At 31.5% G+C, this 234,673-nt stretch overlaps 4 protein-coding genes across 6 annotated transcripts; 1 reads left to right on the top strand and 3 right to left on the bottom strand.

Annotated features, from left to right (window-relative positions):
* Positions 1 to 523: 523 nt before the first annotated feature.
* Positions 524 to 2,939, bottom strand: LOC143911820 (uncharacterized). The gene is made up of 2 exons (XM_077430875.1): positions 2,797 to 2,939; positions 524 to 2,723 (listed from the first exon to the last, which is right to left on the bottom strand). The coding sequence occupies exons 1-2, from the start codon at positions 2,902 to 2,904 to the stop codon at positions 939 to 941; spliced, it is 1,893 nt and encodes a 630-aa protein (XP_077287001.1). The 5' UTR covers positions 2,905 to 2,939; the 3' UTR covers positions 524 to 938.
* A 1,062-nt stretch (positions 2,940 to 4,001) lies between these two features.
* On the top strand, positions 4,002 to 6,354 carry LOC143912088 (putative peptidyl-tRNA hydrolase PTRHD1). 2 transcript variants are annotated; one of them, XM_077431264.1, is made up of 4 exons: positions 4,002 to 4,090; positions 4,196 to 4,330; positions 4,896 to 5,087; positions 5,162 to 6,354. In XM_077431264.1, the coding sequence occupies exons 2-4, from the start codon at positions 4,322 to 4,324 to the stop codon at positions 5,345 to 5,347; spliced, it is 387 nt and encodes a 128-aa protein (XP_077287390.1). In that variant the 5' UTR covers positions 4,002 to 4,090; positions 4,196 to 4,321; the 3' UTR covers positions 5,348 to 6,354. The 2 variants fall into 2 exon arrangements, with proteins under 2 accessions (XP_077287390.1, XP_077287389.1); XM_077431263.1 differs by having other exon boundaries at positions 4,196 to 4,436; positions 5,162 to 6,262.
* A 7,843-nt stretch (positions 6,355 to 14,197) lies between these two features.
* LOC143912323 (uncharacterized) lies at positions 14,198 to 27,031 on the bottom strand. Its single transcript, XM_077431607.1, has 15 exons — positions 26,942 to 27,031; positions 25,398 to 25,433; positions 22,122 to 22,157; positions 21,131 to 21,202; positions 20,857 to 20,925; positions 19,217 to 19,396; positions 18,632 to 18,737; positions 18,041 to 18,145; positions 16,680 to 16,768; positions 16,463 to 16,597; positions 16,297 to 16,323; positions 16,124 to 16,180; positions 14,902 to 15,006; positions 14,718 to 14,762; positions 14,198 to 14,296 (listed from the first exon to the last, which is right to left on the bottom strand). Exons 1-15 carry the CDS (start codon positions 27,029 to 27,031, stop codon positions 14,198 to 14,200), a joined length of 1,251 nt encoding a protein of 416 aa, XP_077287733.1.
* A 78,872-nt stretch (positions 27,032 to 105,903) lies between these two features.
* On the bottom strand, positions 105,904 to 233,806 carry LOC143912087 (uncharacterized). Of its 2 annotated transcripts, none has more exons than XM_077431262.1 (2): positions 233,137 to 233,806; positions 105,904 to 106,567 (listed from the first exon to the last, which is right to left on the bottom strand). In XM_077431262.1, the coding sequence occupies exons 1-2, from the start codon at positions 233,540 to 233,542 to the stop codon at positions 106,560 to 106,562; spliced, it is 414 nt and encodes a 137-aa protein (XP_077287388.1). In that variant the 5' UTR covers positions 233,543 to 233,806; the 3' UTR covers positions 105,904 to 106,559. The 2 variants fall into 2 exon arrangements, with proteins under 2 accessions (XP_077287388.1, XP_077287387.1); XM_077431261.1 differs by lacking the exon at positions 105,904 to 106,567 and adding an exon at positions 137,973 to 138,442.
* Positions 233,807 to 234,673: the final 867 nt, after the last annotated feature.

The raw sequence follows: 234,673 nt of genomic DNA, 5'->3' as shown, positions 1-234,673 counted from the left end.
CAGTGGCGACATACGAGTGGAACGCAAAATCAGTTTGGCGACTTAGTGGCGACATACGGGTGGAGAGGGTTAATTTCTCTATCGGTGTTTTATATTCTTTATGTGTAGGTAGGCAGTTTTTACCATTTTTTTTCATATTAAACAATATAAATATATTTAAAAGTTATTTGAAAAAAAATCGACCGTGTGGGGATCGAACACATAACCGAAGACACATTTCTTCTAATTTTTTTTTAATAACTTAATATACTAACACCCATACCAGGATATTTTATCAGGTACAACACTATTAATATATGTATATATATATATATATATTTGGCGAAATCCCAACTACATGATGTAATCGAAACTGAACCCATGTTTGTTTATTTTTGTAAATTTCAATTTCTTATATTCTATTTTATAACCTTTTTCCAATATTTACTATAGTTTAATTATGCAATGTGCTATTTTGTCATGTTATAGTTTTTATTCTTTTCTTTTATTTGTTTTTCTTATATTTATCTTTTTAATTTTTTTTAATTATCTTTGTAAAAATCTGTTATTGGACTCGGATGTTATATATATTATATATTTACTATTTGTTTTTTATACATGTCTACATCTTGTCTGTTGATTTTTCAATAAATAAAATAAAAAAAAAATACCTCTCAAATACATATTGTGGAATCAAAACCAAAACCTTTGCAACATCAGGAAATCCGGTATTTGACTTAAGTATTTACTTAAATAATTGTGATTTAAATTTTTATTACTAAGCTAAAATTATAAAAGATACATTGAATGTTATTGCATGGCTTTCATCATTTCTTCCATGGTATTTAGAAACAATGCGATTGTAACTATGTTCATCTCTCTGATCAACAATCGAAGAATACATCCTATAACTTACATATGTATAATAGATTAGCTCAGTGGAAAAGGCTATGTGCCACTTACGAAGGTTCTTGTTTGAATGATTTTGAACTGAAGTCATGTCTAGGTTGTCCTACATCTGTATGAGTATTCGTATGTTTCGTTAATTTGGACTTGCTTGGGAATGACTTTATGCAAAAGTTGCACTTGAATGGTTTTACCTCACTATGAATAACCACATGTCTGGCTAAGTAGCTGCTATTTGTGAATGTTTTTGAGCAAAAGTCACACTTGAACGGTTTTAACCCGGTGTGAATAAGTCGATGTGCTACTAGAGACGACTTTTGGGTAAACGATTTTAAGCACAGGTCACACTTGTGCGGTTTCAAGCCGGTGTGAATGGTCATGTGAGCCATTAATTGAGACTTTTGGATGAATGACTTGAAGCATATGTTACACATGTGCGGTTTTAAATCGGTATGAATGAGCATGTGTCTCGTCAGACGAGATTTTTTGATGAATGATTTGAAACAGATGTCACACTTGTTTGGTTTTATCCCAGTATGAACGTGCTGGTGTATTACTAAGGACGATTTGTATGTGAATGTTTTTAGACAAATGTCACATTTGAACGGTTTCAAACCAGTGTGACTGGACATGTGTGCCATCAATTCGGATTTTCGTTTGAATGATTTTTGGCAAATGTCACACGTGAATGGTTTTACCTCGGTGTGAGTCGTCGTGTGAGCTATTAATTCCGAGTTTCGTTTAAACGACTTTGGACAGGCGTCACACTTGAACGGTTTTAACCCAGTGTGAGTGTGTTGATGTATTACCAAAGACGATTTATGTTTGAACGTTTTCAGGCAGACATCGCATGTGAATACTTTTGAGAGCCCAATGTGAGCTTGTTGATGCGCTACTAAAGATGATTTATATTGAAATGCTTTAAAGCATATTTCGCAAATGAATGGTTTTAACTTGGTGTGAGAGCTCATATGGGCCACTACGTCGGATCGTCGTTTAAACGGTTTCAGGCAGATTTCACAATTGAATGGTTTTAGCCCAGTGTGGGTAGCCATATGGGGTATCAAGTCGGATTTTCGTTTGAACAACTTTGAACAGATATCACACTGGAATTGTCTAAACTGAATGTGAATGATCAAGTGGGCATTTAAATCAGTTTTTCGTTTGAATGTTTTTAAGCAGACATCGCACGTGAATGGTTTTAGCGCGATGTGAATAGGATGATGTTTTAATAAAGATGTTTTATGAGTGAACGATCGGAAACAAATGTCACACTTGAACGGTTTTAAGCCAGTGTGAACTAGCCGATGTGTTACTAAGGATGATTTATATGTAAACGATCTAGAGCAAACTTCGCATTGAAATGGTCTTACGCCAGTGTGAGAGGTCATATGGGCAATTAGTTCTGATTTTCGATTGAAACATTTTAAGCATATGTCGCATTTGAACGGTTTTAAACCAGTGTGTATATACTGGTGTGTTATTAAGGATGACTTTTGTGTGAAGGATTTTGTACATTCGCCACACTGATATGATTTTAATTTAGTGTGGACAAGCATATGTCTTGTCAGCTGGGATTTCTGAATAAATGGCTTAAAGCAAACATTACATTCAAATGGTTGTTTTTGAGCTCTTGAGGACGAATCGCTACGAGGCTCATTCTCCCAAACTAAATCGTCTAATATAACTTCTTCTGTTTTTAAATCTGTGCATTCGGTCAATTTCCGTCTTCGTATTTCATCACTGTGAGCGCATGTTCTTCTAAAGTTGCATAGTGATTTCAGGTTACATTCACACGACATACATATTGTATTTGGCAACAAATCATTCTTGTCCACCTGAAGAAAAAATGGGATATACTGTTACATCACTGAATAACAACTATCATAATAGGAAAATATATCAACGAACAAGTATATGACAGCAATTCCAGATTTGTTGCTCCAGAGGACGAGGATTGTCATAAATGGAGATGGAAGACTCTACTGGTGTAAAAGAGAGACAAAGTCGACACGCCATCCCGTCAACACTTTTGACATTTGACAGACTGACATCTCAATGTTTCTCCAACCTACAAATAATAAATCTGTCACTGATACCAACCATATGATGTTTTTGGTTAAAATAGATATTTAGCGTTATTTATTATTCTGTAGTCTTACTCAAACACAGACAGTCAATAGTTTGATTCTAGAAGAAATGGTAAACGAAGATAACTCTTTCATTATACTGATTATATACGAACTAAATTTCATGGGGTGACTTACATATACAAGGCTCCACCTTAGCCCGTCATATTAATTAAAGATATGACAATTAACTCTAAATTCATATGTCAGCATCAGTTAGTAGCATAGAAGTAGAATGCATAGAATCGCTCTCGGCCTCCAAAAATGTTGCTACAAAAACTCTGCGCGGCAGAGTTTGTTCATTGTTTGCTAAACTTCGTCTCTCTCTCTCTTGTCTCTCTTCTGACTTTCCGTCTTTCTCTTCGATGGCTCGCTTTTAGACGATACTTTTGTTAACAATGACCATTCTATGCATTCTACTTCTATGGTTAGTAGTGAACAGCACACGACTAATCATACACAGATATTCAATAGTTTGACGTATAAGTATACACATCTCTAAAAGGTAAAATTAATAAAAAAAACAATAATAAATAATGATTTTTTTTCGTAATTTTCATAAAAGTTTTTAAAAAATAATGTTATCAGAACAGAAATAATTTCGAAATTCAAATTCATGGATATACGATGTAAACAATTCACGGGAGGTGTGGTAGAAGTAAAACAACGTTGTTGTAGACGGTAAACGCACTATTTCGCACATTGCGGTCACACACACAAGAATCATTATCATGAAAATTATGAATATGGAATATATGGCACTTGAGTTCTCGTAAGTATGATAGTTGGCGTTCTTAAATCTCTCGATGGATGGAATTTTCAGGTACCATATGTTCCGTGATCGAGATTTTAATGACAGGTGCGAGATTGATTTGTGCGAAATAATCACTAAACCGTTGTGGAGACTGCTATTTAATTACCAGTACAGTTGGTCGCTTTGATAAATTAATTAATATAACGACATAAAGTATAGTCGTGAATATGAGCATTGAGGCCGTCTTATATGAAATGTCAGATGTGACAGTTCGTGTCTATCGAGTTAAATTGCGTTGAATTTTGAAATTGATGCTCATTGAGTTAAATCTATACTATTATTAATATATAATTGATATTTTGCACTGTAATATGTCAGAAAAACGTTTGATTACATATGTAAACAATATGATTGTACGGTATTTTAGGCTAGAGTTGGTGCCAGCGTATGACAATAGATGGCGTAACACGCGTTGTATCAGTGTTGAGTGTTGAGTTTTGCTTCGTATTGTGCGCTTGCGCTCTTTCGTCTTTCCGGGCTTACATCTGGTAAGATGCGTCCGGTAATGTCACACACCCACACCCACACCCACATTTTCAATTTTTAGTTACAATTAGGCCATTCTACGCATCCTAAATTCGATCCATACTTCCATAGTCATGTGTAAAGTGAGTAACATAACCTCAACGATTCACTCCCGCTGTAATTTCCTCTCTATCAAATCAAATTAATCTCTGCGTTTATGATTCGTCCTGTGTTGTTATTTAAAGTGCCATATTGTTCGACCTTCCGGCCATGTTTACTGTGCTTTTATCATTGATATGTGTATTTGAAGACGTGTACTCCAATCCTAAATCAGCTCTTGTGTGTATTTAAAGTATTGCATTTTGTACAGCATTTTTTTTATTTATAATTCATATTCAGATATTTTTACTAATGTGGTATGAATACAAATTTTTATCATGCATTATTCTTTGTTCACGTTTCACTTTGTTCATATTCTATCTAAGATTATTTTCCTTTAATCCATCTGCTGCAGACATATTAAATGGTTATTGTATCTTTAATCATCGTTCGTATTTTATTTTATTAGCAAAAAATCTATTTTGTATTTAAATTTGTTTCAGAAAAACATGACGGATATTGTTCAATACATATTGATTCGGCATGATATATTGAAAGACATGCAGTGGTCAATTGGTGCATTCGTGGCACAGGCTTGTCATGCAACTGTAGCCATTATTCACGAATGTGCGGATGATCCAATTACAAAAGAATATCTTTCCGATGTTAACAATATGCACAAAGTGGTGCTCGAGGTATAGAATGCTTTTTTTATTTATTAAAATATGTGCATGTTGCCACTTGTAATTAGTGTAATTAACATATTCAGCTTCCGGATGGAGTTGCGCTAAACAAAGTTGCAGAGACGCTAACAAACAATAAGATCATTCACAAGGTATGGATCGAAGAGCCCGAAAAATTAGCTACGTGTATAGCATTGAAACCATACAAAAAGGCAGACGTTAAAAAATATCTTTCCAATTATAAACTCTATAGGCACACTATAATTGACTAAACATTGCTTTTGGTTGCTAAAAGTTATTTGAAGAATGATCTTATAAATCGTTGTGATTACCTTATTATTTCCTTTAATTACATGGTATGTAATTACTGTTCATATGACATCATTAGTATAATATGATTACAGCTTTTTTGTATGATGTCTGCTTTTAGCCCTTTATACACATCTTTTTGATTTCTATCTACAAATATAGTAAATACTTGCGAATTTTTTTTAACTAAATTTGTAAGGACCTTCCAAATGAAAGGTTCATATAGTTTCTTTTTAATTTTTAAATTGAGACTGGTTATACTTTTATAAATTTCATTGGATTAATTATATTGGAATCGGCCTTAGGAGGTTATTTTTTACATTTGACTGATACTTTTTTACTGCCTAGAATCCAAATTAAATGAATTAGTCAAAAATATTCCTAATTTTGAAGTTTTACAGTAAATATAATATATGAATATTTTACTGTGAGAACTTTTATTTTTTTGTCATATTTTAGTCAATTTATTGATATTTAAGGAAATTATGCTATATTTTTTATCTATTGGGATGAAATTAAAATAAAATACCACTTTAATATTTAAAAGTATTTTTTATTATAAAATACTAACCGAAATTTCATTTAACACAATAATTTAATGGTTGTTCACATTAAAAATGTTAAATGAAAAATAAAAAAAGATTTATTTAAAATTAATAGACAGATCAGTGGGCATTGAACTTGGATATTTACCACTAGTCTTAGTTATATATGTCAAATTATTTGATATATTCTTATTTAGTATGCCTTTTACAAGTTTTTATTAGCTTATCATATAGGATTACATAGAAATATGTAAATAAAAAAATAGATGTATTGAAAAAAACACCAATGTTATATGTATTATATGGACTGCTTTTTAAATTATAAATAATGTGAAAATATTACTTGTTTTATTTGGTAGCATTGAAACAACGAAATTATTTTAAAAATATCGATATATATTGGAATAAAAATCTATTTCCAATTTAAGATGTCTGTAATTTCACTTATTTGTTATACCTCTCCGTTTTCTCACATTTTTATACAATATATTATTATACTATTCCACAAAGCGATAATTTTCGTTTCTACATACATCTTCTCCATTTTATATTTATATATGTATGTATGTACTAAGTTGAAAGATATAAAGTTGGATACTTTACGTTTTTAAAAAAATCTATTTCTACATAACATATAAATAGAAAGGTGAAATTTTCAATAACAAACTTAAATTTCAGAGGAAATAATTTTTAAAATGGCAACTTTTGAAGTTGTGGTAAGTAAGAACCCCACTGATCAATTTTGGACAACAAACCTAATTAGGTTTGGTCTTTGATGTTAGTCTGATATTATCGAAATACCATTCAGTTTACTAAATGGTTATCGACGTAACGAAATACAGCAGGAAAGATAAACTATGATACTACTAAAATTTATTTTAAATATTTAAACTTTAGATCAATGAATATATTCATGAATAATAGAATAGTTTGTACTATGTAAAAGAAAAACAATGTATATTGGTAAAATACACACCCACATTCGCATTCATGCATACAGTAAATCAATATCAATAGTTGAATATGCCAATATAAGAATAATTATGTTTCACACAGATAAATTGATTATACATATTTGTAAATTTACGAGTCGAATAGTTTCGATAGTTACGAGTATCTGATTAATATTTTTTCACGCTTCCATGTATACTGACAACGTTTATGATATTATGAGAATCTATAAGTACGATTTTGATAAAATAAAATCAATATGTGTTATCATAAATATTAAATTTTCCAACACATCCAAAGTCATCTAGGGTAACAGTACAAGTTGAACAATATGGAAGTTTCATTATTTGATCTCTAAAAAAATATCCTACTGACAATGGACGCAAAAATCAATGTAAAAACTAATTCTAGACCTTCAGGTTTATAAAAAACATGTTTAAATAATTTCTTCAATTGCATAGCGTATTCCGACACATTACATGTAAAAATATTTGAATTCAACCCGATTATTTTCTGTACAATTTTAAATTTACACAATTATATCCTAGTAAATATATCGTAATATAAAAAATAATAATGCATTATTTTTTATTTATTTACAAATTGGCATACAAAATAAATACACAATTGAATTATAAATCACAATTACCATTTGTCAACTATTCCGTATGTACCTAAACAGGTAAGTTAATCTAATTATGAATACCTTACAAATATTAATCACATTTTGATCTTGTTTGAACTATAAATAAATTACATATGTATGTATGTATACTGAATTATTGATATGCTCAAGAAATGTGAAAAGATTATTTTTGTATCAAGTATTAAATACATAAATGTTGTTCATTGGTTAAAAATAATAGAATAAATCCTTTGGTTATTAATAATTACTCTAATTAAACATAGTTTTCAATATGAAAAGAAATTCGTATACAACGTGTGATCAATGATATTGAACATAATTTTTTTCTTTATGAAATAACTAATAATTTATATATATGTACATATGTATGAGTTTAAAATTTTTGCATGGGAAAATACTGATTGATATTTTTATAAAGAACGATATCAGTTATTTATATGTGTATTTATTTATGCATCTTATATTGTTTTTTATTAAGTAATTCAATAGTTCAATTCCTAGATTTTTTGATCACATCTCATTTACAAATGTGTCAGATTCATAAATTGCACAACTGACATCTAGATTAACAAATATTACTTAAATTTATAATAATAATACATACGCGAGTTGTTAATATTTACATTCAGACTTCTTCCATTTGTTTTATCTATATATGTAATAATCAGTATTATCAAATATCATTATGTATGTACTTACTAATGAATACTATTTCCATTTCGTTGTACTTCAAGCCAATTTAGGTGTGTTTCCTGTAAATGGTATACACATGGAGTATTTAATGTCATTGTATTATAAATTAATGAAAGTAGTTTTCAAAACGCAATTGTATTTTCGGTATTTCGAAGCTTACCTTTTTGGCATGGTGCTGTAGAAATAAGTTCACTCATTAAATTATTATTTAACACATTACATTAACTGATAAATTCTACTATGTCCCTTATAATTAGTAAATTTGAATTGTTCTATCATTATAAGCGCATCTCATCCATATTAGTCACTATTAAACCGATTAGTATTATGGTTATAAATACTAATATGGTATTAGTCTTTTGTTTACATTTGACACTAGTGTTAGTAAAAGCTCTATGTTATTTGTCTGGATGGTGCACATTTGTTGCGCCATTGTCAGGATATTCGTATTCATCGTTTCCCTCTTGGTTGTCATCATATTCTTCCTCGGGGTCTTCTTTGTCGTCGGGTCCAGGATCGATACCCTCATGTGGCTGTGAAGGTGGCAAAATTTCCTGCGTAACGTAAATGCAGGCGACCATTGTTAGATGTTAGTAATTAAAAAAAAGCTATTGCAATAAAAAATGAACACCAACTACATATAATACTAAACAAATTTATGTTTAATTTAATGCAACTTACATTTGATAAGGTGTTATTATCCAAACTAGAATTATCATGCTGCTTTAAAATTAAATTAGTGATTAAACATCCGCGAAGATTTATTGTAATTTATTTATTCGCTATTTTATCGTACCTTTGGTGGTCTCCATCCACATCCAGGTAAAGGAAGTCCATCTGGACCTAAGGGACAGGGTGCATCTAGTCCGGGAACACCTTGATCGCCTTTATCTCCTTTGTCACCTTTTCTACCTCGTTTTCCAATCGGACCCTTAAGTTTGAAATTCATATTGGTATGATAATTAAAAAATGATAATTAAAACATACACAATCTCGAATATTAAATGAAATGTTTGAGAATGGAATGATTGAATGGAATGGATTCAGAAAGAAGGACTTTTCATATCTTTGCTGATCAAGCAAAGCAAGCATTTTTCAAGTCAACTTGCATGAGAGATTCACATGCATGGAAAATAAATTTATATACTGATACCGTGTTAGAGATTTATACGGATTTCTGATTAGATATTGGCGAATCGTTTTTAAAATTTGCAGAGAAATTGCTTAGCCTGTATTGACCGAAATAACGTCTCTGATAATTTTGATGTAAATTTTAATTGATATAACTTTTCTGATATTATTTAACAGTTGAAAAAAAGGATCATTATCGATGGTGAGTCATCTATCGGACTTTAGTAAGACCTTTAAAATTAACTTTAAGTAAAATAACTTTAGTCACCTTTAAAATTAAATATATATTTATATACATATATTACAAATACTTACAGGATCGCCTTTGTATCCTTTGTCACCTTTAGGACCCTAAAATTATTGAAATCACGTTTTATTTCGAATTTTCGAATTCCTTCTATCATAATTGATATAAAATCAAAAAATCAGCCTTACCTCCTGTCCGGGTATTCCATCTGTGCCCTGTAATTTTAGTATTTTAAATACATTATTCATATAAATTATTTACTAAACTAAAATTAATAGTGATACATACGGGAAGACCAGGATCTCCTCTATCTCCTTTAGTGCCCGGTTCGCCTTGTGCACCCTTTAATAATTTTGTCGTTATTTTATTTGTAACAATAAGATTCTGTTTTAATTATAATATATAATTTTATATTTACCTTCATACCGTCTAACCCAGGTGGGCCCTGTGGGAAAAAATAAAATGAAGATATAAACAATGTTTTACTAGCACTGACATTTTTTTTATATTATGTTTATTTTGAGCGATTAAAATGAAACAGTCGAGTTTTATTATGATCTATATCACTTTTTTAAATCATTCAATATGGGTCTCTTTTCTATATGACAGTTAACTTTGTGAGCATGCAAAGATAATATGTATAATAAAAATTTAGTAATAGATTTTTGTGTATAATATATATATATATATATATATATATTTTAGGCATGTCTAAGTATTGTAATATTTATTTGAAAAAATGTAGATATGATTGATAAAACCAAGAAGTAAAAAAAATGAATATAATCAAAATAAAACTTACGCGGTGTAACATTGATGAGTTTGATAATGTATGCTGGCATGTCAAAAACAAAAACAATCAGATATTTATGTATATATAAATATTGATGAACAAATCAACAGGTGGAACGATGCAAGAAATGCAAGCACAGAGGAAGAACAATGATGTGCAAAGTCTATATGAAGGATACTAACTCTAATTCCATAACAAACATTCAGGATTGCAAACTCTAAAAGCTTCATAGAAGCTCAGAAAGTGAAGCATAACAATAGGTTTGTAAATTCAAAAACAAAAAACACTGAATATTGAAAAGTACCTACAGGTAACATTACAAATATAATGATAATTTTCACACATGTATTTATTTAGATTTGTGTTTAAATGTAGATTTTGTTGTAATTCACATAATTAAGAATAGGGATGTATGTATATTCTAGGATGTTTATAGACAGAGGATCGGAAATTAAGAAGACGGCAAAACATTCAAGCAAAAATATATAATAATATACGGCCATTAGTTGTAGAGCACGTGCACTTGCACACATTTATTAAAAAAAAAATTATAAAGGACTTTTTGTAAGTATGTTGTATATATAATATATAAATATGTTTATATATATATATATAATATATGTATAATGTACATTGATTATAAGTTAAAATAAACTTTACTTTCTATTTTTTATAATAAAACTCATAAACCATTAAGTAATCGATGCAGTGTTGGTTTTTCCGTGTATATATTTTATAATTGCTAAGAAGTAAGTATATATATATATATATATATATATATATATATATATATATATATATATATATATATATATATATATATATTTATATATATTACAAAGAGATATTATATATTACTTCTTATTTATACTAAAAGGGCTATTTAATAAGAAGTAAACATATTAAAATGTTATAATTTAAAGTTATGGAATGTCAAATGATTTATTTACTTCCAGTACAAATTTTGAAGAATTTTTCAGTATCACTAATAATGCACGTTTAATAATGTTGAGGAATGATATTTTAAAAATAATAATTGTTATAAAAAGTGATAATTGGCGTGATTAGCCAATTGGGCAAACGACATGAAAGTAAAATTGAATTTTGATTAACTTTTATGTGGTAAAACTTTTGCCACATAAAAAATAGTAGTGATGATTTTACTTATGTATTTTTTTGTTTATTCATGTTTAAATTCATTAGCTTGAAGTCAAGTTTCAATTGATAAGGATTTGGCTTTAAAGAGTGCATTATTAGTACATATATGTATGTAGATACATTCATAATGGAAGACTGATGAAAAAGAGTGTAATGTATCTAGCAAATTGTTTGAATTAGCATTATAGTTGAAATAATTTTTGACTAGAGTAATATGTTGTGGACAATTTATTTACAATAAAGTTTTGATAAAAAAGACTATTACCTTGAATCAAAGTAATAGAAACATAAAAATTAGAGAAAAACAATCTAATTCATAGATTGTTTTACAAAACGATAGATTATTATACAGCGTATTGTGCAATTAATATGAGCTTAGCATAACTAGTATTTACATCAATTAAAATATTTATCATAATTTAAAAATACAAATGCTATCAATAAGTTGTCTGAAAAATGAAAAAGTACATCTAAAATGTTCATATTTCTTTTTCAGGTTTTTATAACAGTATAATCCTTTTTCGCTTAGGTACATTTTTACTAGCTTATTTACAATTTTAACCATTTAGGCAATGAGATTAATAAATATGTCGACACAATACAGACTAACTTCAAAATGTCAGTCATTTTTGAAATTTGTGTCTAGTTCAAAATGTGTCTTAAATGAGTTATTGGCAATATCGAGAGAATATTACAAAATATAAACATTTTTGAGGTAATTTTATTTATTGAGGATAAAATACATAATGTTTATTATGGTTTTATTGCAATCTAGCCCCATTATTATTGGTGTTACTGAGTATTCTATCAGGCGTCTTATCTTTATGTTTCTCTTCTTATTGTCTAACATGTATAAATAATTACTTACAATGGATGGACAGGATTCATGTATTTTAATAATAATTAACATGTAATTGGAATAAGATACTTATTGTACTCATTTTTAATACCATGCACACCTAATTCTCGAAATCGTCAAAACTGTTTAACAATTAAGTTGAGCTTAAAAGATTTAATCTATGACATAGAAAATATAGTCAACTTCGAGAATTGGCCATATAAATATACTGAAGTAAAAAATTAATGTTTTACAACATTTAGAATTTTATTGCTTAAATGGATATTGAAGAATAAATGATTTCAATCTATAGTGAATAATGAATCAAATATAAAATTTTGACTTCAGTGTTCAAAATTAGCATGTCAAAGAAAAGCGTTTGAGAATTTTTTTCGCTAGTAAAACATTTTTGTAGCTATAAGCTACAAAAGAAATGTGACAGGCAAGAGATATGTAATATATTAAAAAGAAAAAAATCCAAACAGACACGTTTTATCACAAGGGAACATGTCAAATTATGAAATAGATATTTTTTGTAAAAATATCCTTACCATCTTCATTATTTTAAATTGAATTAAATTGCTACTCAATATGTTGAATTGGCTGATCAATCTTTGTAAAATTTTAATATAAATATTAAAAATAGAATTTTTTGTGAGCTATCTTTTTCCTTTCAGATATTCATTTTGTTTTACTTGATTCAGTTTGATATAATTTAACTTCCATGAATTTTATTTACAAGGTGTCTGTTATTCGTGTGCTTGCTGATGGTTGTTAGAATTTCTGTCCATAGCGTGTTCTCCTTCCGCCTCCCTAAATTAAGGATTAGGCCGTTCAAACATTTAAAGGCACCTAAATTAGGTTTTATAGTATTCAATAGGTTTTTTCAGCAATAGAGATGCACAAAGTAATATTTTTTGCATATACATAGGTGATTTCATAATATTGTACAACATTATAAACAGTAAATGAAATATTTTGTAATGTTATTATCTTTAATAATTACCCTCTATTTCTATATGTATATATTTCAATAAAAGTCTGAATGCAAATGAAGTTTTATATTATTTTTTTTAAAATTGGTATGTTTTACATTCGAGTTTATTCAAGAAGAAATTATAAATCATAATGTAATTTTATTTTTAAGAAAAAAACAGTAGTGTGTATATGTTGTGCAACTTTGTGAAATCATCTTTAGAATTGTCTATGCAATCAAAACGAGAAGTATGTACGACGATACGACTTATATAAAGTCTATGCATTCTTTTTGAAATCATCATTTAGTAGTATTTGTGTATATTGGCATAGAGTATGACTACATGTGCATCTCTGAGGCATAAATTGCTGTAAACTGATTACATTATAATTATAAGTATCTACTGTGTAATTTTTTTTAAATGAGTGAAAAATTTGCAAAATAAATAATAAATAATATAAATTATAAATAAACAATGCTCATTCTTTTTATAAATGATGATATCGGCACCAAAAAAGCAAATCGTCATATAAAAATCTAGTGAATTGTACTAGTTTCTAATACATATATGTATTTAATGAGTGTATGTGGGTATAGTTGTAATTATTGGAGACACAAAAAACACAAAAAGTATCGGTCGGATAAAAATTTTCACACATGTAAAACACTTACAAAGATCATTTCAAAACAAATATATAAGTTAGCAGCATTCAACACAGATGAAAGATGTGATGATGAAATTTACAAATAAAGTCTGTCGAGGGTACAGTTAGAATATAAATAATAAACAAACAAATGGAACAAAATGTGAAGAAACACTGATTGAACAAAATCATTATTGGACGCGGTTGCTGGTGAGCGAATTGCTTACCATAGGTCCCTGCTTTCCATATTCTCCCATTCTTCCAAGTTCCCCCCTCAGTCCCATAGGACCCTGGAACATCATAATACACTGCATGAACTTTGACATCCATGCAATTCAGATTCTTCCTACTAATATGTATCTATAACTTACAAAAATTTACCTATGTGGAGTATACCATTAGTTTCACCCCGATATATGTACTTGTAAACTGATTTTCACTAAAATGTAGCTCGACATTTGAAAATAAACAAGTTTATACGATTAATTTGGTGTTTTTAAAAACGATTTTGGGATTAACTTGTATTTTGATGAATATAACATACGATAAGTATTTGTAGAGTTTAAATTTAGGAAGACTGTTTGGTGCATTTTATTGTATACTTATTATTATATTTTAAAAATTGAATCAAATAAAAGAAGCAACACATATAAAAAACGTTAAGTGAAGTAAAAATAAATAAAATTAAAGTTGGAGACAAATCATATTTACCGGTAATCCCATGGGACCTGGATCTCCCTTTGTTCCTTTATCTCCCTAAAAATAACAAATGTCAATAATTTAAAGCATAATATTAATAATACGTAGACATTATATTATGGCTAGTATCTAGAAATGAAAGTTTATAGCTAAGAATATGGATTTGGTAAAAATAAATAAATGGTGCAAATCTTACAGTATCACCCTTAGCACCGTTGTTACCACGTTCTCCTTTTATTCCAGGAGGACCTTGTAAACCAGGTAAACCAACTGGTCCTGGAGGGCCTGGAGGTCCCATTATCTGTGAATGTACAAACACATTTTAATTTGGCATTTTAATGTGTTCGCATTGTTAAATAAATTTTTTTATACATAAAAAAAATTGGTTAGTAAAGATCTGAAAAAAATCTTACCTCTTGAATTTTGTATCTGTTGATTACAAATAACTTAACAGAAGGTTTAATGTAATATTTAATTAATCTACTATAAAATAATACTGTGTCATTATATGTATAAAATTTAGATAATAATTTAGGTGTTTTATTATATATTTTAAAATAATTTGTTTTGGTGGTGTTGCTTGAACCAGTGCTTCCCAATTACTTTCATGTCACGACCCACTAAATCTGAAAGAATTAATTCCCGGCCCCTAAAAAAATATTTTTTTTGGTTGAAAGGTTTATTTGGCAGTAATTATTAGAATTATAATACACATATTTATATTTAGCACAAAATTATAGGAACTTGCTTAAAAAAATATTTTTTTAAATAAAAACTATACACACATGAAACAATTTAATGCGATAGATGAGGTCGCATGTTTTTACATAACAAATCGATATCGGGTTCAATGTCAGAAATGCTAACTCGCAAATCATCTTTCAAAGTCTCCGTGGAAAGACATGACCTTTGCTTATTTTTTAAAATAAGTAATGACGAAAATGCTGTTTCGCATAGGTACGTAGTCGCGAAAGGAATAAGAGTTACCAGGGCTTCTTTTCCAATAGCAGAATATTCTTGCTGTCACCTTAACCAAAATTCTGAAATACTTTTTTCATTAAATTCCACTTCAAGCAAATTATCTGATCTGATATCGATCAACTCTTCTCATATTTTAAGGACTTGGCAAATGGTGTTCTTATCCAATTGTTCCTTTCATCCTCATTCAAGTTTGGGAAATATTTCCTTAAATATATACATTCCCTAAATATGTAATGTAGAAAAATATTCATAAATGAATATTTGCACTTTCTATTGAACATTTTCGCGGTCCACGCGTGAAATACTAAGGCCCCCCAGGGGGTCGCGACCCCCAATTTGGGAAGCACTGGCTTAAACAATGTATTGAAACAAATTCTGAATTTTAATAAATCTATGTAATTTAATTTTAAATAAAAAACATATGTCAAAATACTTACAATATCTCCTCCCATGAATTCCATTCCTGTACCGTCTCCCTGTAAATTCAACAGTGGCTATAAGTTAACATGCTAAAATTTTAAAATTAGATCTAAACCTGCAAGTAACATCTTTTTCATTGTAAGTTTCTAAATATCTGATTAAAAAGTAGCATATTGAAATAAATATATACCTGTCTTCGTCTGAGTTTCTTGTATTTCTGTGGTGATTGAACAGAGCCGGGAGCAGCCGATAGGAGAGAAATCAAAAACGGTCATTATAAAATATCATTGACAAGTAAATAAATTGCAGAATTCTAATTATAATATTTTATTTTTTAAATTTATTGAATTATTTACCGATTCTCCTTTATCTCCCTTTTCTCCTCTAAGGCCTGGATATCCAGGAGGTCCTGGGAGACCTGGCGGACCCATCAATCCGGGTGGTCCAATATCTCCATATTCTCCCTTTTCACCTTTTGGACCTTCAGAGCCCTGTATAAAAGTTAGTCATGTATATAATAAGTCTTTACAAAGAAATTGGTATTGATATTAAATAAAAAAAAATCTGAATTACTGGAAGCCCTGGTGGTCCTTGCGGTCCAGGATCACCATTGTATCCGTTTTCGCCGGAAGTTCCCGACAAACCTTTTTCACCTTTATCACCTGAAAAATATATTTGAATCTGTTAATATCATAAAAATAACACTAACCCGTTTGCTTGATACCAAAAATTAAATATTTCAAATGATAATGGTTTGAACTTACCTTGCTAAGTTGGATTTATCTTGAATAAAAGGCATATATTTTTGTTAGACAGTGCTCGATGGCAATTGCAGTGTTTGTTATATTCTGGCAAATAAATTCTAAAGCGTTTTATATTTGTAAATGTGACGTGTGCTTAGAGTGTTAATTTGTTACAACTAAAAACAACAATACTTAAACAAAGCAATAATAAGCGGTTGTTAAATAATAATTCTATAACAACGAAACAAAAATATGAATCTAAATATAATACAAATACATATTTACAAATTCAATGCAATTGTCGAAATATTTATAATCACCAACCATACTTGTCAAAAACTTTACGGTAAACATGAAAATGAAATATTTAAATCTATACATGGTAAATTCATTAAAATGAAAGTTATTTTATTTATTTTTTAAATAATAGCATATAATCTACATATTTATTTTTATATATAGTATATATGCATGTATGTATGTTATATTATTCATTGATATGTTATTTATCGCCATTTATTAGATGAGGTTAGATCAGATTTGGGTTCAAATTTTAAGACAAGTAGAAATTTGATTAATCAGAGTAGACCCATATTACAAACAAATATTTGGTATTTCATGTGATATTGTTGTTTGGCTTTGAATTTATAAATATCATGATCAAAATTTAAATAAAAGTAATAAGATAAATAAAAAACACTTATATCTACATTGCATTAAATAAATACATCTATGTACATTGCATAAAATAAAAATTATACATTACACAAAATAACAATATAAATCGGTAGGTTTTCAACCAGTAAATAATATCAGTTATATTATACAATTGTTTTTCTAATACATCAATTTATAGCATAGTATTAATCATAAAATCACACACCTACTAAATTAACTATGTGATTAATGTAAATCTAAAAATGTGTACAAGCGTACGTGATATCATGCATTTAGGGTATATTTTCATGCATGTAAATATGTATAATATGCACATATATTGAAGAAATTCCTGATGATTGAATATATGCATAATAGTATGCTAAGAGATTTTATTTCCCATTGTGGAGTTTAATTCATTATGCAGCTCATACAGACAGATTCAAGAAGTAAGATACACATTTTCAACGAAATTTCAATGATAGTCGATCGAGAAATGGAATGTATTTGTAGCATTCATTTATTAGGGTGTACACATTACCCTTTTTCCACGTTTGCCTCTCGTTCCCTTTTCCCCAGATGATCCGGGAGGACCAGTTGGTCCCGAATCTCCTTTCTCACCGCGCAATCCGTCTGGCCCTGTTTTGATCATATTGATATCCATATTCATCACACTACCATATTTTAATGATAATATATGTATAATGTAATATTAAAATATACATACATTATATGAACTATTCAGTAGCCGGCATAAAATTGTGTTACCATAAATATAGGACTAAACATTTAATCAAATTCTAGAAATTTAAATTTATTTATGTATGATTAAAATATCAATTACGTTTATGGAGAAAGTGTAATGAAAATAGGCTAAGGATTATATTTTGATAATAAGCGTTGCGTTTTCTATAATGTGATACAAAATAATCATTTGTGCATAAAATACTATTTACTTTGAAAAACGTAAATAAATGTGTTTACTGGAAATTGCAATAAAAATGTTAATTGTTACTAAGCACATTTAAGCTATTCTATCGTCGATTGATTATGGTACACTAATTCAACTACCACATCCTCAGTGCAAAAAGACTATTTAAAAGTGTTTTGTAATGTGTTATATACCTGGTGGTCCTGGTGGACCTGGTGGACCTTCAATTATTCCGGTTGGGAATTGATCACCCTTCAATGTAGTTGTCAAGCCTCGTTCTCCTTTGTCTCCTTTGTCGCCCTGTAATTTATATACAGTAATATGAAATAACGAATAAGACTATATATGTAGTAATCTTTCAACCTAGAGTCCAACACCTTCAATAAAAAGCATTGTTATTATTATTATATACATAAATACATAAATTAAATATTACATGGACATACACCCAATTAAACCAAGTTGAATTATGTATAATATATAGTTCAATGTTAGCAGTATTGTAATTGTATTTTTAATAATGTTAGTTGTTAGTGGATTATTAAAAATTGAAATGGATAATTTTTGTTATTAAATTTTGTAAATGTTATTTTTGAAATAAAAATCCCAATTAAATCTGTCTTTAAAATCTTACAGGCAACCCCCTAAATCCCCGTAATCCAGGTAGACCCGGAGTACCCGGAAATCCTCGTAAACCGTATCTCGAATATTCCTGCAAATATATTATAATTGCAATATTTTTCAGTTTAAAATAAAATAAGTTTCATGTTGAATTTTACCTTTGGTCCTGGAACACCGGGTTGACCTGTGGGCCCGATGGGTCCAGCCGTTCCCGCAGGTCCGCGTTCACCTCTTGCACCTGGGTCACCAGGTGTTCCGGTCCGTCCTTCATGTCCAGGTAAACCTTCAGTACCTTGTTGACCTGGAGGTCCTGGAGGGCCAGGTTCACCAGGTTCTCCCTTCACAAATACATCAATTAAACTTTAAACTAAATTTAAAAATTTTCATGTCACATTTTATTTTTTCATACGTGATATGTAAGAATTTTATGTAATTTGAAAAGAGGATTTTCGTTATTGGAAAAAAATCATATTTTACGTATAAATAGGATTAGCTCTTATGGGTCTTCTAAGCTTTTGTGGAAACACAAAAATTGAATATGTAAAATCAAGGCAATACAAAAAAAATAAAATATCAAATGTACATATGTACATTTGATATTTTACACTTAATTAAATAAAAAAAATATTTTCTATAAAAATAATATACATATAACAAATATCAATTCACTTTACTGTAAAAAATAAACCGTTTGTTAAAGAAATCTATATACACGTGCACGTGTTTTTCGAATGCTTATATGTAGATTTGTTATCTTTTTAAACTATTTATTCCAAATCCACCATCGTGTAAAACATATAAAATCATAATTGAAAAAATTAGGTCCAAAAAGCTAAATAATAATGACAAAAGTGATATAAAAGTATGTAAAGGTCAATGAAACGGTTTTCATTTTTCTCTGAGTAAAATATGTAGTTTTGGATTTATGAAGCTAACAAGCTAGTGAAATGTAATCTATACACATTTGTAAGTAATACAATTGTTATTATTCAGAAATATTTGAGATTAAAATATGTAGTGAGTAAAATATAAATAGGATCAATGAAACAAAATTCACGTAGTAGTATGTTAAAGAAAATTTATTTTTTCTATTTAGCAATAAAATTAAAGAAGTTTATGTTCACAAAATCAAAAATTTGGAAATAATCGTTGTATATTTTATTGACCAATAAAATATTTAATTTCAATACCAATATAAAAATAAATAAATTTGAATTTAATTTTCCTTTCAATTCCTTATTATTATAGCTTTATTGTTGTTTTACGAGATAAAGGCATTCAAAAAACAAGTGCTGAACAAATATAGGTACATACGTACATATGTTGTTAAAATTTTATTTATTAAATGTTTACATACATTCATGATAATATATCAAGAAACTACTTCTCATAAAATAGCATGCAGAAGCATTGTGTTGTGCACTTACCTTCAAAGTGATTATAGTTTGTGCTGATATATTATGACCCGCTGCTTGTAGACCCTAAAAAGTAAATACTACGAATTTTTCATTTACCAAAAAAAGCATACAAAACAACACTAAATGCGTAAAAAGTAACCGATAAAACTACCCAAGTCTACATAAAGCATAACAATATAAACATAATAATAATAATTCCGCGAATGGAAATTGTATAGCTGTGCTTCATAAAATAGAGGTAAAAATAAATTCAAGCATAAGAAATTTATCTATTTTTGTAAAAATAAAAACGACTATAAAATAAAAAAATAAAAACAATATGTACAAAACAAACAAAGCTGATAATGTCGGTCTAACGACAACAGATATTTGTTTTGTACCTTGACTGCGACTATTTCAGCATAACCCAAAGTGCCACCACGTAATGTGGTCACTGATCTTTTCATCCCCTGAAAAATATTTAATCAATATTGAAATTACCATTATATGTACATATGTATATACGATGTACTCATTCTTTCTAAGTACCTACACAAGATTTATATACATATATTTAATAGGTAGGCATATTTATTTATTTTAACCGATTCAAACTAATGCTTCAAATATACGAGAAGAATAAATATATGAGTAGAAATATAAAATAAAAATTACTTTAACTGCTGAAAACACATCAAATCCTGGATTTCCTAGTTCACCTTTCTGCCCTTTGTCTCCAGGTCTTCCCTAAAATTTTAGAAATCTTAGTGAAATATCGTAATTTTTTTGTTATAATTAAGTATCTTAATAATAAAGTATCCACTTCATCGCCGCATTTTTCTATTGAAATTTTTTAATTGATATTAAAAAATGGCAAGCGCCATTGACAAGCCCAATTAACCCTTTGAGTGCTGACGTCTTTTCTGTTGAAAGCCCGCCATGCTGAAAATTTCGCCAACATTTTCAACTAGAATTATTACAAATCCAATAGAAAGCAGGTATAAAAATTGTAGCTAATCCAAACAAACCCTAGATAACTACCGTCGAGGATTTCGAGTTTTGTAAAGGTGTGTTTAGACTTTCTGTTATATCTTGCAACAATATAAAATAAGCAAAAGAAGTCTATTAATGAATGTATTTTTCCAAAACTAGTTCCATCTTCTTCATTGTTATTAAAATATAATGCGCACAATCTAAATGCCAAACCACAATCTAAAATACTCAACAGCTAGGGATTTCCATCGGAAACTTCTGCTACGGTTCAGAAACGTCTTTATAAACGTTGGCAAATGAATGAAACGGTTTACACGACCTATTTTCTATTTTTCAATGCTACCTGGAAATGCTTAGTGGGTAGCATTCTTGTTTACTTTGTACACGCTCAAAATACAACGCCTAACGGCGTTTTTCAGGCCTATTGACTTGTTGGCAATACGCCAATCGGCGTTGGTCAGCAATCAAAGGGTTAATGTGTAGCGACTAGATTTGTGCCCACGGGCGGGCGCGTGGCGATTTTGACCTTGCTCAAGCGCCCACCGGTAGTCGCACGGCGAAAAAGTGGCTATATAATAAAAAAAAAATTATATATAATAAAGCAAACAAGCAGTAAAAATTCTGTTAATTATGTATTTAATAACTTTGTTTGAGCAAATATTAAATTACTTACAGGATCTCCTTTGGGTCCATCAAGTCCAATGGGTCCCTGAAGATAGAAAAGAATAATAGGAAATATTTATAAAAATTAATAATCTCGTTAGTATCTACATATACTTAAATATATATAATATAATACTTAAGCTGGGCAAAAGCAGTTTTTATTAATATTACCAACAGATTTGTTAGTGTTAGTTATTTCCAACGGCTCAACATTACAGTTAATCGGTTATTTCAAACAATTGTATACGAGGGTGTTTGAAAATACAAGATCTATGTACATAGCGAAATAAAAATAAACAGCGAGTGAAATTCCCTAAAAAGAGTTTTACAACGACGACCTCTTCCACCTACAAACCCGGATATACAGATATAAATTGTGAAACAAACCGGAAATCCTGGAAAACCTCTCAATCCTCCGAGTCCCTGAAACACATTAATTTCCTACATTCAATTGTATCGTCATCATTTAGATTCGAAAACTTTGCCTATTAATTTTGTCAAATTAGCCGTCACCATTTGTATATGTATGTAATACTAAACTTTTTCATGCAATTTGGCTACTTTTAATACACAGCACAACAAAATCTTTGACGCAATGTTTGTTCAATGAAATTTATAAAAATAAATAGATTTATTTAAAATAAAAAAAGATATAAAATATTTGGGAACGAAAAATATGATAACAAGACAGAATCATACTTTAAAATATAAAGTGCAGAGGAACAACATGAAGTGAGTTTCGTTTTGTTTGAACCTTTCGAAGACTCCCCTAGCAATAAAAGTGGAAAGATTGGCGACACATTCAACCCTCGCAGTGCAATGCAAAGGATTTATGTTGGAACGCCTTCACACAGACACATCAGATAAAACCGATGAGCCATCGGTTTTATCCCATGTATACGCAACTTTGCGGCTCGTTGAGAATTCACCCCTCATACTTTCACCCGCAAAGGGTTACCGTTGATATAAAAATAAAATAAAATAAAAATGAAAAGCTACCCACACAATGTCGCCGAAACAAGGAAACGCGACGTGACGGAAGAACTAATAAGCTCCTGACGCAAAAACAACGAGAAACTCGTTAAATAACGTACATTTTGTCCACCAAGTCGTCTGATTAGAAATAAAAAAAACTACATTTGGTCAACAGCGGTTTTCAAACACACCAATTCGAATAGAAGAAAATTTGGAAAACAGTGGAAAATTTTACAATTTTCATGTGCTAATTTTGCTAAGTTACAATAGTTATGTATATTTGATCAAACAAATCTTCAAAAAAAACAACTAAGTACGAATATGATATAGAAATTTTTCTTTTATTAATAGTATTCGAGACACAATCTTCTTTCATTTTGTGCTATTTTTGGATTTTCTATTGTTATACAAACTCAAAATCAAAAATGATGGTGATATATATATATGCTTTTTTCCCATGTAACGCGGTGGAACGGCGTTGCGGTATATGTTTATAAAATAACTTATAGATGTATTTTTAATATGTGAATAATCTATCAGAACTATTAGAAAAATACCTATATGTTGGCTTCCACTTATCTCTGTTTTGCACAACTCTCATATACATATCTCACCCAACAAAATTTCCTAATTTCGTCTACCCATCTTCCTTTTACCTTTTTGCACTGTCTCGGTACCATTCTAGTACTTCTTTTGTCCACCTTTCGTCCATTCTTCTAGCCACGTGGCCCGTTTTTTGAGTGCATTCTACTTTGTCTAGCATCTTGGCGTTTAATGTCCAAATTTTACATCCATACGTCATCACTGGAAACACACATTGAATGAAGATCTTATTCTGCAGGCAAAGTGGTATTTTTGATTTAAAAACAACATTCATTCACTCAAATGCACTACATCTTACTTTTACAGGCCTCTTAATTTCTTCTATATATATGTACAAACGTAGCTAGAAGATAGACGAAAGAAGTGCTGGAATGGTACCCGAGAGAATGTAAAAGGTGCAAAAAAAGTCACAGGGGAAATGGCTGGATGAAATTAGAAAAATGTGTGGGATGAAATGTACGAGAGTTTCGCAAAACAGAGACGAATGGAAGCGTGTTGGAAAGACTTTCATTCAGTAGTGGATGGCGAATGGCTGTAAATAGTGATAATTATATTATATACATACATATAAAACAATGTATATATTTTACATTAGTAAAAAAAAGTATCTTTTAACTACGGTGTTAATATATAAACAATTACACTTCACTATCATATTTGTACGAAAGTTGTTGAATTTATCGTAGATAAATTATGGCTTATTTTTATTTATTTTATTTTTATTTTACATATATACCAGGAAGGCCTTACAGGAAAATCCCAATGCGCCTTCCTGGCCAATTACAAATACAAATGCAGCATTTTTTATTATAATTCGTTGAATTGCGAGACACTGAAAAAACTCGCAAATTAACGAGACATCTATGAATTGTACATAAATTCTTATTGTACATCCATCAAATTTCAAATAGTGGTGACATAGTAGGTAGGAAGGATTTTTAGCCAATTTTTTTTTCCGGGAACCGTTTCAACAATGAAATCAGAGAAAATTGGCAAACTCTGATAGGAAACGATCAACCTGGAGTCACAAATCCAGGTCTGACCAACAGCATACTCTGAAAAATTCATTTTCATTCAGGGATAGAACCCGGCACCTTCTTGACGGTAAGCAGAAGCTTAACGTCTGAGCTATGCTGCTGGCTATGTTTTATAAAGATAAATTTTATATATCAGTGTCAATTTATCGCCGTGAGCTTTGGACCATTTGATATTCGAATGTCTATTTATAAATAAATATAATATTGTTTCTTGAACATTGGAACATTGGTGGAAATATTTGAAAATCGCTGATGCGTATGCGGAAGCAGATTAACCATTTCCGGTGCTCAGTTAATTTGGTTAATTCAGCTTTTTTGTTACGTTTTCTGCTATGTTAGAGGATTCTAGTCAATACATTTATATTATTGTATTATATATAAGTAATAGGTATATATTTGATGTGAATGTTAGTTGAAGTGCACCATAAAAAAACCGGGCGACCCGAACAATTGTCTTACCATAAAACCTCGTTCGCCCTTTTCCCCCTTCGTACCCTGCAATATCGCAATAAAACACACTAGATGAAAATCTCATACATTAAAAAGAAAGAGAAATACTAGGTTTTTTTTTTAAATTAACTTCGATACTCTATAACATAATTTAATGAATATGTGTGATGAAAATAAAAATAATAAAAAATCATGCAAAAATATAAAAATAAAATAACTACCGGAAATCCATTCTTGCCGGGAGAGCCTGTGGATCCCTGCAAAAGAAGCAAAATTATTTGCAAAATATATTTGAAAGGCGCAAAACAATAATAATAACTAAAATAAATTTAAATATGTATATAAAATAAATATAATATATAATATAAAGTAGGATATATACAGAATTATGTTTTGATATCTTATTTATGTCATACAAAGCAAGAGAGCAAAAAAAACGTTGACAATAGTGAACCATTTTTTGTGGGTAAAAGCAACATAGCTGCCGATATCTGCTTGTAAGTATAGATACATAAATAAGAAAGTATAAGTATAAGTATAAGAAAGATTATATTGATAGTAGATTTAATATATTTTTTAAACATTATGTTTAATTTTGCGAGGAAACAATTCATATTTAAAATTGAGTTTTACATTTTGATTATGTTTTTTGCTGTGACTATTGTGATTATATTTATTATAAATGTATGTATAATACATATGTAAATATGCAGGTTGTTTATATTACATTATTCAAAATCAATAACTAATTGATTATGACGTAATATTAAATGTACAATAGGGTACATCGAACACAGCGAATTTTGGAATTTGGAAACACCTCTAGTTGGAAAACATGTTCTGTATCTTGGGGATTCCGTAAAAAATAATATCAAAATTATAAAAAAATATTTGCACTGCCACCAGCCCATTCAAGTTTGTGAAAATGGTAAATTTTACCGATTTTCGAAGGTTTTTTTTAATTTGAACTCGGTTTAAGTAGTTATTTTTTGTCAATTCACCTCTTAATATAAATGGAATAATTTTACATTAAGAAAACTTCACATGGGATGTTTCTTCACATTGCTAAGGTACGAAAAAAAGTCTGAAAATTTTTCGCGTGTACCTTAAACGCCAGTATGAGCGCATCTCCAGTCCGCTGTCGATGTTCCTTAATTTTTAAATTAATTTTAATCTTTCCTTTTCTTCTTAAAATTGAATTTTTTTTAAGACCATTCCATGGCATCGTTTCCATGGAATGGTCTTAAAAGTAAAAGAAACGTTCAGCTCGAATTTTGTTGACAAAAAGTCTAATGATTACGGTCGAAGAAAGTTAATATTTTTCTAGATATGTATGTATGTAGGTAATTTACACTGATGAGGTTTTACAATGCAAAATTACAAGAAATAATAAAAATAAAACGCGATCAGTGATCGATCAATCAGTCAAAATATCAAAGTTCGAATTTTGTATGATCACACTTCATCATTATTACTTCGAACATATACAAAGTAATAAACGTAAGGTTTATCTGTGCAGTAAAATTTGACGAATTGTCTGTATTATATAAACATTATGCGTATAATATGAATGAAAAGTTTCAACAGTAATAAAAGGATAATCGCATTAAAAACACGACGGAACAAAGTACGAATGACGTAAAAACGAGCATTCGATTCGCGAATATAAAAACGTAGTAATAAACAAAAATAAAAAAGAGGGGAAAAAGCTGAAAATAAATAAACGGTTTTATGATAATAAAAGAAAAAGTTTTTATATTCTTACAGCTGGACCAGGTTCTCCAGGGTCGCCCTTTTTGCCCTTCTTGCCGCGCTTGCCCGGCGGCCCGGGGGGACCTGAAACAACAATATTCATCTCAAACTCTCAATTTATATCACATTTTTTTCATAACAAAACATTAACAATTATCGCTGACACAAGTCTGCTTTATGACCGCGACACAAATCTGTGAAACTGATTACCGGACGAGATTTATAAGCAGATTACACACAACCGGTTCCGCTCTTCGCTCACGAAAAATCGATCCACAGACGAGAAATATCGTATACGATTTACAAAACGTATAAAAAACATAATAAAATTGTTGGAAAAAGTGTGGGAAATCCCCACGAATGCCATAAGGACAATCTTGTATGAAGTATTAGAAACTTTCGCACAATCGCTGAATACAAATTTTCCCCTTCTTTTCACAACTATTACGTAAACGAATCGTTACTCATACGTTTCAATAATATAAAATATATAACTATTCTTCATTATTTGATTTAAAATAATACATTTGATACATACGTTGATATAATAATAGGAAATATACGTACGTTTGTACATTGTTATAACATTCACAAGCTAATTATCATCGATATTTCAAACCAATGAATTGTACATAAGTGTATGTGAACTATAATATATAAATATAGTTTCCGGGTATTATTTTGAAATGTGTGAATGTGATAAAATCGAGATCGAATGTGGACCACGGAGCCTAGCGAGCTCATTACGAGCATTGTTTAAGGGGAGAGTGAGAACGAGTGAAACTTTCTGCTACTTTGTGGCGTTTGTCGGCGAAGTTGAGATATTTTAAGCCGAAAGAAGATAGGGGATTAATTATGACTCGGCTGGAATGTGAATTAAGACGAAGCTGAGCTCTACTACAATACAAGGCACACAATAAAACAAGGGATTTCCTCGGGCTTCCGGGGATTTGACGAGTTCGCAAGCCCAAATAATAAACACACAACAATGCCGACACATATCTAAATTTTATAGCACATTTCACTCAACCTATGTATGTATTGTACGGGCAATATAATTCAGATATGCATGTATCCGAATCGTGTGCCGTTCAGATAGTGTCAATCATTCGACGTGAACACGATGCAGTTCGCAGATAAATGCAAGTGCATCGCGATCGAGAATAGTAATGAAGATAACTGTCAGACTGCATTCGAGTTTGAGTGCACCCAATTGACACACGTTCGTCGATAAAATGGAACCGTATAAATCTATAGATGATCATGAAATGTGTTTGTATTTTTGTCATGGCTGAAATGATCGTTGCTACAGATCAATTTGTGTGGCGATTTTCGCATTACGGTCGGAAAAAATCTCGACATTTTCCGCTTTAGTTTTGTAGCAACGTACCGAGAATCGACGTTTATCAATTTGGATTTTCCTTCAATTGGCATCAAACAAACTTTAGCCCCTCTCAAACGAACGCCGAAAGAGAGGAAGAAATAGGAAGTTCATTATGTTACGAGTAAGACTTGGGTCACGAAGTCGTAGATAATTTCTTTTGATTTGCGACCGACAGAGTTTTCTCGTTCGCTCTTCGCAATAACATGCGAAAGTTTTTATATTAGTTAGAAAGGTTGAAAATCTCTGATTTCCCATCTGGACGTACAAATTGATTCAACGCAAGGTCTATAAAAACGCAGCACCGAGTCTTCACTTGAAATGATGATGATAAAACCAATAAAAGCAGTTTAACGACCACCATAAATCCCATAAATTTCAAGCTTAAAATCCGTTCACAAAATAAATTAAATAAAGATCGAAAATGAAGGCATTCGCCTGTATATACAAAAGATCTATTTTGGTTTGATGCATTTTTTTAAGCTGTTAAATCTTCACAGAGCCGAAGAATGCACTCGTAAGAGCTTACCTATCAATTAACCCTATAATTTACAGTATGTAATTAATCCAAAAGATATGTACGTTGTTTTATAACACAAATGAATTTTGTTCAAAGTTTACGAATTCACAACTCAACAGCTCGCCACATCACTGCATGTAAAAGACTACTTCTATTCATACTATACAGCACCACCCGTTTCCATTACCTTCATACTTGTTTTGAAAAAGTTAAAAGCAAAATCGGCTCGCATACATATCACAGAGCATGACGATACGGCCCAATATTTATTTTATTTTATTTTATTTTATTTTATTTTATTTCATACCAGGAAGGCATTACAGGTAAACCCCAATGCGCCTTCCTGGCCAAATTACAAACAATACAGCATTTTTTATTATATAAGTCGCTAAATTACGAGACACTGACTTAAACTCGACAATTAACGAGACATCTATGAATTGTACATACAATTTTATTGTAATATTTACATTAATCATACTCAAATAGTGGTGACATAATATTGCTTGCGTTGTATCAATGTTGTCACAATATAATATTCATATGCTCCTGGCAACACTTTCGTTAGTATGGGCGCACTCACCACTATGACGTCATTTTATACGTGTATATTTGCACGATGGTCTAAGAAAGCCGGTTATACTTGATACTATTGCGTAGGGGTGGGTTCAGGATCCAAATGAAAAGCCAAAGTCGCTTCACAGCATTTATTCAACGATCACAACCACTCACTCCAGAATAATCTGATCTACCGTGTGTACCTCCATATAAAAAACAAGTTGCCCAGCACAGCTTCCCCGATCCATTAATGTGCCTATTGTCTAGGCACTTAAAGGTCTACTCTGCTGAGTCTATTGTTTACACATACACTCGCCCAGGCCTGTGAGAACTCCAGCTTATCCTTTGTTCGGGTACTTACTGAGTCCCATTAGCCTAATCCGGGGTCTCTATTGTTCACCCACGAATGCACTTAGACAGTGGATACTCTGTGTCATGTTCCCACGTTACAATACGTTTCGGTGACATGCACTGCTCTATAATATGAATAGAACGTGTCGGTTGCTGCTGTTTCGGGTAAGTCAGTTATGTACATACATACATACACATTACGGCACATATGTATATTGAAATGTTATTGTTTTTTATGATAATGTATAAATGTATTTTTGTCTGTGTATATATGTATATACATATGTGTATATTTTTATATTTCTTTCTTTTTCTTTTTATTTTTCTTTTTATAAGACATTCCATTATTTGTTTTTTATAATTTGTTATTTTTATTATCCGCTATTACTTAAATGCTTTATTGTTTTTATGATTGTGTTAAATGTATTTTTGTTTGTGTACCTATAAATGATTTGTTTTTGTCATTTCTAATTTCTACAGTTATTATTTTGTTTCTTTTCTGTTATATTTTTGACCATTGTGGAGCATTAGGAATTCCTGTAATGCTACAATGGTCCAAACTTTAAATAAATAAATGAATATGTCCATATAGAATGTAGTCAAGAATATTTTTCGTACTGTTGTTTACCAGCTTGAGCTGCGCTGGTATATACGCACCTACATATAAACGAACCTTAATATGAGGAAAAATCTGTTAAAATTTGAAAAAAATGTCACGCGCAAAATTTTCTTTGCCACGGATATCGTGCTATGAAATTTATTCTGTTGCATACGTGATCACATTAAGGAAATGCATCCTGAGAAACAAAGTCCCGACTCGTTTATTTTTACTGCGAATTTTCTGCATTTGCAGCGAGTGCTAAAGTTTCGCCGATGCGCGCAAATGAACCTGAAACATTCCCAGAGGACCCAAGTCTCGTTCCCGGTTGGGCAGGATATCCGGGATCTTGCCAACATAACTGTAATGCATTTATTGTACGTGTTTTCAAATACAGAAGTTATCGACAAACCTAATTATGGGATTTATTTTTTAAATATAATATAAGCCTTAGAAAAGTATCAATAAGTAGAGACGAGCAAATCATAAGGTCGATATGAGGTACTACACATTTCTGTGATTAATTTCAGAATGATCAAACGCAAGCATAGCAGGAAAATGGTTGTCGACGTCTGGTATATATGGAGTTCGTTATCGGTTGATCAAATTCACGCGTGTTAGTGTGTTTGAACGTTTTTGCTGAAATAGAAGTTCTCTTTGTAAATAAAATACACTATTCTGAGAGGAAAAAGAGAAGGATTTTTTTTGCATGAAAATGTAGCTATCACGCTTAAATTTTATCAATAAATATTATATAAAAACCAGCGGCGTGGACTAGTGGTTAGCATATTATACTTTCGAGTAGAGTGTCACAGGTTCGATTCTCAGTCTCGCTGCTGACCAGACTGGAGTTCAATCGTTTCTTATCAGAGTTTGCCAATTTTTCTGATTGTCATTGAAACGGATCCTGTAATATTGGCATCGCCTTTCTTATCTCTCTTGCTAAACTCAAGTTCTTCAGCGTCTTGAGATTCGTCAATTTGATCATAAAATGCTGCAAAAATGTCTTCACAGATGTCACTGTGGATGTTTGTATGAATTCACATTGTATATAATGATTATATATATATATATATATATATATATATATATATATATATATATATATATATATATATATATATATATAAATATAGGATCCGGATGTGAAGAATTCCAAGTGAAACGCAGATTAAGTCAGAACTATGTATTTATTGTACATGCTTCGGGCTTGCTCTCCAACAAGTGACCATAACAACACGCATCCGGTCTCTCCCATGCATACCACACACACTCTATCTCGGCTCGTTTAAAAATCATCCCTACATTCGGTCATTCCTGACTGTCATTCGCCCTCGGATGACATTCTTCGTCTTTTATATTTTCACAGCATTTCATCTCACATTCTTTTACATTTCATCTTCCACTCTATACAATGTATCATCTTACATTCTTTTAAAACATTTCCTCTATCATCCTCAACAATGTTTAATCTTCCATTCCATAAAATCATCTTATATTCTTCTAAACATGCTTTCAATTGTCACAATTACAATTTACATCACAATTACAATCATCATCACAATTACAATCATCATCACAACTACATTTCAATACACTTATACGTCAATAATTTTACAATTTACATAACAATTACAATTATAACAAATTAATCGTTACACATTTCACTACAAATCAATTTTTACATTTCAACACAATTCAATCTTCAATAAAGTTACACATCACAATTACAATTTAAAATTATTTCAAGCAATACAAAACAGAAAGGTATCACAATTACAATTTAAAATTATTACAAGCAATACAAAACATTAAAATCAATACCTTTACAATGACAAGTTAAATCTTTACATCGGAAACAATCACATTTTAAAACATTACTATAATTAGCAATAAAACATTTAAATCAATACCTTTACATTGACAGAAGTTAAATCTTTACATCGGAAACAATCACATTTTAAAACATTACTAGAATTACATTTCAATACAGTAATCTTATATTCTTCTAAGCATGTAACCAAATTAAAACATGATTCAATATACAAAGCACTTCCCAAACAATACTAGAATAAGCAATAAAACATTACACTTTTCAATCATCAAATTACAAATAAGGCTTAACTAAAAACCCTCCAAGTATTTCACTTATTCTCTAATTCACAAACGCACACTTCACTTCCATCGGTACAACTTAAATACTATCCAATGCCCGTGGCGATTCTCCTTGACCGTCCGATGAACTTGCCGTCACCCCACAGATTTCCTGCTAGTAATTTACCATAAATGAAGTCAACACATATTGGTTCTGGCTCACTGATACATCCAATAAGTCTTTTCTCAATCCACGGTCCTATTTTCTTTTCCATTGAAGTAACATCAATCCGACTACGACCGAGCTTGAAAGTGAATATAGTGTCCTTCGGTGTTGAAATTTTGACTGGGTCCCTTAATCCTTCTTGTGATTTAGCCATATCTTTCTCTTTGTCTTTATGTTTCTCCTTTTCTTTATTCTCATCTTCAGAATTCTTCAAATGACTATAATCCTTAGATCCTTTTCCAAATTGATCATCGGGTGGTTCATCTGTATTTGAAAATGATATGTCTCCGTAATCCAAAAGTCTTTTTCTGTGCAAACCATCACTGTTCACACTTACATCAGCCATGTTCGCATCGTCCTCTTCATTATTGGAAACAATGAGTTCTCTTTGAGCAGACATCTCTCGTGAAGCCCGTTGCTGCAAAGGTCTTTTGTGACATTTAAATTGTCTTTTACATGCCTGCTGCCACACTTCCTTACGATCCCTCATCTCTTGCTCTTTTTTTCTCCTCGGCAGACTCCGTTCTAAGTTAACCTCCATCAAAACACACGGTTTATTAACACATTTCACTTTGTTGCCGTCAATGCACATAAGAACGGATTCTGTGATAGGGCTACCCAACAGGGCGGCACCCGGGATACTGACTTCTTTTCTTATTTCTTCTTGTATTGTCAAGACAGTCTTTGTTTTGGTGCTGTTACATTGAGCTGATATGTGCCCAAACTCGTTACAATTGAAACAACGAGTTCCTCTCGTCTTAAACCTACAGTCGGCTGCTAAATGACCCCGTCCACCACAATTGTAGCATCGTGAACTCAGTCTTTCTCGGTTTTCACGGTTTCTCACGGGCCCCGTCACCCTGGGTTCGTCGTCCTCTCTAATTTTCTCGCACTGCGTAACTCGCGTCTTCAGCTCCTTAATAGATCCAGCCCCGCTCAGAATCAATTTTTCGTACTTATCAAACCCAAGTCCACCAATTATGTACGCGATAATCGCCTCTTCCTCAATAAAACTACACTTGGCTGCAATCCCCTTCATCCTGTAAATATAGCTTAAACTGTCTTCCGATCTTCCCCTTTTCTCCGCACTATTCACCTGATGGCCAAACTCTCTGGTCAATCGTTCTTTTAGTATCGCCCACGTGATTATGCCCGTTTCCGAGTCTAAGAAATTTTTGGCAGTCCCCTCACACAGCATCCGCCCATACACCAACTGTTGTATCTCCGTCCAGCCGAGGATTTGCGCGTTTTCTTCGAGGCGCTCAATCCACACTGCAATAGGGCTATTTCTGCCGTTATATTTCGGCAGACCGAAACCAACCTCCAGATCTCGGAAATTGAACTGTAGTATCTCCCTCGTCGTCGTTGCCACTGGCGTCGTCTTTCTCGTCGTGGATATCATCATCGTAGCGTGGCGTGACGTCATCGGTTTCGTCTTTATGCTCGTACGCGTTCTCGCTGTCATTGCGCGTCCTAACCTCAACTGTCAAAACTCCGCGTCGTCGTCTGACCGCTCCTGGCTGTCACTCGAATGTCTTCGGGCATCCCGGACGAAGCCCCCAAATATAGGATCCGGATGTGAAGAATTCCAAGTGAAACGCAGATTAAGTCAGAACTATGTATTTATTGTACATGCTTCGGGCTTGCTCTCCAACAAGTGACCATAACAACACGCATCCGGTCTCTCCCATGCATACCACACACACTCTATCTTGGCTCGTTTAAAAATCATCCCTACATATATATATATATATATATATATATATATATATATATATATATATATATATATATATATATATATATATATATATATTGTATTGATTGATTGACTGTATTTATCTGTTTAAATTGCACTCATCGCTTTGGAGCGATCTGTAAATGTGAGTGTTCATGTTCTATGAAATAAAATATGTAAATATAGCTCAATTTCAAATTTGGTTTAAAATTGTCACTTTGACTTTGCCTTGGTTTCCAAGAGTCCTTCCATGAAAATATGTCCTTCATCACAGTATTAAGCAGTTTAACCATAGATCAATGGTTAGCTTGTAATGCTTTCAATTGTGTGGTCACTCTGGCTGTCCTGTTGGCTAGACCTTGGATATATGACTCCAAGACGATCGTTTCCTATCAAAGTTTGCCAATTTGTCAGCTTTCATTGAAACGGTTCCATCAAATTGGCAACACTGTCTTATTTCTCCCAAATTCAAGTTTATTCCATCTTGAATTTGTTGATATATAAAATGCTGCAAATTCGTCCATATACATACATATGTGTCTATGATGCTCTGTAAAAGTACTCTATAAATTGTTTATCGATTTTTGTAATTGGCCAGGAAGGCGCATTGGGGTTAACCTGTTAGGACTTGCTGGTATATACATACATACATATGTATGTTTGTATGTATGTAAAAAGATATTTTATTTAATACGGAAGGCCTAACAGGTAAACCCCAATGCGCCTTCCTGGCCATTTACAAACATTATAGCATTTTTATTACAAAAAAAGTTGAATTTCGAGAAATTAACTATTAATTAATTAATTAATCCATAAAGACATCTACAGATTTAGATTTGTACATAAACTTTATTGTACATAAATCAAATTCAGATAGTGGTGACATAGTGGGTAGGATGATTTTTGCCAATTTATGGAGTAACCATTTCAACAATGAAATCAGATAAATTGGCAAACTCTGATAGGAAACGATCGACTCCGAGTTACAAATATTCAAGTTTGACCAGCAGCATTAAATATTAGTATGGGATCGAACCCGGTAGCCTCTCGGCGATAAACATAAACGCAACCACCGAGCCATGCTGCTGGCTATATGTAAATTATGTAAAGTTAGCCTGAATTGAAAATGAATAAGAAATGTTGATAGTACAAAGAAAATATCAATATAAATATTATATATGTATGTATGTATGAAAATTTGATACTTCAAGTGAATTGATGTACCTACGTTTTAGAAATTCTTTTGTAATTCAAAGATAACTCCAGGAATTATTCAAATACTATGCAATACAAAAGATTATTCCAGAGGTCAGTGGGTCATCGATTATTTGGTATGCAGGTGTATATTTTGATAAATCAAACATAGCAATTGAAGTATTTTAGCCAAAATGTCTTGATCTGTAATATGCATGTTATATTTTTTGATCATTTTCGAAACAAAAAGCAGTTGTCGTGGATGTAGTCGGTGTTGTTTGATGTCAGTATGAAAGCTGACGCTGGTCGTGATGTTTGGGGTCGGGGTTAACGAATATGTAATAAAAGAAGCGAATTTTCCCCGGTGCGGTGTAGAGTGTGATGACCGTCATTAAACCACTATTAGGGCTCTTCGTCTTTAATAAAACCTCACCAAATTACGAGCTTTCGGCCCTTTTGTGAGCATCCCGATCTCGCTTTACGTCTCAATCTGAGTTTGACTAAAACGTGATCGACGTAATTTCACCGTGGAGATTGCAGTTGCAGCTGCACGCGCGACAAATTATAATATCTTCGAACAATGCAAGCTTTCTCACACTTTTCATTCGTATTTCTCCATTATTACGTATTGATTCAAAAACTTCAAGTGTTGGAGTTGAAAATCTAGCATGATCAAAATAGTACTTACATGCATATGAACTACATATGTATATGTATAGATCTCGATTCCTATAAGTCGATAATTCACGGTATTTATATTGGTAAGAATATCTTAAGCAACTGTTACTGAACGGTCACATCTGGAAGCATTTCTTTGACCAATGAGAAACTGGTGAAGCAAATCTTTATTATGAGTAGAGATATCGCAATCACAACTGGACAGTAGAGTTATTAAGTAGAACTAAAAATTAAGGTAGATAAGACTGAACTAATGTATAATAGATATTAAATGTCTGATAGCATTAAATCAGATGATAAAATAGTAGAAGAGTTAAGTAATTATTGGTATTTTTACGCATTCCGTGCCATTATAGCGTGCCTTGATCTAATTTTGAATAAACATAAGAATCATATATGGAAATAGCACAACAATAAAAATGAAAAAATTAAATAATTGCTCTAGGATCAGCAATGATGTCTTCAGATTTACTATATAAACCGTACCTGAATTACGATAGTCAGTCATAATATCCGATTCAACGAGTTGGAACATCATACCCAATCAAAATTCTTAAGAAACGGATCTACGCGTCTCCCAAGTTCATCGTTTTAATATTAGATCAGGTTCAAAAGAACTTTTCGAATATTCTAAAGTGATAACTAAAAAGTATGAAAAACAAAAGATTCCGTGTTAAAAGAATGTCTTTAATTATACCTTGTATCAGAAATATTGATTGGAATGTTGACTGAATCATCCCAATCAACTTTTTGAAAGACAAACAACCTTTGGAACGTGACAGTACATATTTAGGGCTAAGTATAAACATGATGGAGTGAATTTGGGCGAATACATGTCGTTTTTAAATAAAAAAGGAAACTTTGCTACAAGAAAAAGATCTTGGATCAATTTGCTATGCCAGTGGTGACGTATAGATGTAAAACTTGAATATTGAACGACAAACTGTTACACAAAGTCTAATGCACCCAAAGAAGTATGGAAATGTGAATGCTGGCCATAACTAGGAGAGGTATGAAACGGAATACGTGGGTTAAAAGTATGACAAAGATATATATGAGAGAGTGAAGATATTGATATGGTATTGAGTGGGTCTCATAGCTAGAAGTATGGACAAAAGTGGACAAAAGAAGTGTTGAAATGGTACCCGAGAGAATGTAAAAGAGTGAAAGGAAGGACGCAGGGAAGATGAGTGGATGAAATTTGTAGATTGTCATTGAAATTTGTAGATTGTCATGAAATTTGTAGATTGTCAATGATGAAGATAATGATACGTTTATTTTATATCGTAAATTTTCAGTCGTTTATTTTGGTCGAAATTTATTGTAAACACACTATATGTAAAATAAAATAAATAATGGAAAAAACCTCTCGGTACGGGAGGGGTATTAAGCGGTCGAGATAAACGAGCTTTGATTTTTTTGTGCGAGCTTTTTTCAGAGCGTGTAGATTTACGAATCATTAATTTTCGAAGTAGTGCTATCGAAGTTTCACACTCGACGTGGCATGGCGTCCTTGTTCGACCTTCTTTTTCAGGGGTTGAGTTGAAAATGTGGCACCCCTGAAAATCGCTCGACAAAAGATGCAAAGAGACGAACTTCCCCAAATCTATCCGATCGCATATTCACAGCGCCTAATGAGGCGTGGCTCGTTAAGCCAACATACACAATAGCTTTACACATGCTTTTTTATACCCAAACCTGAACATTGGGAATATGTTTCGCCTTAAGTGAAAGTTAAAACGGCTCAGTCGATCGGAGTTATGTTAATAAACAGCGAATAAAAACTTTGAAAACCTTTTTTCCGGATTACTAAGAGAAAGAAAGATGGGGAGCAAGGATCCACTGGATAGGGGATTGTTAGTGGGTGGAATGGGGAGGAGATGTATCGTCGAGTTACAGACCGCCAGCCACCCTTTGAAAACATCCAAAGTTTCCCCGGTACGCGTGTTCTCCCTAGATAGTATTGCAAGTTTCGTATGAAACTCTATCCGAACTCAGCTCACTTATCTGCAGACAGACACGCACCATCATATAAGCTCAAATTAGTGCTCAAATTGGCGCAAAAATTGTTCATTTTAACCCCTTGATAATTCTGAAGCAATTCCAAATACGTAAAGCCCCTTTTTATCATTTAACTCACTTTTATTTCAAAATAAACCGAGTGTAATCAGTAAAATACAGCACACATTGAAAGTATGGAAAAGAGTACGGTTGCTGAAACCGAGTAAAAGTAAAAAGCATATTTATTATACATACATATGTACATATATGACCTTTGTCAGATAAGATAAGTTGGATAAATGGATGAACGAGGGATATTCAAATGGTACCCAACAGAATGTAGATGAAAGCAAGGTAGGCCAAATATGATGGGTTGTCGAAGTGAGAACAAAATGTGTAGTTTAAGTTTAAGTAATGGATAGATTAATTCAACATCGGTATAATATCACAATGATGATAGATTAAATACTATATTTTTTATGCTTATGTATGTACAGTTGTGTATCGAATAAGTCTTTACTGCTCGTTTGATTCCCCAAAGGTGAGACTGGAAACTTTCTAGTTTGAATTCAATTAGCGAAAACATGTTCTGCTGAAGTAGAATTTCCACATTCATAGATACATGTACATATTGTATAATCCAACTACCCATGTGTATATGAGCTTATGTATATTTACATATTAATTAATCGTTACTACAGGAGGCTTTGACGAAAATAATTCCTCTCAAATGATTGCCTATTTCAATGTTTCGATTAGAGCTTTTGTAGCCCATATTTGAATTTATGATAGCAAATTTCAATAGAACCATTAATCTATTATTCAATTTGTATGTGTAAATATTTAAACACAAATTTAAAATTAATTTCCTGACACGAAATTGGGTAAACATGTTTATATTTTTGCTTCCTTCCTGTTCATAAATAAATTATTAATTAGATATTTTTTGAAAAAAATATATTTCTATTAGATTTTGACCACTTTTGAATTTTTTGCCAGAAATTATTTTCTTTTCCTATTATAATATTCCGGTCTCCGTGATTTGACAGAATGTTAAATTACAGAAAACGCAAATATCAGAATGCAAAGATCGAAAATCGAAAGATCTTAAGTCGAAAGATAAAAAAAAAATGGTGCATGGTAAACGTGCATACTCACTTAATTTGCGCGAGCAGGATACAACAGGAACAAGAGGAACATGCTTTTCCTCCCGTGTTAATGTGCGCGCGCAGAATACGGGAGGAAAAGCATGTTCCTCTTGTTCCTGTTGTATCCTGCTCGCGCAAATTAAGTGAGTATGTACCGTTTACCATGCACCATTTTTTTTTGATCTTTCGACTTAAGATCTTTCGATTTTTGATCTTTGCCTTCCGATATTTGCGTTTTCTGTAATTTAACATTCTGTCGTCACGTAGACCCATAATATTCATATTCAGCATTATTTCACCTATTATTTATTTATTTATTTTAAACAGACCATTGTGGCATAACAGGAATTCCTAAAGCGCCACAATGGTCAAAAAATATAACACAAAAAAGAAAAAAAACAAAATAACAATTAACATAAACATAAATACATCCATACATACATAAAAAATAGCATTTATAATAACAGATAAAGTAAAAATATCAAATAAAATATAGCATAAGGAATGCCTTGCACCTACAGCCAGTTTCAATAAATATGTAAGAAACAACTACAAATACAAAACATCCCTGTAAGGCCCAAATGGAAGAGAGTTAATCAAAATTTCACTCATAAATCACAATCAATCATGAAAACAATGATGAGCGCAGACTACCAGATAAATGGGTTAGAGTAATTTCCGACAATTTACGCTCACTAAGGTGGAAAATATCACATTCAGTCTCGGCAGCAACGATTTCATTAAGAAGTCGGATAGCTCTTGGAATAGGAGCCATTCGAAAAAGGACTGTGCGGGCAGGAGGTACAGCCAGCAAATGATGATGTCTACCACGCACATAGTGAATAGGGACATAAAGCCCCAACTGCTCCAGCAACAACGGGCATGACGTATTACCACGTAAGAGCAGGAGAACGAAACGAATTAATGAGAAGTTTCTCCGAAGTTCAAGGGAATTATACCCAAGCATGCCCAAAAGGAAAGGAGTGGGGTAGAGATATGGGTAATACCCATATTCTTTCCTATATAGGAAACGAAGAAATGCTTTTTGCACTTTCTCAATCATCAGAGAGTAATTTGCTTCATGCGGATTCCACACAATCGCATTATACTCTAGCTTACTTCTCACAAGCGAATTGAAAAGCAAGCGAGAAGACAAAGGATTGGAGAATAATCTTGCATATCTCAAAACAAATCCAAGTCGACGAAAGAAAACGTCAGCGACTTTTTTGATATGGTTGTGAAAGGTGAGCTGAGGATCAAAAGTGATACCCAAATCGACAATAGATTCCACACGCTTCAACAAGACGGATCTAATGGAATATCCGTGACAATAGAGTGAATGTGCACGTCCATAGCTCATAATTGCACATTTGTTTAAATTAAGTTCAAGGCCTAAACTAGAACTGAACTCCAAGACAGCGTTAATATCAGCTTGAAGGAGAGAGGCTTGCCTCTCATCCTTGACAGCAAAAAATAATTTAACGTCGTCAGCAAACAAGAGACATGATGCATTACATAAAACTCTAGGGAGGTTATTAATAAGAATTGTAAATAGTAATGGGCCGAAAGTGGACCCCTGAGTAACACCAGATCGAGTAAAAAATGAAGGAGATTCATAAAGACCATATCTAACAAATTGCTTCCTATCACTAAGATAAGAAGCAAAGAGTTTAAGAAGACGCGTTGAAAAACCCACTTCAGCTAACCTGATCAAAAGAGCGTCATTATTGACTTGATCAAAGGCTTTACGAAAGTCAAAGTAGGCTACATCAACTTGCTGACCAACGTCAACTTTAGACATGATCAAATGTGTGAAGCAGGCGAGATTAGTGGTAGTGGAACGACAGGGTGTAATATTCATATTCAGCATTATTTCACCTAGCTAGATCACAAATCACAAAGAGATTTATCTAAATAATCGAATAATTTAACGTTTAAAATATTTCCATTTAGTAAACACTAACTCGAAAAAAAGCTATATTTTTCATTTGGAATTTTTGGAATTTAGAAGCAGCCTTTGCTAGGCCTTTGAAAAGTCATCAATAATGATCCTGTCTCTCAATCAAATTTTCATTTTTAATGTTCACTTTTGAAAACAACACGCTATTTTATGAAATATTTGAGTTTTTTTATTATTTATTTAATACAGGTATACACCCATTTTTATAAACACAACATCTATTGTCAACATTGTACATAAGAAATATTCAAGACCAATTACAAACATCAATCATCAAACATTTCAATTATCATAGAGACATCTATAGACAATTTTTTGTAGCATTTAATATCAACAAATTATGAAATGATGTAAGCTCACATTTTGCGAGAAAAATGACAGGATTGCGAATTTGGTGGAACGGTTTCCAATGAAATCAGATAAATTGGCAAACTCTGAAAGGAAACGATCGAACTCGGAGTCACATATCTAAGGTCTCGCCAGCAACAAAAGGGATAGAGCTCGTGACCTCACAATCGAAAGCATTACACGCTAACCACTGATGTAGTATATTTCTGGTTAGAGTTGCAGTTTATATGTATGTTTTTATTTAATTGCAAAATTAGAAATAACATTTTTTCATATAAAAGGTATAATTATAATATGTAGTTTCAGCTTGAGAAATGAAAATAGTTGCAATGTAATATTAGCTAGCACCATAGCTTGGTGGTTGCTTTAATGCTAACCCTCGAGAGGCTGCCGGGTTCGATCCCGTGGGTTGACCTTGATTGAAATATTATATGGTATTATCTGTAGTGTTGCTGTCCAGACTTGGATATTTGTGACTAAAACTCCAAGCTGATCGTTTCCTATCACAGTTTGCCAATAAATCTGATTTCATTGTTAAAACGGTTCCTCATCAAATTAGCAAAAAACCATTCTACTATCCACTATGTCACCACTATTTGAATATGATTTCAAAAGTTTATCTATGTATATACATATACATATGTATTTGAATTATTAGACCGAGGATACTCGTACTCGTATACATATAATGATTATGTAATATAAATTATCTCCGGGTGGTTGGCATGGTTCCATGTTGAGGCGGATTATTGCGTCCGATGAAGTCGCCGTTAACACTTGTTATTGTTACAGAGAGGATTACGCCATTATGGATGCAAATGCATCCTAACAGATTTGTCTGGAGTCCTTGCAAGCTGTCGTTTAGCTGTCGAAGTCGACCAAACGGACATAAATCGACATTGTTTGGAATATTCACTTTGCTTTACAACAGTACCATAATCGATATATATATATATATATATATATATATATATATATATATATATATATATATATATATATATATATATATATATATATATATTAATACATACTAATTAACTGTGTTTTAATTACGTCAATTTGTCTGCGATGAATCTGGTTTATTTTTAATAAAATACTGAGCAAAGCCGGGTAAAACAACTAGTATTTAATAATTTAAACCTAAATAAATTTTTATTGCTGATAGATACCCTTTTCAAAACGTTTGAAGATGAAGTTTAGCTCGTCGTCGTCATTGGAACGTGTAATCTGTTGTACGTTTTTGCTTTGAAATGTTTTAAAGGTACATATGTATGTATGTTTGTACATGAATACGTACATACGTATATGTATGTATGTAAATACATTAACTTGGAAATGGATGTTGAAAGCGAATTGTAGTCGGTTTGAGGTGCCGAGTTAAATGCCTGGAAGTGTATGCCCGATTTCGCATAAAAATGTGTAATCAAGTGTTACGTATAAAAGGGTAGCGAAATTTGTTCGTCAATGAAGATGTAATGCGAAAAATTGGCAGAAAATCCACACCCGCCGGAAAAGCGCGAAAGAAAACACATTCGGAGCGAATTTCCCGACTCATTTGATTTCTCCTCTCGATCTCGATTTTATTTTGTCAAAAAGAAAAGAGAAGCCAATTTCAAAAAAATTGCCAAAATTCGATGAATAAGAAAATACTTATTATTTCTTGCGGTAAATTGAGATGCGTAGCAGTCTAAGCGAAACACCGATTTCGACAAAGTAAACGTTTTGATGTACACATTATAATATAGTCGGCTGTTTCCTTCACATTACATATGTATGTACATATAATATGATATTTTATTTTACATAGATATATGCCAATAAGACCTTATAGGTAAACTCCAATGCGCCTTTCGCAGCATTTTTATATTACATAAATCGCTGTATTTCGAGAAGCTGATGAACACGACATTAACAATGAATTAATAAAATAATTAATCCATAGAGACATCTATGGATTTATACTTGTATATATTTTTTTACATATTGTACATAAATCAAATTCAGTGACATAACGAATAGGATGGTTTTTGCCAATTTGATGGAGGAACCGTTTCAACAATGAAATCAGATAAATTGGCAAACTCTGATAGGAAACGATCGACTTGGAGTTACAAATATCCAAATCTGACCAGCAGCTTTAAAGATTAGCACGGGATCGAACCCGGTAGCCTCTCGGTGCTAAACATACTGAGCCATACTGTTGGTTCTAATTCTAAATTGTAAAACTAATATGTACGTTTTAATTAAAACTAATTTAAGAATTCATTCTCAATTAGGAATGGTACTTAAAGTCGTCATTAAAATAAGCCCTTCATCTCAGCGAAGAAGTGTTAATGGATTGGTGGTTTTGGCAAAAGCCCATGTATCTCTGTATATACATATGTACATGTTGATCCATCGCTAATTGCGGTAAGTAGAAAAATGGCGATCATTTAGGGACAAATTAATTTCAGTCACAGGGGAAAATATAAAATTTTGCCGTTTTATTTTAGTACGCAATTGAACAAACTATTTATTGCCTACATTTTAAGTAATATCAATCGACTGATTTAATTTACATTGCTTGTACCTTCTATGTATGTATGTACATGGAAGCAACTTCATTCGTACATACGAACATATGAGCCGTTATATTTGAAAGTCGACTTTTCTACATTTTGAGAAATATTTCGCAAAACGTATATAATATTTTGCGTTTAACAATATTTGAAAATACTGGTGGCCTGTAATACATTTTGTTCTGCTTTTCCAGATTTTGGACATACCGAATTAAAATAAGTGATAGCAATTTGTGAATTAAGTCAAACAGTAATAGTCTTTTTGGAACTGAAAATTGGACTTCCGCCATTTTCAAATATAATGGCTCATATATTGATTGGAAGAATTATACAAATGAGGAACAAGAACTAGGTTTGATATTTTAGTCCAATCTACGACATTATGTTGAAATTCAAGAAAATGCTATACATATATATGTACATAAAATTTAAAATATACATAGATACAATTAGGATCGGGCACCATTTTTACAATCCTATTCTATGTTTCACTTCGATATCGATTCAGTATCTATTCCTACAAACTTCCGGTAGTTTTGATACGTTGCCATTTTTTACGAGCTTCTTATTAGCTATACTTTGTTAGTCTATTGATATTCCTGCCCGTCAAAAAATTGTGATAAAAACTTCCACTCTTCAAGTCGCTTTGATATCTTACTGACATACGGGGGGTTAGCTAACATTGAAGTAAGCCAATGTGTCCGACATTAAACTTGAGGAGTTTTATCATTAACCAACTCATTAAAAGTTTCATCAGAATGTTGAATCAGATTGAAGCGATGACAGCTAGCTATCCAATCGCGTATATCTACCACTCTTTCACAATTCACAGGATTAACAGTTAAATAGTTATAACAGTCTTTTTTCACTCTTATCTCTTATAAACTTAATATTATAAGCTTTCATTCTTTCTCACATACGTTTCTAATTAACTAATGAATTAAATAAAGTAATATATTGGTGATATTCGAGGTTTGAAGTGTTTTGGTCAAATCATAACCTATACGTAGCTGTCACTTGACGTAGTGAGCGTTGGAGAGTTCTGGAGCGTCCACACTCCTCAATGGACGTCACGATCCTCATGATTGAGGGTATGGATAAGAATAATTTAGGATCAATAGTTTTTGCTGCCGGGCAAGCTTACGATGACATTAGCAAAATGAAATTACTCAATGTAATGCGCATTGAAGAATTAGGCTGCTCGAAACTATGTAAGTGACAAAACACAACATTCTGGAACTCCAAAAAGTATAAAATAAAATAATTATTGAAAGAAAGCTTTTTAAAAGGAAGCCTTTTTCCGTATATAACAGTACAAAATACTAAAGTAGTCTTGGAAGAATTTATTTATGTATATGACCAAATATAATATAAAAGCTTGGGGTATATGGACATGATTTAAAGGTAATATAATTTTTTTTTACAATTTTATTGCCATCTATATGTTAAAATGTTAATAAATATGGAATATGTGAAAAAAATAATTTAAACTTGAAAATATGACACTCAAAGAAAATTTGACTATAAAGAGAAAAAGCTGAAAAGCTCTTCTTCCCGCATTTTATGTATATTTGACACCATTTTGTGCTATTATTATATATGTAAAATATCTATTACATTATCGTCTGAATCTAATGTTATTACTGACTGAAGGCATTGTTCCATTTTCGCCAGCCCGAAGGGCTCTCATCGATCATTGTTTATTATTATAAAAATGGGCGTAATTAATAACCCAACAGACGCGTACTTACAAGCGATAAAAATGAGAAGAAACGTAGTACCTGACGAGATTATCGACAGGTAAAATAATTACTATAGACCGAGGCATTCGAGCAATTTTAGGGCTTTGCGTAACAGCTCCGTCATTACGCTTTTTGTTTTGTTCCACTTCCATGTACAACATACCACATATGCGTTTCATATTACACGTGACAACGCACAACGCCTCAAATACCTCGTCAAAATTATATGTACAGGTATTTTTACGCTGTGATGAAAAAAATACGCATTCTCCGGAAGGATGTGACGCGAATGCAATGCGTCAGGCGCGACGCCAAAGACCATGTTTGGATGTAGAGGTTGTGGCTGTGTCCTTACAAGTCCTCCAATCTAAAAAAGGACATCTACTGTTGCAGGGGAACTGTATCGATTGCGAATGTATTTCGAGAAATTCAAGCGTGGCCGATATTTCGAAAATGGACATCTGTAAAAAAACAAGTCGCCTTTTTCCCAAATTATGAAACATATGTGTGTATGTATACATATACGTACATAGGCACATATATTCATGTGTATGGATTATTTGTATCAACATTAAATAAAAGTGATGGAATTTTTATGTAAGCTTAGAAAAATGGTCTTTACTCTATATTCACACATGTTGTTGTGATAAAATATACAGTGAAAGTGTCCACTAAATACGATTTTTAATGAATGAATAACAAAATCAATGGTTAAGGTATGTCTGGATGTTTTTCTGCAAAAAAATTGTCATATAAAAATGCGTCCTTACAATTTTGTAGTCTGTCGTAGGGGTTTCTCAAAGATCAAAAACGTGTTTGCCAATAAAGGCAACCAATACATAAGGTCATAACATAATATGTAAAATCGGTCGGATGATTCTAATGTTTCTGTCTTACAAGGACTTGACAGATTATTAAACCGGATATTATATGTAGTTTGGATATTATAGTTTGATTAATATTGATATTTAATTACATATATGTAATTAAATATGATTTTTGATTTTTTAGTTCTTTACTAGCCGAGTGTAATCGTATGCATACATATGTATGTATATGTAAGTTATAATCGAATATTCTGAGTGAGTGTAAATACATTCATACATACATATATTGTATGTCTGTTGGTGAAGTATGTAACGATGAAGTTAAGTTTTTTGGTTTAATAAGATCCAAAACACGACTTGTCTACATTCAAATCTATACATTACACTCAAAGTGCATGATAAATGCATTTAGAAATTATTAAAAAAAGTATAAACATATATACAACATATATTGAGGAGTTATCGTTAGTGAAATTATAATTTTCCGAACTCAGATAGTGAATATGGATCTGAAAATACAATTCTAGTAAGAGAAGTGAAATTCGTAAAGATTCAAAATTTATAAGAATTTTAAAATCATAGCAACCAAACGAAATCAAAATCATTCACAGTATTCAGCACAAGTATTCTCAGGTAGGTTTATCATCTAAAATTGTTCGATTTTTGCTGTTTATCATCAAACATAAATTTCGATTATTTTATTTTTGGATTGATTATTTGCATGGTTTAATAGATTTGGTGGCCCAGATATTTAATAAGACACCAATAATTGTACGGCTCATCTTAATTTTGTTCAATTTCAGTCACTTAATCGTAATCAGAAACACGAATTTTCCACCTACGAGATATAAAATTATGTATCATTGAATTTAAAGCATTCTATAAAAAAATCTTAAATTTATATTACATTATCACTCAACTTTTAAAAATTATAACATCATTAATCAGGGTCCGTGAATAATTGTAAATGTAATTTACGTAGTATAAATTTGACTATATCAAGTGAATGCATAATCGGATATGAATTCACTGAAACTGTACATTTGTATGTAATTATAATTTCGCTGTGATATATACTACATACATATAATGAAAATAAATATACTTTTTGCGACGATTTCTCATGGTTGGGTTTATTTTGAGATAATAAACGCGAGGCGACCTAAAATTGTGCAATTTACCTAATAAAACGCTCAATTTCATAAAGCAATAAAGCGGGGGGCGGTTGCAACGAAAGACATAAATTGCACAGAGGATCCATTCCGGCAATGACAGCCTCTCTCTTAATATATGTGACACTTTCCCTTATCGTCGGTACCAGGGTTGTCGAATTACAGACCTACATGTACAAACAATAACATTTCTCGAATACATATTTACATTTAGGATATTATATTTTGAATATTACTATATTATATATTATGTATCTACAAATATCACTCGTCATGTGATATAATATGTTGTAATCTCAAAAAGTATGTCTGTAGTTTCGGGCATAAAAACTGAATTTTATGTGTGTTGTAGTAAATGTTTTTTGTCGGTTCAAATTTGCAAAGTTATCGGTTTTAATTACCGGAAATAATTAACGAGCCGTAGTGGTGGTAACCCTGTTTCGTTGAAAAGGACAAGGGCGTGCGGAACTGTCTCTGGGGGCGCATAAAGACGAGGAGAAAGCTTAGATAAATGTTCCTAATCTATCCCCTAAGAGGGAATAATTATATGTCCTCGATAACTTGTGCCAGAGTCGACGACGTTGAGGTGAAAAACAGATGATTCTCAAATATTATTTTAAAAATATGATAGGAGAGGCTTTTGCTTAAATAAGGAATTAAATGATTCCTTTAAAGCACCCCATCTACCTAAAAATATAGGTACAAAATAAATGCCATCAATTATTTTAAGGTTTCAATAGTTTTATCTGTTTATTGTATATGTATTATAATAATACATACAATATTAATAACTTGCGTACATATGTATGTATGTACATATGCAACTGTGTGTTAGTATGAAAAATATGTGAAGTTTTATATAAAATTTTTATTGAAATTAAATATCCATTTATTTTATTCTCTTTTAACTTGAACATTAAGTTCATTCAAATTTGGCCCCGGAAAATATCGAAATAATCATATATGTATGTAAATTGAAAAAATAAATATTATTATACATTGAAAATCATCGGGTGCATTATTAGAATAAAATTTTGAAATTTGTATTCATATGAACAAATATACATATATGTCCATATATGTACATATATGTATGTAGTTAATAATATATATGTGAAAAATAGACATTTATTGGCTTGAGTCCCTACTAATTTGTTCAATTGAATAGCCGTTGCGTATTATTTATGCTCATTAACTATAAGTTCGATGAAATATCAACAGTTGTTACGAAAACATTAGTCGAAAAAATGTTTTAAAAATAATATACATATGTATATAAATATTAAAAAGAAAATAGCATATATTATTAATTTAATGTTGACTTTTAAAATCGTGATTATCACTCAATGGTAACGCTTTTGAGTTATCGATAGGAGGCTCACGGGTTCGAGACCCACCCAGGGCGAATTTTTTTTTTGATTTATGTATTGCATGTCATATATTATGTATCTAATAGCGTTATTATAAACATAAAAAAATCAAACGATCAAACAGACGGAATTCGGCGGAATTTAATTATGTGAGTTTAGTTAAAAGTTATAGTATTTTTCATAGACATTGAAAAAATTGCATTACAAAAAAACGTAGATATGTTTAGTCAAAGTTCAGTTAAGGAAAATATATTGTATTACTATATATATGTACATATGTAGTATAATTTGGAATGTTTAAATGATTATATAAAACATGCATTGTTGTTTTTAAAATATTTATATAATAAATAATCATTAAGTATCAAAGTTTTGGTAAGTGATTAAGTACTAAAATGAAAATCATGTTCGTGTTATTAATTAATGTAACCGGAGGAATGTTGGGGAATGCGCGATCTGTAGCGATTTAGTGTGGAGGTCCGTTGATGAAGTAAGTTTCGGTTTGGCAATAAAGGCCCTGGGGCCCTCTCGCTCGTCAAGGAAGGAAGGAAGGAAGGAAGAGAGGAAGCATCAAATAGCATTACTCTCCTTCCACTGCCACTGGACCGATGTCCTTTTCGAATACTGCATGAATTTTCAAAAAAGAACTCGCAATGGAGATACACAACGGCGAAATATTTAAATGCTCCGTATAAAGGACAATGCGAATCTGATTACACTCCAGCCGAAGGCTTTTGCAACAAAGAAACATTTTTTTGTCGCCCGCGAGGGACCGAAAAAAAAAATGGAAACGATAAGAAAATTCAATATGAGCGACGAAAGAAACGTAATTGAATCATTTTTTAAATCAGTCGAATCTACGCAAGCTTCACGAACGATAAATTTACGTATTTTTGCGAGTACCTACACATTCACAATTGGAAACAAAATGCCCTCTCATTAATTTAATTATCTTGAAATATAATGAGACGATGATTCGACATCCGGAATTTTCATCAAAAGATTTTCATCACCCTACAAATATATGTACATACATTAATTTGCATTGCGGGAAATATTCGAAGATGAATTAGGATAGTGGAACAATATATTTATTATTTATAATCAACATTTATCAAGGATAGTTAACAAGAGTAGTCCAAACAAGACTTTCACTATAGTAAAATAAAATCTTATTCAAAAACCCAATAAATGGTAGGTGAATGTGAAAATCGATGACTTATGACTAGTCTTCGGCGGTGGAGAGTTTTGGGACTATTTTCCAGGAAAGAGGGCAAACTACAAAGCTAGAGAGCAAAAAAAAAGGTTCACCATAAAAATGAACAATGGTGCGCAGGGTCGCGCCGAAGCTTACTTTTGACGCGGCCTGGAAAATAGCTTATAGAAAATAGGAAAAAGGGCAAACTACAAAGCTAGAGAGCAAAAAAAAGGTTGACCATATAAATTGACAATGGTGAGCCCACTTTTGCACTCTGGTGCCAATCTATACTTATGACTGCTACAATATGTAACACGCACACTCATCGGAAAAGGTGCGTAGCGATTCTAAGTTCCTAACGTGTGCATATTTTCGATAGAGTGGGGATGAGCTTTCGTAAAGGTAACGATTTATAAATAATAAGCTCTCCATTGTGGAGTGAGTGAAGAGATTGAAATGGCAATGGATGAAAGAAGTGCTCGAATGGTACCCGAGAGAATGTAAAAGGGTGCAAGGAAATTCACAAGGAAGGTGGGCGGGTGAACTTGGTGTTCGATGAGATGGATGATAGCTGCCCAAAAGATGAACACTAGTTGGATAGGCCTTCATCCAGTAGTGGATGGAAAATGGCTGCAAGTGATATATGTATAATATTTGTATGTATGTAAAATAAAAAAAAGTGGATCGTTTATGTGATCAAAAAAAAAATGCAGTGTGTGGAAGGCTACGTTCGATAGAAGTGCTAACTTTCAAGTTGTAAATGTAAAAAAATACAACTTGTTTTATAAATATGTATTATCTAACGTGCAGGCGTAACATTCACATTCGTCCGCAACATTCCTCACTCCTATACTGAATATTGAAACATCATAGGCCAAGTTGAAGATATATAATTTATCAATACAACCGATAGGTGTCGTCACTGCGTCTCACTAAGGCGAAGTGTTTCGTTTCACATCCAGTCTAGATTTACTAAAAAATTGTAAGATGCGATTGTTTATCAGCAGAAAGGTCGTGAGTTCAAATGCCGGTTGGAATTGAAAAAAAAAGTTGTTTTCGATGATTACGTCTATCGATAGTCGAAAGGTTTAATTAATATATTCGTCTCTCAACGCGTCGAATATATTTATTTATTTAATAGTTTTGGACCATTGTGGCATTACAGGAAGAACCTAATGCGCCACAATGGCCTACATTTGAAAAATATATAAAAACATGATATAAAAACAAGTAAACTGTAAATAAAGGAAAAAAGCAAAAGCAGAAAACATGGTAAAATAAAATAAAAAAAATAAAAAGTAACAAAAGGAAAATAATACATTATTCAGAGAGAAAAAAAAAATAACAAAAGTATAAAAATTAAAAATAAAATCCATAAATCCCATTCTTTGTTTACACTGAACAAAATTAAAATAGTATATAAAAATATACAAAGGAGAAAGAAAAAGTAAAATAAAATAAAACAAAATATAAATAAAAATAAAATAACAGCGAGGCCCAAATGGAAGAGTGTAGATTAAGATTCCACTCATTCATCACATTCAAATTAAGAAAGTAATGATGAGCGCAGGTTACCAGATAAATATGTTAAAATAATATCCGATAATCTACGCTCCCCAAGGTGGAAAATATCACATTCAGGGACAGCAGCAACGATTTCATTGAGAAGTCGAATAGCTCTTGGAATAGGAGCCATTCGAAAAAGAGCTGTGCGAGCAGCAGGTACAACCATCAAATGATGATGTCTACCACGCACATAATTATTAGGGACATAAAGTCCCAACTGTTCCAGCAACAACGGGCATGACGTATTACCACGCAATAGCTGGAGAACGAAACGAATTAACGAGAAGTTTCTCCGAAGTTCAAGGGAATTATACCCAAGCATGCCCAAAAGGAAAGGAGTAGGATAGAGATATGGGTAGTACCCATACTCTTTCTTATAAAGAAAACGAAGAAATGCTTTTTGCACTTTTTCTATAATGAGAGAGTAGTTTGCTTCTTGCGGATTCCACACAATTGCATTATACTCTAGCTTACTTCTAACAAGCGAGTTGAAAAGCAAGCGAGAAGACAAGGGGTTGGAGAATAATCTAGCATATCTCAAGACAAATCCAAGTCGACGAAAGGAAACGTCAGCGATTGTCTTGATGTGGTTGTGAAAAGTGAATTGAGGATCAAAAGTGATACCCAAGTCGACCATTGATTCCACGCGCTTCAACAATACGGATCCAATGGAATATCCGTGACAATAGAGTGAATTCGCACGTCCATAACTCATAATGGCACATTTACTAGTATTCAGTTCAAGCCCTAAACTGGAACTGAACTCTAAAACAGCGTTAATATCAGCTTGAAGGAGAGAGGCTTGCCTCTCATTCTTAACAGCAAAGAATAGTTTAACGTCGTCTGCAAACAAGAGACACGAAGCATTGCGTAGTACTTTAGGGAGGTTATTAATCACTATTGTAAATAGTAAAGGGCCTAAGGTGGACCCCTGAGTTACGCCAGATCGCGTAAAAAATGAAGGAGATTCATAAATACCATATCTAACAAATTGCTTCCTATCACTAAGATAAGAAGCAAAGATATATATATATATATATATATATATATATATATATATATATATATATATATATATATATATATATATATATATATATATATATATATATATATCTATACAGATTAAGAATTATTTAAACAGGTATAAACGGATTTATCTAGCAATATAGCCCAGTGGTTGCGTTTATGCTTAGCACCAAGAGATTATTGGGTTCGATCCCGGGCTAATCTTTAATATACTGCTGGTTAGACTTGGATGCTTGGGAGTTCAAGTCGATGATTTCTTATCAGAGTTTGCCAATTTTATCTGATCATTGTTGAAACAGTTCTTTAAAATTGGCAAAAAATCATCCTACCTGCTGTATTAATGTATGTACAATTTGTAAAAAAATATGTACAAGTCTAAAAATCTATAGATGTCTCAATGGATTAATTAATTAATTAATTAATTGATAATTTCGTGTTCTTCAGCTTCTCGAATTAATTGTCCAGGAAGACACATTGGGGTCTTCATGTCAAATCCTGGTATCTATGTAAAAAATTAAAAACAAATAAAATCTATCAAACACGACATCTATGCTCAAACGATTAACAGCCTCAGAGACATCTATGGACAAATTTTTACAGCATTTTTAGTCAGCGAAAATCGAGATGCTGAATAACTCAAATTTTTGCGAAACGGTTAGTACAGTGCTTCCAATTTTGTTGGAGCCATTTCAATGAAATCAGACAAATTGAAAAAATCTGATACGAAACGATCGACCTTGGAGTCTCATATCCAAGGTCTGGCCAGCAGCATACAGGATAGAACCCGTGACCAATTTAATGTATTTCATACTAACCATTGATCTATGCTGCTGGTATCGGAATGGTTTTTAAATCCAGATCGTTCGTTTCTTATTAGAGTTTAGCTGCTAATTTTAGAATTTAGAGCTGCCAATATATTTAACTTGATTGTAACTGCCGTCTAACTACATAGTTAAATATATTCGTTGATTGTTGCAAGCATGCATATGGTTGTGGTTTGTAATTAATATCTGTATACCTGAATTGTATAATATGTTTGGATACGTAGAAGTACAGTTGTAATGTAATGATGTACAATAATTTTCTGGGCCATGAATAAATGGAAGTGGGATTTCCGACAGCCCCTTTGGCAAATGCACGCATGAAAGCGAAAGCAACGCCATCTATCATCGACAAACACATTATCTGGCGGTCGGTCCCATGAAATATACATGGGGATTCGGTATCGCATTTAATCGCTCGTCATTGTGTCGTCAAAAGCGAGTTTACAATCACTGCCACCATTGTGCAATCACGGGGACCATTCAAGGGCCGCGACCCCGCCTCGGCACACCCCTGTCGCCGCACGTTGTATGTAATTGCTTTTTATATCAAAAAACGTATCAATTTTCAATCTGAAGGGTCATTAGCTGCCAAAAATATTTTCACGTCTCCGGTTAACGGAATATTGATGACCGAATTTACATACGTTTACCGTAATTTTTACCCTCAAGGTGTCTTAATCCACATTCGTTTACCCCGTGTGCTCGAATTGAGACCTCCGAGGGCCACACGGATAGATTGAGACCTAAATTATGTAAATAAAACTGCTGTTTTATAGCGGCGAACAAACTAATACGTCCTAACTTTTCACAAACATACATACATACATACATATGTGTCTAAACGAGGTTTCATATTAAATGTTGGCTTTTTTAAATCGGAGATTATCTCTCGTATGGTAGTAATCTTACTCGTTCCACCAACTTGCAATATCTCATGACTCGTTTTCACAACATTTTCGGTGTCATTCGTCATCGAGTTTGTATATATATATATATACATATATATGTATATATGTATATAATATATATACAAAACACATATACGTTAATGTTTTACTTACACTTATTTTACGAGATAAACATTAACTATTAAAAAAATAAAGTAAGTATTGATTTTTAATTTTTTTAAAGATGTGTTATAAGTAAAGAGCGGACCCTGAGCGCGCCGTTCATTGTTAGTGAACGGCGCGTTCATTGTTAGTGAACATGTTATAAATGCATTGTTAAAGGTTTGCCGAATTTTTTTTACAAAGCATTTACAATAATTGAACAATAGACGGCGCGCTCTGGGTCCGCGCTTTAGTTATAAGTAGAGATTGGCGCGACCCAGTGCTATTGGGACAAAAAAATGGGTTTACCATTGTCTATTACAATGAAATACAAAGCTAGAGAGCAAAAAAAAAGTAAAAAGGTTGGCCATTGTAATAGACAACGATGAACCTATTTTTTTTCCAAATAGCACTGGGTCGCTCCGAACCTTAGTTATAAGCTTAAGAATCTATGAATGATCACAATATGTCTCGTATATTAAAGATATTACTAGAGGTAGGATAGTCACAGTGCTATCTATTGTTTCATTGTTGTAAATCCTTTGTAAAAAAGGTTCGGCAAACCTTTAACAATGCATTTACAACCTTTGAACAATACGCGGCACCTTCTGGGTCCGGTGACTAGATATTACATAAGTACATGTGTACAAAAAAACATTTTTGTAATAACAATAACGCTATATATGTATACAAACTCCTGTTTAAGTAGACGAAAATTTGAGAAAACGAGTCTCGAGATATTGCAAGTTGATAGAAAGGAGCGCGCCGGGTAGTAAGTAATACTCATATTGTTGAATAATAGTAATTAGTTGACCTGGTGACCTAGTATATTAGTTAATTAGTCAGTTCGCAGTATGGCGTCAAAGTTATGCTAAAAATGTAATGAAATGAGGATAAAAAAATAAATTATTGTTAATTGCAAAGTTCAAAAAACAAATGTATAAGACAATTATTGTAAGACGTTTATTGGTTTTACGTTTGTTTTTCAATGTATTATACTTAAATTATATTCAATTAGGGTGAGGCATGTTGAATATACGTAGATCAGGACTGTTAAGCTTAAAACCGCTTAAGTTTTTTCTTCGATGATAACAATAAAGGTTAAAATAAAAAAAAGTGGGCAAGCATGATGATAAGTCTCAAAAGATTAATCTGGCATGTGAAAAAGGACTAAAAAGCTTCATTGTGTATCGCTAGGAAAAGGACCCATCAGTGAGCACAAATAGTCACTTTAGCAGTTACAAATTATCATCATGGAAAAAAAGGTTTCATTCCTTCGGTCGATTTATAAAAGAAAACGTATATATGTGTATATACTTACATATAAGTTATTTTACAGTTTTTATTTAAAAAATATGTACAGTGAAATAATGAGACTGGTTTTGTAGGACAAAACGTAATAACGTACATGTTGTGGGTGTACCCATTTACCGAACATTCCTTCTTCAACTTTATTTCGACATATTTATCTCCCGTTGGATTTATTATGCATTTCATATATAGGAGTATTAATTTTATTTTGTGAGCTTTAAGCGCTGGTCCACGGAGCTTTTTTTTGACGTGGTTGTAATTTCTAGGACTTCACATTGCAGGTGAAGAATGGATACATTAATGTTGCTAGATAAAACGAAACAACATTGAGACTAGAAGGACAAGGGACATAATTGAGCCACAGCAGAGGGGAGAATAAAGAGAGATAACATTTTAGGCGGACTTGGTTCATTTTGTTTAGTCTATGTTCATTTTGAGGTTTGGTATCTTTGAAACTAAAATGCTACATAATGTATATACTCATGGCCATTAAGACACCCTGTTTTATTGCTCATCTATGGACATGTACATACATACATAGTACATATATCAGTCAGATGCTTGATGTCTCGTCAAATGTCATGTTTCTTCGTCATGTCACATTTTATTTAAAATGCGAATAGGGGTATATGCTTTCAAGTTTTATTTAAAACTATTTCAAATATCAAAGCTTTACCTTATAGGCTTCTTTTATATATGTACTAACTAAATAAGAATAAGTAGTGAGTAATGGGAGTAATCAAAATTTGAAGCGTGAAATCTGCCAAAAAGTGATGATGCGGCAAAATTTCCAAAAAATGATGATGGATTAAAATTTTTGAAAAAAATGTTCTGAAAATTTTACAGATTTCAGTTACGTAATTAAGTATATATAGATGATTTAAATTCTATACGTAGGTGACGAAGACTTGTCTACTTTGGGCTATGGTGACGGGGATATGGACATTCCTGCGCTTTTTGACAATAATTCCAAATAAAATACTTCAAATTGAATTATAAAAAAACAAAATAGTAAGATATTATCTATATTTTTTCTAAAAATATGTATATTGCAAAAGAAAGCCGTATTAATTAAGAATAATTGATATTTTCCGGTAAAACTTGCCTTTACTCAATGGAGATTACTGTATGTTGCAAAATAATAAGAAACACGTCATGTGTATTTAATGGGTCTACGTGACGAGACAGAATGTTAAATTACAGAAAACACAAATATCGGAAGGCAAAGATCGAAAATCGAAAGATCTTAAGTCGAAGGATCAAAAAAAAATGGTGAATGGTAAACGGTACATATTCACGTACATACTCACTTAATTTGCGCGAGCAAAATACAACAGGAACAAGAGGAACATGCTTTTCTTCCCGTATTCTGCGCGCGCACATTAATACGGGAGGAAAAGCCTGTTCCTCTTGTTCCTGTTTTATCCTGCTCGCGCAAAATAAGTGAGTATGTACGTGAGTATGTACCGTTTACCATGCACCAATTTTTTTTGATCTTTCGACTTAAGATCTTTTGATTTTCGATCTTTGCCTTCCGATATTTGCGTTTTCTGTAATTTAGCATTCTGTCTCGCCACGGAGACCGGTATTTAATACAATCGTAAAATATCATTTTTTAATTTTATAATCAACCGTTGTCATTGTGTATGCATTATACATAGTATAATGGCATCGGCCACCAAGCGACTCATTTGACAATTTGAAGTGTCCCACTTGAGTTAACGTGTCAAGACTTCACTTGTCTGACACCAATGTAGTGTGGACGTGTAAGAGGGGTTTCCAAGATCGGTGTGGAAGACGCATAAGTAGTAGTAGAGGTAGTTTATTGTTCCTAATCCGTCGGCCTAGCAGCTCCGAACGAAGCACGGACCAAAACCGCCGAACATTCATACCCATCGAGTACCATTCGCACAGAGAGATCATTGGTCAATGGGTCGCGAGTCCTTATTGGTTGTTGTATATGGCTCGTTTATACGCTGAGGCCCTTTAGATCAGATGATCAACGCTAGTAAACCAGTGGTCGACGAGCACCAATCACTCAGTCTCTACGTTACTTTATTATTCACTAAAATACTGTTTTGAAATGAAATTAAATCACAAATTGTTTGATTTTGACCCACAGCCAAAAAAAAGTTGCCAACGCCTGCATTATACGTATGTATGTAGTATCTCCTTTAATAAAAGTTTCTCAAAAGTTTTAATTAATTCAGGTTGATAAGTTAACTGTCGCGTTAGTAGCACATGAAATATCGTGTCAGAATTAATTATTCGAACGAAATTTAAAAAGGAAGTAATTTATTAGACACTGCAGTGAGTGCACATTTGAGAAGTTCCGGTGTGTAAGTACAATTTGAGGAACGCTGGTTGGTGTTAACCGCAACGGCGAACCGCAGGCAATATATCACGCATAGTTTGACCACATCCAAGAGGTTACGACTTCGGATACTTGAGCCATAAGTTCGCGACATTAATTTCGCTGGTTGTTCATCTCGGAACAAATTGTATTATGTATAATGCTTACACAAAGTAGCAAATTTCCGGTTAGTGTGTACTTGGATAATTTTTCTCCCCTATTGTGACGAGGTAATATGCCATTGCGTTAGGAGCTCTTAGGAATAGGGGCAGTGGAAAATTTTCGTTCTTTTGGGATTCGATCGGAAACAATCAATCTAGAGGAGGCTGCTCCTTTATCCATCGATATGTAACTAATTGCGGACGTCCGTTGGCTAACAAAGACATATGGTCGTCTGTGTCGCCTGGGAAATTCCTTTGTGTGTCCGCCGGATGGAAAACTGCCGCAAAAATTTCCCGTCTCTATGCGGAAAATTCTCAAGAAAAATGCGCCAGCCTATCGCGCACATTTGTATCCGGCTTATGCCGGAAAAATTATGAACGAGCATAAATCAAATATCAAACGAACACTATCGTGGAAAGGTGTAAAATTTTAGCTCTTTTCTATAAGATTGACTTTGTTGTGATTTAAATGCGTTTCAAACATAAAATTTTTAAAAATCATACCAAAATAAATCACATAAAACATAACCATGTTTACCAGTCCTAAATTAGTTGTATATATTACCAATTATTAACCAGGAGATTCTACATATGAAGGAATCACTAATAACTATGTACATATAGTAATAAACTTATGAAATCTCAGTGATTAAAGCAAGATGCCTATTTCCTTCAGATATATGTAAACATAAATGACCAAAATACTATTTGCACATCGTCGACTTAGTCTCTATGTAAAAATAATATACATATGTATGTACATATATGTAGGTATAAAACGTATTATGATTATATATAAGAATTGTAAATATGTTTTTGAGTTTTTTTCCTATTATGCCTTAGACATACCATTAAAATAAGACAATAGATATTATAAATAATGTGTAAAATAGATAATGATAAATTGATCAGTAGCTATTAAAAATACAAGATATATTGTGAATATAATATATACGTATGAAAAATAAAAAGAATTTAAAAAGCAAATCAAAACTCTACATGTATATAATTAACATTAGTTAACCTATGAACTTAAGTTAAAAGTCGTAAGTAAATTATCAGATAGTTATATATAATATATGCATATGTATGTATATTGGTAGTATATTCAACTTACAAAGTTTAGATAAAAGAAATTGATAAAAAATTATATTTACATACATACGTACGAGATTTCGTTACAAAATAAAATTTTTGAAGTTAATCTAGTGTTGATGTAACCGTGGGCAGTAAAATTCCCTAAGTTGTGGTCCTTCGTCCCTTTCATATCACAAATTCTTGTGTTACATCTTAATGGTGTCCCTTTAACATCTTCGTCTCTTATGTTACAAGTTAATCAACGCTGGACCTTTTCGGAGGGCTAAATCTTCCGACCACACCCCCAAAGGTAATTTTACTCGTATGCTTTTGCAATCAAACAAAAGGGAGTAATCGACCTTAATTGAAACATACGACGGAGAAATATTATCAGTGGACCTACCCATGTGTTTTTCCTCAATAAGTCATTTACGAAAAGAACGAGATAAAATTGACTGATTTATTGTTACTATTTTTTTTTTTTGAAAAATAGTTTGGGTAATATAATCAGGGCATCATCGTGTCAGAAGATAACTATGTGTTGCTTGAAGGCAAAAAAGGACAATAAAAAATTAATCAAGCTAAACGCGCTTCAACGGTACAAATACTTATTAGATACCTTTCATACTATTATAATCTGTGTTTCTCAAGCGATAAAAATTATTTATGGATATATTTTTAAATGCCCAATTTCTTTTAAATTTTATTACTTCGGTATATCATACAGATTTCTTAAAATTTGAGCTTATTTATTTGTACACTACCTGTATCTATCTGATTTTTTTAAATATATGTATGTACTTTATAGTGTATATTATAGAGTCTATTTATAAGTCTTAAGGATGTATATTATAATATTAATATTAATAATATATTATAAGGGTGTAAAATTTTTTAAAACACGGATTATTTTAATATCAATCATATGAAAGTACATAAAAAGGTAGACTTTTATTATATATGTATGTTTATTTACGGATAATAAAAATTACACGGAGAATAATAATTCGAGATTTGAATGTACATATAAATATTGTTTTGTACCGAAATACGATATTAGTTGAAAGGATAAAAGCAAATGAAGTATTTATTTATTTATGAAAGTTGAGAAAGCAATCGAGGGTATTTTGCGATGTTGCGAATTTAATAAAATGATAAATACAAAAAGCTAACTTCAGAATGGAAATCAATACGACCGAGTTGTTTCAAAAATCTTCCGTATTTAATAATTTATTTGTTATTTAAAAACTATATTTAAGTATGTGGCAGCGTTTTGAGGATCTCAGCGTGTTTATGTCTTTTTATACACTTTTACAGTTTGGTTGGGATTTTTTTTTGAGTACGCGTACCTTAAAAAAGGCGTTGTTATTTATTGGCTCGGCTAGATTCCCTGTTTTTATTTAAAAATAATTCCAACGCTTTTTCCCCCCTGAAAGTCTGTGATTACAAGCGACTTAAAAGGTCTACGTGTGGGGCGACCCACTCATTTTGATTCGATTTTTTAAAACATCTTAATCGCTTTTAAAACATACGCATAAAAAAAGAGGCGTACCTTGTATCTATGTAATACAATACATATCTATATTGGTTAATATCGATTTTATCGGTCGAAAAATAAATAAAGTAATCACTCAAATGTGCAAAAGTTTGAAAAGCCATTTTCAGGTAAAGTTTTAATTCTGTTCACGCATAATTTAAGTCAATGTCGAGTCATGTTCCATACTTTGAGACTTTCCCATTTAACTTTTTTTACTGATTATAATGCGTCGCGATGAGTTATAGTTTCAATATTAAAATTGATGAGCCGTTATCATTTGTGAATACCTATTATTATTAAAACCATACATTTGCATGCATATGTACATACATACATATATTGCTTATGGACCCACTACTACATATGTACATACAATCTAGAAAAAGAATTTCTAAATAATTCAAGTAGTAAATAGCGATTTTTCCTCATATTAGATTTTTAATTTCATTTATAGAAAAAATAGATCGAATAGACTAAGAAAAGGTATGATATAATTGATATGATGTAATACAGCTTGAAAATCGTTTTTTTTGTCCGAAAGGAAAAGGTCCTTCAGGCTATGTATGTATGTATATTTAATATGTTGGTTTTAAGTATGTTTTTTTATCATAAAATTTATTTTTTGAATTGATAATAGAATAATGATATTATAATATAATTTAATAATCGTTTTCCATATTCGTTAAGTGGGATGATTGCTTCATGTTTATTATGAATTTAAGTGTAAACTTAATTGTTTTAAGGAGACTTAAATGTTGATAAAAAATTTTTTGCAGTTTTTTAAAGTAACATCTGTGTAATACAGTGGTTGAATATTAAACAAGGTAGGCAATTACGAAAAAGGCTTTTAGTGATATGAGGCTAACGACGACGACAATAATTATATCCAATGTCATATTTTATATGTATGTTCATACATAGGTAGTGATTTTATAGTCAGGATAATATGTACATATAATATATACATTATGCGTATAGGTACCGGCGAGTGAAATCTATTTGTGTTTTCGTATTTTATTTTGGTTGTAAGTATAGTGAATTATCGGCAAGTGAAGCGTGCCATTGACAACTTCATTCGCGCTCGGACGAAGTATAAAATTGTTTGGATCACCCGCTGTGGAGGAAATCTTGTCCAGGGGAGTGATTTATCAGCCAGGTATACATAGGTAGGTGTTCGAATATCCTTCGACAGGATCCGAACAATATTTAACCGCGATTATGGCTTAATAGGCCATTAAGATGCGGGTCATTCCGCCGAAACGAACATGGAATATATTATATTTACCATGCATATTGATGGATCGCCATGCTAATGCAATAAATTGAGATATCCATCTTTTTTAATTGAATCGTTCCCGCTGATGATCAAAAGAGAATCTCGGAAATACGTAGGTACGTACATGTATAAAAAGCGAAACCGGCTTTTTATATGCGTCGAAGAAAGTCCTCGATCTTAGTTGAAAACTTTGAAAGTTAAACTATAATATTTTAATCATCATTATACATGAGTTTCAATAGTATATTTTCAATAGCGTTTTGCCGTTAGTATTTGAGTACCATCTCAATGTTATGTATTATGTATTTATTATTACCGCATGATTTATATGAAACTTGTTCTTGGTATTTTATGTGCATTGAAAGTGCATGTGCATTCGAGTTATAGAATAAAGAATAGACATGTATTGTACGTTTAGAGAGTTCCGTCAATATTATGTTTATGAAACTGGAAATTTATGGCGGAACGATAGGTAAGTCAAAGCACCTGAATAGGGGATGTGGGGTCTAAGTCTTGACATAATGGCCCGCCAGGGGTTTCAAACTCCTGGCACGCTCAGCGGGGATGCTGCCCTACCGCATGCACTTACAGATTGACTTTTTCAATTCATTTTGCTAGGGTTCGATACTCTGTGAGATCGTTTCTGAGAAATTATTATACTGTGAATATAATCGCAACTGAGTAAATAATGTGCGTCAAAAATCGGAACACAATCGTGTTGTTAAAATGATTCATTGAAAAAAGTACAGGATTTCAAGTGTGGGCAGACTACAAGTATAGTACGGTGTGAAATATTAAAACGTGTCTTGAATATTTGTTCCTTTACAATGTGGGAGTAGGAAACAACAACGTTCAAAGTGGCTTTTAATTGTTATTATTAATTTATTCCTTAAAGTTGTGTAGTTCTTTTAATTCAAAAGACATGTTCGGTGGGCGTTTAATTCAAGAGACGTGTAAATTGTACGGTTATTAATTTGAACGGAAGACTACTGTGTGTAATTTATCTATGAAAGTGGATGTAATTTTTAAATTACATTTTATTATCAAAACCTGTATATTTTCCGACTTCTGGTTCTACAAAACTGTTGAGACGTGTAACTATGAATGTAGTTAGAAAAATAGCCGTGAGCAAATTCAACTTTTATACGTGCAAATGCCAACTTATATTTTGCACTGCACGTTTTGGCAATTTTTCTTCAAAATGGAGAGGGATTTTAGCATATTCGGTGAGGTACTTACATCTGAATGTCGAATTTATACATTGTAGAATAATTTAACCACACTGTAGCTAAATTTTAATCGTGAATACACTTATTGAAAATAAAAACTATTTTTAACATAATAATATGACATCTGGTACCTACATATGTGAAATAAGGCCAGAAAGCTTCATTCTGTATAGCTAGGAATAGGACCAATCAGCGAGCACAAATAGTTTTAATTAATTAGTTACAAATTATCATCATGGAAAACCAAGAAAAGGCCTTGTAAAAAGGTTTTATTCCTTAGGTCGATTTATAAAAAATAGCATATATATATATATATATATATATATATATATATATATATATATATATATATATATATATGTATATATATATATATATATATATATATATATATATATATATATATATATATATATATATATATATATATATATATATATATATATATATATATATATATATATATATATATATATATATATATATATATATATATATATATATATATATATATATATACATATGTATATATACGCTATCTTTTATAAAGATAGCGTAAAATTTGTACATATATGAAATAACGAGACTGGTTTTGTAAGATTTTTCTTCAAAATGGACCGAGATTTTAGCATACTCAGTGAGGTACTTTTACATGTAGCTATTTAAATCACATTTAACCGTGAATACACCCATTGAAAATAAAAACCATTTTTAAAATATTAATATGGGAACTGTTTCACAGAACTATTCATGAAATTATGAAATCTATCAGAATGATACAGGAAAAATTATTTGATGGGTATGGTGAATTTACTGAATCATCTGAAAAATTGGTGCGATTGAAATTTGAATGGACATTGAAATTTTTTCATACGAAAGCTATATAAATCTATAGTTATTTCAATGTGAATTTTGTAAGTTAACAAACACATTACCTACTTAAATATCTTTGCATATACACAAATATATTTATGTATGTAGTTATGTATCGAAATAATAAGAATAAAATAAATCTGGAACAGATTTTCTAAAGCGATGACATTTTATCTCCCACAAAATTTAATGTTACAATAAATTTCAATGTTCTTTGCGAATGAAATTTATGCGATTTTCAACACACTCCACATTGAAAGACACATGTATTATTGGATAATCGGAGGGAAAAAAAAATTTTGTCTGGCGAACACGTGTTTCCAAATATCAAGTTGACAGCTACCCGAGAATTTTCCGAGCTACATATTTATACATATCAGAATGAGTCTAAAATAGAGCGAGACGATATAATGGTGGGCAGTGAATTTCACGACCATAAAGTGAAAATATAAATATGATGTATTAACGCCGAGTCAAGCGCAGAAAATTAATGGATATTCTTATGCGCGTCTTTATCCGTTTTTGTCCCGAGGGTTCGGCGACCCATTTGTTTCCGGGACTTATATCAAAATTGTCACACGCCTTGGTGCGTGCAGGGAGGACACAATAAGCTGAGGAAAAAACGGGAAAAAAAACCGGGAAGCCACGTAGTCCCGTCACAGACTTATTGTCCAAACAAAAAACGGTCTCAACCCCCTCCCGTGTAAATTTGTATGAAAACCGCGCACTGGCGGCTAAGTGGCAAACAAAACGTACCTTGACACATGACTTTTAGGACCACCCTTGGGACACTACACCGCCTCTTTCTTTTCATTTTATTTTATTATTTTTTTACACGCATCTGTTTACTTTTTTCGAGTGAAAGCTGTCTACACGCGCTAAAGGTGTACATGCACGTGCCTAAATCGCGAATCTTAAGGTTGGTTTGACGCACGTGACGCTTCGTTTAATGACGCGTTTCTACATTATGCATAAATCTTTACGTATTTTTGGACTCTTTTTGACATCATTTTTCATTATAGACATTAAGGAAGAATAACGTTCAGGTCAATGTATCCTTATATTGACCTAAACGTTTTACCTCCCTACTAGAGACCCCCTGTTGGGCCCATAGACTTCTGTTTGCACACTCGAAAAAAATGTGGCATTATATGAAAAAATGACAAAAAATATATTATAAAAAATGTGTCTACTTCCGTATATTTTAAAAGTAAAAGAAATTAAATAAATTGGAATAAAAATGTAAATAACGAGGATGAAAGTGAAAAAAAGCAATTTAAGATTTATGTTGAATACAACAAGGGGGTATCTTTTAATATTTGTTTCTTCTTTTTCATATTACTTTAATATTCCCGAATTCTAAATGCGTGATGACTCATGGCTCCGTTCATGTGGACTGATTTTGGGAATAATCATTAGACATAAAATCTTCATAGCTTGTAGTGTCATTGTTGAAAACATATTTCAAATGAAAGTAAATATGTACAATATGAGCGAATGTGTTAATTGGATATGAACGATTTACTATTTTTAACCTTTTACCCGCGGACGACCGCTATAGATGTCATACGCAATGTGCCAGTAGCGCGAATGGCGTGATTCACCGTGTAAAGAAAATAATTCAGGCGTGATTCACTATCGTTTGTATCAATTGACATATTTGGTCACTTGAATAAATATAACAACATATGTATGTATATTTAAAGTTGAAAACTCGATTTACAAATTCGCTAAAAGAGTAAGAGTAGTAATAAAAGAGAGATAAAAGGTTAATACTGTAACAAAGTGACATTACAGAATTTTTCCAAAACATCATTACGGCTAACTGTGTACGTGCAAATTGGTTCTACGATTATTCCTCGCAAAAGAACTACCCACACGATTATTATTACCAAAATATTTTTTAAAAACTAACCTCGTCTATATTTTGTTTATGAAATTAAGACAATATATAAAACCTAATTAAGAAATCACCAATTCTCTCCGTAAACTTTGATCATGAGCATGGCAAAGTGCTCAATCTGCCATAGTTAGAGGGGGGCGAAAAGGGAAAAAACTATCAGAACAGTGTGGACAAATGGGACAGTTTGAACGATAGACGTCACCGTAAATGAAGGATGCAGTATTTTCAAACGTGTCTATTACGATTATTTTTCACCATGGTAATGGCGGAAGTCATTTTCACTTATGTATATTGATGACCAAACCGAGCAAAATGGTAAAGTTTGAAAACGATCGGATGAGGACTCAAACTTCGTCAGACGAAAAAATCGATTCCGAACTAAGAAGAGGTTAGTAATAAGTAATAAAAACGGTAAATATGGGAAATAATCCGTTCACTGTTCAGATTTTACATTTTATTTTATAGACGCCATATTCTTTAGTGTTAGAAAGCATAAGCCAAGTTCAGATCTGAAAATCCCCTCTGGAGAAAGTCTGAAATGGCAGTCGGTAATAAAATATTTAGGAGTAACGTTTGATAAAAGAATGAGATGGGCACCTCACATTGAGGCAGCGAAATGCAAGGCGATGCGGGGTATATCCTCAATATATCCAATATTTGATCGCCATAGTTCTTTATCAACGCTAAATAAAATAAAATTATATCGCGCGCTCATATTACCATTATTAACCTATGCTTCACCTGTATGGAATAACGCCTCGAATACTAACCTTTCCAAACTCCAAGTAATACAAAATAAATCCCTAAAAATAATTTATAATACACCCATATATACTAACCTGAAAAAACTGCATGCCATATATAATATTCCGTTTGTTACAGACATTACTAACAAACTAACCAGTAGATTCTATGACAGAATCACTAATAATCATACTAACACACTTGTGAAGAGTCTCGGTGATTACAACAAAATGTCTATACCCTTCAGGTATAAACACAGATTACCTAAACACAATCTGCTTTAGGTCATCGACTTTAGAGAGTCTTTAATTAATATTATATATTAGATGTATTATGAACATTTATAAGGATTGTAAATAGGTTTTTGAGCTCTTTTTCCTATTCTTCTTTAGATTAACATTAGAATAATATAATTCTGTGATTACTAACCAAATTAAAATTGTAAAATAGAAAATGATCAGTAGATCAGTAGCTATTAAAATAGATATAAGATGTATTGTGAATATAATTTCGTAATAATAAAAAGCATTTAAAAATAAAAAAAAACATTTTATTTTAATAAATAATTGGCAATAGATATGTATATATGTATCTAACTTATATATCTTATCTTTCCATTCCCAATTATTTAACGATCTTTCTACAACTATTATTTCTCAATTAGAAACGATCGATTTAGATGTTACAATATCAAAATCTTATCATTAGTTCTTAAGATAATATGCATATTTACTTAGGATTAGTTTTTAATGTTGTATCGAAATTTAACAAACAATGGTAGTGGCAAGTGGTAGTGGTTGAGTATTTGATGTATAAAAATATTTTATTATTTTCATATATTTGAAGGGAATCGGATTGTTGCCAAAGAAACAGAAAATCAACACTTTTTTCATTAAATTCAGGTGAAACGTATTCCGCAAAATTAAGGGTTGGTAAAATTAGTATGGAAGGCGCAATCCAAACCCTTTTATCGACCCTTGACGATGGTTTTGTGCGCATTTTGTCGTGGCGATGCGACAAAAAAGCACGTCACGTCTGGTCCATGCGGCGCACATGTTCCCGCTCTAGCCGCAAAGCGGTGATACCATAAAGCGCCCAGACTGAAATATTCATATTGGGAGGGTCGAGATTCAAGACGCGATATGAATCACTTAAAAACTCCAGACTTTAATAAAACCATTATGCATACGGAAAAATTTGAAAGTGTTCAAGTTGTATGTATTATACGTACCAGTGTTTACATATAGCCACAACATGGAGGAATGAGGAAAACTTTGTTCCATTTTCTTAATACTTTTCCATTTAATATATCTTTATTTATATATCCAGCAGTATAGCTCTGTATTTGTGCTAATGCTAGCCGCCGAGATGTTCCCGAGTTCGAGCACTTGATTGATCTCGATTGAAAATAATTTATTCCGAGTATTTCTGCAGTACTGTTGGTCGGGCTTGGATGTTTGTGACTCCAAGTCAATGGACTTCTGTCAGAGTTTGCCAATTTATCTGATTTCATTATTGAAATGGTTCCTCGTCAAAGTTGGCAAAACCATCCTATCTAAGATTTGTCACCACTATTTGAAGATGATTTCAAATTTATAATCTATAAAATTATATACATATCTATATGTTTAATACCATAAGTGTTGCTCAGGGGAAACCAGTAATGGCATCATGGAAAAACATAAATTTGAAATATATGATACAGTGAAATTGTTATTCTCAAAGAAATTATAGCTTAGAAAGGAGTGAGTATGGATCTAACAATAGAATTACAAATTCACTCAAACATCTTTTAGACAGCGAACGATTAGTAAATAAATGCGCTAATATCTTAAATGAAAATGAAGTCCTTTTGTGATTTTAAACTTCAAAATTTATAAGAATTTATAGTTGAAAGAAGTCTAAACTTAACCTACCTAGCTGGAAGTTATGCAAAGCAACTTTCATATACATATTTTCAAGGATATATTTTTTTATTTATTTATTTAATAGTTTTGGACCATTGTGGCATTACAGGAAGAACCTAATGCGCCACAATGGCCTACATTTGAAAAAGATATAAAAACATGATATAAAAACAAGTAAACTGTAAATAAAGGAAAAAAGCAAAAGCAGAAAACATGGTAAAATAAAATAATAAAAAAAAAAGTAACAAAAGGAAAATAATACATCATTCAGAGAGAAAAAAAAAATAACAAAAGTGTAAAAATTAAAAATAAAATCCATAAATCCCATTCTTTGTTAACACTGAGCAAAATTAAAATAGTATATATATATATATTATATATAATTGTTAAAATTTCATTGTTTTATCGACAAAAGTAATTTTGGTTAGTTATTTTTAATTACGTTATTTTGATATTACGGCTAATCCTTATTTTGTTCGATTCGAGTTATTTGATAGTCAAAATAGTTTGTGGTAGAACGTTGAAATCAGAAACCTAATTTTTCTGTTTACGATATATCAATTAATTATTGAATTTTAAAGAATTATATTAAATGATCTTCAGTTTGTATTATACTTTATTTTCAAAAATTATAATTGTCACGATTATGAATCACTACGAATCCATGAATGTAGTTTCCATAGTGAAAATATAACTACGATACCTACTGAATGCGTAATCGGATATGAATTCACCGAAGCGTCAATATAATTAGAATTTCACTGTTACATACATATTATATGTAGTATTTACATAATTATGGCAAGATTTATTGAGTATTAGTAAATAAGGATCGGTTGTTTCATGTCGAAGCTTGCTGATTTAATCCGAATTGGATGATTGGATTGGCTCCATTCTAAGTTGGGATCGAATGTTGATTAGTTCAGATGACCGTTTGTCAGGTATAACAAATGTCCAGGGTAGCGTTTTAAGATTGCTATTAATCAGAAAGGTCAAAAATAAAATTGTTAAATTAATTTAAAGTTTGCTAAGCATTAATTTTCTATGTTTAGCACAAGTATATTGTAAATGTAAATGGTATGAAGAATTTAGTAGGACGTGTTTTATAAAGAAAACAAAAGATTGCTGACTTTTTTATATTATAAGAAATACTCTATCTATCCTAATTTCTAAATGGTTTGTTTGATGATCCAGCCAAACTTTATATTGAATTTGGTACTCTAAGCAAAAGTCTGTTATAATATCGGTGATGATTATACAAATGTACATATTTACATAGTTGTCCATCTAATATATAATTTTGAAAGAGACTTATGTATCTAAGTTTTGGTTCGTAGAATCCGTGACGTTGTCAAAAAAATCAAATTTTCTATGACGACGATATCGATATCGATTTCAAATCCTTTTTTAGTTCCGGATCCGGAATCCTTTTTCAGTTCCGGATCCGGATTCTTTTTTCAGTCCCGGTTCCGGATTCCTGTTTCAATTCCAGTTACTGATTCCTCTTTCAGTTCCGGTTTCCGATTTCTGTTTCAGTTCCAGATCCGGATTCCTGTTTCAGTTCCAATTCCAATTTCATTTCCGATTCCCGGTTCTAATTTCAGTTCCGATTCCCTTATACATATATGAAAAAACCACTCGATTCTGATTCCATTAAATATATATTTTTTTTCAAATAAATTTAATAAAAAAACAAAATGAATGTTTACTATTAGATTAGCCATATGTAAGCGGTTTATATAACAAATACTGAGCGAAGCTGGGTATAACCACTAGTATCATATAAAGTAGTAAGAAAATAAAATACTGCACGGTTTATTACATATGTCATTCGGAGAAGTTGTATTAATAAAATCACTTGATAATCAAATTTGAAAGTTTGAAGAAAGTACCAAACAATTTATCCGAGAGATCACCGAAGGAGTTGTGTGAGAATTACATAGAAACGTTTTAATATAATTTCCGCATAGGGTTGGGGAAAAGTAATCAAAGGTATAACTCTCAGATTAAATCGACAACCCGGACGGCAGCTTTAAGAGCTTTGATTCAGAGTGTAATGAATTCGTTTTAAGCTCTTAAGCGATCAAAGCTCGGTTCTCTTTTTGAAGAAACTTTTCCCCCGGGTCGGAGATTAATAACGGCTTTTTGATCCGCAAATCATTCGCAAGGCCCGAATCGAAACATTTTCTATACACAGGTGAGAGATTCTGTACATGAATATAATAAATATGTAGTTGGAAATTCAGCACGTGAAACTTTTTACCATTTGAGACATATTTACTTTATCTATGCTTTTTTTTTCATGTTTGTGTAATATTTTTTATTTAGCATAATGTTTTAAAAATTCTTTTTAAAATAATAATTATGTCTTTCGAACAGTTTTCCGTTTAAAAAGTTTCTTAAATTGAAAACTGTGGTGTACAAAATAATAATTAAACACGATAAATTTTTATCAAACATCTTCTATTTAAGCTTGTGAAAAAAAAAAACGAAAAAGGAGAGATGCGAAAGCCCTTCGTTAGTACAAAGGTTTATAACAGATTAGTCAAGGGCTCGAATGATAAAGCCTGTTTGTAGAAAAAAGTTTCATGAATAATGGGCGAAAAAGTTAAAGGAGTCTGGCGGAAAATGAGCGAGCTTCGCAAATATTCGCAAGGAAAATATAAAAATCTTTCAAATTATCAAAGTTTTATTACAATACACTTTCCATAACATTTATAAAATAGACGGTACCGTATAAAATCAACGTATTAATTACTGTTTTTTCACACATATGTATATTATAGTAAGATGCCAGCTATTGGCAATTAGAAAATATAATTTAGTGTAAAACACAAGTGTACTTGCTAGACATTTTGTGACCCAAAGGGAAATAAATATACAATATGTACTTCAGATATTTAAATATATATTATATATATATATATATATATATATATATATATATATATATATATATATATATATATATAATATATATATATATATATATATATATATATATATATATATATATATATATATATATATATATATATATATATATATATATATATATATATATATTTATGTATACATATGTATGTATATATTTTCGAAAACATCAATCAATGTTGTATTCATATTTTTGTTTGAAAAAATCTTCTATTTTAATCGTAATTGAAATATTCGCTGTCATATTTAGATTTATGACATAATAAAAAGTTATCAAGACTCGAGCGCTTTTCTTTCGAACACAATACGGCCTGGAGAAAAAAAAGGTAACAAGGACGAAACGGGGTCATAAAAATAAATGGCAGTTCATAAATTTAAAAGTACACTTAATGATCTTGTCCCCGTGGAAGGCAAAAGATTCCTTTAGTATTTATTATATACGTAAAGTTCAACTAAACTTTACTGAACGAAACGAACTTACGAAAGCCATAGAAAAACAAAACCAAGGAAAAAATCTCATGAATGTTAAACTAAGCACTGAATTGCGTTTGTAAAAATAAAGAATAAAAAAAACCACATACAGAAATACATTTATGCATTGAATTCGAGCATGCAGTGAAAATATGAGCGGAAAACTAATGTTATCGTTCGATATTGACCGGATGTGCAAAAGAAAAAAAAAATGAACCAATATATACATACTTAATGTATGTAGTTATACTAAGGGTATCTTTCACGGGAGAAAATCGACATGATAATAATAATAAAAGTAGGCAATAAATTTTCATTCGCTGAACAGAGTCGACTGGCTAATGAAATGCCTTAATAAAACTTCGATTTTCCAGAAAGCGCTTTTTGATACGCAAATCGATAATTTACGCCAATTTGAATCTTTCACGGTATTCTTTTTTGCGTTTGTAAAATTGAGTAGAATTCGTTTCGACGGTTAAATAAATCTCATTAGAATTTTTAATAGAAAATTCGAGTAATAAAGCATTTTATACCTCTACCTTATATAATACGTATATTGTACATAATTCTTATTATATTATATTCATTTGATAATTTTGTGGATAAAGGCTACGATTAATTTCCTGTTCGAGGTAAATTTCGACGAATTATCTAACTGGATTGTGGAAAATTCTTGCACAACAACAATATGCAATGTACAGTAGAATCGTTTCAAGATTTAAAGCTTTTATTGCGTTTTGAAATACAACATTATTATATTTTTAATATTAAATCCTCGATGGGTGTTTTGAGAATGCCACTTGAATGGTCAGTCGGAATGTATTTATTATATATAAAAATGTAGCTCAGAAAGCCAATATTGTTTATTCGTTTCCATTTCAGTCGAAAGAATTCTTTAATCTTAAAAGCAGTATTTATCATTCTCTCGCAACAAATCGAAACAATAGTAAGCAGTTTATACAACCACGTCCTTATTGTGTTATGAATTTATATTGCCTTCAGTGTATAGATTCTATAGGAATTATACGAAGAATATTTATATTATATGTACGGTTGCAAAGCACAGTTTTCCTAGAGGCTATTCGGGATGTGGATATGAATCTTTTAGACGGTGCAAAGTTGCAATTCTAGTGCGAGTGGGAGAGAATATACGACATTGATAAAAATTAAATTTATGTCGGAATGCAGTATTGAAGTTTCTATACAGTCGAATTTATATTTAAAAGAATCTGCATATAAAAATTAAAGCATTGCTTTCAAGCGAATTCGCACGGGGCTATAAAAGTTTGAGCGATAATTTAAATTGAAGTTTGAATGAATGCTAATGAACGACATTATTACCTAATTATGTTCGCTCGGAATTAACTTTTGAATCGGGAATAAAACTTTGGGTAATTTTCTTTATCCCGGGGAGCACTTTTGCGGAATTGCGAAGTATACCAAGAATAAGAATTTACTAAAAAATTCATGTAAAGCATATTTTCCCATCCATTTTAAATGTGTTCAATTTTGTTTACAGTTCATAATTGAATGCGAAGTTATTATTTAAAACAAAAATGAATGTTAAATTCCTATACAACAATACATGCATATGTAGTTGTTGGAATAGTCAAGAATTCGGATATATAAATGCGTTGATCCAGTTTCAAAACTATTTAAGTCAATTAACACAAAGCGTTCAGCTGCGAACAATTTTCGGGGTGGGGTTGGAATTAAAAAAGTTTGCAATTCAAATTAAATCGCAGACTGGCGGGCAAGAAGAAAGAAGAAGAGAATCGGTGTCATCGTTGGAGTGGACAGGATCAAGATTGTTGGGGAGGGTGAAACCTGCTAATGTAATTGGCCAAGTCCTCGAAGGATCCGACTGATAAACGATATGTCTGCGAGGCAGATTGTCAAGTCCTTTCGTCTTGTTGGAGGACCAAATAAAATTAGAATAAAGACCCTCGCACTTTTAGCGCGACCCTTCGACGCCATTATAAATCCTTTCTCACTTCGCTACGAAAGAATTCCACAGAAACCATTCTACTCGCAAAGTGGTCTGGATTTCATTCAAATGTTTAATCATTTTCCTGCCTTGAATTTGAAAGTTATACATATTTTCTTAAATTTTAAGCTTACCTATTATTATCGGCTTTGAAAAACATAATATAGTAATTCTTATTAAGTGATATAATAATAATATAGTATATAAAAACGGACGAGATGTTTGAGGGTGTGTGGGTATATTGCGAGTGCGTGGACAAGTATAGAGATTTAAAAAAAATTAAATTTAGAATTATCAAGAGTTATTATATCGATTTCGATTCCGATTCCGGTTTCAATTCCTATTCTAGTTCCCATTCCGACTCCTATTTCAATTCCGATTCTCGAATTTCAGTTCTGATTCCCAATTCTTATTTCAGTTCCGGTTCTGATTCCTATTTCCAATTCCGATTGCAACTTAGGTTGCGACTTCGGTTTTGACTTCGATTACGATTACGATCATGATGACATTTGTAGTTGTATTGTATTATTATTATTATATGAATAACTTAATTTGAATGCATGTATTTATTCTTTTTCCGAAATCATCCGTGCACAACACCGTCATCAACGGGCACAACACAAAACTAGAGTGTATTCAGAATCCATACCTTTATTGGCATATATTATATTTTGTAAAAAACATTACATATGATTTAACGCTTGGTAGGATATTGCCAATACGAAAATTAAATCTGTATGCAATATTGAAAATATTAAAATTTATACATCAAAATCTGATATTTATGCACATATTGAATTATTATAATAGCCGGTATAATAGAAAGTGGCAAAAGTCCACTTTCCTTCATTTCGAGAAATATCTCGCGAAAAATGAAATATATTGTTATGCGTTTAAACAATATTTTAAAATACACGTGGCTTGCAATACGTTTATTTTACTTTTCCAAGATTATGAACATATTGAATTAAAAGAAGTGATCAAAATTTGTGAATTAAGTCAAACAGAAATAGTGTTTTTGGAACTGAAAATTGGACTTTCACCGCTTTAAAATATAACGGCTCATATGAATTATACACATTATTATTAATTTTCTAAATAAAATCAACTTTCAAAGATATAGAGAAAATATAAACGGACTGCAACATTAATACATTTTTCGAAAAGTCAATAAATCAGTTATATAAAAATATTATAAAGGTGCCCATTCTTAATGAACAGGACGTGAGTTTTTCACGCGCTTTAAACGATTCACTTATCCGGAATTGTGAGTATATAAATTTGTTTGTTGACTCCGGTTAGAGTTGGTCGTAACAGTCGAGCCTCGGGGAAGATGTTCCGGTAATTTATCAGCAATTTGCAGTTTGCACGACCGTTAAAGGCCTCGAGTCCTTTTGAGTTCGCTAATTACATTCGTTTGTAGGGTTTTCCTTTTAGTTATCGTTCTACCAATTTAGGGGTGGACGATGTATCCTCAACTCTGTTCTTCCTTTACTACATCCTTGGACCTCCCCCTAAAAAAAGACAATTTAAGATAATGGGATAGAAACGTAAAAAGTTCCATTTGGTACAATTAGCGGTGACAAAATATCGTAATTAATGCGCTAACTCTCGAAAATGTATTTTTTTATTCGAAAAGTTTCTATTTAATATAAAAATAATGGTCTGGCAATAAATGGAGAGGCAGAGGACAGGTCGCTATTATTCTTTTATAATATAATATATAATATGTTTCCATTAGTATAATTAATTTAGTGTTTGTAATTTGACTGTTATAGCGATGAAGCAAATACGAAATTACATGTCTGTGATATTTTTATCAAATAAAATAATAAAAAAACGCAAAGAAGAAAACAGTTCGGATCGAAAATACTATATACATATGTATGTAGAAATTGTTTTCTTAAATAGTTATAATTGATTGGATGAATTTGTGATACGTACATTTATATATGTATATGTATATGTATTTTTATTTTATTAATTGAAAAATCAACAGACAGGATGTACAGAGATAGGTATAAAAAACACAAAAAGTAAATAAATAATATATGTAACACCCGAGTCCAATAATAGATTTTTACAAAAATGAAAAAGATAAATATAAGGAAAACAAATTAAAAAGTAAAGAATAAAGGCATGACAAAATATGTAGTACATTGCATAATTAAACTATAGTATTAAAATATTTGGAAAAGGTTATAAGATAGAATATAAGAAGAAATTGAAATTTACAAATATAAAAAACAAATGAAAAAGGTAAATACAAAATAAACAAATGAAATGGAAAGGAATGAAAGCTATAATATGATTAAATAGCACATTACATAACTAAACTAAAGTATAAAAATAATGGAAATATTGGAAAAATAGAATAGAAGAAAAAATGAATCAATCGGTCAATGTATGTATATATGTATCTTTACAAATGTACATTGGACTTTTGAGATTTAGCTAGGCATTCAGATTAATTTTAAACTAAAAAGTGTAACTAGGCCTGGTACCCGAAAGCACTCGAAACGGAAATTAACTGTGAAGTCTCGACCGGAACAAATTTAATATAAAATGTTTCAGTTTTCTTCAGCTTCGTCTTGGAAGAAATCGAGGGAAACACTTCTGTATTAGTGCCGAAAGGTGGAAAGCGACGAACGAACGGAAAAAGGGAAAGTGAACGATACTTCCGGTTCGGATGTCGCTTTCAAACGTCTCCCTTTTTGCACAGACACAAAATTATACAATAAAAATTTCGCACTCGGAAAGCAAAAAAGTCGCATTGAAACTTCCATGACTAATATCGACCGAGATTAAGAATTTGGCGCACCGACATCTCAGCGCAAACCAACTTAGCGCTGACCTTTCGGCGCAGACAACTCAGCGCAACGACAACTCAGCGGATGAAAATTCAGCGCATGGACTATTCAGCGCAACGACAGTTCAGCGCAAAATCAATTTTTTCGATAAGTTTTAAATGTGTTTTCGAAAATAATTACTCCATTGAAATTGTCGGCCATATCTACATGATAATTTCATAAAGTGCGAATAAATTTATTTGATACTCTTTGCGTTTTTCTTAATAAATAATGAGTATTACTCATTATTTATTAAGAAAAACGCTCATAGGTAAGCAGATAAGTGGCCGTTAGTAGTTAGTACTAGTGATGTACTGTTTTATGACTAAGGTAACTGCTTCATTTGTAGTGTCACTCTCATTTTCTTCCTCTTGAGAAACAAAAGAAACGATATCTGCATCATCCATGCGTTTAAAACCTGGATATATATATTTTTTTAATATGTATTTACTATTGTATAAGTGTGTAATACGAAAAATTAAAATCGATTACAGGAATGTATGAAATATTGACACACAGATAGGCGAAGTAAACTGAGAAGAGCCTCGTAAAAATTGATAATAAGTGAAAATATTTATAAGTTTCCATATAAAATGTAGACGATAAGTCGTAATATATAAAACGTCACGTAGAAAAATGAGCCGACATGTTCAGATGGAAGTATTCAAAAATTCTGGGAATATTTCACGATCGCTTGAATTATTTACGGAAAACGAACGAAGAAATTAATAAAATAAAACAAACAAACAAAAAGAAGTGTAATATTTAACGTTTTGACGAAAAATGGTGTATGTCCGTTTGGCGTGTGATAAATGTCTGACACATTCGCACTTCAAACGTTGCCAGATTAATCGTTTGACTGACGATTTTCAACACACATGTAGTTCCATAAATTTTCAGAAATATACTGACCAAAATATGTTCAAGACTAGTTAGTTGAAACGGTGATTAGGAAGAGTGCGTTTAATCGCAATATTTCACAACGTTAGACATTTACGACGACAAGCTTGATTAATAGTATAAATAAATAATGTACATACATACGTGATGATGTGAAAATGCATTATAGGTATTAATGCTATTACGTGCGAGATGTGAATAAATTTGAATTATACTTCAAATATTATATAAGCCGAATAAAAATAGAAATTTTCGACGATTTTTCTTCAGATTTCGCCATTCGGATTTGACTGGATAACAAATGGATCCGGATTTCGGAAACTCCGACTTTCTGTATATTAATTAATCGTCAGGAATTATATTGTATTTAACAGTGCACAAGTGGTGGCCAATTTATTTTGAAAGTGTTCCCTTGTTAGCGATTTAATTAAAAATAACGAGTGTCCCATTAAAAATTAATCACTTAAATTGTGTGAAAGTATCAAAATTTGTATTGGGTTTTATTTAACATTGGTTTAAATATTTTATAAGTGTATTTGGCATACCAAATTTTACAGCTCTTCATGATTTTGTTAACGCGTTACCTGAAACAAAACAGAAAATATTATTAAAATAGGTTTACAAGCGTAGTAATATAAATATAAATATATGTATGTACTAGAGATCCCAAATATTCGAATATCGAATATCAAATAATAGTTTTAAATTATTTATTTGTAGTTTTAAGAAGTTCAAGATATTATTAAAATTTTAAGAGAATCGTTATCCGGAATATCAAATAGAACTAAATGTACTGTAGATTGAAAATAAAAAAATAATTTCGTATAAAAAGTATTCGAATATTCGGATTTGGGATCCCTAGTATGTACATACATATGTATGTATGGGTATGTAGATACTCAAAAAATAATATAATTATTATTTGTAATTAAAAACTTAATTAAAACATTATCCTGGCATAACCGGATATTATTGTATTTTAAAATGTACAAGTATTCAAATTTAATATTGCTTTATGGTAATAATGTTTTCCATAAATATTGATAAAGTTAATTAAAAGTTAAATATTTGTAATTGTTTCCAGAGCGAATATTTATTATATTGGGAAATTATTTTTTAAAATTTTGTTAAATTATGAAGCAAAAGCCTACCGCTTATTGGCCATGGGCTGTTTTTTCATAATTTAGCTTGAAAATTTCCTGAATGAAAAACGAAAACAATAAAAAAGTAAATGTCTGTTCTATATTAAGTGTATGAAACCGATGAAACGAAAGTTCATCGTTTAAATTTACAAGCGTTTTCTTGTTAAAATACAACACAGAAGGAAAATAAACCGCAGTTTTTCTTATTCATTTTGCTTTTGTAGATACAAGATAAAATAAAAGTGAGTAATGAGTCTGGATTCAGCGGGAGTCTGACATCGATTATAAACTGTTCGGTTGAAATAAACAAGAGAAAATATTTCCGATTGTCTCTAGGAATAATGTTGTTTTCATTAAAACCGTTCAAAGGTTTTAAAAATATAAATTTATTTTGTTGGCACATCTTTGTCATCGAATACATTTTAAAATCAAATTGAGACTGATTATCAAAATTGCATTCTAATTTACATATCATATAAGTTCAAATTCAAATATATAATGTAATCAGTTTTTATTTAAATACATTTATTTGTTTACGATTCATTAAAATTATATATTATAGTATATTTTAAAATTTACTAGTTATAACGTTTGTGTTGGCTAAAATTTATACAATACGAATGGATTTTTTCGGAACTATGTTTGTATTTTTATCGAAAATACAACAATGCTGATTATAAATACACGTTATAATTGAATATGAGATGCTGTACCTTGTATGTTTTTGGAAAAATACATGAACATATGTACGTACATATGTATGTACATACTTACGTGTATTGAATGTATGACAAGCTATGAATGTCATATGAACGTGCTCAGAAACACACGCGATCTCTATTTCATGGAAATCCTGAAATGGAGCAGTAAAAGCTCACATAAAATATTATAATACAGATGTTCAAGACTCGTTTTCGATTTCACTATCGTGAAAGCTGAGGACATTTCGAAAATGATCTATTGGGAGGTTTCGGTAAGAAATATTACTTGATAGTGAAAAATTCCGGAAAATGGAAATATTTTTCACGCTCACACGTATTTATGTACATATATGTATGTACATATATGTACATACATATATTACTTTGATTATACATATATGTATGTACATAATTTTAAAATTAAATTTATACTTAACGAATTAAACAAGGTGAAAATGTGATATGTAAATTTTACTTTATTAAATATAATGCGCGGTTAGTACTGGGTCAGATTAGCCTTTAGGTCAAAGTACTAAAACGAGAAACGTAATTATGAATTTTTCACGGTATTTAAAATCATGTGATGTTAATTTTGAATCTTGCCGTTATCTTTATAACTTAATTATTTTTTTAAAATATTTAACATGATTGAAACAAGCAATATCATTATACACCCCATTATATTACATATAATACCTATAAATAGCGTAGATGTTTTGATCTTTGGAATAATCTATTATTTGTGGGAAATTTACCATACATACTGGGTATGGTAGTATTAAATTACTCGTAATTCATCCTCATAATTATGTATATACTGTTATCAAATATGCTTTTGTGTAATTTCAGCCATGCCGAGACTTGTGTATGACATGAATTCAAATAAAAAAATTGTAAAGACGTATATTAATTACATCATTTAAATGAAATTAACAGCTTTTGGCACAAGCTGTAGGGAAAAAATGTAAATGAAGTACGCAATTAGTAGCTTTTGTTCCCGCTCTTAATTTATTATTTAGCCTCGTCTCTTTTGTCGTACGACGTACAACGAATGTTAAATGACACTACATAAACATAATGAAATGCGTTCAAACGAAAGATATTTAAGATTTTGTGAAAGGCTATGTCTTAAATATGTATCAATAATAAAACTTACAGTTATCTAAAGAAAGTTTTATCACTACCTATGTATGTATGTATGTATTTTTTAAAAGGCACACTATGTATAGGTATTATGTCATGTTTTACATCAAAATATGTCGTTTTGGCCTGCCAATCTTTCATAAAATTCACATAAATAAAAATAGAAACTCTAGAAAATTTTTAACAATTTTTGTTATCAAAATAACGAAGGGAACATTTAATAAATGCATTTTTTATGATCGCTCCTGCTATATATTTGTACATATGTATGTACATACATAGCTGTTATGGGCGTGGTGTGCTTTGTATGAGAGTTTTTGGCAACTTTGAATTCTGGTTTACCAGTCAAAACTAATCGAAATCGACCAATTTTAACTTCAGTAATTTACTGTTAAAAGTTTATTTAAAAAGCCTGAACTTTTCTAAAAATAAGATATATTAAAAAATCTATTTTTTTGAAGCATTTTTCGAGATAAATTGATTGCTTGGAGGCACAGGCGATTGTTTAAAATTGATGATTTTTTACATTTAACATACACTTGATACGACACAAGGATTCCATAAGGTCCATCTTGAAAAATCTAAAATTGGCATTTTTCGTTCCGACCTGGTATATCTAAATATATGTATGTATGTAGGCACATATGTACATACATACATACAATGGCCGGAGCGAATTTTGAATTTCATCAATGGACTTAAAATATAGTGAAAAATTAAATTAAATTAAACTGACGATTAACACGAAAAAAATGACGATTTTCTGAAAATATCATTTCCGTCAAAACAACCATTACAAGTACGGCACGCTTTGTACGGGGACTCTGAAGCAAAACAGTGTCTTTGAATTCTCATCAATCATTCAAAACTTATCGTAATCGACTAAAAAAAATTCGATAGGTGAATATTGAGTTTTTATTTTTTTTTCAATAGTAGAAAAAACTAATCTATTCTCGGAAAAGAGATATATGAAAAAAACTTACAAATTTTTGTCGAGATAAATTGATTGGTTAGAGGCACAGGACATTGTTTAAAATGAAAAAGCTTTTGTTATCTAAATTTCTTTGATACGACTAAAAGTTTTTAACTAGATTCATCGATGACAATCTAAATTCACACTTTTTGCTCCGGAATATACGTATGTACCTATATGTATGTATGAATTTTTGAAGTTTTAGTTCATTTGAATTAATCGTAGTGTAGAATAAATCATTTACGATATGTGTGTGTATTAATTTATAAAAAATCTTTTTTTCTTAATTTTTATGGGTAATCGAATTTGTCTTCAGATTGGTCACTTAAGTCGTTAATAATTTTCATCGTTGCCCTTTTTTAATTGCAGGTATGCAAACGAGACCCCGTATTTCATTAGGGGTACTCGCCTTTTTATTGATTGAGCTGTAATCCGCTCTCGGAACGGCTTCGTATCTCAAATCTCCCACTACTGGTTTTGTTTCCAATTAACCGTATTGAGTCGCGCGTGGGAGGCTTTTAAAACAATGTGTGTGTGTTTACTTTATTAAAACGCCACGTTTGTTTTTTCGAACAGTTAAATTGGTGTGGGAATACACTCTGGTTTAACTGACAATTTCTGTTTAAAATTTGTTCGGTTCACGGTCGGTTTTCGTCTTCGTGACAAAAGTCCATTACGGCGGACTCTCTTACTCCTGTTTCTTTAATCAAATACCGTAAATATTTCTCGCACTCTTCTCGAGTGCTTCTCGCCCGTTATTAACACGAAACTGTAGCGTGTAATGACGTTTTAACCCTAGCTTTTCATGCTCGTTGAGATAATACCGAAAAATAAAATGTGTGCACGACCATTATAAAGCACGTTTCAAGAAAGTGGTACTTGGCTTTAAGGATCGATGGATGAGCATGAAGCTAACGCGATTATGGGGGGTCTATTGTAAACCGTTTTGTATTGGAAAAATAAATCTTCATTCAATTTTTCACATATGTATAATCTACCTATATATAGGTCAGAGAAAACGGTTATATATTGGAATTGAAAATTTTATAGGCAATTTAGTATAAAATTGATAAAATAAGACGTGACTTGGAGAAGAATGATTTGGACGTGGCAATTTTTTTGTCAAGTCGAAGAGTTTTTATGTGAAATTTCGATCTTTATACCAGCCAAATCATTATATTAGAATATTTGAAATTACATAATACTCGACAAATAACATTTATGTACAATAGATTTCAACAAGTTTTTGATTTATTAGACAATTAAATTTATCTCAAAACTACCGCAGTAGTCTACAGAAAATACATATTATTTGATTTATTACAATATTCAAATAGAGAGTATGATAGATTCTCATATTTTATTCATCATTGGTTTGATCTTCTTTTATGAAAATCTATGAGATATTACTACACTAATTTTCATTTTATTTTATATATTTCATTTTTAACATAGCTTAAAAAGTTGTCCCAAAGCGAACCTATGGCTAAAAGTAGAAATACTAGTAGAAATAAAATAAAAGTAGAAATATTGTAGATATACTTAAAAATCAACAAATTCAAATTTGCGACATTAATTACTTGATTCCTGCCGGAATTTGAAACCTCGACCTACATATCTACTCGTAAACAGTGGATTAACCAGTGAGCTAGCCTTGTACCCTTTCTAGCTTTTGTATTAAAAGCAATAATGTGGCGTCAGATTTAAACCCGACCGTGAAAACGGAAGATGCATTTAAAAAGAGTTGTGATGCATTAAAATGAGTTGGAGTCATAAAAATCAACTGACTCCAACTCATTTTTATTATTTACTTTATTACGGAGTGTGTGAACTAGAGTCTCCAATTTATTAATGGATTATTGAAGTAAATCCATTAATAAATTGAAATTCAATGATTTCTTTATAAAAATCATAAATTTAAATAATATTGTAAATAAAATCGTCGAATTGCATGCATTTTTTCGAAAACTTGTTTGTTTGATTGTTTCGAAAACCATTAACAATAATTCAATAAATTGTGTTACATGTCAATTTCCAGTGATTTTTTTAAGTCTGTTAATTTTTTATATTTTGAAAATCGCTATTATTTTTTTTACTATTCACTATTTTATACGTTGGAAAGAAATGTTGATCTTACCAAAATCGCTCAATTTGAAGTCGAAGTGAAGTCGAATCATAAGATAAAGTTGGAGTCGGGGTCGGTAAAATTTGAGTCGACTCCACCTTTTTATACCAAAACATTCTGTGTATGACCGCTCGAAAATACTAAGAATTAATAAAATTCAGAATTTTTTGTAAATTACTATATTTTAAGATATACATACATACTCGTATATACATACATGCATGCTTGAGTTTTAAAAATCGAAAACATTTTGTCATAAAATAGAGTATATTATAAAGTTTGTTACTTAGCAAATTATGATTTTTGTAAATTATTATATTTAAGCAAACAATCCATGATTAGGTAGCATTTTATTTGTATAAAACATAATATGTATAAGAAACTTTTGCAAAAAAAAATGTAGTTATTATAGTGATGAGTATATTTTTTGGAATTGGGAAATAGAAATATGGCGCATGATCTGACCTTCGAAAATTTAAGGACTATGAGGTCTTGATTTTGCCGCATGAATAAATTCCTGATATCTCGACTGGGTTTTTGAAATGTTTTCGCGGACTTTTTGTCAGCCATTAGTGGAGCAACACTCGTCGCGTGAAGGTCCCATCCCATCCTGCCTGTCCCATTATGTTATGATTTCTATTGTCATCGTTCGTTGTCGGCTTTTTTGAGCCTAATATAATATTACAAATATATTTCTAGAATATACGATTGAATATTTCCTATAATATTTATGTATTTACATATAATACATGTTTGTACAATACGATAATATATATGTTGGTATACAGGTAGTTCAATATAAATGATAGTTTGTTTTACGAATCAATCGCTATAATGATTTATGTAAATACGTGTTTGTATGTGGTGCAAATCCAACCTCTTAACAACGTGGATTAATGAACTAACGCGTCGCACTGAAACTACTTTGTTTACTATCATTGTTTGTGAACAAAACTAAATTAACAAAATGTCAAGACGGAACTTTAGTGCGGAAACTTACTCGTGAGCCAGTTTGGACAACTTTCACGCCATGTTCGTATATTGTGATATAAATATGATACATTATTCACTTCACAAATTCAAATGCAAATTGTTCCATTGATAGCCTTGAATTATAACGAGACCGTTTACTGCGAGATTAAACTGAATAATGAATTAATTCAAAACAACTAAACTTCCCACCATTGTCTGAAGAATTTCTATTCGAAGTAATGTACATACATATGTACATACATACATACACATTTCTTTGTATAAAATATGAAATTTTTATAGAAAACACAAATTTTCAACGTCTTTTCGTAGTAATTGTGTGCTAAATTTATATGTATAATATATATATAAATTTTTATTATTTTTTTTATTTTTGCTATGTAGTCGAAAAGAATGTGATGACGAAATTCAATTGTATCTGTGGTACAATTATGAAGCGCAAGCTTTGAGAAGTAATCATAAATTACGATCGTTTTGTTGATTGTTTTATTATATAGTAAATATATATTTTTTTGATTCCGTTTATGGAGTCGATGTCGCATCAAGCGGTCATAAAAATTCTTCAGTTATAACGTGAAACGATTCGCGACTCGGAATTGAAGTCTTGAGAATTCCATTATAAATTGCGCGTCAGATATCTCGTCGTTAATAATGGCAGAAATTTGTCATCATTGTCTTAATTAAGGGGGACTTATATTATTGACCGGCCGGAATACGGAAAACGGAAAAAAAACGTGTTAAGAATTCGACCCAATTTGTCCGTATATTTTTTTGTATAACGAGTACTAAAATAAACGATGAACTTTTAAATGGATCGCGTTTTTCAAACGCACGATTCCAAACGCGACGTGCGAAAAATTGGTTTTAAAGTTTTCGAACATAAATTGCTCGGTAATATTACCTATGTATTATATATATATATATATATATATATATATATATATATATATATATATATATATATATATATATATATATATATATATATATATAAATATATATATATATATATATATATATATATATATATATATATATATATATATATATATATATATATATATATATATATATATATATATATATATATATATATATATATATATGTATGTAAATTTGTATAAGTAGGAATATTATAAAAGGTCGTTTTGATTCATTAGAAATTATTCGGGAGGAAATCCTATAATGTGAATGATAAGAAAAAAAAATGTCAATTCAACAATGTACATACATCTGTATGTATGTGTATCGATAATGTGTATATCGCGCAGATTATATTCAAGTTGATCCCACTTATTAACCCTTAAAATTATTGCTTTAGATAATCATGTGAAAAATTGTACATAAGTAGCGTACTCAAGAAAAATAAATACACGGATGGCATGTCTTCACTTTGTCATCATCAGATCCATTTGCATACTTGTCGTGTTGATTCGTGATATAGTGCTTGTGAACACGCACAGTCAAAATAAACATTAATTTTCCTTCAACTTCAACTTTAATACGAGACTATTATGTTTGCGAATATACATATGTATGCACATATATAATAGAAAAATATATCCGAATTTAGAGTATGCATTAAGGACAAAGAGCAGAGAGACAAGAGGGTTCAAATTTTGAAAGCAATTCACCCGAATGTAATGTTGGAAATACGGCGTAGTAATTTGAAGACAACATCCTCCCCAAAACACACCCTCATTTGAATATCAATCGCTCAAAGTAAAATCTGTGCGTAGTAAGTCGGAATTACAATTTCGAGTTGGCTGGTGAAATATGCTAATGGATGTAACTGTTTATTTCAGGGGTCACTAATCTTAGCGTTACTATAAAACCATCTTTGGAGAGATCAAAAATGAAAATACACCATGGAAAAGTATCTCATTTTTCTTCTACTCCGTATTAAAAAAACATCAAATATTTTTATTGACTCAATAAATTTTCAAATAAATCTGTTGAATAAAACAACTCATATATTCAACATAAGAAATCTTTCGCAGAGTTGTTGGTCCCTGATTTATTTGATGAAGCTGTTTGTGTGTGTCTCAATCAATCCTAGCCAAACTTGGTCTTCAACCCAAGAAACATCTCCACTTATTGGGGATAATTTGTAGAGGATAGGTTGGAGAAACTAACACGTTAAACTACAAATTGATTTGGCGATGAGCGAAGCGTGCATTTACCCGATCGTTGAATTATAATGCTTATATGTATACCCTGAATCACATTTATAACATTATGGAAGTGTATGAAATGTGATTAAAAATTATCAAATGATTTCTTTTAAACGCAAAATACAACTTGTGTATGTTTATTATGCATTTAAGTAATTTGGATCAATATTATCAATGTATCGATACATTTTATGAAAATGTAACGAATCACTGACAAAATATTATTATGACTAGCACTTTCCTGAGCAGACTTTGATTTTATAATGATGTGTGGTATATTAATGAATATGGTAATATTAAAAATATATATATCATGTTTAGATTGATAGAATTGAATTAACTTTGAATAAGAAATTGACTTTTATATGTATGTACATACCATTTCACTTAAGTGAAATAGTTCCTGGAAGAGGATTTTTTTCCCTCTTGGGTGAAATTTCAATATGGGTCGTCCTAAGCAAATATAATATAATTTGACGCTTCGCTTGTTTGGTTTCGTCGATTGAAATTCATACGCATCGCCATGTATTTATGCGTAAATCGAAAAAAAGATCTATACTTTATGTGAAAGCTTTTTTTCTTTGACATTTTACAGAAACTCGATAAAATAAATCAGAAATAAAGCGTACATAATGCCAAACTAATTCTGCTGGTTGGTAGCAAATAATTATAATTTCCAAGATATATTATAATAAATTCAAATATAGAGAATGAATGTTAAGATATTACTGATCTGAGAAACAAATTTGGATTGAATACCTACGTAATTTATATCAGTCGAAATTGTGAGGTTGAATTTCTGCACAATATAATACGCAGTATAATAAATAAAGTTAATCTACAAATACATAATATAAAGCGAAAGCGCTAAGAACAAACAATTTATTAAAATGCGACAGACTGGAACCGTTTTTTGTTAATTGTTATATATAATATTATTTTGCGATCGCGCAAACAGATAAACTCTTAAAAACAAATTGCAAAGTAACTTTTGAATTAAAGTTTAATTAAAACCAGCGAAAGTAGAACAATGCGAGCAGACCGTGAATTTCTGCAAACGCGAATCCATTAGGGTAGAAATTGAGATTAGGCTTGATATTACCTAGTTTGCGGCTTGACAATCACATAAAACAGTGCCTTATTAAACCGCTGCTCTTTGTATCTCAACCAAGACCAAAAATAGTGAAAGACGCAAACTTTAAACGTCAATTATTCCATACATAATATAATATCGCATTATATTTATCTGGTGATTATCCACTATAAAGAAATTATATTAATAAAATTAATGAAATCGAAATATGAATCTTTAGTAAATGAACTATCTACATACATATGCATACATGTATGTTCAAATATTAAATAGGCTTTAAGGCAAATATTATATAGACTACACACTCTAATCCAGGATGGCAAATAGGATTTGATTGCCAAAATATGCGATTTTTGTTTAATTCTTAGAGCGAGCCATTCCTATCTAGATATGTATGTACATACATATGTATATGTATGTATGTATGTATGTACATAGATATGTATGTACATAGATATGTATTTACATAGATATGTATGTACATTGACAAAAACCGATGTACATATGTCAATATCTTAAATATGGCACTTAGATCCTTCTTTATTTCCGGTATTCATATATGTATACATACATACATACACGTACAAAATAAATGTTAGGTATTTAGCCATAACGTAGTAATGAACAGTTTTTTTGCTTAACAACAAACGACTTGTCACAGCTCTAGTAAATGCTAGATAAAAAGCAAGTCTCAAAGCCAAAGAGTATGGAATATTGAAATAATTATTGATATGCGAATGTGAAGGCAGGAGTGCCAATTTGGCACACTCGTTACAGCCAATGGTTGTGCAGACACCCTGCTTCAGATTGCTAATTAGCAAACGGTTCTAGGGGGTAGCTCTATACTCGTTATGTGGATCACATGCCATCAGAAATTTCACGCACACATTACATATGTATAGCATAATACATTGATTAAAGTCATCCTAGTTGACATCAAAATAATGTAATATCACGTTTAATTTAAATCATTTATGTATGTAGATATATGTATGTAAAATAACTTTTTGGTGTTTTGTGAAGTATTTGTGAAACTGCATCATAGAAATACAAATATAAAGAGACATTGTCATTAGAGGGTTGCTATGTTTGTGCGTGAATATCCATATGTATAATATGGAATATGAGTAGGTATTTGTATAGCCTGTGAGAAATTGTTGAATAATTTGAGGAGCTTTGATAGTCGATAAGACGTGGCTTGATTATTAACAAAATTAGATGAAGTGAATTTACTATTATATTAAACTCAATATTTACAAGGATCTGGGAAAGAGCAAACTAAACAGTCGATACCAGAATGTTGTAAACTTTTCGAGCCAACTTTAACTTTCGACTGAGAGGGGAAGGGGAAGCTGTTAAACTTTTTTGTTCAAGATACCAACGTAAGTTTTTTAATTAACCGTTTCGAATAAAATATGCGATTAGTCTTCAACGTGTCCGTCTATGTGGGCTTTCGTTCCGAGGGTAACAAAGTTTTTCGAGTATCGGTAAATACTCCCATTAAACTTAATTGGGGAATCGGACGTTGTTTATTAGCTTTAATTATGTTTCCTTTTTGTTTTTGGAAGATTTGAAATATCTTAAGCATTTGTAATAAATGGAGAGATTAAAAGAGGCCATTGTTAAATTTACCATCGTCTAATTTTTTTACCATTGTTACGTTAAATATATGTATTTCAGTGCATGCATGTTGTATGTAGGCCATTGTAGCAATGATAGATGAAGTCTGTTATTGTAAAACTCAATTATAACGTTAGAGTAACAACATGTTGTGCATCAAAACAAAAACATGATAAATTACATCGCATTATCATTTTTTGTACTAAACTTTGTTACACGTGACCGAGAGAAAGTGGTTAATGTTGAGTAATTGTAACTATTTATATTTTTCCTGGATTGTATAGGTACAATAAGTTAAAAAAAATTAACACTGAATTATTAATTATAAAAAAATAAAACATGACAACGAAATCATTCTGTAATATTTCTATTAAAATAGAAGATTAAACTAGAGTTTTATGAAAATTGAACAGGGGCGATTTGAAGAAATAAAAATCTATATACGTTTTTTTCTTTTAAACATGTGATAATTATTTGAGAAGATCCGTGTTTGAACGAAAATTTTCCTACTTATTTTCTTGGATGAATATTTGAATTTGAAGTAGGGATTTTCAAGATCAAAGCAGAATATGGTCTATCGAATTTCTTTCTATTACCACCGGTTCATTATTATTTGCATCTAAAATTAAATTTTCTCCTTTGAAATGTATGTACATAGATGATACAAAGCTCGGTAACGGTATCACTTCCTGTTTTCAAAAACGTATACATACATACATAAGACTCATTAATAAGAATATGAAATTCTAAACGAGTTCAAGCTAATTATAATTAAATACCGGAAATAAAAAAGGACCTAAGTGCTATTTTTAAGATTTTGGGAAACATGTTTTTTTTATCAAATACATACGTATGTACATACATAGGTATGGACATACATATATGTATTTGATAAATGAAAAGAAAATTTATTGAGAAATTCTTTTTAGGAATACAAGAAAGTTTTTGATCCACTACATGCTTTTATTACTTAATAACATCCTTTACGTTTCACATGGTCTTCGCTTAAGAAGTCATTTTTTATATCTCTTATTTTATTACTACGATGCTAAGTTCCAGTTCGATAGGACTAACGTGTTCAAAAAATCCCCAAAATACACAGACACACATTTTTTCTAGATCATGAAAACGTGATCAGTAATCGATTCTGATTACGAATAAGTCAAAATCTCGAGTTCGAATTTTTGCGTGATCACAAAACTTCATCTATTGTTACTACGTACATAGGTTAAGTTAAAATCACTAAATTTAATAAACCGGAAGTGGGAATTTTTCCTCTTAGAAAGGTCAGAAATGTTATGACCATGATTCTGTCCACACCCCTGAATGTATCAAGCTGAAAATTTATATTTGTATTCTTTATGTACTAACAGAATTCGCAAACCGGAAGTTTTTTTTTAAATAATATTTCATTATTTTATTTTGACCTTTAAAATTATTTTTATTTTCTTGATATTCAATGTGTATATTAATTATGGTTAATTTAAATTATAAAAAAAACATTTCAAACAAAATCCGACAACCGGAAATTTAGTGTTGTGTAAGTTTCCCTACATTTGCGTTCAATTTGTATCGAAAATTCTCACATAAGCGGCATGTGTGAACGTGTATGTATGTTTAATTATTGAATTTTGTTTTGTGACCTTCTTATATTCCTCAAATACATAGATAAAGTCATGGGTTGGTCACATCCGAATTTTTTATATACATATGTATAGAAAAAATTGATTTTCAAATTTTTTTAGGTAAAAACGTTTTTGTGCAGGTGCACAAATATTGTAATGCTGTTCATTATAATATAACTAGTGTTGTATCCGATGAAATATCATCGCATGGGTGTTGGCATATTAAGTTAAAAAAAATTAAAAGGGATGTGTCGGTTCGATCCACACGCGGTCGAGTTATTTTCAAATACTTTTTAAATATATTTAATTTACTATTTATATTTAATTGTTTAATATGAAAAAAGTTGAAAACTACCTACCTACCTACATATAAACAATATAAAACACCAATTGAAAAATTAATTAATAATTAATTAATTACTTAATTGATTAAATAAATTTTCAATAGATGGCGGTAAATTCTCTGCCAAGAGGAAATATTGGTAGCAAATAGTATTATAGAAGTTTTTACTTTTGTTATTGTATTCGTATATACGTTTTGGCAATGACGACTATTATAGTACGGCGAGCGTTATCTCAGACAGATAGACAGACACACAGACAGGCAGAATAGCGATATTATATATATGATGATACTTAAGGAAGCTCCAACGACTTTTGATTTAAAAATAATATCGGGAACATGAAAACAATTACGATTTTCTGAAAATAGCGTTTCTCCACTCGTTTCAACACTCGTTGCGATATAATATAGCAATATATGTATATATATTATGTTATTTCAAAATATACTATAAATATTATGTATACTATAGTATAATACATACATGTTATATATTTTCAAAAAGAAGAATATATGTAGGTAAACATAGGTAGAATATAGAATATAGGGAAACATAGGTAGAAGAGTAGGTATACAAGAGTATGTTTTATTAATTGTTGTTGTTATTATTATTATACATATATGTACTTTATTTTCATGAATCAATTCCTTTTTGAAACCACCCATTGAAATTTCAACGGGCATAACACTAGTTATAGGAATAAAATTCGTATTAACATCACGGAAAAGATTATGAAAGTTCCCCCCGGAGATCGTTTGGTTATGCGATACCCAATTTTTAACATCAAATAAAATGGATGTTTGCGAACGTTAATTCAAGTAAACATTCCGTAGGATTTTTTTTAACTTTATTTTGTTGCCTCGCCGAAGATCATAGGGAGGGTAAAAGAGGAGGGAGTAATGGAAAGGAGCAGGGCCATCGTTGTTTTAGTCCCGGCGTCTTGAGCTTAATTACTGTTTACACTAGATCCGAGAACATCAAAAGGACACTTATTTACCTAAAAGCCGTGTTTGCAGACCCAAATAAGCTCGCATATACCCGTATCGGAAGCATTCGAACCGACTCGCCTGGTAAATGCATTTCAAACATCTTCGACGACCCTGCCTCAAACATGTCAATATACTACATACATATTGTGATTCAGTCAGTCAAATTTGATGTCGTGAAACTCGATCTAAACGACATGTCTAAATAAAAAAAGTAGAATTAATATATTATATATACGCATATATACATATTACACAACATATGTGTGTATGTCGAGATGGACTAAACGTTTTGTGGTTGACCGACAAAATGGAGGGAATCAAGTGGATGTAGCATATCAAGGGTCTAAATCAGCGACCCGAAGAATAAAGGACTAGAAAAAGAGAACGAGGATTTATATAATTATAGGTATAATACTAGATCTAAAAATATGTATCGTGAATGCTAAATATTGATTGTGTTAGTATCTACATATTATATAGATACAGTGGTGTAGTGCTAAATAAAAAAGAACCAGGGTGGTGCTTTATTTTTACAACCCCCTCCCCTCCCACTTTTTTCGTTACTTAAAAAATATGTATCCTAATATTGGTAGTTCAATTATTTATAAAATAAATCAAATGCTAATTAACAAATATTCTTACTTATGATGTTTTTTTTTATATTTTATAAGAACTTCCATGCTGCATCCTCTTAAACGTCTTTAATTTTAATGTGTCAACAGCAAAATTTGCTTTTAGCAATGCTAAAACCATATACCATATATATGTCAAAAATTTTAATTTTAATTTTAAGATGTGTATTTAGAAATGACTATTTAATTTAGCTGAGTTACCTTATTTTAGGTATCCTCATGTGCAAAGAATGTTTTCATTCAAAATTTTGGGTGGATTTTAATATAAAAAAATGGCCATAAATTTCATCAAAACGTCTTTTAAGTTTTGAATATGCTCATATTACTATTTGGTTGTGGTCACCAAATGGTAGAACAAGAGTCTGTTTACAATATTTTGTATACAAAATTTTATTTGAAATATTAGCCAAAATATATTTTAATTGTACATGAAAAACAATTTTCATATCAATCAAAGTACAAGGGCGGCGACCTGGTCCAACCTAGCCCGACTACACCACTGCATAGATATATACCAGGAAGGCTTAACAGGAAGACCTCAATGCGCCTTCCTGGACAATTAATTAAAAACAATGCAGCATTTTATTATTACATAAATCACTGTACTTCGAGAAGCTGAAGAACACGAAATAACAATGAATGAATGAATTAATAAATCCATTGAGACATCTTTGGATTTAGATTTGTACATAATTTTTACAAATTGTACATACAATAAGTACAGAAGATTTGTGACGACAGGAAAGATGATTTTTTTGCCAATTTCGAGGAACCGTTTCAACAATGATCAGATAAAATTGGAAAACTCTGATAAGAAATGATCGATCTGGAGTCACAAATACCCCCAAATCTAACCAGCAGTATAGCGGATCGAACCCACTGATCGCTTGGTGTTAAACATACACGCAACCATTGAACCATACTGCTGGCTAATATATACCTCAGAATATTTAGAAGTTCAGAATATTTTAATTTATGAAGTCATTGTTCGTGTTTATGCGTATTATAATATAGAGTGGTGAATTTAAAAGGGTGGTGGCATTTCTTAGGGATGGGAAGGGGGGTGCACTCGATGTCAAAGCTAAAATCGTTTTAATGTCATGTCGGTGACGGGTGGCTGATGAAGAGGCCCTCCTGTCAAAACCTCATCCGGCCCTGACGCACTCCACAACGGCTGCTTCGTGACTAAGTGTTGCTATTATATGTACCTACCTGGCTATGCTTACCTGTACTCGGAGCTTTCTACGCCAGCTTATTATCGACTTTGATTTCCAAAATTCACATTTATATTACTAATAGCACTCATGATTTAATTATGATTTATTACTTGATATGATATTTTTAGTTAAATGTTCCGTAAGAGGACATCTGACTACTCTTCACTTTATTTTACTTCATTGAAAGTGATACAATTTATGTACAAATCGACAGCATATGTAGTTTCAGTCCTTCCACTAAAATATAATTTTGAATTCACGAGGTTTACAATTTAATGGAATGATATGTAATTGTGCATATGTATGTATCAAGATCTACAACGGTTCAGAATCCACTGCTGGATCAAGGACTTTTTAAAACGCTTCCATTTGTCTCTGTTTTGCGGAACTTTCATCTATATAATTCTATTTTTCTAATTTCGTCCACTCATCTTCCTTGCCATATCCTTAAACATTCTGTCGGGTATCATTACAGTAATTTGTGCATTATTTTAGCTACTATTGCCATTTCAATCTCTTCACTCTTTCCACTATATTCAACTAATTTTGTCATACTTCTCACCCACCCACTTATTCCATTTCATATATTTACTCGTTACTTCTCTCCAACACGCATCAATTAGTTTCTCTGCTTTGAGCAATTCTCATTTACCTCATCCCACATATTGTTCTAATTTCATCTACCCATCTCACTTGTGGCTTTATTTGCACTATTTTATAAACATCTTCTCGGATACCATTCAAGCACTTCTTTCGTCCATTCTTTTAGTTACACGGTCATTTCAATCTCGTCAATTTCTCCACTATTATCAACTACTTTTGTCACAATTCTCACCCACATATTCGGTTTCCTATCTCTCTTCATCATGCCAAACACACGGTGTTCCATACTTCTTTGGGTGTATTAGACTTTGTGTAACATATTGACGTTCGATGTACAAGCTTCATATCCACATATAATCATTTTTCTTTTTTTATGGCAAAATAGCGTTTTTGATTTAAAAATCGTCTTCATTCCAATTTCATTCGTGTCTGTATTTCCTCTTCTTTACTATCGGACATTTATTTGAATGTAGTTAGTACATATGTCAAAATTTCGTAATATAGTACGGTTTAAATTAACGTATAAAAGAATAATTAGACAAATTCAATTCGTAATGGAGTTGATTTATTTATGAATATTAAAGAGAACTTACTTTAAAAGATTTCAATGTTGACCCTATCGTTGCAGTCTATCGGGCTGTGTGCATGATAAAATATTTTCCTATAAAGTTTATGGGTCGATTATGAACTTGGTCCATTTAAAAGGTAATCCGATTCGTCTCTGTCTTCTTAATAATTAATTATTTACAGTGGTCTCCTACGCACAAAGCATGGGGAATTCGAGGGCGTGGGCAACAATTTTAATGCGAGTGTTATGTTTCTGATTTGCCATACAACCGGTTGGATGCAAAAAACAATACCTCTCATATCAATTTCAATGCTCTTCTGCAATTCTGAAAGCTCAATCCTACGCTCGAGCATTTCATGCAAATATGCAAAATGGTTTAAATAAGATCCAATGTCAAATGCTATGAAATAAAAAAAATGATACTAAAAGAAAGTATCATTTTATTCTTATTCGATTTGAAAATTATAAACATTTAAAATTAAATGCGTCTCTCTAATTAGCGTACACGAACGCGCGTCGAATACTTTGAAATTTGTACATAGATAACAGTAACAATTTGAAATTTAAATTCGGCACGGAAATTTTGCATTGCGTTTCATTTCGTTCGACGATTAATTTTTAATTGGAATTGTGTACGCACTTTGCATACCATTACTCATTGTCCAAAATATTATATAAACCGCAATAATGCGTTCTGGAATACGGACGATTTTATTTTAAAATTATTTCCTGTTTTATATAATAAAAAGGATTAGATGTTTAGATATGCAAAACAAATAAATTAACTACTTTAGAAAATTTGGACCCTTTTTGATAGTTTATCAACAATAACAAATATATCTAAAAGGTCATAAGACTCCAGATACTTTTTTATGTGAAAGTAAGAAGCTTTCACTATATTCAAAAAGTAAGGTTGTTTGTTGTCTTCATCGACATTTGAAATTTAATCAATCACAGCGAGTGTCGGTTGAAGCAATCAGACGTCAATTTGATTGATTAAACTTCTACACACAGCATGGATAAGTAACTTTATTTGATTTTTCTCTAAGGACTTCATAGTCTCGGTTGGAGACCAATTATATATTACAACGACGATCGATAGCTTTGGTAGACAATCTATCATTGATTAAAATTATTAGTGTGACCATTAATTCAGTGGGAATTGTCGTGAAAGCCGTCTTTTCTCCTTACACGGATGCAATTAGCGGAACCTGATCGTAAAATGGACCAGATAAGATTGTGAGAAGCCTTTATCCAGACTGCCTACCCTCGTCAATGATGAATAATCACTGCTCGAACTACAAAGCTCGGATATATTACACCGATACATGAATAATGGGAAATCGCTAATATCAAAAAAAAAAAATCGTGTTGCCACGGTTGAAAATATAACTCAAGAATATGTTTTTACATACTATTAAAAAAATGAAGAAAAAAAATTTTTGACATCAATTTGATGCCGATAAATTTAGTAGCAGGTATTTACAAAATTTTATTGGAATTAACTATGAAAAATAGATTTAATTTAACACGGGATAAATAATTATATTAATTAATACAGTGGCATTGTGGTATAATGACTGGTATGGATGACTGATGATGGTGTCATCGGTCTTGGATAATCGCACCATTAAAATGATTCTGTATCTGTGCCAGTGTTTATAAACTCGCTTCGATATTTTTAAAGTTTGCTTGAGTGCTATTTTATCAAACTTCATTTACTAGATTGTATGTAGCATCTACTATTATTTCATCAGTTGACAATCTGAAGTAAAATATGCAATTATTTAAGTATTTGTAAAAAGTAAATGTTGTAATTATTTTATGAGGGTAAAAAAATGTATTAGTATTAAATGTAAATTATAGGCGATCGGGCACACTAATTCAAAAACTCCAGTTGGAAGATAAATGGAGTTTCGATTTAAAATGAAAAGCTTCCACTGAATACAGTGAGAAACGTACGAAGATAGCAGCCCGAAAAGAAATAAGACAGAGAGTATTGAATCTGAAGTGAGTTGGAAGGAGATGGAGGTGATCAAATTGTCCTTTTCGGCGCTTAATGATTGTGGAAGAAGATGTCATCGTCGAATCTGGTGTCTGGGATTTCACGGGATAAATCCTATGGCGTTGATTAATGATCGGTGGCCTCCAACACCGGATAAATAAATAGTGATCAATCCGAAGGTGGTTGCGGCCCTTAGGGCTATCTCGAGCTATTTATTATGGGTAGTTGGCCAATCGGTGCGTCGCTGCGGCTTTGCTAACTCTAATCTATCTTTGACTAATGGAGCTGGCCGACTTTTTCCCATCACCCCCTTAAATTTAATAAAATTCATGAATTTGAACGTGTTAACATGATTTTTTCTCAAATTAAATTTAAAAACAACAAAGCATTTAAAAATAACAAAAAAAAACTTGGGCCTTAAATAAAATTTATAGGGTCTACTCATACAAAATAAAATTGTTAACTATAGATATCACTAAAATATCAACTATGTAGTAATTTTCATTGTAAAACTTTTAAATTCTACACCAACCAACTATTGAAAGGTCTTAATATTTATAATAAAACATTATTACTCTTATAATCTACAAACGCAAACTTCTTAACAATTATGTATATTTTATTTATCCAAATATATTGAATACAGGTTCTTCATATTTTATGTATGTATTCTTTATCAAAACCACTATGATTCAAATTGTGTCATTACGAAATAAAAATATTGATCAATATCAAAAGAAATAATTATTTTTTAACTTATTTTATAATATTCGACGTTTATTACACGACAAAGTTTATAGTAATTACAATAATTAGCCTCATAGATTTTGTATTATTTTAACATAAAATACACACTTTTAACTGGACGCTTAGCGTCCAGCTCAGTGGCGAGTGGATTTTTACGACATTGGCAGATTTCCGATCGGTTGAAAGGAACATTTTTTAATATTCGTTGATGAATTTGCTTAGTATGCTGAGTTGAAATAATATTTTAAGTGGTTAGCAATCACACAAATATACATATAAGAATTTCAGTTTTTTCAAAATGTATACATATATATGTGTTGTATTATACATATGTGTGTATGCGCTAGTAATAATATGTACATATTTATGTACATATATATATTTACGGAAAAGGCCAAGTAGTCTACGCCTTCACGAAATAGCTCAATGTTACGCTGAACTTGACATACAGACCTGTGATTCTTTAAGAATGTTCGTAAAATATTAGATATACAGAATGGTACTGATATATGTATGTACATACTTTTGTATAGAGTAATTATGTGAATGTCTGTTATTGATTTTTCATACTAAAAATAAATTTATGAGGAATCAAATTATTTATTTATAGTCGTATTTAACGATGGTATTAACATACTTCAAAAAAGTAAAATAGGCGTGTAAAATGTAGTTCCGCCAACATACTACACAGTGTCAGAATGATGTATGTATAAGTATATTGAAATGTTTAAGTCTGTATTGAGAGAGTGTCTATGGTGAATAACGTCTTTTTTACGCTAGAAAATGCCGAAGAAATTCCCTGCTATAAATCAACATGAGATGGGAAAACATACTAGTAGGAGACGCCGACCATAACGCAAAATAAATTGTTCACAGTCGCGAAACAACCCTTCTTCATCCCCTCTCACTGCTCTCTATCTCTTTCCTTTATCCTGAAGGGTCACGTAAAAATTTAAATTTAGTAAATTCATATAAAAATACGTATTATATGTACCTGCATATACAATTTCGATAGCAATCTAGTAGAAAGTTTATCAAAATTACACTATATATGTATAAAATAAAATTTTGACATTTATCCTATAGTAGCTGGCTTCAAAAACATGTTATCCGATAATATTCTCAGCAGAAATACATTGACAATAGTATTTTAGATATTTAATTTCCGTTTCTCCGACACGCTATTACCCTCATTTCAAATGGACACATCGTTAGTGTCAAATTATTCCATGTTTGTATAACTGACATTTCCATTGCGAATTTGACATTTTTGAGGTCATATTCATATTCCATTGTTTAGTCGGTTTAGTGTTACTATGAGTTTTCCACAACAATCCGGAAAACCTCAGGAATTTCGAGCGTCTTAAACATCTATTTATTATAGTTATAGCAATTAATTATGAATTATGTCACTATAAATATTCCCAAATAATTAACTAGGAAAATATATATAATATTACGATACTATATCGAAGAATTAGAACTATCATATAGTCAAATACATTTACATATGCATATTGTAACTCAAAAGTTGTTAATTATTAAGCAATATAATTCAATTTAAACTTAGATTGGGTTTGATGCAGTACTTTATGTGTACGTATGTACATACATATGTTGGTTCATATTTACTTGGTTATATTGATCTTTTTACATATGAATAAAGTTTGTTAAAAACTATTGTTAAGTAGAATAGTTTCGAAAACAATATATGAAAAGTTTTAGTTCACTTTTCATGCTGGAATCATAAATTTCTCCACTTTTCTGAAGTAGAACGACTTTCATCCATCTGCTTCGATTTGACCCCTTCGAACAAATAGAAGATTATTTTGTGCGACCGCTTCAACCGAATATAATATTAAGTAGCTCCGAAAACTTCGTAAATAAGTAAAATATACTATATATAATAAATCTTATTATACATACGTATGTACATCTATAGTAATTATACTTTTCGTATTGAATACCTATGTATATTATAAATATACCTTGAAAAACATTTATTTTTTACTAGCCTCTTTTTACTTCACTTATTTAATATATAATTTTGTAACGGTGACTTGAAAAGCACATGTACATAATTTATATTAATATATTAGCGTGCACTGAAGGTGATTCATTAATAGAGCTTTTGTATGAAACGGAATAATTAGATTATTTATAAGTGTGAAAGCTTTAAGAGCAGGGGTGGGAAGTAGGTGAGCTTTTATGACGATAAAGAGTATGGTAATTTGATTGAGTTGGAATGCTTCAGAGGTAAATTGGCGAATTTCAGCTGGCGAAAGTTATTCAATTAAATCTCGAGTATATTTTCAGAAGAGACGGAGATATCCGCATTGAAAGGAAGTAGATGGCTATATTTCGCTCATAATTATCTATTACGGTTTCATTTCATTTCAAAGTGGATCGATATAACAACACTAATTAACATGCCCCATTTCCGTCTTATTTATAAGTAATAAACAGACTTCTATTTAAACAATTTGAATAATTTTCTTATATTATATGTTTTAGAAATACTGGATTTGATCAATCATTATTTGTATTTTAAAGTAAATATTTTTGTTTATATCAATATATACGTAATTTCAATATAATCTAGTAATTCGTATGTACATTATTAGCAACAGAAGCAGTAACATATCTTTTTATTTTATCATGTATTTTATTTAATATGATAGTAATCATTTTTTTTTGATTTTTCTAACATGTAAAAGTTTGATTGAATACATACATACGCACAAACGTAATTGAACAAATAAATAGTAAAATAAATAAACCAAGATGTATGTATAATTGAATTGAGAACATTGAGAATCCAAGCGTAGGAAGTTTGACATTGGTTCTTTTATGAGCAACGATAAAAAAACATATTAGAACCGAATAGATAAATTTGTTTGATTTCGCGGACATTGAAAGGCGATAGAAGCGGTCGCCGGATATTTCGATTTCGCACGCTCACTTAATCAAAGACAAATCTTTTGCGCACAAAGGGGGTACGAAAAGCCCCTTTTTTATACACTTATATACAATATATGTATTTGGTGACGGTGGGGTCCCATTTGTTATGTTGAATGGCGGCCGGAAATAGGGATTCCATGATAAATACTGATTGGGTCATACCCCATTACGCACCGGAACAGGGCCAACCCCCCAAAGAATCAATTTACAAACTCATCACACGTGATTGGAACTCGAATTCCGGAACCGTTTTTATGTCGATTTCCACCTTTTTTTCGCCCACACCGGAAAAGAGAGTGGTCCGAATGAAAATTAGAAACATACAACACAGGTAGGTACATTTAAGGCTCAAACAAACTAATTCGATTGAACGTGTCAAACCCAGCAAACCCCATACTCGCACATACATATGTGAACTTCTAATTTTTTGCAGATATATCTGAAAATACATCGAAACTTATACATACTTCGTACCAAAGGCGGTACAGTATAGTTCAAAATTGAAGTGAAAATATATTATAAGTGTACATATTGTAGTTGGCTAATGGTTTAATAGTATACAACTCAAGTATGAAAGATGAAAAAAAAAAATGACATACATATACATATTCTAAATGTTGCATCTATTATCTACAGATAATAAAAATATCTGTCGTTAGTACCAGTATCTACTGACATTGATTTATTTAAGAAATTTGTGCATTAAAATTCAATAAATAACCAATGCAATGTTAATTAATTAATTGTAAGTTAATAATTCATTATTTAAATCCATTACTTTAATTCAGTATGGAAATAGTCTCAGTTAAATAGAATAATACAAATAAAATTTAAACAACATATAAATGTTTCAGATTTAAATCATACATAATTATAATCCCGCCCTAAATAACAGTCTTAGTGGAATTTCAATCAAAATTATGATCCCGGCTTATTTGATGTAATTAAATATTTTGGGTCGCTTTAATAAATATATTTATGTATGAACTAATATAAAGGCGACCCAAGGCGATTATTTTTCACCATCGAAACGATTTAAATTTTCATCGTTGACTAAACCCCACAAAATGGCAAAGTTTCAAAACGATCGGAAGACTGTAGGAAAAGATACTGAATCGTTTGCGAAGTAAACCTAAGAAGAGGCCTTGTAATAAAAAGGATATTGAGTGTGGATTCATTCTTCGACTAATCCATAGAAATTAGACGATACAACGTTGTCTTCTAGATTTAACTAACATAAAATTGAAATTATTATACTTCGGTACTACCGGTAGTCTGTTTTGTACTACCAAATCCGGTAGAAAAGGTTTTGGTAGTACCAGTATTGGAATCGCTAGTATGTAAACAAATAAGTTAAAATGGCTGAGAATAAGTCTTCTTCAACTTAATGTGAATTTTATTAAAATAAAATTTTAACGAAATAATATATAGGTATATTCATAATACATATATACATGTATATTATTATTAAGTACATGTATCATGTACATGATATATTATAGAATAATATGTATGTACATGATGTAGAAGTAAATTAATTATGCCACACGTCTTTGCGAAAATATGTATGTATGTACGGATTTATATACGTATGTAGTAGGTAGTTTACATGGAAAGCGGAATCGATTGGAATATAATATTGGAAGTTTCAGGCAATGTATAAAAAGAAAATTGTATTAAGGTCGTGCGAGTGGGAAATTTGATCCTGAATTATTGTGATATGATAATAAGGATTTTTCCGGCTTGGCGGGCCTACTTTAAATCATATAAGCGTCGCGCGCGACATAATGGAACACACCGTAAGGAAAATCCTTCCGAAATGAAAAAAGTTTAGCCCGGAACCAAATTACTTCCCGAACAAGAAAAAATAAGAGGAAACGCCCGCGGAGGCTGTTGCACGGAGGAGAGTGACGCCTCAGACGGTGTCATAAACGTATAATACATACTATATGGTAGAGAGGGTGGCAAGCCGAAAAAAAACTTTAGGCGAGGGGTCAAAGTTGCGGTCGCCATTATTATTACCCACACCAGAGAGTCGAACTAAGATACACAAATTGAAAAACTTTGGGTCTTTGTCGACCCAAGGCGTAAATCGGTGTCTCTAGCGGTAATGGACGACTCTACCCACTTTCAAGTTCATCGCTAGATTCTTTCTAACCATAAAATAATATGTACATACATATGTATTTACGTTAGTCTAGACATAGCCAACGTGATAAACATGCAAGATTTTGTTCGTATAACTTACTGGATGATCGATAGAAAGCAGTATTAAAAGTACTTCGTAATATATTATCTTATAATAAGAAGTTAATCCTTCTTATTATGCTAAAATTTTATAAGCATTCAAATTTTATGCATTTGCATCAAGTTTATATATATTTTTTGTATATATATATATATATATATATATATATATATATATATATATATATATATATATATATATATATATATATATATATATATATATATATATATATATATATATATATATATATATGTATATGTTAAATTTATAACTGTCATTTCAATTCACTAATAAACATTTTTTTATAAATATGTCTGTGAATTATATCAATCATTAATTGATAGATCCAATTTGGTGATTAAATGACCTATGTAAATATACATGTTATTTTAGCGCTTAATATTTACATACGCTCAAATGAAAAGTCCAGATGAATGTTTTCATTGCGACAGTGAAGAGGAAAAAAAGAGGGGAAAGGGTTTATTTGCGGAAATTTTCTTTTGAAAAGTGTGTCGTTGCTCACATCCGGAAAATATAATCTGGTCGGCACATGGCCGCTTCAAAGGAGCAAAGATTTATCTTCGTATTTGTTTCGCATTTCAGGGATTTGAGTCCGTGACGAAGAGCTTTCGGACCGTTACTCACACCTCTGTCCTCTTAATAACCGTGGATTAAATATTACGGTCCACGGTATGTACGAGTACATGACCCACGCAGATTAGCTTTTAAGCTCCAAAGACCGAATGAAATTCGAAAGGATATCATTAATACAACATATTAAATATTCTCATAGTGTCATTTAATATCGTAATATGCTTCATATCGAACGACGTGAATCGTGATATGCTTTTGTCTTACATTACGTATTATATAAATAAAACGATTTGGCCTTGGTTAATTTTGAAGAGTCACCGCGAACGAATCAACAGACAAATAAATCCACGTCTCGAATGCATCGTATAATGTGCAAACATTGTGTGTCATCACTAGACATGCGATGCATCGCTGATGCACTGAAAATAATGTAGTCGTATGCGTTTAACGTTCTCTACCAATATTTATTATTGGACGTGTCGTTCGAAATTTTCCACTATGGATATGGGAAACCTATTCAATTTATGTAGATTTAATTTGTGTATGTGTATATAAAATAGAATATATATGTATGTATGTACATACATATATGCGCAACATCGTTGAAGGATCTCATTCGGTAAACAAGTCGAGTGTTGAAACATTTTATGAAGTGACAGGAACGCGCTCTTAATATTTATTGCACTTGACAAACTGTTAAGAATGGTGCATTTGCGAAGCAAATGATCTGTCTCGGACACGTTTGTATTTATAAGCGTATTTACACGTTGAGACGCTAATTTGTAGACTGTATGTTTTCTTTGAAAATTTCGTTAGAGATTTTTCTTTTTGGTGTATGATATTTAAATTAGGAAGAAAAATTTCTTAGAAACGCCCACCGTCACGCTTGAGGTACCATTTTAAAAGCGTTTTATTACATCGCTAAATTTTTTTTAAATTTTCAAAGAAGCGATTCTTTTCTTGACTCGCGCCGAGATGCAAATATTAAAAAAGCACGTTAAATTCTCGGTTAATTTGCGAAATTGTCGAGAAAATACTTGGAAGTGGTGGGGGAACTGGCGACGATTTCCGCGATGATCAAGAAGCCTGATTTAATTTGCATTGTTTTACATCTGCTTATTTCCTCGTGGACCTCACCGAGTGTCATGAATATGGATATATATTCATAGGCACTTTATATATTAAAGAAAAAAAAGATCGAGAGTAAAGTAAAAAAAAGAAAATGGACGAAAACTCTGACTCCAAAGCGTAGTTCGTTGAATGTAAGCTCGGATTTGAATGTAGATTAGTATTAACGAATTAAGTCTACAAAAATTACAGCTAATATATTCGCCAGTAATTTAAGATTGTGTCGACTTATATACAGAGTGTTTCGAATATATTCCTAAAAGCGTCAAATGTTGAAAAATCATTTGTGTTCATTAAAATAAACGTAATCTTACCATTAACTACAAAGGTTGAAGGATTGCGCGATTTGTTTTTATCTTCACTCACCTGAAACAAATAAGATAAATGATGATTAAAATACTAAATTATATATGTACATGGGTGTAATTCAACGATTCGTCGAACAAATTGTTCTTCAACCGGTTTGCACCGTAAAGTAAACATGAAATTACACCGTAAAATTATGCACTTTGCGGGAGAGTTGACGTGCAAATTTGTTTGCACAAAGCTCGATTTCAAAAATCGAGGCAGTTAACTTGGCAGTGTGCACCTGTTTTTATACGAGGTATTATGCAAATTGTGCAACGCAAGTTTCGTCGTAAATGGTGTGTTAATGCGCATTCGAGCTCGACCAATTTCAATAAAACTTAATTTAGAGACAAGATACAAGTACTTGAACATAACAAACGTTAAAAGAATTGTATTTACAATAAGTTTGAAATAATAAGATTTCTATTTAAGGAAATGCTTCTTAAATGCACGCTGAAATTTATATACATATGTAAATAATTGTATATATTGGTAAAATATTTATAATATTTATATTGTATTATAATAAGATATAATAAATATATAAAAAGGTACAAACAAACGGTATTATCTCATTCCATTTATTTCAGATGGGATACAAAGTTTGAGAAATTGTAAACCCCATGCAGACCTTTGTCAGCATTTATTCCTAATACAGTATCAGTTGTAATTTAAAGGACTAATTTAACAAAATTCACATGGTTTATCATATAATGAACATTTTCATCTGAGATTAAACGATATTGTAAATGTCAAACGGTAGTTAAACGATATTTAGATTACACGTATAATACTAATGTATTTGATATAAATTACATTTTGTCTAATAGTAAATGTGAAATTTCAAGCTAACAGTTGACTTTATATAAAGCATAAATATACTTATATATATTTAAAGACCGGTACCTAAAAATAGACGTACATATATTTCTAGATATTCTATTTTTGATACAGTACGAAGAGAGCAGAAGTAGATTAACGTTCACACAGTAGTGAATTTAAGGTTAATACGTTTCGTGTAAATGGATAATTCTCACGCAAAAACCCGCCAAAAAAATCAGCAAATCCTTGTCGTTTTCAGAGCATATCCGTTATATATTACATACGTATATCTGTACTGTGGTAGGAAGTAGTATCACTTAACGCTTACATATTAGCAACAACACGAATGTTCCGAATCGAAAAACGAGACACGCAAAAACCGGTAGGTACGTTAATTGAGTTCCAAGAACACTATATATTTTATCTTTTTTGTTATGATTACTATTATTTATTATGATTCAAGTCTGTCTCCTTTTTTTCGGGCCGGTTTATCCGTGTAATTTGTGATACTAATGCACGTAATGTGGTTATGAATTATTACGACCACTATGCTATTAAATATTATGGTAAGGTGTTGTGATTGTGGTACATAAATGAAAGTTTTGATTTAATAGATTGTTTCCTGGACCATTGAATTCGTTTAAGAACATCTAATTATAAAAAAATAGGTTTATCCTATTGGGTACATGTATTATGTATAATTTTCGTTAAAAATTAGGTATTATTTTTCGATGATATATACATCATCACGTGACTTTTTACATTTTTGTTCAGAATACGAATTTCAACGGATGGTTTTTTTTCAATATGTTTGCATGAGCTGTTAAAAATTGTAAAATATACGTGATCCGTGGAATTCGAAAATTAAATTTTTTTCGTACTCGTACGTTACAAAACAAAAAAAAAAATAAAACCAGAGACGTCCCGTGGCGGCAAGCAAATGAGACATCAGCTGTGATGCGCCACAAATTTGCAAGCGTAATACGAAAGCTTAGTGAATTTTTAACAAATTAAATAAAACTACTTACACTGAGGCTGAAATAAGATAATTTAATTCTGCAAAAAAGAAAATTATTTCCGTGAAATAAATATCAGATTCAAAAATTGATCATGGAATCAGTCCTAATCGAAATAAATAGATTCACATTACAGACTTATATGTATGTTTTTAATATGAATTATGACGCAGAATTACTTCTGCTGTTAGGTAAACAAATTATCTGTTGCGAATGTAAAATCACTATAAACAAAAAAAACGAAAGTTTAAAAGACAAATTTACGCTTTATAGCAAAATAATTAGTTGGACTTATGACTGATAATAAGTCTTTAGTAGGGATTTCAAAAATTACGAAATTTGTCACTATGACAGTACTACCGATAAATAGAATATTCCACACTTCCGGTATTGGCACTAGGGCCCTTATTCAATTTATTTGTAAATGATATTAGTATTAAACTGGTCAATTGTCGTTTCTCACTATACGCTGATGATTTAAAGCTCTATTTGAGTCTCGATTCTGAACGTTCTTGTAAGCTTTTACAAGATGATCTTAATGCTCTTTATGATTGGTCGTTAACCAACTGTTTGCCTCTTAATGTCTCCAAGTGCAAGGTTATGTGTTACTCCAGATCCAGATCCACCCCAGATCGTACCTTTCCATATCTTATTGGTAACTTTTTATTGAACTGGATCGATTCAACTGTTGATCTTGGGGTTGCATTTCAGAGTGACCTAAATTTCTCTGTTCATATTGACTCTGTGTGTTCCTCTGCCTCACGAATGCTTGGGTTTGTCTTTCGTAATTCTCGACACTACCATAATCCAACGCTGTTTTGAGATTGCTGTACAATGCTCTAGTTAGGAGTATCTTGGAATACGCCTCTATAATCTGGAATCCTTACACTAAGTCTCTATCTGTGAAGCTTGAACTTGTCCAAAGACGATATCTCAGACTGCTTTATAAGGAGCAATATGGGATTTACCCATACTTCAAAATTCGTCATGGGTATGGTCGGCTACACTACTCTTGACCACAGGAGGACTGTTGCTCTCATCAAGTTCTTGTTTTCCATATTTAGAGGTTGCATCTCCTGTCCGTCTATCCTAGCTGAGTTGGGCCTTCATGCTCCAGAGAGTGTGATATGGACCCGCCATCGTCCCCTTTTTCACACTCCTTTGGCTAGAACTGTGGCATTTAGTTATTCTCCCATTCCTCGCGGCCTCCGTTTCTTAAATTCACTGGATGGCGCCATTGACATTTGTCACGTCTCTCTTCATTCTCTGCACCACTTCCTAAGTTATGGAGGTCGCGACCATTTAGAAAGGTTGAGTTAGTGATTTTTTAATTATGATTTTATTATGATTCCATGTTTTATTTAGTTATCCTTTCCTTATTTAATTTGTATATTTGTATATATAATTTGTTTATTTAACTTGTATTTTTTCATATTGTACTTCTTAATCTTTTTAGCACACTCGTCGCTTTGGAGCAATCTGTTAGACGAGTGTGCTTGATTAATTGATTTTGTAAAATACAATTAAAATAAAATAAAATTGATTTATTTAAGAAATTTGTGCAATGAAATTTGATTACTACTAATTAATTAATAATTAGTTCACTGTGTACAAATTTTTATTATTTGATTAATTACTTTTTAAATTGCAAAACATAATGCGTTAAAAATTTGGAAGACAAAAGGCTTTCCGTTGTTAACAGTCAGTTATAAATCAATATATTTATGTATTCGGAAATAGTTTCAGGTACGATATTTTCATCATACTTTATTTAGCTGCTTCAAAAAGCATGAGTATTCGCTGGTGATTCATTCTTCGATTAATCCATAGAAACTAGCCCATACAACGTTTTCTTCTTCAACGTTTTTAAATTCAAAACAACTCAACCTAGTCCGTAGTATTGCGTCAAATTTACAAGAGAAATGCACGCTTTTTTTTGAATTTTGTATGAATTCTCCCATCAAGAATAAAATTACTGTTAAATACAAAAATAACACAAAGAAAATGTACATACAAGACAATGCTAAAATAAATTATTTTTTGCAGAAAACCACTCTGGCATTTAAGTTTTCGTTGGAAATTTTAAGCTAGGGCTTACGTTTACGTTTAAGCACGGCAGATGAATTCACATTGACCTTGCTATTTTTTGAGGGATAATATGTTTATTTAGCAAGTTTTAAATGTAATTATGTAATTAAAAAAGACGAATTTTTCACATTGAGGGCGACACTTGCCTAGCCACGTCCCTGGATGCAAAATAATACGGTGTAGGTACAAAACGAACAATCGCAGAATTGTGCTGATGTCACCGCGAACCCGCTTTACAACAGGTGTCACAAACTCGTATCAATCATCATCTCCTCTCACAATGCCGCATATCGACACGGAGGGGCAGGGCTGTACAGGACTAGGGTTGTGTAAAATTTACACGGTCGTTTATCGATCCGTGAGCTCTGGTTTGCCTTTAAAATAAATTGTGTTCTTCCAGCGCCCCTGTGCTCCTCGAATAGCAATTAAACTCGAGTGCATGTGTGTACTTTTCCCGGTAGCTTTGAGCACACAATATAAAGGATGGGGCTATTATCATTCGAACAATGAGGGGACGAAAAGTACCGGCTTACGACACTTCATAATTAAAATGCAAAAATGTTATTTCTTTCATTGCTCTCCGTTTATTATGCAATTTAATGTTTAACCCTCCCCCCGCGTACAATTTTGTTTACGTACGCTATGCAGTTTGAAAACCCACCGAATTATAAAATGGAATTCGATTGCAATAATATATTTGGTGTATTCCATTCGTTTATTTGTGTACGCTGTTTGCATTTTAATTTCAATATACATAATTAATTCTTTTATCAGGAATTTACAAATCGATTTTTAGTTACAAACATTATATAAAAGGTGTATTATTTTCATTAAAATATTAAAGTGTGACTAAAAAACTATTATTTTTAGGTAAGTTGTAAATAAAGATTAGAATAGACCAGAATCTGGATTATTTTTGATAATTTTGTAGTGTTTCAAAAAATAGTTGATATGAATATCTTAATCATGCCACTCTTACAGATAACATCTTCGTATGATTATTAAAATTGACTATTTCGCATGATTTTGTAAAATATTATTTGACTATTTACCATGGTTTTATTGAAATCAAACAACTTCATGACCTGTATCTGTAAACTTATGGATAAAATTAAGTGAAAGGATATCGTCAATGGTCTGCAGCCCTAATATGCGCTTGAAGTATAATATGTATGTACACACATACATGGGGAATAAAAAATCAAAAAATATTTTTTATTGATTTGCAAATGATTCACTTCTCTGGCCGTACTAGTCAGAAAAATCAGCCAAACTTTCATGGATTTTTGGTCGAACTTTTTTTGAAACAACATCGGACTCAAATGGAGTCTTTGTTTGTTGTTTCAGCTTTTTTCTTACGCGAGTTCTTGGAACTCGCTGGTTTTTCTTATTATATAGGATCCTATTCAACTTAACTGGTTCATCCGTTCAGATGAACTTTCTGACGACTCACAGATACGCTTCTGAAAAAGCACCGAAATTTTCTTATGACTTACTCATTTATTATTTATGTATATTTCCCATGGTGCCATTACGGGTTTTGTCCCAATACGACATCTATGGCCAAATTTGTACATTTGTACTTTATATATTTTTAATTTATAACATCATTATTATAAATTTGAAATTATATTAAAAAATAATGGTGAAAAATGAGGATACGTTGCTATTTTTTGGAACCGTTTTAGCAATGAAATCAGAAAAAATAGTAAAATCTGATAGAAAACGATGGATGGATGGAGTCATATATATCCAAGGTCTGGCCGGCAGCATTGGGCCAGAGATTGAGCCCATGACCTCTTAGTTGATAGCATTATACGCTTACTACTGAGTAATATTTCTGGTTTAGATTTAATATTGTTGCTGGTTAATATTAAATACTTGTGCAGGACTTTAATTTTGAATAGGTTGATATTTATACTATATAATAATAATAAAACACTATATATATTGAATACATAGTGTTTTATTATTATTATCAATAGTAGTGAAAACTGCTGATATCACAAAAAAAAATTAAAAATACATTGCGAAAGTACAAAAAAAAATTTCACGCAAAGAATGTTTATATTGTATTCCGAAACACGTTTCAACGCTTTGTATAGAACGAAACCTTTTACATAATACATAAGTTCGAAATTTTTATGCAAAAAAGGTTAACCTTTCACAGGTAGGTATGAACAATGTAATTTTTCCGAGACTGAGGCCATTTTATCGATATTTTATTAAATTAAAAAAAAAGTTTTTTAATATAATATTGGAGAATGACCACCGAAATAACGTGAATTTTTTCAAATTGCTGAAAAGAGCGTTTTCAGCCATTGCACGCGTTGATATCTCACTTCCTGTGCAGTGAACACACACAATGCGGTTTTTTGTTTACGTTTTTGCACGAAGGCGTCAGCTTTTGCACTCACTCTATATCAATTTCAGATGAGCATCCCTGCGCAAGCTGACGCTATTAAATGCACGCGTCGCCAACATTTGGCCGACGAGCACAATGTCGATATCGTACAATAACGGGTTGTGGCAATTTATCGTAATAATAAATATTTTTCAACAAAATATGTGTACGCGTTTCGTATCAGAGCATGGATCTTTTTGTGCTGTGACAAAAAAAAAAATGAACAACCGGAACCCCCGTTTGAGGGTTACGAAGCCCAATGACCGGTTTAATATTTCCGATGAACCCTTTTTTATAGACCGAAGACTGTCTGAATAAATTTTATTTTTCACGCCCATCATATCGGAGTTATTCAAATTTATCGTCGTCATGAATGAGTTTCTGATTGAATAATAAAAGTACTACGAACGAGTGTATATTTTATTACATTATATTACAGTACATACATATTTTCAAGGCACTTGTTTATTTTATAAAGCGTCTTTTGTGATGGGCTTTGAAAGGATTTTTTAAAAATACTTAACAATATCGTATGATATAATATATCGAACATTGGAATATCTTTAAAGCTATGATTAATATTGAAATACTAAAATATTTATCAGAGAAACATGTAATTTAAAGTCCACATAATTTTTAAGTGTTAATATTAAAACTATAAGTATAAAAACACTGTCAAATTGATTAACATTTAATAAAACAATAATGATTATTAAATTTGTGTATAAAACACGTCCTCAAAGTATAGAGTGCAATTTACGATTTAGCACTTTATAGGTCAGTTAAAATTTTCTTATTAATAAGAATTGCGTATTTTGAAGTTTTTATGTACATACATGTTTGTTAAAAAGTTAAAAAAATCTTTTCGACCAATAGAAATCTGAATTTTGAGTTTGGTTTTTGCAAAAGTTACTGTTATAAAATGCATTTAATTGAAAATAAAAAAGTCAAAGAAACAAACAATCTCTTAAACTCTGCCCTGATATAATAAATAAGGTCTTAAGGGTTGTATAATTCAATAATAATATGCAATAAAATATCGGAAAATACAAAGAAAACGATACACACATACATCCTATATACGATGGCAATAAACTTCTGTTCAACTGCATGATGGATGTTATTTTTTTGTTTCGTGTAATTTTTTCCGGCGTATTTGAACAGTTTGATTCGCACAAAAAGAGGGGACACAACGGGGTTAAAGGAGATAAAAAATATCGGGGTAGAGAAAGGGGGTCCTCCCCTTCTCATTGAGAGGGCGACGAGAACAGCAAACAAAAAAGGACGGGATTGAGACAAAACCGGGGCAGCGAAAGGGTTAGTAATTCGATATCGATACAATGTTTGTACGGCGGGAGCTTTTTACGGAATACTAAACGTGCTGATTGGAACCCCTTGTTTTCACGTACCTTATTTATTTAACGTGCACTCCATTCTGTGCCGTTTATGACACACCCGTGTATGTACATACATATGTATATACATGTTCAACCTACACTTGCCCAGATTAAAATTTTAAATGTTTCCAAGGGAAATTTGAAATGAAATTGGTAATTTTAAGGAAAATTATATAAATTTTAAATTATTTTAGTTCAATCAAGTAAAAGGTTTTTGGAATGGGAAAAAATGGGATTTTTTTTGAAAGAAAGGACTATGAATAATCATAAGTTTTGTATTGAAGTGTTTTTAAAACTTGCCGCACTGTGGTGGATATCGAGTAACCAGGACTTATATTGTATTTTATTTCTCCAATTATACTTCAGTATATTCATATGTGCATTCATGCAGGGTCTTCATATTTTATGTATTTCTCAACAAAACCTCTATAATTCAAATTATATTATATCATTACGAAATAAAAACTTTGACATCAGTTTTGGCAAGTCCTGGATTTAATATGAATATCATTCAATTTATGGTCTTTTCAACATACAAGCAATAAATTTTTATAATATATTGTTTGTATTTTATATGAAAATTTATACTACCGTGAAAATCTATTACAAGTTTTAATATATTTTATCTGGCATTTTAGATAATTAAGATTTTTTTTACAGAATGCTTTAGAATTTAACAATGCTTTAATATTACTTACTATTACGAATTACGGGAAATAGTTTTACATTACGATAATCAGAAGAATGTTTTCAAAACAAAAATGTGACTTTTCAAGTTAAATGACGTTTTCACGAAACGCAGCACTGTGAGTAAAATATATAAAAATCAACTCGTATTGAAAGCCTAGATTCTGTGAACCATATTCAAAAAGTGGATGAAAGAAACAAACTACATTGTCTGATTCTGACCAGTCAGATTGTAAATCCATATGAAATAACTACGAAGGATAGATGAAACATATTTCAAAGAGTTAAAATTGATCACAACTGGTATTACACTTTGACTGTAACATATACATATTATGATTGAAGTCCTTAACTCTGTTCAAAGCTTTGAGTGTATGTATTCATTGAAAAATTAATTGTTCGGACAGGAGACCGCTCCGAAACACGTCAATCAGTTCTGTTTCACTCCTTACTTATTAGTTGTGCGCTGTTTTCAGAGGTGCGAGTGTGAACATGACGTTCGTTCGCGCAAATTTATTTATTTATTCAGTTCAAAGCATTCGCACAGTGACCGCCGACCTTTTTTCTCGTTAAATGGACATTCGAAAAAAAGAAAAGAAATAAAAGAGATAAAGGAAAAAAGTGCGGGAAAACAGCAGCAGAAGCAGCAGCGAGCAGACTGTCAGCAATCTGGTGGCGTAGTAAGCGACATTATTGGATTTTGCGACATCACGTAGGTACCTATTATAATACGTACCCTAGGGTTGTCGCTCTCTCTTTCAAATAATATCTTTTCGCCAAGCACTAAGCGAAACGTTGAAAACGGGGATTGAAAAGTTTAATCATGGTCCCGACGCTTTAACGAGATCATAATTTGATAAAGAAGGACGGAGGCCCGCTGAGAGGTGGATGTCATCATTGCATGTACATGACAAAATATTATACCAAAACAAAATTATAGGTACACCTACATATAAATACATACAGAGCCATTCATATTTTCCTAAAACGCCACTATAAATCGATCACAACAAAATATTGTAGAACCATTGATATATGTATTTTATTTTATTTTATTTTATTTTACATACATATTTTCACAAACCCCAAATGCGCCTTCCTGGTCCACATAATTATTACATAGATACATGTAAATCTAAATATCTGACATCTATGGTCAGTATACATTGTATATTACAAACATCGTATTAATACTATAAATAACGATGAATAACTTTCATGTAACAATACGAATTTTTAATATTCGATAAACAACCACAGAGACATATGGCGAGCAATATGGCGAAACCTAAGATATAACAATAACTAAAGGTTCGCAACAGAAAATTGGGAAGAAAACGCCAATTTTACAGGAATCGTTTCAATAAAAATCAGAAAAATCGGCAAATTCTGATAAGAAACGATCGACCTAGACAAATCAAGGTCTGGCCAACAACGAGACTTAGCGGGGAATCGAATTCGTAACATCAAGTACGAAATAATTCAACATTCACCACTAGACCACGCTGCTGGTTATGTATTCCTCACATGGTTATTAATGTATTAATGAATAATAATTCAAGCAAAAAAAAATCAAGTCGAAACTTCTTAAAAACATATATTTTCTAATTGATGAAGTAAAAAATCTTGAGTAATACTTCATGCAATTTAAAAAGACGGGAATTTTTCAAAAGAAAAAAGCCCAGGCGAAGGAAATGGAAAGGTTATCGTCACAAATTGTACCTAAGTGGTATTAGGAAGTATGAAAGGTCGAATGATAAAATGAATTGGGGAAAATTCTACAGTACTTTTCTAAATTTTGTGACTATTTATCTATTATGATTGAAATCAGTTTATCGTTATAATAAATTATATAAAAAAGAATATTTTTTGGTATCAACAAATAATTGTTTGCTTTGAATGGTTGGTTATATAGGTATATTGAAATTATTAGTTTTATTTTATTATTAATATAAGGTAATAGTTTTAAAACTATATTTATACATATATTCAATTTGACGAGTTTGGACTTTAGGACCTCATTTTATGCGAGGTTGACGGCATTGTATGCGACCGTTATGGGATTTTAGGGTCGAGGGCGCTTGAGGTCCAAGAAAAGCTCGCCGAGACTTCATTAAACACCCCATCCTCAGTTCCCCTCTATCCACTGAGGACCCTCGTCTCCTTGAAAACCTCAATGAGGACCTCAAAGTTGGAACACTTGCAGTTTCGTGCCACCAGGCCTTTGTGATTCGCACTTTGTAGGGATAATGTAAAACTGCGCTTAAACATTAGTACATTATCTGTAGACTTAAAATCAAAAATAAGATTCTATACTGTGATTTTTTTTCTATAAAAATCAATGTCATAATAAAAAGTTCCTTTGTAGTATATCAAATTACCATTCTTATAGGATATAAATTTCACGATAGCGATAGGATTCAAAATAGACGACGTTAAAATACATCTCAGTCGAAATATCTAAGAAATCCATTTAAAATGTATTTGAAATCGGTCTTTGTAGAGTCAAATATAGATTGAATCGATATACACATAGTATGTACATATGTATGCATATCCAGATAGAGCGAGTGAAAAGAGATTGAAGGGTAAAGCGTTTACGCGACATGGGATTTTCTCGCATGAGATTTTTTTCTCACTTGCGAATGGGACTAATGCGGATTAATTCGCGGAAAGTGTTGGTACCAATTTAATATTCGCACCCATCGCAAAAACACATTCGTCCATCGTTAGAGCGGTCCCGCCTTTTTCCTGTACCCCGAAAACCTAACCCATACCAAAAAGCTCGTCGAAAGCTGTGAAAGCATGCGAAAGCTCGAATCGACCGACGGACAATGCGCTCTCGCAGAAACTCGTTCAACTGTTTATCTGCAGTAACAGTGAACCAATTCCACTATTCGTAGATTATGAATAAAAATTAAGCATATTAAAATGACAGATCATGTTTAAAGATTAAGCTTTTAAAAATAATGTATGATAAAATAAATATATGTTAGAATGCTACAATACAATATTAATAACGAAAACATTTTGAAGTTGAATTATATAAGATAAAGTGTGATTTATCACATTTTATTTAAAAATAAACAGAAACAAACAGCATTACAATGTATAAAGCATAATATTGATACCAAAAAAGTTTCGAAAAATAAATTACAGCAATAAAATAAAATAAAAACAAAGAAGAAAAGCATTTAGTATTGCATAATAGTGACCCAATAAAATAAATTTAAACCAAGAAACGGAACAACAAAATAAATCAATATAAGGGGGAATATAAGAGAAGAGCAAGATCTATATGTCAATAAAAATAAATTACAGGAATAGTTTATATAATATGTATGTATATGTATTATAATTTGTGCAATTAAGTTAATAAGTAAAATAAAAACCACGCAATAATTAAGATCTATGGCTTTTATCAAAATAATTGTTGCAGTAAAATATAAGTTCATAAACATATTGCAGAACAGTCCTGAAACATCAGTAAATAATTACATAATTATTAATCACAATTTATCGTGTTATATTTCATATTCATATGTATGTACCAATACATTTAAAAAAGAAGAAACCATACTTTAATCATACATGTGTATTAATTTAGATATAAATATAATGTGTATTATATATAAAAAGTGTCTTTTTAATTAATACATTCCGGTTATACATTTAAAATAAACGAGTTTAAAATTTAATCCACTCACTCAGATATTAAAAATGACATTGATATTATATTATTTATGTAAAATAATTAAAAAAATTCTATTCAAAATAATGCGTACTTTGTCTACAATTTGACCTTGATTTTATTCGTCTGTATTGTAATAATATTAAAGTAATATTATCCGACAGAATAGGGTGAGTTAGAAATTTTTCCAATTGTGGTTGTAACGCGAGGGAACTGGATTTAATTTGACATTCAGAAAATTGTCGTTTTCAGTCGGTGGTTTTCGTGGTAAAAGTTGACGATTTCATCCCGGCGTCGATTAACAACGAAAAGGACAAATCCCTCGCTCTGTGGTAGAGACTTAACGACATCCGGTTTTGAATTAAATTTCGGGTGGTATAAACCCGAAGACACATCGTCTCCTCGGGGCGAATATTTCGTTCGGTTTTCGTAGCGGGTTGACAGCAAAAAATAAATAAAATAGTTGCGGCGGGGCCAAACTACCCCTTCGCATAAAATATACCCTTGAGATTTGTGCCGCGTGAAGTTGCCGTGGATTAGTCCTTTACTTTACACCACCGATTCTCACACTGTTTCAACTTGGAAAATTTCATTACTACAAGTTCAAATGGTCAATATTAAAATTTCTGACACAATACTGAGAAATTTCACACACAATACTAAAAACGAACCTACATATGTATTTATAATTGAATTAATACGAAAGTCATAGCTTCAAATTTCTTTCGGAAATGAAAATACTGCAGTTGCTGTTTTACAAAGATTTTATTTCATTGTTTTTTTTACCACAGTCTTTTACACTTGTTTTATAAACATCATTGGAATTGTCAATAGTTAAATTTTTACAGTCATTTTTGTGGCTTCATATAAAATTTCATATTTTTTTTGCATTATTTGACTGATTATAAATCACCAGGTTAACTCATTACACTGATAAACAAGAAAATCACGTTTTTGAGTTACTGGAGTGGAGATCTTTTCGATAAAAAATATTAAGAGATAATAATCCATATAAAAACGTAGTGAAATGAAAAAATGGCAAAATAAATACATAATATCACAGAAAAAATATTTTTAACTGTTATTGTAATTAATCATTTTTGACTATCGTTCATAAGTAATTAATTAATAATAAGTATTTTAATGCAATACAACACACAATCAATAGAAAAATATTGATTATTGATTTCAATACTAACTTTGGGCACAACAAAACTAGATTTTGAGTTAGGCCAAAGCCAAAATTTTGTAAAATTTGTGTATTTTTTAAAACGCTTATATCTCACAAACGGGAGAAAACCAACAAAAATCATTCATATTCGAAGTCAGTCTCCGTTCTGGTGTTTTTTTTGTTGCTCAGTGTTATTATAAGCAGTGCTAGAAGGGTCATTCTTGATCTATTTTTGTATTATTATTATATACATTCATACATATGTATACAGAAAATGTATAATTTTTATTTTTTAAATAATTTTTGAGCTTTTTAAAATTAGGATTTATTTCGTTTAAATATATTTGGGCACAAAAATATTTGAAAAATGAGGAATTGGCAGATATCACTGGAGGGATTACCAATAAAATGAAAATGGCAAAATATACGAGCATGTACACTATTTGGTTAAAACGAAAATTGCAAAAAATTGTAGTTGTTTGTTTTTATGATTGTATTATACATACATGCATACATATGTAGTACAGAAAGAATGAAAACAAGCAACGAAGCTAAAATTCAATAAAAGGAAATTGGTTTGAAAGCAATGCCGACTGAGGACGAGGAGTTTGGAGGTTGAAAATCACTGTATCATGGACATATGTTAAATAATATTGTAAACTGCCGGTTCCAAGCCAAATGTAAACATCGAAAATGTTAATTAGTGGAAAGTTTGAGGATCACAGCATGAATGCAGTAACCGTCGGCGACAATCTGTAGGAGAGTTGCGGAGAGGAGAGAGGTAAACGGTTTTGTAATTTTCTCCACAATTGCCAGTGCGAGCTTTCAAATTTGTTGCTCCCAGACGTACACTACCAGTTTCAACCCTCACTTTAAACACACGCCTACAATCAAATCCCACAACAGATAAATAAACGCTTCAATCTCACCCTCTTACTATTTCGATACTTTTCAATTCCCAATTTTGTATTGGTTATTTTTTTCAGAAAATCACCTCACAAAAATTTGGACAGCGACGATTGATCGAAAGCTACGCATTTTCAAAACGGAAATCCTGAAAACCTTTCATTGACATTTCCCTGTCGTATCCGACATTCAAATTCTCATAAATGATTGAACGTCGCGATAATAATAATTAAGTGTTATGAAATTAATTGAAGAATGGTTATTTTTTATACGTTGATTGTTAATTCTGTTATATTACATTTAGTAAAAGATTTCGGCAGAAATAAAGAGTAATTTATAATTAATCGAACGGAATATGCATACATAGCGACTTTATTAGATACTTTTAGCTTTGAGAATAATCTAATTCCCTTTGTTGCACGAATTCAAGCGATTCATTCGAAAGGAAATTAATTTAATTTTTTTTGTCAAGGTGAATGAATGAGAGCGATCCTCATTTCGTAATTTCTAGCATCCCATCGTCCAAGGAGGGTACCGAAGTATTCCCGCTAGGGTTCTTTCTTCTCGTCTCTGAAATTTTCCAGACAATGGCAATTATCTTATAAACTTGTTTAATCGCTCCGGCAATTGTTCGCAAATGAGTCCTTTTCACCGGTGGGAGAGAGGGGAAGAGGAGATGCAAACCTGCGGAAAACTCCTTTCGAGTTTTCCGCGCGAGCATTGTGGGGAATTTCCTGGCGAAGGGAAAAGCGATGGGAGGCAGTGGAAAGGCACAACAGCGTCGAATTCCCACTACAAATTCCCCGGCGATAATATGGTATAATCCGGGTCATCCATCATTGTCAACGCGCTAATCATCATTCATCACAGGGACAAAGTGAAAGATAGCGTAATAGCGAGAGGCTCTCTCTTGATAGTGACAGCCCAGTGCTGATCTCTCTCTCCGATGGACCCTAAAGCTTGAAAAAAAATTGGCAGCTCAAAGACGAAACAAGGGGCGTGCGGTCGGATAACTTAGCCGAGATTAGCCTTTAAGAAAGCATTTTTTTTACTTGCACCCCGTTATCTTTCGCTGAATGCGATTTTTTTACGGCTTCATGAAGAAAAATGGATGGAAAATCACTAAATTATCATCAGTATACATATACATATATTTCCGAATATATTTCACATTATTCATATATTATGTATATACGTATTTATTACATGTATATAAATACATACATTTGTATGTTGAACATAAGAAAATGTGGAAAACGATGGAGGAAAATTTTGACTCAAAGTTTGAAGAAAGTATAAGTAAAACTTTGTCACTCAGATATAAATGTAAATTTTTATAAGGCAAGCCATGGTTGGTTATAATTTTTGAACTTAAAATAATATAATATAGATATGTACATATACTACAATTTTAGTTCATACATACATACACATATATGAGCCGATATATTTGAAAGTGGCGGAAGTTGACTTTTCGTCATTTCGAGAAATATCTCGCAAAATATTAAATGTAATGCTTTGTGTTTTACAATATTTTTAAATACTGGTGGCCTGTAATAAGTTAATTCTGCTTTTCCGAGATTCTGGACATATCGAGTTAAAAGAAGTGATATCAATTTGTGAATTAAATCAAACGGAAACAGTGTTTTTGGAACTGAAAATTGAGCTTCCCCAATTTCAAATGTAACGGCTCATATATGATATTAGATATGTATAAGTTATTTTATGTATAAGGATAAATGTAAGCTCTCATTCTTAATAAAATCCAAGTGTATGATATTTTTATTGTAATAAGATACACCAACAAATTTTAATAATATATGTATCAACCATTGAAAGCGAAAATACAAAAATCAAATTAGTTTGTTTAATACATACATATAGATTGAATATTCTTATAATTTCCGATAAGCGATATGTCGATACATATATTTACTTTCATGTTTAAATTAAAATATAATTAAACTAAATTAATTAAAAATCAGCAATAAAATTTTCTCAGAAAGGAATTTTTTTTTAATGCACATTTTTTCAAATTAAATAATTTTCGAAACTAAAACAGGTAGTAAACCTACACGAGCGCGTTAAACTGCTAAACAAATAAGTATAGGTAGTGTTCGTTTTCAGACAGAGAGGGTTGAAAATTAGTTACACGAGATACGGGTAATAAATTGATATCCGTCTCTTCAACGCACGTTAATTTATATGGAAATTTATAATATGATACGAAGTATATAACGAGATGACACAATATTGTATTTGATAGAAATAAATAATTTCCTGAATTCAATTGCTTAATGTTTGCGATAAATACCTACATACATGCAACATTTTCAATATATCCATTTTTATAATTGCGCATGAACAAAGTACCTACGTATGTATAGGTAAAATCTATATACATACAGGTATAATGAAATATTCAAGAGATTGATACAAAAATTCGGAGATAGGTTAATCTGAATTACATTTCATTGATAAGGGATTATATAATTCGTTTAAGAATTCTTGATGGATCGGCCAGATTTGTGGGTGTGTATCGTCGGAGATGATCTATGGATGTAACGGCTAGATTGTGCAACAAAGTCGTAATATGAAATTATAAGAGCACAAAAGCGGACCACTTAACGTTTTACACACACATATTATTAGCTGAAAGTGAGCTTAGATCGAAGATAAGTCTACAACGACGACATAAGGGGGCTTTCTAATTGAATAAACGTGTCCCGCAGAGTTTTAAGTGGACCACAATGGGCCCGCAAGTATCTCTACTATCGCGGTACGGGTCCACACGGATCGGGAGATTATCATCTCTACGGTGAGATAATCTCTCGATCTGCCCTCCCCGTGCCGAGGAAAAAGAGTGAAGATCGTAAAAGAAATGACCGGATAATTGGGCTGCAATTGGGCCGCAAGACCACCCTAATCCGGTTATTGCAGTCGTAAAGTATAACCGGACATAATTGGTGCGGCTGTAAATTAGAGTGCTTTCCGAAGTTATTAGTACGCTTTAATTCGAGTCGATTATGTTCAGAAATTGTTTGTCAATTATTCAATTAACTCGTTAAAAATAACATAAAACAAGTAATTTATCGGTAATTAATGACTTGGTTACTATACGAAGCACTTAATTGAAGCGATGCTGTAATTGAATTTGCAACTGCATGGAAATAAAATCAAGGGTTATGTATCGATAACAATATACATTTAATCCTATATTAGTTACAAACAGATGTTTATTATCAATTCAAATCGATATAGTAATACTAATCATATATGTATGTATTATACACAAGAAAAATACTGTTCCGATTTTAATGTGACAGAATATAAATCAATAAACTAGTATGTATGCACTTGGAAATCTACATATGTATGTATGCATATACATATTTATATAATTCGTACATTTGTATGTATATATATAAATGTACATATGTATGTATGTATATAAATTCGTCATTTTTTAAACTAATGTGACACGTGCGATTTATGATGTGTAAAATATCGGTTTTCAAAGCACCTATAGTAATATGTTTGATCGGATTTAAATCGGCGAAAGCCTATTGGTTGTAACAGATTTTCGATTCATAAATAATTTATTTTCCAAAGAGTTACTCAAGATCCCGTCTCATCAAAAAACATTGACTTTGTAATCTTCGAAGCTTTGCATTTAATTCTCTAGGCGAGAGCGGGAAGATTTATAGCTTTCGGATAAATAGCTTCAGAGGCGCCTTTACGAAATCAACATGTCGATTTGCATTTTGCCCCGATTTTTTTGAATTTTATTTCAAACAACAAAACATTTCATCTCGTAAAACGTGTTTGATGCACGCACTCGTCTATATAATAATTTCACACTTCGTATATTTGTACATACACACATACATATGTATATTTAATATCCCGAGTGTGAAATTTTGGCAAAATTTTCCCTATCTTCGTGCAATATAATATAAACATAATTAATGGAAACAATTATGCCTTTAATAAAGGGTTTTCCGTGCTACGCCTCGTCGTGAATAAAAATTCACTAAGCGCTAGAATTTTGCGCTTTATTGGAATATATAAATGTGTGCTAGAAATCTCTTAACACAATATTATATTACAATTTAGAAGAACTTATATGCTATGTATACATTGGTAATATACAATTTTCGCATTGTACATACATATATGTATACATGAAACATACATATTTTAGCCACTACCAATTCTTATAGTCCGACAAAGTTTTGCTTTTTATTTTTAAACGAATTAATGTTAAATGCGATATCGTGTGCTGCATTTTAAACATCGATACCTCCATCAAAGGGCGTCACATTCAATTTAAAGAGAGTACCCTACCGTTGGAATAAATGCCTCACATACCTCTCAAATTGCCGGTCATTAGGCAAATGGGAAAGGAGAGTTCAAACGATGGCTTGAAATAAAAATTAAATTATAATAAAAAATCTAACGTATCTATGTATTATTTTTCATATAAGAGATGACTTAATTTATATACTTTATGTACCTATACAATCTAACGAATTTATATGTATATCCTTAGTATTATATATGTAGAATGAAAATTGAAATAATCTCGGCACGAATATTTAAAAAGGCGACTCTTGGTCGATTTTCGAGTCTATCGTTTCAATGCATTTAAATTTACCTATTGAAATGAAAAGGCAAAGAAAGTTCAAAGGCTAGTCGAAGATATCGAAGACCAATGAAACCATCAACGATCCTCCTATTTATGGGGCTTTCTTCAAATGACTTTCAAAGGCACTTCCTCACAGCTAATTTCATTCTAAAACTCACAAATATAAATAATGTATAACAGTCTTAAAATATATAAAAACGGAATTAATAATCTCTAGATGTTCAGGAATATGTAAATAAAAAATATATCTTATGCATATATAACATTAAATGACATAAAAATAAATACTAAGGTATACCTACATAATACATACATAAGCTCAAGTAATATACATACATGCATATGTATACGTTCATATTACATTTAGTGTTGTACAAATTAGCGAGTGGAAATTATCAAGTTTTTCACGGAAGCGAAAATAAACAGCGGGCGCACTCCTTCATTGCGTTAACTTTTTGAACTTTTAGCTTTCTTCTCCACTTTATCATATAACAGATGGTAGCCACTAAACTTTCAACAGAAAATATGTTTTATATATGTATGTATGTACATATATGCTCACGAAGGTGCGAAAAACTACTTTACGTATATTTTCCCACCGTTTCCCAGGTCGCATAATGCACAGACCTGCAATTTTTATTAGGTTACGGTACAACATCGCAATGTAAAACTTCCCTTGTAATTCACTTTAAGAAAACAATTTATTATGACATTGCACATTGAAGATAAAACTGTGTTAAAATGAAATATTCGATATAAGTTACATAAAATACTAACTAAGCAACGATATGAAACATTCATCATATCCTTTTGATTTATTGAACACAATTTATATTCTATCCATCTGAATGATATGTAAATACGTATGAATATAGAGTTGGTATTTTTTTTTAGTAACTATCATTTATTTAATGTATATATTACGTGTAACTATGTATATGTATTATATAGTAGAAATCAATGATTCCACATAAAATTTTAATAATATTTTTATGAATAATAAATTTTAATGAAAATGTCAATTGAGCGTTTCAAATAAAGCCTTAAGCACTTAAACAAGATAATGTTGATACTGAGAAACGCAATATAAAAATTTTTGAAGCCCAGCCAATATAAGAAAAATACGAATAATGAACAAATAAATACAATAAAAGATTAGAGTCACCAATTTTTACAAGCGATTTGAAAATATGTGTGTATACGTATTATATGTATATGAATTAAAGATTTTATTTCTAAGAAGTTTTTTTTATATGAGAAAATGTTTATTCATTTATGTATTTTAATTAAACAAAAAGGTATTCGATCAAGTCGACAAGGCGTATACATACATATAGCAGAACGAAAGAAAATTCCGATGTTTTCCCCTCGTTTCTTCGGCCTATTTTAAATTCAAAAATAGAAATTAATTAAAATTCTCCGATGCCCCTAAGTTGAAAATCGCAAAATTTAATATACAGGGGGTGAGAAGTGAAAAGTTTTTAATACTAGTCAGTTGTAAAGTGGTCGAGTGGCGTCGTATATCTTACGGTCGGTTTTATTTGCGGGCGACGACCGTTCAAAATAATATTGGTCCTTGGGGTGCACCGGCTAGCATTTTGCTCTGGCTGAGAATAATTCCAGGCGAATATAGCCACACACTAACACTGTCTCTACGGTGTGTTTGTCTGTGTAGAAAAACAGAAAAGAAAAGAAAATGTGCAGAGCAGTAGTGGCAAGTAGGAGTGTCAAGTTGGCGCGTGTGAAATTTTATTGCGACCCGCCCAGTAAGTTACGAGCTTTCCGCATACGGGCTTTTGAGTTTACTTTTATGTATATGAATGCAATGTGACATCGTGTGCTGAAATTTCAGACTGCGCTGTCTCAAAAAATTTTAATAAATTATTGAAATATCAATCGAAGTACTGTAGAGATATGCTCTGCAGAATATTTAGTCTTGGAAGGCAACTTTGCTGAGTTTAGTAGTAGTTGAAAATACCTACATATATGTACATATATACATACATATGTATATGAAAATGTTAAACAAAATCAAAATCCATAAAGTTAAAGAAGTGTGGAATGCTTTATACTGGGAATAAGGAAACAGAATAGAAAATGGAATACGTGGGTGAGAAATACGATAAAGGAGAGAATTTAAAAGGGTGAAAAGAAGGGCTCAACGAAGATGTGTGGATGAAATTAGAAAAATGTGTGGGGTGAGTGGATGAGCGCAAAACAGAGACGAATGGAAACGTGTTGGAGAGGCCTTCATATGGCAGTGGATGATAAATGGCTGTAAATAATGATGATTATGTACATGCATATGTATTTAATAAAAAATCTCACATTTATAAATGATATTGTGATTTAGATTTTCAAATATGTCAAAATAAATAATACTAGTGGTTTTATCCGGCTTCGCTGGGTATTTATCATATAAACCGCTTAAACATGGCTTATCTATGTAATAGAAAACATTCATTTGTTTTTTATTTATTAAATTTATTTGAATCGAAAAAAAAATTTAAAGACAGCCAATCAGAAATGAATTACACACGCAACGAATGTTTTTTTTTATATACATATAAGGGAACTGGAACTAAAAAAATAATCCTAATCCGGAACTGAAAAAGGACTCGGGATCCGGAACTGAAACAGTATTCCAGATCTGGAACTTAAAAAAGAATCGGGATCCGGAACTGAAACAGGAATCCGGAACCAGAACTGAAATAGAAATCGGGATTTGGAACTAAAAAAGAAACCTAGATCCGGAACTTGGAATGGAAATTGAAAACGGAATCGAAATCGTCGTCATAGTAAATTAGAATTTTTCAATAACGTCACGAATTCAAACCATACATACATACATTGAAGCTTACAAAGTTTCTTTCGAAATTATATATTAGATGTACATGAATATTTTATTATGTATCAATTTGTATTCAAAAATTTATGAAATGTGTCGTTTATTTCGAGCTAGACAAAATAAAGCGTCTTAAAAATATTGAATGTTTTCAGCTTAAGGTAGTTTACTTGCTTTAGTCAAAATTCTTATAAAAATATTTAAAAGAAACTAAATCTTTATTTTATACCTAGATACATACATACATATATATATGTAAGTACAAACATAAAATATTTGTAAGCTGGGAATATTTTTCATGCCGTGCTCATTTTATACGACCATTTTCCACGAGATATTATTTAATAAGAAACTTAATCATACAAAAATAAATTTCAGAACGTTAGTAATTTAATATCAGACTAACACGATTCATTCGAAGAAGGCACTTAACATTAACAGACATTAAAATGTTTTATGATACATTTTAAAGTTGAATGCGCTGGTTAAATAAGGTGATTTAAATTTGCCCACTCCTACGTATATAAATTTCTAGCTTTAACGACTTAGCGTCTGATTCGTCGTATAGACAACGTCAAAGGTAAACAGAACCGGAAGCAAAGGGGTTATCCAAAGGCCGACGGAAATAATCCACCCTTCCTTCCTGACTGGAAGAGATATCGTCCACGTCAACGAAACTAAACTCGCATCTACGAGTTGGGAAAGTACGTGTATATTCTCAAATGTATGTACATATAATAGGCATGAAAAATCAATTACACGGAATTGTAAAATGAAATCGGCAATTGGCGATATCATATAAAGCGATTGGATGGTGTATCGTGTGCTAAAGGCCAATATTACGAAATGGCGTTTCTGTGGCGCTAATCGTCGCGTTTGCCATTTGCCGTTCTGTCATTAAGCCCCCTGGCCGGCCTTTGCACCCTTGTAATTGGCCCAAATCGTACAGAATTATGCTGGAAAATCGATTCGACCGAAAACTATCAAAACCAGAACGCTTCTGAAAGATGTTTGCTATTATACCGCGGCCGAAAGAGAACCCCAATTTTCAGGTGAAACGTTAAAATCAATGCTTGAAAAGCGTTTAGTTCACTATAAATGGATGACATAACATAATTAAGGTTTCAAAATTTGATTTAGAATTTATTATATAGGCATAACTAAGTTTATACATACATACATATATGGGACTACCTCGTTACACCAACTTACAATATTTCAAGACTTTTTTCCTAATTTTTTCAGTGTATTTCGTAGTCGAGTTTGTATATATACAAAACACATATACGAAAATGTTTTACATAGTGAAATACTTATTTTACTAGATACACAGTAACTGTTAAAAATATATAGTAGGAATTGATTTTTAAAAATTTTTTAAAATATTTTTAAGTTGTGTTAGTACCTTAAAAATCTATGAATGATCACAATATGTCTCGTTACATACATGTATACAAAAAAAAATATATACAAACTCCTGCTTAAGCAGACGAAAAGTTGATAAAACGAATTTTGAGTCAGTACAACGGGGCGTACCATGGATTTTTATAGTATGGTCCGCCGTGTCATTTTCTTGCATGGACTCACCATCTCAATTCTGTTCCCTTTATGGTACTGGTGAATTGTTATGTATAGGGATTTTTGTCGAAGACAAAACATTTTTGAATTTACTCGTATTTATGGAGTTTTCATTAAGAATATTCCGACTTGTGTCTATCAAATATCATTCTGAACTATATTTTTGTTGTTAAAATAACACATATTTACAAATATCTTTTTGAGTAAAAATATGGCAAGGGACTCGGATCGCGAAACAGTTCCTTCATAGAACATCCGTGTGGAACGCACGGAAATAAATAAGGCCAAGCAAATATGGCGTTGGAATTTTGCATTTTGGATTGATTGTTCAACAAATTATTTAGAAGATAATGACGTTATTAAGAATGGCCGTATACTATTTACTACCGTAGGATATTTATTTTAGCACAAACATGAAAAATTATAATCATCACTTCAAAACAAATTATTATAATTCAAAAACTAAAAATCACGTCACACCACTGATATGTACATATATTTGCTTAAATTTCTGGATTAAACTGCAAACCAATATTTGATATTCCTGTTATTATTATAATTGTATTTATATCCGTTACTCATTAATTTGTAACTGGTTCAAAGATTTTAAATTTAAATACATTTACATCAACAACAGGGGAGAAGGGAATAATGAAAATTTCATTATAATTTATATGTTTAAATAATATCCAAAGATATTTACCAAGGCATAAAAATACACTAAAATTGTAATTAAAAAGATAAGATTAGATTTTATAGGATTCTTCGTTGGATAGAACGTTGATTAAAATATTTTAAAAATAATAAGGGGAATGTCTCTCAATGAAGTATGAAACGTTGTATGCTCGTCATAACGAGGAGAGATAGAAAATGGTGAGAGGGTAGTTGATATAATAGAAACAGTAAAGAGATGAAATGGCAATGAGCAGGGGACGATATATACTATATAGAAAGAAGTGCTCGACTATACCCGAGAGAATGTAAAAGGGTGCAAGGAATGTCATATATGTACATAGAGTTGCCCAAAACCGAGATGAATGGAAGCGTGTTGGATGGCTTCATTTAGTAGTGGATAGTGAATTGCTGAAAAAGACAGTGAAATTGACGTTGCCTTTTAATGACATATGTTGTCTTGCGACATGTTAAAATATGTAATTTTAATATACAAACAAAAAATATGAATTTTCCCAGAATGTAATGTATGAAACTTTATGCTTACGATATGAATGGACATTGAAATTTTATATGATTGCGATAAAGTATTGATTCGTGACATTTAATATAATATTATGGATAGAAACTTGCGAATCCGAATACAGCCCTGTTTCGCGGTAAGCCGCTAGACTGCAGTTAAAGGATTCTGAGTAGCAGTTAAACTTTCGAAATTTACATCGATTGCGTTAACACTGAGAACATCTTCAACTTTAAGCACTCGGAGAGGGACTTAACGTGATTTATATTTATGGTCGTTTGCGATATGCCCGAAGTCAACAATCGCGTTCCCAAAAGGTCCTAGGCCTAGTAGGATTGTGGCTTAAAAATAAACCCACGAAAACAATGCTCTGGATTTTGATACAACTTCGGCGAATACTTGCACACACACAATATATGTACCTACTAAATTCACATACAAACTTAGCATAAGCACATATTAATATGTGTAATTTGGAATATTCAAATGGAATATTCAAACTTTTCATTGATAATACAAAAGAACGTCAGCTTTATCAAAATCGAACAAGTCTTATAATCAGACTTAGGCGGCCAGGATGCTTACACCCACAAAAACTGGTTCATTACTGCAAATTGCTATTGTCCTATAAAAGCAAGAGAGCAAAAAAGGTTGAAAATTGTAATTGACAATAGTGAACTATTTTTAGTGGGTTAAAGCATCTTGGTCACTTAAGTCTGCTCATAATACATATATGTATGTATTTATTAATTTAAATGGTGTCACGACAAAACCGCGAGGTACACAATCGTTTGGAAAAAAACGCGCAGCGACTAAATCGCGCAAACCAAAATTGCGCGGCTATCAACCTTGTTTTTACTCTCTTGCTTTGTAGTACAATAAGCAATTGATAATAGTGAACCATTTTTCGTAGGTATAAGCATCCTTGCCGCCCAATTGAAATATAGTTAATATAAGAATGATTAATCTGATAATTATTAATAAGTTACATAGGTTTTCTTTCATTAAATCATTGAATTATTCTTATTATTATAGTATATCCATTATTAATTAAACTTAGCACATAATACTATGATATATGTATGTACTTATAAATTTAAATAGTGTCACGAGAAAACTGCGCTGGACAAAATCGCTTGGATGAAAAAATTTCCAAAAAATCGTGGAAACAAAATCACGCAACGCATATATAAACAAATATATTCCAGAAAATGATATGAATTGTTTATTTATTTTGAAAGTGTACTTTTGATTGATTAATTTAAATTGTTTTACATTATTTTCTTGTTTATATTTGATTATATGTGCGTTGCGAGATTTTGTCGCCGCGCTATTTTAGTTTGCGTGATTTTGTCGCTGCGCGGTTTTGTCCAAGCGATTTTGTCTCCGTGATTTTTGACGGCGCCTATTTAAATATAGTCATACAATATATCTATTTAATGAGGAACTAGAATGAGTTATCTCACACGAGTAATCAACGAAAGTCTGTCATCCGTAAAATGGAATAGTAATGCTTCACACTGGATAAATTTGCACTAGTTCAGAGAGCAACCGTGCATGTGGTCGTGAATGAATGTATGTATTATATACATTATTACATTAGAATTAACGTGGGTATGATCTTATTCATCGATATTAATTTTCAGTTTTGATTAATATGCTGTTTGTTTTATGGCCACAAAAGAAAGGTGATCCTTTCAATTGTGACGAACAATGGAAATACAAAAAATATTTTATGTACGTAGGTACATACGTGTGGGATTTAAAATTTATTGATATTATTCATTGTATATGTTATTGTTATTATACATACAAAAACACATGATATTATTTAAGAGAGGTAAATCAAAATTATATATCTGTATATTATTTATGTGGATTTATCCTATTCATTATTCAAAGGTAGATATTTGGAGAAAGTTTGCAAAACATTTATTGTAATGTAAGCATTGCTTTCAGAAAATGCTATAGAAATCATCGCCTTTAATCAAATTATGCAAATATCGTCTAAAAACAATTCGTTGATATTATCCTTTGAATGTAAAATTAGTTGTAATTTGTAATGAATATTTTCAAACCAAATCGAAAAGTATAACAACAGGCTGATGAAAAATAATTAAAATTCACAAATGTTCGTATTATTGTTAAGCCTTTCTCGGCTTACTAAAATCACACGATATTGAAAATGAAAACTTTTAATCAAATTTATAACATCGGTAATACTAAATCCTCCTACGAGATTTTTTTAGAATGTGTTTGAAAATAAATTGTTATGTCAGTCGAACAAAAGACTGCGATATTTAATAACAGACGACCTTTTAATTCGCATCCCGTGGTCTCAGACAATACAGTAACGAGTCGTTTAGCAGTAGTCCAACTGGATATACACAATCTGGCATAGTATGTATATATGTATGTATGTATACCTTACTACGCTCTTAATTGCCGTCACTCCTTTATTTAGTCCTGTCGTAAATCTAGCTAGGATTGCCTCCTTGCGGCTGCCAATACCAAAGGCGTTAAGCTTTCCGCTGAATCTCTGTGCGATCTAAAACACTTTTTCCTTCTATTCGTAATTAAAGAAAAGCTCCACTTTCCTCGGTCGAATCCTTTTCGGAATCCTACGTTGCGGAACAAAAACGAATGTATAAAAATGAAAGGACGTGATTTAGCAGTGAAAGTCTGAGAAACAGTGTTCTGAGATAGACAGAGATATCTATAAATAGGGTGAGTTCATTGTGTGTCGAGGCGCAAGGAATTTATCGTAACAACAGGTCACGCGAATTGTCACTGTACCACTTAATTATGCTCGACAGCGGTCTAAATGCACATAAAGTATGACCATGACGAACGCATTAGACTGTTGCAAGTCAATGTCAATATATTGCAGACTCAGAATAAGCAAAAAGTACACTGCAAAAGTATAAAACGCTAAAAAGATACATTGAAATTCAACCACAATATAGAAATTCAATTAATATTTTTAATATTGAAATAATATATTAAATAATTCACGTCAAACATTTCTATACTTCATATAACCATTCGTGAACGCAATAACCATAATATTTCATTCGAATGTTATAATATTTCAAATTATTCCTTTATGAATCTAACACTGTCTGTTTTACAATGTCGCTTTAAAATTATTTAAAACTTGTTTATTTAATCACTCTCTGAAATAAATTATTATTTGATTTAAAACTTGTCTAAGTTGATTTAACAAACTACCACAATGTATAATTATTTGGTCAATTCGGTGATTGGTTTATAATACAATGTACCTATACATACATATAATCGATATCGGAATGATATTAAATGTCAGTTGAATACCGAAGCAGGTTATTCTGGTTATGCCAAATTGCAATCGTTATAATTAGTAATCACTTTGCATACATTATAATTAAATCTTAACATGAGTTTTATTTTGAAGAAGTGATAATATTTCAGACAATTTGTTTATTTTGTACATCTTACATTTGACTTTTTTTTTAATTTTATTCGTAAAATCAAAAGGGATCTGATTCCTCAGAATGAATTAATGAGACTTTGGGTGGTCGCTGTGTGGGATTTTGCGAGCCAAATTAATTTATGCATTTATTTTTTCTTATTTTTCATTCACATTGAAAAAGTATACAAATTCATTTGTTAAGATTTTGAAATCATTAAATGAACACACATTGAAAAAGTTTGACAAAATAGATAAAAAAAAGTTCTTTAAATGAAAGTTAAAGAAAAAAACGAAAGAATTAAAATCTCTAACAAAAGTTGGGCATTGAACGCCAGAATGTTGCAAAAAGTCCAGTGCACTCAAAGAAGTATGGAACTCTCTATGCTGTACGGTTGATGTAATGGTGAGAGTAAAGAAATTGAAATGGCAATGAGCGGATCACGTAGCTAGAAAAACGGATGATAGATGGACGAAAGAAGTGCTTAAATGGTACCCGAAATAATGTAAAAGGGTGCTAAGAAGGCTACAGGGGAGATGGTTGGATGAAATCAGAAAAATGTGTGAGATCAGATGGATGAATTAAGTAATGTGAATTCGTCAAGGTCATCACCATTCGTCATCCATTTCTAGATGATGGCGCTACAACACGCTTCCAATTATTTCTGAGCAACTTCAATACATTTAAAATTCTAGCCCCACACATTTCCCATACTTCTTCCACCATCTTACTTCTGGCCTTACTTGTATCTTTTTACATTATCTTGGATACCATCAAGCACTTTTTTAGCCTGTTTTTAGCGCATTCTTCCCAATTATTTGGACTGTCTTGTTTCTCCTCGTTATACCGGAAATATTTAATACATATAAATATGTGCTTATGTACATTTATACGAGTAAATAGGACACAAGCAAAAATTTAAAGTGCAGACACACAAAGTGCTTTTTTACTTGTATAGTTTAACACTTAAAAAAACGCCAGCATGCCTAATCTACATATGTATGTATGCTGTATTGATCTAGGGCAAAACTCATCCCCTGAAGAGTTTTCGTTGATATTTTATTCTTGTAATGACATAGATTTGAGAGTGATCGATAACGGTGATTCCCATATTTGAAGAAATGTAGGAGAAACTTGTTGAAATAATAAGTACGAATTAACACTGACATTGAGCTACGCCTATCACAGCTGGAAAAAACGCGAAAGTCTATGCAATTCATTTTATTACCATTAGTTCTTACCAAAAATACACATCTTTATTCATGTATGTATGTATATATGTACATATGTATGAAAGTTGTAGAGTTGTCCGGAAGTCCATTCTCGATCTCGGTCACCCTAAACGTACAGGGGTGTCCCCACGATAAATTATACCAACTCTCGACGAACGCCCCCATCCAAATCGAGACATTACCATGGAGAGACACAGTATGTGAATGAAATTGAGTTAGTTGAGAGAATTGAGAGAGGGGAATCGCGAGACAATGAATTCGAGGTCGGGTGTCGTTATTGGTTCACGATGCACTTGCACTGATGGCTCATTTGCATAGGATCGGTTGCGCCGCTTGCATATTCATGCACTGGCCTTAATGACTCGAGACCGTTCGTCCTCGCGCTTGCGCAATTATACCAAGACCGCTATCTAACAATTAAGCTAATCTATCGTCTCACCCTGTATAAATACCGACAGTCTAACTTCTCATTTCACCCAACCCTCTCCCTTCACCACAAATACAAATAAACCCATGGTCATTGCATGAATGAACCATGACTAGCGAATCATTTGCGTTCAAATGTACTTCTGAAACGATTCTAAGGCTGGGATCATGTGTACTAGCGACTTAATGGATAACTTTCGTCATTATGCCAGCAGCATAGCTCGGACGTTAAGCTTCTGCTTACCGTCAAGAAGGTGCCGGGTTCAATCCCTGAATGAAAATGAATTTTTCAGAGTATGCTGTTGGTCAGACCTGGATTTGTGACTCCAGGTTGATCGTTTCCTATCAGAGTATGCCAATTTTCTCTGATTTCATTGTTGAAACGGTTCCCGGAAAAAAAATTGGCTAAAAATCCTTCCTACCTACTATGTCACCACTATTTGAAATTTGATTGACGTTCAATAAAAATTTATGTACAATTCATAGATGTCTCGTTAATTTGCGAGTTTTTTCATTGTCTCGCAATTCAACGACTTATAATAAAAATGCTGCATTTGTATTTGTAATTGGCCAGGAAGGCGCATTGGGATTTACCTGTAAGGCCTTCCTGGTATATATGTAAAATAAAAATAAAAATAAAATATTAAGGGAATGTTAAATAAAAAAAATGATTTTAAAAAATAACCTGTGCCTCCAACTAATCGATTTGTCTCAATATACTCACTTATTGAAGCTTAATTTGGGTCGATTTTCATGAGTTTTAACTGATTAACGAGAATCCGAAGTCTCCGTTTCGCTAGAAAGTCCCCATACAAAGCGCGCCGCGCTTGCATTGATTTTGTATGGTGGAAGCGTTTTTTTTTAAGAAAATCATTTTTTTCATGTTCCTGAGATTATTTTGAAAATAATAGACCTTTGATTTGAACACAAAAAATTAACGAATTTTATGAAATATTAGCTTTATTACCCGGCTTCGCTCGGTATTTGTAATATAAACCGTATTTGTAATATATACCAGGAAGGCTTAACAGGAAGACCCCAATGAGCCTTCCTGTACAATTAATTACAAACAATGCAGAATTTTATTATTACAGAAATCACTGTATTTCGAGAAGCTAAATTAATCTACTGAGACATCTATAGATTTAGATTTGCACATATTTTTTACAAATTGTACATACAAAAATTGTACATAAATACAAAAGAATTGTGACAACAGGAAAGATAATTTTTTGCCAATTTTGAGGAACAGTTTCAACAATGATCAGATAAAATTGGAAAACTATGATAAGAAACGATCGATTTGGAGTCACAAATATACCCAAATCTAACCAGCAGTATAGCGGATCGAACCCACTGATCACTTGGTGCGAAACATACACGCTACCATTGAGCCATACTGCTGGCTATATGCATGTATGTGTGTACAGATTGATAAATCTTTTTTTTTTAAATTTGAAATAGGTTATTTGTTGAATATAGCCTAAACGATATCAGCAACTCTATACACAAATGTTGAATTACTTATTATACTACTTAATACTATTACTATTTTTAGATGTATTAATATTTCGCTATAAAGTTAATGGAAGATTCGTCCCACTGCATATTGTAAATGATTTATTCGGATTATAATGAACATGAAAGATAATGCTTAAACGCCTCATATTGCATCAGTTAAATCTGACAGTTATTTGAATCACGACTTGAATTAGTTGCGATAAATTAGAACTCGGTATGAATTTGAAGTAAAGCCAATTTTATCGCTGTAATGTTTTGAAATAGTGATCATATCTTGTAATAAACGTGTCCCATTAAATTACGGCCTTAGTGTAATATTATTAATAATATGCATTTTTTTTCGTTTTATCACTTGATTCAGATGATGAAGTTTTAGGATTTTTTTTATCGATTATTTAGCTCATTAATAATTTCAGAACTAGGATTTTTAGCTTCATACATGAGCCGCTATATTTGAGAGTGGCATAAGTCAACTTTTCTTCATTTCGAGAAATATTTCACAAAACATTAAATAATAAATAATGATTTGCGTTACAAAATATTAAAAAAAAAAATACCGGTGGCCTGTAATACGTTTATTCTGCTTTTCCAAGATTCTAGACATATCGAATTACAATAAGTCATAATAATTTGTGAATTAAACAGAAATAATGATTTGGAACTGAAAATTGGATTTCCGCCTCTTTTAAATATGACGGCTCATATAAAGATCGATTAATTTATATATGTATGCATACGGAATTACGCACTTACATAAAACTTTTTTCATATGTTGTTATTGAAGATTGAAGTACTCAAAAGCTTGTAGATTATTTACCTGTAACAAATAAATGAAATATTATAGATATTAAACAATGTTTTTATACATTCATCTTTGTTTGCATATAAAATAAGTATTTAATTCTGAAACACACTAAAATATTTACATATGTATGACATGGGGCTTTTGGAATAAACCTATGTACATAAATACATACAAACATACATATACTAATTGGTACATTATATAAAATAGTTCTACGGAATAATAGTATTAATCCGTAAAAGGTCGTTTTATTTATTTAATGGTTTCAAACATGGTAATAACTTTTACTGGCAATTCGGTACAAATAAAGGACGAAAGCGTTTGGTCACCCTGAAATAAACTTCGTAGACGAATTTCACACGACTATAATTCGCTTTTAGCCCTCGTGTTCGCAATTTGTGGTTCAATAGAAATTATTGGAGTAACACGTGACGGTCCAAATGAAACGAAACTTTTGTAGGCTAAATTAACTTTCTTCCGAATAAATGACGTGTACCTGTTTTGTCAATAAACTTTTCATGGATAATTAGTTTCCCAAAAGGTTCGGAAAAATAAATCTGTTCATTTGGGTCACTCGGCTTTGGGAGAGAGAAAAAAAATCTAAATTTCGATTTCTTCCGATTTTATTTTTTACATGCATTTTAATTAATATCGATTTATTCTCAACGTAAACGTAATTGTAAAATGTATAACAGTCTAATCACGTTTAATTAGTCAGGCATTAGCAATTTGAGTAATTACAACGTAGCCAATAAAAGGTTTTAAGACATGAAAGTAAAATTCAATCGGCTATTTTAGAACCAAACCACAGATATCTGTATCCGTAAATATAATACAAATAAAATATATACGTACTCTAATTAGCATCCGAATTACAAAGAGGGTCCTTTTTGCACGGCACAGCTTAATTTTCAATGAGGTCCCTCTATATTTACCCTCGTCGAGGATAATCATTCAAATTTCGTCCTTTTCAAACATTTTTTTCTCAAAATACAACGGGAAATCCAAGCCTTGAATTTTGCTTTTTTAAATATTTTATTTTCGGTTTCCGAGAGTTCGTTAGGCTTCGAATGTTTACCTTTACGCGGAAAACAAATCAAATTAATTATTTTTTTACATTTAAAAATTAGCTTGGTTTAGTTGGGATGCTGTCGTCTGTCTGTCTTAAACTGTCTGATTTTGATACAGGTAAATAAATAATGTGTATGTATTATTTTAAATAATTGAGCCTAAAAAAACGACAGATAATGTAATTTAACGATTGAAAAAGTATATTCTTTATGGAATAAATTGTAATACAATTTTCGAAGCAACAACATTGTTAAATCAATATTGATTTTGAATACTGCTTTCCCTTAGATATGAATAATGTGTTGTTACGTATTGCATTGTCAGGTAATATCAATATTACGTTGACACACTTCTGTGTAATTCAAATCATAAGAGAGGAAGGGGAGGAAAAAAATATCGTATTATGAATATTAAATATTCACAGATTCCTTTCTTATAAATCCCAGCCACTTATGAGCACGTGTGACGCGAGACGTGACACGACTTTTCTTCCAAAAATGAAACGACAGAGGGGAAATATGGATGTGCTTTTAACGCCGCATCTTCCTATTCTTCAAATATTTAATTTTGAATGAATCAAAAGGCGTTGATATTTCTTAATTTTGTAAGGAAAAAAAATTACCAGCCACTTTATAATATAGGTATTATAATTTTTTTATTTATTAAAGTTTAAGTTTGGACCATCGTGCCAATACAGGAGTCCCTAATGCACCACAATGGTCGAAAAAATATAATTAGATGAGAAAAAAATACATTTATGCATTATCATAAAAAAACAATAGCATTATTATAATAGCAGACAAAGTAAAAGTATCAAGAAACAAAATACATAGTAGGGAATGTCTTGCCACTACAGCCAGCACTAATATATTATATAAGAACCAGTTGCAAATACGAAACACCCTTGCGAAGTCCAAATGGAAGAGAGAAGATTAAAATTCCATTCATACATTCCACCCAACTATGAAAATAATGATGAGCGCAGGCTACCAGACAAATAGGTTAAAATAATCTCCAGTATATATATACCTGAATTTTGCACTCAGAAATCAGTGGCGAACATATCAATGCTACATATTTGTGCACATATGCGAAAAAAATATAATAAATGAACATTTTTCGCAAAAAAATATACTTATTTTTTGCATTACAAGAGAAATTGCGTTTATGAGCGAACTATGTAGCTAAGTGTGGCCGTACATTGGGTTCTCGTTGATTAAACGATTTGTTGAAGGCTTCAAGTTCAATTTCACGCTTGACCGACGCTTCATCTACCTATTATATACATACATATATGTATACATTCATTCGGCTTCTAATCAAAACCGTGAATCGATCTAATTTGATTGAATAGCTTAAAACTAATTGCATTTTCCAGACCGATTCTCCCTTGCATGACACCACTACATACATACATACATACATACAAATGTGCATGCTATTGTGGTGTAAAAATGACTCGTATACAGTATTGTTAAAGCAAATATTATAACGGTGGAACTGCAATTGAATATCGACAAATTGGAATACCGGAAACACGTAATCTGTTGTTTCCGTCGAAAAAACTTTTAACTGTAAGCAAATCGTATAATATTCTTAGTATGGAAGCACTAGTGAATTACCAGTTGACTAACATTGAAAATTTAGTGTGAATATCTAAAAAATTGACTGTTTAAAAAATAAATGTTAATTGATATAAATATTATTTTATGTTCACGTTTTATCAGAATTTTAAGCGTCGTTTGTATACCTACATACAATGTATATATACATACATACATATATACAGGCGTACAATTTGGAACCAAGACTGATTGAATTTATGAATTTTTTTTAATCTAAATATTCCTGATATGCTAATTACATAAATAGTCAGCAGTTTAGCAAGGTAATTGTATTAATGCTAAGAACCAAGAGGTTCCCGAGTTCTGGCTCTGGGTGAACCTCGATTTAAAATAATTTATTCTGGAGTATTTCTGTAGTACTGCTGGTTAGACTGGGATATTTGTGACTCGATCGTTTTCTATTAGAGTTTGCTAATTTATTTGATTTCATAATTGAAACGGTTCCTCATCAAATTGGCAAAACCATCCTACCCACTATGTCAACACTATTTGAATATTATCTCAAATTTATAATGTACTAGTGGTTTTACCCGGCTTCGCTCGGTATTTGTAATATAAACAGCTTAAACATGGCATAACAATCTAATAGTAAACATTCATTTGTTTTTTATTAAATTTATTTGAATCGAAAAAAAAAATCAATGATATCGATATCGTCGTCATAGAAACTTTAATTTGTTTTCGATGTTTCCAACAAATCTTACATATTATATGTACATACATAGTTACAAAGTCTTTTCCGAAATTATATATTAGATACATTATTTATGTACAAGTTTAATATCTACCATAGAAAATATAAAATATAAATTAAAAAAATGAAATATTGATTTGCATATGTAAATACATATGTACGTATGTAGATTTTTATTTTTATTTTTTCACATATGTATATGTAAAAATAAAAATATGTAACACGAAATTAACAATTAATGAATTAATCCATAGAGATATCTATGGATTTAGACTTGTACATAAATTTTTACATATTGTACATAAATCAAATTCAGATATTTGTGACATAGCGGATATGATGGTTTTTGCCAATTTGATGGAGGACCCGTTTCAACTATGTAATCAGATAAATTGGAAAACGATCAAATTAGTGTCACAAATTTCCAAGTCTGATCAGCAGCATTAAAGATTAGCACGGGATCGAACCAGGTAACCTCTCGGTGCTAAACATAAACGCAACCACCGAGCCAAGAGTAAGAGTGATTCTACGTATATACATACATACATACATACATACATATATTTTGGGTTCGAAATAAATCATCGAAGTCAGTTGCATAGTTAGAGCGACATGAAAGCGGGGCGAATGTGGAGCGAACGAGCTCTAATTAAAATATGAAATTAAAAGTTGCGAACGTGCGCTGAAATTTGCTGAAATCTCGGAATAGTTTTTCCGCTTCGACACCTGAAACTTTCCATCGTTAATTTTCCGAATACACTCGACGGATGGCCGTGTAATAGTAATTAAACTTGTGCTACTTCAAATTTGGGATGAAATAGCGTTCACCACCTCTTATGTACAAGTTTGTCCTTAGAAAATTTAAGTAAGTGAAAAACTTTAAACAGCTATTATTATACATACTTTAAATATTATTCAGAAATACTTATTCTACATACATATATGTATACGTGTATAAGCCATATAAGGAATGAATCGAGTTGTACATATGTATTATTATACAACATGCTATAAAGCACAATTTGAAACTTCAGTGCTGGAAATTTACAGTGAGTAGTTTAACCGCATTGGCAGTATTGTAGTAATTACGCAATAATGGATATTCTGATTTGAACACATGCGTTCGAACATTTCATTATATATTGTTTAATATTTACATACAATATACAAATGTACATACATACATACATACATGTCTTAATACAATTTCAAAGAAAGTTATAAAATATAAATTTTTAGTGGGTTTATAAATATCAATATTATGCAAAAAAATTGTGTTTTTTCTTGTATTCAGACTTCAAATTGGAATATTAAATATTTATTTTGGAAATTTTTAAGCTATCATCATAAAAAGCTTAAAATTAAAGATCGAAACGTATACTAAGTGTTTCATATACACACCCACCATTTCACTTTTACGTTCAATGTTTATTTGTTTATACTTCCATGTCGGGAAACAATATGGTGACTTTATGGGGATAAAAGTATCGAGTACGAAAATAAAACGACATATTTATAATAAATTTACAATTTACAGACAAAAACGAAAACTTAATATACGTGTAACTCCTACGCCGTGAACTCGAGACGATGTTATTAGTATAGGAAACATTTTATATGTTCATAAATACAATATACATATATAGATATACATGTATGTATATATATATATATATATATATATATATATATATATATATATATATATATATAAATATATATATATATATATATATATATATATATATGTAGGATCCAAAGATATAGGGAGGATTGCGGGAGAGATAATCAAAGACGATGTTGGTCCATCAATGTACGTTTATTGGACATTGAGTATACACACGTGCGCGTACGCACCACCGGCGGCCGCCCGGCCAACGGTTCGACTACTCACCGTCAGTTGGCGTCACACTTCTGCCAACTCACAAACAGTGTACACTCATGTGTACCACTGTTTGTACATCACTCCTTAACATTACCCATTACATAATTCGCTCACACACATAAAATCCCACATTCGGCCATACCTGACATAAATACGTCTCGGATTTACAGTAGTACATAAACAATAGAACAGGTGATATGTAATAATTGAAGAAAACACAAATCATCTTTCATTCTTTGTAGTGTTTCATCTTTCATTCTTTGTAATGTTTCATCTTTCATTCTTTGTAATGTTTCATCTTTCATTATTTATTCATTTAAAATAAAAATAGTTTATCAGCATTAAAAATAACATATTTCGTCGTAAACAATAAAAATATTCGTGGTTCGCAGCTACACATTAGCGTTTCTTCATTCTACAGCTTCACCTCACACGTGGCACCACCGACCCTTGACACCGATCCCCTCTCCAAACCCTCAGGTACCGTCAGGTCCAACCGTCTGTTGAAACCTATAGAAGAGTGACCGTGCCAACAAGCCGTCGTGATAGATCCCCGTGGATCGTCAGCCTTCGAATTCGAAGCGCCTCTGCACCGCCAACAAAACGCGTTTACCTTCACTATATTCGCAATGAACAACACATTCAAACACACACACAATCACACTATGATTCTCAGCTGATGGTCGTCTGTAAGCTCGTCTCGTCATCTGTCATCGTCGCGGCGATGTCAAATTGCGCGCGGCTTGTGACGTCACGCTCCGTCCTCGACGCTGACGCGTCATACTCCGTCGCGGCTGATGTCATCATCGATGTCCTTGTCATCTTGGTAGTCGTTGGTCATCACAGTCATCAGGGTCCTCGTAGCACACGTCCGCCACTATGTTATGATGATAGCCGCCGACTCCAATTTCTCCGGAACACCCGTGGAATATTCTCGAACACGAATGGCCGCCATCTGTCAGATTGCCGGCGTCTTCTCCTCTCTCGCAATCTTAATCCCTATCCCGGAACCGAGCCCCCATTTGTAGGATCCAAAGATATAGGGAGGATTGCGGGAGAGATAATCAAAGACGATGTTGGTCCATCAATGTACGTTTATTGGACATTGAGTATACACACGTGCGCGTACGCACCACCGGCGGCCGCCCGGCCAACGGTTCGACTACTCACCGTCAGTTGGCGTCACACTTCTGCCAACTCACAAACAGTGTACACTCATGTGTACCACTGTTTGTACATCACTCCTTAACATTACCCATTACATTTCAATACAGTTATCTTATATTCTTCTAAGCATGTAACCAAATTAAAACATGATTCAATATACAAAGCACTTCCCAAAAATACTAGAATAAGCAATAAAACATTACACTTTTCAATCATCAAATTACAAGTAAGGCTTAACTAAAAACCCTCCAGGCATTTCACTTATTCTCTAATTCACAAACGCACACTTCACTTCCATCGGTGCAACTTAAATTCTATCCAATGCCCTCGGCGATTCTCTGTGACTGTCCGAGGAATCTGCCGTCACCCCACAGATATTCTGCTAGTAATTTACCATAAATGAAGTCAACACATATTGGTTCTAGCTCACTGATACATCCAGTAAGTCTTTTCTCAATCCATGGTTCTATTTTCTTTTCCATTGAATTAACATCAATCCGACTACGACCGAGCTTGAAAGTGAATACAGTGTCCTTCGGTGTTGAAATTTTGACTGGGTCTCTTAATCCTTCTTGTGATTTAGCCATATCTTTCTCTTTGTCTTTATGTTTCTCCTCTTCTTTATTCTCATCTTCAGAATTCTTCAAATGACTATAATCCTTAGATCCTTTTCTAAATTGATCATCGGGTGGTTGATCTGTATTTGAAGACGGTATGTCTCCGTAGTCCCAAAGTCTTCCTCTTTGCAAACCATCACCGTCCATACTTCCATCAGCCAGGTTCACACCTCCATCAGCCATGTTCGCATCGTCCTCTTCATCATTGGAAACAATGAGTTTTCTTTGAGCAGACATCTCTCGTGAAGCCCGTTGCTGCAAAGGTCTTTTTCTGTGCAAACCATCACTGTTCACACTTACATCAGCCATGTTCGCATCGTCCTCTTCATTATTGGAAACAATGAGTTCTCTTTGAGCAGACATTTCTCGTGAAGCCCGTTGCTGCAAAGGTCTTTTTCTGTGCAAACCATCACTGTTCACACTTACATTGGCCATGTTTACATCTCCATCAGCCATGTTCGCATCGTCCTCTTGTGTTGGAATACTGACTTCTTTTCTTATTTCTTCTTGTATTGTCAAGACAGTCTTTGTTTTGATGCTGTTACATTGAGCTGATATGTGCCCAAACTCGTTACAATTGAAACAACGAGTTCCTCTCGTCTTAAACCTACAGTCGGCTGCTAAGTGTCCACGTCCACCACAATTGTAGCATCGTGAACTCAGTCTTTCTCGGTTTTCACGGTTTCTCACGGGCCCCGTCACCCTGGGTTCGTCGTCCTCTCTAATTTTCTCGCACTGCGTAATTCGCGTCTTCAGCTCCTTAATAGATCCAGCCCAGCTCAGAATCAATTTTTCGTACTTATCAAACCCAAGTCCACCAATTATGTACGCGATAATCGCCTCTTCCTCAATAAAACTACACCTGGCTGCAATCCCCTTCATCCGGTAGATATAGCTTAAACTGTCTTCTGCTTTTCCCTTTTTCTCTAACCTCAGTTCTCTGTGCACGTCCGCACTATTCAACTGATGGCCAAACTCTCTGGTCAATCGTTCTTTTAATATCGCCCACGTGATTATGCCCGTTTCCATCAAGGAGAGATAATCAAAGACGATGTTGGTCCATCAATGTACGTTTATTATACCATTGAGTATAAACACGTGCGCGTACGCACCACCGGCGGCCGCCCGGCCAACGGTTCGACTACTCACCGTCAGTTGGCGTCACACTTCTGCCAACTCACAAACAGTGTAAACTCATGTGTACCACTGTTTGTACATCACTCCTTAACATTACCCATTACATAATTCGCTCACACACATAAAATCCCACATATATATATATATATATATATATATATATATGTATATATATATGTGTATGTATATATATATGTATATATACATACATATATGTACGTATATATAATAAGGCTGTTAGTTAAGAAATTGCTTCAAAGTCTCATCATAATAGGTATAGTATTTATGGAGAGTTTTTTCATGAAAAAAATAAAATTAACACTTTCCCTGACACGATTAAACTCGAATAGCCTGTATAAATCAAAAGTTTGCATTTTTTGTATTTCCAAGTAATAAAAATTCCATGCGGAACTTGGGACGAAAAAAAATCTCGAGCACACTAACAAAATAAATAACGGTTGGATTAAGTCAATATCGCACGCTGGCCTTCGAGAATTTTTAATTAAAATATTTGTTTGGAAATTCCATTGCCTTTTGTACACATTTTAAGTGTATACACAATAAAAAAGGATTCGGCTCGTTCTAAAGAGACCCAAAGGACGCAATAAATAACTCAATAGATATGCTCCGATCAAGAATTTTCAATTTCCTCAACCCTTTAGTATTTTGCAAATAACTAACGGACATTGTAAAATTAAATTAAACAATTTTACACTAGGAAAATTTACTCGGGGAAAACCACCTAATCAACTTTTTTTTTTTAATTTATCAAATTGAGTAAAATGAACATCACTCTTTCAATATTTAGAGTGTTTGGCCAATTTATAACGACAGCAAACAGCTTGGAGTTCCCAAATTTCTTGTGTATATTTCTAGGAATATGAATATTAGTTCTTTTGTGCTCTTTCAACAAGAAACTTGATAATATGGGCTTTTAAACATTACTAATAATTTAGCTATTTAATCAAAACTCGTTAATACAAATAGTTGAAATATAACAGAATGAAGCTAAGAAAAACCTTAGAAGAGCATTATAAAAAGCAATACAATTATTTGAAAGGATTCAAAAGAAGGTTTACTTGTAATAATTGAAATTGAATGAATTCCAAATTTAGAAATAAGTAATAGAAATATTTCGCTGTCTTTGAATGCTTTAAATGGAAGCGTTAAGAATAAGCTCACTTCTCGTTTATTGGAGATCAAAGACGGGAGAAAATTTTGAATGCGATCGAAAGTATCCGTAAATGTCATTTTAAGTTTTTGCCTTCGGCTATGTCTAATTTAATATGTGAAAAACCTCCGGGTTTTCACATATCGACCTTTCGATATATAATATATGACGACAAAGTTGAAGCAACAGCTGCTGCAAAGTTTGCACGAGATCCCCCACTTGTTTTCTTCAGAGGAAAAAATAGCCTATAGATATATGTATGTACGTACATATGTATGTACATGCATATACGATACATGTAACACATATAATACTATTTTTTAACAAATGCATGTACTATATATTCTAGACATAATACTTTCGAAAAATTCAGAATGTAGTTTGGCAAAAGTGAAAATATAATTATAATCTGAGTGGTGCCGCGAGTTAAAATCAAACTATAATAAAACCACTCAGCGAAAAGTTAACCACGGAATTCGCATCCAGTAGTGAAACTTTCTTGTGCCGTAAACATTAAAAAGCCAAAGACTAAATTGCAAAGTTTCGAAAATATATTATCTACACGAATTCACCATAAAACATTTCATTTCATTTTTTTGATGCATAAGTAAGTACACACATGAAAATATAAATTATACTGTGATTATTAGGTGATTATGTGTTAAATTATTATATTATTATAGTCACTGGATAACATTTTTTTTTAAATTGATTTTAGATATTTTAAAGATATTAAACTTTCAAAAGTTGCTTCATTATTACATATATTTTGTAAAAAAAAATATTTATTATTTTTATAGATGATAAGTAAATAGATATTGAAATAAATTCAACTAAAAGGCAACTCAATATTTGTCTTGTATTTTTTGCACCGCAATTTCGAGTTTACATAAAATAATCAATGTTAACTTAATAATCAACGTTCTGAAGTGAAACGGGTCAATAGCGCCTTCGAACATCTCAAAATATTGAAAGATAATTTTATTTCGCATTAATTTCCACGAACCACTTGAAAGCCAAAAATCACTTTCCCAGGCAAATATTTCTCCAATGTAAATTAAGCGATACGACGTGATGGTTAGAAGTACTCATATCTAGGACAAATCGAATGTTCCTTGAACATATGTAACATATACGAGTATTTGAATACATTTTACAAACGTATATAAATGAATGGGAAAATTTTTAACTAAATTGGTGTATGAATTCGTTGTATTGTACGGAAATACCGTGAATAAATAAATATATTCCTTCAATTTTCATATGACTGGTATGTAAATAAATGGGTATCTACATATATTATATTATCTTTAAACATATATTCATTTAACTTGAAAATCATAAACTCGGGACGATATCAGCCGTACTTCAAGTTATATAAATACCTGTCACTTTTTTCACCCAAAGAGATATCGATCAAAGGGTTTTGCCCATTCTCATTGTTTAGTGTGGATGGATGATCTTTCATTTCATTTTATTTTAACGCGAAAATCGTCCGTGTTGGGTGACAGTCCCAAAACGAAATATGAAAAATGATAAGTAGAAGAAGGGGATTTATCGTGTGCCTCTCGCGCAATATATATAGGAAAATTTCCCGAATTCCGAACGTCACATTTTAATAAAAAAGAGCTTACGAGTAAGACTCCCCTTTATACTTACATATATATACATACGTATATCTATGATTTATTATTAAGAAGAATTCATTGTGCCGAAATTCAATTTGGAATTATTCCCATGTGTAAGAACAGTTTCATAGATAATGTTAATATTATAAGTATTTTTTTATTTTTATTTTGAGATTATATATCTAGTCGACATACGTATGTATGTATAATAGATATGTAGATGTATCGAGTTCCTGACATATATGGAAGTTCTTGCGATGTTGTTATATAGAAAAGCGAATAGTAATTGATCTCAGTACATACATACATACATACATATTAGGTATACGTAGAACTTAGAAGCTGATGAAATTATTGAATGGCAAAGTTTTTATTATATTATATAATTATTATAAAATATATGCGTGTATGCAAATAGGAATATTAAAATGTTTCAAAATTACATTTTGCAGTTTCATACTTTCGGCTATTTTTAAAAATCGTAAAACAGTTCATTCAAATCTACAAATTCACTTTGTATTGGATATATCAATTATTTTCCCATATGTAAGTATATCACATGGAAGTGGAATTTTTTACAAAATAATTTTGCAGATTGTAAATTGCAGAACATGCCTTTCTTCAATTACTTATCTAATGGGCAAATGTGCGCAACAAGGGGAATTCTATCTTTCAAAAGTACTCTAAAATGTCTTAATTTCCGTTCTATTGTCTTCATGGACACGGTGTAGCATAGTGTAGTATATCTACATACAGTCAACGAAGACCAAGATTACAACGAAGACAAAGAGATCCGCGATGCAACGAAACGAACGCATTCTATTGTGCATCGTTGCACTCACACAATACGTAAACTATTACGGAGATTCCTAACCAAAATTACTTTGATATTATATGTATTTTAATCAAGATGAATATAATATTGCATATATATATCTCAATGCATTCAAATTCAACAATGACTTAAATAGTGAAATTATCAAAATTTTTAACTGCTTACTATGTATTAAATAAACTAAACATGATTATGATTACGTCAAGGAAATTGTTATTCATAGGAGTTATACATTTTTTATATGTATGTATTTCTAGTTAAAAATACACTCATCTAAAAATCAACAATCAAGTAAAATTTATTTCGTATATTCTATCCATATGTACATACATATAAATATTAAAATACATTTGCTTAACTTTTGTTTACTAATATCAAAGAAACTTTACATTATATCATCGTCTTCTTCATCAACTGAGTTTCTCTCTCCTTTACAAACAAGAAATGCTTTTTTAATATACCCTATTAATTTCCGGTGAGGCTTGATAATCCTCTCTTCTCAGAGTTATCTACGATGTAACAAACGATGTGTTGCTGGCTACCTAATTTATTATGGATTACGATGCAAAGGGACACACCCCTGTTTATAAATAAAACATTCTAGATATCATCGTATCTTAAAATAGCTCTCATTAAAGGATTCGTATATACATAGTTAGTTATACGGAATATATATATATATATATATATATATATATATATATATATATATATATATATATATATATATATATATATATATATATATATATATATGTATATATATATATATATATATATATATATATATATATATATATATATATATATATATATATATATATATATATATATATATGAGTTCGGTCTTTCGTGTCATGTGAGGAGGACGTGCTTCTGCGTTCCTCCCGCTATTACTCGCTTAAACCCGGCTATTGCACGAAATTTAACTTAACCATCTAATCACTTATTTTACTAATTGCATCCTAGTATAATTTAAGTGTAAAAATAAACAGCAAATCGGTCGTAAAAAGCGGTTTTATATCAGTTATTTCGAAAAATTTTGTGCTAATTTTTGTGTCAAATCGGTGTCAAACGAGATACATCTCCCTACCTGAATACAAAAAAAGGGTCCTTCGCCAGCCAAGTCGGTCCCACAGAAGCAATAAATCTTCCACATAATTGCTTCCAGCCAAAAATCTTTAACGAACTTTACTTAATAGAATAATAGCAAACAGAAACGGTGTTTCCCAACTGTCTATCAGTTCTTTTTCATATTTAAATTATATTAAAGTAATTCGTGTAATTTTATATACTTTACTAAAGTTATTATTAAAATATTAAATTGCAAACCGCACTCACATATATAAATCCGTTGTCTCCAAAGAGGCGTCTCACGATAAAGATCTGTAAAAAAGTAGTATAACAATTGCTAATCTATTATTATCATAACTAACTACTTTCACTTACAAAGTAACCCTGTTAAATGGCATGTAATAACTCATAAGTGATCCAAGTGATACCTAGGATGACTATATGTCAAAGCTGACCACAGAGAAGAGTTTATGGCGGTAAGAACTCACTCCTTGAATGGAAATCTCTCTCAAGTACCGCCTTTTTCTCAACACATCTTGGATAAATGCGAGAAAAATAATATCCAAACCTCCAACAAGGTAAGAGTGACGATGGATGATAGCTTAGCTAATAGAAACCTGTATTTAGCCACGTACAATGTAAGAACGTTATCGAGTGAAGGAAGTGTGCTTGCATTAGAGAATGAACTAGAAAGTATCAAATGGGATTTAGTAGGACTTAGCGAAGTAAGACGAAAACAGGAAAACCAAATAATCCTAAAAAGTGGTAACTGTCTCTACTGGAGAGGGCTACCAAATGGTAGAATAGGAGGAGTAGGGTTTCTTATCAATAAGAGAATAGAAAGAAATATTATAGAAATAAACGACATATCGGAACGTATATGCTATGTAGTATTAAGAATCTCGAGCAGGTACACTTGTCAAATCTTCCAAGTGTACGCCCCCACATCTAGCCACCCAGACGAGGAAATAGAAGACTTCTACGAAAAACTACAGGGCGCATACGATAATAGCCGCCACCACTTTAAAATAATCATGGGCGACTTTAACGCAAAAATAGGACAAAAGGCAAACACAGAAAGAGCAGTAGGCAATTTTGGTACCGGCCAAAGAAACGACAGAGGCGATCGCCTCATAGAATTCGCAGAACACAACAGGCTCTTCATCACTAATTCATTTTTCAGGAAAAACACCAACAATAAGTGGACTTGGGAGAGTCCTAAAGGAGACAGAAACGAGATCGATTTCATCCTAACAAATGCCCTGCACTCCGTTAAAGACGTTAGTGTTTTAAGTAAAGTAGATATAGGCAGCGATCACAGATTAGTCCGTGCCAAGATGGCCATTAATATAAATTGCGAACGTAGGAAATTAATAAAAGGATGCAGTAACTCTCCAGATTTCGCTCAACTAAGGTCTAGGAAAAAGGAATTCGAACTCGAACTTGGAAATCGATACGGGAAATTAAACCCAGAAGCAGACATCGAGGAATTGAACACTGTAATTAGTTCGGTTCTAACCTCAACAGGTAAGAAATTAGGTGGTTTCAGGAAACAGATTAAATTAAGCAAAATTTCAGCGGAAACAAAAAACCTAATTAAGCATAAAAGGAATTTAGATAGGGATAATAATAAGCAAGAATACAATCTAGTAAATAAGGAAATTAAGAAGAGAATAGTCAGGGATGTCAGGGATTTTAACAGCAAGCTAATAGAAAATACCATTAAGAATAACCGTAGCCTGAAAAAGTGCAAACAGGATCTTTTCTTAGGCAAAAACCAAATGATCGCAATCAGATCAGAGAGCGGAGTAATAATTAGGAATAGAGAAGAAATCATAGACAGAGTTTACACGTTCTATGCAAAACTATACGAGAACGACAACGGCCAATTCCCCACTCTGGAATCGACACACGGCCAAAGGGTTCCTGCAGTATTGCCTAGCGAAGTAGAGGCCGCGCTAAAAACTGCAAAGAATGGTAAAACCCCAGGGGAAGATAATATTCCCATCGACTTACTAAAATGTGGCGGCCCCCCCCTAATTAATATCTTAGCTAGGCTTTTCAGCAAATGCATCCAGAACCAAGCTATACCAGAAGGATGGAATAACGCAACTATCATTTTAATACACAAAAAAGGCGACAAAAGCGATATCAAGAACTACCGACCCATTAGTCTACTTTCAGCGGTCTACAAGCTCTTCACGAAGGTTATTACAGAAAGGCTGAAGAATATCCTCGACGAGAACCAACCTATAGAGCAGGCAGGGTTTAGGGCAAATTTCAGCACAATGGACCACCTCCAAGTAGTTGGCGAACTAATCGAGCGCGCCAACGAATATCAACGGCCACTGTGCCTAGGTTTCGTCGATTATGAGAAAGCCTTCGATACAGTTAGTCATAATGCAGTACTTAACGCTCTAAAAACACAGGGAGTGCCGGAACCCTATGTGGGACTGTTAGCTACAATATATAAGAATGCCACAGCTTCAGTTAAAATTTTTTCAGGTACAGATAGATTTAGCATAGGAAAAGGAGTAAGACAAGGAGATACAATCTCGCCCAAGTTATTCAATGCGGTGCTTGAGGGAGTTTTCAGGAAATTGGATTGGGATACAGCCGGAGTAAGCATCAATGGTCGCTTTTTGAGTCACCTTCGGTTCGCAGACGATATAGTTTTAGTAGCTCGTGATTCAGCTGACCTACTTATCAGACTAACACAGCTGGACAGGGAAAGTAGAAAAGTAGGATTAAAAATTAACGTAGATAAGACTAAACTAATGTTCAATAGTTATTGCATGCCTGATAGCATCCCCTTAGATGATAAACCAGTAGAAGTAGTAAATAATTATTTATATTTAGGTCAAATAATTGACATGTCTGGTAGTAAAAATGAAGAGATAAAGAGACGTATGAAATTGGGGTGGAGTGCATTTGGACGGATGAATGCTGTTTTTAAATCAAAAATGCCACTCTGCCTGAAGAAAAGGATCTTTGATCAATGCGTTTTGCCAGTGATGACGTATGGATGTGAAACTTGGACACTGAACGCCAAGATGCAAAATAAAATCCAATGCACTCAAAGAAGTATGGAACGCTGTATGCTTGGCATAACGAGGAAAGACAGGAAGCGGAACACGTGGGTGAGAAATATGACAAGGGTAGTGGACATAGTGGATAGAGTGAAGAGATTGAAATGGCAATGGGCGGGTCACGTAGCTAGGAGGATGGACGAAAGGTGGACAAAAGAAGTGCTTGAATGGTACCCGAGAGAAGGCAAAAGAGTAAAAGGAAGACCGCAAGGAAGATGGGTGAACGAAATTAGGAAAATGTGCGGAATGAGATGGATGAGTGTTGCGCAAAACAGAGACGAGTGGAAGCGTGTTGGAGAGGCCTTCATCCAGCAGTGGATGGCGAATGGCTGTAAATGATGATGATGATGATATATATATATATATATATAGGATATATATATATATATATATATATATATATATATATATATCCGAAAACAGAGAGGACTCACCCGTAAGTTTTCCTTTCTACGTTAAAATTATACTTTTATTATTTATTCTAAAAGAATTCTGTCTTAACTTTAAGAAAAATATTTCAGAACACAAGCATCTTAAATCTACAATGTGTATTCAATGTTGTATATTCAGATATCTCTCGCAAATATACACTCTAGTCACACATTTTGACGACGGCAGAAAAAAAAGAATACTGATAATGCGATGTAGTATCCATATTTATATGTATACACAGATACATTGAAGATGTTGGATATATTTGCACGGTTTCGTGTTTGTTGAAGAGGGTTTGGACTTGTTTGAGTTCGTTCGAAGCCTGAAAATTTCAAAACTGTTGATATAACAGCTAGAAAAACCACAGAAGCAAACGGAAAATACCTCTTTTGAGGACTAACATATAATATTAAGGTAATTGGACTTATCAAAAATATTATAACTACACTGTGTACACAACTTGTAAATATAAATTTTCTAAATTTGCAATTTATTTGTTAAATACACACTAACGCTCTCAAAACGAACTTTTTTGTTCTTTTACATTTATTAATCCATAATTTTTTCAGATTCAAAACAATGTTCGCAAAAGGCACTTTGATGTAAAGAAACAGCACTTTGATCTCAAGGAAAACGATGTTTTCATTTGAATATCAAAATTTAAAAAAAAATATATGAAATCGTTTGTTAAAGCGATCGCACTCAAAAAATTTGCATTAATTAATTAATTTATATACAAATGTGCCGTGTGAAATATCTAATGTAATAAATATCGTAGTGTGACAATGAAATTTATGGTTCGATAGCCTATTATAATATTGTATTATAAATGTAATTTGAGAGGAATTGCACAATTCATATCCAATTGTAATAAAATTTGGTATGCGTTGAATCGATTCGGATTTTATCGCGCAATTTATCGTAATATTATCGGATATTGTTATTTTTATTCTGCATCATATACATTAAAGTTGTCAATTATATTTCGTGTATTAGTATTAGTATTAGTAGTAGAAAAAGCGATATGTTCATATTACATTCAGAGCATCTCACAAATTGAGCCTTAAATTTAAGGACCAACCTGTATAGTGTGTGTAAGGTGCGTCAGCTCTTTTGTGGCTTCGCAGAAACAAATCGGCAAGAAATCGAATCAATTTTGCATCGCCGCCAGTTCCGGGGGATGAAAAAAGTTTTATAAATCACTTTCGAACAACTCTTGAAAGTTCGCCCTTTGAATCCTTCGGGTAGATTGGCAAAGGAAAAGGATCCATCTCTATATAGATCCTTTTGCACACCTTATGGTCTCTGCGATAGCGTTGCCTTGCACATAGCCCAGTATTAGTTTGCCTTCAATTTCCATCGGCTTTTTTCCTTCTCTTCAAAGTCGCTTATCGCTCAACCGTATCTTCCCGAAACAGTGTTTCTCCAACTTGTTTGTCACTCGATACAACTTAGAGCAATCAAACATTTAATTTTAAACTATTTGATTGTCAGGGCATTATGATAAAGGTATAAACACAACTTAGCAGTAGTCATACAATTCTTTGTACATAACTATGTACTTATAAACAAGAATGTTTTGAAACTATTAAGAAAGTTTGGAAAAATATCAAACCATCAATTGTAACAATTTATGATCGAATTAATTTGTTCTACAATAAATGCATGTATACATATGTATGTCGGTACATAACATTACGTTTTCAAGTAAATTAATTGAATAATACTTTTGGAGATAAAATTGAAAAAAGTGAAAGCAAATATACATATGTCAATACTATCTAAATAAATATATTGAATATTTATATATTAATATATTGAATATTTATATATTAATATATTGAATATTTATATATTAATATATTGAATATTTATATATTAATGTATTGAATATTTATATATTAATATATTGTATATTTATAATAAATATATTTACAAAACATTTTAAATAGATTGCGCAATAATGTGAATAAGCCAGTTTAAGTTAATAAATGTATCTAAAAAATATGAGTGAAGTTTTTTTTGTTTATTTCTAGATTCTCGATAAATAATAGAAAATTCTAAAAAAGTCACATATTTATTTGAATTAAAGTTTACCATTGTATAGTTTAGTACATGTACTTATACCAAGCATATATAATATGTAATACGAAATTTTTAAGGAAGCGGTAATTTTTTAATTTCCGGGAAGGTTACATTTAATACAATATTTTCTTGGAAAGGAAAAATTTGATTGGAAATATTATTTACCAATAAATTCATTTAAACAGTATGTACACATAAAAAATCCAAAAAGGAAAAAATTATTTCACGTCACCGGCTTAAATGACTAGACACGCGCGTGCGTTTGATTTTTCCCATGAGTTTTCCCGACGAGTTTTCCTCTGCGAAAAAGGAATCACCCTTGGGGAATCAAACCCCCCACATCGGGGGCTGTTTACGCTTTCTCTGTGTATTCGCAGATATGAAACTTGTACCCCGAAACGAAACATAAACATAGAGGAGTTGCGTTACCACAAACCCATCTATTTGTTTGTTAAAATAATCTAGAAATTATCTGGGTTTCATTATTTTTTTGAGATATTAAATTGAAAAAAAAAATCATCGGTTGCTAATACCATGCGGAAAATGGGATGCCACGTAGCAAAAAATATATTAAAAAAGTTTTGATACGGTTAAATATAAAACTTGCAATGTTGTATATGAGGAAACACGTTTTTAATTTATCGCAATTTACTGATGAAATTTCACTTACAAATGGCATCGGTGTGAGCTTTGAAATGTATTGGAAATTAATTACCTGTAACAATTAAAACAAAATATATAAGTGATGAAAAAATGTGTGATCGTAGAATACCAATAAATTCTTATATAAATAGTAATTTTGCTAATGGTTTGATGGCTCGATTTTCATTATACATTATTATAAATAAATATATACATATGTACATATACATACACTTGAACACGCCATAAAATCGATGCACAATGTACGAGTAGGCATGTACATGAAATATCGTTCGATCACTTTCGCTCCCAGATTTTCACTAGGAAACTCCCGACATTCGGAAAAGCCGTAATCGCTGGTTCGGAATATAAATGAAAAATTAGGCGCACTTCAGCACTTGAAACTTGATTTGATTTTCGCGTCACAATAAACGTCAACGTGCGGGGAAAATGCGTCTCGTTCGACGGAAAATTTCATTGTCGTTCGAAGCGAACACTTCCACATCGAAATGTCGAATCGGGAAATTCGGAATGAAAGCTTGTGGAAACTACATTGAATTTCGTTTATTGAATCATAAATTTTCTCAAAAATATTTTAAATGATTATTAAGTAAACTATCTCTCCACATATGAAACTTCGTATGTATACAAGATTTCAAGGAAAAATGACTTGGTATCGTGACTAGGTCAAAAATTTAATTGCAAGAATCCTACTCCCCTAACTGAATTAAATATTTGTTGTCTACAATACATGTGTTATATCTATAATAAATATATTTTAGTCTTGTGATCATTATCTATTTTACAAACTGTTTTAGTGTTAGTGTTTATGACAAAGTAGGAAAACGTATTGTAATGTAGAAATTAGGTAATTGGTACTCGTGAACCGTTGGTGTACCATCACTAATTGCCTGATCACGTTTTCGCGCCAAAAAGGACTCGACGTATGAACAAGCTGTATACAAAACAGCCAATGAGGTCTCGCGATCCATCGACCAATGACCGCTCTGTTTCAAGAGAATACGCAAATTATTTTAGAAAATGATGGCTTGGTAATTAGTGTTTATACCTGAAAGGTATAGACATCTCGTTATAATCACTGAGACTTTCCACAATTTTATAAGTATGGTTTTTACTTTTTACACAACAATATTCTTTAATAGAATATTGTTGCGTAGGGGTGGGTTCTGGATCAAAATGAAAGGCCAAAGTCGCTTCACAGCATTTATTATATTTACGATTCAAGAGGTCCACACGGAACCACCGCTCATTCCAGAATAATGTGATCTACCGTGTGTACCCCCTTATAAAGAACAAGTTGCTCACCACAGCTTCCCCGAACCATTAACGTGTTTATTGTCTAGGCACGTAAATGTCTACCGTGGCGAGTCTATAGGTATTGTTTACGCACGAACTCGCCCAGGTCGGTGAGGATTCCAGCGTATTCTTTGTTCGGGCACTTACTGAGTCCCATTAGCCTAATCCGAAGTCTTTATTGTTCACCCACAAATACACAGTGGATAATATCTGTAATGTTTCCACGTTAAATAACGAATATCAGAATAACGGAATGTTGTTTTGGGACTGAATTTTTTTCAGGTTAGTACCCACATATAAACACCGAGAGAGTTTGGATCATACCTCTAATACGTATGTATGTATGTACGCATAAAAAAGTTCAGCATGTCATCGATAGTGTTACATTACGGATATCACAGATTCACGAAGACATTTAACCGGGTAAATAAACGACGGCCATTCGAGAGGTTCTGGTCGGCATTTATCAGCATCCGCGGCCACAATGGTATGATGGATGTGGGCCAACGAGAGGGGATATTCAAGAAAGGCCCGCGGCCTATAATATAATACATTGTACGTCTTGAGCGTTGGCAATATTTTCGCTTACGGGGCGCACCGTATCGGAAGCGGTTTATGGTCGCCATCGTCCGATTATGACAGGGGCATTTGTCAGCGGCCCGCGGTCAAACGGCGGTCCGGTAATGACGACAAATCAATGTACGTCATATCTGCAAAATTGCTTTCTCGCATATACAAATGATGGTATGTAAGTACAATGACTAAAATATAAACAAACAGATAAATTATTACAATTAAAAAAAAATGGTATCACATAAATTTGATCATTTAAATGTTGGTCACCATCTGTTTTAATTTTAAATAAGATAAAAAAGCTGTTGTTGATATATAAAAAACATTTTTTAATTTTATATTGATGTAATTTATTTACGGGACTTGATACAAAAGTTTATACATTTTTTGCACATCTTTGGAAAAATATTGCGAGCTTACTGTTAGTCGCCAAATCAAATAATCATTATTGTTACAAAGCGCTGTAATCTTGCTCCATTCAAAGATTTAGATCATCTCAATTTTATAGCGATTAATATATAACTGACTAACGCGGCAACATACCATCGAGTCTATCAGCAAGTTTGCATGATACTATAGATTAGATCAAGTATACTTGAAGATGTGTGGCTGTCAATTTACATCTGTCTGGACTAGTGGTTAGCATATTATGCTTTTGAGCAGAGTGGTCACGGGTTCGAGTTCCACTAAGAGTGTTGCTGTTGGCCAGACCTTGGTTTGTGACTTCAGGTTGATCGTTTCTTATCAGAGTTTGCCAATTTTCTGATTTTCATTGAAACGGTTACTGTATTTAGATACATTGGCATCTCTTTTCCTATCTATCTTACTGCTCTCAAGTTATTCAGCGTCTTGAGGTTCGCCAATTTGATTATAAAATGATGCAAAAATTTCTACATAGATGTTCCTGTGGATGTTTGTATGAATTCGCATTGTATAAAATGCTTATGAATATTGATTGTATTGTATCTGTATAAGTGAACTCGTTGCATTGGAGCGATCTGTAAAGGCGAGTGCTCATGTTCTATGAAATAAAATAAATCAAAAATACTTGATCCAATTTATCGTATCCTGCAAACTTGACGACAGACTTGAAGGCGTGTGTCGGCCATTATAGACTAAACTTTTAGGCAACGATTTAAATGAAAATTTAGTGATGATAGTGTGCTACATTGTATATAGATGAAACCAAGCAGTCAGTGATCGATAATATAACTTACTGATCATCTATTTACGATGTTACAGATCACACAAATACAGGCTTAAATATTATATCATAATATAAATACAATTTGTCGTCACATTTTTTCTTTGCAAATAATGAGATAAAATAAATAAAGATAGATAAATAATTGAAAAGAGATTATCAAAATCGTATTGCACATACATATATATGTAATACAGAGGATCAAAATTCAAGAACGGCTCAATTATTTCTTTTTAATAAAATTTAACTAATGATGTAATTTAATTTCACGATTACGTGGAATTGGATTTCATAAAAAATGGTTTAATCGCGCTTTTTTTGCTATACACCCATATATGTCTTCAAGTTTATATATCAAAATTTTTATCGCGAAATCAATTTTCAATTGGATGGTGTCTAAAAATAATACGCTTTAATTATAACGAAAAACCTGAATTTTGTAGGACGCCCACGAGAGATATTGCATTTTAATGGACACTTATGAAGGACGAACGAATCATCAGAGGATGTATTATATTATACACGTGTAACGACCGGCACAGGACCTCAATAATAATTCAAAAACACGTTTTTTCACGGGATGCACGTGAAGAAAAATACCACCCACGTGATTTTTTTATCCGCTTATTGATTGCGCCGACGTATAATATGATATATAATAATTGAGTGTTGCGAAACACGCAATTCACCGCTCAGATTGCCACATTGCTATTTCGGATCAGTTTTCAAAGAAATGCGTATTCCGTAAAGTTTTTCTCGGAAATGAGAGATACGGGAATGGGTCATGTCGAAGCATTTCGCATTGCGATTTTCATTACAGTTTGCGGGGTGGTACGGAAATGTGGTATTTAATTCAAGCCTAATATTTCCATATTAATGAGAAATGTGAAATGAGGTTGATTAAACACGTATACATATTTATTTATATACTCGTATGTACATAATTATGTAAACACAAACTACATATTTGCCAATGTACATAAATATACATACATATGACGACTAATAATATACATTTTTTTTACTGAATAAAATGGACCAGTTTGTACTATTTTAGTGTAGTTTTTTAAAGTTAAATAAATGGTGTTTATTTCAGGCATCCTGTATATAATTTTACGCTGAAAATGGTAGAACGTAAAGCGGAGTGCATTCTAATGGTAAGTTATGGTTTTAATCCGCATAAATGTTGACAACGCAACATTACGAAAACATGGAGCATTATAAAATAGTAAATAAACAGTCTTGGCCATCAGCCATATTGTAAATTATATCTATTATAGTATTCGTGAGAAATTATATGTAATCTTAATAATATTGTACATTAATATGTTAGTGTGTATGTAGTTCCATGGGATTCGTCTAATATAATTATAATTCTTAATTTATTTGTATCTCGAGTTTTTACCTTATTATACCTTTTTTTTATATCTATATGTAATATGCACGTACGTATAAAAAAGTGTTACATTACGGAAATCAAAGATTCATAAACACATTTATCCGGGTAAGCTCAGTTTTTTCAGATTAGTGTAATTGGGTGTGTTATAAATGTTTTTTAGTGATTCATTTTGGATTACTTTGACTTTTGAGTGAATTGGATAGGAGGTATTATACCATAAAAGTGCAGAACATATTTAATTATTTATTTTTTTAAAACAGAAACAAACAGCATTACAACGTACATAACATTACATTGATAACAAAAAAGTTTCTCAAAATAAAGTACAACAATGAAATAAAATAAAAACAAAGAAGAAAAGCAATGCATTGTGGTAGATATGGGATATATGTACATACATATGTACAAATAATTGAAATTTAAAGTAAAAAAAAGGATCGAAAAAATGGATCAATATTTGGCGTAATATTGTTAAGAGACGGGCATGATCTATATAAAAAGGAATTACAGTTATAGTTGCTGGAACATGGATTAATGTGAAATAATGAAGAACTACGGAGGGATCTGATTGCATATTTGAATAAGATCTTACTTCATAAATAAGGATTATCAATTATATAATTCAAAAGCTTAAACAAAAAAAAAATCATTATTTTTTCTAGTAGATTACAAAATAATCACTGTGAAAAAATCTGGAATTGTAGTAGGAATATATTACTTTATTTAATCGGTCTTTATTATTAATATACATATGTACACTTGTACTAACAAATTCAAACGTACTACCAAATTCCAGATGACTTTATACAAATGGATTTAAAGGTTTTATAATTAATATGAGTGCGTGATATATTTTTGTTCTATTTTGTAATGATAAAGGGCTATTAATCACGATTAAATATAAGTTATATTGAAGACATGCCACGTATCGCCTTGCATTTCGCCGCCACTGTAAGGAGCACTTCGCATGCTCTTATCAAACGTTACATCTAATTAACATTTCAGACATTCTCCCGATGGGCTTCTCAGATCTGAACATTGTTTAAGTTTTCTTACACTAAAGAACAACGCAAATTACATAACTTAAAAAGAGTCTTTATCAAATTACACAAATCAAAAGTTACATCCAAGCACACGTCGCATAGAGATACCCACACGTGCAGATAAAGTAATCATAAGTCAGGAAAATTACAGAGGCACACACGTGATACTTTATAGGCGCGAACAAGTGCTAATGAAGGCGTTACTATACACACGACGTCGGAGACATTAAAGTCATCGTAATTTGCGCGGTTAATGCGGGGATGAAATAATTATCGAGCACTTGTAGTCGCGTATAATGAGGGAGCGGCGCTTAGGGTAACCACAAGTCTCAGCTGCTACGTGGGCCACCCAACTCGAGCCGTTTAAAAACGGTGCTCTTTCGATCGATCTCCGATAAAATATCATATTACCGAAGTGCATTAATGGATTTTGTGGTAAACGAGAACGCCGTCGCGTGATGCTCCGACTAAATTCGATATCTATGTATGTATGTATGTACATAAGTGTACTGGTTTAGATGGAGGACGATTTAAGACTCGTCGTGTAAAAGCTCGTAGTAGAAAGTACGTCCGTTACCAATGGATAATATTAATTAAAAACTTGATTTTTACTGACCACACGTGTTTCGGAAATGTTTTATTGATATTATAAAAAAACATTTTTGTCTTTTGATTAATCTGAGAGTATGTAAAAATATTCAACTGATATTATATTAAAAGTATTTTTATTATCTTCGACATTTTTAAGTTGACTGGAAGTGGTACCTCCCTAGGGCTACTATTTTTTTTATAAGTTTTGGTATTCAATTATTTCCTAAAGCGATCAACGATTAGGCTGTATAGATATCATGAATTTCATAAAGTTATAATTTTTAAATATTTTTACTTTGACCGAAAGTAGTTATGTAGTAGTTTTACTGTGTGGTTTTTTTTATTCTGTTCTCCCAAATCTGACGGTGAATTGAACTGAAATTTTTATCTAAAAGGTTCAGCTAAATATCAAGTAATAGTAATAGTAATAGTAATAAAATAATAAATGAAGTACATACATATGTAAAGATTCATCAACCAGAAATGGCAATTAATCCTTTTTCACTTTTTGTTCTTCCTACAATTTTTTTCGACCCTTTAAATATGTGTGCTATCAATATCGTGTAAATAAAAAAAAAATTAATATCCGATATACATAAAAAATGTATCTACACAAATAACTAATACTGTCAAATATTTCTAAAATAATATATTAATGAATTATTGAGAATGTTTCATTCACGTATTTTATGAATTTGAGAACGAAAATAATATAAATTTTGGTTTAATAAGGTATTATTATTAATTTATATTTGATTAGAACCAAGTTTTCAGGACATGACACATTGAAACCATAAAAAAACAATTTAGGCGTAAAAATACTTCTTTGAAAAAAATGTTGTCTGTGAAATCACCGTAAATCCGAGATTATCTCCCACACAATATAAGTATTCATACGAGATTACCGTTTACAACAATATTTATACAGTTAAATATAGATACATACATACATATGAAGAACGACGCTTTTTAACAATAATTATTTATTCAAAATTCATAGTTAAAGTTTTTGGAAAATACATTTAATTTTAGACGACGTTCCGTAATGATATTTTATATTATAGATAAATCATAGAATGCACTAAAGGCTTTTTAAGGGCTAGAAGTATAGTCAGAAGAAGGAGAAGTCTGATATATTTTTGTTTTAAATTAATTAACAATGAAAATCATGCGTTCCAATTTAATAGATAATACGAAACAACCTATATTAAATATCGATAAGATCCGACTACGTGTGCGTTAATTATTTTCCACATTACAAGCGTTCATTAGATATCATTACGATAACAATCGCTATAAACGCTCGACCTAGAATAGAGGATAGATACTCCAAATACTATCTAGAAAACGCAGAGACCGAAAGGCAAGCGATTTAAAGATTTGCACTGCGCAGCGAAATTCTCGATTGATTGAATAGATTATGGTCAGACGCGATATTTTCTATAATGTGGACGAGAAAACAAAAAATTCTGTTGATCGATTTATGTAAGTTAGTGTAGAATTTCGTACATATGCAGTATATACATATGTATGTTACAGTTGTAGTATACATATTTTCCAGTGGTAATATATTTTGACTAGTCAGGTTCTATCTAACCTGGTACCAACTACCGTTATACTTGAAGTGTATTTTCAGTTGTGATATGTTTTGACTAGTTGGAATACATTCCGTCTAATCCACGTAAGTTGATTCATATGAGAAATTTCATTCAAAATGGTCAAAACATATTACAACTGAAAATACAGTTCAGCTACAAGTTGGTACCAGGTTAGATGGAGAGGTTAGGTTTTCGTGAAAACGTCACTCGACTTTGAGTTGGAATGTCACATTTTTGTTTTGAACACATTCATAGAGTTATCCTAATACGGTACTCATTATTTTTATTCGTAATACCAAGCAAATACGAACGCATTATTGAATTTTAAAGCATTCTTAAAAATATCAGAACTGTCAAAACTAAACTGTTATATTAAGACTAGCGAATATTATTTTTTTATTTATTTATATAATTTTAGCTATCTAGCTAATTTGAAAATACATTATTATTTACTTAACTCTAAAATTATATATATATATATATATATATATATATATATATATATATATATATATATATATATATATATATATATATATATATATATATATATATATATATATATATATATATAAATTGTTAATATTGTCGAAAGTTTATTTGCGCTTGTATATGTAGAAATATAATTTACTAGTTGATTGTATTCGAATATGAACGACCTAAAACGCCAGTTGAAATATACTGCAACTGAAAATATAATTTGACTGTAACATACATGTATGTACATATGAAAATGTATAATAAAACATATGTTGTATATGAAAATGTGTCGAAATTCTCGTTGTCTAAAAACTTATAGAAAAACGACCCAAGGGCATGAAATCACCCTCATTTTACTCGAATCTACGATCTGAATGGATACTATTAAGTTAAGTACACAGTATAAGGAGAAGTTAGTGTCCCACGAGACCCAGGAACATGATTGAACAGACTGCGTCCACGTAATGACAATGTTGTGTTCGATGAACCGGAACGCTCCATCGCCACATTCATTCCCGACGGTTTACTCGCGTCGCAACAACAACTATGTTGTACATATCTGCGACAGACGGACACGCTAGATTTAACCCATTTGAACCCACGCGGTCAGTTATGAACTTACTCGATGTATGCCAGCGCGGTCATTCACGGCATTTTACAATTTTGCGTCGTAAAATAAAGGGATCACTCAGGCCGGCCGTAAAACCTTTCGTTACGCTTGGTTAGATGTTGGTGATGAATTTTAAGAAAGTCACACGAAATTAAATCAGTTCCTTTTGGAGTTTTGAGGGAATAACATCGAGCGCTTTTCGACTTGCAGATATGTCGAAGAGAAAACATACGTAAGTTTTTTATTTTTACATATTTTTTATTTATCTTTATGTTTCTAATACAGTAGGACTTATTGTATAATATGCATAAGAGAAATTGCGTTTATATATCTCATATTCCTGAAAAAAAAAATCAAAAGTCGACGGAGTCGTATATGACTCCTTGGGATAATGACACATATTTTTTTCCAGAGAATGCAATTTTACTACTGCAGAGATACGGGAAGAAATTGATAATTGGGACGAGTCTCAACTTCCGGATTCCACATACATACATATTACCACCCCTGGAAACTGATATTCGGTTAAAGAAAAAAGTAGGGTGGAAATCAACCATTTAGTATAAATATGTATAATAAATATATGGGTGGGGTTGATCAAATGGATAACCATATTTCTAACTATAACATAAGTATTAGAGGGAAAAAATGGTACATGCCTATTCTGTTTTGGAACATCGATGTAGCTGTGAATAACGCTTGGATTCTAAGCAAAAGTTTTGGTTGTAAATTTGATAAATTAGGATTTATCAGACAGGTAACAGAGACGTTGTGCAAGTGTTATGGTCAAAAACGAAAACAATTGGTCCCATTCAGACCCGGCAAAGTTAATCAAAATCAAAAGGAAGTTGGAAGACATTTGATATTGGTCAAACAGAAAAGGAGAAATTGTGGACACTGTAAAAATAAAACGTTTTCCGCTTGTGATAACTGTGAAATTCCATTGCATGACAAATGTTTTGTACCGTATCATAATAATTAATTATTTTGTCTTCATGTATTTTGTTTTTACGACTTTTGAACCCAAAATCTCGTTTATGACATTTCTTCTTTTAAAAGGGTGCACCCTTTTTTTTGTTGACGATGTGTATATGTCACAATATATGTACCTACGTGTGTTATGTTATGCGATTTGAAAATATCATTTTATCGAAGAGATGCGTGTTTGTTATTTTTAAAATTAATTTTATAAATTTCTTAACAATAAAATTACAAATAACTAGTGAGAAAGTATTATAACTGATTATGTGACTCCATTGTGATTTTTGTTTTATTTTAAAAAACATGTTTCATTAGCCCCAAAGGTCGTTCACGACACCACCTTGAAAAAAATTAAAAATGTTGAAAAATCAATTAATTATCCATCCCTATCCTATAAAAAATATTTCCCATGAAATAACTCAAAGATTTTGGAAAATAAACGAAAAAATAGTCCTGGGCACATGGGACATGTGTTTTCACGCGAGCTCTGGGTTCAAATGGGTTAACCCGGAATATTGAAGATAACACACCCACACCACATATTGTCATGGAAACAACCCACGGTGTAGCGTTTAATGGCCAAAGATTATATTGCAGCGCGAATTTGCGACACTTTCATCCGAAAATGGAAAAAAAATATGTTGAAAAGTCAAAATTTTAAAATATCAACACTATTTTTTTATTTTTATTATGAAATATTTAGAAGCTATGTATACATATTTGATATTTTTTAATAGCGCGCTCTTTTACTATGCCGTCTTATTAAAATTCGCCAATTTGTAAATGAACAGTTTCGCATGAATAAATTAAACAAGCACGCAAAAAATTTATTATTCACTTCGGATGACTACTATCAACAATGATTCAAAATAGAAAAACGCCGATGAAGCAAAAAAAAACTTCGTGCGCCACAAATTATTCAACTGTCTCGTATCAAATTAATAAACTGTCAAATAAATTTGAAAATACCTACTTAAGTACTATTAATAGAGTGTATAAATTGTTTCAAATGAAAGTTTAATTTTTATATAAGATCCGTCGCTAAGAAAAACTATTATATTATATATTTCAAAATTAGACTGATTATTTTTTGTTTTAATATTAAATTCAAATGGGTTTTTCTGTTTGATGTTCAAACATGTGGAAACAAATAAATATTGGCTCAAAAACTACATTTCAGGCATTTGTCATAACATGAGAATATTGCCATAAAAATAAAGACATAAGCGCGAATAAACTTTTATGGATAATCAACTTTTTTAAGCTTTTTTACGCGTATTATGCAGAACCTGAAGACATTATTTAAATATAAACGCACATACATTATGCGTAAAATTAAGACAGATCGTGACAGAATGCAGACAGACAGTTAAATAAGAAGATAAGTATGTAGAATGTGTACATAATTGGTAGTAAAATACTTAATATAGTTGTTTTTCATTATTTTGTTCAATGTTTGTTGTAATAAATAAAGTTGTGTGTTGGTCACGTCAGATTTCGTTTTGATTCGACTCGGACAAATGATAGACGTCGAACACGGACATTTGATTGAGGGAGAGTCTCTCGAGAGCGTATTCGTCCTGTAATAACAAGTCACGTTCGTAACATGTACATTTGTACGTTGTCGAGGTAAAATTGCTTGATTATTTAATTATACATACTGTTGTTTTTCGTGACATGCAGTGCCAACGTCAGATAATATGCAATGTGCAAACTTACAATTCCAAAACCCACACGATACTACATACATATATGTATGTATACATAAGCAAATTGCAGATAATAGATAGCTTTCAAACTTGGTTGCAACCCACGAGAAAATTTCCAAAATAGCTTGACGAAAAAGACAAGACAAAGTACAGTTTATTCCACATTGATTATTACAACTTTCATCCGTTACACTCTATAGATCTATACTGAGCCTGAAGAAAAAGATCTTCGATTCATTGTCAGTGATTACGTATGGATGTGAAAATTGCAATATTGAACGCCAAAATGTTTAAAAATCCAATGTACTCGAAGAATGGAACATAACGACGATAAATGGGAAACGGAATATGCGGGTGAGACGTATTACAAGAGTAGTGGATATAATGGAGAGAGTGTAGAGATTGAAATGGCAATGGACGAAAGGCGGACAAAAGAAGTGCTGGAATGGCACCCGAGAGAATATAAATGGGTGAAAGAATGATGGGTGGACGAAAAAAGAAAAATATGTGTAATGAGATGGACGAAGAGCTGCGTAAAACAGGCATGAATGGAAGTGGATTGGAGAGGCCTTCATCAAGCAGTGGATAAGTGAATGGCAGTGGTGTCGCCCTAATGGTTTCCGGAAACCCGTTGTTAAAAATCAAAAGTTTCCGGAAACCCGTTATTTAATCCAAAATGTCATAATTTTTGTTAAAAACTATAAAAATCTTGAAAATTTAATGAACTTTCATGTAAAATTGCCTTGAACGAAAAAAAATGCATAATATATTTATATTTTCAAAATAATTTTATTGAAAAAAAAATTGGAAATCCGTTGTTCCAAAATTGGGGTGACACCACTGGTGAATGGCTATAAATGATGATGATGACATATTGCATATTCATGCATGCACTTTCCTAATGCATCTCTTCATTCATTAAAATATAATATCTATCTGCAAACTTGATACATATGTACATATGTAGTTTCTATTTCGATACCTTTTCGTTATTCTTAGCAGCCCATATACATATGTACATATACTCGTACTTTTCTGATTTCTCGTATTATAATACTCATTCGATATGTTGGTTTCATTTATAATTTAATCTTAAAACAATGAATTTATAATTTTATTTTAAATCAATTTTTATTCACAATTGAATCTACATATGTATATGTAGGTACATATGTATATGAAAGCAAATATAAATTAGATAATGCGCATATGTGCATATATCCAATGTTCTTGATTTGTAAGTCGGTATAATACAATACATAGCGCACTAGTGGTATAATCTTTCTTCTGATTTGAATATGGAGATGTGTTTTGTCGTGGTAAAAGTTGAAGACCGTAATTAGCCATTTTGGAAGGTTTATAGTAGGTAGGTGTAGTAGTGCCAGCAAGTATCCATTTGGGGTATGGGACACCCCCATATTACAGGGTGATACATAATGCAAGCGAAAGGGAAACCCGTGTCTAATCAGTGATTATACAGTATGAGGATAATGCGGTCCGCTAATCGGCCGCTGCCCATGTGTTGAATATGAATGCACGTCTCATGAATATTCAACCGAGGATGAATGAGAAAGTGGACCTTTTCGTGTATGGATTTTATCATACGACAACCCACCCACCCTTATAGGGAAAAATAAGGGAGGATTTTCGCCCAAAACGAAATATTTATATGAGAATGCGCGGCGTGCGGATTCCATTCGGCCTCAAAATTTTAGACGCTTTCTCTCATCCAAACATAATATTGTTTTATGCGGCTGCTATATGTACATCTTATATATCATATTATACTTCATATTTTAGGTATAAGGTTTTGTTTTTGATCAAATGTTTGGATGCATAAATGAATTTCAAATAAGTTTCAATATTGATTTTGAACGTACAGAAGCAACAAGTGTCAAAATTCGAGTTGACACACATCGAAACGAGCTCGTAACAAATATATAAACATATTTTGCAAAGCATAACTGTTTTTAAAGTTTCACATCTGCAGTAAGCTTCTTTTGACATTTTGACCCAGAAACGTTGCTTCTGTGTATATATGTAAGATATACTTTGTACGTTTATAATATAAGTCATTATATAGAAGTTGCATTTTGGGACGCGCTTCGGCGAATTTCAAATATTTCTTCCAGCCTCCCCCTTCATCACGCCAGATTGTTTGGGTGTGAATAAAGTGCTTTCGACGAACTTCAGAACTAATTATAAACACAGATGGTCCATTAATTTAATTCGCGTTATTTCCTTCGGGACCGAATTAAGGAGGAGAGACATTTCAAAACGGGACAATGACAATTAGTGAATCAATGCGGCCGACACAATTAAAACAAACGCCAGCTAAAATTGCTTCAACAATTATTTTTATACGCAAAACAGTCCGCGCTCCGAATTCTTCTGAGATTCCTCAAGGACTAGTTTTATTTTTAATTATTTCAGTGCGTTAATTAAATGCGACTTCTCGTGCCGCCAATGGCCGGCTTAAACAGAGAATAAATAGAAGCACGTTCAGTTTTGTTTTTCAGCATTTTAAAGTTTTAATTATTTTTTTAATGCAATTAATTAAAATGTTACAATAGTGCAGCTTTTATGTTAAACAAAATGCGGTATTTAATTGAAATCAAACAATTTTAATTATCATTTAGAAATTAAATATATATAAATTCACGCACAATAGGCCGGAGAACGCGAATTTCGGATTTTCATCGATGGACCTAGTGGAAAACTTTCGTCGTGTCAAAGGAACGTTAAATAAAAAAAAATCATTGATTTTAAACAACCTCCTGTGCCACTAATCAATAGATTCATCTATTCAAATAAAGCTCTACCCAAGGTAGCTTTCAACGATTTTCATATTCAAAAATAACAACGGAAATATGAAGAAAATGACGATTTCGTGAAAAAAAAAACTCTTCCCCCTTACAAACATCCATTGCACTTCATATGGGAACTTTTAATTTTCGTTAATCAGTAAAAACATCTATCAAATAAATCGATTCAAACAAACTTTAATTGGTGAATATTGAGAATTTATTTCATTTAAAAATAGTAAAAAAATCTAAAATATTCTCAAAAAAGAGATATACGAAAAAAACCTACTTTTTTTAAATATTTGGCGAGATAAATTGATTGGTTGGAGAAACAGGCCATTGTTTAAAATTTGTGAATTTTTTTATTTCACGTTCCGTTGATACGACAAAAGTTTGCCACTAAGTACATACATTATAATTTACACGTCGAAATTTATAATTTATCTAAATTCTTTAATATTATATAATAAATATACGAAATCTTAGCAATAGTTCAGTCAGTATAGCGTTCTTCCAAATAATGAAAGTTCAACGTTTCAAACTTTATGTACAAGTGAGTGCTTTAGAGTAATACTTTCAAAGTTTATGGAACTTTTTTTTTTCAGTTTAAATAATTTTCCTGTTACTTATTTGTCCTATTACTCAGTGCAAAAAGTTCATAATAAGTAGTGCACATCAGAATATACACCGAAAATACATATCTACTGAAGGTAAAATAATACGACACCCACTGTTTTTATCTAATGAAGGCGCTTCTCACTATTACCAACTTTTATTTAACATTTTCTAAAACTGTATAATCCTATTATAAAATGGTTAGTACAAACTTAGTATGAATATTAATCGAATCATTGTTAAATTCTCCTATTTATTATTGGGGTTATGAACCGGTGCATAGCAGGAGAGTGCGCTCGGAAAGCCTTGTAACGATGTCGTTACTAGATATTATACGAAATGCTAGTCAAACAATTCAAAATATGGACGAACGGTAAGAGGGGGCAGAATATACATACATAAATAGGTATGTATGTATGTATATATAAGAGTCAATAACAACAAGGTTTGGGAAACACAGTGTGTAAGCACAATTTGCTTTTGCGTTGGTCGTGAAGCTACTCGTAGTTCCTTCAACAACATTACGCTGAACAAACAGCCTCGAGGTTTTTGGGGTCGTGGAGTAAAACCCCTACCTCTGCCCTATTTGCCCCCTGCTATGTACCTAATTGCCCCGAGGATACCCCGTATCATTCTAATTATCGACGGAGAGAACGTCTTCTTTAGAGAATCGACCGAAAAATACCTTTATTTAAAATCAATTCATATTGTGCACATAGCCTTCGATAAATTTGGCTTTCAATTTCAAAAACAATATGAAAATGTAATCACATCACTTCGATAGAATGAAATGTAATAATATATGTATGTATTATATCGAATTTTGGCATAGATCGTAAATTAGGAAACATATGTATGTACATATACGTAGAATTTATATTTGGCATTTTTAATTAAACTTTTGGCTATTATACAAAAGTCATTGTCTTTTTTTGTATCCAGTGTGAAAAAATATTATAATAAATCTCTAAAACATTTTTCATATATACATACAAATAATAATTAAAAAAAGCTTCAATTTATAATTGAAACAGTTCAAAAATTATTAGTGAAGCGAATACTTTCGTTATTTATAGCCAGATTTGTTATGGGATTCAAACACGACTTAAAAAATTCCACGAAAGCCATTTAATAGCTAGATATATGTAATTTTTGATAATACATATATATGTAATACATACATACATATATTTAAAATAAAAACCAAAAAAATATAACTATGTATATATATAACATATATTGTAATTTTACTTCAATGAATAAAAAACTGATCTTTCACAATCATATCAAATATATAATATCTTTATTCTGTTTGCCTGTCTGTCTGAGATAACGGTAGCCGTACTATAATAGTAGTTACAATTCGACATACGTACATATGTACGTCACAGCTGAACCACAGCCAAAACGTATATACGAATATAATAACAAAAGAAAAAAGCTTCTATATATACTGTTCGATACCAACGTTTCCTCTACGCAAATATACGGCACTAAATCTCTGAGAATTTACCGCCCTCTATTGAAAATTTATTTAATAAATAAATTTTTCTATCAATGTTTTATATTGTTTATATTGGTAGGTGGTTTTTACCATTTTTTTCATATTAAACAATTAAATATATGTAGGTATTTAAAAAGAATTTGAAAAAAATTCCACCGCGTGCGGATCTAACACAGGACCGATGGATTTCTTTTATTTTTTATTTTATTTAATAACTTAATATGCCAACACCCATGCGATGATATGTCATCGGGTAAAACACTTGTATTATATATGTACATAGGTATAAAAGAGAAACGTTCGAACAATTTTAATCACCTCCGAGTATGTGAATTTAAAAACAGAATAACTATCGCATATGTATGTATCTTTATACATTAATACCATGACATTGTTGATGAATTACGCATATAAACATAATGCTAGTTGTAATGAGTGGCGAAACGTCATTTCCCAAAGACCCTTTCGGTGGCATTAGCTAGCACGCATAATACGCCGGAAAAATGCGAGTTGGTTATGAAAACATGTAATTTTTCCACAACCGAAACGAGAAAATTTGCCGCACGCATATAATTTTCACTTAACCACTACCTATGGAGGCTAATTCCGCAAGCTTTTTGTTTTTTGTTTTCCCAACCCTTATATTTTATGTGCGGTGCGAATCGAATCGTTCTTTCTCGTTACCTATACATAACATTTTCACATTTCGGCGGTATATGCACACACGATGGCAATCGCAATGATCCAATTATACCCACAATGGATAGAACATACTTATACGCTATTTGGATATACATATGTACATATATACTTATGTACATATATTTATATACCATAGAAATATACGATGTACGGCATTGAAGTTCGATGCTGAAAGTGCACTACGGGCATGTCTAATTTTAAAACAAAGTGGTCAGAATCTTTACGTAAGTGGCAATCTGAACGGTTTAAATCACTTTTATATATGTATACATACATATATTGTTTTGAAGTGGTGTACGGTACACGTGTTTTGTGGTGCATAGTTACAGGTGTGTCAGCGGTCACCTGTTGCGCTCACCTGAGTACGTACAAACACGAGCGAAATTAATTCCCGGAACGTACCTGGTATCCGTCCGGGTCCAGACCCCGGAAATCCTATTATTTTTCCGATACGCTCAACTATGCGTCGAATATGCCTATCGAAAAATTCCAGAATACAGGACTATTTTATTAGACCAAATATTCCGAGCATCCTTACCTATTCAAAGCAGAATGCATTATATAAATTAGTTATATTTACTTTCATTAGTAAAATTTGATATCATTACATAAAACGTTATTAGGATTAAGACAACAAAATTCAACAACATGACGGCCAAAGTGATTCAAAGCTGTTCATATTATTGCAATCCATTCTTTACACTCCAGAAGGTACATAAATGAGAAATCATTTGAGATGAAAACATTGCCGAAGGAAGCTTCGCCATATAGCAAATATTACATATGTTTGATATATTGAAGCTCGTTACGTTCAAAATCGAGATTGCTTTAAAAAATTATTAATTTATAGTAATACTACAATATTTATCGGCAAAATATGTAAATATAAGGTAGTCTTATTATATAAGCATTAGAATAAACGTATGTTACAATGGAACATTAGCATATTTTTTCTCGTTGAAAATGTGACGTTGACGCATATTTATATTCGACCCGGCATTCAAAACCGCGAGAATTTATAAGGCAATTATTAAATTTCCTTTACGGACCATATCGCGCTCTTTTCGCCTTCCTCGGATTCTTCTTATCATTTTTTTTATACCTATCCCTTTTCTTTCACATAATAAATTTGTTGACACTTTTATGTGCGGCCTATAAGAAATTAAATTTCACGAGCTCTCAAAGCAATATTGTAAAAGAGAGCGCACGTACAAACGAGATTTTTTTAGGAACGAATTTTTATATTTACCTATGTATGTATGTGTATGGGCAATGTATGCAAAAAAAAAATCGTATGTGTATGTAACCTGCAAGGTGACATTTTATTTCGTATATAAAATTTTCGGTTACATTCCACTTCCATGTTCGTATCGTGAGAATACAATCGGTTCAATTCATATCGAGTTTTTTGTGTCTTATTTATCGTCGGAATAGCTTTGAATTCAATTACCAGGATTCGAATAAAATAAATTACAGTATGATATTACAAAATAAAAAGGAATCATCACTCGACTAAACCCATAAGATAAATTGACATAAACATAACGAAATTGATTAAAAAATTCAATATAACTTTTTACGTAGTAACGATAGATGAAGCGTTGTGATAATGCGAAAATTCAACCTCGAAATTTTGACTGTTTTGAACTCGGAATCGATCACAGATCGCGTTTTAATGACTTAGAATGTGTGTCGTGTGTATTCTGGAGATAATTTGAACACCATTAACCCTATCAAACTGAAACTACAAAATCTTTATCGTTGTATTGTAATTTTTTTACTATTTATTGAAAAAAATATGTATATGTCATGTTTTTCTAACATGAAAGTTATAAAAATGGTTTAATTTTTTTTTAATTATATGAAATAATATTAAACATGAGTAATTTCAACATGGGTCGATTACACTACCAGGTTATTTGTATGTTCGGTCAAGTTTGTACTTTAAAGTAGGTAAAATACAGAAAGTGATTGACTAAAAATAAATTTTACATTTGAAAGAATAAAAAAAATAACCAGCCATATTTATGAATAATTTGTTTTCATCTAATACGATAAAGAAAAATCTTTACTTCCACCTATTAAGAAAATTAGAATGGTTCTAAGTATTTATATTTGATAAAATTTAAACGATAAAAAAAAACAAACAGAAATTGAATATGGAATATTGAGTTTGAAAAGAAACATACGCACTTGAAATCAAGATAAAAGTTTCCGATGAAAAACAATATTTGAAAAAAAAAATCATGCGTATGTAACTTATACACAGGAAAAGTAATATAAACTGGAACATACGAGTTGAAATTGTATGGAAGAGGAGGTGGAAAAATGGATTTTTTCCGTCGAAAATTGAATCAAGATATCAGAAGGAAAAATGGAGCAAGTCACGGCGAAGATTAGTCGTCATGAGAACCACTGCAAAGTAGACGACGACGTGAAAAGGAATACGAAACTCATCTATAAAAGGCTTCTAAGTCCGTGCAAGTATACATACATATGTATGTATATATTCGTATATCTGTATACATACATATGTATATACGTACGTATGTATATGCAAGTCAGTAATATTCAATCGAACATCGGATACGTGCTTTTTATCAGAACCGGTTGCATTTTATCACATTATCCATACCTTATGTATGGACCTACATACATATGTACATATAGTACATATTATGTACACGACCTAAAAGTTCAGTTTACCTTTAATGTATAATATTGATAGATTAAGCATTAGTAGTAATAAAACAATGTGTATGCACTTCTAGAATTTGTTCACTCACAGGTATTAACTATTTGTGATCATATTACTGTAAATGAAATTGAATATGTTTACTCTTCATTAAATTAGAGAAAATTGAAACTGTAGTATTTCATTTTCAAAACATTTATTTATTCAAATAAAATTCAGATATTTGTTTGAAAATTTTAAATAATAGACTGGCACTGCATATAAAATTTGCTAATTGAAACTGACAGTCCATTTTTATGCAAATTTGAATTTATAATGAATGCAACGAATGAAAATACAAATTGTTGTTATTTTTTTCATACGATATTTTCTGTAAATATATACATATATATATATATATATATATATATATATATATATATATATATATATATATATATATATATATATATATATATATACATATTTATAGTACGTATTACATATATGTATGTATTTATATACAAAAGCAGGGTCTATATGTGTGTATTTATGATCATTTATATGAATCGAACCATAAACATAAAATTTCGATACCTGTTTTCGTAATAAATAATACTGGTATATTCATTTATAACCACCGCGTTATTAACACAATAGTTTGCATAACTTAAATTAAAATTTTACTGGGTATGGACTTCGAATACAATAAATAATAGGTAGATAAACTAATTTTGTGATTATCCAATCGAGACGTTGACGTACAACATCCGCTGGTTAGGATTTTAATTGCTAATATATATTATTGGGCGATTATAAATTTGATCTCAAAATCTGTTACAATTAAATTAACGGTCTAATTTATCGTTACACAGCCGACGGGGGGAAAAACGAGATTTTTAATCGCCGAAATAAAAACAGCCAAATCTTGATTTAACGCTTAATTAAAATGCAATGTATCAATGACCGTGTGATTAAAAAGATACAGATCTTATTTTGTGATGTTTTTATTTTTACAAATTAAAAATTAGATGTGCTTTCGAAAATATTCAAGTATAGTTTTTTAAAGCAGACATTTTCCATATAATTTATGCACATACGGGTACATATGTATGTACATATTTTCTGAAGTTGTTATATTTAGAATTTGACCGGTAAGCAAAGTGCTTTCGACTGCATTTCACTGCTTCTTTAGCATATATTTTCATGTAGACGATCGTTGTTCTGAATAAATTAAAGTAAGCTTTTTTCGATTATTATATAAAAATCCAGTAAATTTTGCAAAATAATATTTTGATAGTTGTTTTGCAAGTTAAGTTGACATAAATAAAATAAATAAAATTCTCGATTTATCGCAATTGGCCAATATGTGCGTACAACTTACATAAATACAAAAATATATACAGTTAGTATATTATCTTTTATAATATACCATATGTACATACATATGTATATGGATATGTACATTGGGAATGAAAATGTGAATTTTGTGATGAATGGTCTCAATGATCATTATGAATTTTTGACATTTTCAATATTGAAAGGCTTTCATTCATAGGGGTAGCCGAGTGACATTCATATTTCATTTTTGACCTGTTTTCAATACAGGTGACGTTCTATGTCACCTTTTAATACCAACCTATGATAATTATTTGAATTCATTCTGTAGTTGGTCGCTCTTATTTTCGGAAAAAATATTTTTAACTCTTCGCAGTAAAATAAATAAGACGTAGTGCTAGGAAAATATCACATTTCTGCGTACGTAGAAAATCTAAATATTTTTAACGTTGAAACGTGACATTTATTTTTGTCTCAAGTGCTACTTCAAATTGGGAAAATTCCACCAAAAGAACATACACTACAAAACGATACAAGAACTTGAGTAATAAGGCAAAGTTTACTTATGTAAAGTGACCGCAATAGATAGTCTATTTATGTATTTAGTTACATTCTTTATTTTTTTTAAATACATTTCTTTTCTAAATGTTTTATAAATTATTTTTCTAACTAAGTATTTTATATATAGAATATTAAAAACGTCATATATATACATATATATGTACATATGTGTATCATACTATGAAAATTTGTATAATTTAAAACAAAAAATATGACCGAAAATACTTTTGATATAATTATACTTAAAATATCCATTTTCAATTCGAATAAAACTGCAATTATTTAATTAAAATGAGAGAAAAGAGTCATATGAACAACTCAGAGTAGTTTTATTTTGGTTTATTATTACCATGCTTGGAAGATCTCACAAGCTCAATCTACACGTTCATGCCCTCCAGTTGTAAAGCTTATCTTTTACGAGCTAATTGATAAATTGCTCGAAAGAGTACACGAACTATTTACCCCGAAGGCTTAAATTTAAATGCGGATTTACAATTAATTTACGATGGGATTATCTCATCATGCGAATTAGTACCAGTTTTGTTTTGACGTCGTAATAAATAACCAATTCGACGATTTTTCCATTTGAATTTTATTTTCAATATGAAAATTCAACACGTTCCAGACAGACGAAAAGGACCTTCATCCCCTGTCACTATTTCGGTTGAATATCGATGTTCTGATGAGATTAAATCAACTCGGCCATTACTGGGATATGGCTGGCTACAGTGGCTCCTACGTGAACGGAATAATATTCCTCTAAATATATCGAACATAAATATATTATATAGCACATCGTTCGATAGCGTAAAAATCCCTCGGAAATACTTTTTAGTCGAATAAATTTGGTTCGATTCTATAAATGTAAACGTTAAAATTATTGTATTTTAGTAAACGTCTTGCTCTTTGTTAAGACTATCACATTTATAGCATAATTTAACTAGTAGATTAAATAAAACAAATATTGGGAAATTAGTAAAATGCAGATAAGGAAACGTGTCAAAGTGTCACAAATTTTGATGTTTGTTATCTATAAATGTATGTACATACATATGTACATTTGTTTGCTTCATATCTATTGAAAATCTAATATCGGAGATGTAACGGAAGAATCTTTTAAGATATCAAGTTATAAAACGAGAGTAGTTTTCTTCATAAGAAGGTGTGTGAGAGGAAATTTGTAACTGGATTCTCAGATACTTGTTCCACTTCATGATTGTCGTGGAAATAAATATAATAAAAACATCGCTTCATGAGCACCGGAGGAACTTTTGATATATGTACACAAATCAACTGCCTTATAGTATTAACGATTGATTATTTTATTTCGCTGACGTTCGTTGATATTAATTCAAGGGCAAAATTACATCTCACAGTTAAATTTAAGCAGTCCGTACTCGAGCAAATTGAATGTTCAATTCGAAGGTGTTTCTTTTTAAGCTCGTTTTCGCTTTCATAATGCTTTGTCATCGAGCTTTAAATCATCTCGCTAAGCTTAAAAAATGTTCCTCTTAATGTAGTCAGAGCGAAGAGTCTCGTTTTTATTGCCCCCGACGGGATTTAAACCGGAAGATCCCCCAACCGCACACGCACAATGAGACCACGCTAATAAAATTGTATTTTAATATAATAAAAAGAAAGCGAGAAACGATTGCACAACTTTTATTACATAAACACCTGTGTGTGTGAGTCGAAATTTCATTTGATTTACGTCCCGCATTAGAAATAGTCGTAAATCACCAAATACTGACTACCTACCTACATATGTACATGTATGTATAATAAAATATTTTATTAAATAAACATTTTCATCATTTTAAGTACTTATTTGACACAACACAATAAAATATTAGTATATAAAATTTATAATTTCTATTATATGTAAAAAAAATTCAGTATGATTCGTTGAGCGGTTTGGGAGATAACGGGATTTCAAAAACTTAAAAAAAAAGAAGACTCCTACAATAAGGGAAGATATCATTTCCGGTCAACTTATAAAATTAACGTCGAATAAATAAGCATTTCAGTGATCGATGCTTAGTTTCAGTTCGATAGAACTAACGGTGTTCAAAAAATTCTCCGAAGTCACATACTAACACACATATCGTGTAAACGTGATTAGTGATCGATTCTGACTTTGAATCAGCCAAAACCTCGAATTTTCGCATGATCATAAAACTTAATCCATTGTTAAATACGTAAACATATGTACATATGTAGATATAGTTAAAATCATATATCATATATGCATATCATATATGTATCATATATGTATATAATATCGTTATTCTGTGTGTCTGTCTGTCTGTCTGTCTGAGATAATGAACGCCGTACTATAATAGTCGTTTCGATTCAACATACATCACAGCTAAACCATTGCTAAAGCGTATATACAAATATAATAACTAAAGAAAAAAACTTATATATATATATAATGTTCGATACCAATGTTTTCTCTAGGCAAATAAACGGCGCTGAATCTCTGAGAATTTACCGCCATTTAATTAATGAATCAATTAATTATTTTTTTTATCGGTGTTTTATATGTATCGAACACATGACCAACGACACTTAATTTATATTCGTTCTTTTAATTTATTTATTTTTTATTTAATAACTTAATATGTCAACACCTATGCGATGATATGTCATAGGGTACAACACTAGTAATATTATATTTATACTATAATTAATAAATAATACAATGTGGATTATAATTGAAAATTTTTAACATAAATACATACATATGTACAATTTCTAAAAAGTTTGGGTATCTTTGATATTTGAATTCTCTATAATCGTCATATTTTAAAGATTTAAACAATCGCATAAAAATTTAAAAAAATGCAACGCAAATCTCAAAAATAGATAAACATTCCGAGGACTGAAAATAGAATTCAAAATGTAAGAGAAATGATTTGTCTAAAACTGAATCCCATTTTGGAAAAGCGTCACATTTAACATAGCATATATCTATTATACGACGTCCCTTTACACAAATAACCTTTTACCGAGTTTTATTTTTATTTTTACTTCATTTTATATTACGGCGATGAAAATGTGAGATTTTTCACGAGCTTTTTATTACGTTGCGCGTCCGAGACGAGCGCTATCACACTTTTGACGTCAATTTAATCCACCTACGAGCCGAAGTAAGATATTCTTAAAATCGAATCTGTGTATTGTAGTTATTGGACATTGTCTTCGAGTTTGCAGCAAGTTTCGAACGGATCGGTCGAATTAGGAAAGTGTCTGAGAGTCGTGATTTACAATCGAGTCGTAAAAGCGTTTGACGGTTACGAGACAATCGGCCAGGTATTGCCAACTTCGGGTCATGAAGTCGTCGTGTCCCGTCTAAATCCGTGTGCCTAGTGCGATTTCGCATGCATCAGGCATTTATATGAAAAAGCTTCGCCTGAATACTAAAACGCCTAGAAAGTCAGGCAAAGGGAGAAAAAGCTCTGTCGCCGAATCGCAATGTACTTTTTTTATGGGACACGTACGGTCCTTTGATTCCCTACGATTAAGTGTAGGCACTGCGACTATAAATTCGAAAGAATACTTCCAGAGTTTAAGATAAACAAACTTTGATTTTCTAGTCGCCATTTTGTTTGGATGGTTATAAAAGACAAGAGCTTTCCCTAGAAAACCTTAAAGTTTACTTATAAATATATAAAATTTCAAATGAAATTATAAGGATTGTAAATAGGTTTTTGAGCTCTTTTTATGCTGTAGATTAACATTAGAATAATATAATACTATGATTACTAATCAAATTTAATTAAATTGTAAAATAGAAAATGATCAGTAGATCAGTAGCTATTAAAATAGATATAAGATGTATTGTGAACATAATTTCATAATAATAAAAAGCAAAAGCAATATGTTTAGATGAAATTTTATATTATTTATTTGATTTCGATCAATCAGAATACTCGTGTAACAGAATGCTTCAACGCGACGAGTGTGATATACAGATTAAGAATAGCTAATAAGTACATACAAGACTAACTAAGAAATAACAGAATGAAGCTAATTAAAAGCTTGTAAAAATAGATTAAATACAGAAAATAATAAAACATAAAAAAATACTAAAAAGTTCAGTTGGTCACCACCCCCGTAATCTGATATATATTTTCGAAAGAGACTTTATAAATACGTAAGGTGTGGGTGGGAGCATCGAAAACAAATCAAAGTTTCGATGACGACGCATCGATATCGTTGAATATTATTTTTTTTCGATTGAAATAAATTTAACAAAAAAACAAATGAATATTTACTATTAGATTCGCCATTATTAAGCTGTTTATATTACAAATACTGAGCGAAGCCGGGTAAAACAACTAGTATTGCATAAAATGACGATTAAATATTGTTACGTACGCCGCGGATTGAGCGAATTGCACTTAGACCAACGGATATCTGTTATCGGATTAATTAAGTGCATGCACTTACTTCCAAGGATTATATCTGGACTCTAAGTGCATTAAGGCTAAACTATGACCGTTATTAGTTATTTCTCAGAATCGGTACGGGGAGACCCAATGTCGTGGAAATACATATCCGAATACGTGACTATACAACAGGAAAACAGATTAGGCGTCCTGAGAGATCTACCCTTTATAAGGCGGTACGTAGGCGATATCATGTCATTCTGGACTGAGCAGTGACAGTGCGTGTATCTCCTTAATCATCAATAAATGCTGTGATACGACTGTTGGCTTTTTACTTGGATCCTCCACCCACCCCTACGCAACAATATCATATACTGAATTGCAACTTTTTGACGTGTTTATTTACGTATGTAGATTTAAAAATATGAGTCACTTCTACTACAACGTATTTTCTCAATGTATTCGACGCCGACATGAAAATCAAAAATATTCTCTACGGAAAAGAAACTGAAAGTGTTTTCCGTAGAAAAAAGCAATTTTCTCCGTCGCGAAAAACTTGCGAGGAAAATGTGTTTTCTTTATCGGCTCGTAAATAGAATATATATATATATATATGAAATGTGCAAGGGGTCGTTCTCTCATTTGAGCGGCGACACGTTTGATTCACGGTCTTTCCCTTCAATACGATACAGCTGTTTCCGGGTTTTCCTACGGACGACCCTCTCTGGTCGCATTTCCGGTTGGATTTCAACCGGTTCTCTGACGCGGGCTTTGGTTAAATGAGTTTCCGTTTATTCTCTAAGCTCGCACCTTCTGAGATTAACGCCTTTCTTTTTATTTTATTGCTTCGCTTTTGCGTTGAATTTTAGCGATCAGATTAACACCAAATCCACGTAAAACCCGAGATCAGTCACAGTATGAAACACTAGATTTTCTTCACATTTTTTTGTCAAAAAGTCGAACTTTCAACAGCAGAAAGCATTATTTTTAAGCATTATACAATATAAATAAAAACCACACTATTTTATATACCACAACACATATTACTTCTTAGATAATTATAAGATAAGGAAAGCATTAATATGTATATATTTATGTATCTAAAAAGCTCGTATTTATTATTGTGTCGAAATGAATTGGAATCTTTTGATCAAACGCCAGAGAGAAATATTATAATGAAAACATTAAATATCTCGTTTGAACGGCATTCGTATCGAACGTTCAGCATAAATATTTATTAAATTGGTCAAACTCAAAGCTTAACATTTTCGTTTCGTATACGGAAAAGAAAAATATCCAAAGTTACATTTTTTTCATTCATTTTATTATTTAACGCCATAAATTGACGTTTCCTTCTTGAATTATTAAAGCATATATAATGCACAAAATACTGTGGATTTACCAACGTCAGATTCTTTCAGTGATATAATAATACGGTGTTGGCTGTTGCTTTCGAAAGAGGCATTTGAGTACCACCGATCGGGTTAATTGCATTTTCCCCCTCGCATTATTGAGCAGCATAAGCCGGTTTATCAGACATGAATTATACATAAATTTTAATAGGAAGATTACTCGAGACGACGATTAGCGTAATACGGTAAAAGGAATTAACGTAATTTTGTATGAGCATCCATACTTACGTCAACTTAAAATATTTAAGATAAGATAAGCAATTGGGTAGCACTTTTATTATTGATAAATTTTAATTGAAAGAAATAGTCCTGGCATATGAATATGTAAATTGATTCGTTGAAAGAATTACTATTATAACGTCTTCGTTATGTGTGGTCTATTTATTTTTGATTGAATATAGCTATTGAAAACTTGATATAAATTCTATAAATTTCATAATAAATAGCTCTATTATTGTTTTTGTTTTATGGTAAAAATATAAAACATTTTACATATATAATAATTAAATACATATCCTTGAATAATAAAATATAAACCTTTTTGAAATAAAAACCTTTGAGAGTGACTTAAAATTTGTACTTTCATATCTACATACATACATATGTACATATGTACATACATTGCACTGGTACCTTTTATGTACGCGCACAGGATGATACTTATGTTTTTGAACAGTTTCGCCACATTCTTTTTTAGCCATAAAATGGTGTTAAACACTTTTTCTCTCACTGCAGCACACACTGCAGTATTATTATTTTTTTATTTCGTAGACTTTGCTGAATATTTAATAACATTGATCGAGTATGAAAACTTTCACGAGACAGCACAACAAATTCAATTACGTTTCAAGCTCTACAAATTTCATTGGATAGAATCTCTCCCCCTTTGCTTTTCAACTGAGATCAAACTTGATTGATGATCATAATACTAAATGCTATCATTAATCTGATCCAGGCATCACGGCACATATTATATATTCTGCATATGTTCATATTATGTACTTTAAACTAAAACGTAAAAATTCGAATTGCCTTTTGCATACTAAACGCGAATGTCCGGACAGAACAACTTTATCAACTGTCACATTCATATGTATATTTCGTATGGAAAAGATCAATTTTTCGCATTCAGGTGTGATGAATTTTCACTAAAAATCAGAAAAAATTATTTCAACGACACTTTTACAATACGTGTTTATATGTATATTTGTTTTCATTATTCATTGAACTGTCTAGTTTTCGATGTCTAGTTATTATAATAATAATAATAAGAATAATAATAATAATAATAGCTTTTATTCCAGACGATGAGGAGAATAGTGCAATCCCCAACGCCCATATAAATAATATATAGATAATAAAAAAAAAGTATTGAAAAATAGTAAACAAAAAATAAATAAATAAATACATAAGTAAATATATAAATATTACTGATAATAAATAATAATAATAATAAATAATAATAATAATAATTATAATAAATAAATAATAATAAATAAGTCTAATAATAATAAATAATAAATAATAATTATATGTACGTCGATAATCAATGATGAATAGATACGAATAAATTAAATTCAAAGGAAATGACGTCAATGTACTTTTAATTATAGGAGCTTTGAAACATCTACTTTAATATATTTTCACTGAAAACGTTATTCATTAAGTGATGCTTAGTTAAATATACGAAATAAAAACTCAATTGAATTAATATCAACGACTGGCTGATTTTTCTTTTTTATCATTGAAAACTATTATCTAATCGAGAATTTCATTGAATATTAATAATGTGAACATCTTATGCATTATTCAGCATAAATATGATTACACATGATTTATCATTTTCATGTTGATCGTTTTATTAATATGAAAATATATTAATAAAAATATGGCACGTTTAATATGTTGTCAAATGTAGTAAAAACCCTAAATTTAATTATAAGTCAAATAACTAAGCCACATTTCAGCGAGCAATTTAACAGTATAAACCAAAGCTAAATATAAATATAAACCTGTCAAATAAATTAAATGAGACAACATTACTTTTGCGGCATTCTGTGCTTGTACAAGTAAAATGGTTGCACGTCTCAATTATTGTCGTTGTTCCTTCGAGATGTTTATCTAAATGACCCGTAAAATGAACACTGGAAGTCTTACCATCGTTTAAATATAAAATAAAAATATGTGTCTTGACAAATAGATGGTTTGCCCGATTGTTTCCATTGTACGACACAGCGCGGTCCAAAGATCACTGCGGTCAAAACTCAATTGTATGCCGAATAACGTTGTTCTGTATCGCTGATGCACTTGCGAATGCGCTTATGTATTCTGAACGCATCCCTTATGCAATTTGCTTGCATAATATCCCACCCCCGACACGACGGGCTAATAACGAATTCAATTAATGCGCGCTAGCTAGCTTAACAATCTCTCCCTTGATTAAATTGCGCAAAACTGGCGAACTTATTATATTATCCCGACGATGAAGATATTGTGATGTATGTAGACTGTAGATTTTATGAGGATACAAAGTTAAATAATGAATTAAGTATTGATATGTTAAAACAAGGAAAACAAATCGCATGCAATTCAAAAGACGTCTAAAATATTGAATTGGTTAAAGTTTGACGTTGAAAAATCACGACGATATTTCGTATTTGAAACAACAGGTCATTTAAAAAACCTTTGAATATAAAGTATATTTTTATTGTATGTATACACAGTAGAAATCCATATAGAGTTCTTCTTATCCCGTAGACGTCAAAGACAGAAACGCCACAGAACGACTCACTTACAAAGGGATTACCTTTTGTTCTGTTATCTGACACCACTGTCAAAGAATAGCTGCTTCTTTTTTTCCTCTTTCGCCCTACTCCTACACGGTTACTGTTTAACTTTATTGCTTTAGTTGGAATTTATTAAAATCGTATATTCATGTGGATGTTGTGCATGCACATAAGTACATATATAGACATACATATACATATGTATATGGGTCTTCAACTATTTTCTGGCCGAGAAATTTCTAACGACTGTTCTGAAGAGAAAATCGTTTATAAAATTACATAAATACACTTGGATACATCTAAAGTGTATTATCGAAAAATCTCGGAAACCTATATTTATAATTTAATACTGTTTAATTGTTTATATCTATAAACATTGAATACTTTTATTTTCATGGATGAATCACACTTCTTATTTTAGAAATTATTTTAATATATGTATACAATTTTAATGTTGAATAAAAAAAACTTATAATTTAATAACAATATTATATATACCTTAGAAATGTGGAAGTCGTAAGTATAAAATTTTAGCATATTCACAAGGTTACGTACAAATGTAAGTGTCAAATATTTCAAAAGATAGTGGCGTTTTTCCCGCGAACCATTTTGAAGTGCGACAAATACGCTAACCATAACATAAAAGGGATAAAGTAACGTGCTGGTCTCTCAAGATTTTTTCGCGAATATTAATAAATCATGCAATACATCTAAACTCATGCTTGGCCTAGTTTGTATGGGCGCACGGGTACTGCGAGCACTCTCCGTGCGATATATTGAAATATTACTCGTAAATCAATATAGTCATTGCGTTCAGGAGAATATTCATACATACATACATATATCGCATATGCGAAAATGTACATATTTTACGTGTATGCGTTTGTACGTGTATCCCTCTCACTCTCTATTTACTCCTCTTGGGGTGAGGAAAAAGTATTTTCCTTTAATATTTCGCGGCATCCTTTTGAAAATAAACTGCGAACCCTCGGGGAGGTTGTTCCGGATAAGGTTTTCCCCGTTTTGCTCTCATTTATCCGTACATTCGTACGTAAGTGTGTGCACATACACAAAAGCGCGTCGAATTATTACATCCCCAAAAATCCTAGAAAATATATGTGTGGGAAATCGAGGGGTTTTTCGACGAGTCGCACTTAATAATAAATTCTGACATCAATGATCGGGGGTTGTAGTCATTGATCTTTAATTCTTTTGATCATTGACCGGTCAATAAAGGCTCAATTTTCAACTTTGGCATAATCAACTACCTTTCTATTTAAAATACGCAAAGATCTTAAGTAATAATTATATATATATATATATATATATATATATATATATATATATATATATATATATATATATATATAAAGTGATTATATCGTGGAAGTTTCGAAAGAATGAATATATAAACCATGAGATGCATAAAATACGTATTCTCGAAAGGATATTTATTCTTTGCTGTATCGCAGACTCGGCGATCTTGGCCGTGAAAAGGACGACTGAGAGATAATATTTTTATTATTATTTGTTTGAATATATTTATATAAGATGTAGCTATTAAGCTACATCTTACATAAAATAAATAAATAAGCATGAAGATGTTGGCAGTATTTGTAGACGAACATTTAATAAAATAAACGGTCAGTAATTATAATAAATTGTCAGATATGTACATATTTGATATTCGATTTGTCAATATTTGAATTGTATTTTTATGTCCAATGAAATAATTTCTGAAGCCGAAAACACGTGAGTGATTTTATAGAGAGAACATTTTAAATGTTACTAGTCGACCGTAATATTAGTAACTGACCAAAAAATTTGTTGCCGTTTTAAAATTATTTAAATATCGTTTTCCAACGAAAAAAAATACATTGGTGTAATTTTGGTGTACATAACATAAAAAAATGAACATTTAAAAATCCTCAAATAATTATAAATCTTACCAAAGGTTTTATGTGTTATTAAAAAATGAATACCACACGCGAAGCTTCACTAACCTGAAACAACAAAAAAATTCAAATTAGAATATACGTTTATTTGTTTATAGCAGACATATACTGAAAACATAAAATATTTTAATCTGAAGCTCAATTTGAGTGGCCTTTATATAATAATTATTTTTAAATGTATACTTTGCATTTTTATACATATACATATATATTTAAATGTGTATGTATGTACACAAAACTGAAACCAAAAGTGAGGCACTTGCTTATTCTACATACATAAAAAATAAGACAAACACTGATTCGCATACCTACATACACATGTACATATGTACTACAATAGAGCGCATTGCTTAGTTTGCCATAATTGAACGGGGGCGAGATCTGTCGCCGGTGCAGGAATGCAGGATGCACATCGTGTTTATTGTGGAAATAGTGCACTGGGAGAGGGCGATGCAGTTGTTGCATCCACTCTAAATTAAAGCCTCGCATAAATGGAAGTCAAAGGATTGACATTTCAAATTAATTTTGCCTTCGTAAATATACATACACAAATAACCACTGAGCTCAAAATCATCAAGTGCAAAACAATTAATTAAACGGCATCGTAAAAGTAAAGTTAAAAGTAGGTATGTATGAGGATTTTTTAACCGCAACGGTTAATTATTGTCGTTGTTTCGCTCGTGTGCGAAATAAGATACGTTAGCAGAAATAATGTGACAGCAGAGGTGTTCTTCAGTTGTCCCTGGACTGGAATACAAAGGATTCTCGTATGTGTATATTCACATATAGATGTGAATATTAGAGGACGAGATAAGGTGCATGCCAGTATGATATGTCGCCAGTGGGTGGGTTAACTCGCGATCAACCGACAAGATTAACACGAACCGGCAAAAGGACACATAAAACAAAACTGGCCATAAAGAAAATTAGGTAGTAGAAGTAGAATACCCAAATATACAGATATATGTACATATGTACACATATTGCGAATTATACATACATATATCTATATATTTGCAGGTGTCTCAATACATCTAATACTAATAATATTGTATGGTGTAACGAGAATTTCCGAAATAGCGCGTTCAACTCTCTTAGTCTGCTTACTTTTTATTCAAAATTTTCGAGGGTTGTTTTAATTGAATTTCTCCTTTGTTGTTCGAAAAGCGAACCTTTTCGAGCATCTGATTGCTCGATCGTTCTTACTTTTTTTCGCTCGTTGTAATTGGAAATTAAATGAACGAAAGCGGAATAGGCTTTACGTTTTGAATTTACATACGGATTGATTTTTCTCTTAGAATTATACCGGTAAAATGTATTATGCGTATTCCACTTTAAATTTACAAACGGGCAGTTATATGAATATTTGTATACATATTATGTATATACATATATTGGAAACGTTTCAAGAAAAGTAAAATCCTTTTTTGATGGGCCCAATTTTAATATATAATACTACAAATATAATATAAAAAATCTTCATTTTATACAATTTCAATTCTCTTAAAAGAATAGAATTTTTTGAAAAACTTTATTAGCCTAATATACTATTATATTAAAAATATTCGAATTTGCGGAAAAGTATACAATTTTACCGTGCAATGCACGACACATTTTTTTCACACGTTTAAAACTATCTAAAACAAACCATGTGCCACGTTCATCGCTGTGTGTTTTCACTCTAAGGAAGATGGGTATAAAATTGTGCAAAACAGTGCAAGAATGAAAGCTTGCTGGAGAGACCACATACAAATGTATATCGAGAAGTGGATATGGAATAGCTGTAAATAATGATCTAAATACTATGTATGTATGTATATGTATGCATAATTTAGATTACGATCTGCAATGGAAATCGAAATATAACATGCTAAAATTATATTCCACAGTGGATTTAGATATATGTAAAAATATCACGTACAAATACAAAAGATCAAGGTTTAATTTACGCGCCAAGAAACTCTATTCTTGTATTTTCTTATTACATACATATGTATACACATTTTGTGAACTTGATCCCATACACCAAGATATTTTGACGTTGAACCTTTCAAACTCGAGACACAACGGACATTGTTTACACGTCAACCTGAAGAAAATCGGAATAAATTGGACATTGGCCGGTACGTCCGCAGACGGGTCCCTACACGAGAGGGGCGTATTTGTTTATGTTGTGACATATGCCATTGTGCCATTAAAGAAGGGAATCCGTGTCATCATAATAGGATGCGGTTTCGTCGTTGGGGAAACACAGGTAAGTGGGCGCCAGGTGAGTGAGAATAGACCCTCGACAAAACACACCGAGCACACAAAACACCTATATTGTGTTACGCCATTGTGCACCCAACACACACATACACACGGTAACAAAATAACAAATCAACAGCCCGTATTGTGTCACCACGAAAGCAAACTTCCGCCGGCTGAAATAACCCATTAAAATAATATTACGATTATTCTCCTTGGCGCCATTCAATACGAGACGCATTGTTTTCAATTTGCCTTTAGTTTTAGCAGAATTGAAAAAAAATCGCCAAATTTTACCTGCTGATCCATATAATAAGTATGCATATGCATATGTATGTATGTTCATATTATAACTAAGCAAGTTATATAAGAATTTGGGTTTCATTTTTATGTAGTCCATCCAAGCCCCTTAAATCCCACAGTACAGTTGCCTTGCTTTTCGTTTCATTTGTAAGAAGTCATCTGGAATTTGCTAGTACTGTTTGGAATCCTTTCTATCGTGTATATAAAAAATTCAATTTTTACCGCATATCCAGATGTCGTTTTATTTCCCTACTATATTGGAGAAAAAGTTCTTTTAAATTTTTGTTTAAGCTTTTGAATGTATAATATGTATCTATGTATATAATTGATAGTCCTTATTTTTAATGTAAGATCGTATACCAATGTTCATTCAGATCCCTCCGTAATTCATCATTATTTCACATTAATCCCTGTTCTACCAAATATTCGTGTAATTCCTTTTTATATACATAGAACCTGCTCTTCTTTTAACAATATTCCCGCTCATACCAATATTTTTGTTGTTCCTTTTCTTGGTTTAGATTTTTTTTGTTTGGTAATTTTTCTTCGTAATACATATGTATGTTTATCCCATATTTATTATTATTCAATGCATTTCTTCTTCGTTATTATTTTTTTCAGTGTTGTTATTACATTTGGAAACTTTTTTGGTGTCAGTGTTATATACTTTTAAACAAATAACATTACAGTTGTAATGTTATTTGTTTCTGTTTTTTTTTAAATAAATAAATAAATAAATTTTACGTCTTGTATGTGCAATCTATTAAATAAAGGTTTTTGAGCTCTTTTTCCTATTATGCTGAACATTAGAATAATATAATACTATGATTACTAACCAAATTAAATAAAATTTTAAAATAGAAAATTATCAGTAGATCAGTAACTATTAATAAAGTATTGTGAACATTATTTCGTAATAATAAAAAGCATTTAAAAATCAAAATCAAATATACATTCATACACATGAACATATTTAAATATCTGCATATATACATATGTATGTATGTATATATGTATGTAGTATATGAAAATTGGGAAAACTAGCGACCGAATACTCGAATCAATATTTTATATTGATTCGAGTATTCGAATTCGAATTCAGCACTCTCCTTAAAAACTATAAAAACAGATGTAATATTAAATTTTTACAATTGAAATATTTTCAAAGATAAATTATCTGTAACATGACATAACAGTCTCATTCAGACAACATCGTCGAATTTTAAGAATTATTAGTCAAAAGTAATATGCATTCACATTGTACATACATACATATTATGGACTATGTAAATAGATTTTTGAGATATTTTCCTAGTATGCTTTAAACACATTAAAATTAGATAATATTTTCAATACTAACAAAAACATGTGTAAAATAGATAATGATAACTGTATTAGTTACCATCAAAATAGACTTATGATGTATTGTGAACATATGTAATATATGAACAATAAAAGCTTCTAAAAATAAAAATCCAAAAGTTATATACATGTATACATATAATATATGTAATGTAATGAATGATTCGTTTTTCATCTCTCGTATGTTAAAAAAACATGATATACCTAGATATATTATATTATTCAAATACCGAATTCAAGCAAAAAGCAAATATTATATGTTCAATGTATTTTTATAATTATTCATAGTGTTAATAGTAGAATAAATACAAAATGTTATTTAAAGAAATACACAAATTTAAATAACCAAATACACTCCATATATAGGTAGATATGTACGTATAAATACATATATACATACATATGTACATACATATTTATTTTATTTTATTTATGCAGAAAGAATCCATATACATATAATATATGTATATACATATAATATATATATATATATATATATGTATTTTATACTTTATTTTAGTTATGTAATGTGCTATTTAATCATATTATAGCTTTCATTCTTTTCCTTTTCATTTGTTTATTTTGTATTTACCTTTTTCATTTGTTTTATATTTGTAAATTTCAATTTCTTCTTATATTCTATCTTATAACCTTTTCCAAATATTTTAATACTATAGTTTAATTATGCAATGTACTACATATTTTGTCATGCCTTTATTCTTTACTTTTTAATTTGTTTTCCTTATATTTATCTTTTTCATTTTTGTAAAAATCTATTATTGGACTCGGATGTTACATATATTATTTATTTACTTTTTGTTTTTTTATACCTATCTCTGTACATCCTGTCTGTTGATTTTTCAATTAATAAAATAAATAAATAAAATAAATATATGTATGTACATACATACATACAAATTACATTTATATGTATATGTATATATGTAGTTAATTACATATGTATATATACATTGTATATATGTGTGTATGTACATATATGAAAATATTAGAAAAATTTAGTAGAACTTTTGATATAAGTAACTTCATATGTACATACATATACATTTAATTTACATATATCCAAAAATCATAAACTTGAATTATGAATATACATACATATGTATGTATGTATGTATATCCATTAAACACGTGCAAAATCTATGATAACGATTATTTCAAAGAGGCTTACTAGATATACGAGATATTTTTTAACAAACACTCATTAGACTTTTAGTACATATGTACATACAATATGGGCTGTTTAATTTGAAAGTGGCAGAAGTCTAATTTTCAGTTCAAAAACACGATTTCTTTTTGGCTTAATTCAGAAATTGTAATAACTTATTTTATTTATACATATGGACATTAAGTTTGAATTATTGTGACATTACAGGAATCCCCAATTCACCACAATAGTCGAAAAAAAAAACACTGAGAGATGACAAAAATAAAAATATATATACACAAACAAAAATACATTTAAACACAATCATAAAGAAACAATAAAGCATTATAATAGTAGCGGATAAATAAAAATTTCAAGTAATAAAATACAAAGAAGGGAATGTCTTGCACCTACAGCCAGTTCAAATAAATAAGAACCAGCTTCAAATTCAAAACATCCCTGAAAGGGCCCAAATGGAAGAAAGTAAATGAAAATTCCACTCATACGTAGTCTGCACTCATCATTGCTTTCATAATTGAATGAATTTCATTCAATTATGAAAATAATGATGAGTGCAGACTACCAGACAAATACTATTAAATATGTATTTTTATTCGATATGTCCAGAATCCCACACTAAAAATTAAATGTATAACAGGCCACCAGTATTTTTAAAACGTTATATTCAGTGGTGTAGTCGGGCCAGGTCGCCGCCCTGGTACTTCTTTACGAGCTAGGTCGCTGCCTTGGCACTTTGTTTGACATAAACATTGTTTTTCGAGTACAATTAAAAAATATTTTGACCAAAATTTCATATAAAATGTTGTATTCCAAATATTGTGAGCAGACTCTCGTTCTAACACTCGATGACCACAATCGAATAGTAATCTGAGCACATTCAAAACTTAAAAGACGTTTAATGAAATTTATTGGCTTTTTTTTAATCTAAAACCACCCAAAACTTCGAAAGATTCTTTAAACTATTGGCCATACGCACTTGAGGATAGATAAAATGAGGGAAAAATAAATGAATAGTCATATCTGAATTCACATGTTAAAAACCATGTACATATGTATACATATGTACGTGGTTTTAGCATTGCTAAAAGCAAATGTTGCTGTTGACACACAAACACGGGTTTTGCAAAATCAAAGATGTTGAAGGGGATGCATTATGGAAGTTCTTATAAAATATAAAAAAATACATCATAATTTCAACAAGTAAGAATATTTGTTAATTATTATTTGATTTTTTTTATAAATATTTGAACTACCAATATTAGGATACAATTTTTTTTAGTAAGAAAAAAAGCGAGGGGGGGGGTCGTAAAAATTAAGCACCGACCTGGTTATTTTTTATTTAGCACTACACCACTGAATATTATTTATATTCAATGTTTTGCTATATATTTCTCGAAATGAAGAAAAGTGCTTATGCCACTTATGCCACCAAAAACTTATGCCACTTTCAAATATAACGGTTCATGTACATAGTAGTTATGTAGATAAAACTTGTTTAATCGTATTTACAATATACGATTTCCTTCGATTTAAATATGTATGTACGTGCATACGTGCATACGTATGTAATGTATATGGAACAGGGTCACCAACAAGTGTGGAGACCGTTGCACATCACTTAGCATCGACCCTGTGTATTGGTTCGCGCGAAAGGGAGAGTGCGAAACATAAGCGTGAAGGATATTCGGGAACAATATAATAAAAGGGCGATAACATTACACGGCTGTCGGCTCGTATCTTTATTGACTGCCATATCTGCGGAATCCAGGCCCGGCTCGTAAAAGAGAAATGATCGCCTTTTCGCAAACGAAAAAAAAAGACGAGGACTTGAAAAATGCTAGTCACGGCCTTCGCAGGGCTTAACTTTATCTAAATCTGCCGGATCGCCGGCAAACCACCGTTCATCTGGAAGAGAGTGGTCAGTCGTGATAGTCGGACCGACTCGAGTACTACACTGACAAATGATCCTTCGACGCGCTCGTTCAGTCCATTGAAAAAAAATTTGCGAAAGTTTCAGAACAATGCTTCCCGCTTGCTAACAGGAAAGGCTAAAATATCACAATTTGTTTATCAGTTTACGTTTTGACAAATTCGTGAATTCGTGTTATTGGATCAGCGATCAAATTTATGTCGGTTTGACACGATATGAGTGCGCTAATTTTGACTCTCGAAAGTTACCCGAACGTTGCCACGTTACGAGTATCGGCCGAGTGACCAAATCAATGGACTCGGTTCTATTGCACTTGTATCGTGTTAATCCGGTATTGATTTCAAATTGATTTATGAAAATTCATTGGCTTGTTGACTTAAAATCCAGTTGACTTGTTCACTTGCAATGCGTCAAATAATGAAATTTAATAAAACATTTCCAATGGTGTTTTCAAAGAAAAAATGTTTTTATATTCGAAATAAATTCCTAGCGCAAACATATTATACATGCACACATATATAGCTCTATATTTAGACAGTGGGAAAATATACGCCAGCCTCTGTAATTTTAATATAAATTTATTTTTAAAAGAAAGTGATTCAATTTTGAACAAACATTGGCTATGGTTTATTTTTAAATATATACACGTGCCTATATTATGTAATTTTTTGGTACAAATTTAGTAAGCTTATATATGTACATACATATATTTATGTATCTTTTAAATACATATACAAAACATTTTAATTTAATAACGGTTAAATTTTCGCTAAATTGAATTTATTTTTATTTAATAAAAAGATTGTAAAAAAAGTAAAAAAAAAAAACTCAATTATTGAGGATACATTTTTGCATTTTGTATTGTATTTTCAATTTACAAAAAATACCAAAACAAAATAATTCGTAATAATTTCACATTATTTACAGTTTTAAATTGAATTAAATTCAAAGGATATATGTATGTACATTCAAAGTTTACATGCTCGCACACGAATGATAAGGATGATGTGACTAAGTTTGAGAAGGACGGCTTTGCGACGCGGAAAAGAGATATATCCCACTTTACAAAAAGCATCCAAGACAACATTTAGCCTGTCAAGAAAACGAGGATATAAGATCAAAAAGATAAAAGACTACCGGTTGTTGTTGCAGTCACTTTATCGTTTATCATATTACCGTACATTACAAAACTACACATGTACCTACATATAATACACTTTAATATGCTAATTATGTAGATATTTAAATAAATTCAAAGCGTATGATCGTTTGACGAATTCATACATTCAGTTGACATGTAAGATCATAATAAATTAAATGAAACGTTTTCAAGATTGTGTATTATTATAATACATAGGTCTCCGACAAAGCGAGGGAAAAAAATCTACAAGGGTTATTTATATGGAGGCTGTAATCAAGTTTTTTTTTATATTTATACTGATACATATTTACGATAGACGAGAGAGAAAGTGTGCTCGCAGACCGAACAAGGAAAAAAATAGACGAGGGAAAGCTCGGAGTGAAAAAAAGCCAGAAAAGAAAATGCGGTTTTCTAGAGGGCCGGGTGTTTAATAACTTCCAGCCGAGAAGGAAAACAAAAGTGTGGAGGACCGTAAAAGAAAGCAATTCGGAAAGATGTGCTTCTTCTACAGATTTTTCTTAAATGTTTCGCCGATGGGTCGTTAAACGATTTTCAATTTAATGCGTTTTTAACTTCCAGCCGCGATTTGAATTCGACGCGCGGAAAATTCGTTTTTCATACGGTACGTGCGAATTTTCTCCGTCTTTTTACATTTATACACACACACACACACACACAAACGTTCAGATAAATTTTAAGGAAAAACCACAAACATTATTTACATACATATGTACTGTGTAGCTATTATAATATGTACATATACATATATGTATTATCTATTGTATCAATATGAACAATCTACTGGAAAAAAGTAGATTTAAATTTATGATTATTTAAACGCAACCAAATTTGTATCAAATACTTTATTTACTTTGAATTTTATTTATTAAAAATAATATTTTTTTTCCTATTTCTTAATCTTGTGATATTATTATTTTCTAAATAACACAAAATTTTTGTTATTAATTTGAATAATATACCTATGTACATATATTTAAGCTGTCAATTAAAAAATGAAAAAAAGACCTTATTTATAACATGGTATTTATTTTAAATATCAGTACATATGTATGTATATGAGAATCTATAAATCTTTGCAATTAAAACAAATTTAAGCAATCTATATGTAGGTACATAAATGATTATATAATTAAATTAAGGTCGTCATAATTTCAATTCCAAATATTCGGATTCAATTTTATTGCCGTGATTTCTCGCAACCAGACATTTTGACATCGGGCCTTCAAAAGCAAGCGGGAGTGTTACACAGTATCGATAATAAATTACATTGATCAGTAGATTCGCTGAATGGATTTTCATCTCGTGTGTGGCGAAGAGAGCGTATACGAATACGCGATACTCGCATTAATCAAACGACGAGCGAGATTTCCCGTGAAAATTCCCTCCACAGTAGAGGAAAAGCAATCTAACGCAAGATATAACGTATATCGTAAAAATGGTGGATATTTTGCGGTCGAAAACTGGAGCCATCGGAGCGCTGCAGAAGAATCCATTCCGCACCATTTGTCACAAGGAGCCTCGTTAATCGCAGGATATGTGCAGCTAGCTATCCTTGGCCTCTTTCACAACTATATAATGGTACGCGGAAAATTGCAAGATGGCGTCGGAGAGGGGAAAAAAACAAGAACGTAAAGTACACGTCTCGCTGGGCCAATATCCGTTATGACAGAGCCTATTCTCAAAGGAAAGCAAACCTTTTCAGGAGTGCTGGACTATGTATGTACATACATACATACATACATACGTGTATCAAAATTTACGTCTGATATGTTTTCACTGAAGTATAAATTTTATAAATTCGGCAGTTAGCAATACTGAGAATTTAAGTTGAGAAATTTGGGGAATTGAATTGTTTATTTTACATTATTTGATTTTATAGCCAAATTGAAAATTTAAAGTTGTCACATAATTTGAACTTTTAAATAAATGCAAATTATCATAGGCAATGAAAAAATAAATGTGAAATAATAAATTCTTAGAATTTCTTCTTCGAAAAATAATACTAATCGTATAGATTTATTAACAAACCATATGGTTATAATTGTAGGTTTTGATGAATAATTCTAAATTTTTTAGACGTTTCAAGTTTTGTAAAATATTTCTGCTTATGCACAAATATATAAATATAAGCCTACCAAAATAGAAATGCGTTCATAAAATCAGCAGGAAATATACAAGGAAAGGAAGAGTTGAGTTCAATGTTCTAATAAATATGTTTGATGTATTTTATTATTTATTCACATTAAACATTTTATTAAAAATAAACTCAATATTTTATAATTAAAACGACATCTCGCGTGATTTATATACATGCATACATATGTATATATGTATTTCCTCGTTTTCCCTATATTGTATGTACCTAATATAAAAATACACAATAGAAACACAGCGTATAAAATAAACACGAAGTCACTCGGTCGAAAAAATGAGTTTAATTCGAGCCAGCAAATGAACCGTTGAAAGTCACAATCGCACACAAATCACTTTCGACAGTTTATTTGGTAGATAAATAGCACAGCACATACATATGTACGTATGTGTGTATGTAGTGTGTACGGAGCTTTACACCCATACGCATAGTTAATAAAGCGTTGAAAATTAAACGTCAAATGTATTTCACGCGTACGCCAGTAGAAGTAGTTTAGTACGAAATAGAGGATAATAATAGTAAATCTTGACGACATCAGACATGGCCATGTGAACACCAGACATGTCTACTCCATATTACACTTCATTAACGAAGCGTTACCCACATTTATTATGTCAGTTTCACACACCCACCGAATGTGTATGTTTGCGTCACATCACTTTTACTGAGAAAAATACACAACATCTTTGAATTATATATGTACATCTGTGCAGCCTGATTGTATTATAAATGGACCAATATATATTTATGTATAATATGTATGCACAAATGTGCAATTGTACATACATATGAACATGTATGTATATAAGAAAATAGCATTTGTTTTAATTCGGTTTTCTTCAATTTCTCATACATGGAAACAAAATACCATATACATATGTATATATATGGAGACAAAGTATGTTTACTATATTATTACATTTTAATATTATATTATAAAAATATTTTTATTATAGAGTTTTTGAAAGCTTGAACCAATTTTCAAAATAAATTAATTTATGGCTTCCGTTCAACAATTTACAAAGAAGCTATTTGATTTCATAACAATTTTACATTGCAATATCAAATGTTTATGGACCAAATATCGTCGGTTTTATTGGCAGAAAGCTTTAAATTAAAAATCCTTGTTCTGAGAAAATCAAATATTCTCTCTATTTTGTGATAAATTATTAATCATTATTCATTAATTTAACCACAATATGAAATGTATTAATCGTTTGTTTTCGATCAAAGTATGTATATATATTCGACAAGTATTTTTGTAATAAGTGTTTTTCCAGTAACAAGTGAGTACATAACTAATTGAATTCATATTAAAATCATTAAATTACGTCAAAAATAAATCGAATATGAATCAACTTGTCTTTTCAAACGACAGAGCTTGCTGAAATCTACTGAGTTGTATTATTAGGTTGAAACGGCCAATTTTTGTATTGAAGCTTTCTGCCACTAAGCCGATGGTATAATATAATGTAAATTATATTTTTTTAAATCCAAATGCTCGCATGTACGTATAAACATGTGTAGGACGCAAATACACATCTGAATGTATATTGAACAATAAATTGATAAAAGTAAAATGGGATGTAGGCCGAAACCAAAATAATATCATTCGTATGCGAATTCACCTTTTTTCCCCGACAAATATATTGTATCGAAGCAGAGCAAATCAAAAGTCGCCAATTTTCTATATAAAAAAAAAACAATATCAAAAACACAATAAACAAACCAGAATGAATTTAAAAAGCATAATAGAAACAATAATAGATCGATGCGTGCGTTTCATTCAGTCGGAAAAATTATCACGAGCTGCGAACGCGACCAGCTTTTCCGTGAAAAGAAACTCCGACAAATTGTTCTGTTAATATTCAAATTTAAACGTACATATATTACATACATACATAGACAATGTGTAAATGTGTATAGCAGATAGGGAGAGAATTCGGCGTCGGGGAGGATGTGTGAGGGTAAAATCTTAATTAGAACCCGGGCCGTTATTGGCGTCGATGTTACGCAAGTTACTCCGGGAAGCTCGATAAGTTCGGTTAACCATGAAGCAAAACCTTCAAACGGCGAAAGGTCTTCCATTAGGGTATGTTACACCCCTCGAAACACGTCCCCGAAGAAATTAGCATGCCGAACAAACAGGGTACATCTGCGATAGGATTGATTCTGATCCGATGACTTGTATTGTGCGCGTGTGAACGTTCATACTGTGCGTAGATACATACATACATACATAGTAAATACATATTATATTATTGTGTGGTATAGCGTTGACATTTTAACCTCATCGATGCGGCTGCACAGCGAATAAACGGGGGGATGCACGAGACAGCTGTAAAAATATAGCATATATTTGGATAAACGAGAATTGCCAAGCTAGGCATGACTGCTTCTCCTGTAATTTAATATAAAATACGGACAAGCAAATTTTCAGAATTAAAATAACCTTTCCTATATTAAATGTAGTTTGTACGTGCACGTCATATGTATAGACAATTTCGTCGATGGTATACATGTTCACATATGAATGAACGACGATGTATGACATACACGAACAACGGATAGGCTAGATCATATTAATTTTATATCAGAACTTTTTATATACCATCAGAAAATTGTTGGTATTACGTAGAATATTAACTTTTATTAAGAAGTTAAGTCAGGTTTGTAGAACTTTGTGCAAAATCATTTTATATATATTATTTAATAAAAATATTATTATTTCATACAAAGATGAATCTTTGTTTGAATTAGGAATACTATCAGTTTAGTTTTTTTCAGGTTCGTGGTGTCGGCTTAAAATTTAACGACTCGGACTTTATTTAATAATACGACTCCGACTCCGACTATGACTCTGATTTCGACTCCAAATTGAACGATTTTAATAAGATCGACTTTTCTTGCCAACGTATTAAATAAATATAATTTTCAAAATATAAAAAATTAAAGGAATCAAAATAATCACTAATAATTGACATGTTACCCAATTTATTGAATTATTAGTAATTAAATAGATATTAATTAAATAAGTACATACACAAATAAATCAATCAGAAAAATGAGAATAAAAAAGTATGAGGCGGAGGAAAGCATCTGTTTTGGCCACAACACAACAAATTGGAGACTAGTTGATAAATACCGTAATACTATTAATTAAAGAAAATAATAAAAAGCAGTTTTTGCTTGAACTCCACGACTCCGACTCCACAGCCCTGGTTATTTTAATTTTTTTTTTAAAATTTTAATCCGCATAAGGAACGCCAGGTTAAATTAGATAGTAGTTAATACCTACATACGTTAATTCAGATAGTAGTTAATACCTACTAAATACATAATATATGTACATAGATTTATTGGTATATAAAAATATGAATATAAAAAAATATAATAATGAAAGAAAGTAAATTTACATTGTATTTGTATGTATGTATGAACATATGTCTATCCATAATACGCGAGTATTGATTGTATTGATTATATGTATAGTGAAGAAAAACAGATTTAGATTGAGATTTGGCAACTAATAGAATATTTAAATCATACCCAAAGCAGTTGGCAACCCCTGCGGCATTACTACACAATATCCTTAGCGGAGGCTTATGTTGCATGCAAATTTCGATCTGTTTGAAATGCGCATAATGTACGCGTCAAATAGCACACACTCTCGCATACGCATGGAGTGTTCCACGGAAACTGTATCGTACATATAAAATAGATACGTATGCCATTTTTGAAATTTGCATGTTTACTATAACATCACCGTGTAAAATTTATATAATTATAAAAAAGTTGTATATTTGAAGGTTTATTGGACTGACATCAGTTTATCCGCGAGCGGCTTGATTTATAGCTGCGGGGATATGCGGAATGCGCTCAACCCCTGTCACAATAAACTTGTCCCGACGTCGACAGAGAAAGAGTAAAAGAGAGAGAGATAGAGAGAGAAATAGAGAGTATTTTTTATATTATTTGTAGTTTTAACCCGTTGGTCCGAGATCGTGACGTGGTCTGACACGGCCCCAAATATAGCCCCGAGATTCGTTCGAGTGCAGTTTCCGTTTTGGTAGCTTGGGCTTTTAGCGTGGACATTGCATAAGAACGTCTTGACCAGAAATGCACTCTAGCTCTAGCTTTTATCATTCAATATGTGAATGTGGGTGTTTGGCTATTGATCTGCTCCAAAGAGCGATGAACGTGTTGAAAGGTTGAGAATCGTCAAACAGAATCGAGAGTGGCTAAAACGGAGCACAAAACGCTATACATATACAATGTTTGTTTACAAAGTATTTCTTTAAATTTCAAAATGTATTTTTTGTATGCATGTATTTTCTTTTGGATTTAAAAAAAAATACTTAAATTATGGTAAAGAAAGCCCGGTTTTACAATTTCTGATTGGGGAGAAGTTGGTTCGTTCGCTCACGTCATTTACCGTGCAAGAAGTTTAGTTCGAACATATAAAAAAGTTTAGTGCAGTTAGTTCGCGCAAGTTCGACGCAGGTGTGACACACCAAGAGTTATGGTCACCCTAACACCCCAATCCGATTCGGGACAAGCACTTAATTTGGCGAGAGATGAGGGTTGAGGGAATGTAGGAAAGGACCGGGTGGACAAGTTGAAAATTGTGGGTCGCCTGAACCTATTGCACTAAATACAACAAGGGACACTTTTCCAAATTAAATCAAAGAAACGGAGAATTGAAGCGTGACCAAAATATTCTAAAAATAATTACAATTTTTTTTTTACTATTAATTTATTAATATTATTTATTTATTTATGTTCATATACTTTTTTGAAAATTATACAGTTTAATATATTAATCATCATTATATATAGCCACTAACCGTCCACTGCTGGATGAAGGCATCTCCAACACGCTTCCGTTTGTCTCCGAATTCTCATCCATCTCACCCCACACATTTACCTAATTTTGTCTGCCCGTCTTCCTTGCGGCCTTCTTTTTAATCTTGTACATTCTCTCAGGTACCATTCTAGCACTTCTATTGTCCATTCTTCCAGCTACGTGACCCACCCATTGCCATTTTATTCTCTTCAATTTCTCTCTTCATAATATGTGTATCTAAGTATATGTACATATGTCTATATTTGTATAGATATCTGTATAGGGAATATACGGATCGAATTTTATTATGAGATTTTCTAATTTGGCGATGATAATTTTGTATTTCTACCACAATAAAATCAGTAACAAAATCAACCCAAAAAAGCGAAATCGATAGTTGAAAACAAAGATAGAAGAGAGATGTCAAACAAGCGGCGACAACGCCTTGCCCAAAGAACAAACAACGCAACGCAATTTTATAAAAAAACTTATGTTTATCATTCATTACATAACCTATTAGTGAAGTAAAAATATATATGAGAGCCTATAATGCAAATTTAATAAGATATAGTGAGAAGACGATAAAGTTATAGGCGTTTAAACAATTAAAATCTAAAAACGACTGGGGGGCAGAAATTCAAATAAACAAGGCTACTTACTGGCTATTGGCATTGAGTGAGCTGTTATCTTCTCCAAAATTTTTGGATTCTGAACCGTATTGATTACGATTATATTTCACCATCGACTAGCGGACTCAATCGAAATCTCTATCGATGGCCAAACTTCGCAAAATGGCAAAGTTTCAAAGCGATTGGAAGAATGTGAGCAGTTTGTCAGACCGATTGGCGAAGTAAAACTAATAAAAACCATGTAAATCAAGAAAAAGACAAGTACATATCTTTTCTTTCGATTTTTTATTCCATAATTAAAGTTTATCTTGTCAGCCAATTTAGCGGTTTATATCAGAAAAAATATGTGAATGGTATACTTTTCAACTTAGGACTACCAAACCTAGCATTTTATCGGTACTCTAATTTGACCGCAGGTGGGATATGAAATTTTTCATGGACTTGAGAATTTATTAAATTATATAAGAACTTGATGCAGTTCATATTTATATAACATTAAATTTATATTAGCCATTAAAGTAGTTTATATTACGAACTACGTGTTGTGCCCGTTAAACAAATATAATACAATACATATCTGGAATAAAAAAGTTATTATTATTATTATTATATGTGTAATATAGTGTTGTATTATGTATAAAATTTCATAAATATAATGTATATAAATAAATGATCGGGTAAAATTAGACGAAAAGTCCGTTATGTTATAATTATACAAATTTATGATGAAATATTTTTTGTGTGTATGTATATTCTAATTTTTAAAAGAATTATGTCAAATTTATCACCTTCAGCACAGTATTTGGAATTTAGCCAATGAATGTTATCCGAACATGAACTATCTATCAACACGTTTGGTGAATATTTGATATCGTTTAACGATTGTTCAGTGGCTCGCACAGTACGATGAAATACGAGTACATGTGGTATTTTCTCGCGTAATATAATAAACGTGTCATCGCTTCCATCGAATTTTCTACGCACAAAGCTGACATTTGAGGAACGTATTTGATTTTTTTTTCGTGGAATTCTCATTGTGTCTTATTTCTGCGTGCGACTGAAAGAGTTTTGAATAATATTAACGTTGTCGCTGAAAGTTTCCTCCGTCGATCGGAATGATTTGTCAGGCGCGTTGAAAGAGTTCGAATTCGGAAAATCGCTCGACGTGTTTTCCACATTTCGAACATACGTTTATTTCAATTTTGCGTCCCTCGGAAAAGTTACTGCTACTGCCTCCAATTTTTTTGCGTCGAATTCAAATCAGGTCTCCAACTATTACGTGATAAGAATTTTGTACAATAGTGAAAAAATTTCCTTCCGCTCGAACGACAAGGACATTAGTCACTTTTTGTTTGACTGTCATGTCATATAAATCTGTATCTGCATAATGCAAATATAACTAGCCCTACTGTACATACATATGTATCATATGCTCTTTAATATAACATACATTTAAAATAAATTAAATGAATTGTATTTAAAAAAAAAAACAAAAGAGACTCATATACCGAGAAAATATAACAATGCTCATATAATACGTACATATTGAGTATTATTATATTATTTTATTGCTTATTATTTAGACTTTTTAGAATAAAATGTGTTGTTTTGAATACACATCATTTACCTGTGATCAAATGTTGAAGATAATTTTCTTTTTTCTGATTTCAAATTATTCTAATTTCAGCAGTTGAGATTCACATCAATGTTGAGATTATTGATGTGAATTAACAATTACGAAACACTAAAGATTTTCTTCAAACTATTGAAAAAACCTTTCAATATTCACTGTCACTTATTTTATAACACGGCACTATTTAATTATTTTTAAACGAAAATCTTTCAAATTAATTTTATACGAAAAACAAATGACATTGCTTAGCTTTTTTTCACAGTGGATTTACGTGACAATTTTTGGAGATAAATTTAAGCACATCGCAAATAAATATATCCGATTATTGTTATCACAAATTAAAGCACACTTTTTATATATTAAATTTTGCAAAACACAGACACTTTTGCGCGACTCGAATATAGTGAAATTTAACACGAATAACGGACGATCGAAACTTTGACTAGTTAGTTTCTACGTAACCAAGCAACTGATTTAAAATATTAAATGGTTTTATAATATGTATGTGTTTCAAATTCAAATCAAACTGACACACGAATGAAACGTTAAATTTGTCTCATAACTTAATTTAATCAATAATTCAACAATAGAAGTTTGTCAATGTATGTATTTACACAAAAATAAAATAGAAATCGAAAGCTGTACTGAATTCCAACGATCGCAAAGGGGCCGATTGTTCAATTAATCTCAATGAAAGAATATGTCGTGAGTTTTATTGGATTACGTAGGAAAACAAATGAGCTTGTGTCCGTTTAATTGAGCCCTTCGAGAATACGATAAAAAGCTCCCTAAGGTCAAATTTTCTCAGCGTCTTTTTTTCCCGTCTTCCTGCGAGTTAAATTGATAATGCTGTTTTGTTGTCGGGGTAAAAAAAATAAGATCGTTTTATTTGGTCGAGCTATTTCTATTAAAATTGATTGTTCGACCAGAAAAACTGAAGCTATTGCGTTCATGTATAATATCATATATCACCACATTACATATATTAAACATAATAAATAAATGGTAAAAAATACATACATGTTATAAATTACATGTGTGTACAACTGTGTTGACTTATATATTTATGTATGTTCACTGGTGGTGCATTGGTAGGGCAATTTTGAAAATGAATGGAAAATTTTGAAGGTAATAAACAAATAAAAACTGTTATTGTTAAAAATGAAGACATCTATGTACATATATTCTATTTTTTATTATAACAATAATCCCAACAAAAAAAAAAAACAGATCACTGAATTTATAGATTTTATAACATATTTTAAAATCATACATGCAGCTTGGGTCTAAATTATTAACACTTGCCTCGCTGTGATGGATAACGAGTGACCAGGACTTATATTTTATTTTATTTCTCCAAATATACTGAATGAAGGGTCTTCATATTTTATGTATTCTTCATCACATCCTATATGATTCGAATTATGCCATCACGAAATAAAAACATTGATCAATATCAACAGAAATAATTATTTTCGCGGGAAACCCCTTGCACACGTGCCCCAAAGATGCGAGAGAGAGGGCGAATTCGGTTACACATGTTTAACCGGAAGCTGAGTCCATCACAGTGGCTTGCAGAATTTTTTTGTTAAATTGAAAAAACATTGGCTATTATTGCAGTTAAAAAATATAATATTTGTTAATGGCAAAGTTGTAAAAAGAGTATTTTTCTTGAAATTTGATGTATAGGTATATATAACTTTTAAAAATACATGTGTCGCAATCTTATAATTCAAATGTAGTTTTACAAAATTAGGAATGGGTAGCTTAAAAAAATATCTATTGTCGGCTATCATTTTTGGAGGGAAAAGTACGGCAAAAACTTAGCTACGTCTCAATTTATAATCATTTGCAGCCATTCACCATCCACTTCTGGACGAAGGCCTCCCAAACACGCTTCCATTCGTATCTCATTCATCTCACCCCATAAATTTTTCTAATTTCATCCCCCATCTTCCTTGCGGCCTTACTTTCGCCCTCATACATTCTATCTAGTACCTTTCTAGCATTTATTTTGTGCACCTTTCGATCATTGCCATTTCAATCTCTTCACTCTCCCCATTAAATTCACGTTTCACCCGCATATTCCGTTTCCTATTTATTCTTGCTATGGTCCATACTTTTTTGAGTGAATTGGACTTGTGCAAAATGTTAGCGTTCAATGTGCAATTTTCACATCTATACATCATCCCTGACAATTAATCGAAGATCTTCTTCAGACATTTTCTAAATTGGTGATAATATCTGCAATAAATTCGGTAAAGATAAAGAAAAAGACAAGTATATTTTCCTTTCTTATTTTATTTCAAAATTTTGGCTTATCATTTCAGGTAATTGATATATACATTTAAGCTGTTTATTTAAAAAAAAATGTTGGAATGATTTAACTTTCAACTCAGGACAACCAAACTTGGTATATTATCAGTACTGTAATTAGGCCGTAAATGGGTTTTGGAAAGGATTGAAACCATTCAGTATGTTTTATAAATTAAGCAATGACAGCAATGCAGATGGTTTACCGTACGAGTACTCAATATGTGCATATTGAGAATTGTAAATCAATACTGGCAGATATCGTACATATGTAGGCATCATAAATATTTGAATATCGAGACACACGTAAGGGGTCTTTACATAGCAAATTCATTTTAATTGTGGATGTTATGTATGCATATATTTTCATGTGAGTAAAGTCATATCGAAACAGCAATTAACCGATAACTATACGTTTTCATCGCCGTAAAAACTCAACGATTCGTAATAATTCAAACTCGGAGGAAAAGGGGTTAGTGTCGGTCAGACGGGGTTGTTTTCCCGGGGTCGTATGGTACATTAAAGTGACAGCGGTGTGTGTGCGCCTTTATGGCCGATCGTAAACCTAAAATATGAAAACATTTTTGTATGGAAACAACCGACGCGGAGTGGTTGCAAACCTTTTCGCTGGGAAAATTATGCATTACACGCGGGATTTCTTTTCAAGAAAATACATACATATTTTTTAGCGAATGAGGGATACCCTTGAACTATCAAAGTCGCCATACACCTATAGGTGGCTATGGTTGGGTGTGACTGAGAATTAAGTCTCGGCCGGTGCCATAGAGACGTTATGAAAATAACTTTATCACACGATGAGCTCATATTAGATTTATACGTCTAGGCAGGGGTATAAATTGGTCGTGAAGTGTTTTGTAAGCGCCCCCCTGGTTATATTATATAGGCCCCTCGAAACAATGGCCATTGAGTGTGAGCAATAACAACTTTATGGCCCCTGCGTGACAATAGTTGTCACGGCCTTACCAATGGAAACACCTGTCCCCGAAAATTGTTTCAATATGATGGAACAAAACAACCCATTTCCGGGGTCGAAAAGTTTTAAATGACTTCTCAACAAATCGGCTGAATAAATTTTAGAGTTAGTTGATTGACATTATTTCGGAGTGATGACATTTTTGAATAATTCGCAGTTCATGTTAGGTTTTATATGTACATGTTTGCACATAGCCAGTGGTGTCGTGCTGAATAAAAAAGAACCAGGTCGGTGTTTAATTTTTATGACACCCTCCCCGCTTTTATTCTTACTAAAAAAGAAAGTTGTATCCTAATATTGGTAGTTGAAATATTTACAAAAAATTACAAAATATTCTTACTTGTTGAAATTATGATGTATTTTTTTATATTTTATAAAAACTTCCATAATGCATCCCCTTCAACATCTTTGATTTTGCAAAACCCGTGTTTGTGTGTCAACAGCAACATTTGCTTTTAACAATGCTAAAACCATGTACATATGTATACATATGTCAAAACTATCAAATTTTAGCATGTGAATTTAGATATGAGTATTCATTTAAACTGAGTTCCCTCATTTTATCTATCCTCAAGTGCGTATGGTCAATAGTTCAAAAGATGTTTTCTCTCAAAGTTTTTGGTGGTTTTAGATTAAAAAGCCAATAAATTTCATTAAAGGTCTTTCATTAAATTTTTCATTAAACGCCAAGATGCTACACAAAGTCCAATGTACATATACATATATTAGTGGTAGTACAAGCTAAATTGTACATTAATTTGTCAAAATGACATTTGTTGGTTTTTATTTATAAGAATACTATAATATAAATTCACCAATTAATGTAATCGGTAGGTGTTCGTCTGTTTTCATGAAGACATTAAAGCTTGTGCTGTTTATGAACTGGGCATTTTTTACATAATTTCACGAATTGGATATACACATGGAATGTGTATTAGTATTTTGCATAAGTTCATACAGGAATTTTATAAATGTGATTTATTTCAATTGTTCACGAACGTATACATTATCCAATAAGGATAAGGGATGGATTTGATAAAGAATTAGTTTTTCAAAAATAGGCACAAATTTACAAATAGTTTGATTCTTGGTATATTTATTTAGCATTTCCTAGATTTAATAAATAAAATATTTATAAATGAAGCTGTAAGTAATCTGTGAAGATTGCAAAAAAATGATATATTTATAGACAGTTGATGCTAGAATGTATGAACATATGATTTTTTTACAACTTGTATATATGTACATATGTAAATACGAGAATGTACGACACTTATATTTTAATATACTTATAATTATTATTTGCTGGGAAAAATTCGTAAAACAAAAATATTTTTATAATAAAATAATCCAAAAATATGATTGAAATAAAAATATTCATAAGACATTCCAATATTGTAAAATGTTTATATAGTATTCATAGGATTTCTGCATTCTTTGTTTGTACATAAAACATTCAGCTAAATTTTGATTGTTGCATATGTGATTAGTATATAATAGAAGATTGTACCTATATGTACATACATATAACAGTTGTTGGTTTGATTTTTTTTCATTTGTGAAATTTCTTATGAATGATTACATACATATGAAATTTCTTATGAATGATACGTATGATCATAAGGAATGATATATTTCAGACGGCGCCGAAATGAATAAATATAAATAGGCGCACATTTCAGGGGGTAATGAATGCGACTGAATAATATGTTTGAAGCGAATTTTTAAAAATAGCCCTTAATTCTAATGTGTGTAACGAAGAAACGAGCGTAATAAATCTTTTGTGTGTAATATAGACTTGTATGCGGCTCTTTAGAAGAGACAAGCGCTTTCATGCTTGGAGACCGAAAATAAACGAAATGCACTCAGTCAAAGGGACACATCAAACACACGAGGAACAACTAAAAATGTGAAAATTGATTGACAAACAACGTAATACTCAAGTTTTTTTTCACTTCTAAGTAGTATATAACTAAGTATTCTAATAACGAAAAATATTGTTTCCATACTCCAAGCGTGAATAATCCAAAGCCTGTTTTGAGCTGATTTGATAAATTATGCAACATTCTGGTGTTCAAATGCATAGCGGTAAACAACGTTGTTTATTTATCGAATAAGCGAATGACAAACGAGGGAATTTCAAATGGAATGCACGGCGCAAAGGATGAAAGCGGTGAGCTTTTACTGGACCGTTCTATCTCACTTTATGGGTTGGTATATGTATGTATGTATATAAAGAAAAAAAAGACGTATAAAATTATTTTAAAATGCATATAAGGGTTCGTTTATACCAGAACAACTCAACTGCACGTAAAAAGCAGTACGAAAAATATTCTACATTCTATTTGGACACATTCATGTGTGTCGTAACTGACGTATCTGAAACAGCAAAAACCAATACTACATATCTATTCATATTATACAGCAGTACATGTCATTGAAACGTGTCAAGCAGAACCGGTTTTTATTTTGGTCACTGTGGATATATTCATACGTAAAGTCATAGTGGCGAGTGCACCCGTACTAACTGAAATGCAGCCATGTGCATTTTTTTATTACAAACATACATCATATGTGCCATGACAGGAATTATCTCAAAGCGACAAATATGGTTAGGCTATTTTTGTATATATGCAAGTACTAACAATTTTTCAAAAGAAACATCTACACAGACAATTTTTTTTTATTATGTAGGTAGCATTTTATAAGATTAAACAAATTCGAGATGCTAATTATTCGAATATACGAGAAACTGAAGGGGAGAGTATCGATTTATTGGATACGTCATAAAAATTAAGTTAGAAAAATCGGAAAATTCTTGAAGGAGATGGAGACTTGAACCCACGACTTCTCTGCTGGTATGCAATCGCTCTACCAGTAATTTCATATTATGACAATATTGTCGAAAACAAGTATGAACGTGTCGTATATTATGAATAGAAGTAGTCTTTTCCGTGCAGTGTTGTGCTGAGCTGGTGACGTGCGTGCTGGATAATATAAACGGACCTTAATACACATAAAATAGAAAAGGATATATTTAGCAAAGAAAAAACCGTTCGTTCTATTTTACCTACTCGTACGTACATATAATATCATAAATACATCAAAGAATATATAAAACGGTACGAAAAACCACTTAAACAATATTTCTCATTCTACACACACAACCTTTATATGCTGTACGTATAGATAAGTTACTGTGAATGTTTTTATTGGAAACAAGCGAAGTTTGTAATTAAGCAGAACCCTTTCAAGTTGAACGAAGTTTCACGTTCGAATTTTCTTTTGAAGTTTTCACATAGGTAAGTATAACAAACAAATTTGGTTCGCGTTTTCACCATTTTTGTTTTTCAGACCAGTCATCGCGGACAAATTAAAGCCTCAGCCTTAAAGGCACACACCTCATTAGAGTTCCTTCAAACCCGCCTAATTATTGTCGACAAAACCCGTCCAGTCATCCAGCCGGGTTTCAATGAATTACTGACAATGATTCGCCCGTCGCGGGGTTTCTTCCTTATTTAAAATACACACAAACCTATCCCACTTCGTATTAAATGTACACACATGCTGGTATCTTATCTGATCGTTGATTGTAAAGCACTTTTTAACGTACTGATCCTATCGGCTCTTAAAGATGAACGTGTGAACTTGACATTGAATACATTCTATTGCGCGATCGAAAAACTAAGTGTGAATTTTAAGCTGGATCACTTTGTGATTTATTTTGTATATAAAGATGTCAAATAACATACTGAAACAATATATTTTAAATTAATAAGGTTTAATTTTTAATTAACTTGAGCTCGGTGGTTGCGTTAATGATAAGCACCGAGCATCCTACCCACTTTGTCAACACTATTTTAATATGATTTCACTATTGACACTAATGTAAATTATTATCTATGTATATCATGTTTAATTTTAAGTAGGGCTGGATAGTATATAAATAATATAAATATGTGTTATATATACGTTTACGTTGTATACAGTTGAAAAGATACGTTTAAATTAAATCATATTTAACAGGACTTAAACTTAAGAAATTTAATTTAAGCTGAATTAACGCAAGCTACCGTATTAAATTTCATACATAATATGAAGTGTCTTACCGTGTGTTATGCTTCCAAATGTTCCATCGATCATTGGTCACATTTAACGTCGCCTTTATGACTTTAGCTCTATTTTACCAACCAACTTGACCACAAATAATGGTAAAGCGTCTCGTTACGCACCGTCATAAAAGCTGTTTACGAGCAATTAAGGTCATGAATGAGTATCGTTCAAACGAACCCTGCGAAAATCAGCATACTTTACCAAGTATATACATATCTATTTAATTATCGATGCTAGGCGATAATAGAGCTATTCGTAGCATCTATGTAATTCATCTCGTTCATTCATTGTGACGTAATTGACTCCTACGCAGTCCTTTGATTTGCGTATTTGTGACATTCCTCTAATATGATTCATACATATGACCTAAAATGTAATATTTCGATCAAAAATTTCATACATGTATGGGTTAGAACTTGACAAACACGAATATTGAATAGCCGAAATTTATGCTTTTGTGTATCATATATGTATGTATGTATGTACATATAGGCTAAATGTATTTGTTACCATAGCTAAAGATATGGACATATACTAATCTCTGAATTTCTCGATACATATGTGAATGTGTACATAAATATGTATTTACTTAGAAGACGAGTTGTGGAAATGACCATATTTCCCAGGAAGCAAAACGGGAGGCTCTACAAAAAATTGTAATAGTGGCAAGGAATTATAATTTTTTTTTCAGAATACACAGTTATTATTAATATAATGCTTGATGTTCATGCGCCGCAGTCTGTTTTTTTGAAACTTGTTAAATTAACAAATAAAATAAGTACAATTTTTTCAAAATGATTATTGCATCTGAAATATGTACATATGTACGAGTACATATGTGCATCTGAAAATTTTGATTTCTTCTTTTTTTTAAATAATTTTTCAAAAACGACGGTACATATGGTCACCCTAATTATACACGTAAAAAATTACGGAATACATAATATAAGCAATGAAAAATATGTTTGTATCCAATAGTCGAATTGCCCAGCGTTGTTTGGGTGAATGGAAGTTCGAAAACACTTCTTTCGAAGGCTTCCACCCCTAAGTATTTAAATAAATTAATAAATGTCTCCATGATATTGTATATCGATGTTTGCAATTGGCCAGGAAGGCGCATTTGGGGTTTACCCGTTAAGCTTTCCTGATATACATATGTACATATATGTATGTACATATGTATAAAATTATAAATAAACATATTTAGAGCTGTTTTTTACATACTTCTTCTTACTTTCACTTATTATGTCTACTAACGTTTGTATTATACATAATTAATGGCGGATTGACACGATGCGAGCGCACTCCGACCGTTTCCCCCAATTCGGTCATTCGGACGTTATTCATATCATAACGTGGCATCGCCCGAGTACCATCCGAATGAGTACCATTCAAACTAGCGTATATACATTTGTGGGTATATACTAGACCGTAGACACACAGCCAATCAGAGTCAAGTGGTTTAGGAGACGCGGGGAAGCGTGGTAGTGGGGAAGGGGGGTGTGGAGCGTCATGTGATGCCAGGCCAAGCGACAACAGGCATATGCGACGACAGGCCGAGCGACGGGTAGCACATACACACACACACACACACACACACACACACATACACACACATTCATTCATCATTTCGAACGGGTTGGATTGGTGAGCGTGTAATGCACGCACTTTTTATTACGAATAATATCATATATTATCGCGCCTATAAACTACCTTACATTATTTTTATATATAACATATAACTATATTAATTCGTGTATCAATTCCTTTCCGAAACCATCCGTTGAAATCATCGGGCACAACACTAGTTGTATATATTCATGATTAGAGGTAGGATAACCAAGGTGCCGTTTATTGTTCAAATGTTGTAAATGCATTGTTAAAGGTTTGCAGAACCTTTTTTACGGCACCTTGGCTATCCTACCTCTATTCTATTCTATCTATCCTACCTCTATTCTACCTTGGCTATCCTACCTCGAAATAAAAATAAATGTTTACAAAATTAAACTAGAAATATTTTGATTCTATTGGTTATATAATATCAACCTATGTATCCGGCAAAAGTAAATAATAAAAAAATCACACACACACATTGAGTATACCGAGGTATAAAACGAGTTCGGAGCTATATGATGCGTGGGCGTATAAAGCTTCAAAGTAGGCAATATTTGGGGGTTCGTTTCCTTTTATTACGTTATCATATCGTCTGCGAATGTGCACCCTACCCGATGCCGAAAATACACACTAAAATGCACCCTTAATAAAAGTCTTCCATTAGACGACGACGAGGGGATGAGGCACAATTTTTTAGGTTCCTTTTTCTTTTCTGTCCAGGGCGATAAACTTGGAGTGTCCGAATGTCTTTACAAAAGACAGGCATGCCATACTATGCACGCTCGGATGGGCATCCTCGCATGTTGAGATTCATTGGAATCTTTGTAGTTTACCCTCTACTCGTATATAATTATATACATATGTATGTACATATATAGCGATTGCACATGTCCTTTGTCGATTATAATCCTTCGGAGCCAAATCAAATAAAAAAAAAAGTTCCATAAATTTGATGCCAATAAAATCATTGAATCTTTCTCGGCAGATTTGAATATTATCAATTTGATTTATAATTAAATAAATATATTTATGTAATGTACATATGTATATATGATCGATGATTTCGCCCAGTTTCTATGTGAATATGTATCGTGTGTCCAATACAATATGTACATATATATATTATACAATAGATATGTATGTACGTATGTTTTTAACAAAGCGTTCTTGATTAATTTACTCTCAATCCATCATAATTATTTGAATGTCTCTTGTTTGAAGCTCTTATATTAAAGATTCAATGCGAGCCATTTGTAGAAAAAAATGTATTAAATTAGTTTTGGAAGTGTCTTTATAAGAAAGAATTTAAGAAATATTCCTTTTAGCGAAGTTTTGTTTTTATTTTTCTACGTATTTACATACATATTTACAATATATGTATTATGTGTATGTATGTATAATAATATGTACATGTTTTACATGTACATATATAAATGATACAAAATAATTGATGATTTATGTATAGATGTACATATTTTTAATTTTTATGTCTTGCCATATTTTGCACTCGAGTTCTGTGTTCAATAGTTCAGAATGATGTTTGATGAACAAAAATCAGAATATTCTTAGTGAAAACTTCGTAAATACTTGCAGGGAATCAAAAAATGTTTTCTCTTCAACGGAACGCCTATACATAGCAATTCGCCAGTACCGCGAAGTGAACATAATTGAGACGGCGAGACCGTGCAAGCGAACGACGCGGCGGACCATACCATAGCAAACCATTACCACAACAACTACCTCTGCTAGGGTTGATTCCGGTTTCTGAACTTCGCTAATCCTATTGAAAAATATCAAAATGGACAACGATTTGAATTAACTGTTATTAAATTGATATTTTTAAATTCTAGGAAAAAGATTTTAGGGAACTAGCCTACTCCCTCTAGCCCAATGACAGCACACCACTGTGTATAATGTACGTATAGAAAACTTATTATATTAGTCCTTAACTAAATATTTAATGCTCAAATTTCATAAATTTTTTGTCGTTTTAATACTGTATTGAGTATTTAATTGCAAAACTTAAATCAATCAATTTGATGAACGGCATGTATATATGTATGTATGCTCCAAGCTTTTATATTTAATTTGACAAATAATAATCATACTTTTCTGCGAATATATTTTGCATAACTATTACTACTCAATATTTACACCACGTTTATGGATATTATATTTAGCTCATATAGGAAAATTCTGTTAAGATTTTTTACATTTTGATATATTTTTTTAATATTAACAATTTTTCATTGGTGTTATTCCAAAACCATAGAGACTGTTATGAGTCGGAAATCACGGTCTCTTATAGCACTGCTTAAATTGGCACTTAGAAGCTTCTAACATGCATAAGGGCCTATCGTTGAGCCTATGTCGAATCTTCTCCAATGAAGCTTTAGTGCGTGGGTGGGGGAGGGGGTTTAATGAGCGACATCCGAAAGCTTGAGTTCCCTGGATCGGATCCGGTTCCCCGGTTCGGGTTCGCTTTTGGTGATGAGTGTGTGAGAGACGGTATAGCAACGGGGTCCCATCACATCACATCGGTGTCGGCCCGGATTGATCCACAATGGACCGACAAATGTCATTTTCGTATTAACCACTTAGCCACTTGTGGCTTAGACGCGCGGGGGCCCCATTACGCAATTGCCGCCCCCATATTGTACTTACGTGTGCCGTGAATGAAACGTAAATGGATCGAGTAAACTGTCCACGGGGAAGCTTGACATAAGACGATGATGAAGGAGAGGGGGCTAAGAGGTTTCTGATGATCGTGCATAAAATTAAAACGGCTTTTTGTGCTTCGAACGGCGCTCCAAGAGGTACTGTATTATGTATATCATTTATAAGACGCATGTGTTTGACTGGAATTGTGCCCCTAATTGCCGTTTAAAATACTTTCAAGCACTAGGTTAAGATGCGGCAATGAAACGAAATAATATTGTGCTGATTATTGCCCCAAAGCTGAATCTGTAAAGGTTGTACACATTGATAGTGATACAGATAAGGGACGTAAATAAAATAGCCACTGCCATTTACTGCGAATATGTAGGTTCTATTTTCATAATAAGGTTTTCGTAAGACGTAAAATAGTTAATTAATATAAGGAGTTGGGAAGCTCTCTTAAAATGCTCACGATTATAATGAGTTTACCAAAAGTGATCGCCGACGCAGACACGAAAACATGTCGTCTTTGAAATTGCTGTAAACATAACAGTATCCCGTGCATAGTAATTATATCGTTGAATAGAGTAAGAATGAAGTTTTGTATCGATAATAGTTATCTAAAGTTTTCAAAAAATTCATGTATTTCATTGTCATAATGGTGACGATGAAATTTGTAAAAAAAAAATCACAAAGATATATATTACTAGTTGTTTTACCCGGCTTCGCTCAGTATTTGTAATATAGACAGCGTAAACATGGCAAATCTAATAGTATACATATATTCATTTGTTTTTTTTATTAAATTTATTTGAATCGAAAAAAAATCGACTCGTCGTAATAAAAATGTTGGCTTGTTTACGAAATTCCCAAACAATATATATATATATATATATATATATATATATATATATATATATATATATATATATATATATATATATATATATATATATATATATATATTTGGTCTGTCTAATTTATATATTAGAAGATGCGAATCAATCCATCGTTGTATGATTATTGCTCATAGTATATTATTACTCAGTCAGGTATATGCTATTTTATTCGTGTTAGAACGAAGCAAAATATTTGACAATTTTAAGTGACTTTATTGCTAGACGTTTTATTATACATATATATGTACATTAGATGCTTTTTTTGTTAAACAATTACATCTAAGTGTTGTTGAGATGATTTTATCCCTGGAATGTCAGCTTATTAAAACTTTCAATCTCAAGAGTAACTCGAATAAATGAAATATTTTGATATAAATCTGGTAATCTTAACTGACGTCTGTATTTATGACACAGTCTGAAAGTATATGGGAAAATTAATTTTCAAATTTTCACAAAATTTGTGATTTTATATATTATATATAAAAAAGTATATTTGTTTCACATTAAAGTTACAGAGTAGGTCACTGGTAGAGCTGTTATATACCGATAGATAGGTCGTGAGTTCAAGTCCCGGCCAAATATGCTGCTGGTCAATCTTGGTGGTGATTAAAACACAGATCGACCGTCTCCTACTAGAATCTTTCAATTTATTTAGCCTAATTGTTGTGAGGGATCCGATACATCGATATAATCCCCCCCCCCCCCTTCAGTCTCAAATATGTTGATTATTTTAAATATGCTACCTACATACTCTGTAAAATGTATCATAGTTGGCATATAATACTATCGAACAAAGTGGTGACGGGTTCAATCCCATTGTTTGCTGCTGGCTAGACCTTGGATATGTGACTCCAGGTCGATCGTTTCTATCAGAGTTTACCAATTTATCTGATTTTCATTGAAAAGTTTCCAACAAATTGCCATCCTTTACCCATTTCTAGAAATTTCGAGTTTTCGGCATTTCAAAATGCTTGCCAATTTGACTATAGATGTCTCTGTTGACATTAATTGATATTTGTATTGTGTTAATTGATATTCTGCTCCAAAATGGAGCATTGGATCACTCTGTTATGCCACTCTGTTATGCTACATGTACGAAATAATCTGACCATATTTGTCGCCTTGGGGTAATTCCTGTCATGACATCTATGATAGAAAAGTATGTTATAAAATAAAATATTATATGTATGTAATTTTTTGTTGATAACAAAAGAAAGGCTCGAGAGAATTACCAAGAACACTTCATTACAAAGAGGAAATTGGTCGTAATGTCAAAGCAGTAACACTTCGAATATTTAATATTGTATTAAGAAAAATAATTTTTTTGTGGAATTTTCTGAAGATTTATTTGCAAGGAAGATACGTGATAAATTTTAAAGAGATTTTTCTTACAGCATTCTTTTACATTTTTACGTTCTCCTACATTCAACTTATTAATTATTCAATGTTTTATTGTTCCAGGCTGACTATCAAACTAATTTAATACTAGCATGTCTATATTTTTTCCCATTCATATTAAATAATGTTAATTCAATTGTTTTTGGGTTGAAAAAATATATTAATGATACTGAATTGAAAAAAGTGGTCTCTCAAGTCTTTCATTGGAATTGAAAGCGTAGTTTTCATTGAATTTAAATTAATAGCTCAATCGACTAGCTTTTTCACAGGTTCGGAGGCACAGAATGTATACGTGGAGAAATTGATAGTGAACACGCATTATTAATCGTGATAGTCGAGGATTATTGTCGACGATAGGCGAAAGGCATTAATGTGGTCGTTGACAGGCGATCATTAACTATTTCCGCCTATCAATAACAATAAAGGGCTATTCTCCAGTAATGATATGTAACGGGCATTGTCAAAACTACGAGTATAATAGATTTGTGTGTACTAGAACAGCCGAATTAATCTGATATAATCCGATTAAATACGTTACTAATAGGTCGGAATTCTTACAAACTGAATTTAATACTATTATATCTTAATATATGTACATATGTACATACATCACCACAAGGAATTGTATTTAGTTGAAAAGGTAAACTATTACATCACTTCATAAAGGATCAATATCAATGAATGTAAGCATGTACTATGTACAATATAGGTACAATAGATTCTGAGAATTCAGTTAGATTCAATGCAATATAATATGAACTCTTCAAATTCAAATGTTTATGTTGTAATACATATGATAAACAGAAATCAATAGGAATTATTGATTTATATTATTTATATACCTAATTATATTTTTAACATACCTAACAACATCGTAAATAAAATTGGCATAGCTTCCGTGAAATTTTTCTGAAAAACGTCTGAAGAGTTTTATTTTTTTCTCCAATTTGATTCACATAAGCTTTGGAATTAAGATGGTAAAAATAAATGAAATAATAATAGAAGGTTTTTGAACATACCTATATATCATATTAACTCACTATGGGCCTTAAACACATACGCTACGTTTTTAATAAAATTTTATTAAAAGGCCTTCAACACAGCGTGTATGTTTTTAAATCCTCCAAACTTCAGATAACAAAGTAGTATTACATATTTACAATATTTAGTTTCAAACTTCCATTCATACGTATGAACATATGTATTTGTATATCATACAAGCATATCTTTATCTAAAATGTCGATAAATAAATTAAAAAAATATATATTTCTATGGTTTTATTTTATGGTTGACTTTTGTCCGCGGAAATTATCGATAATATTCAGAAAATATTTCAAAGAAGTTGAAGTTGACTGGATTTTTTCGCGTAGCATACTTCTCAATATTCTGTTATTCATTTAATCTTTCACTCAAATGAATAACAGAACGATCTATAAGATAAATATATTTTATTACGTGAAAATAAATTAAAATTGTATACAAAATTGAATACAGCAATCACCACAGTTTGAAAAATACTGATTTGATTATTTATACGGTTAAAGACCACTGTAAAGAAGCTGTATTAAAATTTTTAATTAAATTATACCAAGCTTTAGATGTGAAAACTCTCTTATAGAGAGTTTTCGGAATATTCATAATGGTCGGTCCGCAATGTATAAATATAAATAATCGATGAATATTCATAATATATAAATAATCGATGAATATTCTATAATTAAATGTGTATATTATATTTAGCTTTATGATGTTGACTATATTTAAGTTTGGGGTTTATATATAGCAAAACGGTGTCGACCTTGCAAGAATGATTCGCTTTATGATGGTTGATATATGTACATATGTATGTACATAAAACTACATATATACATATACCTACATATTTCATTCCTTTTTGCTTACTAGATATTCTTATATGTATATGGATTATAAAAGTATGTATTTATGAATCACTATGGCAGTTTAATTTACGACTATTCATATCTAATTCATACTACACCCAGTTCTACCGGTTTCTTATCACTGTGACTGATTTGAATGTCATCAAATCGGTTGACGAGCGTTTTAGTCACAAAGCCCACGTCAATATTTGGTCTTAAATATTTGCACGAAAAAAAATGTGCTCGTCATTATTATTTCGCGCTCATTTACATTTGAATACCACTCGAGAGGAGGTACTTGGCTGATTTTTTGTGCAAATTTGCTACGTAAATTAGCATACATTAAGATCAGCGAATGAACTCGTATGTTCTGAACATTTTCAGTGTCTATTTCGTTATTCGAATCCGGTCATGACCCATTCATGAGTGAGTTTATGAATGCCACTTGTGTGGTCTCCCGCCTGTTGTTCGTTGATGACTTGTCAGTTTATGAGTGCATTTTTTTTAATGAAATCAGTATATTGGTTTTAGTGCGTAGGAGAAGGTTGGTGAGGTTAATTTGAATTTTGAAATTAATGCACTTTGCTGCAAGCTTGCACATGCGAAACTGTGCGCACGAATAATTTGATAATGACTTTGTTTAATATACCAAAAATCTTAAATAAATTAAAAATATTACGATTTCTTTATACAAAAAAAAAATAAGACAAGTTTTTTTTATTATTTTTGTACAAACAAACGAGTTTTTCTCGAAACATTTTCACGAATTTAAAAAAAGTATATTTGGCAAAAAGCCACCCACTCATATGGAGATTTTGATTGAACTGATACATATTGAATTTTATTAAAATGTAGTATTATACATATAATATCATATAATTAATTTTGAAAATACAAACTAGCACTGATTTTTTTCCTCTAAATAATATACAAACAATACATAAGTATATTTCTTAGTCTATAAGATATGAATAAGGATACGCCTTTATTATATCTTAATGATAATAGGCCATTGAGGTTGGAGAATTGCTCTAGCGCTGTACACACACAGTATCCGGTCAAGCAGGAAGGCAAATGCCCCAGGCGCCGCCAGTCAAAGGGCGACGAAAATTTTAACTTGACCTTTAATAATTTAATAAGTCTATACATCACGATTTTATATACGAAAATTAGGTATACGTATATCGTAGCCGACACACCCACACACTACGTTTGGGCTATAAGAAGAATCCGGAGGGTCGTTGTGACAACATTGTGTGACCCGAATTGATGACAAAAACTGCACTAATCCATTTATCACCGGGATCTTTGATGGTCAGCAACATCAGCACGAGGGAATTCCGACAAGGGACAATAAGAACAAATCTATAGATGAGGGTTAGTGCCTACGAGGCGGTGCCAAAGTTTCGCATTGAACCCTAGCAGAAGTGTTTCTGATGCCTATACTTATATGTTGTTGGAAATGTTAATTCGGATATTGTCCCTCGATATTCGACCGGTATCAAATTCTGATTGTCCAGTTTGTTTTTTTTTCCCAACGCCCGTATGGTGTCAAGTTTAATTTATTATTTATCTGATAAAAATGAATGATGTGGATGGATGTATATAAATTTCATACTTGATACTCTTGTAAACGACGACGCATGAAGACGTTTAAGTATGTTATGTGTTCATCAATTGACTTTCACTCTACCTATAGACTTGCATATGTACAACGTATAGTACATTAACTATATATAATATGTAGGTATGAATATTTAATAGCTTTTCAATAAAATATCGTCTTATATATGCATTGCTTGTAGTTTTCGGGTCAGATTTTTTTGTCAAACGGTCAGAATTAATATAAAGTGGTCAGAATATATCAGTCAGAATAAATATTAGATGGTCAGATTTTATATTAAATGAACAGAATTTTGTTTTTAAATCATCAGAATTTTATATTAAATGGTCAGAATATTTTTTTTCCGTTGGAAACTTGTCAGGAGTGTGTAGAAATCGCCATCATAACCTACAATCATTCTCAGAAATGAATTATATTAAATATTTTTATAACATACATACATACATATTAATGCATATCTTTTAATGTGATGTAATAATTACAAAATTGTATTTAAAGCATATTTTTATAATAAGTTTTTTTATTAGTTTTATTTTTGTGACGGGCAAAATTTTTGACATTTAAATACTCGTAAAAAGATACCAAAAATACATTATTTTGAACTTGTATTCCAATATTCTGTAGTTATGAATACTTATTTTATATACTGTCACCATTCATTATGAATGTTAAATATAATTGTTTAATATTTTTTTATTCTGATTGCCCTATATTGTTATTATGACCGTCCTACATTTTTAATCTGACCATTTAAAAATTTTATCCTCACCACTTAAATTTTTATTCTGACCATAAATTATATAATTCTGACCAAAATGGTAATATTATTCTGATCAAGATTCAAATTTTATTTTGACCTATAAATTCTGACCATTTAATTTGTTGCCTATATGTATTTATAAATTAAATCTTCGGTCTCAAGCATTTAAAATTAGATACAGTGTATCTAAATGCATATATATTATAGATATAATTTCAAATCTTCGCCGAATTTATTGATGATGAATAACTCGAAACTTGCGAGACATCTATGGATGAATTTGTAGCATTTTATAAATCAGCGAATTCGAGATGCTGTGAGCTCAAATTTTGCAAGAAATAGGACAGGGTTACCAATTTTTTGGAACCGTTTTAATGAAATCAGATAAATTAGCAAATCCTGATAAGGACAGATCAACCTTGGAGTCACATGTTCAAGGTCTGGCCATCAGCACAGCCAGGGATTGAACCCGTGATCATACAATTAAAAGCATTACACGCTAACCATTGATCTATACTGCTGACTATATATGTATGTATTTAACAACTGGTATGTCTCGAATGAACATAACATTGAAAGTAGTGTATTAAATAATTGTTCATTTATTTTAAATCTTCCCAATTTTAAACATGTTGTAATTTTCATCTCAAAATTCATTCCGAGAAACACCCTTATAAATCGCGCTTAATCCCACTTTTTTTAACAGCAATTAAAACTGAGTAATCGCCCCCTCCCTTCGGCACTTATCTCCAACCATCGACTTTTCGAGGATTATTCTCTCCAATTTGCAGGACTTTGATATTTCGCGAAAAGCCTCCGCCACCCCCACGAGAGAGCGAGAGATAAATTTGGGTCGGTAAATACTGTTTATGGGTGGAGGGGTTAGTGCTTTTGTCACTGCCTGATAAAGTGATATCCAGGCATAAATACACGTCTGAGCAACAGTGCCGCGCGCGAGGGGGTTAAATACGGCTAAAGTATTGCCATCCCCATAAATTATACGGACAACGCACCACCAAACTACCTTTTTCCACCGACGAACTCCCCAAAACCGCGACGAAACTTTAATATTAGGCGTGAATATATATCAGTGGCCTGGGTTCCAAAAAGCCCAATCTTACAATGCCTACTTTTGGAAAATCACAGTCACAAGTTACACCAAAATATTCTTATATTAGACTTTTTCGCAGACATGCAGTTTAATGTTATTTCGTTCATTGTGCAAATGATGTAAGCTATATTATTTTTAAATACTATATATATATATATATATATATATATATATATATATATATATATATATATATATATATATATATATATATATATATATATATATATATATATTTATATTTATATGTATACCTACATACATAGATTATCATATATTTGAGAATTTAATAATTTTTAAATTGAATAATGACTTATGAAGTGGGACAATCAGGCTTCATGATCGAAACGTTCGTATTTCGATTGATTACATTTTTCAAAATATCTTCAATAGGTTGCTGAGAAGAGGTTTCTAAATATATGTACATATATCTTTGTAATATATGTACATATGTATCTTGTAAGTACTGGTTTGTATGGTTTGTAAATATATGTATCTTGAATTGTAATTAGCGAATCCACCAAATTATTTTTCATTACTTGCTTTTCTTATTACCAAAAGAAATGAAACCACTGAAGAATTGCAGAGTAAATGCTTGTTAAGTAGCTGAAAGTAGCGTATTAAAATTTTTCCATTTCACAAATATGTACATATGTATGTATATTGTAGTTTATTTTACTTTTATAAACTTCACAAAATGTATTTTTTGTAAGTAATTTACAATAACTAAGTGATATTTTTTTAATAAAATAAGAATATGATGCAACGAAAGTTGTCGACAATTTTAGGCGTTGAGATTTTATACGTGAAAGCAAGCATTTGGCATATATCTCATAAATTTGACATACACCCTTTTAGAGGCAAGCTGAATACATGTTAACGTCATGACTGTCCTCATTTTGATGAAGGTTTTGACCTTGATCAGTGAACTATTAAGTCGTTGACGCGCTTTTAATTTGAATGGTTCGTTTTCCGTATGCATCAAAGTTGATTGGTAATTTTTTCAAAGGTTAATAACATGGCGTATAATACATGTTTATATTATAATTTCATAATATACTTCTTAAATTTAATAAGATCTGTACATTTTATTAAAGTAAATACTCATCGCCTACAAAAGTCGGGTAGATGAGTGGTGAAAAAATTTTGGAGTTACGAAATTTAATTTGTTTAATCTTGCAGTGTCTTGTTTTAATCTTCAGAGGCGTAATTGCAAACTACATAGATGTACAATCTAAAATAAATTAAGAGCATATACATACATACATATGTATATAAATTTCAATAAAAAAATTAAATACGCTGTTTTTGTAACACTAATTGAACTGTTTAAATATGCTGTTTTTGTAACATGATAGTGTATAGAAGACTGTCTGTATACTGATTGATTGAAATGAGTCATGTAAATGAATGTAATGATTCAAACGTATTTCGTTTCTATTTTTGTATCAATACGAAAATATTTGAGTGACGATGAATTTCAAGCTTTGAAATGAGAGCATGTAGAGCAATACATAGAGTAAAGTACATATCTTCGGTGTTTTTTTTTGTATTAGTATACATACCATTATATAGGCATTTATTATAATATATGTATATATAATATTACAGATAATTTATTTCTTATACAAAAAATATTGTTGGAGAGTACCTGCAACGTATCGTATCTGTATTTATAAGAAAATGAGATATTTTTTTTGCGATTTGAAATCACTGGAATACGAGGCAATTATAACATCACAGAACTGCAATTATTACTTCATTTTCTTATAATTAAGGCGAGGGCGTAAAATTTGAGGGAGTGGAATTGTAGGGGTGAGCCGATTTAGCCCCATAAAAATAAACATATATATATTGAGATTTAATGAGCTTGTTTCAACGACTTTGTTTGATCGGTTGATATTCAGAAGTACTATTTCAAGTTCTAGTACATATTGATCGCGGCTTCAATGATAATATTCGTCGAATTAGCAAATAAAAAACACAATTATCAATTTTGAGGGTATTTGAGAAACGCTGTATGAGCTCGATTCGGATTTGCATACATTTAAATTTTCTCTCGTCTGTATGTGATCGGTAATACTGATACGATACATTTAACTATAAGACTTAAATGTTTGCCATTAATTCAATACGGTTATCAGTCTTGCTGATTTGTTCGTTTGTATTTGCAAGACGTATATTAAGCTTATATTGCTGCTGGGTGGAGAGGTGTGCTAGCAAATTTTAAATGTTGATTTATGTTAATTTCGTACTTCTGATTAATTACTAATTCATTAATTATACTGTAGTGCTTCACTGTATTCTGGTATTCATGGATTTTACCTACATATGTATAAGCGGATGTAATTTTTAATAAATATCAAACTTCGATTAATAATTAATTGTACAATTTCTGCATAGTTTAACTAAATCGTATAAAATTTTTACTATGTATGGTGAAAGTGAAATATGTATTCACACAAATCAGCCCCCACTTTCAAAGCCCTTCATATTCAACCTTTTATGGTTTCATTTGCATTGATTTTATCAACGTTGAAAAAAAGCACATCGCATTATTCCTTTGGAGTAATTAGACTTGGTTTGAATAGTACCGAATCATGCAACTTTCTCTCTGACTCATGTATAATATCCACCAGTACATATGCTGGAAAATGTTCATTGACATATCGCCTGGAGTGTTTTAAGCTCAAGACAAGACAATTTATTGACGAGCGAGTTCTCAGAGCATAGACAATTGGCCGGTGACAGCTAATGAAAACTACAATGGGACGCGTACGTCCGTCACATTACAACTACTTATGTATATCAAAAGTGGCCACACGATGATGTGTTATAAAGCTTTTATCTATCCGGGAAGGGGTCAATGGTCGTCTTGACAAAAGGTTCTTTTTTAATGCGTAAAGGAGACCCATGACTACGGACAAAATCGAATGACAAAAGGTAGATTAGGTATGTGTATTATTATATACACGCCATGTTTCGATTTATATACATATATTATACCAGGCATCGGTAACCTATGACCCACGGGTCACCAAGTGATTCATTTAACAATTTCAAGTCACCCACCAGACAAGACAAAAGTACCAAAAAATATATATTTTTAAATATTTTATTGATGAATTTGCGTCAGTTCAAATATTATTTGGTATGTAGTGACGTAATAAGCATTGCATGAAGAAAATTTATTTTCAAAGGCATCTATGTAGGTAACAACTTGAGGATGCAATGGAAAGGGTTATTAAGATCGTTAGCAAAATAGTAGTACGATCTGCATAAACACACAAGCGCTGCAAAACTTATGGAAGAAATTGAATTTAAATATGAATATTTTCTGCTCCATGTTGAAATACGAAGGCTAAGTTCAGGCAGAATTCTTTAAATTTGTAGAGTGCTTTGAGGACGTACAAATACTTTTTAACGAAATCGATGAAAATGATCTAGAACTCAATGCCATTGAGTTAATTGAACAATATTTTTTAAGACGGTTTAAGTTTGTTTAACACTGGTTCAAGTTTGTTCTTTATAAATCATTATAATGATTTCAACGAACGACTCCAATGTAATAATTACATAATTTTGAAAATGTACGACGAAGTAAGAGTTTTTGTTCGAATTCATCGGGGAAAGATTTAGAAAAAGTGGAAAATAATCATTTTTTCAAGATATCAACGTGTTGGGCAACACTTCCTACAAAGTTTCATATTTGAAAAAAAAATAGGCTTTACCATTATATCGGCATTCGGTTCTATGTATACGTACATAAATGTGAGCAAATATTTTCATATCTGGAATTTATTTTAAGTACAACAGAAGGGCATCTTGACTATCGAAAATTCAGACGATTGTATTCGTCTTACGGTGATTAAATATAAACCAGACTTGACTAAATTCAAAATCAAGGGAGTCATTGGAAATTAAGAGAACTAAAACTAGAGAAATTTCATAAATTTAAGAACTAAAACTTTACAATTTATATTTTTATAATATAATAATTAGAATGAGAATTTTATTACCATTTATTTTTGGTTTATCTTTTTAGTTAAAGTATTGTAATTATTTTCTCAATAAAATTTATCTTATTATTCATTGAAAGACATTCTAAATTGGTTGATTTTGACCCGCAGCCAAAGAAGGTTGCCGACGCCTGTATTATACAATGATTTCATGATTGCCGACGGGTGTCCTCAAATACCGAAAGGTGGGGCAATTCTGAATCAAAACGTATTTTGTGAATGAGTGGAAAGATTGGAGCCGTATCGTTTGGAAATTCGTATAAACAATTAATAATTTTACGTGAAATATGATAAATTGTGTATATTGAATCTTTGGAATGTTTAATTTACTGCTATAATATGAATTTTCGAAGAAAATCCAATTTTTTAAAATGCGAAATAAATTATGCATGTAAAAAGTCGATACATTTTTTACGACATGAATATTAGACAGTATGCTTTAATTTTTATACGGTTATATTTACCTTCACGCATAATATGTGGATAAGGATTTTTGTCGATTTTTATTTAAATTTTACTAATTTTGAGAGTAACATCTTCATCAAAATTGATTTGACTACCATAGTTAAACAGAGTGATATAAGCTTTGTTTGAAAATGGTATATGTTTATTTGGTTACCATATCAATTAATCAACATTCACTACTTACATACATATGTAGGTATGTAGTAGTGTTTGAATATATATTTTATTTTTCAATAGTCTATTGATAAAAAATGATGCATTTAAAATCATATATGTAACTTAAACAGTGTTTGTATGCCATATTATTTTAAAGTCAAACATACGATTTATCGATGCGTTATAATAAATTATGTTATATAATATATGTACGTATGTATGTACATAAACGTAGTAAAAAAGCTTATTCTATCCATTCTTCTGGATATAAATAAAAATATCGTTTTATCAATCGTGAATGGAAAAATTGTAATCTAGAAGTAGATCAACTTCAACATGTGAAATTTCAATATAATAAAACATTTCATACATACAATGGATTTTTGCTTTTGAATGAATCGCTTTCACATGATTGATTGGGTGAAGATAAAAAAGTGATAACCTGTACGTAACATGAACAGTGTTCATTTATAAAATAAATATGTATATTAAATGCATACATGAAATTATCGGATGTTGGATCGAATCATCGCGACTCATGTTTCAAAATCCGGATGAATATCAGTATTTTATAAAAGGAAAATGATTGACTTTTGGATAATGTTACGCTCAAACGGCGGATTAGTCACGTTAATGAATTTCGCACGGTGATAAAAACGTGTCGTTTATACGAGTGCGTGACCAAAGAAAGCATTACTTTCGATAACGAGCCTCGGTTGACTCATTCAAACTTTTCTTTGACGTACATGTTGAGTAAATTCATAAAATGAATGTAAGCAGAACTCACATATTTCAAACCATTTATTTTTAGGCTATTGAAAGAAAATTTCGGAAAAGTCATTAATATAATATTTTTGTTTGTGAAGAAAAGTTCTGGAAGAAAATCTATAAATCTAGTACATACATGAATGAATATTAATTTTTTGTTTGATAAGTTGAACAGTCTATTTTGGTACAGCTAAATTTAAAGTATTTTTTAGTTTTGAATCAAATATATAATATGAGATATATGAAATTATTTAACAATAAATAAGAGGCAAACTTTTTCCTGAATTATAATCGTAAGTGAAACGTATTGGAGGTTATGTAAAAAAATGACCAATTTTGTATTAGTAATAATATTTCGATTTTTCTCGCACTTTTTTTTCGACTCTTTAAATATGCGCGCTCTTGAAGAAAAAATTCCAATTTAATCCTTGAATCAATATCATGTAAATAAATAAAAAAATTTGATAAACTGGAAGTCGGATATTTCCTTTAAGAAAATTCAAAAATGTTATGACGCACTTTTTTTTAATGTTTGAAATATGTTCATTTGTTAAAAATATTTTAAATACGCATTAAATATATAAATTCATTTTATTTTGTCATTTCATGGATTCAATTTATGTAATGGTACTTTGAAAATGTATTATAATACGAATATCGTGATATATTTTAGCGTAATTGTGTCATTGATATTACATACAATTATATTTAATGTTTTGATTATTTTGTCAAGTTTGTTTCATTTTTGACTAGTGAATAAGTTTTGAAAATGTATTTTATATATAATATTTAAATATAAGAACTAAAATGTAAAAATAAAACCAATAAATCAAAACATGATATACTATTAGTGATAGTTTCTTCATATTTTGATTTATTGTTGTAGTATTATAATCGTCTATTACAATATTTATAAATACCAAGAATATCTGAATTTTCGTGTAATAATAATAGTTTAATAGTTCTGTTTTCTAAGAAGCTATAACATTAAAATACTGTGCTTAAAATCTATTAAGTTATTCAAATTAAAATTCATATGTTTTGATATATTTAATAAGACATAGTGTATGGTTTTACCAACCTGCAGGACAGCTGCAATCGGACATGTCTCTTTTGATCCTCATCAGCTTGGCAAAACCACCGTTGGTCTGCTCCTGCTCCAGCTCCCGAGTCAGAAGCCTCCTTCCAGTGGAGACAGCCTCCCTGGTCATCCTCCTGTGGAACTTCTCCTCGACTTCCCTCTTGAGCCTCATCATCAGCATCTCACTGGGCTCCACGAGAGAGCTCTGCAAATTTGCAAACCTGCTCTCCAAATCGGCAACCCTACCCTCGAGCTGATCGCCCCTATACGTACTGTACATGCTGATCACCACGCTGAACGTGCACAGACCGCACAAGAACAGACTGGTACTACTGTTCTTCCCATGGTCCGATTTGGGATTGGGTTTGTTCGACCCCTTGGGGTCACTTTGGGCTTTGCCTTCCATATTTTAAACTGGAGCCACGTCCAAAAACTACAAGTTTATCTTATCGCCTAAGAATCGCACAAACTTCGTATCCATATTGGGCAAAGTGTACACTTTCACGAGAGTCGGTGGGGAATCACATTTTTCTCCGGCGGGATTTTTGAATTTGAAGTGGTCGAAGCTTTTCGAAGAATTTTGAAGCTTTCGCGAGTGTTTACTCCGACGAACCGGTTCGACGAGATATGGACCGGTACGTGCAACCGGCTCAACCGACCGAACTCGACTGAAAGCTCCGCTCTGGTCGGCAACTTTGGACCGACCGACCGGTCTTCGTCGCTCTTCGGCAATTTTCGGATAATTCCGACTCGGATGCAACGAGTGATTAGGGTTGGCAACCCCTCGCCAGTTTTTGAACCCCTATTCTACAAAAGTAATGTCTAATGTGCGAGCTCACCTTGCCATTGTCAATACCGGTTCAGGTATTTAGACGTTGTAAATACAGGATGCGACATTCACGTATGATTTCGATTTAACTAATGGTATGAATAGCATTCTATTTACAAATGCGACCTATCGTTGATTGTTGAGTCTATTTATTTTGTTTATTTTTCCCACTTGTTCATAGTATATTGTTCGTTATACATAGTACGTATGTATGCACAATATAGTATCCGTTAGCCGCTAAACGAAAACATGTCATATTTAAAATCATCATAAATCCGAGATATTTCCCTACAACAATACTATGTACTGTGTGTATTTTTTCATATATACCAGTCTCACGATAAATCGTCCCAAATCGAAACTGGCTAAATGTGTACATACATATGCATGTACATATCCAAATACATTATAAAATGTATGTATATCAATATACAAAATACAAACAATCAACGATTTCGGAATAGCCAAATTTGCGAGAAACTGGAGGGGTGGAATGTCGCTTTTATTGAAACCGTCACATCATTGAAGTTAGTTAAATTGGCAATCTATAACTGATACTTTGATCTGGATTTAATAACCATTTAGATTTTGCCAGCGGTGATAGATTTAGCCGTGATCATTGAGAAAATTAAATTAAGCTATTGTAATAGCGTTCCAAGAATTTTTTTAGCAAACTGCATATATATTTAATAGTTCATAATTAAATAT

This window comes from Arctopsyche grandis, chromosome 5 (assembly GCF_051622035.1).
Source record: "Arctopsyche grandis isolate Sample6627 chromosome 5, ASM5162203v2, whole genome shotgun sequence".
NCBI lineage: Eukaryota > Metazoa > Arthropoda > Insecta > Trichoptera > Hydropsychidae > Arctopsyche > Arctopsyche grandis.
This window is presented reverse-complemented; position numbering and strand designations above follow the sequence as displayed.

What these genes read in the sequence shown, in the direction of transcription:
- LOC143912088 (XM_077431264.1), top strand. An exon ending in TGCACAAAGTGGTGCTCGAG is followed by an intron (nt 5,088 to 5,161) that starts GTATAGAATGCT and finishes TAACATATTCAG; the next exon opens with CTTCCGGATGGAGTTGCGCT.
- LOC143912323 (XM_077431607.1), bottom strand. Translation starts at nt 27,031, where the DNA reads ATGAATATTGTTGTTTCAGGTCCCCCCGGGCCGCCGGGCAAGCGCGGC. An exon ending in ACGTGGAAAAAGGGTAATGT is followed by an intron (nt 16,769 to 18,040) that starts GTACACCCTAAT and finishes TATATTTTTCAG; the next exon opens with GTGATAAAGGTGAAAAAGGT. An exon ending in AAGGACCACCAGGGCTTCCA is followed by an intron (nt 16,598 to 16,679) that starts GTAATTCAGATT and finishes ACTTTTATACAG; the next exon opens with GGCTCTGAAGGTCCAAAAGG.
- LOC143911820 (XM_077430875.1), bottom strand. Translation starts at nt 2,904, where the DNA reads ATGGCGTGTCGACTTTGTCTCTCTTTTACACCAGTAGAGTCTTCCATC. An exon ending in GGAATTGCTGTCATATACTT is followed by an intron (nt 2,724 to 2,796) that starts GTTCGTTGATAT and finishes TTTTTTCTTCAG; the next exon opens with GTGGACAAGAATGATTTGTT.
- LOC143912087 (XM_077431262.1), bottom strand. Translation starts at nt 233,542, where the DNA reads ATGGAAGGCAAAGCCCAAAGTGACCCCAAGGGGTCGAACAAACCCAAT.